Source organism: Microtus oregoni, unplaced genomic scaffold (assembly GCF_018167655.1).
Source record: "Microtus oregoni isolate MIOR12 unplaced genomic scaffold, Mior012 000121F_001, whole genome shotgun sequence".
In the NCBI taxonomy this organism is placed as follows: Eukaryota; Metazoa; Chordata; class Mammalia; order Rodentia; family Cricetidae; genus Microtus; species Microtus oregoni.
This window is the reverse complement of record NW_024544751.1, coordinates 912,399-1,200,756: the sequence shown is the minus strand read 5'-3', so window position 1 is coordinate 1,200,756 and position 288,358 is coordinate 912,399. Positions and strand designations below refer to the sequence as shown.

The 288,358-nt window shown below is 42.2% G+C and overlaps 2 protein-coding genes across 2 annotated transcripts in view; one reads left to right on the top strand and one right to left on the bottom strand.

Moving 5' to 3' along the window:
- LOC121444354 overlaps nucleotides 1-1,751 on the bottom strand; it is a 5,384-nt gene extending 3,633 nt beyond the window's left edge. Inside the window, 1 exon segment of the mRNA XM_041646169.1 lies at nucleotides 1-1,751. This exon segment is cut by the window's left edge and continues 1,988 nt beyond it. Within this exon segment, the coding sequence (XP_041502103.1) occupies nucleotides 1-1,751 (1,751 nt within the window).
- A 108,917-nt stretch (nucleotides 1,752-110,668) lies between these two features.
- Nucleotides 110,669-266,967, top strand: Dgkk (diacylglycerol kinase kappa). Its single transcript, XM_041646161.1, has 28 exons — nucleotides 110,669-111,474; nucleotides 193,717-193,827; nucleotides 195,627-195,707; nucleotides 197,591-197,695; nucleotides 215,314-215,449; nucleotides 215,894-216,000; nucleotides 216,301-216,426; nucleotides 217,950-218,052; nucleotides 223,603-223,786; nucleotides 224,371-224,479; nucleotides 224,846-224,985; nucleotides 225,766-225,847; nucleotides 227,974-228,065; nucleotides 245,599-245,698; nucleotides 247,214-247,442; nucleotides 249,749-249,856; nucleotides 250,304-250,400; nucleotides 251,853-251,960; nucleotides 253,431-253,527; nucleotides 253,796-253,903; nucleotides 254,556-254,669; nucleotides 255,002-255,136; nucleotides 256,224-256,384; nucleotides 257,146-257,287; nucleotides 258,854-258,940; nucleotides 262,617-262,727; nucleotides 265,260-265,383; nucleotides 266,275-266,967. Exons 1-28 carry the CDS (start codon nucleotides 110,809-110,811, stop codon nucleotides 266,352-266,354), a joined length of 3,843 nt encoding a protein of 1,280 aa, XP_041502095.1. The 5' UTR covers nucleotides 110,669-110,808; the 3' UTR covers nucleotides 266,355-266,967.
- Nucleotides 266,968-288,358: the final 21,391 nt, after the last annotated feature.

The window sequence follows — 288,358 nt, the reverse complement described above, 5'->3', positions numbered from 1 at the left end:
ACCGAATGTTGAGCGCCTGTATCGACTAGGAAGGTGACCGGTTGCCCCCCAACTTCTAGGGTTTTCCTGGGCTCAGGGGGGGGCTCCTGACCCCGACCCCCCTAGTCATCAAGAGTTAGGAGGGAGGCACGGCGTGGTCCAGGTCTTTTAAATCCGTCCGGTTTCTTAGGGCAATCTCTTGCCCAGTGTCCCTTCTCTTTGCAATAGGCACATTGATCCTTGTCAAGAGGGGGCCTCCTTCTGTCTCCTCCCTGTCTATCCTGCCTCTGTCCCGACACTACAGTGGCCAAGAGTTTACTCATTTCCCTGTGTCTCTTACGGTCTCTCTCCTTTTCCTTTTCTTCAGACTCCTTCCTAAAACGATCCTCTCGTTCCTCGGCTTCTCTTCGGAGGCGATCTTCCCTCTCTTCCTGAGTCTCCCTCTTATTAAAAATCTTCTCTGCCTCTTTTAACAGATCCCTGAGTGAGCTTTCCCTGAGGTTCTCTAGACGCTCCAATTTGCGTCTGATATCTGGAGCTGACTGCCAAATAAAAGACATGGAGATATTGGTCTCCTGTCCGGGGTCATCAGGGTCATAGGGAGTATATCTGCGGTAAGCCTCTTTGAGCCTCTCAAGGAACGCAGAGGGAGTTTCCTCTGACCCCTGGATAACCTGCTTTACCTGAGCCAAATTCGTTGGGCGTCGAGCCGCCCTGTGGAGACCCGCTATGAGCAACTGGCGATAGAGGGCTAGGTGATTTCTACCTTCCATCGTGGTGAAATCCCAAGAGGGGCATTCAAGTGGAAAGGCAGAATCTATTTCATTAGGCAATTGGGTGGGGCGGCCATCAGGTCCCCGGACTTCCTTCCGGGCCTCCAGGAGGACTCTCTGCCGTTCCTCCGAGGTCAGCAAAGCCTGCAGCAGCTGTTGGCAGTCGTCCCATGTAGGCTGATGGGTAATCAAAATGGATTCAATTAAAGCTGTCAACCTAGAGGGGTCCTCGGAAAAAGAAGGATTGTTATTTTTCCAGTTATACAGATCTGAGGCAGAGAACGGCCAGTATTGGAGTTGGCCGTTCATTCCTGTGCGAAGAGGGAATGCCTGGGAGGAGGTCGTATCCGCCGCAGGAGGAGGTTGATCCCTCCGTCCCCTTAGGCGTGCAGCCATCGGAGAAGGACCGGTAGAGGCAGCAGAGACTGGCGCCGCGTGCTCCTCTCTTCTTTCGGTTGAGTCAGCCTCATCTGGAGGTCGCAGAGCTGGCTCCTGATATGGGGGAGGGCCCTCCGTAAGGAGGTCCATCAGGAGGTCATCATCTGGGGGTAAGACTTTTGGGGGAGGGGGCTTGGGCATCGGGGACTTGGTGAGGGTTGGATACAGGGAGGAGTGGGATGGGGGTCCCGCTGGAGTGGGAAGGAGTGGAGGGGGCAAAGTAGGTGCAGAGGGAGTAAGGGCAGGGGGTTTTGGTGTAATAAAAGGTTTGACCCAGGGTGGCGGGTCATAAGCCATCGCTTCCCAGGTCACGATATATGCAGTCTGATCTGGGTGCCCGTGAGGGCCAGGATCCATCACCTTAGCTTTTACCTGCAGGATGACATTAATGTCAAAAGTACCATCCCTAGGCCAACCCACATTGAACGTTGGCCATTCTGAGGAACAAAAAGTTACCCAGCGTCTCTTCCGGACGTCCACTGACTGGTTGTTTGCAATGTCTTGGACGTCTCGCCAGTGCTGTAAAGTTAGGCTTAAAGGGGTGGTTATAGATTGGCCCATTCTCTCAACCGCGGTGACAGTAACAATCAGACAAACAACCAAAACACAACTTAGACCGACACAAAAGCACGCAGCGCGGCTTCGGCGTAATACCGAAAGCAAAACTTCAGACGGAGACTCTGAGGACCCGGATTCCTCGTCTCCCAGAAGAATCACGTACCCTTCGGACTGTGGGGGTGCCCCGAACAGTCCTACCCGGGAAGGATTCACAGGATTACTGATGGGCCAGGAACCACATCTGGCCCCAGATGCCTCTGAGACGTCTCCCAGGGCTGCGGCCGGGAGTGCGAGCTCGTCAGCTCCTCCGCGGGTCCGCCACAAACAGATCTAGTCAGCTAACTAGTACAGATTCGGTCGCAGGCGCAAACACAGAAACACCGAAGCACAGATATTCAGGGAAAATAATCGCTGGCCAGCTTACCTCCCGGTGGTGGGTCGGTGATCCCTGGACAGGGTTCTCCAGATCTCGGTGGGACCTCCAAATGAAAGACCCCAGTGGTGGGCAGTCTTTCAGGCTGAGGAGACCCTCCCAAGGAACAGCGAGTCACTCTTCGGATGCAAATAGCAAGAGGCTTTATTCAGTACACAGGCACCTGGGGCGACTTAGTCTCTCGGAAGACAAGCGCGCCTGCAGACTGGGGGAAGGTCTTTTTATAGGAAAGAGGGCAGCAGAAGCAGATTACAGAAGCAAATGCATCGTTAGTGGTCAGTTGGAATGGGGCAAGGGGCACAGGTGGTTTTTCCTCTCCCAGCACAGATGTATGGGAACAGATATCCTGTTAATTGATGTCCTGTCCTAATCTATGGATATAAAGATCCTGTTTTGCAGCCAGGGACCCTGACCTTACTCTGCACTTACAGTCGTTCCTCAAAAGCTTTGTGAAATGACGTTACAGCAGATAAGCTGGGATCTTTCATAGGGGGAGTTGTCTCTTCTGTGAATTACTGATATTCTAAGTTGGGCACATGTGCTGACTATAGGCATCCTGTTTCCCTAAGCAAACGGGATGTTCTCATTAGAGCAGGCCAGCTGCGGGTTCCTTATCGCTTGGGGCCAGATGGCTGACCGGCTGACCGCAGATATCTTGCCTGGCTTCTCCGCCCTTATTCTCAAGTCGAACTTCCCTGCTCTAATTACTTGCGTTGCTCCAAAGTTTAAGCCTTGCAAAATGGCGTTACTGCTGCTTAGTGAGTGGGGGTCTTTCATGAGGAAGTTTGAATCTTTATTCATTGGGGGCATTGACCTACAATTTTATTTTATTTTTTTGATTTATCTACTTTTGTCTTATAGTAATTTTGGATTGCAGAGGGAGTTTGTCAGAGACTTGATTTCCTTCACTGCCATTCCCCTGCACCTGCAACAGGACATTACATAGAGTGGGATCTCAATAAATGTTTGGAAGTAAATATTAGTTTTCATTTAAGCCAGAACTTTTTCTTTCAGTTCTCCTGGTGACCTTATAAGTTAGGCCCTTTCTTTCTAGTTTGAGTTGTTGTTTTATCAAATATTGCATGTACAAAGGATCACTTAGAAATAAACTCTTCTCCATACTGAACTCCTGAACTAACTCTTCTTGAGCTGGTCATGTTTTTAAAGTCTTCATTATTGACTTCCAAACACACATTTTCTCTGAAATCACTCATCTCTCAGCTGTCTATCTCCTTACCAGCTTTTCCAGATGTAATTAAAATAATGTTTTATATTTCTATCAGCCTTCACGAGATATTTATTTGTCCAGATAGAAACAATTTATATATGGGTAGAAACACATTCACATTAACTTCGCTTTGGTAATAAAAACTAAAGACTAGTTTCAAACCTCATTTGACTGAATAAAAAGTAGATTTCAGTAGTTTTCAGCTGTTGAGAGTTCATTCAACATGTCAGATAAAATCTTGTTCCTGATATATATCACTTTGTGTGTTTCTCCCACTGTATCTTTTAACAACTAGGGTTTTACAATGTTTGTCCAAAACCACAAACTGAGGGATCAATGGTCTCTCATGCCACTATTTTGTAAGGCTTTGGTCTTACTTTAAATGTTGAACCTGACTTTCTCATTGCCTACTTCTAATTTGGAGGTTAGCAAGAAATCACATTTATATATTGTTAAGAAAAATACTTCTAATCTAAATATTTGTAAAAATTACATTTACATTTTATGTTTATATTACATATATGTACTTTGTGGTCAGCAACATGGTGGCTGACTGAATTTGAACACATCTGTTGACATAAAATCAACAAATTGTCACTTGCTAATTGAATAGGGTAATAGAAAAGGAAATTTTAAAAAATTTATCTGTTGCCAAAGAAAAAGAGAAAATAAACTCTTTTATTTTCTTTTTAAAGCCTAAGTAGCAGTTTGCCCTATTGCTTCTGTAGCAAATGACAGGAAAAGGCATTTTTTGTGTTCAATTTCTCTGCTTCATGGTGTTGCTGTTGTAAACTTTCTGTATGCCAATTATTTTCTAACCAAGAAAATAAGAAGAAACTGTTAATATAATTGGGCAGCCATCATTTTCATTTGTTTATCTGGGAAGCTGAAATGTACCTGCTTTACCCATATACCTTTTAACACTCAAAGAACTTCAGGAAAAGGAAGGTGAAGACTAGGGGGGCCAGAATTCTGTTAGATGGTTCTCTCTGTGCAGAGTTTTTCTTCCAATAGAAAAATTCCAACTGTTTTCCAGCTATTGTTGTCGGACCCTAAACTTTCACTCTGTTAGTTGTTTTCTGTGTTTATTTTATTTTTTTATTTTATTTATTTATTAAAGATTTCTGCCTCCTCCCCTCCACTGCCTCCCATATCCCTCCCCCTCCCCCAATCAAGTCCCCCTCTCTCATCAGCCTGAAGAGCAGTCAGGGTTCCCTGACCTGTGGGAAGTCCAAGGACCACCCACCTCCATCCAGGTCTAGTAAGGTGAGCATCCAAACAGCTTAGGCTCCCACAAAGCAAGTACGTGCAGTAGGATCAAAATCCAGTGTCATTGATCTTGAGTTCTCAGCAGTCCTCATTGTCTGCTATGTTCAGCGAGTCTGGTTTTCTGTATTTAGTGAGGTTTATTTTCCTGCTTCTCTTCATTCTGTTCCAAATAACTATGGGCGCCTTTAAACAAAGCTCCAAGAGTAGTCTCCTCATTTGACTCAGTAAAGTACTCTATCAATATCACATTGGACCAGTCTTCATAGACTCTGCAAAGGATGCTGTGGGCAGGCACTCAGCAGGCTCATCACTCAAACTTCTGTTGACTGCTACATCAAATTGCCCTAGGAATTCTCTCATTTTCAATTCCAGAATTTTAATTCTGCTTCTAACTATAAGAAGATCCTAGTCATATTAGAACAAGAACAGATGAAAATCATAAAATTAAAAAAACAAAAAAGCGATACAGAAGGTAGATCATGTAACTTCAATGTGACACTACCATCCTCCTTTTTTTTTCTGGGTGTAAAGAAATATGTTTCTTTACCATCTACTTTAGAAGATGATAGTCTGCAACAAAAATTATTATTTCTCATGATTCTCTTCATTGATTTGATAACCATTGAGGTGGGATAGCTACAAAGGTTTAAATAATCCCATTTATGTGACTAGTTATTGTTGACTAAAGGCTTGGTTTTCCCATTTATGTGCCTCTTTACATGGTTGCTTGGGTTTTTTTTTTCACAACAGAACAGCTGTTTCAGGAAGATGTGTCTTAAGTAGTGAAAGCTGAAATTTCATATGCTTTGAGACAAAATTTCAGAAGTTAAAAAGCATAATTTCTGTTACTTCTACTGGTAGAAATGAGTTGGGGCAGTTGAAAAGCTGTGTTGACTCAGAGTCTTTTTTAAGAGGGAGCCACAATTGAGGAAATGCCTGTGGGCATTTTCTTAATTGGTGATTGATGGGGGCCCAGCACATTGTGGGTGGTGCCACCCCTGAGATGGGTGGTCCTGGGTGCTATAAGAAAGCAGGCTGAGCAAGCTATGAGGAGCAAAGCCAGTAATCAGCACCCCTTAATGGCCTCTGAATTAGCTCCTGCCTCCAGGTTTTTGCCTGAGTTCCTGCCCTGACATCCCTGGATGATGGACTATAAGTTATAAGGTAAAACAAACCCTTTCCTACTCACATTGCTTCCAGTCATGGATTTTATCATAGCAATAGAAATTCTAGCTAATACAAAAGTCAATGTGTAAAGGACTGTACTAGGATGAATACAATGGAAAGAATGGGTCACTGATCATCATGTTTCAAAAATACCTTATGAAGAGAATTTCCTGCCTCTGATCCCAGCAGTATTTGCTCTTCCACGGTCATAACTGGCAGATTTGTGAAATTAAGATATTGGCTATATATTTATATATGCACATGCTTATACCTGCTGTAGGAACTTTTTCAGCCAGTAACCTTTTAAGATACTAGCCCACTTGGTTGTGGCCTCTTTTTTTTTTTCCATTTTTTTATTGAGAAAAGGAGAAAAAAAACAAGTTTCCACCTCCTCCCAGCCTCCCATTTCCCTCCCCCTCCTCCCACACTTCTCCCCCTCCTCCCACCCTTCTCCCCCTCCCCCGACTCCTCTCCCCCTCCCTCTCCAGTCCAAAGAGCAGTCAGGGTTCCCTGCCCTGTGGTAAGTCCTAGGTCCTCCCCTCTCTGTCCATTTCTAGGAAGGTGAACATCCAAACTGGCTAGGCTCCCACAAAGCCAGCACATTATGTAGGTTCAAAACCCCGTGCCATTGTCCTTGGCTTCTCATCAGCCCTCATTGTTCGCCATGTTCAGAGAGTCCAGTTTTATCCCATGCTTTTTAAGTCATAGTCCAGCTGGCCTTGGTGAGCTCCCAATAGATCAGCTCCACTGTCTCAGTGGGTGGGTGCACCCCTCGTGGTCCCGATTTCTTTGCTCATGTTCTCCCTCCTTCTGCTCCTCATTGGGACCATGGGAACTCAGTCCAGTGCTCCAGTGTGGGTCTCTGTCTCTATCTCCATCCATCACCAGATGAAGGTTCTATGATGATATGCAAGATGTTCGTCAGTATTGCTATAGGATAGGGTCATTTCAGGTTCCCTATCCTCAGCTGCCCAAGGAACTAACTGGGGACCTTGGCTTGGGCATCTGGGAGCCACTCTAGGTTCAAGTCTCTTGCCAACTCTAAGGTGGCTCCCTTAACTAAGAATTGTGCTTCCGTGCTCCCCTATCCAACCTTCCTTTATCCCAATCCTCCTTTTTCCCCAAGTTCCCCCCATTCTCCCCTTCTCCCTTTTCTCTCCCCATCTCCCCTTACCCCCATCCCACCCCACCCCCAAGATCTCAATTTTCTCCCCGGCCATTTTGTCTACTTCCCATAGCCAAGAGGACAACTATAGGTTTTTCCTTTGGTTCGCCTTCTTACTTAGCTTCTTTGGGATCACCAATTGTAGACTCCGTGACCCCTGTTTATAGCTAGAAAACAATTATGAGTGAGTACATCCCATATTCATCTTTTTGGGTCTGGGTTACCTCACTCAGGATAGTGTTTTCTATTTCCATCCATTTGCATGCAAAATTCGAGAAATCATTGTTTTTTACCGCAGCGTAGTACTCTAATGTGTAGATATTCCACACTTTCTTCATCCATTCTTCCATTGAAGGGCATCTAGGTTGTTTCCAGGTTCTGGCTATTACAAATAATACTGCTATGAACATAGTTGAACAAATGCTTTTGTCATATGATAGAGCATCTCTTGGGTATATTCCCAGGAGTGGTATTGCTGGGTCCAGGGGTAGGTTGATCCCGAATTACCTGAGAAACCGAAACACCGATTTCCAAAGTGGTTGCACAAGATTGCATTCCCACCAGCAATGGATGAGGGTACCCGTTCCTCCACAGCCTCTCCAGCAAAGGCTATCATTGGAGTTTTTTATTTTAGCCATTCTGACAGGTGTAAGATGATATCTCAAAGTTGTTTTGATTTGCATTTCCCTGATTGCTAAGGAAGTTGAGCATGACCTTAAGTGTCTTTTGGCCATTTAAACTTCCTCTGCTGAGAATTCTCTGTTCAGTTCAGTGCCCCATTTTTTAATTGGGTTAATTAGCATTTTAAAGTCTAGTTTCCTGAGTTCTCTATATATTTTGGAGACCAGACCTTTGTCTGTTGCGGGGTTGGTGAAGAACTTCTCCCAGTCAGTAGGTTGCCTTTTTGTCTTGGTGACAGTGTCCTTTGCTTTACAGAAGCTTCTCAGTTTTTGTAGGTCCCATTTATTCAATGTTGCCCTTAATGTCTGTGCTGTTGGGGTTACACATAGGAAGCGATCTCCTGTGCCCATCTGCTGTAGGGTACTTCCCACTTTCTCTTCTATCAGGTTCAATGTGTTCTGACTGATAGTAAGGTCTTTAATCCATTTGGACTTGAGTTTTGTGCATAGTGATAGATATGGGTCTATTTTCATTCTTCTACAGGTTGACCTCCAGTTATGCCAGCACCATTTGTTGAAGATGCTCTCTTTCTTCCATTGTATACTTTTGGCTCCTTTATCAAAAATGAGGTGTTCATAGGTTTGTGGGTTAAAATTCGGGTCTTCTATACGATTCCATTGGTCGACTTCTCTGTTTTTATGCCAGTACCACACTGTTTTCATCACTGTAGCTCTGTAATAGAGTTTGAAGTCAGGGATGGTAATGCCTCCAGACAATCCTTTATTGTATAGGATTGTTTTGGCTATCCTGGGTTTTTTGTTTTTCCATATAAAGTTGATTATTGTCCTCTCAAGATCTGTGAAGAATTTTGATGGGACCTTGATGGGGATTGCATTGAATCTATAAATTGCCTTTGGTAGAATTGCCATTTTTACTATGTTGATCCTCCCAATCCAAGAGCAAGGGAGGTCCTTCCATTTTCTGGTATACTCCTCAGTTTCTTTCTTCAATGCCTTAAAGTTCTTATCAAATAGATCTTTCACTTCCTTGGTTAGAGTTACCACAAGATATTTTATGCTGTTTGTGGCTATCGTGAAAGGTGAAGCTTCTCTGATTCCCTCTCTGCTTCCATATCCTTTGTGTATAAGAGGGCGACTGATTTTTTGGAGTTTATCTTGTATCCTGCCACATTACTAAAGGTGTTTATCAGCTGTAAAAGTTCTTTGGTGGAGTTTTTGGGGTCGCTTATGTACACTATCATATCATCTGCAAATAACGAAAGTTTCACTTCTTCCTTTCCAATTCGAATCCCCTTGATCCCCTTATGTTGTCTTATTGCTATTGCTAGAACTTCAAGCACTATATTGAAGAGGTATGGCGAGAGTGGACATCCTTGTCGTGTTCCTGAGTTTAGTGGGATGGCTTTACGTTTCTCTCCATTTAATTTGATGTTAGCTGTCGGCTTGCTGTATATAGCTTTTATTATATTTAGGTATAATATAATCTATATTATATAATCTAATATACTCTAATCTCTCCAATACTTTTATCATAAAGGGATGTTGAATTTTGTCAAATGCTTTTTCAGCATCTAATGAAAGATCATACGGTTTTTTTCTTTCAGTTTATTTGTATGATGGATTACATTGATAGATTTTCGTATGTTGAACCAGCCCTGCATCCCTGGGATGAAGCCTACTTGATCATAATGGATAATTTTTCTAATGTGTTCTTGGATATGGTTTGCCAGTATTTTGTTGAGGATTTTTGCATCGATGTTCATGAGTGAGATTGGCCTGTAATTCTCTTTCTTGGTTGAGTGTTTGTGTGGTTTTGGTATCAGAGTGACTGTAGCTTCATAAAAGGAATTTGGCAATGACTCTTCTGTTTCTATATTGTGAAAAACATTAAGGAGTATAGGTATTAGTTCTTCTTGGAAGTTCTGGTAGAATTCCGCATTGAAACCATCTGGTCCTGGGCTTTTTTTGGTAGGGAGGTTTTTGATAACCTCTTCTAATTCTTAGCAACTAACAGGTCTATTTAGATTGTTCACCTGGTCCTGGTTTAACTTTGGTATATGGTATTTATCTAAAAAAGTGTCCATTTCCTTTACATTTTCCAGTTTTGTGGCATATAGGCTTTTGTAGTAAGATCTAATGATTCTCTGAATTTCCTCTGTGTCTGTGGTTATGTCCCCCTTTTCATTTCTGATCTTATTAATTTGCAAGTTCTCTCTCTGCCGTTTGATTAGTTTGGATAGGGGTTTGTCAATCTTGTTGATTTTCTCCAGGAACCAGCTTTTTGTTTCATTGATTCTTTGGATTGTTTTCTGTGTTTCTATTTTGTTGATTTCAGCCTTCAGTTTGATTATTTCCAGTCATCTACTCCTCCTAGGTGAGTCTGCTTCTTTTTTTTTCTAGAGCTTTCAGGTGGGCTGTTAAGTCTCCAATGTGAGCTTTCTCTGTTTTCTTTAAGTGGGCACTTAGTGCTATGAACTTTCCTCTTAGGACTGCTTTCATAGTGTCCCATAAGTTTAAGTATGTTGTTTCTTTATTTTCATTGAATTCCAGGAAGACTTTAATTTCTTTCTTAATTTCTTCCTTAATCCAGGTATGGTTCAGTAGTTGACTGTTCAGTTTCCATGAGTTTGTAGGCTTTCTGGGGGTAGCATTGTTGTTGAATTCTAACTTTAATCCATGGTGATCTGATAAGACACAGGTGGTTACTAATATTTTTTTGTAACTGTGGATGTTTGCTTTGTTACCGACTATGTGGTCGATTTTTGAGAAGGTTCCATGAGCTGCAGAGAAGAAGGTATATTCTTTCCTATTTGGATGGAAAGTTCTATAGATGTCTGTTAAGTCTATTTGATTCATTACCTCCATTAATTCTCTTATTTCTCTGTTAGGTTTCTGTCTGATTGACCTGTCCATTGGTGAGAGAGGAGTGTTGAAGTCTCCTACTATTAGTGTGTGCGGTTTGATGGCTGCCTTGAGTTTTAGCAATGTTTCTTTTATGTACGTGGGTGCTTTTATATTAGGGGCATAGATGTTCAGGATTGAGACTTCATCCTGATGAACTGTTCCTGTTATGAGTATAAAATGCCCCTCTCCATCTCTTCTGATTGATTTAAGTTTGAAGTCTACTTTGTTAGAGATTAGTATGGCCACACCTGCTTGTTTCTTAGGTCCATTTGCTTGATAAGCCTTTTCCCAGCCCTTTACTCTGAGTAGGTGCCTGTCTTTGTGGTTGAGGTGTGTTTCTTGTAAACAGCAGAATGTTGGATCCTGTTTTTGTATCCAATCTCTTAGCCTGTGCCTTTTAATAGGTGAGTTGCATCCATTGACATTAAGTGATATTAATGACCAGTGGTTGTTAACGCCGGTCATTTTTTTGGTAGTAGAGTTTGTGTGTTTCTCTTCTTTGATTTGTGTTTGTGAAGGGTCTCTAGATGTCTGAGTTATTGTGGTCATTGTTGGATTCCTTGGTTAGTGATTTTGCTTCTCTTACTTTCTGTAAGGCTGGATTTGTGGCTGCGTATTGTTTAAATTTGTTTTTATCCTGGAAAATTTTGTTTTCTCCATTTATAGTGAACTAAAGCTTGGCTGGGTATAGTAATCTGGGCTTGCATCCATGGTCTCTTAGTTTCTGCAGTACATCCATCCAGGACCTTCTGGCTTTCATGGTTTCCATGAAGAAGTCAGGTGTAAGTCTGATAGGTTTACCTTTATAAGTAATTTGGCCTTTTTCCTTTGCAGCTCTTAATATTCTTTCCTTATTCTGTATGCTTTGTGTTTTGATAATTATATGGCGAGGGGATGTTTTTTTTTGATCCAGCCTATTCGGTGTTCTGTATGCTTCTTGAACCTTCATAGGTATATCTTTCTTTAGGTTGGGAAAGTTTTCTTCTATAATTTTATTAAATATATTTTCTGGACCATTGAGCTGCAGTTCTTCTCCTTCTTCTACTCCTATTATTCTTAGGTTTGGTCTTTTTATTGTGTCCCATATTTCCTGAATATTTTGTGATGAGAGTTTGTTGGACTTGCTGTTTTCTTTGATCAGTGTGTTTATTTTCTCTATGGTATCTTCAGAATCTGAGATTCTTTCTTCTATCTCTTGTATTCTGTTGGTTATGCTTGTTTCTGTAGACTCTGTTTGTTTACTTAAATTTTCCATGTCCAGCCGGCCCTCTGTTTGTGTTTTCTTCTTTGCCTCCAGTTCAGTTTTCAAGTCTTGAACTGTTTCCATTATCTGTGTGATTGTTTTTCCTTGGTTTTCTAGGGTATCATTCACTGATTTATTCAATTCTTCAAACTTTCTGTTATATTTCTCATCCATTTCTATAAGGGCGTTTTTTACATGCTGTTTAAGGGCATCAATCACTTTCATGAAGTCAATCTTTTCTCCTTCTTCTTGATTAAGGTGTTCATGTCCTCCCGTTGTGAGGTCGCTGGTTTCTGGTGGCTTCATGTTGCTTTTCAGCTTGTTGGGCGAATTCTTGCCTTGGCGTCTGCCCATCTCTTCTTCCAAATGCTCCCTTATGAATCTTCTTTTACCGGAACAGGTCTCCTTGCCTACCCAACGCTGGCTCTCCCCAACGTTGGTTCTCCTGGCACCAAGAGATCAGGTCTCCGTGCTGGTTGAGCAGCTTGCAAACAAAGTGCCTACCCCCAACGCTGTCTCTCCTGGCGCCGAGAGATCAGGCCTCCGTGCTGGTGGGCAGGTCGCAAACAAAGCGCCTACCCTGCTTGGTGCAGGCAGGCGATAGAAACAAAGGGAGTCCCGCCCGCTTGAGTGCCCCGAGGATTTGGACCCAGTGCCCAGACAGGCTGGGCTGGGTGATGTTATTTGCAGAAAGAGAACAGTGGGGCCGAAGTGGGGAGGGTTCTGGATGGGAGCTGGGTGGCCTAGGAAGAAAGAGGAGGTATGCAGGGAGTGGAGGCCCTGCAGAGAGCCCAAGAAGGATAGGGGGCCAAGGAACCTCTGAGCTCCCCTTCCGAGGCTGGCGCCCTGGGGCCAGAAACTCACCCCAATGCTATCTCTCCTGGCGCCGAGAGATCAGGCCTCCGTGCTGGTGGGCAGGTCGCAAACAAAGCGCCTACCCTGCTTGGTGCAGGCAGGCGATAGAAACAAAGGGAGTCCCGCCCTCTTGGGTGCCCCGAGGATTCGGACCCAGTGCCCAGACAGGCTGGGCTGGGTGATGTTATGTGCAGAAAGAGGGCAGTGGGGCCGAAGTGGGGAGGGTTCTGGATGGGAGCTGGGTGGGCTAGGAAGAAAGAGGAGGTATGCAGGGAGTGGAGGCCCTGCAGAGAGCCCAAGACGGATAGGGGGCCAAGGAACCTCTGAGCTCCCCTTCCGAGGCTGGCGCCCCAGGGCCAGAAACTCACCCCAATGCTGTCTCTCCTGGTGCTGAGAATCAGGCCTCCGTGCTGGTGGGCAGGTCGCAAACAAAGCGCCTGGTTGTGGCCTCTTATAGTATAAATGCTGGCCTCTCTCTCTCCCAGCTGCTGGACTCAGTTCCTGTTTCCTATTCATGCAGAGGACTGTGATCTGTGAGTCCACCCCTAAATAAATAACCCTTTAGTATACTCAATTCTGAGATAGTGTAGTATTATTTTGTAACTTCGATCTTCATCTGGCACTCAATGCGAATCCCAACTTGAGGCCTACTGGGTGGACTGGCCTAAAAGACCCAAAAGATCTGTGGTCTAGAAGGTCTTCTGGTCTTCAACCCCTGCCCACCTGGCTTGATTTCACTTCCTAAGCCGTTTTTGTTTGTTTGTTTTTTGCAGAAACCCTGCCACAGTGGAGCTAAGCATGACTTGGAAATTTCCCAGGCTCGCACATGCTCTCCCCCTCCCCCATGGCTTTCCTTGCCACACAGTGCCTTGTGCAGCACCTGTCCAGCTTCCAGTTTGTGTTCCCTCTTTGAGCTCTGGGCTCCTTGATCCATATAAAACTCTCTCTGTGTACGTAAATGATTTAATTCCTCTTAAGCACAGAGCAAAGCATATTAGTCAGTATTTAACCAGGCACCAATGTGTAGAAACAAAGCAGCGCGGTACTGTTCATGCTGCTACTAATGATGTCTCACTGCCATACCACTGCAACAGAGAGATCTGCTGGACAATAAAGATTATTACACATACAATGAACATTGAGACATTTGACTATAATGCTGAGGCTTGTGTAGGAGAAACAATTTCCAAAGGTATGAAAAGACATTAAAATGCCAAATGTTTTAATTTTGGTAGAATAGGACATCTGAGACAGGATTATAGGCAAAGTGTTCCTAGAAATAATGTCTCCTCTGGGAATGACAAAAATAGAAGGTATAAGCATTCTGGATTATGTAGAAAATGTGGCAAAGGCCGACAATGGACCAATGGATGTAGATCAAGAAGAGACAAACAAGACAACCTGTTACCATCAGGAAACTCATTGGGGGGGCCTCTCACAAACCACCAGGTCAAAGGTGGTTCAGTCATTCCCAGTTACTGTGGATGACATGTCTCCCTAGGGAAATTTAGAAAATCCAGTGGCTGTTGTAAAAAACCATAGTGCACTAGATGACAGAATAAACATGAAGGAGGACTCAAAAATTCAAACAGAAAATAGGAAACGTATATTTTGGCAGACCTCTATAAATGATCAAAGACGAATGCTGAGAGTACAAATAAGTAACATTGTAATTGAAGGATTACTGGACAAGGGTGCAGATGTGACTATCATTCTCTAGAATCTTGGCATCCATATTGGCCTCTTCAAGAAGCAGATGTTCAATTCCTAGGAATTGAAATCCTATCTCAAGTAAAACAAAGCATGAAATGGGTTCAATGCATAGGGCTAGAAGGACAGAGAGGAAGGCTGAGGTCATATGTGGCTAATATAGCAGTAAATTTATGGGGTTGTAATATATGGAAACAATGGAATACCCAGATTAACATTCCTGCAGTCTCAGAAATGAGACATAAACCAACTCATGTTTCTGGGAAGGATATTATAAGGTACTATCACAAAGGTCACCATTCAGGCTGTACAAAAACACAAAGCAGCTAGCAAACTCTTAAAGGCACTAATAGTCCTACCTTTAAAATGGTTAACTGAGAAACTAATATGGGTTAAACAATGGCCTTTAACAGAAGAGAAGCTGCAGGCTTTAGAACAGCTGAGACAGGAGCAACTAGATGCTCAACATATTGAAGAATCAATCAGCCCTTGGAATTCTCCTGTATTTGTTGTTAAATAGAAATCTGGTAAATGGAGAATGGTGATAGATCTAAGAGCTGTCAACAAGGTAATTCAGCCTATGGGCCCTCTACAGTTGGGAATTCCTCTGCCTTCTCTGTTACCAAAAGGTTGTCCTCTTATAGTTATTTATTTAAAAAGATTGTTTCTTCACTATACCTTTACAAGAAAAGGACAGAGGAATAAAATGCCTTCATAGTACCTACTTATATTAATTCCTAGCCTACTAAAAAAACATTGGACCATCCTCCCTCAGGGAATGCTCAATAGTTCTAACATGTGCCAACACGTTGTAAGTCAGCCAGTGGAAATAATTCATAAACAATCTCTTAAATTTATAATTTACAACTACATGGATGAAATTTTGTTATCTGATTCAAATGTAGGAGAAGTAAAGAAAGTATTACCTAAATGCGAATTGCAAATTGCTCTTGAAAAAATACAAAGAGGAGATTCTGTCAATTACCTAAGTAATAAAATAGGTTTATAGAAAATTAAACACAAAAGTCAAAAATTAGGAGAGATTGATTACTGACTCTTACTGACTTTCAAAGAATGTTAGAAATTTCCAGTTTATGACTGGCTATTGTGAATCAGTAACTTCAGGAATTTTAATGCAAAGGGAACATATTATCATAGAGTGGATCTTTTTATCACATAAACCAAGAAAAATTTAAAAATTTATGTGGAAAAGGTGTCTGAATTAATTATAAATGGAAAATTGAGACTTCATCAACTAGCAGGAATAGAACTAGCAGAGATTATAAGTGCCTTTTACTACTCATGAAATTTAAAAAATTATGGGAAGACGATGAACCCTGACAAAACACTTGTGCTAATTTTATAGAATAGATTAATATCAATTATCCCAAAAGTGATAGAATTAACATTATAAAGACAACTACTTGGATCCTTCCCTGCATAATAACTGGAGCCCATACAATCTATACTGATGCAAATAAATCAGGAAAGGCAGGTTACAAATCAGAAGATTAAAGTAAGGTGGAACAAAGCCCTTATAGTTCTGTCCAGAGGGCAGAATTATATGCTATTCTCATGGTACTAAGGAATTTTAAAGAATCTCTCAATATAGTTACTGATTCACAATATGCATAAAGAGTTGTCTTGCGTATTGAAACCACTGAATTTATGCCGGATGATACAGAATTGACTTCATTATTCATTCAGGTTCAAGATATAATCAGAAATAAGCTTTGTCCCATATACATAAAACACATCTGATCACATACAGGTCAGCAATGTCCCCTAGCACAAGGTAATACTAAAATTGATAAATTATTGATTGGAAATGTGCTGAAGGTCTCGGAATTTTATTAAAAATATCACATCAGTAGCAAAGGTTTAAAGAAAGAGTTTTCTTTTACATGGCAACAAGCTAAGGAGATTATAAAGAGATATCCTACTTGCTCTTTCTATAACCAAACACTGCTACCTGTAGGGAATAACTCAAAGGGCACTCAAAAGAATGAAATCTGGAAGATTGATGTGTTCCAGTTTGTAGATTTTGAAAAATTAAAATATGTACACCACACCAGTAACACCTATTCAGGTTTTCAATGAACAACTGCTTTGAACACTGAAAAGGCTGATTCAGTAATCAAGCATTTATTAGAAGTTATGGCCATCATGGGTATACCTGCACAAATATAGATAATGGACCAGCATATATATCTAAGAAAATCAAACAGTTTTTTTGCTTATTATAATATAAAGTATATTATAGGCATACCAAACAATCCTACAGGTCATAGAAAGATCCAATTAAACTATAAAGGATATGTTAAACAAACAGAAAGAGATGGAAAATACCCCACAAAATAGATTGCATAATACTTTATGAACCTTGAATATTCTTAATGCTAATTATAAAGGAACAATGGCAGCAGAGAGACATTGAATAATAGAAAAATTTCCAAATTAAATCAGTTGGAGTATTTCAAGATGTGTTGACCTCAGAATGGAAACCAGGAGATGTACTATGTTGGAGAAGGGGTTTGTCTCCTGTGTCCACATGAGAAGAAAAGCAATGGATACCATCAAAATTAATAAATATTCTGTCTGAAAAAGAGAAACCTCTTGAGAAAGAGAAATGAGAGCTCATCTACAGAGGTGACAACCGTACAGGTGCTAAGGAAACCTCACTAGGGTTGAAGCAGGGTTCTGTTCTTGTCTTTGCAGGAAAATATTCATCTTCAAAAACCCCAAGAGACCCTGGACATCTAGATGCCTAAAGAGGAAAAGATAACTATACAGATAGGATCACCAAGCAAAGAGAATTATATTTATAAGGACAGTAGAATAATAGTGATGACTCACTTAAAAAGGGTGGGAGGAGGGGGAGAAGGGTGGGAGGAGGGGAAGGGAAATGGGAGGCTGGGAGGAGGTGGAAACTTGTTTTTTGTTTATGTTTTTTTTTCTTCTTTTTGCAATAAAAAAAAATCAAAGCTGACTTTGGATTTGGACAATAGCTCTATCCTTCTCTAAATTCAATCATGTTGTTAAAAGAAAAATTCAGAGTTTCGGTCTCATGTCAGGAGCCATCTGGTATGGGACAGAAAGAAGAAAGAATTTAGGAAAACGTTTACTTTTCTCCATACCTATTTTTGTCTCTATCATACCTTTTGTTAAATATATGTCTATATAAAGAAAAATATTTAACTTTTCTACAACGAACAAGAAATTTTTCTACAATTTCCAGGAAGATGGGGCCCCACAACAATGACTCCACCTGGTTAATATGACATCATGATGCTGATAGGCGCTACTATAAGACCAATTTTGGGTACCAGCTGCTCAAGATGGTTACAACTTGGTTAGCTGAAATGGTGTACCTTCTTCCAACGTTGTAGTCAGAAATTTAAATAGGAACCTCAGAAAAACCCTATGGAATACTCAGAGATAATTTGTAATTATACCAGAGAGTAGTCTTGGAATTAAATCATCATTTTACTTTTTTATTACTTTATAAATAATACCAATCAAAATTTCTACTTCCTCCCCTCCTCCTACTTCCTTCCTGTTCCCCCCCCTTCTCCCTTCTCCTTCCAGTCCTAAGAGAGAGCAGGGTACCCTGCCCTGTGGGAAGTCCAAGGCCCTACCCCATCCATCTAGACTTAAGAAGGTATGCATCCAAAAAGAATAGGATCCCCAAAAGCCAGTATACGCAGTAGAAACAAATCCCAGTGCCATTATCATTGGCTTCTCAGTCTGCCCCAGTTGTCAGACACATTCAGAGGGTCCACTTTGATACCATGCTTGTTCATTCCCAGTCCAGCTGGATTTGGTGAGCTCCTATTAGCTCAGATACATGGTCTCAGTGGGTGGACCAAGCCCTCGTGGTTCTCACTTCCTTGCTCATATTCTCCTCCTTTCACTCTTCAACTGGACCTTGGGAGCTCAGTTCAGTGCTCCAGTGTGGGTCTCTGTCTCTATCTCCATCTGTCGCCAGACAAAGGTTCTATGGTGATATTCAAGACAGTCATCAGTTTGAATATGGGACAAGGCCAGTTCAAGCACCCTCTCCTCCACTGTCCAGGGTCCTAGCTGGGGACATCCCCGTGGACACCTGGGAACCCCTCTAGAGCCAAACCTCTTGCCAACCCCAAAATGGCTCCCTTAATTAAGATATCTTCTTCCCTGCTCCCATATCCATCCTTCCTCCATCTCCATATCCATCCTTCCTCCATCTCAACCATCCCACTCCCCCAAGCTCTCCCCAACCCTCCCCTTCTCCCTTCTCTCTTCCCCCTTCCCTTTCCCCCATCCCACCTCTACCCCTATGCACCCAACTTTTGCCTGGTGACCTTGTCTGCTTCCAATTTCCAGGAGGTTCTATATATGGTTGGGGGGGGGGGGGTTCACCTTAGTACCTAGCTTCTCTAGGATTGCGAACTATAAGCTCAATGTCTTTTTGTTTATGGCCAGAATCCACTAATGAGTGAGTACATACCATATTCATATTTTGGCTATCCTAGGATTTTTTTCAAATAAAGTTGATTATTGTTCTCTCAAGGTCTGTGAAGAATTTTTTGGAATTTTGATGGGGATTGTGTTTAATCTATAGATTGCCTTTGGTAGAATTGCCACTTTTACAATGTTGACCCTACTCATCCAAGAGCATGGGAGATCCTTCCATTTTCTGGTGTCCTCTTCAATTTCTTTCTTCAAAAACTTAAAGATCTTGTCAAATAGATCTTTCACTTCCTTGGTTAGAGTTACCCCAAGATACTTTATGCTCTTTGTGGCTACCGTAAAAGGTGAAGTTTCTCTGATTTCGCTCTCCACTTCTCTATCCTTTGTGTATAAAAGGGCTACTGATTTTTTTGAGTTGATCTTGTATCCTGCCATATCACTGAAGGTATTTATCAGCTGTAGGAGTTCTTTGGTAGAATTTTTGAGGTCACTGACGTACACTATCATATTATCTGCAAATAACGAAAGTTTGACTTCTTCCTTTCTGATTCAAATCCCCTTGATCTCCTTATATTGTCTTATTGCTATTGCTAGAACTTCAAGCACTATGTTGAAGAGATAAGGTGAGAGTAGACAGCCTTGTCTTGTTCCTGATTTTAGTGGAATCGCTTTGAGTTTCTCTCCATTTAATTTTATATTAGCTGCTGGCTTGCTGTATATTACTTTTATTATATTTAGATATGGTCCTTGTATCCATAACCTCTCCAAGACCTTTATCATAAAGGGGTGTTGAATTTTGTCAAATGCCTTTTCAGCATCTAATGAAATGATATGTTTTTTTCTTTCAGTTTATTTATATTATGGATTACATTGATAGATTTTTGTATGTTGAACCAGCCCTGCGTCTCTGGGATTGTAATGGATATTTTTTTGATGTGTTCTTGGTGTTTTGATGTGTTTTATTGATAATTTTTGCATCGATGCTCATGAGTGAGATTGGTCTGTAATTCTCTTTCTTGGTTGAGTCTTTGTGTGGTTTTGGTATCATATTTTTGGGTCTGGGTTATCTCACTCAGGATAGTGTTTTCTATTTCCATCCATTTACATGCAAAATTCACGATAGACAGTTTTGAAAAATTTCTGCCTCTAAAATGGTTTGTCAGTTACTCTAGACCTTAACCAAAGTTGGTTACTTCAACGTTGCAAATGAGCCAGTTGTCTCTGTCATTTATTGAACATTTTGGAAGTTGCTTGATTGCAATTCCTGCCTACTCAGTAATATTATCTCCCTTCTTAGGCCTTCAATGGGGTTGAAGCCTAGATAGCCATAGTTACTTTCTTCTCATGACTTTGCCAAGTTATTTCTAACACAAGACTTAGACTCCTTCAAATAGGATAATTATTGAAACATTTAGCATTTGTTTCTTGCTTGATATTGTTTATACTTGATATCTGTTCTTATTGTATATAGTTTTGTATTGGGTTTGGAACTTTCCTATTTAAACAAAAGGGAGAGGTGATGTAGGAACTCCTTTAGCCTTCAAGATACTGACCCACTTGGGCCTGGCCTCTTATACTATAAATGCCAATGTAAAGCACTTGCTTGTGCTCTCTCTCTCCTGGCTGCTGGATTCAGTTTCTGTTTCCTGCTCATGCAGAGGACTGTGATCTGTGAGTCTACCTCTAAATAAATAACCTTTTATTATACTCAATTCTGAGCTAGTGTGGGATTATTTTGTAACTTCCATATTCATATACCTTCTACATACATATCATATATGTAGTCAAATGAGGATAAGCAAGTGATATCTCTATTGTGAAATGAAGTTATGTGTTTCCCTGTTACTAAGTAACTGACTATTGAGAAGGTCTATAAAAATCAAGATCACAACCTAAGGATCACTTTCTCAAGGAATCCTTGAACTCTCTCTCATAGTGTAGTTGTATGGATTGCATGAAATAGCAGTGTTGAAAATGCAAACTGGCATTACTAAAAAGGAGAGGACAGAGAAAGGTAAATGTAAATTTGGCAGAAGAGAGCAAAGGATAGAAAGCATTCCTACTTATTTTCTCTAACATCGTCTGTGAACATCTGATGTTGAAAGTGCAAACCATGGGGACAAACAAGGAGCCGGGGAAAAAAGGACTTAAAAGTTTAGACCTGCCAATGGGAAAGGGAGGTGCTGAGGAGCAGGACGATTACTGAGCAGCATCAAGGGCCTACCTTGACTTGTCTCCTTTACTGTCTTGCCTCCAATCCTTCTTACACAACAATGATACTTTATTAACATTCTCAAAAAACACATTCATCATGCCTTTCCAATACTGATCTGCTGAATAAAGTTCATGCATCATTGTTTGACATTTCAGGCCATTGGTATTTCGAATTCTTCCTACTGTGCTGTGTTTGTGAACCTACCAACCAGCAAGCATATGGGCCATTTTCTAAATAGGCCTTGCCAAATTCTGCAACTTAGTTCATGCTATTCGTCATATCGTCAACTTGAGGTTCATTTCAAAAGTTTCTAATGTGCAAAGTCTAGAGTCCTAAAGAACTTGGTTTCTATTTGGATTCTGTCACTCACCAGCCATAGCAAGGTGCTATTTCTCTGTGTGTCTGTTTCTTTATAAAATATGGTATCTTAACCCATGGCTTCTATAACAAAATACCTAAGATTAGGCAATTTATAATGACTAGAATGAACAGAAATTTATTTTTTCAAAGTTTTAAAGAACAAAAAGGTGAAGAACAAGAAAGGAGCATCTGACCAAGGCCTTCTTACTACATTATCCAATGGCAGAAGAGCTAAAGATAGAGGCAGGGAAGGAAGGGAAGAATGAAAGGAGGAGAGGAGAAAGGAAGGGAAAGGAAGAAAGAGAGATGGCAAGAGGAATGGAAGACAGGTGGAAGGGAAGTAAGAATAATTCCAAATTCATCCTTTTATAAGGAACCTACTCTCAGAACAGCTTTTGATTTACAATAGCTGAACCTTGATATGCCAATTGCTTCATAGAAGCCCCACCTCTTTCATTCATATGTGTGTATATTTAATTATATATTCGTATATAATATTTATTTGTATATATTTAATTATGCCAGTTGGGGTGATAATGCTCCTTGTCAAAAACTATTTGTATATCATTTAACAAGTCCCTAGTGCCAGGCAAAAGATACTTCCTTTCCCGTTGTTAGTAGAGAGTCCAAATTTCCCAAATCAATATAAGTCATTGCCATTACTCTTGGTGCCTTCCACAAAAAGGTAACATGACTGCTGAAGACACCACCACAACCTTCAAGCATAAGATTTAAATAAATCAGTCTGGATTTGACCTGAAATCCTACTTACTAAAGACTAGTTCTCTGTAAACCGCTTTGGGTGGGTTACTTAGTCTAGGGGTTCTAACCCACCCTGCAGTCAGTTATTCCAGGGTCCTGGAGAGGCACTATCTGGAAGATAATGGGCTAAGAGAGAAGAAGGAGGCTAAGCGGGGTTCTTGTCAAAGCCTCCGTTTATTAGAGACAGGTTACAGCTTATATAGGATAAGGAATTGGGGGGTGGGCACAGAGGCCTGGACTCTTGCCGCGTGGTTCACGTTGGTCATGTGGTTCACGTTGGTCACGTAGGCCAGGAGGTTACGTTCGGTCAGGTGTCAGGTCACGTAGGCCAGGAAGTCACAACTAGGAGTTGACACACCTAGTTCTCTAGATAGTTTGGAATGTGGGGTGGGTTCCGCTAACAGATAGCTCTCCATTAACCGCCAATTTGGGTGTGGGGTAGGCTCTATCAATAGAATGATTCTTAACACAATTATGGGTGTGGGGTTCTCTGCAGACTCCCCAGGGTGATGGGTCCTGCAATAATCCTAGGAGGAAACGGCTCCTGACAGTTCTCATAGTTTTGGAAGGAGCCAAGCAAGCTGCCAATGTAGAAAAGCAATCAGTAGCCCTATCTAGCTATGATAGGACTATGAATTACAACAATGACAAGTATGACAAGATATTCTGCAAGGTACAATAGTGGTACTTTTATCCAGAGGGTGACCAACAGTCACCTATTTAGAAGTAGGCTTGCTTGGTAGAATGGAATTCATTCCCAGCACAATTGTAAAGTTCCAACTACCTGTGCCTGGGGAGGCCATCAAGCCTAGAGGAGAACTTATTACTGCCGGTTTCTTAAACCAGTATACTATATAACTACATTCAAAATGTTTGTTCTCAAAGCTCTTACTTATTAAATAAGCTTCTTTTTGTACCAGAAAAAGATCGCTACAGAAATCCACAGCTGTTCCAAATGCAGGGCACAACTGACCTTGAGGTGCTCACACCTGATTTAATTAATACATTGACAACACAACCTCTACACTTAAGAGTCAAGGCACATAGCAGTGGAGGGGCAAAAGATCTTAAGAACCAGAGGACCAAGACCTCTGTTGTGAGATAGTCTCATAAAAGAGGTGGGGAGGCTTGGTGGTGCATGCCTTTAACTCAGCACTTGGGAGGCAGAGGTAGGTGAAACTCTGAGTTCAAGGCTGACCTGGACTACATAGTGAGTTCCAGGACAGCCAGGGCTATGTAGAGAGACAAATATTTTAATGGACAGGAAGTGGCGAGAGGGCTAGATCTGTGAGAAGTTGGAAGGAAGCGTGGATGGGTGTGATATTATCACAATATGTTATATGAAATGCTCTATGAATTAATGAAAATCTTTCTTTATACATTAACATGCCAAATATGTAATACAATCACTCAATTCTGTTTTTTTTACTTTATCACTTATGAATATCACTTTTTACACTTTTGTATCACAATGACCCTATATTTGATCCACATTTAAGACTAAATTGGTTTTATGGACTAGCCTTGGAACCTAACAATCATTCTGCACTTCAGACAGCTGCCATACAGATGAACTTTGTAACTCAGACCATTTGTAAATTGGAAATGACATGTTTGTGACTGAAAAATGTCATATGGTTGCTGCCAATAAATGCTCTTAGAATTCACACAGAATAAGCCCAATGTATTAGAGTTAATAAAAGAATTTTTGTAGAAAGGACTTGAAAGCATCCTAGCCAAATAAAATAGCAAGAGTTAGAGCATTCATGCAGGAATTGCCAAGAGTGTACTTCAGTGCCCTTACTGGGGTGAAGGACTGGGATGGAAAAACTGCTGGATGAAATAATGCTATAGAAACGTGTATGAGGGTCTAGAATTCTGCAGCAAGGAGTAGATAAAGCAAGGCATCTGAAAGCAAGGCTTCTCATTTCAAATTATTATCAATGTTCATATCAAAGAATGACATCACCATCCAGCCATCTGCACCAGGTGAATGTATGCTTAATTTCCCTAGACATGTTTTCCTTTACTCCCCACATACACAATATCAATACAGCCCGTGGGCTTCATGACACAAATATACTCTGAACTTAACTAAGTTATTTTTTATTTCATTTTATGTCTTTGAGTGTTTTGTCTGCATATCTATCTATGTACCATGTGCATATCTGGTGCTCACGGAGGACATCAGATTCCCTGAGACTCGACTTAGATGATTATGAAACACCATGTGGGTGCTAGGAATTGAGAACAAGTCCTGTGGAAGAACAGACAGTCCTTTTAACTGATGAGCAATCTATGTCCAGACTATCATTTCTCTCCAACCAGAGTAGCTCCACCTCTATCTCCATAGTCCAAACCATCAACATCTCTCTACTGAGCTACCTCAATATCCTCCTGCAATTTTACTTGCTACACCACCACATAGAAACTTTACAGAAAGCCAATCTGGTTGTGTTAGGCACATGTTAAACTCCTCACTGTTTTTTGTTTTGTTTTGTTTTGTTTTACCATTTTTAACAACATAAATCAAAATAACAAAAAAGAAAAAGAGCAACAACAACAAAATCTAAAAGCAAACATCTTAACTTAGATTTCATAGTGTTTCATCCACTATATCTCTACTTATTCCTCAGTGCATCCACCTCCCATTCTCTCCTCCCCGCTGCGATGACTTTGCTGTGCATACCTGCTGCCCTGTTTTGCACTTCCACAAGGACTTTGAACACTGAATTGCTTCAGAGTGGAATGTTCTCCTTTTTCTGCAGTCTGCCTAACCTGCTTAACTTCTATTCATTCTCTATATCTCTACTACACTGCAATTTCCCCTGAGGAGACTTCCTTGATCTACTGGTCTAAATTATGTTTTAAATTATGTCACATCCTATGAGAATCTTCTTCCTGGTACTATTCAAAATTGTGCCTTTAGATTTACTTAAGTGAATTTTTTATGTATCCCTCTTTAGACTATAAATCCCAGGAGAATAGAATAAGTAATAGATTTGTTTTGCTTCCTGTCATATACCAAATGCTTAAGGGAGTAAACAACACACTGTAGTTACTCAGTAGAAGTATAAATCCATCTCCTTGTTCCTTTACACTTCCAATCATACTAGTCCGGCACTATTCCTTTACCCTGCTTCTTGGACAATTCTCTATGGAAAACCCTTGCCTCAAGTCACTTCCTCATATCATTCAGGTCTCTGGTCCTTTCTTTTCTTCCAGCGCATTTGTGGCATGCACTCTTGAATAAACTATATGAAACGACAGTGAAGATTATTAACAAAGCTCCAATGGAAGTTAAACTCAATGAACACAGAGGTGTTCATCTGTTTTGTTCTCTGAAATATCCCCGAATGGCTAGAATAGCAGTTAGAATATAGTTGGCACCCAATAAATATTTATTGGAAAAAAACTGAGTAGATCCAAACACCTCACCAAAGCTGTCTGTACCATTAAATAGGACTGTTTGAAAGACCATTGAAGATGAATATTATTCAAGAATTAGTGGGCAGAAACTTGAAGCAATTTGTGTAAGAATTAAATGTTGGAAGATTTACTAGTTCTCAAAGATTCCTTTCTCTCAGTTTTATTGAAATACACATGAAAAAACTGTGTGACCTTCATCTAAACATTACACATATTGAAACATTATATAACCCCAAACTATGTATTACTGTTTCTGTTAATTTGTAAAATAGAAAACTATCTCAAAAGTGATAGACTTCACCTTATAAAGAGAACTTCTTGGATTCTTCTGATGGAGAAAGGTCATTGGTTAAATAAAAAGAAACTGCTTGGCCCTCGTTGGTTAGAAGATAGGTGGGAGGAGTAAACAGAACAGAACGCTGGGAGGAAGGGGAAGTGAGCTCAGACTCGACAGCTCTCCTCTCGGGAGCAGACGCCATGCTCCCAGCTCCCAAGGCAGACGCACGCGATGAAGCTCCGACCCAGGATGGACATAGGATAGAATCTTCCCGGTAAGTGCACCTAGGGGCGCTACACATATGATTAGGAATGGGCTAAATTAATATGTGAGAATTAGCCTAGAAGAGGCTAGATAGAAATGGGCCAAGCAGTGATTAAATGAATACAGTTTGTGTGTAATTATTTCGGGGCATAAGCTAGCCAAGCGACTGGGGTGCTGGGGACGCAGCCCCACTGCTCTTATTACTACATTCTTCGCCAAATTGTAAGTGATGTGCCAATAACTGGAGTCCGTACTTTTTATACTGATGTAAACAAAAAGGAAGACAGGACACAAATCAGAAGAATTAAGTAAGGTGGAACAAAGCCCTTTTAATTGTGCCTTAGGAAGTCTTACAGCCAGTGGTTTCCCGCCCATTGGGGAGTGGTCTCTGGCTGTAAGACTTCCTACAGCAGAAAACATTGTTTTTCTTTCTAAGACATTGTTATAATGTATAGAAGAAGCCCACTTAGTAAAGTGCTTCTGAAGCCTCCTCCATACTCCGAGGCTAAGGCCCTTGCCCTTGTCTCATCTTTAAGAGATATACTGAAAGTAACAAAAGAATGAAGTTGCAACAAGTGTTTCAAAAATAACAGGTGAGTGTTCTCAGATGAATAACAATGTTTTCCCCACAGAAAGCAAACAAGCTATGTAGAGAAATACAGATGTATTTCCTAATATAAAGAGCTGTGGCTTTTGTTTGATGGATCCAAATAATAGACTAAATTATTTTATATGAATAATGTAACCGATTTACAACTTCACTGTAAAGTTCATAAGTCATATCACCAAGGAGCTTGTAGGATTCATACAATCAATATCAGAGGGAGGGCCCAGAATGCAGTTCAAGCACATAGATAAAGAGTTTTCAGCTCTCCTTGGCTTACAAGTTAACAAACCAAAGATTTCGATTGTTTACTCTTTCATGGCTTGTGTTTCATTTCAAGCTTTTTTTTTTAGTTTATAATTTTTTTTATTAAGAAAAGAAGAAAAAAAAACATAAACAAAAAACAAGTTTCCACCTCCTCCCAGCCTCCCATTTCCCTCCCCCTCCTCCCACCCTTCTCCCCCTCCTCCCACCCTTCTCCCCCTCCCCCCACTCCTCTCCCCCTCCCTCTCCAGTCCACAGAGCAGTCCGGGTTCCCTGCCCTGTGGTAAGTCCTAGGTCCTCCCCCCTCCGTCCATATCTAGGAAGGTGAACATCCAAACTGGCTAGGCTTCCACAAAGCCAGCACATTAAGTAGGATCAAAACCCCGTGCCATTGTCCTTGGCGTCTCATCAGCCCTCATTGTTCGCCATGTTCAGAGAGTCCGGTTTTATCCCATGATTTTTCAGTCACAGTCCAGCTGGCCTTGGTGAGCTCCCAGTAGATCAGCTCCACTGTCTCAGTGGGTGGGTGCACGCCTCGTGGTCCCGACTTCTTTGCTCATGTTCTCCCTCCTTCTGCTCCTCATTGGGACCTTGGGAGTTCAGTCCAGTGCTCCTGTGTGGGTCTCTGTCTCTATCTCCATCCATCACCAGATGAAGGTTCTATGATGATATGCAAGATATTCGTCAGTATTGCTCTAGGATAGGGTCATTTCAGGTTCCCAATCCTCAGCTGCCCAAGGAACTAACTGGGAACCTCATGTTGGGCACTTGGGAGCCCCTCTAGGGTCAAATCTCTTGCTCACCCTAAAGTGGTTCCCTTAACTAAGAATTGTGGTTCCGTGCTCCCCTATCCACCTTTCCTTTATCCCAATTCTCCTGATTCCCCAAGTCCCCCCTCCTTCCCTTCTACCTTTTCTCTCCCCATCTCCCCTTACCCCCATCCCACCCCACCCCCAAGATCCTAATTTTCTCCCCGGCAATTTGGTCTACTTCCCTTAGCCAAGAGGATAACTATATGTTTTTCCTTGGGTTCACCTTCTTACTTAGCTTCTTTAGGTTCACCTATTGTAGACTCCGTGGCCCTTATTTATGGCTAGAAACCAATTATGAGCGAGTACATCCCATGTTCATCTTTTTGGGTCTGGGACACCTCACTCAGGATAGTGTTTTCTATTTCCATCCATTTGCATGCAAAATTCGAGAAGTCATTGTTTTTTACCGCAGCGTAGTACTCTAGCGTGTATATATTCCATACTTTCTTCATCCATTCTTCCATTGAAGGGCATCTAGGTTGTTTCCAGGTTCTGGCTATTACAAATAATACTGCTATGAACATAGTTGAACAAATGCTTTTGTCATATGATAGAGCATCTCTTGGGTATATTCCCAGGAGTGGTATTGCTGGGTCCAGGGGTAAGTTGATCCCGAATTTCCTGAGAAACCGAAACACTGACTTCCACAGTGGTTGCACAAGATTGCATTCCCACCAGCAATGGATGAGGGTACCCGTTCCTCCACAGCCTCTCCAGCAAAGGTTATCGTTGGTGTTTTTGACTTTAGCCATTCTGACAGGTGTAAGATGATATCTCAAAGTTGTTTTGATTTGCATTTCCCTGATTGCTAAGGAAGTTGAGCACGACCTTAAGTGTCTTTTGGCCATTTGAACTTCCTCTGCTGAGAATTCTCTGTTCAGTTCAGTGCCCCATTTTTTAATTGGGTTAATTAGCATTTTAAAGCCTAGTTTCTTGAGTTCTTTATATATTTTGGAGATCAGACCTTTGTCTGTTGTGGGGTTGGTGAAGATCTTCTCCCAGTCAGTAGGTTGCCTTTGTGTCTTAGTGACTATGTCCTTTGCTTTACAGAAGCTTCTCAGTTTAAGTAGGTCCCATTTATTCAATGTTGCCCTTAATGTCTGTGTTTCTGGGGTTATACATAGGAAGCGATCTCCTGTGCCCATCTCCTGTAGGGTACTTCCCACTTTCTCTTCTATCAGGTTCAGTGTGTTCGGGCTGATATTGAGGTCTTTAATCCATTTGTACTTGAGTTTTGTGCACGGTGATAGATAAGGGTCTATTTTCATTCTTCTACAGGATGACATCCAGTTGTGCCAGCACCATTTGTTGAAGATGCTTTCTTTCTTCCATTGTATACTTTTAGCTCCTTTATCAAAAATGAGGTGTTCATAGGTTTGTGGGATAAAATCCGGGTCTTCTATACGATTCCATTGGTCGACTTCTCTGTTTTTATGCCAGTACCACACTGTTTTCATTACTGTAGCTCTGTAATAGAGTTTGAAGTCAGGGATGGTAATGCCTCCAGAAGATCCTTTATTGTATAGGATTGTTTTGGCTATCCTGGGTTTTTTGTTTTTCCATATAAAGTTGATTATTGTCCTCTCCAGATCTGTGAAGAATTTTGATGGGATCTTGATGGGGATTGCATTGAATCTATAAATTGCCTTTGGTAGAATTGCCATTTTTACTAAGTTGATCCTCCCACTCCAAGAGCAAGGGAGGTCCATCCATTTTTTGGTATCCTCTTCAATTTCTTTCTTCAATGCCTTAAAGTTATTGTCAAATAGATCTTTCACTTCCTTGGTTAGATGTACCCCAAGATATTTTATACTGTTTTTGGCTATTGTGAATGGTGAAGCTTCTCTGATTTCCCTCTCTGCTTCCATATCCTTTGTGTATAAGAGGGCGACTGATTTTTTGGAATTGATCTTGTATCCTGCCACATTACTAAAGCTGTTTATCTGCTGTAAAAGTTCTTTGGTGGAGTTTTTGGGGTCGCTTATGTACACTATCATATCATCTGCAAATAACGAAAGTTTAACTTCTTCCTTTCCAATTCGAATCCCCTTGATTCCATTATGTTGTCTTATTGCTATTGCTAGAACTTCAAGCACTATATTGAAGAGGTATGGCGAGAGTGGACAGCCTTGTCGTGTTCCTGAGTTAAGTGGGATGGCTTTGAGTTTCTCTCCGTTTAATTTGATGTTAGCTGTCGGCTTGCTGTATATAGCTTTTATTATATTTAGGTATGACCCTTGTATCCCTAATCTCTCCAAGACTTTTAACATAAATGGATGTTGAATTTTGTCAAATGCTTTTTCAGCATCTAATGAAATGATCATATGGTTTTTTTCTTTCAGTTTATTTATATGCTGGATTACATTGATAGATTTTCGTATGTTGAACCAGCCCTGCATCTCAGGAATGAAGCCTACTTGATCATAATGGATAATTTTTCGGATGTGTTCTTGGATTCGATTTGCCAGTATTTTGTTGAGGATTTTTGCGTCGATATTCATGAGTGAGATTGGCCTGTAGTTCTCTTTCCTGGTTGAGTCTTTGAGTGGTTTTGGTATCAGAGTAATTGTGGCTTCATAAAAGGAGTTTGGTAATGACCCTTCTGTTTCTATCTTGTGGAATACATTAAGGAGTATAGGTATTAGATCTTCTTGGAAGATCTGGTAGAATTCCGCATTGAAACCATCTGGTCCTGGGCTTTTTTTGGTGGGGAGGTTTTTGATAACCTCTTCTAATTCTTCGCGACTAACAGGTCTATTTAGATTGTTCACCAGGTCCTGATTTAACTTTGGTATATGATATTTATCTAAAATTATCCATTTCCTTTACATTTTCCAATTTTGTGGCATATAGGCTTTTGTAGTAAGATCTAATGATTCTCTGAATTTCCTCTGTGTCTGTGGTTATGTCCCCCTTTTCATTTCTGATCTTATTAATTTGCAAATTCTCTCTCTGCCGTTTGATTAGCTTGGATAGTGGTTTGTCAATCTTGTTGATTTTCTCCAGGAACCAGCTTTTTGTTTCATTGATTTTTTGTATTGTTTTCTGTGTTTCTATTTTGTTGATTTCAGCCGTCATTTTGATTATTTCCAGTCTTCTACTCCTCCTAGGTGAGTCTGCTTCTTTTTTTTCTAGAGCTTTCAGGTGGGCTGTTAAGTCTCCAATGTGAGCTTTCTCTGTTTTCTTTAAGTGGGCACTTAGTGCTATGAACTTTCCTCTTAGGACTGCTTTCATAGTGTCCCATAAGTTTGAGTATGTTGTTTCTTTATTTTCATTGAATTCCAGGAAGACTTTAATTTCTTTCTTTATTTCTTCCTTAATCCAGGTATGGTTCAATGGTTGACTGTTCAGTTTCCATGACTTTGTATGCTTTCTGGGGGTAGCATTATTGTTGAATTCTAACTTTAATCCATGGTGATCTGATAAGACACAGGTGGTTACTAATATTTTTTTGTAACTGTGGATGTTTGCTTTGTTACCGACTATGTGGTCGATTTTTGAGAAGGTTCCATGAGCTGCAGAGAAGAAGGTATATTCTTTCCTATTTGGATGGAATGTTCTATAGATGTCTGTTAAGTCCATTTGATTCATTACCTCCATTAATTCTCTTATTTCTCTGTTAGGTTTCTGTCTGATTGACCTGTCCATTGGTGAGAGAGGAGTGTTGAAGTCTCCTACTATTAGTGTGTGCGGTTTGATGGCTGCCTTGAATTTTAGCAATGTTTCTTTTATGTACGTGGGTGCTTTTATATTAGGGGCATAGATGTTCAGGATTGAGACTTCATCCTGATGAACTGTTCCTGTTATGAGTATAAAATGCCCCTCTCCATCTCTTCTGATTGATTTAAGTTTGAAGTCTACTTTGTTAGAGATTAGTATGGCCACACCTGCTTGTTTCTTAGGTCCATTTGCTTGATAAGCCTTTTCCCAGCCCTTTACTCTGAGTAGGTGCCTGTCTTTGTGGTTGAGGTGTGTTTCTTGTAAACAGCAGAATGTTGGATCCTGTTTTTGTATCCAATCTCTTAGCCTGTGCCTTTTAATAGGTGAGTTGCGTCCATTGACATTAAGTGATATTAATGACCAGTGGTTGTTAACGCCGGTCATTTTTTTTGGTAGTAGAGTTTGTGTGTTTCCCTTCTTTGATTTGTGTTTGTGAAGGGTCTCTAGATGTCTGAGTTATTGTGGTCATTGTTGGACTCCTTGGTTAGTGATTTTCCTTCAATTACTTTCTGTAAGGCTGGATTTGTGGCTGCGTATTGTTTAAATTTGTTTTTATCCTGGAAAATTTTGTTTTCTCCATTTATAGTGAATGAAAGCTTGGCTGGGTATAGTAATCTGGGCTTGCACCCATGGTCTCTCAGTTTCTGCAGTACATCTATCCAGGACCTTCTGGCTTTCATGGTTTCCATGGAGAAGTCAGGTGTAAGTCTGATAGGTTTACCTTTATAAGTAATTTGGACTTTTTCCTTTGCAGCTCTTAATATTCTTTCCTTATTCTGTATGCTTTGTGTTTTGATAATTATATGGCGAGGGGATGTTTTTTTTTGATCCAGCCTATTCGGTGTTCTGTATGCTTCTTGCACCTTCATAGGAAAATCTTTCTTTAGGTTGGGAAAGTTTTCTTCTATAATTTTATTAAATATATTTTCTGGACCATTGAGCTGCCCTTCTTCTCCTTCTTCTACTCCTATTATTCTTAGGTTTGGTCTTTTTATTGTGTCCCATATTTCCTGAATGTTTTGTGATGAGAGTTTGTTGGACTTGCTGTTTTCTTTGATCAGTGTGTTTATTTTCTCTATGGTATCTTCAGAATCCGAGAGTCTTTCTTGTATCTCTTGTATTCTGCTGGTTATGCTTGTTTCTGTAGTCTCTATTCGTTTACCTAGATTTTCCATGTCCAGCCGGCCCTCTGTTTGTGTTTTCTTCCTTGCCTCCATTTCAATTTTCAAGTCTTGCACCGTTTCCATTATCTGTTTGATTGTTTTTCCTTGGTTTTCTAGGGTATCATTCACTGATTTATTCAATTCTTCAAACTTTCTGTTATATTTCTCATCCATTTCTATAAGGGCGTTTTTTACATGCTGTTTAAGGGCATCAATCACTTTCATGAAGTCAATCTTTTCTCCTTCCTCTTGATTAAGGGGTTCTTGTCCTCCCGTTGTGAGGTTGCTTGTTTCTGGTAGCTTCATGTTGCTTTTCAGCTTGTTGGGCGAATTCTTGCCTTGACGTCGGCCCATCTCTTCTTCCAAATGCTCCCTATGGATCTTCTTTTACCGGATCAGGTCTCCTTGCCTACCAAACGCTGTCTCTCCCCAATGTTGGCTCTCCCAATGCTGGGTCTCCCCAATGCTGGGTCTCCTGGTGCCGAAAGATCAGGCCTCCGTGCTGGTTGGGCAGCTCGCAGACAAAGCGCCTACCCCGCTTGGTGCAGGCAGGCCCCAGAAACAAAGGAACTGCTGCCCGCCCGGGAGCCCCGGGTACTCGGATCCAGCGCCCAGATAGGCTGGGCTGGGCGATGCCACGCGCCAAAAGAGGGCAGTGGGGGCGAAGTGGGGAGTGCTCTGGACGGAAGCTGGGTGGGCCAGGAAGAAAGAGGCAGCACCCGGGGAGTAGAGGCCCTGCAGAGAGCCCAAGCAGGACAGGGGGCCAAGAAACCCCCGAGCTCCCCGTCCCAGGCTGGCGCCGTGGGCCAGAAACTCACCCCAATGCTGGGTCTCCTGGCGCCGAAAGATCAGGCCTCCCTGCTGGTTGGGCAGCTCGCAGACAAAGCACCTACCCCGCTTGGTGCAGGCAGGCCCCAGAAACAAAGGAACTGCTGCCCGCCCGGGAGCCCTGGGTACTCGGATCCAGCGCCCAGATAGGCTGGGCTGAGCGATGCCACGCGCCAAAAGAGGGCAGTGGGGGCGAAGTGGGGAGTGCTCTGGACGGAAGCTGGGTGGGCCAGGAAGAAAGAGGCAGCACCCGGGGAGTAGAGGCCCTGCAGAGAGCCCAAGCAGGACAGGGGGCCAAGAACCCCCCGAGCTCCCCGTCCCAGGCTGGCGCCGTGGGCCAGAAACTCACCCCAATGCTGGGTCTCCTGGCGCCGAAAGATCAGGCCTCCCTGCTGGTTGGGCAGCTCGCAGACAAAGCACCTACCCCGCTTGGTGCAGGCAGGCCCCAGAAACAAAGGAACTGCTGCCCGCCCGGGAGCCCCGGGTACTCGGACCCAGCGCCCAGATAGGCTGGGCTGGGCGATGCCACGCGCCAAAAGAGGGCAGTGGGGGCGAAGTGGGGAGGGCTCTCCATTTCAAGCTTTTTAAACAGAATGCAAATGAAAAAATAATTGTGTAATGCAAATAACAAGGTTTTGAGGTTCTTAATGTTAATTTAAACTATTCCAACTATTGTTGAAAATTATTCCAACATCAAGAGGAATGGGAATGGATGGCTGCTGTAGTGTAATCCCTCTGTACACTGTGAATATATAATACTCTCATTGGTTAATAAAGAAGCTGATTGACCTTTAGCAAGGTAGGATAAAGTTAGGCAAGATAATCAAACAAAGGGTACTGGATGAAGAAGGGCAGAGTCAGGAGAGATGCTAATCAGCCACTGAGGAAGCAGGACGTGTAGAAAATAAGGTAACAAGCCATGAGCCATAGATAAGAAATATGGGTCAATTTAAGTGTAAGAGTTACCAGTAACAAGTCTGAACTGTGGGTCGAGAATCTATAAGTAATATTAAGCCTCTATGTCGGATATTTGAGAGCAGGTAGTTGGGACAGGAACACTCCACCTTTGTCTTCATTCTTGTAAATACAAGACACCAACTGGGGTTGGATAGGCTGCTGTTGCAGAAGTTGCAAGCAGTTATGATAGACATATAACCAAATACCACAATATATAACTTCCAAAGTCCTTCAACGTATCAGCCCCATTTACAATGTCTCCACTGTGTGGTATAAAAGAAATGTCCAGCAAAGATCTCTTTTGACACTATGAATTCATTTTTTTTGTAGCAATCAAATGTGTATAAATGTAACCTATACCCACATGCCAGTCTCCTAAATTCTTGTTGTCCTAATATGTTTTTTATTGTCAACTTAGTACAACCAAGAGTCACCTGGTAAGAAAGTCTCCAGTGAGGGATTGCCTAGATCGTATTGGCCTGCAACCATGTGTGTAAGGAATTGCCTTGATTGTTGATTGATGTGGAAAGCCCCAGCCCACTGCATATGGCATCACTTTAGGCAGGTCATCCTGGGTAATATACAAAAGCTGGCAGAGGATAAACCAAAGAAAGCAAGCATTCCTCCATGATTTCTTCTTCAAATTCCCATCTTGACTTCCCTTAACAATGGACTGTAAGCTGTAAGATGAAATAAACCATTTATTTCCCAAGTTTCTTTTGTTCAGTGTTTTATCACAGCAACAGAAAATCAAGCTAGGATAGCTGTTCTAATATTTGAGGTACTAATTAGAATCATCAAAGATAGATAGACAAGTGTTATATAGCAGTTTCTGCTGAGAATAATACCTTACAGGGAAACTTCATAAGACAGGATGTTTACAGGGAGGTGAAACAACGGGATGTTCTAGGGGAGTGAAATACTTAGCAGAGTTCATTAAAACAGAAACTAAACAACTCAGAATAGCTTCAGGAAGTCCCTGAAACTGACCAGATTAGGATTCTACCTCTCCAAAAGTACATAAAGAACAAAGAGGGCTGAGAGTCACTCTAGACAACCTCAGCCATCTGGACGAAGCAGAGATTACTCTGACTGTCTAGAAGAAACAAAACAGCTAGCTTAGTTTCTTGGAATAAGCCCAGACCAACAAAGCCACTTAGAAAGAGCATTCTTCAACCTGTTGTGCTGGCTGTAGGGTATGGGATTTATTATAGGTTTCCAATTTTTGGGGTTGCCTTTAATAATACAACTGTCTTAGAGTAATTTATGCCCCTGTAAATGTCCCTAATAAAACTCATTGGTTCACCAAGTTGGACCTTGGTGATATGCATACTTTTACTGTTGTTAGTTCCCTGTCTGTGGTGAGCATACATCTGTTCATGTCTACCCAGGAAAAGTCTGCCACATAAGAAGGGTATGTCAAATATGTAATTAGAGAAAAGAAATGGACCATAAAACCAGAAAGTCATATTTAAGAGATAAATTTTGTCATCCTTCAGGCTGGTTTTTGTTTTCCAGAGGTAAGGTATCTCCAAAGCCCAACCCCTCTATGAGCTGCCCCCATCTTATGGACAAATTAGCAGTACCTATTCAGTTCAAATCTCAGTTCTGCCATGTAAGCTTTGGGAAAATTAGTTTTGTTCTCTGTAAAATTGAAAGAATTATAGAACCTACCTCCTGGAGTTTCACTGACAGATAAGTATGCTCATAAAGGACTTATGACAGAGAGGTCATATACCCTACTGCCATTTTTCTAAACCAGTATAATTTCTGTCTTCTCTTATCCCTCTACCCACAGATAAGTACAGTTCTCACTCCTCATTAAAGAAGCTTCTTTTTGAAGTAGATGGAGACTATTACAGAGATCCACAGCTGGTCAAAACGCTAAGAACTACTGATTGTGGGGTGCCCACTTCCAACAGATGTATCTAAAATTCAACCCCTATAGGCAAAGCTCAGGGAACATCACAAAAGAGGCAATGGAAAGACTATAAGAATCATAAGACCAAGACACCTTCTGTGCAATAATGTTGTCTAGACATAACAGGGAAGATGCACCTATAAAATTGTAAGAATATGGTTTCCTAAACAAGGTTCGCACAATGATAAAAGTTGTGAGCATGACAGTGTAGGTAGGGGAAATTTTACAAAACACAGCCTTAGACGAAGAGCCACAAGCAATCAACTGTGACTAAAAAAAGGGAGCGTTTTCGTTAGAGACAAGATTTCTAATTTTTTCCAGTCCACTTGGTCAGAACTAAATATTGTACACATGAACAACACTATGTGTGTATGTTGTTATATAACTAATAAAGAAGAAGTCACTGATCTCAAAGGGAGTGTTTTGAATATGAAAAGAATTGGAGGAGTGGGGAATGGAAATGGGGCAAATACAGTACTAGGTATAAAATTCTCAAAAAGTTAAAATTTAAATAAATGTTTAAAGCAAAAAGACATCAATTATACCTACCAACAAACAGAATAAGCAGAATTACAGGGCAATGAAAGCAAACAAAGAACTTAAAATTTAAAATAGTGTCTAGATCATAGAACTTTGGTGTTTGATACAGGGTAATTATTATTATTCTTTGTTTGTTGAGATAAAAGATAGAATATATAGTTGTATGAGTCAAAATAAACCATGCATAAAGTTAAGAGAAAACTGGCACCATTTTCTAACCTTTCTTTTGGCTTCCAATTCTTTAAAGGGTGCTTCTTGAATTCAATTATGCCTCTACTGCTTACTTTCTGTGTAACATCATTAAGTTACTTTATCTTACAAAGCATAAATTAGCAGTATTTTCATGATGAAGTTATTGTAAAATTAGGTAAGTTGTGCCTATGAACATTTTGAAATATTATGTGGTACCCCATAAATATGTGTATGCAAAGAGATGGGAAGACATACTCTTTCTACTCTGGACTTCAGAGATCCAATTTAAGAAGTAAAAGAATATTCTAGACTAAACTTTATAATAGGGCCTTCTTGAATGACTGAACTTGAATATAGCCTGAATGTGCTTTTTCTACAGGCTTCTATTGTCCAATCTACCCTTGAATGTACTGCCTCCTTCAGAGTGATATATACATCGGACCTTATATAGCTGACACATCTTCCCATATAGCCCTATTAATTTGGGCCCAAATAAAATTCCACATTGTAAACTGGAGCCATGATGCCTTTTTCTCTAGCTTATGTTTGGTTTCTTTGCCTTTCTACTCTGGAATTATCAGTGTCTACACACAATCCAAAAATCACTCTGCCATTCTCCTCTCCACTGATGCAAATCCTTAGATCTCTGTTTACACATTTCTCTCATCTAGCGAGCTTGATTCTAAGCTCATTGAGAGGAAATTTCAATTTTTATTATACTTCCAACATGCCTAGTAGCATAGAGCTTGTCAAAAAAATAAAATATGAATATCTATTTGACAAAAGTCAATTTCCAACTTAATCCACAATTTCTCCTTGAAAATAAAACATAAACAAATTTGAATTATGAAGGTATTGTACATCAAACATTAATTGCATTTTTCATCAGTGACAGGGTGATGTCTACATATTCTAGAACCCAGGATTAGCTTTTTATAGAACTTTCTGTCTTTCCTTCATCACTCATGTTATGTGACAAAACTTTTCTTGGAAAGATGTATAAGTTAGATCTACTGACCCCCAATAAGGAACCCATGACAGACCAAAGAACAGATACTACCAAAGTCCAACTTAGTAAATCAATGAGTTTTATTGGGGTTACTTACAGGAATATGGGTGAGGAGTTACTTACAAGAGCAGAAATGACTCAAAGACATAGCTATAGCCACAAAGCCCAGCCCAGCCTGGGTGATACCTCATAAAACTGTGAACCTGGAGCACACTGAACAGCCTATAGGCAGATCACTAAGTTGGAAGGTGTTCTTTCCAGGTATCTCAATTAGTCTAAACATCTTCCAGGAAGCTTGGTTGGTTTCTGCTTCTTTCAGGCAGCTTGTCTAGTGCTTCTTTGTAGCTTGGCTTGTTTGGGAATCTTCTTTGTAGAGTTGTTTGTCTCAGTCTATTTGGAGACTCTGTTCTCATTGTTTACTCTTGCTGGTGAATCTGGTCAGTTTCAGGGACTTTCTGAAGCTATATTGAGTTGTTTTTCTTCCTGCTTAAGAAGCTTCTTTGAAAAATGGAATGTTTCAATCTCAGAGGAGATTGTTACAAAGCACTCATTTCTTTCAATAAACTCTAGCAGAGGTAAAAGTACCGTAGCATGCTGTGGGAACACAGAGAAAAGGACTGTGGAAAGCACAGAGCAAAGGAAGGGTTCTCAAAGAAAAAATGCATAGCTCCCTTCCACAGCCACTGTGGTAGAATTTCAGAAAGTAGCTTCATACGTGGCAGCAATGATATTATTGCCTAAGTAAGTAATACAAATATAATTGAATTAGAAGATATCACATGAGTATAAAATTCTTAGAGAAATCAAGTCAGAGACAGGATCTTATTGCTTACCTGGGGTTTACCATAGCTTAAAATATATATTCTTTTAAGGATTCAAGCACAGAAGAATAAAACAAAAAATAATAGCAATGTATTGAATATCTACTTAGTAACACGTATCCTAAGTACATTATTTCATTTAGATATCACAGGAATCAATAATATGACATCAATATTTCTTCATCCTCTGTGGGAATAATAGGGAAAACAGGAAGAAGTGATCCACAGATTGCAAAGAACAGTTTGAGTTAAGTCTCAGTGTTCTTTCTATGAATAGTCATAGCAAGCATCCATACAGAGATTATTAGGTAGTAAGCATGTTTCCTATAGTGTTATATTTGTAATGATATTTAATACTCTCAATACCTACAATAATTAGTTAGGTGCTAATAATCGTGATTTATTTTACAGATACAAAGAAATTAATTTGCCCTATATAAGACAGCAAAGAAAATAATGGCAATAGAATTCAAATACAAGTTATTCATCTTTTAAATCATCTCAAATGTGCTGTTTCCACCATCTTAAGCCCAGTTAGCTAGAAGTAGACATTGGCCATTCTACTCCCAGCAACCCATTATCATAAACCCTCCTTAGGAAGATGACTGGATAGCAAAAGAGGAATAAAGAGAAAGAAATGAGATATGGGGTCAGCAGAGAAAATCAATATTTCATACTAGCTGCTTTTCAAAACTCCGTGTTATTCTGAGGTCAGAAGGATGCATCTGTGTCAGACTACAGAACATAGAACTCACAAATTCATGTCCATAAATCTAGCAAGAGCATCATCAATCATTTTGGGAATTAACCCTGAGCCTAACCTTCCAACTCCATTTCAGAGAAACATATATTGGTGTTAGAGCTTTAGATTTGATCTTCAACTGTCCTACTTACTACCCACAATGTGTACATGGCAAAGAGTAATTAGCAGAAAGAGTTAACTAATGCTGAGGCATCCCACTTATGATTTTATTAAATAGTTTCTTGTAACACTATCCTTGTTATCTTCCAGGATATAATTGTGATTTTCAGAAGTCCAGATCCAACTACGGCAACACATAGACATAACTGTAGAAAGATTTTTTTCATCTGTGTGTTAACAAATGACTAGTGATTTTCCCTCTCCTCCTGAATGTCTTGTTCCCTTTGTGTCTGACTGGCAACTTCACCTTTTTTCTTCCTAGAGTCTATCTGTCCAGAAGTCCCACCTATATCTCCTGCCTAGCTATTGGCCATTTAGCTTTTAATTAAACCAATCACAGTGACGCATTTTCACACAGTGTCAAGGAATATTCCACAACAGATAACTGCACAAAAGCAAGCCTCTACTAACTCCACTGTAAGAATGAGAGAAGACTGGCAGATTGATAGCTATTCCCTATCCCTAACTTTGCTGGGATGGTGACGTTTAAGCTTCCTCTCCATGTACTGGGGACAGAAGATGAATAGAAATGGGCAGCTGAATCTTATAGAACAATCTCAAATTGGTAAACCAGAAGCATCACTAGGCTAACCGTAAAGAGTAAAAGACTCCTGGGTTGAGAATTTTGAATCTGTCTAAATCCCAATTTCCTCTTCATTAGGGCAGGGTGGAACATAGAGGGAGGTGAGACACGTTCTGTTTCTGGACTGCAGGGATTCAATTTAAGAAGAAGAAAACATTCTAGACTGAAACAAGTCTATAATAATTCTCAGTCCTTCCAGCAACAGACCTATTGATTTGTCCTAACATAAGTTGTCGAAATCTTTGTCTCCCCTTAAGTTACCCTTTTACTATACAAATTACCTTTCATTTCTCTTGTACTGCTTTAAAAACAAAACAAAACAAAACAGCTGACTTTGTCATTAACACTTTCAATGTTACCTTGGCAAATGTGTTTCAGTAATGTTTATTAGGTGTTTTTAATGGATAGGCCATTAGAGCAAGCAAGAACCTTTATTATGGCTCTCTCATCCAGACCATATCTCCTAAAGGCACTTCTGTCTGTCATAGTAGTACTTTTCTGGCATGACAATAGTAGCTAACACAGGTTCACCTAGATATTGGAGTTGAGCATATTATACCAGAACCCCTACTGACATAGTTGAGACACCCCATATCTACAGAAAAGTATAAAGCAATCGAAGTAGATCGCCCCAATCCTATTAGAAGGAGTAAAACATTATACAATCTTCTAAAGTTTCCAATTTGCAAGGCGGTGCAGAAAGTGGTTTATAACAAGCTAGAGAATTACCATTCAAAGTGTTTCTGCAACTCCATTTATTCCACCTTTAATTAAATCAATGCGTTAGGCACCCACTCCCAGTGGAGGCAGCAAAGGGTGGTTAACTCCGGGAATTTCTGAGAGAATAAAAGGCTTCTCTGTCTGGAGGCAGAAAATAATGTCGGCTCTAAGGAGGACTGCAGTGGCTGTGGTGGGAAATGAGGAGAAGAAAGGGAGGGGCAGAGAAGGGAGATGAGATCTGAATCCGGAAGGGTGGGAGTGGGTGGAATACAGGATAGCTAAGACCAAGGAGAAGGTAGAGGTCAGATGCAGCAACTGTTGATCAAGCCCTGTGGCACAGGCTGACGTATCTGAAAATTTTTTTTTCCTCTGGGAAATAACTAAAACAGTGAGAAAATTAAGAATCTTGTTGAGCAATACAGTGGCTACAGTCGCTTGGAGCTATGAAGTGGGGAGAGCAGAATTCAATCCCTTAGCTATGGAAATGACTCAAGGCAGTCAGGGGTGGAGGAGGATACAGAATAGAAGGGGAAATGCAGCAATCTCTAAGAGAAATTGAAAAAGAAAGACAGTAACACTGGGATTCAGTTGTTGACATCCTTTTTACTGTTCGGTGTCAGAGTTCCACAAGGGAAAAAAGAATTGCACAATTCTCAAGGTGAAAGGAAGACGCAAGCTGAATCACTGAGGGCAAGAGAAAGCGTCAGTAAACCATTCAAACGGTGATTTGTTGTCAGGAGTAGATATCCAGCAATGTAAGTAAATATTCACACAGAGACTGTGTGGTGGGAACATTAATAATTCATATATTGGGAGGTTTCCCAGGGATCTACTTTATATGATTTAAATCTGAGGCCTAACAGAATTGTATGTAAGGCGGGGGTCCATAGGACAGCTGCATACTGTAAGGTTAGAAATAAAGCGTCAAAGAACAGAAGCAGATGAATTTTAGAACTAAATAAACATCTAATTGATTTTTCGCCTTGACAGATAGATACTATGACTCAGAAAGGAAAAGGATTAATTACTATAGGACCCTAACTCATTCCCAAACAATTGCTCTCTGGTGACATCTGTGTGGGTCCAGAGCTGAGAACGGTAGTGAAGAGACACCTGAACCCCATCTTCAGTAATCAGGAGAATTTCTGAAATGGGCAAGAAGCAGAAGGGGCAAATGCCTGAAAGAAAAGTAGGGTCACGGTTACAAGAGGAAATGTGTCTTCTAGCTTCCTGTCTGAAGTTATTAAGCAGATGCACCCCCAAATCATGTGCAGCCAAAATGATTCCCCAGCATTGTTTACTAACATCAGAAAGCATTTCTAAAATGTTGCTACATATTCTGTACTGTATATGAGGCTAGGAAGGATAGAGGTAAGGCATGACAATTGATTTTCTTGAACAAATATCTCTGTGTATGTGAGGGAAACAGTTGAAGCAAATGATTTTGCCCACCAAAGGGACTGCATTTCCGAGGTCAGTCCTTATTTTAAATTTTTCCTCTCTATTATCCCTTTGTAGTGCACAGCTATAAAACAGTACCATGTCCTACTTGGGTTAGGATTTTGTGCCACTACTTGGTGTCTGGATGTACCTGACACTGTACGAATTACTTGAAATACCACTATGACCAGGGTTCAATCTCTGGTTTTGTTGAGTTGAGAGTCTAGTGAGAGACAAACACATAAACACAGAACTACAGTCATATGGAATAAAGAGAACCATGGAATAAAACAGAATAGTCTAGAAACATGAAGAAGAGGATACTAATTCCAGAAGCTGAAAAGGCTTGGTATCTAAGTTAAGGACAGAAGGACAAGTGCAGGACAAGTGCAGAAGAGGAAAACAAAGGAAAGCTTGAAGAGAAAGTGATCTTCTTTTGGGGGGGCAAGGGACATCATCTCAGCATTATTTTGTTTTGTTTTTCTTTATGTTTCTTCTCTTTATATTCAATGAGCTGTCTCCTTGTGTCTTCTTTAAACTCCTTGAATTCTTTGATGAAGTTTAGAATTGTTCTTTTATGTCCTCTGTCCTAGGGTTCATCTAGGTAGTTCTCACTGGAGAACATTTGTATAGGACTAGAGAATCTGAGGTGGGGTTATACTGACTTGATATTACAATTTTTTTGTTGTTTATTCAGTCAGACCTGACATGTTGGTTCCATCCGATGTGGACACAACAGACAAGACAAAGCACAGGATGCAAGGGCCTAGTTGTGATGTGGGATTCCCCTTTGTATGCTATGAATACAATTGGTAAATTAATAAATAAAACTGGCTTGGTCTTATAGGGCAAAAGAATAGAGGTAGGCAAGGAAAACTAAGTGGAATGCCGGGAGAAAGGAGGTGGAGTCAGAGAGAAGCCATGGTGCCCTGCTGGAGCCAGACAGAACATTAGCCAGTAAGCCACAGCCAAATGGCAATACACAAATTAATAGAAATGAGTTAATTTAATATGTAAGGGTTAGCCAGTAGGAAGCTAGAGCTAAGGAGCCAAGCAATGATTTAATTAATACAGTTTCTGTGTGATTATGTTGGGGCTAAGTGGCCAGGAACCAACAAGCAACCCTTCCTCCAACAAATTGGCATGACAACATGGTGGACTAAACCCATATAAAAGCTGAGAGGGCATGAAAAGGAACTCTAGACACTAAAAAACAAAGTTTTGCCCCATTTATTTTCCTTAATGGGCTTTTCTTGCTAGTGGCATGCTGCAGCTTTTTTAAGAGAGGTTTTCCTGATTCAGTAGTAGCAGAAAAAAAAAGCCATGGTTTTGAAATGCTGGCTTTCTGGGCCGTACTGCCAGCATGAACTCTGATTTTTTTCTGGAGGTCCGACTATGAAACACTTGAATGGGGTTTGTAGGCCCAGGTGCTTATATGCCCTCTTGGGAAAGTAGCTGAGAATATGCCTGTCGCTCAGCACCCCCCAACCTGGGCAGGCGGCAGGATCAGGACTGCTAGGAGTGCACAGGCAGGAGAGCATAGCAGATTTCTGCTGCCATACACAGAGATATTTATAGGCTGTGCAATGTTCTGCATGGCAATCTAGTCATTACCCAGATAAAAAGGGTTTATGTGCTGCATATTCATTCTCAGAGTTAAAGTGCTGAGCATGACTCCTACATGGTGGTACCAGAGCTGACAGTAATGGTACCTCCACCATTTTAAAATTGGAGAGAGGTGGAGCCAGTATCCAGAGCTGCTACAACCAAGATGTTTACCATTTTAAAAGCTATTCAAGACAGTAAAGAATTACAGATACACACTAGGACAGATTCAGACATAAAAGACCTTGAAATGGGTCACAGTGTTGATAAATGTATGAAGGCTTGGGAGAAAGAAGAAAAAGAGTATAGGGAGTTAGAAAAGAAGTAAATGGTTTTAAAAAAATAAAACAAAGTCTGTAAGAGACAGAGTACAGACAGTCATATATTAAAGAAATAAATAATACTAAGCCATATAAAGATGGAAAATTCACAAGAGTCTAGATTATATATACTATTGTGATATCTTTGATTTTTTTTGACTGAAGAGAGACATTTGATTCTGGGGGCTGCTAAGCTAAGCCAACATATATATTTCAAAAGGTATCTTGATTTCAAAATATGGGTCTAAGGATATGTTGCTTTGGAAAAGAGGTTCTTTGTTTCCACAAAGGATGAGAACCTGTGGATTGCTTCCAAACTAATATGGTTTCATGGACCAAGACCACCCCCCCCCCCGAAAAGTTGCTGTGCACACCTCTCAAGAGAAAATACTTTGCCCAGTAAACAGCAGGAAGAAGTTTGGAGAAACTACACCCATATTCTCAAATATTGTTTATAAATGTTTCTTTACATTTAAAGGGGGATATGCTATAGAGATTTGCATTAGTATGGTTCTTGGTTTATTGATACAAACTTAAGGTCAATTTTGTTAGATGTAAATTTCTGCTCTTGATTAAGGGATTGTGTTTATGCAGCTCATTTAAAATGTAATATATAATTTAAAAATATAGGTTAATAGATAACCATCTATAATAGTCAAGCTTGTAGTCATATTAGTTAGGTTTTCAAGATATATAGAAATATATTTCAGTTAGATATGTAATTTTCAAAATTTTCAGAGATATCCAGAATATGGCATTTAAAATGTTTTAAGAGCTTAAGACTTTTCATGACAATGAGACACATCTGTTCCTGGCAGCACCAATTACTTCAAGAGGATAATGGGCATCAAAGAGGCTCCTTATAAAGTTTGCTAGCCATTTGGACAAGAAAATGCTCTTGCCTGGACTGCATAATTGGACATGCAGGACCCACAGAGAAATGACTGCTGAATTTGCCTAAAGGTGAGATGATCCTTCAGGGTTCCTGCTTCATGAAAGAGTCTGCTGGACATTCTGCAGGACACAGAAGAAAGTGACTAAAAGCTGCCAATATAGGTGGAAGTGTCTTTAAAATTCCCTGCTTCGTAAAAAATCTGCTGGATACTATGAGCCTGTAGGCTGAAGATGGATGCCCCAACTGTTCAGAAAAACTTTGGGTGACTACCCAGGCAGCAAGATGTCTCTGTCAATTCTAGAGTTTTGGAAGATGCTTACAATGTACTTCCTGTTTACTTAGATTCTTTTAAATTTTTAAAAAATTAGTTAATGTTGCTAAATTTTCTTCCCTGGGAGAAACATAAGCAATATCTACCTATTCTTCTAAGATCCCAATGACAAATAAAGGCACAAGTCTGTCAAAGTTTACTCTGAGGAGCCAATGAGTTTACTGGGCTTCCTAACAGAACATAGGTAAAGGGTTACTTGCAAGAATGTGGGCACTCCTTTCCCAACAGGCTACACCTGAAAAGCTTTGCCTAGCAGGGATGAGGACTTCCCTGTAGCTCTATCGATGAGCTCTACTCCCTTAGTCTTTTCCAGCCTATATTCTCCAACCCCTCCCCAAGGTTACATGCAATTAATGATGAATGACCCAAAATGTTGTTGACTTGGAGGATAGTCACTCACAGCAGTTCATGTACAAATTAATGCACTTCATTATGACCTTTCATTCATGTATATCATTGAACTTTGCTCAGATTCACACTCCATTGCCCTCTCCTGTCCCCTTCCACCTCCTACTGGCTTCTCCTCCACAAAGATAGTTCAGCCTCTGAGAACATATGTATAGTTTTAGAGGTTGCAAGTTCAATAGGAAAACATTGAAGCTTCATGTTCTTTTGAGATATTTCTCTTTGGCTTGCAAATGACTACATTCCTGCTATGGCATCTCTTATGATCTCTCTCCCTTCCGCCCTCCCTCCATATTTTTAAAAATGGTCTAACTATACATCTCAGGCCAGCATTGAACCAGCAATTCTCCTGCCACAGACTTCTGAGAAATGAGATTATAGCCATATACCAATATATCTAGCTATATATATATATATATATATATATATATATATATATATATTTTCAAATCTCCTTATAAGAGTGTTAGCCATATTGGGTTAAGACTCATCCATATAACCTCATTACGTATTAATTACCTTTTAAAATATCAAATCTCCAAATACAGTCATAGTTCAAGGTACTGCATGGTAAGTCTTCAACAAATGAAATTTGGAATAATAAAGTAGTATAAATCTGTCTTATATATAATATTCTTGCTCCTTGTGCCTTCACATCTTTCCTCTTAGTGTTCCAAATTCCTTTTGCTTTAAGCTTACCCGTTAGTTATTCTTTTAAGATAAATTTGTTCAAAGATCACAAATTCTTAATTTCCTCCCCCGACAATATTTGATTTCTCTATCATATCTAAAGGGTATTTTCAGTGGGTAGAAAATTCTTATTTAGCTATTATTTCTTTCTAGCCACTAAAATATCACATACCATTTCCTTCTGGTCACCATGGTTTCTAATGAGGTGATAATTCTATGGTTCCTTTCAAAATAGGATTTTGATTGTCTTTAGTGTTCCAAAATTTGACTCTGATTTAACTTGACATAAATTTTACTATATTTTCAGTTCAGTTAGCATCAATAGGCTTATACCTTCTGCCAAATCTAGCAAAACTTAAACTACTTTTCTCCAAATGCTTCACTCCTACACTTTAGCCCTCTTCTTCTGGAACTCCAGTGGTGTGGACTTTACAGATTTTAATAATCCTACAATCTCCTATTTTATTGTTGGGCCACCAGTTCTCTCCATTTTGCCCATCCTGCTTCCTCCAGATATGGCTGGTAACTCTGCCTTTCTTCTTACCCAGAGCTCTCTCTGTCCAGAAATCCCTGCTATACCTCCTACCTAGGTATTGGCCTTTTAGCTTTTTATTAAACCTGTCACAGTGACATACTTTACACAGTGTGATCAAATGTGGTGATTTCCTTTCGGGCTTTGCAGCAGGCAGGGAAAAAAAATGATCCACAAAGAGTTAAAAATGAAACTCGGCTCATCCCGATTTTATTGCAACTGGGTTGGACCAGGACTTCTAAAGTCTGGCCCAGATCATTTTGCTTTAGTCATATTTAAGCACGGCACAATTTTTGAAAAAAAAAAGTATTCAGATAACAATTAATTCAGCCCCAAGTACATAACAATTTAAGGCATGTTTACATTGAGATTCCTTACAAAGCACCTCTGGCTTCTTTCATAAGAATGGAAACTGTTGACTCAGAGATAGGGCCCAAGATCTAGGGGTAGGGAGCTTGACTGAGGTAAATGCCTGTGGGTGTCGGGATTGGCCTGGCCCTAACATAGCACAGATGTCACTTAGGCTGTTGTGAAGCACAATGACAGCACAAATAAGAGTAGGTTTTATGGTCTCAAAGCAATGCTCAAGATTTAGGAACAAGGGGGTCTTGGATAAGGAAAAACATAAATTCTGAGAGATATGTCAGAGCCTGTCTCATCAGACAGCAACGGATCACCAGGTTGTAAAAACGATATCATTCCTAGTATTTCTGGACGGTAAGCTGTGTGCTTAACTGTCTTGGCTTCTCTAGTGCTTATCTGTGTGCACGAGGCTTTTTGCTCCCTACAATTAAATATCTCCAACACTATTTATTTAATTTATTGTTTACATTAAGCTAGGTCAGGGTGGCTTGGTACAAATTGAATGAGGTGACTGTCCAGGCTCCTCCCCTGACCTCTGCAGACAGTGGTGGGTGGAGCCACCAGGCACTTCTAGTGTTTAGTTAGAGTTTTCTGCCCTTGCTGCTTTCTCCTTTCCTGAATCTTTTTCTGGAGAGAGTAGGTTTTCCTAGGGACTTTATTTTTGTCTGAATCTGTTGGTGTTTTTGTAAATCTCTAGAACTCGTTCTTGAATATTTGAAGCACAAACGAAACTCACAGAATTCACCTTGTTCCTTGAGCTTAGAGATCTCTAGCTCAACTCTCTCCTATTATATACCTCTCATAGTCTTCTTGGTTTCATTTTATATATAACTACCAGGGCTTTAAACTAGATTCAATGAGGAAAAGAACGTTTGCTTTAGCTTCCTGCAACTGGAAGTTCCTATAATCCTAAACTATAAATGTCTGTCTTTGTTAACTCAATTAACTCTTACTTCATTCTTTTTTAAAAAGATTTATTTTATTTTAAAATTATGTATATGGTGTGTGTGTGTGTGTGTGTGTGTGTGTGTGTGTGTGTGTGTGTGTGTGTTGGTTGTCTCCAGCCCTTTTTGTCCCTTGCTTATTGTTCACTCGGAGTCAACATTCTGGGCTCCTTTTCCTATCTGAGAGATTTTGAAGTTTCTTACTTTTTTTCCATCTGATAGAGGCTATCAGACAAAAATTTTCAATTTATAGTGATTATCTTTTAGTTATAAATACCAAATCTGAAGATTTTTGTCAAGCTCCATATCCATATACCTAATAATTACTTACAGGATTTAAATACCTAAGTATCTTGCATGCATTTCATAGTTAACATATTTTCAAAAACTAAGCTCATTATTTTCCACACAAACCTGTTTTTTTTTTGTTTTTTTGTTTTGTATTTTCTTGGCGACGTTGTGGGATGGAAAGATTAAGCATTCACTCTCTATAAGCTCAATTCAAATTAAAGTTCATTCCGTTCTGATGCAGAACTGTGAACAAGCCGTTCTATTTGTACATGTACCACTTATTAAATTAGGTAGCAACAGTAACACCTCACAGGCTGAAAAGTGGATTACTATGCCTAAAAATTCTCCAAATACTGCCTTTTTAAAAAGGTCAAACCCAAACCCTCTGTCATGGCAAATAAGGCTTCGTTCTATGTGTTGATGATGCACTCCCTGTCATTGACTCCATTTTCTTTATCAATACATAATCTACACTAGGACCTACAAACTTTGCAATTTTCAAAATGGATCAGGTGCTATTTGTACTTGGCCCAGCCCTTTTCAAGTAATTCTCATCTTTTAAGGAGCTGCTTGAATACTCAAAATCAAGCCACTGAAGAGCCTCTCTTGGTTCATTTAACTCTTACATAACGTCTTTCCTTCTCTAGATAGGGTCCTAAAAGCTTCACATCCATTATCCATTTTATCTATGCAGTTCCATGGGTCACACTATTATTATCACCATTCTAATGGGAGAGGGTGAAGCACAGAGGGATTATACAGCCAGTAAGAGGCTAAGTGAGTCTATTACTTTAGGTTTTTCTCCTCTAAATGCATGTCTAGATGGAATACTTCTTTTATGTGCTTCTGCTTAACTCTACACACACTCGAAACTTAGTGTTTATCTGCTTTGGCATTGCTTATCTCCACTCCAGTGCATGGCCTTAGGGAGCTGTCTTTGTAATTCAGCATGCAGCACAGGATTTGGCTGTGGTGGGTTGAATGAGAAAGGCCCCCATAGGCCCTTTGGTATATCTGAATGCTTGGTCTTAGATGGAGGAACTGTTTTGGTGATAATTCGGAGATGTGGCTCTTTGGAGGAAAGTTGTAGCCCTTTGGGGAAAGGTATGTCCCTGGGGATGAGCTTTGAGGTTTCAAAAGTCCATGATATGCCCAGTCTCATTGTCTATGTCTCTACCTTGTGCTTATGGATCAAATGTAAGCTCTCAGCTACTGCTCCAGCTTTGTGCCTGCCTGCCTGCCTGCCTGTTGCCATGCTTTCAATGATGGTCATAGACTCACCCACTGAACTATAAGCAAGCCTCCAATCAAACGTTTTGTTTTTCTAAGTTCCCTTGTGGTGCAGGAGAATTATCTGTATTCTGTCAATCATGTTTTAAATAAACGCTGATTGGCCAGGCAGGAAGAATAGGTGGGAAAACCAGACAGGAAGTAGAGGTGATGCAATGAAAACAGGAGAATTCTGGGAAGGAGGAAGTTGATTCCTCCCAGTCCTGTGCAGACCACCAAGGAAGAAGGGTGTGATCTGCCAGCTGAAAAAAGTACTGAACAATATGGATAACATAGATCAGAATAATGGGTTAATATAAGCTAAAAGAGCTAATAAGTAGCATGAGCTAATGGGCCAATCAGCTTTATAACTTATACAGATCTCTGTGTGATTTTCTTTGGGGCTTGCCGGCTGTGGGGTACCGGTTGGGACAGAAACCCCCAATAAGCAGGCCCCTGTTCATTGTTACAAATTACGCCCACCCCAACAAGCCAGCCCCATCATGTTACACTCTTGGTCATACTGTCTCATCATAACAATAGGAAAGTAACTAAGGACCATTAAATATTTGATGAATAAGTGAATTGTACAAAGGTTAAAAGAAAGATGAACTTACCAGGAATAAATGTAATAGACTTCTCATGGGTCTTAAGGACCAGGATAATAAATTGTTTTCACAGTCCATGTGACAACTAAGTAGAGTTATGGTTTGACAGTGACTCCCATTAGAGCCAAAAATGGGATATGGTTGTCAAAGTTCTAACACAATAACTTCTTACCAGCTTTACCTTTCACAGCTGGAGTTCGTAAGAGCTGGTTCCAGACATCAGCATGAGACAATCTTGAGAAGTCATGAACATTTCAAATCTAAAATGGCATTTAATTACAGCCTCCTCAAAACATACCAGAAGGCCCTGGTGTCCTGCTCTTTATTTTCTTTTTTTAAAAAAAAACTTTATTTAACTTTATTTCATGCACATTGGTATAGCGATGTCAGATTCTCTTGAACTGGAGCTACAGACAGCTGTGAGCTGCCATGTGGGTGCTGGGAATTGAACCCGGGTCCACTGGAGGAGCAGTCAGTGCTCTTAACCCCTGAGCCATCTCTCCAGCCCCCCTGCTCTTTATTTTCCATGAAAACTTTTTGGGTAAAGAAGTTATTGTTCAGCTCTGTGGAACATGAAGTGTACAAGCTGAAGCTTTAAATAATAAATTTCAACTTCCTGTTTTTCTGGAGAGTCACTTTGTTTACTCATTCAGCCCTGTTGCCAGCTCCTGTAAGTTGTTTATAAGGTTGATGGAATCACCTTTTGCCAAGGTCAAGTTGCTAATAGGTGCCTACAGAGTGCACCTGCTCTGACCTAAGGATTGAGACCAGGGCCGTCTTTGAAACAGTGTGGAATCCTGGCGCACCTGAAATATACAAATATAGTTTCCCTAGAAAGTTGCAATTTAAGTTGGATTTGTTACCTGGTAAGGACAACAGGGGCTTTATCATACATAATATAGTCTTCATGTAAGTGTTTGTGCCATTTTCAAAAGTTCAATGTTCTGCATAGTTTAATTCCACAATGTGGAACAGTACATATGAGAACTATTTAATTAAAAATTTTCGAACTTGAAAAAAAATAAAATAAGATAAAATGGCATCCAGTTTTAAATTACATAAAACTTTCATAATCATCAAGATGAAAAAGGTGACTGAGGGCCATTGAGAGATGCTATTGATTGAAAAGACCCATTTTGCCTTCAAAGAAAAGTATGTGTGAATTGATGAAAAATTAGTATCTGTATCTTTAGATGAATAAAAATTAATATCTGTATCCCACCATTCAGTGAGATTCAACATAACCTCACTATCAATCTTTTGGCAGGCTAAGGCTAAACACAAAGCTTTTGAATATCTTCTGATTTCTAATATTTCTTTTTGTCTTTCCAGTTTCTGCCAATTACTCCGTTAGCGCAGGCAGTATGACAAAATATCTGTCTATGCATTTGTCTGTCTGCCTTGAGATTTTCCTTAACATCAGTTCCTCTTGGACCAGGACTCTACTATAAATCCTAATCCATATCGATGAGGCTGGACTCACACCTCTGAACCTTTTTATGGTGGTTTGAATGAGAATGGCCACCACAGGCTCCTATGTTAGGATAGTTGGTCCCTAATTGATGGAATTGTTTGTGAAAGATTAGGACGTGTACCCTTATTGGAGGAGATGTGACATTAAAAGGCAGGTTTTGACGTTTTCAAAAACCTATGCCATTCCCAGTTAACTCTTTCTGGCTCATGAATCAAGATGTAAGCTCCAGCACCAGCCTTCCTGCTGCCACGTTCCTCGCCATGATGGTCATAGACTCAAATCCCTTGGAACTGTAAGCCCCCAATTCAATGTTTTCTTTTGTAAGTTGCCTTGGACATGGCATTTTAACACAGGAATATGTACAACACTAAGACACTTCTACTCATCAATTAGAGGTTATACTCAATAAATTAATTACCCAGAGCCTTCTGACATCAAGAAAGCTACTACCCTTGGGCTTCTTAGTCTCAGGGAGCGTTTTTATGATGCCCTGTGCTGGCCCTGTTTTGGGGTTGCTATGACCTCAAAGGTTAGCTTCTGCATCACAGTTAGTACCAATGACACTATACTGCTTTATTATGAGAAGCTATTGCACCTGCAAAAAGAGCTGCTCCAAAAAAAAAAAAAAAGCCCACTTCATGGCTTGAAAGCTACTATAGTATTTAAAGCACACTCCATGCTTGATTACAGCCCATGGATAATTTATTTTGCAAAATGTCTGTGGTCATTTTGAGCTCAAATTTGCCCCTACCACAATTGCAGAGGCTACATCCAAGCTCCTGCACTGTCGATGACCAGGCTCCCTCCTCCTGTTCCCAACACTTAATGTGTACTCAGGAAATGCAAACTCATTCTAATATCAGCCTAAGTAAAACAGAATTAGGAATAAAAGAAGTAATAAAACAAATATATAAACCTTAATGCCTAAAGAAGATAATTGCAAGCTTCTTACTACCACAGATAATCTCATTAGTGTTGTATCAAGTGTGAACTTGATTCTCTGAAAGCATGCTAAAGCACACGTGTGTAGCAAGACAAAATTCAGATAGCAACATACATTTTAGCTATCCAGAGATAGTTTATAATTGATATCTCTGAGACCAGACTAGAAATCAGAAAGTTACTTTAAAATAACACAACTAGAGAAACAGAATTTATTACTTGCTTGCTCATTGCCATTAAAACTCAAAAAATTTATGTAACCTAAAGATGTGGATGGGGAGAGGATAAAGAACTAATAAACTTAGGAGAAAAGGACAATGGAGGGAAGTGAAGGGGCATATAGACCCTTTGGAACATTTGGTAATAATGATGAATATGGTAAAATTAAATAAAACAAAACAAAAATAGCAGTGTTGCCTGCTATAAAACTAGGGCAATGGTCCATGTCAGTGGCTAGGGTGACTTCGGGGATAGACTGTAGATATTTGCACTCCACTGACTTGACTCCTCCAATAAAAGATGAATGGTGACAAAACGGTGGAAATAAGTGATAAGGAAAAAGAAAATTAGAAAATGAAATCCCAAAGAAACTAAGGTGATGGGGGGAACATGTGGTAAAAATAAAGCTAAAAGTGTTTGAGGTTTAGCTATTTTAAGAGGTGCTTGATGTGATGAGCCAACTCCAGTTATAATTGTGCACTCGATGCTTAATTCAGTGCCCATCACATTGAGTGTTCGAGATTTGTATGAGTCAGGATCTGTGCGTATATATGCACGCATAATCCTATAGAAACTTGGGGGAGATATAAATTTTTCCTTCACAGAGAAACAAAAACCTTAGCCAAATGCATTCCTGCCTCTGTTTCACCAAATCCTTGCCCTCTCAATTCTACCAAACTCCAATAATGCCCATCTTCTCAGGACCACGGCTTTCCTATCCATAGCATGCATCTTGATGATGTGGAATGTCCTTCTGTACATGTGTTGCATTTATTGGTTGATGAATAAATATGTTTCAGCCAATGGCATAGCAGAGTAAAGTCAGGCAAGAAATCAGAACAGAGCTGGAGAAAGGGAGTAGGTAGAGTCAGGGAGACATCATGTAGCTGCTGAAGAAGGACACACTAGAACCTTACCAGGTAAGCCACAGCCTCATGCTGATACACAGATTAATAGCAATGGGTTAATTTAAGATGTTAGAGTTAAGGCCAGGCGGTGGTGATGCATACCTTTAATCCCAGCACTCGGGAGGCAGAGGCAGGCAGATCTCTGTGAGTTCGAGGCCAGCCTCGTCTACAGAGCTAGTTCCAGGACAGGAACCAAAAGCTACAAAGCAACCCTGTCTCGAAAATAAAAAAAAAAAGATGTTAGAGTTAGTTAATAAGAAGCCTGAGCTAATATGTTGAATAGTGTTTTAAATAATACAGTTTCTCTGTGATTATTTGAGTCTGAGTGGCCAGGATATGAACAAGGAGTCTACACCTACATCTTGCTCTAAGTCTGCATGTATGATTCACTGTATTTTCTGTTCACTCATTTAGGATAAGGAGCAGTCTTTAGTACAGAGAAGACACACAGTAGGTGCATGAAAATACAGAACTTCTGTATTAATTGAGTGGAAAATCACAGAATTCATTTTTAATTGCGGTCTTTTGCACTTCACTAAATGAGCTATTGACAAGTTTGCTTTAATTTAGATAACAGTGTAGAAGAGGTTCTTCAAAAAACTAAAAATAGATGTACCATATGACCAAATATTTTTTTCTAGAGAAGTAGAAGCTTGATTTTGCTCTCCAAGGAATTATGTTAAGTTAGAAAAGGAGAGTAGACACCTTCTAGCATGATGACTGAAGGTTACCTTTAATTCCTTTGGAGAATATGTACATAGGGCTGTTTATTGACCCTTTTCTCCTCCCAGAGAGCATCCTGATCCCAAAGATCATACCAAGAAATGGAATATCCCATGGCTAGTCAACCTACAATGATCATAAATCCTTTGGGGTACACATAAAGTTTGATCACATAGTTTAGAAAAAAAGCCTATTTTAAGGCATTTTTTCTGTATTTTGTAAGAAAATAATTCTATGTCCTCATAGTCAGTTAAAGGGCTTTAATGCTGTCTGTAGGATGGATATTATCTCACACACTGAAAAGAGTTTCTAGAAGTTCATTAGCAAACAAGGGACTTGAAAATGATAATGACACCTAATGTTTGAATAGCGCAACCTAGTCTAAAAATACCTATTATTCATTGTAGCATGTAATTCTCAGAGCCATCCTGTGAGCTATAATTTAGTCTATCAGCTTGAAGATTAAAAATTGCAGTTCAGAAAACTGAAGTGACCCATTGCTCTTAAAAGATATATAAATCTGTATAGATTTCAAATACCAGCTCTTGTCTATGAACTCCTGTTCCTCAGTCCCACCAGCAAGAACATCTTGCCATAATCCCTTGATGAACATTTTTAAAGCTCTTTCCTTTGGGCCCCTGTCTGTGATAACTTGGAGTCAACCTGGCTTGTTCTTCTTACCCACAGCCTTCATGCCAGATGCCTGGTCAGATGAACATAAGTCATTTACCCACTATAAGCCTCATTTCATCTCCATGAAGCCATTTGAGGAAAACTTTTAATAATATATGTGCATTTATTTGTGCATTTTATTAAACTTTACTTTACAAATCCAGCCAAGTTCAGTCAAATACAATGGGCTTAGTGAATATCTCCTATTTGGAATACTAACTAAAACCTCCATCTCACCCTTTCCTTCATCCCTGCTGTATCAACTTCTGTCTTACCTTGAGATTTAATTCAAGTTTAATGGTCTTTGTTTAAACAACTCATCATTTCTTGGCACATTATAATTTCATGGGTCTAGCTACTAAAAGAATTCAGGTTATTTCTCTGTCTTAAACTAATATAACAGAAGAAATATAGACTTTCATATCTTCATATGACACATACTTATTGAGTCACTTATAAGCCATATACTCAGTAGGTATTCCAGACACAAAGGTGAGTACAATATAAGACATTGCCTCTAGACATTCATAAAGAAGAGCAGATGCATTAAAAATGTATTACTACACTATGGGATAAGTATTCTGATAGTTTACTCCTTTAGTGTTCCCCTTGGCGACAGTACTGCCCCTTAGAAGATGATATATGACAGGTCATAGCACTGTTTGGCACTGTCCTGCATTTCATAAGATAACTCATTCCCTCTATTATAAGCATGGTTACTTTGCCTCCCCTATTCCCAAACCTCCCGAAATCTACTTGTCTGTACTTTTTAATAGCATCATCACTCAACGCATTTCTCTGAATTGATAAGGTTTCCTCCCTAACGCTTTAGTTGTTGTATGCTTTGATTATTTCTCTCCATTAATCTCATTTGGCTTCTCATGATCATATTTAATCTAGAAATCCCAAATTGTCTTTTTGTATTTATGACTTTTCTGGATTCTTTCATCCAATCCCATGTCTTCTGTTATCATGTATTGACTAACAATACTGAAATAAACATTTGGAATAATAGTCCTTACTTGTAGGTGATTTTATTGTGAGAAGTAAAAAGAGATTGTTAAATATCTTATAATATGCAGGTCTATTCTCTATAATGAAGAGTTTTATCTAAATGCCTAGTTTACTACCAACTATATTTATTATTCACCCTAAATGATAATTTTTTTATTTTTTATTTTTTGTTTTTTGTTTGGTTTTGCCTTTCAAGACAGGGTTTCTCTGAATCTTTGGTGCCTGTCCTGGAACTAGTTCTGTAGACCAGGCTGGCCTCGAACTCACAGAGATCCACCTGCCTCTGCCTGCTGAGTGCTGGAATTAAAGGTGTGCACCACCACTGCCCGGCCCCAAATGACAAGTTTACTGAAGCTGAGAAAACATGATTTAAATTTAGCAACTAAAAGTCCTCAACATTCTCAAACAACAATCTTGAGCATATGAAGTAGGATATGGTTGTACATGTCTGTGATCTAGCACTGGCAGACTGCAGCAAGAAGATCATGAATTCGAATCTAGCCTGGGCTACATATTGAGACCAATTTCAAAAAAAAAAAAAAGAAAGAAAAGAGAGATGGGAAAAGATGGAAGGAAAAAAAGGATGGGAAGAAAAAACAACCATTTTAAAAAGGCACAAACATACATACTTATATGTGTGCATACATATATAAATATCCCATACTCATAATCTCAATGACTATTTGAAGAAATCAACAACAGACAAAATACTATTTATTGTATCTATGTGTCTCATCTCTACCATCCATGGCCCCTATTCTGAAAACTAGAAATAATTTTTTACTTCTTTCTCTTAGGCATTCTCCCCAGAGATCAGCTACAAAAATCTCATATTTCTCAATTTTTGGCAAATATCAAAATTGCCCAGTTTTGTTAATTTTTGCTGTCCCAATCCAAGTTCAACTTCCAATATCTTTCCATTTCTATTACTGAAAGAGCCCCAGCAGGTTTCATTATAAATCCTCTAATCCATTCTATGTACTAAGCCCAAAGAAAACCTTCTAAAGTAGAAATCTGATCATATTACTCCATTTCTTATCTTTCAGATTTTTTCAATCTTTTGAAATCAAAATACAATGATGTCATCTCCCCCTTCCTTTTTCTCTCTCCAATTGCTCCTATACCTCCCTTGTCCCTTTGCTTCCTCTCAAATTGATGGCCTCCTTTTCTTTGTTATCATTACACTTACATATGTGCATAAATATAACTTCCTCAGTCCATTTAGTGTTACTTGTATGTAAATAATTTCAAGGTTGATTAATTGATATTGGGTAAACAATTGAGGGACTTTTCCTTAAGAAAGACAATTTCTCCATCTCTGAGCAGTCATTAGTTGCTTTTGTCTATGGGAGAAGCCCATGAGATTTCCACTTCCACGTTAGCATGTATGCTAGCATTGCCATTGTTCAGGTCTTGTTTAGGTAGGTATATTGCTGAAGTTTCATGGGTATAGCTTCCCTGTCATTTCTAATAAATATGATCTCACAGCAGATTTCTTGATCCTCTGACTCTTACTATCTTTCTACCCACTCTTCTGTGATGTTCCCTAACCCTTAGGTATTGGAGTTGTGTTGTAGATGCATCCCTTGAACCTGACACCCCATTATTAATTGGTCTCTGCATTTTGACCAGTTGTGACTTTTTGTAAACATCTCTGTCTATAGAAAAGATAAGTTTTGTTGGTTAGGAGTGAGAGTTACATTTTCCTGTGAGACTAAGAATAAAAATTTAGGACAGAGTTAAGAATTAGTTTGGTTTATTATAGTGATAATAGTAGGTTCCTTAAGATCTGTTACTTCACCAGCCCCAGAAAGTTTTGGACAAGTTTCTAGTATCAGACACGATTTCCATCCTGTTGAGTGGGTCTTATGTCTACATAATACAGCTGTTGGCTACCACCAAGATGTACATTTGGGAGTATCTTGTCATACTGGTCATTGCTATGGATAATAGGCATTATGTAGGACTGTTGAACTATTGAATGTTCTGGCACTATGAAAGATAATCCTCAGGGAAGAGGCCCCCAAGTCTTGTGTGTGAAATGTATGATATCTTCAGCAATAAGGTATAAATGGATATTTCTCTGTTCTGTCCTGCCCCACAACTGCTTCTAAATAATCACTCAGAGGATTAATATTGATTACAAACTGCTGGCCTATAGTTCAAGCTTATTACTAACTAGCTCCTACATTTAAACTAACACATTTCTACTAATCTTTGTATTGCCTTGTTGCCATGGATTTTACTGGTCTGCTGGCATATAGTTTCTTAGGTGACTGGCTTGCATCTCTCTCTCAACTCTGCCCTTTCTCCCTGTATTCAGTTTGACTATCCCACTTAGCTATATTCTGCTTTGTTATAGACCAAAGTACTCTTATCATCAATCAATGAAAGCAACATATATTCACAGCATACAGAAGGGTTATCCCACAGCAATAAGGATATACCTTCAACCTCTGGGAAGCAAGCAATATGCCACTCAATGTTTGAAAGAACAGAAAGCCCTTGACTCCTGATTTACCTTCATAGGTTTCCCATGTACACTTTTAACTTAGATCCCTCAGGTTATTAAGCAAACCTTGACATGATTCTGTGCAGGTTTTCTTTGCAGTGCTGAGAAAGGAACCCAGGGTACTTTGAATTCTAGGCAAGCACTCTTCCAATGAGATATGACTCCAATTTATGTATCTTTTCATGTCTACTCAAAAGTAGTCCTGCTTTATCACAGTATAGATGTGGGCAAACACATGGAATAGGTGTGGCCATTTAAACATACAAGACGATATTTTACCATATCTTATCAAATAAATATTGAAACCATAATAAATTATCATTCCATAGTTTTCAGAATAGCTCTAATTAGAGAGACTGAGAGTACAAAGTGCTGATACATGTGTGGATCAACAGGAATGCTGATACACTTGTGGGAATGTTAATTGGTCCAACCCCTCTAGGAAACTGATGCCATCTACTAAAGTTGAACATCTATTTACCCTACAATTCAGCAATATCACTTTTACATATAAACCTAAAATAAAGGGGTGGTATAGATACTAATTATAAACACTAATTAAATCACGTACATAAAGTTAAGTTTGGGGTTATGAATTGGGTGGCAGAACCATTGTGCAAATTGGTTATGAATAGTTCTTTACCTTTTAAAAACATTTATTTGTGAGTAATTGGTTGTAAAAAACTGATTGTTAAGGAGAAACAAACATCTCTTATTTCAGATTCCAGCTATGATTTCCCTGATAGAGTGCCAGTGGATTACTATGTATCTTCACTCATCCTCTCTGACTCTCCCTGTGAATACCTCCAAACCTTGCTATCTGCTACTTCCTCTTCCTAGATTGACCTTCATTTCTATCCCAAAATTCTTCTCTCTGAGCTGGGCTGGCATTCTTTTCAAGAAATATAACCTATTAATCTGTTCAGAAAAGCTAACACTTTGCTTCATTGATTCTTTGTATTGTTTGTTTGTTTCAATTTAATTAATTTCAGCTCTGATTTTGATTTTCTCTTCCTCTCTATTTTATCTGGGGAGAGTGCTTTGTTTTTCAAATGCTTTAAGCTGCATGATTAAGTTAGTAATTTGTGTCACTCATGTTTCTGTTTTGATGGAGGCACTTAGTGCTATAAACATTTCTCTCAGGATGCCTTCATTGTGTCTTATGGGTTTTGGTATATTGTGTTTACATATTTATTCAATTCTAGGATTTTTTTAAATTTCCTTCTTGATTTTTTTCCTTGATCCAGTTGTCATTCAATAGTTTGCTGTGCATGAAATTTTGTACTTTCTATAGAAAGTTGCTGCTGATATCCAACTTTATTAAGTTACGGTCAGCTAGAATGCAGGGTGTGATTACAATTTTCCTATATTTGCTGAGACTTGCTTTGTTTCCTAATATGAGGTTGATTTGGAAAAAGTTCCACAGGGTTTTGGAAAAAAAATGTCTATTCTTTAGTGTTTAGGTGCAATGCTCTGTAGATATCTGCGTAGCAAGCTTTCTTATATGACCATGTTTGGATCACCAGCCCCCAAATAATGAAATGGAGACTTATTATTAATTATGACAGTTTGGACTCTAGTTTAGACTTGTTTCCAACTACCTCTTTTTAAAAAGATATTTATTTATTTATTTACTTACTTACTTACTGGACATCCTGGCCAAAGTTCCTACTCCCTCCTCTCCTTCCAGGCCTTTCCCTAGCATCCACCCTTTGTTATCACCCCCAAATCCACTTCTCCTCCATTTCTGTTTAGGAAAGGGCAGGTCTCACATGAGTATTAACAAAGCATGGCATATCAACTTGCAGTAAGACTAAGCACCTCACCAAGTATTAAGACTGGGCAAGGCAACCCGGTATGAGGAATAGGATCCCAACCCGGTATGAGGAATAGGCTGGTAAGAGAGTCAGAGATGGCCTCTGTTCCCACTGTTAGGAGTCCCACAAGAGGACCAAACTACACAACTATAACTTACATGCTAAGTTCTTAGGTCAGTCCATGCTCCCTGGTTGTCGGTTCAGTCTCTGTGAGTTCTAGGAGTTTTCTTGCGGTATCACTGACACCTCTGGCTCCTACAATTCTCCCTCCTCCTCATCCACAGGATTCACTGAACTCCACCTAATGTTTGGCTGTGGGTCTGCATCTCCTCCCATCAGTTGCTAGATGAGGCCTAGGCACCAATCTGGTCACAAGAGATGAAAAGATCAGGCTATGTATCTGCTATTGCTAGGAGACTAAGCTGGGGTCTTTCTTGTGAGAAGGAAGATTCCCTTGTGCCAGGTTGTGAAACTGACCTTAAAATGTGCCCCGTTTCCAGTAGTCTCTTTCAATAGTCTTCCCTTCCATCCCCTTAGCCACCCCCTTCAGTCCACTCAAAAATTCTGCTCTTTTTCCCCTTCCAAAGGAGATCTGGGTATTGCCCCCATAAACCTTCTTTGTCATCTAGCCGTTCTGGGGCTGTGGATTATTGTCATGGTTATTGAAGTAATATTTCATTTGTGTTTTAATGAATAAAGCTTGCCTGAAGATCAGAGAGTAAGATAGCCACACTGATCCATCTTACAGACCAGGCGGTGGTAACAACACCTTTAATCCCAGTGGCCACACTAGTTTGCCATAGAAACTGGGCAGTAATTGTGCAAACCTTTATTTCCAGACCTAGAGAGGAATATAAGATGAGAGGACGCAGCTCTCAACCCTGTCTCGCAAAACCAAAACAAACAAACAAACAAAAAAGATGGGAGGAGACAGCTCTCACCATAGACTCATTCTAAGATTCCAGGAAGCAAGATTGCCATTTCAGATTGAGGTAGAGGTTAAGAGCCAGTGGCAGGCTGTTTTGCTTTTCTGACTTTCAGGTTGAATCTCAGTATCTGTCTCTGGGCTTTTATTAATCATGTTACAGGTTATTCTTTATTTTACATCTAATACCCATTTATGAGTGGGTACATACTATGTTTGTCTTTCTTGGTCTGGGTTACCTCACTCAGGATGTTTTATACTTCCATGCACTTGCTTTCAAAATTACTGATGTCCTTGTTTTTAAGAGCTTAGTGATACTCCATTGTGTAAATGTACCACATTTTCTTTATGCATTCCATCATTGAGGGACATCTAGGTTGTTTCCACGTTCTGGATATTGCAAATAATAGTGCTATGAACAAAGTTGAGCAAGTGTCCTTTTGATCTAACTGAGCATACTTTGGTTATATGACCACTATATCTGGGTCTTGTGATAGATTGGTTCCCAGTCTTCTGAGAAATTGCCACACTGACTTCCAAAGTGGCTTTAAAAGTTTGTATTCTCACCAGCAATGGAGGAGAGTTCCTCTTTCTCCACATCCTTGCCAGCACCAGCTGTCACTTGTGTTATTGGTTTTAGTCCTCTGACAGGTGTAAGATGGAATCTCAGAGTTGTTTTGATTTGCATTTCCCTGATGGTTAAAGATGTTGAACATCTCCTAAAGTGTTTCTCAGCCATTTGAGATTATTCTGTTGAGAATTCTGTTTAGATATGTACCCCATTTTTAATTGGATTATTTGGTTTGTTGATATCTAGTTTGTTGAGTTCTTTACATGGGTCAGATGTAGTGTTGGTGAAGATATTTTCCCATTCTGTAGGCTGTCGTTTTTTTCCTATGGATGGTGTCCTTTGCCTTACAGAAGCTTTTCAATTTCATGAGGTCCCATTTGTTAATTGTTGATAGTGTCTGTGTTATTGGTGTCCTGTTCAGGAAATTGTCTCCTGTGCCAATAGGGTCGCAATTATTTCCTGCTTTCTCTTCTATCTGGTTGAACATATCTGGACTTATGTTGAGATTTCTCATCCACCTAGACTTGAGTTTTGTGCAGAGTAATAAATATGAATCTATTTGTATTCTTCCATATGCCAACACCCGGTTATGCCAGCATCATTTGTTGAAGATGCTTTGTTTTTTTCCACTGCATAATTTTGGCTTCTTTGTCAAAAATTAGATGTCTATAGGTGTATGAGTTTATATCTAGGTCTTCGATTTGATTCCATTGATACACCTGTCTGTTTTTATGTCATTATCATGTTGTTTTTAGAACTATAACTCTGTAGTAGAGCTTGAAATCAAGGATGGTGATGCCTCTGGAAGTTCCTTTGTTGTACAGGATTGTTTTAGCTTTTCTGGATTTTTTGCTTTTCCATATGTTGCTGAGTACTTTTCTTTGAAGGTCTGAAAAGAATTGTGCTGGGATTGTGTTGAATCTACAGATTGATTTTTGTAAGATGACCATTTTTCCTAAATTCCAGAAGGGTTTGAATTCATGTCTTGCAAATTCTAACAGACCACAGATGCTGACCCAGACTGCTAAACCCTGCAAAACTGTCAATGATCATAGAGGGAGAACACAAGATATTTTATGGAAAAGTCAAATTTAAACAATATAGAGCCACAAGCCCAGCCCTACAGAAGGTACTAGAAAAAAAATCCAAGGCCAGGAAATTGACTACACTCACAAAAACACAGGCGATAGATGATTTCACACCAGGAAAACCCAAAAAAGGGAAACAGAAACACACAGAGACACATACACACATCCCATACCACCATATACCCACCCACACACTACCACCACCGACAACAAAATTACAGGAATTAACACTCATTGGTGATTAATATCCATTAATAACAATGAACTCAATTCACCAATAAAAAGACACAGAAAAACAAAATGGACTCAAAAACAGGATACATCATTCTGCTGCATACAGAAAACACAACTCAATATCAAAGATAGACATTATCTCAGAATAAAGGATTAGGAACATATTTTCCAATCAAATGGACCTAAGAAGCAAGCTGGTGTAACTATCATACTATCTAACAAAATATGCTTCTAACGAAAATTATTCAAAAGAGATAGAGAAGAGCATTTCATATTCACCAAAGGGAAAATCCACCAAAATAATGTCTCAGTTCTGAATATCTATACTCCAAGTACAAGGGCACCCACATTTATAAAAGAAACATTACTAAAGCTCAAATCACATATCACATACCAAGCCCACACACAAATAGTGGGAGACTTCAATACTTCACTTTTACCATTGAACAAGTCATCCAAGAGAAACTAAACAGAGAAATAACAGAAATAACAGACATTATGACTCAAATGGACCTAACAGATATCTACAGAATATTTCACTCAAACACAAAAGAATATACCTTCTCAGTACCGCATGGAACTGCCTCCAAAATTGACTGTATACTCAGTCACAAAGTAAGTCTCAACAGATACAAAAAAAAAAAAAGAAAAAACCCCCTGTATCTTTTCAGACAACCATGGATTAAACCTGGATTCCAACAACAAAAACAACAGAAAGCCTACAAACTCTCAGAAAAAAACAACAACTCTCTACGGAGTTACCACTGGGTCAAAGAAAAAATAAACAAGTTAAAGACTTCCTAGAATTTCAATGAAAATAAATGCACAACATACTCCAGCATATGGGACACAGTGAAAGAGGTGCTAAGAAGAAAGTTCATAGCACTAAGTGCTTCTATGAAGAATTTGGAGAGATATCATGCTAGCAACTTAAGAGCACACCTGAAAGCTCTAGAACAGAACAAAGCAAATTCACCCAGGAGGAGTAGATGGCAGGAAATAAACTGGGGACTGAAATCAATAAAATAAAAACAAAGAGAACGATACAAAATAAATCAGTGAAACAAAGAGTTGATTCTTTGACAACAGCAACAAAATAGATAAATCCTTATCCAAACAAACTAAAAGGCAGAGAGAGAACATCCAAATCAACAAAATCAGAAACAAAAAGGGTATAACAACAGCCTCTAGAGCATCATTAGGTCATACTTCAAAACTCTGTACTCCACAAAATTGGGAAACCTAAAATAAATGAACAAATTTCTTGGTAGATACCACTTTACAAAGTTAAATAAAGACCAGATAAACAATTAAATAGACTAATAACTCCTAAGGAAATAGAAGCAGTCATTAAAAGTTTCCCAACCAAACAATTCTAGGACCTGACAGTTTTAACAAAGAATTCTACCAGACTTTCAAATAAGAGCTAATACCAACACTCTTCAAATTATTCCACAAAACAGAAACAGAAGGAAGATTGAGAATTTTTTTTATATGAGGCTATAGTCAAATCACTGATACTCAAACCATACAAAGATACAACTAAGAAAGAGAATTATGGAACAAGTTTCCTCATGAACATTAATGCAAAAATACTCAATAAAATATTGCCAAAACAAATTCAAGATCACCTCAAAAAGATTATCCACCATGACCAATTAGGCTTCATCCCAGACTTTCAAGGATGGTTCAATATATGAAAAACTGTCAATGTAATACACCATATAAACAAACTGATTAAAACCCACACGATCATCTCACTGGATGCTGAAAAAGCAATTGACAAAATCCAACACACCTTTATATAAAAGTCTTGGAGAGATCAGGGATACAAAGGACATGCCTAAATATAATAAAAGCAATATACACCAAGCCAATTGCCAACATCATTTTAAATGTAGAGCAACTCAAAGCAATTTCACTAAAATCAGGAACAAGAAAAGGCTGTCCACTCTCTCCATACCTATTCAATATAGTACCTGAAGTTCTAGCTAAAACAAGAAGGCAACTAAAGAAAATCAAGGGGATACCTGTTACAATTTATAATAAAATAATCCCATACTAGCTCAGAATGGAGTATAATAAAGGATTATTTAATAGAGAGTGAACTCACAGAAAGAGTAGCGATCTGCAGTCCTCTGCATATGCTGGGAACTAGAAATTAATTCAGCAGCCATGAGGCCTGCACGTGCTTTACATCTGCATTTATAATACATGAGACCATGCTCAAAGTGTGCTGGTATCTTAAAGTCTATTGGTTGAAAGAGTTTCCACAACACTCCCCGTTTTTGTCTAAATGAGAGAGTTTCAAACCCAATACAAAACTATGTACAATAAGAACAATATCAAGTATAAAAATTAGAATTACAACAGCATAAAAAATATCAAGCAAGAAACATGCTAAATGTTTCAATAGTTATCCTAACCTGTTAGGAATATTTCTAATACAAGCTCTCTGATGACGCAAAAATCCCAGTAAAGCCAAACTAAAACAATCCAAATTAAAAGATATCCAGGTTTAATTGGAATCCTGTGCTATCAGGTAGCCCCCCCCCCCCAGGGAGGGACCCGGAAGCCACCAATGCAACCACGGGGGTGGGGGGGGTAACTGGGAAAACCACATGTTTATTTTTGGGGGAGAAGTTTAAATAGACTGGGGGAGTGGTCTTGACCTTTTCTGGGGAGGGTTCAATGTTTGGCAGGCTACCTTGACCCTCCTCAGTGAGGAGTCAAGGGGCACAGGGGCGGGGCCTCCAAAGATGAAGGCCAGAGGTTGGGATTTACATTCCAGACTGTTTGTATAAGGGGTGATAGGAAGCTGAGGTCATATTTATGACCAACATTTAGGCTCTCTTTGGAAAAAGGGGTGTTGACTCAAGTCTGGCTACTTCCTTGGACATGAGGCAACATGGGGGAAGGGAGAGTTGGGTGTTAGTACCCCACACTCAGCGAGAGGTGTGGCTGGAAGGGCATCCTATGTACTGTCATCCCAGAGACACCAGGCATCTGTTCCTTGGGGGAGGTAAGAAAGCAGGTGTCTAGGAAAAAAATATTGTTATTACCCATCTTGTTTGTATCACCAAAGATTAGTGTGCCAGGATGAGGAGCAGGTAGGCCCTTCATTGTGGCATCTTGGAAAACCAGAGGGTGGAAGGTCCTGACTATTGGACAGACCAAGTGTCCTGAGTAGGTGCCCTCTTGAGCCTGGAGAGATGGTATCAACATGGGTGTCCCAGGAGCTTGGCAGCCAAGGGGGTAGTGAGGATTTCCATGTGAGGTCCTGTCCATCGAAGTTCAAGAGACCTAGGAGTTAGCTGTTTGAGGAGTACTCTGTCTCCTGGGGATAGCAGGGCAGGCTTAGGGGCATTAGAGTCTACTGGTGTGGTGGCAAAAAGACAACTGTCAGCGTGTGAACAGAGAAGGGACCTCATGAGGGAGAGGTAGGGTAGGTACCCCACGAGTGGAGGAGTTTGGACTTGGAGGTGATGGTTAAGGAGAAAGGGCCTGCCATAAAGCAACTCAAAAGGTCTCAGGCCCTTAGTACTATGAGAATATCATATAATTCTGATTTGGATGGAATTATAAGGGCTTTGCTCCACCTTATCTAGAGCTTCTGATTTGTAACCGTGTTGGGGTGAGCTGCTTGTTCAAACCAGCTGCCCAGAACCGAAATAATCACACAGAAATTGTATTAATTAAAACACTGCTTGGCCCATTAGCTCCAGCTTCTTATTGGCTAACTCTTATATTAATTTAACCCATTTCTAGTCATCTGTATATCACCAAGTGGCAGCGACTTTCTGGCAAAGATTCGGCATGTCTGACTCTGGCAGCTCCATGGCTGCTCTCTGACTCTGCCTTCTTCCTCCCAGCATTCAGTCCAGTTTTCCCCACCTAAGTTCTGCCCTATCAACAGGCCAAGGCAGTTTCTTGATTCATTAATGGTAATCACAGCACACAAAGGGGACTGCCACATCAACACCTGCCTTTCCTGATTTATTTGCATCAGTATAGAATGTATGGGCTCCAATTATTGGTATGCCATGTACAATGTGAGGATGGATCCAATTATCTCTCTTTATAAAGTTAATTTTAACACTTTTAGGATAGTGGTATTAATCTCTCCTTAAAAAATATCACAAGCTCTTTGCCAGGGTTCATTGCCTTTCCATATTTTTTAATTTCATCAGTAGCAAAATGTACTATAATCTCAGCTTGGTCTATACCTGCTAGTTGACGAAGTCTCAATTTTCCTTTTATAATTAATTCAGAAATTTTTTCCACATTAATTTTTAATTTTTTACCCTTTTTATGTGGCGAAAAGATCTTTTTTGAGATAATATCTTCCTTCTGCATTAAAATTCCTGTAGGAGAAATTCTGGGGGACAATATTACTAGAATGCAGTTAAGACTCAGATCCACCCAGTCCACACGTGCTTCCTGTAATTACTCTTCAATCAAAGTCAATTCTTTCTTAGCCTCGGTTGTTAATTCCCTGAGACTATTTAAGTCTTTGTCACCATCTAAGGTTTTATTTAATGAATTATTAGATCAGGTGTTATCCCAACAGAAGGTTATGGATTGGAAATGTCTCCTAGCAATCTTTGAAAGTCACAAAGAGTCCCAGTTGATCTCTCCTAATTTGAACTTTATTTGTTCTAATTTTCAGTAAACCTATTTTATACCCTAGGTAATTGATAGAATCTCTTCTTTGTATCTTTTCAGGAGTGATATGTAATCCCTATTTAGGCTAAATTTTTTTACCTCTTCAAACATTCTTTCCAAAGTATCTACATTTGAATCAGATAGCAAAATGTCAACCTTGTAATGGCAAATTATAGATTAAGGAAATTGTTTACATGTTATTTCCAATGGCTGACTTACAAAATATTGACACAGGGTGGTCTATTGAGCATTCCTTGTGGGAATTGATATCTCCTAATAGACTGAGAATTATTGTAAGTAGGTACTATGAAGGCAATTTTTCTCTGTCCTTTTCTTGTAAAGGTATAGTGAAGAAACAACCTTTTAAATCAATAACTATAAGAGGCCATACTTTAGGTAATAGGGAAGGCAAAGGAATTCCAGATTGTAGAGGGTCCATTGGTTGAACTACCTTATTAACAGCTCTTAGATCTGTCACCATCCTCCATTTTCCAGATTTCTTTTCAACAACAAATACAGGAGAATTCCAATGACTGGTTGATTCTTCAATACAGTGAGCATCTATTTGCTCCTGTAACAGTTGTTCTAAAGCCTGCAGTTTCTCTTCTGTTAAAGGCCATTGTTTAATCCATATTGGTTCCTCAGTTAACCACTCTAAAGGTAGGGCCATTGGTACCTCTTAAGATTTGCTAGTTATTTTATGTTTTTGTACAGCTTGAATGGCTTGTGAGTGGTTTTTTTTTTTTTTATAATACCTTATACTACCCTTCCTAGAAACATGAGTTGGTTTATGTCTCACTTCTGGGACTGCAAGAATGTTAATCATAGTATTCCTTTGCTTCAGTAGATTGCAAGCCCATAAATTTACAGCTATATTAGCCACATATGGCCTCAGCCTTCCTCTCTGTCCTTCTAGCCCTATGCATTCAACCCACCTCGTGCTTTGTTTTACTTGAGATAAACAATTCCTAGGAATTGAACATCTGCTTCTTGAAGAGGCCAATTTGGATGCCAAGACTCTGGAGAATGATAGTCACATCTGCACCCTTGTCCAGTAATCCTTCAATTACAATGTTACTTATTTGTACTCTCAGCATTCGTCTTTGATCATTTATAGAGGTCTGCCAAAATAAATGTTTCCTATTTTCTATTTGAATTTTTGAGTCCTCCTCCATGTTTCCTTGCAATCTTGGGACATTTTAGAGCATACTACATCTATACATCTATTTTGAGGTTGGTTTTTTTTTTTTCGGTCTGGAACTGACTTTTTGAGTTTCTCCATCATTTTTCTGAACACATGAGCCAATCAGCACCTTGCTATACTCTTCCCCATGTGGTTAACTTAGCACATGACCTGGTGATTGGATAAGTTCCCCACCCTGGGGTTGGTGAGAGCAGAGCCTCATGCCTGCCACCTGACCTAGAGCTGGTCTCTCTTCCACAACTTCAGGAAGTTTCTGGGTCCATGCTGTAGTAGCCATTTCTATTTGGTTTCCTGACACTGAGTAGCTTGCTGCCTGTTGCTCATGAACCCTATTCAAGTGCTTAGTAGCAGGGCCTCTTAAAAGAGCCACGCCTCTGTATGCTCAAAGCATCAAACCTACACAAGAGATGATGGTTGCCAGAAAGCCTCAAGGTTTTTTTTTCTGCTTTTTCAGGCTCTATGGGGATTTACATGCTGGACTTTGGGTGCCAAATATAGCAAGTTTTGTTGTCAGACTTTCTTTGGATTACTAGCCCCCAAATAATAACATGGAGACTTATTTCAATTATAAAAGCCAGCCTTTAGTTTAGACTTGTTTCCTACTAGCACTTATAACTTAATTAACCCATATTTTTTTATTATTGATTTTTTTATTGAACTCTACATTTTTCTATGCTCCCTTCCCTGCCTCCCCTTCAACCCTCCCCCAAGGTCCTCATGCTCCCAATTTACTCAGGAGATCTTGTCTTTTTCTACTTCCCAGGTAGATTAGATCTATGTAAGTCTCTCTTAGTGTTCTCATTGTTGTCTAAGTTCTCTGGGATTATGATTTGTAGGCTGGTTTTCTTTGCTTTATGTTTAAAAACCACCTATGAGTGAGTACATGTGATAATTGTCTTTGTGAGTCTGTGTTACCTCACTCAAAATAATGTTTTCTATTTCCATCTATTTTCGTGCAAAATTCAAGCTGCCGTTATTTTTTTTCTGCTGGTGCTATATTTAGGAAGTGGTTCCCTGTGCCAATGCGCTCAAGTGTACTTTTCAATTTCTCTTCTGTAAGGTTCAGTGTGGCTGGCTTTATGTTAAGATCTTCGATCCATTTGGACTTGAGTTTTGTGCATGGTGATAGATATGGGTCTATTTTCATTCTTCTACATGTTGATATCCAGTTATTCCGGCATGATTTGTTAAATATGCTTTCTTTTTTCCATTTGATATTTTTTGCTTCTTTGTCAAAAATCAGATGTTTGAAAATCTGTTAACCCATATTTTTAAATCTATTTTCTATCACATGGCTTGGTTACCTTTCCTTAGTATGGCACACTGACGTGTTCTGAGTCTCTGGTAAAAACTGCATACCTAGATTCCTCTTACTCTTCTTCTCTCTTCCTGGAAATCCTGCCTATCCTCTCCTGCCTAGCTATTGGCCATCCAGCTCTTTATTAAACCATTCACTCAGAAGACGCCTTTGGCAGAGACACATCTTTATAGTTTATACAAGTATTCCACAACACATCTGTTAGGTCTATTTGATTTATGATGTCATTTTCAAAATAGCCTATAGTGTCATTTCATTTGTATTTTAATAAATAAATCTTGCCTTAGGATCAGAAAAATCAAACAGCCACACTGGCCAGCCTTACAGACTAGGCAGCAATGACACACACCTTTAATCCCAGTAGCCACAATGATACACACCTTTAATCCCAGTAACCACACTAGCTTGCCATGGAAAGCAGGTGGTAATGGTGCACGTCTTCAATCCCAGAAACAGAGAGGATTATAATACAGGAGCAGACAGCTCTCACTCTCAGTCTTATTCTGAGGTTTCCTGAAGGCAGCATCATTATTTTCGGACTGAGTTTGAGGTAAGAGCCAGAGGTTGTATCTGCTTTGCTTTTCTGGTCTTCAGGTTGAACCCCAATATCTGTCTCTGACTTTTTATTAATTGTATTTCAATAGTTATATGGAAACCTACTGTAGGAGAATAGATAGAAAGATAGATAGATAGATAGATAGATAGATAGATAGATAGATAGATAGATATTATAATACATATATGTATATTCTGTATATAAATATATACTAAATATATACACATGTATGTGTGTATGTATATATATGAGCAGGTGGTGAGAGAGGGAAAGAGAGGTAAGATAGTTAATTATAATGTAGTAGCCCTACAATAGGATAACAATGTCCCTATTGGAGTCTATAACATAACAAATAAAAAGTATCCCAGTGACAGTAAAGGTAAAGGACTTTCCCTTTTTGGAGTTGTTGGCTAGTGAAATCCCAGCTATTTCCCACCATTTCAGGCTAATGCCAGCCTCCAGAACTTAATGGCAAAACTCTGTTCCTGAAAACACCACATGCTTGAAGCACTGATCATGGAGATATTAAGCTGGTACTGACCTAGAAACTGCATTTCTACTGACTAGCTTCCATGGTGTTAGAAGGTGCTATCAAAGGAGAAAAGTAGGTTGCTGAGGAATCCCATCTGGACGGGTGAGTGTGTGCTATCCAGGGGCAGATTGACCCGGAAGAGAGCACAAAACCCCCTCCCCCAGCTCCTTCTGCAGGGCTGTCTTTCTTTCGCACGACCCAGCCCCCCAGCACCCCTCCCCAACCCTGCCCTGCTGTATGCTAGGACCAGTGCTCAAGAACAGTTTTAAGCTCCTACACTAAGGCTACCCACCCAGAGGCGGTAAGTGCCTGCCTACCGGGCAGGCCTCAGGGTCCCCTGTAAGGGAGCCCGGGCACCTTCAGCTCATGCGCCAGGCTCTCCTGTGCTCTTCTGGATACCGTCCCTCCCTGCTCCGTTCATCCTTTTGTCCCCGGATCATTGGGCTACCTGGCGGCCCTGTTTAGTTGCTGAGGAATCCCATCTGGACGGGTGAGTGTGTGCTATCCAGGGGCGGATTGTCCCGGAAGAGAGCACAAACCCCCCTCCCCCAGCTCCTTCTGCAGGGCTGTCTTTCTTACACACGACCCCCCCCCCCCCCCAAGTCTTCGTTTTCTGCAAGGTCCTTTGCTCAGGAACAGTTTTCTGCTCCTACACTAAGGCTACCCACCCAGAGCGGTGAGAGCCTACCTATGTGGCAGGCCTCAAGGACCCCCGGTAAGGGAGCACATGCACCTTCAGCCTGTGAGGCAGGGTGTCCTGTGTTCTACTCGTCCCCACCCTGCCCCACAAGTTCCCCCTTTTGTCCTCGGGTCATTGGACTACCAGGCGTCCATGTTTTGGTGCTGAGGAGTTCATCTGGACGGGAACGGTTCCTGCTTCTACACTGAAGAGATACCGCCAGAAAGTCAATCACAGCAAAGACTGGACCAAGACACCAGGCCTCTCCTGGCTCCATATGAAGGAAGAGATGGGAAGGCGCCAATGCAAGAATTCCTCCAACAATCTGAAAGGCAACATGACATCACCAGAATCCAGGGATCCCGAAATAAAAAGAATTGTACACCCTACTCCAGAAGAATTAGAAGAAATCGACTCAAAAGTGAACTATATGAAAATAATAGAAGACCTTAAACAGGAGGTGAAAAATTGCCATAAACAATTAGAGATCACAAACAAAAAGGTAGAGGAAATGAATAAATAGCTCAAAGACACGCAAGAAAACCAAGAGAAACAAGAAAAAGCAATCAAACAGGTTAGGGAAGCGGTTCAAGACTTGAAGAATGAAGTGGAAGCAATGAAGAAAACACAAACTGAGGGAAGGATGGAAATGGAAAATCTGGGTAAACGAACTAGAACTACAGAGACAAGTACTACCAACAGATTACAAGAGATAGAAGAAAGAATTTCAGGCACTGACGTTACCATAGAGAAAATAAACACACTGATCAAAGAAAACAGCAAAACCAACAAAGTCTCATCACAAAACATTCAGGAAATCTGGGACACAATAAAAAGACCAAACCTAAGAATAATTGGGATAGAAGAAGGAGAAGAAGTACAGCTCAACGGTCCAGAAAATATATTTAATAAAATTATAGAAGAAAACTTTCCCAACCAAAAGAAAGATATTCCTTTGAAGGTTCAAGAAGCATACAGAACACCGAATAGACTGGACAAAAAAAAACAAAAACAAAAACAAAAAACATCTCCTCGCCATATAATAATCAAAACACAAAACATACAGAATAAAGAAAGAATATTAAGAGCTGCAAAGGAAAAGGGTCAAGTTACTTATAAGGGTAAACCTATCAGACTTACACCTGACTTCTCTATGGAAACAATGAAAGCCAGAAGGTCCTGGATAGATGTACTTCAGAAACTAAGAAACCATGGATGCAAGCCCAGACTACTATACCCAGCCAAGCTTTCGTTCACTATAAATGGAGAAAACAAACTTTTCCAGGATAAAAACAAATTTAAACAATACGTAGCCTCAAATCCAGCCTTACAGAAAGTAATAGAAGCAAAATCACAAACCAAGGAGTCCAACAATGACCACAATAACTCAAACATCTAGAGACCCTTCACCAACACAACTCAAAGAAGGGAAATACACAAACCCTACTACTAAAAAAGTGACCGGAGTTAACAACCACTGGTCATTAATATCACTTAATGTCAATGGACTCAACTCACCTATAAAAAGGCACAGACAAAAAGATTGGATACGAAAACAGGATCCAACATTCTGCTGTTTACAAGAAACACACCTCAATCACAAAGACAGGCACCTACTCAGAGTAAAGGGCTGGGGAAAGGCTTATCAAGCAAATGGACCTAAGAAACAAGCAGGTGTGGCCATACTAATTTCTAACAAACTGGACTTCAAACTTAAATCAATCAGAAAAGATAGAGAGGGGCATTTTATACTCATAACAGGAACAATTCATGAGGATGAAGTCTCAATCCTGAATATCTATGCCCCTAATATAAAAGCACCCACGTACATAAAAGAAACATTGCTAAAACTCAAGGCAGCCATCAAACCGCACACACTAATAGTAGGAGACTTCAACACTCCTCTCTCACCAATGGACAGGTCAATCAGACAGAAACCTAACAGAGAAATAAGAGAATTAATGGAGGTAATGAATCAAATGGACTTAACAGACATCTATAGAACATTCCACCCAAACAGGAAAGAATTTACCTTCTTCTCTGCAGCTCATGAAACCTTCTCAAAAATTGACCACATAGTCGGTAACAAAGCAAACATCCACAGTTACAAAAAAATATTCGTAACCTCCTGCATCTTATCAGACCACCATGGATTAAAGTTAGAATTCAACAACAATGCTACCCCCAGAAAGCCTACAAACTCATGGAAACTACACAGTCAACTTCTGAACCACACCTGGATCAAGGAAGAAATAAAGAAAGAAATCAAAGTCTTCCTTGAATTCAATGAAAATAAAGAAACAACCTACTCAAACTTATGGGACACTATGAAAGCAGTCCTGAGAGGAAAGTTCATAGCACTAAGTGCCCACTTAAACAAAAGAGAGAAAGCTCACATTGGAGACTTAACAGCCCACCTGAAAGCTCTAGAAAAAAGAGAAGCAGACTCACCTAGGAGGAGTAGAAGACTGGAAATAATCAAACTGAGGGCAGAAATCAACAAAATAGAAACACAGAAAACAATCCAAAGAATCAATGAAACAAAAAGCTGGTTCCTGGAGAAAATCAACAAGATTGACAAACCCCTATCCAAACTAATCAAACGGCAGAGAGAGAATATGCAAATTAATAAGATCAGAAATGAAAAGGGGGACATAACCACAGACACAGAGGAAATTCAAAGAATCATTAGATCTTACTACAAAAGCCTGTATGCCACAAAACTGGAAAATGTAAAAGAAATGGTCACATTTTTAGATAAATACCATATACCAAAGTTAAACCAGGACCAGGTGAACAATCTAAATAGACCTGTTAGTCGTGAAGAATTAGAAGCTGTCATCAAAAAACCCCTACTAAAAAAAAGCCCAGGACAAGATGGTTTCAATGCGGAATTCTACCAGAACTTCCAAGAAGAGCTTATACCTATACTCCTTAATGTATTTCACAATATAGAAACAGAAGAGTCATTGCCAAATTCCTTTTATGAAGCTACAGTCACTCTGATACCAAAACCACACAAACACTCAACCAAGAAAGAGAATTACAGGCCAATCTCACTCATGAACATCGACGCAAAAATCCTCAACAAAATACTGGCAAACTGTATCCAAGAACACATCCGAAAAATTATCCATTATGATCAAGTAGGCTTCATCCCAGAGATGCAGGGCTGGTTCAACATACGAAAATCTATCAATGTAATCCATCATATAAATAAACTGAAAGAAAAAAAACCATATGATCATTTCATTAGATGATGAAAAAGCTTTTGACAAAATTCAACATCCCTTTATGATAAAAGTATTGGAGAGATTAGGGATACAAGGGTCATACCTAAATATAATAAAAGCTATATACAGCAAGCCGACAGCTAACATCAAACTAAATGGAGAGAAACTCAAAGCCATCCCACTAAAATCAGGAACATGGCAAGGCTGTCTACTCTCTCCATACCTCTTCAATATAGTGCTTGAAGTTTTAGCAATAGCAATAAGACAACATAAGGGGATCAAAGGGATTAGAATTGGGAAGGAAGAGGTTAAACTTTCATTATTTGCAGATGATATGATAGTGTACATAAGCGACCCCAAAAACTCCACCAAAGAACTCCTAAAGCTGATAAACACCTTTAGTATCGTGGCAGGATACAAGATCAACTCAAAAAAATCAGTCGCCCTCCTATACACAAAGGATATGGAAGCAGAGAGGGAAATCAGAGAAGCATCACCTTTCACGATAGCCACAAATAGCATAAAATATCTTGGGGTAAATCTAACCAAGGAAGTGAAAGATCTATTTGACAAGAACTTTAAGGAATTGAAGAAAGAAATTGAAGAAGATACCAGAAAGTGGAAGGATCCCCCTTGCTCTTGGATTGGGAGGATCAACATAGTAAAAATGGCAATTCTACAAAGGCAATTTATAGATTCAATACAATCCCCATCAAGGTCCCATCAAAATTCTTCACAGATCTTGAGAAGACAATAATCAACTTTATATGGAAAAACAAAAAACCCAGGATAGCCAAAACAGTCTTATATAATAAAGAAACTTCTGGAGGCATTACCATCCCTGACTTCAAACTCTACTACAGAGCTACAGTAGTGAAAACAGCTTGGTATTGGTATAAAAAGAGAGAAGTCGACCAATGGAATCATATAGAAGACTCAGACTTAACCCACAAACCTATGAACACCTCATTTTCGATAAAGGAGCTAAAAGTATACAATGGAAGAAAGAAAGCATCTTCAACAAATGGTGCTGGCACAACTGGATGTCAACCTGTAGAAGAATGAAAATTGACCCATATCTATCACCATGCACAAAACTCAAGTCCAAATGGATCAAAGACCTCAATATCAGTCCGAACACACTGAACCTGATAGAAGAGAAATTGGGAGGTACCCTACAACAAATGGGCACAGGCGATCGATTCCTAGGTATAACCCCAGCAGCACAGACATTAAGGGCAACATTGAATAAATGGGACCTACTGAAACTGAGAAGCTTCTGTAAAGCAAAGGACACTGTCACTAAGACAAAAAGGCAACCCACTGACTGGGAGAAGATCATCACCAACCCCGCAACAGACAAAGGTCTGATCTCCAAAATATATAAAGTACTCAAGAAACTAGGCTTTAAAATGCTAATTAACCCAATTAAAAAATGGGGCACTGATCTGAACAGAGAATTCTCAACAGATGAAGTTCAAATGGCCAAAAGACAATTAAGGTCATGCTCAACCTCCTTAGCAATCAGGGAAATGCAAATCAAAACAACTTTGAGATATCATCTTACACCTGTCAGATTGGCTAAAATCAAAAACACCAATGATATCCTCTGCTGGAGAGGTTGTGGAGGAAGGGGTACCCTCATCCATTGCTGGTGGGAATGCAAACTTGTGCAACCACTTTGGAAATTAGTGTTTCAGTTTCTCAGGAAATTCGGGATCAACCTACCCCTGGACCCAGCAATACCACTCTTGAGAATATAGCCAAGAGATACCCTATCATATGACAAAAGCATTTGTTCAACTATGTTCATAGCAGCATTATTTGTAATAGTCAGAACCTGGAAACAACCTAGATGTCCTTCAATGGAAGAATGGATGAAGAAAGTGTGGAATATATACACATTAGAGTACTACTCAGCGGTAAAAAACAATGACTTCTCAAATTTTGCATGCAAATGGATGGAAATAGAAAATAGTATACTGAGTGAGGTAACCCAGATCCAAAAAGATGAACAAGGAATATACTCACTCATAATTGGGTTCTGGCGATGGATGGAGATAGAGACGGAGACCCACACTGGAGCACTGGACTGAGCTCCCAAAGTCCCAATGAGGAACAGAAGGAGGGAGAACATGAGCAAAGAAGTCAGGACCACAAGGGGTGCACCCACCCACGGAGACAGTGGGGCTGATCTATTGGAGCTCACCAAGGCCAGCTGGACTATGACCGAAAAAGCATGGGATAAAACCGGACTCTCTGAATATGGCAGACAATGAGGGCTGCTGAGAAGCCAAGGACAATGGCACTGGGTTTTGATCCTACTTCATGTTCTGGCTTTGTGGGAGCCTACCCAGTGTGGATGTTCTCCTTCCTAGACCAGGATGGAGGGGGGAGGACTTTGGACTTTCCACAGGGTAGGGAACCCTGACTGCTCTTCAGACTGGAGAGGGAGGGGGAGAGGATTGGGGGGAGGGGAAGAGGAGTGGAGGGAGGCGGAGAGGAGTGGGCGGAGGGGGGGAGGAGTGGGAGGCTGGGAGGAGGCGGAAATTTCTTTTTCTCAATAAAAAAAAAAGGGAGACAAGTAATCATCCATTTTATCCTGTTGTGAACCCTGTGGCCTAAAATAAAAAGTGGCCTGGCAAGATATCCTCACTGGTACAATTAGTGGCTTGAACATCATGAGAGCAACCAACCACTTTCTGATTGGCTTTAAGTACCTCTCAAAAAAAAAAAAAATGGAACCCTTGGGTGGATCATTATAAAGCCAAGAACCTGTGGGTAAGACAGGTCATGGGCCCCAGGAGAGAACCTACTATTATTCTTTCTAAATGGACATAATATTAAACTGACTCCTAATGACTTATTATTGTTGTACCTATAGATCAATGAATCCCTCAACCCTCATCAGAGAAGCTTCTATTTGCAGTAAGTGATAATTAGCAGTAAGACCCATAGTTAGTCAAGGTACAAAGAACAAGAGACTAAAGAGTGTTCAACCCTAAATAGAACATCTATATTGTACCACCTCCTTCCAAAGCTCAGAAATCAATATGAAAAAGGGAAAAGAAAGACTATAAAAGTCAGAAATAATGAATGCATACAAGGAAATACTGTCATCTGCACATAATAGGACAGTTGCACGTACAAACGCACAGTGTTTATGACAGCATGCACAAGCCCTGTGCAACTGCAAGCCAGACCAAATCCTAGTATGGAGAGAAGAGGTAAACATGAAGTCCTAACTTTAGCCCCTAGCTGAGGAGTTATTGGCAGATGATGGCTGAAGGGAGAGAAAGGGTCAATTTACTTGAAGAGTGTTGCTACTGGCTGGGTGAACACAATCTAGTGAAAGACCACACATGCAGCAAAGACTATATTAGAGAGAGAGAGAGAGAACACATGGATAGTAAAGAGAAAGAGAACTGGGAGGAGTGGGGGAACGGGCAGGGAAAATATGATCAAAATTCATTGTACGAATTTCTCAACAATCTAATTTTTTAAATAGAAACCTATTCACAGCTGATACTTAACATCATTCATTTCTACCACCAACATCCTGTACTATTCACCCTCACATAATCCCAGCACATTGGATAATAATTGCTTGTATAGGGTCTTATTTACCATGGAAGTCCTAGCATCTGTCACATGTTCTGGCATGTAATAGGTACTCAATGAAAGCTCCTGAATGCATAAATCAAAGAAACTTCATCTCTGTGAAGCCATTTCAACCTTTCCCAGTAGAACATATTGCTCTTTCCACATTCATAGCTCCTTTTCAGAGTGCTCTAATCTAGCTGCCTGATGTGATAACTGGCCATATACCAGCTGCTTCCCTCCTAAGGTTCCATGCTTTGGGGGCCAGGGGTGATGGAGGCAAGGAATTAACCTAATTTATCTTTGTATTTTCTCTGCAACTTACCTTCTTCCTTATTTGGCTAAAGCAGACTAACAAATGTTTGCTTGGTTGAATTGAATTTCTCTGTTCTCTAGACCTATTGGCACAGAGTTTAAAGATTAGTAAAGATTGGTTCATGATCTGGAAACAAAAAACCAACTGCACTAGAAAAAAAATAATATTATAAAAACATGTTAGTGACTGGGAAAAGCAGATAAAAATGAACATATAATATGAGTAAATTATCTTCTAATCTTCTAGTTTAAGATTTCATAGATAGTATCAAAGAAGGTTATTCTGTAGATCTAACCATACTTCTGTGTTTATTTTAGGCTATGTGATTCTTCTGCTTTTTCCCTTTTAGGTGTGTATTAATTAGGTGAAACTAGAGCTAATTTTAGAGAACTAAATGAGAAAACAGTGAGATTCCCCCCCACACACATTCCTACACATAGAAAAAAGGTCATAAATTAGATGTTTTTGGTCTCATCTATAATCTGAAAGGTCCCAGTTCACCAAGATGAGCAGCAATATAACGAATACAGCCCAACACTTTTGCAAGCCACGAATTTAAACTCAAGGCATGCATAGTCAGTCTTTGTAATTTGTGGCTTACATTGCACTCTTGTCTCATCACAACTTTTAAATTAAACAGTGCTGCAAGCCACTCCACTGCCCTCCCAGATTCTACTCTTTTCTTTGCACAGTACATCTACACTGCTTCCAAATGTGTTCTTATAAAATATAAAGCACAGAGTGCCTGATCACTGCTTAGAATTCTCCAATGGCTTTGCATCAGAGGAGAACCAAATTTCAGCTTTGTACTGTGGCTCGGCAGGAGCAGGGTGACTCAACTCCTACCTACTCCTTTGACTATTCAACTTTCTCAGGTCTTCTTTCCATCCTGTAAATAATTCACACCCCTGACATCTGTTGACTTTCTCAGTCTTAAGTGAGTCATTTCCTTGACTTCATTGAGTCATTTTGGATGTGGCTAGGCACACCTATAACCCTAGCACGGGGGAGGCAGGTACAGGAGGATCACAAGTTTGAGACTAGATTTGGCTACATAGAAAAGCTGTGATTCAAAATAAACAAAAATAAAAGTAGTTTTGTATCCCAACATTGATTACTTTCTAAATCATTACCTTCATAGCCCTTATCATTATATAATACAATTATATACTTGATTATTATGTTTTATTCTTTAAGAAAGCAACTTCTATGCAAGAAAAGGCCTTATATAATACTATCTCTTCAGTAGCCTGAATAGTGTGCTTTGTTTATTGAAGATGTTTCATAAATGTTAGTAAAATAAGTTATCATGAAAAGCAGTTAAGATCCTTTGCAGTATTGCTAGTTCAATAACTTGCCCAGTTCTGATTAATTCAACCTGGTTTAAATTAATTGACTATGCATTTATTGCTTTTATTTACCACCAATGATTGTCTAGAACCTAAGCCTGTGTGGCACATAGTAGATGCTGAACTACAAAGGTTAAATGGCTGAATCCAGTTCATGCCTTCTTTGTGCAGCACTGAGATAGAAATAGGTGCTGGAAAAGGGGGTCATAGTAACAAGGAAAGCAGCCCAGGAACCATTTGTTGGCTGCCAACAGGCTAAGGCAAAGGCCAGGGCTAGTCTCCATGGCAACCATTCAATAGAAAGCCTAGGAAGGAATCTATATTAACCTCCTCCTTGGGCCAATTAGAAGCTACAAAGATGATGAGAAAAGAGAGAGGCATGGTTTCTGAGGCTCTCACGTCACCTCTCCCTTTCACTGACAGGGTGTAGATCTCCACACTGCTCTCATAGTAGGTTTGGAGAAGGAGGCCTCTCTATCCATCCTGTTCCTACTAGAGAATTTGATGGAGGAGTGAGCAAAACACCAGTTACCATGTAAGGTGATCCCCTGGGGCCCGCCTGAATCACTGCGGGGGAGGAGTTTCCATGGAGAGGGCTGCTTCCTTTAACTCTGTTAGGCCTGGATAAAAGGTAGGCATGAGGAGGAGGAAGGGGCTGAGGCTGGATTAAAGCTGAGGCTTGTAAAGCCAGAGACAGGCTGTGCAGCACCAGCTGTTCTTTATCTAGGTAAGCATCTCCTGCTACCCTAGTCTGACATCCACTGACATCTTTATGAGAAATCCTACAGTCTGTAGAATAGACTTCTGTTCCAAAAGCACCAACTCTAGATTGCTGTATTAGTATTCTTCTCGCTGTCGAAAACACCTGACGAAAGCAAATTAAGAAATGAGAGTTGATTTTAACTCAAATTTTAAGAAAATATACTACATGGCCCATCGTGGTAGTGAAGACAAAAGAGCAGAAGCAAGGGGCAACCAGGCATATTGTATGTGCAGTCAGGAAGCAGAAAACAAACAGGAAATAGGGCCATGCTATAAAATGTCAATGCCCACCGGCAGTGACCCACTTCCTAAAGCAAAGCTGTACCTCCCAAACATCCCATAAACCCTCCAAATCAGCACCACTAGTGGGGACCAAGAGTTTGAACATAAGCCTCTGAAGGATGCTTCACTTTCAAACAACAACCATCCACAGTCCACGCTTAGGAATTCTGAACCATGGAACATTCTTATTGACCTCATTATCTTTAGACTAACTTCCACTAGGTGCTACTAATGCAACATGGAAGGTTAACACTTAATGAAATGGCGCCATACAACTTCAAGGTATGGTTGAGAAGGTTTTTATTGTAGATATGAGAGTGAGTATAGCTAGAGGTATCTGGAAGAGTTCAGAACACTGCCAGAAAGTGGTGGACTTACCAGCAAAACTGAACCCAACCATGGGAGGGCAGGGGGCAAGAGAGGAAGTTGTGGGGGATGGGCAAGCAGATCAAGAGAGCCAAGAGAGCAAAGAGAAGAGCACATGATTACGGAAATGGCAGGTTTACACAAGAATCAGAAGCTGGAGGAAGGGAAGCCCAGCCCAGGGAGGAAGAAGTTTATGGTAGGGGGTGGGGTGAAAACAGCAGAAAGGAGCCACAGGTACTGAGTTAGCTGGGAGGCCATCAAGTGCTTTGGTATGCTAATAGACATTACAGTTAGCCATTTGTCCCAGTTTCCTTGGGGCCTGACAAACACAAAACAAGCCCACTAACACTTCCTTAAAGCTCAACCCAGGGCCCCACTTCCACTGCAGAGTCTTCATTATCTAATCCCGCCTGTATGTAGTCATGGGCTTAGCAATATTTCAATTTCCTGGTAATCAAGCTTTCCACAAACTTCTCCCATGAGTGATGGTTAAAATGCAGCCCTTTGTCATAGGTACCTCAAAATGCAATTATCTCTGCTAGGATAGACAAAGTAGGTCCTAATTCCAAAACTGCCAGTGTTTCAAGGAGTATCTGCAAAGGATCAGACAGCTGAGAAAAATAGTGTACAAAAATCCAAACTTCTTGAGGGCTGGGGCCATGGCTGATACATTCACTTCTATAAGAAGACCCTGCTTTTACTGTGCCCACATTCATGGTGCTTTATTTACTCAGAATGCCCATTTGTATTGCACACTAACTCTTCCAGATACATACATGCATTACCAGTGTGGAAATTGTACATTTCTGCCTCAAATCAATTGCGAAAGTCTCTTTCAAAAGGTAGGGAAGTGTGTGCTTTCTCTCCTCTCTCTTTGCCTCTCCTTTTGACCACCGTCTTAAAGCAAAGGAGAAAAGAAAGCAGAGTGGAATTCCAACTGCTCAAGATCTGAGATGGGAATAAGAAACCAGCAATGCCTGAAATTTCCCGAGCTCACTACTGGACAGAGTCTGTACAGAAATGATTTGAGAGTCATGCTGCAATCCTACTGGGAATTTTTATGATCCTCCATCTCAGTGGCTGTCATTGCTGAGCTGCTATTAATCAGCAAGTCTCCATTCTTCATTCCTTCTTATAATGGCTTCAATTTTCCCTGTCCTCAGGAAGAGCCTTATGACAGTGTCCTGCTCACTGTACGTCACCCAATAATCTGTCTCTTTCTATGTCAGACAGGCTTACAGCCGCCCATTTTGTATTAAAGCCACTTAAGGAGAGGCAGAGACAATGATCCTGTGAACTTCTTTCTTTCTACAAGGTACTTTTCTCTTATGATTTCTTGAGGGGAGGATGCAGCTGGAAGCTTCCCACGCCTTTTTTGATAACTCATCAATGACATCCTTACCTAGAGAAGGGACTGTGGGTTGTCACAATTGTCTGTTTAAAATAAATCCCTGCAAGAAATCATGCTATTGGAAATTCAGGATCAGAGAAAAATATTTTGAGGTTGGTAGCTCCAATTTATCCACTATCTTACACTTTTGCCAATGGCACAAGCGACCCTTGTCTTCTACATTACTGATTTCTGTCCTTTGGAGCCTCAGTAAAAGAGATCATGAAGTGATCTTATTTTAAGCATATTTATTTTGGTGTCCCCCATCACATTCCCTACAGCATATTGTATATCTTCTCTTCTGATTTAATGCTGCTCTACCTAATCATGCCTCCACCTTATTGATTACAATAAGTAATTAAGGAGTGAGTTCTATTATACATACCTCTACTTTATACTTTACCATGATACGTCCTTCTTCCTATCTCTATTTTTTTCTGCAACTATTCTTTGTATTAACCTATCCACACTTCCTTAGTCTCTAGCACTCTGTTGTCTATTCACACTTCCTTAGTCTCTAGCACTCTGTTGTCTATCCACACTTTCCTTAGTCTCTAGCACTCTGTTGTCTATTCACACTTCCTTAGTCTCTAGCACTCTGTTGTCTATCCACACTTTCCTTAGTCTCTAGCACTCTGTTGTCTATTCACACTTCCTTAGTCTCTAGCACTCTGTTGTCTATCCACACTTTCCTTAGTCTCTAGCACTCTGTTGTCTATTCACACTTCCTTAGTCTCTAGCACTCTGTTGTCTATTCACACTTCCTTAGTCTCTAGCACTCTGTTGTCTATCCACACTTTCCTTAGTCTCTAGCACTCTGTTGTCTATCCACACTTCCTTAGTCTCTAGCACTCTGTTGTCTATCCACACTTCCTTAGTCTCTAGCACTCTGTTGTCTATTCACACTTTCCTTAGTCTCTAGTACTCTGTTGTCTATTCACACTTCCTTAGTCTCTAGCACTCTGTTGTCTATCCACACTTTCCTTAGTCTCTAGCACTCTGTTGTCTATCCACACTTTCTTAGTCTCTAGCACTCTGTTGTCTATTCACACTTTCCTTAGTTTCTAGCACTCTGTTTCTATCCACACTTCCTTAGTCTCTAGCACCCTGTTGTCTATTCCTCAACACTCTGTTGTTGCTGTTTTTTGTTTCTTGAGACAAGGTTTCTCTGTTTATCCATGGCTGTCCTGGAACTAGCTCTTGTAGACCAGGCTGACCTCTAACTCACAGAGATCTATGTCCCTCTGCCTCCTGGTGGTGGGATTAAAGGTGTATGCCACCACCACCAGAAAAAAAAATGCTGTTTGATTTGTTTTTGTTTTTCAAGACAGGATTTCAATGTGTTGTGTGGATCTCAGTCTGTGGATCAGGCTGGCCTCAAACTCACAGAGCTTTGCTCCCTGCCTCTGCTAAGATTAAAGATCTGTGCCACCACCACCCTCTTCACCACTCTTATCCTCTTTTATTTAATCAACAAGCCCATGGAATGAGGTAATGATTGTAGAGTACATGGTACATTTCTAACACAGAATGGTTGTTCAATAATGTCATATGTCTTCCCAAATATTCAAGCTAGTGTTTACAGAATACTCACATGTGTGCAGCCACACACACACACACACACACACACACACACACACAGAGGTGGGGGAGAGACAGACAGACAGACAGACACAGACATAGAAAGAAACAGAGACAGGGACACAGAGAATGAGAACTCCATTGGCTTTCTCTCAGAATTCTCAGCATTTACTTCTTCATGACAATTAACAGCCCTGCTCACGTTCCTTGCATTCCTGGAAGTTTCTGTTACCTGTCTTTAGATACTATACATTAGTGCAGGATCTTATTTCTTTCTGTTTTTATGACTACCCTACTCTCCCCCACAACTGTGGTCCTATTCCAGGGTCCACAACTGAAATCTCTTTTCTCCCTGTCTGCATCCTTTCACAGATCACTGATACTCAAACAATAGTTCATGTATCAGTGCCCATCAGTAAACTGTCAGTTATAATGGACCACAGAGTGATAAGCAGCATGTCTAGAATATAAATCACTCACATCACTAAGCATGTAAGTTACTTCTTCTGGCATTTTGATATGGATTTCTAATAGAAGAAGATATGTGTTTAGTTGAAGCATTGTCTTCTTCCATTATATGGTAATGCCATTTAAATTTCCTTTATATATTTCAGGAAGCTTCTGTGGAAGAAAATTTCCATATGGATTTTCAAAAATCCTTTAGTATTAGTCTTCTCTCTCACATTCCCACCTTTACCCAGCCCTCCCATCTCCTCCTCATTCAATCCTTGTATTCTTGGGTCCCTTTTATTCCTTCCTGTCACTGGTCCCTTATGAGCTACCTAACCTCTGAGGGTATTCTAAATGAAACATACATGTATAAATCTTACAAGCTAATATTTAGATATAAGAGAAAACATTCCATGTTTGCTTTTCTGGGTCTTGGTTACCTCAATCAAGATGATTTTATTAAATAGTTCTATTCATTTTCCTGCAAATTTCATTTTTCTGAACAGCTGGATAAATATTTCATTGTGTAAAAAATGGGCTACATTTTCATTATTCATTCATTGGATGGACATCTAGGCTGTTTACAATTTCTAGCATATATATATATATATATGCAATGAATATGAATGAACAAATATCCCTTTAGTAAGATACAGAGTGCTTTGGATACACATACAAGAGTAGTATAGCTGGATCTTTTTTAGGTTGATTTTCATCTTTTTGAGAAACTGCCACACAGATTTGCATAGTGACTGTACAATTTTGCACTCCCAATTGCAATAAATAAGCGTCCCCTTTTCATGCATCTTCACAAGCATGCGCTGTCATTTGTTTTATTGATCTTGGGCATTCTGACTGGGGTAAGATGGCCTCTCAAGTAGTTTTCATTTCCATTTCCCTGATGACTAAGGATGTTGACCATGGCTTTCTTTCATTGCCATTGTGTTTCATCTTTTGACAACTCTCTATTTGGTTCTGCACACTGTTTTCAGTTGGGTTATTTGTATTTTGATGTCCATTAAAAATTCTTTATATATTTTAAATATTAACCCTTTATTGGATATTTAATTGGTAAAGATATTTTCCCATTCTGTAGCCTGATGCCTTGGCCTAATTACAGTGTCCAACTACCTAAGTTCTGCCCTATCAGGGACCTAAAGCAGTTTCCTTATTACCAATGAAAGCAACACAAAGACAGAAGGACCTCCTATACCATTAATTTATCTTTTAAATTTTTTACTGTAGTTTTAGATTGTATGTTGTGTGTATCATTATATCTAATGTATCATCCTAAAATTGTTTCTATCCAATGATTAAAATACTCTGTAGACATTTCTGTGCCAATCCCATAGAGAATTTTTAACCTTTTAAAAAACACTGAAAGTTTTAAATATTCATGGGAAAGACACATATCTTATTGATATAATTTTTTTTGCTGATAGATAATGGTAGAATTACATTGATATCTATTCCACAAACTGCTGTATTGTCTTTTTCGATCTATAAGAAGTCACAGGTGGATGAATGTAGAAGATGATGATAAGACAAAATAAGAGAAACTGGATGTCTGAATAATTACAAGAATCAGAGGAGATTTCTCCTCTCTGACCACTTTGACTGTCAGGTGAGCAGACAACATATCTTCATTCTGTCAAATCACAGAGATGCTAGACTTGTTAATTATAGAAGCTCTGATTGTGTCTCTTAACTTGTATGGAGAAAATAGGTTGTATAGAAATTAAGATCCAAGTGTTTGATGGTTCAAAAATTACTACTACTACAAATGTCTAATCGTCTTAGCATTTTCTTCCTTACTCTGTTCAGAGTGGTGCTCATATAACTGAATGAAATAATAAAGAACTGTGTGGTTTAGAATAAATCTAATCATGATAATGAACCTGTACATCAATCTCTAAAGTCCTTGGAAGTGCCAAAAGCTCTATTCAGAATCTCCACAAAATATTCATCTATTTTAATCACACTCTTATTTAAGCCAGCTTATCTTGAAGTATCAGCATTTAAAACCCATGACTTATGCATATAACCTGATAGTTCATTTAGCTTAATTATTAATATTACAACAGACTTATGCTTATTTTGTGGCAAATATATAGCATTTCAATTATATAATGGATAAAGTTGGGTTTTTGAACCTAGCTATAAGGTTACATATTTTTAACAAGCTTCTTATATTAAATAAACTTCAGGTTCCAAATCTTAGAACCCAGGCATTTATTAATGCATTAAAACAGCATTCATTCTTTGCTTTTCCACATGTCTAGATCAATATTCCATAAGCACATAAAAATTAGGAACATGTCATTTTTATGCTATCCTGATGGCCCCAACTCATGGCCAGAAAACAGCCTTTAGATAAACACTCAACTAAAGGAAAAGCTAAGAGCTGTGTGCCTGTTGCTTTTACTTTCTCTTTTATTTTACCACTGCAATTCTTGAAAGAGTAGAACATCAAAGCAAGTGACTAAATGTGTTAGTCATCTTTCTGTCTCTGTAACAAATACCTGAGATAATCATCTTTTCAAAAGAGGATGTGAATTTGGAAAGAAGATGTGTTGCAGGGATCCAGGGATGCTGAAGAGAGGGAGTTGAGGTGGATTAAACTGAGACTGTACACATGTATGAAGTTTTCAAAGAATGAAACAGAAGATTAATAAAATAGAAAAGGATTATTTTGACTCACAATTTGGAAGAATCAGTCTGTGTTTGGTTGGCCATATTGCCTTGGTACTATACTGCAAGTTACAAACATATACATACCAAGGAAGAGGAAATCTCAACTTAGGAATTGCCTTGATCAAATCAACCTGGAGATAAGTCTGTGGGGGCGATTTCTGAATTGTGGATTGATATTGGAAGTTCCAGCCCACTGTAGACAGTGCCATCGTTAGTCAGGTAGGTGATGGAGGCAAGCAAGCACTCTCATCTAATAGAGGCTTCCTGACTCAGCTTCAGCTGCAAAACCCTGCAGCTCTTAAGAGGTCCTGCCACGAAACACTTAAATGGTGTTGATGAAAAGCTGAATGCATGCTTTTTGGTTTTCAGCCGTAGCAGGAAAAAAGCTGTGTCGTTTAAAAATGCCGGCTTTCTGGGCTGTCCTGCCAGGGCAAACTCTGAGTCTTTTATGTAGGCGGTTTGTGAGGTTTGCAAGCACAGGCTGCTGAAGCTCGCTTGCTGGCAGGAACCTTGAAATGCCATAGAGTTGTGGCAGTAAACATGGCTACAGCCAGTACCTCAGCCATGAGGCTGGAAAGCTAAGGAATGGGCTACATCTAGCCGGCAAAGCCACGCCTTTAATCCTACTGATATTGCTTGGTAAATTAAAGACTCATGTGGTCAGAAAAAGAGAGATATACAGTAAAGAGAGATTCAAAGACAAAGAAAATTTTAAATGGTTTACAGTGTGTTAAAAATATATGCAGACTAAAAGGTGAAGTTCTTAAAGTAAAAAACAAAAAAAAAGGAAGAGAGTTGTTGTGTGTGGTAGTACACACCTTTAATCCCAACACTTGGAAGGCAGAGGGAGATTGACCTCTGTGACTTCAAGGTGTGGTAGCACACGCCTTTAATCCCAGTGCCTAGAAGGCAGAGACAAACAGATCTCTGTGAGTTCAAGGTGTAGTAGTGTACACCTTTAATCCCGAATGCCTTAGGAGGCAGAGACAGGCGGATCTCTGAGAGTTCAAAGACAGCCTGGTCTACAGAGTTACTTCAGGTCAAAGATACAGAGAACCTGTCTCAAAAAGCAAAGAGTTAAAAGTAAAAATAAACAAAATAGAGGTTAAAACAAAGCTGCACAAAGATGGAAAATACACAGAGAATTTTGATACTGTATGCTATTATGCTCTCTTTAAATTATTTAAATGCTGAGGAAGGAGCAACAGATGCTAAAAGATATTTATTTATAAATGCTGCTGAACTAATCCAACATAGATATTTTGATGCCTTGACTTTGAAATTTGGATCTAAGGACATGATGCTTTGGAAAGGAGTTTCTTATTTTGTTTTCACAGAGGATGAGACCCTGTTCATTTCTTCTATTCCGATTTGGTATGATGGACCACGCCCTCCTGAAGGGTTGCTGTGAACATCTTCAGAAAATTGCTTCGCTCAACTGCCAACTGAGCACACAGGTTATACCATGAAAGACCTAATTAATGACGCCCCCATTCAGCAGGAAGCAGTTTGGAGAGAAAAAACTGCGCCCATGTTCCCAAATATGGTTTATAAACGTTCTTTTACATTTAAAGGGGGATATGATATAGGTATGAATAATTTGCATTAGTACAATCTGCTTTATTGATAGAGATTTACGGTCAATTTTGTTATATTTATATGTATTTCTGATATTGATTAAGGTATTGTGATTGTGTAGTTCATTATTAAAATGTAATGTATAATTAGGAAATATAGGTTGTTGATGGATAATCATAAGTAATAATCAAGTTTGTAGTCATGTTAGTTAATATTTTCTAGATGTGCGTAGATATATTTTAGATAGGCATTCTTCATATTTTTCAAAGATTATAGAATATGGCATTTTAAATGTTTTAATAACTTAGGACTTTTCATGACAATGAGACACTCTGCTCCTGGCAGCACCAATCTACTTCAAGAGGAAGATGGGTATCGAAGAGGCTTGTTATGGAGTTTGATAGCCATTTGGGCAAGAAACTGCTCTTGCCTGGACTATTGCATAAACTGGACACAGAGAACCCACAGAGAGATGACTACTGAACTTGCCTAAGGTGAGATGATCTTTCGGGGTTCCTGATTCATGAAAGAGTCTGCGAGACATTCTGCAGGACACAACAGATAGTGACTGAACTGACTTTGAATTTTCCTGCTTTATGGAAATGTCTGCTGGATACCATGGGCCTGAAGGCTGAAGATGGATGCCCCAACGGTACAGAGGAACTTTGGGTGACTGTCCAGGCAGCGAGATGTCTCTGTCATTTCTAGAGTTTTAAAAGTTGCTTTTTTCTTGTTTGCTTAGGTAGTATTGTATCTTTCTGGAGTCTTTGATGAAGTTAAGAATAGTTAGTTATAGTTATAGTTTTCCTTAGTTATGATAAAGATTATTGTAACTTTTACTTGATAACTGTTTCGTTATATGTAATTTTGCTATGTAAAGTTAAAGCCTTTTTTTTTGTTGTTGTTGTTTAAACCAAAAAAGGGGAAATGATGGAGGAAGGTCATTGGTTAAATAAAGAGAAACTGTTTGGCCCTCAGTGGTTAGAAGATAGGTGGGAGGAGTAAACAGAACAGAACGCTGGGAGGAAGAGGAAGTGAGCTCAGACTCGACAGCTCTCCTCTCGGGAGCAGACGCCTGAGAGAGATGCCATGCTCCCGGCTCCTGGGCAGACACACGCAAAAAAGCTCTGACCCAGGATGGACGTGGGCTAGAATCTTCCCGGTAAGACCGGTGCTCACAGATTATTAGAGATTTGTTGATCGGGATATCAGAATTAGCCAGTAAGGGCAAGAGCTAAAGGGCCAAGCAGTGTCTAAAAGAATACAGTTTGTGTGTTGTTATTTCGGGTAAAGCTAGCCGTGCGGGCGGCTGAGGTACTGGGGACGAAGCCCCACTGCCCGCATTGCTACAGGTAGGCCTGGTTTGTATATGAAATGTAGCTGAGGAAACCACAGAGAACAAGCCAGTAAGCAGTGTTCCTACATGGTCTCTGCTTCAGTTCCTACCCTTAGCTACTACTCTACACGATGAACTATAAAGTATAACTCAAACTCTTGCCACTCCAAGTTCTTTTGACCAATGCTTTATCACAGAAATAGAAGACACGCTAAGATAGGCAGCATATTGTTGAAGGGGAGTGTGATAAAGCAAAACTAAACCCCTCATGGCCAAGTAACAAAAGAGAAAAAGGAATGGGCAGGACTCTATTCCCCTTCAAAGGCATGCCTCCAACTATCAAACAAACTCTCCTATGCCCTACCTCTGTAAGGATATGCCACCTTCCAACAACAGCACTAAACTGGGAACCAGCTGTGAATAACACAGGCCTTTGGGGGGACATTTGAAATCTGAAGCATTCGTCTATTCCCCTGACTCACTTTCTACACCGGAATCCTGGACATAGAGTGATTAAGAAGTTGGTATAAAATTGTGAAGACAGAATCTGGGTATTTAATGAAACTAGTCATCATTATGGTCTCCTGAGTTAACTGCAATAAACTGGCTACTGACTGGATATGTCCTGTTTTCACAGTTAGGTCAAACTGGAAAAATGTTGTGGACCACCACCTGTGTAGTCTTTGGTTTTAGTTTTCTTACTTCCTTGAGGAATGAACATGGGTTCCTCATCTTTGACTTATAATCTCCTCCCCCAATGGAAGTCCATGGGGAAAGTAATGTAGTGGTGAGAAATGTAGATGCTTCTATGAGGAACAAATGCCCTAAGTAGTAACGTTCTCGCCAAACTGGGGACGGGGCTACTTTGAGTCACGTATTATCTTCCAGAACCAAAGATCTCAGTATGTGTGCAAAACATACTGTTCAGAAGGGATCTTCAAGACTGTGATCAACCATCACCCTCTCAAAAGTACATTTTCATATCGGTATGTTTACTCATATATGCTATATAAACCATACAGTAATAAACAGATTTGATGTACATTAGGTACAAATAAAAACCAACACCAGAGTACAAGAGATACTAAGAGCAAAGTTCATTATTATTGGATTGTTTATTAATCCATACTTGAAAGAAAAAATAGGAGTAGTCTGAATTCACTGTTCCTACTTTCTTCCAATTTGTTTCTCATCCCATTTGGAGTAGGAGCATCCTGCCACCATTCTAGTAAACATTCTCTTCAGCATAGCTAAACCCCAGCATGCAGACTCTAGTAGACTCTGCTCATGTCATGTTTTGACAACGTGGTTCATACCTTCCATCTCACTGAGGTTTCCTCCTGTCTCTCTTGATAGCAATTCTATTTTATCGATTTCTGTTACTATGCCTATCCCTTCAATGATCCTGTTTCCAGAGGACAAATAGAAGACTCTTTTCATGTCATTCTGCAAAATCTTAGGAAAGTCTTCTCTACTCCCATGGTTCCACATACATATTGATGAAGCAAAGGTCTTATCTCTAACCTACACATCACACTTCTACTTTGAACCCATATATTCAACTGCCTACTGGATTGTTTCAACTGATTTTTATTAATGACATTATCACTTTCCAAGTTACCTAAAGCAGAAAACTTAGAGTCACATAGAACCTTTTCTTATTCACAGTGAGTGTATTCAACTGGTCACAATAGCCTATTGAAGTTTCTTTAGAATTGCCATTTAATCACATCTCCTTCTCATTGTCTCCTCTGCCGTTGCCTTTGTTTGAAACGCTATCACTTTTTACACGGAGTTTTAGAACTACTCTCAGCAGTCCTCATTGTCCGCTATGTTCAGCGAGTCCAGTTTTATCCCATGCTTTTTCAGACCCAGTCCAGCTGGCCTTGGTGAGTTCCCGATAGAACAACCCCATTGTCTCAGTGTGTGGGTGCACCCCTTGCAGTCCTGAGTTCCTTGCTCGTGCTCTCTCTCCTTCTGCTCCTGATTTGGACCTTGAGATTTCTGTCCGGTGCTCCAATGTGGGTCTCTGTCTCTGTCTCCTTTCATCGCCTGGTGAAGGTTAAAATTCAGGAGGATGCCAATGGGTTTTTGATCCCACTGCACGTACTGGCTTTGTGGGAGCCTAGGCAGTTTGGATGCTCACCTTACTAGACCTGCATGGAGGTGGGTGGTTCTTGGACTTCCCACAGGTCAGGGAACCCTGATTGCTCTTCAGGCTGATGAGAGAGGGGGACTTGATCGGGGGAGGGGGAGGGAAATGGGAGGCTGGGAGGAGGCAGAAATCTTTAATAAATAAATAAATTAAAAAAGAAAGAACTACTCTCAGTATCTTTGAATCCATTTTTCCTCCTGTCAAATTGTCCTCCCTATAGTTTCCTGAGTGAACTTTAGAAATTGCCAATAATGCTATGTCATACAAGAGTTTTCAATGCTGAGTCCAAGTACTTTAGCATAATATAAAAAAGCCCTTCAGTTGGGTGGTGTTGGCACATGCCTTTAAAATCCCTGTACTCTGGAGGCAGAGGCAGGTGGATCTCTGTGAGTTTGAGGTCAGTCTGGTCTACAAGAGCTAGTTCCAGGACAGTTTCCAAAGCTACAGAGAAACCCTGTCTCAACAAGGGGGAAAAAAAGATATCCCTTCATAATAACTCTATGCTCTCATTCTAGAAAAAAAAATCATCGAACATTGATTCAATCAAACTGAATTTCTTGTAGATTCTGAACATGGCTATGCTTTTTTATGTAGCTGTATCTTTACACATACAATTTACACAGTTATTTAGGCTAGGATGACTTTTCTCTTCTTTTCCATTATGCTTTTTGAGACAAGGTCTTGAAATATATAGCCCTGGAACTTGCTATGTAAACCAAGCTGGTTTCAGACTCATAGAGAGCTACTTGCCTCTGCCTCCTGAGTTCTGGGAATGAAGACATGTGCCATGATGCCTGGATTCTTCACCATCTATAAAATATGTCTTAACTATTACCTCCATTCTAAACATATCTCCAGTTTCCCAGGAGCAAAGAAATACCATTTTTCTGCCGCCAGAGTAGCACTGTTTCCAGACATCCAATCATCACACCTGTCCTACTATTCCTACTCAATTTGCATGTAGCTGGGACGTAAGAGAGGTGTTTGTATGACACTATAAGTGAGTTAAAGGAAGGAAACACATTTTCGGGATTTTGCACCTCAGATACACAGTGCGTGCTTAATAAAATTTGGTGAAAGGCTAGATATACTTGACTCCCTAGAAAACCACTCTCTGCCTCATGCTCAAACAAAGAGACACAGTTGCTTGTGTACAGACGTGGGAATCTGGAGCACAGACATCTTGGCTCATGGCGAGTGATTACATGAATTGTATTCTGAAGATGCCTAGAGAAATAATAGAAGGTTCTATAGCTATAACCAGAAACAAAGCTGCTTAGTCACTTAATATTCTCTTTTGTTCTTTATTATGCTCATTCTTGGCACTGATAAGGAAAATAGTAGCCTTTAAGATAACCGAAGACATAGAAGTAGAGGAGGGAAGTAAGGATAAGTTGAGTTCTTCAGTTTCATTTCCACGACTTTGTTTCCATGGATGAGAGAGAGCACACATTCGATGCTGTCAGGACTGTAAAAGCTACACTCGTCATTCTTGTCTCTAGAGAAGGTGAGTCACTTTTACTAATTCTGTTCTCTGATGTGCCCTCACCCCCTTCACTAGTCAAACAAAGAAAGAATCTCTCAGGGGAGGAAAGTCAATGATGTTTTAGTATATAGTCAGTCAATCTTTTTTAATCATTGTATCAGAAGCATATCTTAATGAAACTTAATATAATACAAAGGAGATTTAGAGAAGAGTGGAAATCTATTCAGGACTCAGCAGAACAAAAGAGTTAGAAACAAAGACTATCAGCTCTACAGGTGCTCTCATGGCTAAAGGCACAAAGGAGACAAAACAGCCTATGGAAATCTCACCTAGGTTTGCTGACTGATTTGGTTGTCAAGGACTTCCTGTGTTCTCAACTGAATTATGATAAAGCGAATACTCAGAGCACAATGTCAAGGTCTTCCTATGTTATCAACTGAAGTATACTAAAGCGGATACTCAGAGCTTAACATCAAGGTCCTCCTATGTTCTCAACTGAAGTATGATAAAGCGAATACTCAGAGCTTAATGTCAAGGTCTTCCTATGTTCTCTACTGAAGTATACTAAAGCGGATACTCAGAGCTTAATTCCCTCTCTTAGGTACTGAATCGAATTTCACAATTCATGTGCTGAAACTCAATTCCCAAGCCCCTAACTAACATGATGGGACTTAAAGATTGGCACCTCTGAGGTTATCATGAAGGTGAAACTTTCACAATAAAATCAATGACCTTATAAAAAATATACAAGAGAGCTGGCTAATGCCACCCCCACAGTACAGGAAAAGGGAGCCATTTCTAGAACCTGACCAACCTTACATCCTTATCTCAAACTTCTATCCTTCATGACTATGAGGAATAAGTGCCTACTGTTTCAGCAACATGGTCTGTGTTGTTTTGTTAGGATGGCCTGAGCTGACAGACATATCCTTCTACACTTTCTCCTACATAATTTGTAACAAGGGAAGACAGGTATATCCTATAATATCTACTCTCATTTCACTTACACTTCTGCTCCTCAAGGAAACGTCTCAAACTGAATTGAGGTCTTTGTTTTTCTTGTTTTTATTTTCTAGGCTGTATTCAAGTGAACAATGAAGACACCCTCAGTCTCATGTCCTCTCTTTTTGAAATTCTCTAGAGAGATTGCAGATAGCATCAAATGTTCCTGATTTCTACCTGGACCTTCCATTCCTCCCATAAGCAAGTTTTAAGGTTGCAGTCGGAAGAAAGATGAACATTCTGGGAAATCATAAAACACAGGAGAGGGATTTCGTGATCTGGAGGCAGAAATAAGAAAAGATTCCTAAAGGATTGAGAGGGAGTGTGACAAAAAAGATGATAAATTTTTCTGAAAGTGTGGAGATAGCAACAAAGAAGTAGGGATAGCAGCAGCTGATGTACACCTCTGGCTTTTCTAGAGCCCCATTTTGTAGTGATACAATCTTCCTCCACAAGTGGATTGAGTTGGAAAGGACCTACTTGAAGGATTCTGTAGTAATGAATGAATCTGCTTCACAGGACAGTTAAAGAAATTAAATGAAAGAACATGTAGACATTCCTCAATGTGGAACCAGTCTTGCAGTAATCATTCCATAAAGAAGACCTATTGTAGCTGCTATTGTTGGGAGTGGCTATTGCTTAAGTTAGGGTATCTCTATGATAATAATGTGATCTTAGAAGTATTATATTTGCTCGCTTGGTGACATCAATTGTAGTACAGAGTGTGTGCAAGTGTGCTGAAAACGTGATTTACTACAGATCCCTTTGAATGTGAGATTTAGTCTCTAGAGCAGTGGTTTTCAACCTGGAGGACAAATGACCCTTTTACAGTGGCCATCTAAGGTCATCGGAAAACACAGATCCATAACAGTAGCAAAATTACGTTAGAAAGTAGCAACAAAAATAATTTGGCTGGGGTCACCACAACATGATGGAGTGCATCTGAAGAGTTGCAGCATTAGGAATGTTAAGAACCACTGGTCTAGAGTGGGTAAAGCAAAAGGTCTGTGGACTGGGGTAAAACTGAACACAGTAAAGTTCATTATCTCTATCTCTTCAATCTCTATCATCCCTTTCTCTATCATCCCTATCTCTATCATCCCTATCTCTATCGTCTCTATCTCTATCATCCATATCTCTGTCATCTCTATCTCTAACATCTCTATCTCTATCATCTCTATCTCTATCTCTATCACTTCTATCTCTATCATCCCTAGCTCTATCATCCCTAGCTCTATCATCCCTAGCTCTATCATCCCTAGCTCTATCATCTCCAGCTCTACCCTCCCTGGCTCCATCATCTCTAGTGGTATTGTCCTTAGCTCTATCATCCTTGGCTCTATCATCCTTGGCTCTATCATCCCTAGCTCTATCATCTCTAGCCCTATTATCCCTGTCTCTATCTTCTCTAGCTCTATCTTCCATAGCTCTATTATCCCTATCTCCATCTTCTCTGTCTCTATCATCCCTATCTCTATCATTTCTGTCTCTATTGTCTCTATCATCCCTATCTCTATCGTCCCTATCTCTATCATCCCTACCTCTATCATCTCTATCTCTATCATCTGTCTCTGTCATCTCTATCTCCATCATCTCCATCTCTATCATCCCTACCTCTATATTCTCTATCTCTATCATCTCTGTCTCTGTCATCTCTATTATCTCTATCATTCCTATCTCTAGCACTTCTATCTCTGTCATCTCTATCTCTATCATTTCTCTCTATTATCTCTATCTCTTATGTCTATAACAGGAAATTTAAGTTTTCGTATTTATTAGTGAGGCTTCTAGTCCTGTACTCCATTTAGTTCTTCAAGAGTTGCAAACACTAAGCAGAACATTGGAGGACTCTTCTTTGGAAATGTGATAAACTCTAGAAAAAACAAAGGATGTTGATTTCAGCAGGATGTGGTGAGACACCTCTGTAATCCCAGCACTTTGGAAGCTGAGATACAGAGGGCTATGAGTGCAAAGCCAGCCTGGGGTATATAACACAATTCTGTGGTAGAACCAAAAAAATCAACTAAGTCTCTTTAATGCCTTGGGATTATGTGCCTTGTTTCTAAGATAGCAGAAAAGACAAAGTTGCTAACTTAACATTATATAAGGATCTGCCTTAGCAGAATAAAGCCAAGATCTTAGTTAATGGATTTGGTGAAATTAGAGGTAATGATGGAGAAGCCAACATGACAAAGAACTGCCAAAAAAGCCTTACGGAGCATTGACTGGCCCAGTCAACAGGCAAGAAAATGTCAAGACTTCAGTCATATAGTTATAAGAAAATGAATTCTGGATCCAGCCTGAATGATCTTGGAAGCAAATTCCTCATTTTAAATTCCAAATGTGATCGCATCTTATCACATGTACTGAATTTGATGGAGAATCTGAGCAGATTCAGCTACATACATGTAAATTCCTGACAGCAGTTATGAGCCTGTCAATATATATTGTTTAAGTAACTAAGTTTGTGGTAACTTACTATACTGCAATACAAAAGGAACACACTTCCAAACTCAAGTGCTAAGTAATTTGTCTATCTAATTAGGTTTTAAGGAACCTATTCATAAGCATAAAATGACTGTAATTAATATGAAAGTAGTCCCTAAACTAACAAACAAACCAAACACTCAAAATGAAAAACATGGGAGAAAAGAATCAGAGCGACATTAATGACATCATTATCCTCAAAGGGATGAGTGAACATATTGCATCTCTCAAACAAGAACAACATGTTATACAAAAAAAAAAAATCTCAGAAAACAAAATTGTTCTTAAAATTCCTTTTTCTGAAATCTCTATTATAATTACAGTTTTGTCTCAGGTTCGTGGAACAATTTCTAAACCTTTGACATTTCTTCAATGGTAGACAACTCTGTTCTTCACGTTAAGCCTCTAGAATGACGTTTAAACTTCGGTCAAAGAGGTGACTCATAGGTGAGCACCTAGATGATTATTTCAGGATGAAACCTGGCCTCAACATACCAAATAGCATGATTAAAGAGTTAAGGCTCTGAATTAGATGATATCAGCTCAAAATAGCCTCTCTCAAGGTAAAAAGGGATTGGAATTAGAGACTGAGTTCAATCAGATGTTTCAACCAACCAGGCCTAGGTAAACAACCCCCATTAAAAACTCTAGTTTGGGCAAGCCTCCTAGTTGATGAACATTATTGTTCCAAAAGGATGATCCATTCGATCCATTCAGATTTCATAGAAAAAGATACAAAAACTCCACAATAGAGACTATTCTAGACCTCATCCTATATAGGACTTTTCATTTTGTTAGTTGTGATTTAATTGATTTTATGGGACTCTAATAATAAAATTGTTCCCATACACACAATCCTCACATGGGTTATATGAGTTATTCTAGAGAATTTTCAAGCCTGAGGGGAATGTTGAAATTCTGAAATGTGTAGTCAGTTGATCTGAAGGTTCAATATCCTACGGATGCTTGGTACCTGGCATCTAAAGTGAAGAAAACCTTGTTGGGTACCATGCCCTTAACCAATGGAACCTGCACTTTGGAGAGTGTCATAATTATACATCAGCATTGCAGAAGTGTTGGAAGATAAAGCTGAGAAAAAATTTCCAGAAGTAGAACAATCAGGAAGACTAGTAAATGGGAAAAAAGACAAAAGTAGGCATGACATGGTGGCACACACTAGTTATCCTAGCACTTGGAAGACTTAAAGCAGAAGGATTGCAATTTTGAGATCAGTCTGGACTACAGAATAAACCCTACTTCAAAAAAATATAGCCATCAAGTTACAGTATCAGTGAGAGAAGTTCGACGTAAGAATTACACAAAGTCTAGAAAACAATAGAAAAACCAGAGAAAAACTTCAGTAATGCAATAAAATATTTCCAGAATTGATAGCGAGTTTTAAAACAAAAAGTATCCACAAAGTGTTCAACATAATAGGAGGCACTAAGTATGCTCAAAGAGATATTAATGGGATGTTGTATGCACTAATAGCAAACAAAGAAAGTAATAGGTTCTAGAGAAAAACATTATAAGAGACCAGCATGTATCATCATTTCAGACATCTCAAAACTTTTCTAACTTTTCTCACAATATCTAGAAGATGACTGTGAAATACCTTTATAATTACTAGGTACATCAGAGAAGAAAGAGTTTTATAGATTTAGAGGATAATTGGAATAGATTTAAACAGTCTCAAAGGATGTCTCCAAAAGATAAAAGATTCTATGCATCTGCACGTGTTTGGTAAATGTTTAGTCAATTGAGGAACAGGCTGGAGATGAGCTATTACTATGTGTATAAAAGTAAACAAATAAAAAGACTGTTATCAGCTCCATTAAATGCAAGCATATATACAAGAAAGCAAAAGTAATCATAGTATGCTATATAATTCAGTTATAGAACATGCATACTTACAATAATATATACTCTGAATAGTGATCTAATAAATTTTGAGATAATTGTGCTTGGACAGTGGTACAGTGGGAGATTTCTTCCCATGTCTGGGAGGCTTAAGGTAATATTGAACTAATCTCTTTTCATAAAGAAGCAATAATCTGAAAAGCTATGAATGAGCTTTATAAGTGTATTATTTAGCTTGCAAATCTGTTCTACATAGTTCCTTCTGGAGAATAGATAATGAGGAGGAGGGTTCTTACAGCTGTGACAAATAATTTTCTTCTATCACAAACAATTAAAAGTTTTATTAAAATCAAAAAAATGTTTTGGAAAAGTAAAAACTAATTTTAAGTGAAAATTCCTATCATAACATCAAAGTGCTCAAATTCTTCAGCGACTCAACAATGCACCTTCTAAATTTCTATGGTTCGTTACCATCTGAGCCCTGTGGAACGGTCTTACTTCTCAGACTACTCTGCCCTTGATCACCAGCCTTGAGCCACGCTCGCCTGCTTTTTTTCCCCCACAAACAAGTTTGTTCCCATTTGAGGACCTTTATTACTTGCTGTTCCCTCTGCCTGGAATAATTTTCTCTAGATCATTTTATTGCAGACTCCTTTATTCAGGACTCATCAGAAAGTAGCTTCTTTAGAAAAACACTCCATAAACATATAATTGCAAACAACCTCAATCAAATGCCAATTGAAGTCCAATCTCTAAGTCAATTGGTCTGTGCTTTTCTAACAATACCAGTGCAATGAAGATAAGAGTTAGGATCTATTATAGATTTAAAAAGACAAAATCTAAGTGCAATCTATAATTTCATCCCATATTTTATAAAGAACTTGTATAGAGATCATTGCTTTGACAAATGGAGAAAACAGAGTGTATTGTATATTAAACATTATGAACTTACTGTTGCTAATTTTCATGAATTTGATTATTGCATACATTATGAAAGATGATTCTATTTTCCTTAGGAGATACATACTGAAATGTTTGTAGAAGCAAAATCAAGATGACTGCAACTAACTTTGAAACAAGGGGGTTGGGAGAAGGATGGAGGGAGGAGGATAGAGAGGAGAGAGAGGGGGGAGAGAGTGACAAAGAGAGAACGGGAATACATACTAAACAAATATGACAAGATGCTAATGTCTGGTGAATAATGGTAAAAAGGTTGAAAGCTTATCAAGTGAGTAGCAAACAAAAATTCTGAACTTTATCTAGCAGCTTTGTGGTTGACATTAGTATTAGTAAAGTTACTTTCCAACTGTTTTAATGTGCTGGAAGAGTAAGTAAATGAATAGCTAGCTTGGCCAAAGACGCTTCCTTGTGAACTTCCTAGCTTATTATCTTGTTTGCGTTTCTTTTGCTATTGTTGTTTGCATCACATTTATCACTTTTCTGAAACAATTTCTGTGCATGTATTTCCTTGACTTTATAATGTGTGTATCACCCCAGTCCTATACTGAGATGTTATTTGAGCGAGGATGTTTTAGTGCCTTGTTCATTGGTGAATCACAGGCATTCAAACAAGTAATCTGCCGTGTCGGTGATATTTGGTATTAACTGTGAAATGGATGAATGAGGCAATCCCAAGGAACTCTAGAGTCAGATGGTATTGTCTTTGTCCCAAAGCTAAGTTAATGTCATGAGACCCATTTGCCGTTGTAGAGTTCTGTGAAGCTGAAAGGGCCACTTGGTCTGGTTGTCGCATATGGGATGTGGTTGATGGGAACAGGCACTACCAAAATTTGCTGTAATCCTAGGGGTTACAACCACAGGAAGTAGACTTAAAACCAGAAGGTGACTGGTGACACAGTCCTGAAACTGTCTCTGTCTCCCCGTGGGGGAAGTGTGTGTGTGTGTGCGTGTGTTTGCACCTGATATATATATATATATATATATATATATATATATATATATATATATATATATATATATATATATACATGTATGCCCTGGCACATACTTGGAAGACGGAGAACAGCTTTCAAGTGGCAGTTTTCTTCCTCGACCTAGTTAAGGTAGAGTCCCTCTCGTCTCTACCTTGTTTCTTACTCAAGCTGGGTGCTCCACAAGTTTCTCAGCAATCTCCTGTTCCTGTCACCCATCGTATTTTAGGAGTTCTGTAATTACAGATGTATACCACCACATCTGGCTTCTTCAAGTGGCTTCTGGGGATTAACTTCAGGTTACCAGGCTTGAGTGACAAACGTCTTTAGACAGAGTCATGGAACTGGCTGTTTTAATGTGCTAATTTAATCTAAAAAGTGTTAATTTAATCTGAAACAGTTGGATTGGTGGCATTTTGTACTTGTAAATTGCTTCAATTGTGTAAATATTTTCACCATGATTCCTTTTAACACAGAGCACTTGGAGAAAAGGTGCACTTTAAGTTGTCTCAATGAAGAAGGAAAACTACAGGGATAAGGAAGCAGCTCCGAACAGAGTGGGTTACTCACAGAAGAAGAAAACCTTATTCCTCACAATTTAGCCTATAAGCAACTCTTTGTTTGTCTTAAATTTCTTTTCCTACCTGTTTCCTGTCCTTTATAACTTTCTCTCCTTGGTTTAATGTCTCGGGCCACTGTCCACTCTCACCCCTGGGGAGTATATTCTCCCCTACTCTGGAATAAAGTGTCTTCTACATCATGCTCTGAAGGGTTCATCTAAATTCTCTGAGCAGAGATCATGAGGACTAGGTGCCATAGAAATCCTAATGATAACTTTTGGTACTTCCACCAAGTTATAAGCATATTTTCTTCATCGTCACTGTGCCTTCAAAGTTCCAGGAATTGACAGCTGAATTCATCACTTCTGATTTTAAACTTGTAAAGGAGGATCTCCCGAGGAACGATTTCCTTTAAGTATTTGGGGAAGTCATTCAGAGGTATTTGTATTAAAATCCTTGTTCAATTGAACAGTGATTAAAAGCTTTCCTGTTTATTCCTTCCTGGTTAAAAAGCTAATTCTTTTTGAAATGTAAATGTATTTATTAATGATACACTTATAACATATTATGCATTCCCCTTTACTTCATCTCTTCATAAAACTTTCACAGTTTACATTGCTATAACAGAAATGATTTGAATTCTTAGAATTACTTATATAATAAACATCCATGTTTTTATAGGAGTAAATCAAGATGTATAAGTTTTACCTGGTCTGTGATTGAGAAGCATGACAAAACAACTTAAATTTTTTCTCTTAGCATTAGTATCCAAAATTTATAATGGCTTTGGATGGTTAATTTATAGTTATCAGTATAAAGAAGGATTAAAAGTGCTACTTTAATCAACATTTAGTTTTATTGAAAAATGGAATTTTCTATCTTATTAAAACACTGTGCAATAATTTACACAACATTTGTTGGCCAGTAACTTTACAGAAATAGTTCACATTTGTCCTTGAACAATTTAAAAAATACAAAGTATATATAGTTAGTTTTTATATGCACATGGATATAATAATTCCTGGATCAAAAATATTTTGAAGGAAATTGCATTTTTACTGAAACTTTTTAGTGATATTTTATTTGTGTTTTAATAAATAAAGCTTGCCTGAATATCAGAGTGCAGAGCTAAGCCACTAGAGGCCAGGTAGTGGTGACACATACATTTAATCCCAGGACTCAGGGTCACCCTGGTCTACACGATTGACTCTGTCTAAAAAGAGAAACAGAGCTCACACAGAGGTGCTCCCTACACTCGGAATCACATGCCTTTATTCCCAGCACTAGGGAGGTGGAGACAGGAGTGACATGGCTGGGTGGAGGAATATAAGGCAGGAGGAGACAAGAGCTCATTGCAGTCTGAGCTTTGGTGGAGAGCATTGCAGTCTGCAGTCAGGCTGAGAATAGGATCATCACTTTGTCTGAGCCTTGGTAGAGGTAAGAACTAGCTAGTGGCTTGGCTGCTTTGCTTTTCTGATCTTCAGCTGAACTCCAATATCTGTCTCTGGGTTTTTATTAATTGTGCTACAGAACTTAAGACTTTTTTCTTGACAAAATCCCCTAAACAATACTGTATAACTGCAATGATCATTCATGCAAGATTTCTCAAAAGGCACTTACATCTGGGGCAGGGGGTGACCAATGGCTGTCAAGTTTGACTTAAGGCTCTCTCAAAAGGAGAGAATTCATGCCTGGTCCTGTAAACCTAGCCCACTACCTATGGCTGGTGAGACATGGAAACCAGATTACAACCTTCTACTGACAATTTCCTAAACCAATGTAATTTCTAACTGCGAGACAGCATCTGGGGGTGGGGTGGGATATGATAACAGGATTAAAGATGATTAAAATATATTATATACGTGTATGAAATGTCACAATGAAACCCATTAGTTTGTACAAGTAATATATGCTAATAAAATTTTAAATCTATATAAATTATAATGCCAAGCACATTCTAAATGTTAAGTAAACTTATGCTTTTTTAACAGGCATCTTTGATTGTGGCCAGCATTTTTTTCTGTTCTCCTGTATTCAAAATGAAAATTCATTCCTTATATGGGTCCAAGACTATGCCAAAGATACCAATTATGACAGCTTTTGGGTCTTTGGGCTCTCACCCACTTCAAGTACTTTTGAATTTCCAGTCATCTCCTCTTTAAGAGAATGATTGTAATAATTTGCAACAGTACATTATACATATCAGAGCTAGTTCTTTTATTTTAAAAAAAAATGATTATCAGGATATTTTGCGATGGCCTTTTAATTCAACTCAAAGTATATATTCTTTAAAGTGTTACTAATGTCTCATCTGCCTTATATGAAGTACAAAATCATATTTAAACCATTTAAAGCATCGTTCCATTGGGAAAAACACTTTGGAACTAAATCGCTGGATTTCCATGGCACAACGGGTTATGTCTGTTATAATCTTAGTAACAATATTATTAGTCTTTGTGTGCTTAACCACTGTTTTTTTTTCATCTCCTATCCTTTACAGTTGATCACCATCAGATGGCCCAGCAACAAGTTAACTCCAACTATCTAAGTGTCTTGGCCATAGTTTGAGACCCGAAGAACTCTCTACATAGCCCAGAAAAGCTGTGAACTCAGAAACTTCTGGCTTTAACCTCTGGGATGCTATAATTATAGTCATGGTTCTCTCTCTCTCTCTCTCTCTCTCTCTCTCTCTCTCTCTCTCTCTCTCTCTTTCTCTCCTTCTCCCTCCTTCCATCCTTTCCTCTTATCTCCTCCTTATCTTCTTGTCTTAAGCTTGTTAGACTAGTTACCTTTAGTTACAACCCCAAACTTAGTCCTTGAGAGGCAGAGGCAACCAGATCTCTGTGAGTTCAAGGTCACCCTGGTCTACAGAGCTAGTTCCAGAACAGCTTGAGCTGTTACACAGCAAAGAAACCCTGTATAAAAACAAACAACAGCAACAAAAAAAATCCCAAAAACAAAAACAAAAAGCCCCAAAAAAGCCTTTTCTAAGCCATAGTATGTCAAAGACATTACAAAGACTTCCTTCAAACTGTCCTCAGATCCACAACAACCATCTCACTACTGCCTGCCTACAATGACCTGTTCTCTTATCCTCTGATCATTTAGCATTAGTTAGAATTCATATTAGAAATTCCATTAGCATATTTTGTTCATGGATAACCTATTCCAGAGTGAATCCAAATGTATATGGAGGTGGTTAAGTTGTTTATCTGGAGCTAGAGCACTAGCCTTGGCAATGCAGACCCAAAACTATAGGTTGCAGCAAAAATAAAGAGTTGTGATTTTACAGATGACTCCAAGTGAACTGGATATGACTTCAAGGAACAAAAGTAGGCTAGTAGATTCTTCCAGAATAAAATATACCGTCAAGAAAAGTTTCTCTCGCCAGGCATGGTGGTACAGGTCTTTAATTCCAGCACTCAGTGAGTTCGAGGTCAGCCTAGTTTACAAAGAGAGCTCCAGGACAGTAAGTGCTGTTACACAAGGAAACTCTGTCTTAAAAAAAGCAAACAAACAAGCAAAGAATAATTTTTCTAACTGAGTGGTTTTACCTTATCACCCCTATACTAAAACAACTTCTGTTGGATCTCAATTAGCTTTGAAAGAAGAAAGTATGTCTTTCAAAGACTTTTAACACTTTCTACTTCGATTACTTACTTTGCTTTAACCTCTCCACTCAATCCTTGGTATTGTCCCCTGTTCTCAGTCACCCTGGCTCATTCGCACCATGATTTTCCATTGCTTTCTTTCTCTTTGCCTGACAATATATATTATGCTTCCTCCATGCTGATCTTTGTTAACTACCCATCAAGACCTACTTCAAGATATTTTCAAGAAGTCATCCCCACTTCACTCACAGCACCACTTGGTATTTGGTGACGGAATACACAGAGGTACAGAAAAATTTACACAGCCATTGTTTTACAGTCCCCAAATCAGCACTGTGCTCTGGTTTTTCTCAAGTGGGAGTTGAGAGACACACGTTGTAGATAGCTGTTCAACCACCAATTATCTCTGTGACCTAAGACATGGTGTTTAATCTCATTCTTGTCTATAAAAGTCCAGGGGTAGGAATGTACAGTGGCAGTCCAGACTTTCTTTCTTACACATTTGTTATGAGACTCAAGAGAGATAACGTATTTAGATGTAGTTTAGAAGTCAAAACACATTGTATGAACGCAACTTTCTAAATCTACAACTCCATATCTCTTAAACCCTAAGAAACCAAACTGAGTAAAGGATAACAGGTTTGCATTCTGATCCCGTCTAAATTATCAGACTCAGCTATGTGTTGTTCATCACCCAATCTCTTTACTTTACTTAGAAGATTATTATAAAAGATTCTATTTTGGCTTTGAATATTGCCAAGGTGGCAATGTGGGAAAGGTAGGCAGCTGCTAAGACTCATTGAAAGGTAATGAATTCCCTTTAAAATTTCTGTAAAACAGGGGACTTAAGAAATGTAAAACTATTGGTCCAGGGTCAAGGGGCCCCTCTAGCAGTGCATTATAGCTCACATTCAATAATGAAAACGAAATGAGAAAAAGATGAGTTTCAATGTTGTGATGGATCTCTGGCCTCTTCTTAAATGATCCTTGGCTATCTGAAATACTAAATTCTGCTGAAAATCACTGCAGAAAAAAAAATTACCCTGCCCAGTAACTTGTAATGCATGAGCTGATTAACAAACATGTCTTAAATCTTACTCTGGTCTCATCGCTGGAGTAGAGCCTGAAGAAGACACACTAGCATTCTGGCATCTATTCTATGCAAACTTGTACTGGTTTTGCTTTTACTAAAAACAGGTTATGGGGGGAGAGGAAGTATACTAGTTGCAGACAAAACACAGTCAGCCCTTGCTCTCCAACTGGAACAGACATCTTTGGAAGCACTGAGAAATAATTTTAGAAGACTCAAAGCTAACCATAATACATAATAATCATAATAACCAGAATACAATCCTGGCAGTGTATAGGCCCAGCAACCTACCCTAGTGGAGCAAACACTGTACACAACACCCAAATGAACTTGGAGCAAGAGATCACACCATAAATTTTAGGCACATCGGGACTGAGCATAGAGAGAACTACAAACAAGAGTTCTTTGAATATACATACAGTGATAACTCCAAGTTGTCTCCTCCTGCTTGTCATGTTTGATGACCAAATCATCTGTGTCAAAACCTGAGAGGCCATCTTCTTCTGTGACTGCCTACCCATCAGCCTTTCTGACTCCATGTTGAAGCTTTGTAAAAGAAACATTTAAATGTGGGACACACGTTCCTTTGAAGGGTGTTTTGGGGTTTGTTTCATTTACACCGGGGTGTAAAACACTGAAAAGTGACCCCAAGCCTGGGTTAGAACTGGTTCGATATGACACACGTGGCTTTCAGTTATGAACACACAAGGTTAACACAGCTTGTTGTTTTGTTTGTTAGTTTGTTTTGTTCTGTTTGTTTTTGAGTATGGGATCAGAGAGGGAAGAAAAACCCCAAAGAACGGGAAGCAGGTAGGCACATAAGGTAGAAAGAAAGAGGCCTGTTAAGTGAGAAAGGTGAAGGGCTCAGCACCTCTGGGTTTCTCCCATCCTAGAGGTTAGAGTTGGTCCCTGTGCTGGACTTTGTCATTGTCAAGCAGTGTGACATGTATTCCGAATCATAGATTTAAGTAAAGATGCTGCAGCAAGTGTCAGAGAGATGCTGACTGCATCATAGATTCTGGTCTTTGGAGGGGGGTATACCAGATTGTCTTCAGTGGTATTCATTGCTAAGACATGGTGTCGAGAACAGAAAACTACTGCAGATTCTAGAAAATTATTGGTGAATATCAGCTAACAAAGAAATAGGTACCAGCCAATGTTGTACTCTGAAAAAAGATGGCTGGAAGAGGGGCTGCAGATGGAGCACTGCCGTCCAAACTGCAGCATTCTCTGTGTGCGAGATAAATTCACTTGTCATATTTCAAATTAGCTTTATAGGTATTCCTCCCCCACCCGGTTGTGGCTGATGGGAAGACTTCTCAAATTTTCATTTTATATGGCAGCATATTGGCGTCTAAAGTCGAGGTCTAAGATGATGGTTTGTAGGTCCATGCACATAACTAACCAGGACAGCGCTTCTCAAGTCTCCTAATGTCGCTGGAGGGACGAGAGCTGCAGCAGCAACCTGTCCTTTTCGCAACACATTTTTCCTAATGTCAGAGTGCTTCCGGAGGTTTTTTTTTTTTTTAAAAAAAAAAAGAGGTATGGGTGTGAAATATTTTTCTCAGTCTAGGACATGCTCATTTACACAGACACACACACACACACACACACACACACACACACACACACAAGTTAGATTAGAAGTCCCGCAGATGCTTATAAAGTCCTGGTAAAAGCAGAAGACAGTCTCTCCTATAGCGAAGCCTAGCCAGACAGATGCCAGATAGCTGCGGAGAGCAGCATAACCTCTGCTGCTGAGCTCGCAGCCTAGCCACCAACCACTGCCAGGGCACTCTCTCGCCTTGATGTCTGGCACGCTGGGCTGCATCTGCAGGCTGCAGAAAGCCAGGGCTCCAGTTCTCCCTCATAACGCTGCTTTCCCAACGAGCCGCAAACCCGGTACGGAACAGCAACCTCCTCAACTATTCTGATTTAGATAAAATAAAATAAAATAAAATAAAATAAAATAAAATAAACCCAAGACTCCGGAGACACTTGGAGGAGGGTCTCCCCATCCTCAACCCCCGCGCCCCCATCTCCTCTTTTTCCAATCTTTGCATCTTAATTTCTTTTCCTGGGTTAAATTAAATAAAATGGATTATTTGTCCATCCTGACTTGGAGATTGGGAGAAGTGGATAGGGAGGGCAAGAGGTTGGTCCCAGGCTAGATCCACCTGCTGCTGAAGTGAGAGGGCAAACCTTATGGAAGCTGTTAAGACCAGCAGCGGCTCCGTAGAGTGTAGAAGAATTGCAAAGACCCTCAACTTCTCTGTCTCTCTCCCTCTCTGTGTCTCTCTGTCTGTGTCTGTCTCTGTCTCTCTGTCTCTCTCTGTCTGTCTGTCTGTCTCTCTCTCTCTCTCGGTCATGTCACTAAAGAGTTAACCCCGGCCGGGCTCCAAATCCTCCCCACCAGGCACTCCACTCCCCCTCCTCTTTTTTTGCCCCCTCCCTTCCCGCGCACGTCGCTAAGAGGTCATCAAGCGCTCTGCCCAGTCGCATTCTCAAGCCTTACTCTTTCCCGCCCATCAAACCCGTGGCTGCTTACGAAGAGGTCTGCGCTCACCAAGGGGCGTGTTCCAGCTCCGGGAGACGCTGCGCGCCCCTGGGTTAGATCAGAGCTGCGCTAGCCATGGAGCGAAGCGGGTGCAAAGTTTGGCACCCCGCAAAGGGATGTCAGATAAGAGTGGGCGGACCGCCCGAGGGCTCTTCAGCCTTCCAATCTTAGGGTCGCTGGCTGCCTGGACCCCAGACGGTGTGCTACAATGGACGGGGTAGATTCAGCGGCCCAGGGCACTGCCCAAGCTCAGGATGGAGAGGAGCCGGCCGAGTCCCCAGAGCCGCCACCGCCGCCTCCCGCTCCGCCGCCGGCTCCTCCGCCGCCGGCTCCTCCGCCGCCGGCTCCTCCGCCGCCGGCTCCTCCGCCACCGGCTCCTCCACCAGAACCAGAACCAGAACCTGCTCTGGGACCCTGTCCAGAGCCAACTCCAGAACCAGACACAGAAACAGATGCAAAGTCAACCCCAGAGCCGGCCCCAAAGCCGGACCCAGGACCAGACTCAGAGCCGGAATCAAAGCCGGATCCAGAACTTGTCCCAGAGCCGGCCCAGGAGCCGGCCCCAGAATTTGTTCCAGAGCCGGCCTCAGAGCCGGTCCCAGAACCTGACCCGGGTCCAACATCAGCGTTGGCCCCCAAAACGACTAGAGAGCCTACCACAGATCTTGACATAGGGCTGGTCCTAGAGTCAGCCCCAAAACCTGCCAGGAAGAGGGCCCCAAAGTCGCGCCCTGAGCCAACTTCAGAGAGTCCAAGGATGAGTTTAGCACTACAACTGTTGCAATGTCAGATAGACCCTGGAGAGAGTGGTCAAAAGTCATCTCCATCTCCATTGCCATCGCCCAGAACGCCAGTAACTTGGTCCAAAGTAAAGGTAAGAAAAAGACCCCTTGGGGGAGGGGGTGCCAAGGTGAGGTCGGATGGCTATGGAGTTTGCGGGACTCCAGGCATCCCTTGGATCCTTTTGGCTGCCACTCACTGGCCAGAAAGATGGGAGAGCCTGGGGAAGGGAGAAGTGTCAAGGAAGCGGGAAGTGGTTGGGAGGCGGGAAGCAACATGTGGGAAAAAAGAGTAGGTTGCTTGGGGTTAGGAAAAGAGGAGAAAGCCAAAGTGGGAGTCAAAGCAGTTTTCCCCATGGGAGGAAGTGACAGTGCAGTGGGCTTCTATATCTTTAAAAAGCCCTGAGAGGCGCCCTCAGGGAACGCAAGATACCTGAAGTATTTGGGGCTGGCTCAAGGTACTTAAGTGGATGAGCCTGAGGGGGGGGAGGGTGATGGGACACACCTCTGCCACACTCACTGCCGCAGAGGCCCAAGCTGCAGAGCCTCTGCCCGCTAGCCCCCCTCCCTGCCACTGAGGAAGAGGGGGTATATCAACTAAGATGCTGCTGAAGACACTCTAGGGAGGTCCCTGGTGCCTCTGTCCACTGCTGGGCACTGGTACTCCAGGCAGAGGCAAGGGGAAGGGCGGCGCCCACGCGCACTGCAGGGGAAGGGCAAGGTTCGCTGGGGGGTGGGGGAGGCTGCGTGTGTTGAAGCCACCGTTCTGTCTGTCTGCAGGATTTCCCAGCAGGTAGGTGCAAACACAGTGATACAGTGACGCGAGGCGTCACAAGCGGGCCACTGTCTCCCGAACCAGGACCAGTTGGAATAGTACTGCAGTCCTTGTTTAGAGACGTGAAAACATGAGTTGGGGTTTGTGAGCAGAGTGTGTGAACCGCAACTTTCATCTCTGCGCTCTACAGCAATTCCTTATGAAACACCGCACTTAACTAAGGGGCGCGGGGCGGGGGCGGGGAGATGAATGAAGGGTCCTCTGGCACTAATCCAAGTCAGAAGAGGGAGGGAGGTTTTCAATATCTATCTCCCGTCTACCTGATTTTCTCTCTGCTCTGGTTCCCACCACGGAAAACCGTGAAAATCACAATAATGCGCGTGCTTCACCTTAGCACAAGCAAATAACACAACATGCCAACAACGGCAGCCTCTCCTACCCCTTGGCAGGGCTAGGGACATGTCTTGGAAATCCTGCTGCTGTGGACTGCACACTTGTAGAATGCAGAATGCAGGGGTTTGGGGGTAGAACTGGCATCATGAAATAGCTTGCCAAATATCTGCAGTGATAAAGTCCTGCAGTGAAAGTTTCAAAGAAGACAAAGGGGTGGCCGTTTATTTCAATAAATAAAATGAAATGATAGTGACTTGAACAATTCAAAATCAGGGATGGAGATTTCCCCTTCCTGCAGATACCCACCTTGGGGAGATCTCAAGAAAGGGAGGGTGGTTAGCTAAACCCCTTGATTATCATACGCCTGAGGCTAGCCGTTGTCTCTTTTGGAAGGGTTTCATTAAGCTGTTGAGTGGGAGATGAGCAAAAATCATCTGACCTGTGCCCATCTTAAGTGAAATTTGAGGAACCAGGCTGAAGACCTATTGGCCTAGCCCCTTAATTACCTGGGTGGTCCGCAAAGGCATCAGGAAGACAGATGGGGGAGGGGGCAGGACCCCTTTTCCAATCCCCAGTGAAAATCATTCTCTGAAAGCATATTCTACCAACTTGACTGGAAAATGCCTGCTGCCAGATATGGAGGATCAAGGCAAGGGGGCTCAGGGCAGTCTCCTTTATATTGTAACAGTTCACATATACTGCCTGGGTGGCTCACTGGCCTGTAACCGCGTTCATAGGAGACAAAGACCCCAGGGGGCTGCCTTTGCCCTGGAAAGAGTCAAGCATTTGTTAACATTCATATTTGTACAACCGATCAGGAACCCTGACTGTCCATCAAGAAGAACCTGTAGATAAACTACTAAAGGCTCCTGGAGATCCCAAGGATGCAAAAGATCTAGGTAAATGCTCACATCATAAAGGAGTTCAGTTCTCCAATATCTTCCAAGTAGAACAGCAATTGCCCTCTGGTGCAGTTGGCAGCACCAGATATTCAGTCACAGGGTCATTTTCTTCTGCATTATTTCAAGCAAGTAGCAGCTACAAACAGCTGCCTTGTATCTTAACATTCTGTACAAATAGATTGCCTTATTACCTGGGGTAAGTATTCTCAAATACTGCCTCCTTGAGGAAAGCTTGGGAAAATACACACATACACCCCCCACCCCCACCCCGGCCACAATAGCACACATCCACCCCCCACACCCAACCTGCGCCACACAACACACACACATCCACCCACCCACCCATTCACCCCCCCCCACACAATGCCCCACAACACACACACACCCATCCACACACACCGACACACCCAACCTCCTCCCACCCCCCACCCCTAACCCCCTCCCATTCTACACACACACTCATCCACCTCCCCACACCCAACGCCCCAACAACACACAGACACCCATCCACCCACTCCCCCCACACCCAACACACACATATACAACACACACAAACACTTCCAAGCCCCCACAAAACACACACACCCATCCACCCCCCACACCCCCCACACCCAACCCCCCACGACACACACATCCACTCACACCCAACCCCCCCACCCATCCACCTACCCACCTACCCAAACCCCTCCCACACAACACACACACAACAGTGCACCCACTCCCACCCTCACACCTAACCCCCCACAACACACACATCCACACACACACCCACACTGAACCCCTCCTAAACACACACACCCATCCACCCACGCACACACAGCCACCCCCCCACACAACACACACTCATCCCACATACACCCATCCTCCCACCCACCTCCACACACCCGTGCAACAACCCCCCCCCACACACCCAACACACACATACCCACATAACCAACCCCCAACACACACACACCCATCCACCCACCCACAAACACCCAACCCCTCACGACACACACACTCACCCCCCCACACCCAACCTATCCACAACACACACACACCCATCTACCCCCCCACAACCAATCCCCCAACAATACACACACCTATCCACCTACCCCCACCCAACCAACTCCCTCCACACAACACACACACATCCACCCAACACACACCTAACCCCAACACACCCACACACCCCCAACACACAACACATACCCACTTACCCCACACACACCCAACACACCCACAACACACAACCCATCCACCCCCCACACATAACTCTCCACATAACACACACACCCATCCACCCACCTACACACACACCCAACACCCCCTACAATCACATACAAACACACATACCATCCACCCCCCACACTCAACCCACACACACAACACACACCCACTTACCCACCCACACCCAACCGACCCACAACACACACACCCATCCACTCCCCATCCAACCCCCCACATAACACACACAGCCATCCATCAACCCACCGCACAACCCAAACTCCCAATAACACACACTATCCACCCACCCCCCACACCCAAACTCCTCCCATACTACACAGAAACCAAACCCACCCCCACAACACACACACCCATCCCCACACACAACCCCCCCAACACCCCGCCACACCCAAAACCCCCACAACACAAACTACCCAGTCAAACCCAACCCACACACAGAGAACACACAACCACTTACCCCACACATAACCCCCCAACACCCCACACACCCAAAACCCCCACAACACACACCCAACCCACTGCCACACTACACACAAACGTCCACCCAACTACACACACACACCAAACTCACCCCCACCACACACACACCCATCAACGCACCCACACAACCCAACCCCTACACACACAACACACACCCACTTACCCCACAAAAACCCAACCCACCCACAACACACACACACCCATCCACCGACCCACCCCTCGACACCCAACCTCCTCCGACAACAAACACACCCATCTGCCCCCCACACCAACCCCCATACTACACACACACACCCCTCACAAACATACCCAACCCCCCAGAACACACAAACCTACCACCTACCCACCCCCCACACACCCAATACCCGCCCAACACCCTCCCACACAACACACACACCCAGCCCCTCACAACACACACACTCAACTCCCCACACAGCACGAACAACCATCTACCCCCCAAACGAACCTCCCCACAACACACACAGATCCACCCACCTCCACAACCCGACCTCCCCACAACACACACACCCATCAAACCTCCCCACACACACACACAATCCTCTCCCACAACACACACACACACCCATCCACCCACCCACACCCAACACCCAGACACAACACACACCTACATACACACAACACTCTCAAAACACACAAGCACACACAACTCACCCACACCACACACACCCATGCACCAACGACCACACACCCAACCCTCCCACACAACACACACACCCATCGACACACCCACACACCCAACCCCTACATAAAACGCACACCCACTCACCACACATAACCCAACATACCCACAACACACACACATGCACCCACCCACCACCCGACAGACAAGCCCCTCCTACAACACAATACCCAACCACATCCACAAACACCCAACCCCCACATACAACACACACACTCATCCGCTCACCCACACCCACACACCAACACCCACACACTACACACAAACCCCTCATACACAGACCCAACACCCCACAACACACACACCTATCTACCCACCCACTCACACACACAACCTCCACCAAGACAACACACACACCCATCCAACCACCCACACACACACCCAATCCCCCAAAACACACACATACACTCAACTCCCCCCAGAACACAAACACCCACCTACACCCATATACAAAACATACACACAACACAAACACAATCATCCACCCACACACACCCAACCCTACAACAACATGCACACACTCAAATCCCCCCACAGCACACACCCATCTACCACCCCCACACTCAACACCCCCACAACACACACCAATCCACCCACCCATCCAGCCACATACATACAACACACACACCCAACCTACCCACAACAGACACACCCCCCCACACACACCCAACCCGACCACAACACACACACACACTCTCAACTCCCCCCACAGCACACACACCCATCTGCACCCCACACACAATACCCCCACAAAACACACACACATCCACACACCCATCTACCCCCATCCACACAATACACACATCTAACCCACCCACAACACACACACCCATCCACCCCCACACCCAACCCTCCCACAACACACAATTCATTCCCCACCAGCATACACACCCATCTACCCCTTCCACAGTCAACTCCCCACAACACACCCATCCATCCACCTACATCCCCACACCCATACCTCCATAACAGACACATGCATCTACCCACCACTCTACCCATACAAACAACACACACACACAACCCACTTACAACACACGCGCTCATCTACCGACCCACCCACACCCATCCACCCACCGATCCACAGACACCGAACCCCCTCGACAGACCATACACCCATCTACCCACCCACCCCCACATACCCTACCTCCTCCCACAACACACACAAACGCATCCATTCACCCACACACACCCAACCCCCCACCAGATACATCCATCTGCCCACCCACCCACACCAACCACCCAAATCAAACCCCCACACTGCACAATACACATACACTCTTCACACACACCCAACCCCTCACAACACCACACACTTATCGACCCACCCAAGCCCCACACACAACCAACCCTCAGACAACACACACACTTAACTCCCCCCACAGACACTTACCCATCTACCCCACACACCCAACCCCCTACAATACATACACCCATCCACCTACCTACCTCCCCACACCCAACCCCCACAACACACACTCAACTCCTCCCCCAGCACACACACCCATCGACGCCCCTGTACTCAACCCCCCACAACATACACACCCATCCACCCACATATCTGCACACATCCAACCTTCCCCACAACATACACAACCATCCACCCACCCACACCGACAAAACACACAAACACAACACACACTCATCCCACATACACTCATCCTCCCACCCACCTCCACACACCCATGCAACAACCCACCTCCACACACCCAACCCAACACACACATACCCACATAACCAACCCCCAACACACACACACAAACACCCAAGCCCCAACGACACACAAACTCACCCCCCACACCCAACCTACGCACAACACACACACACACACATCTACCCCCCACACCCAATCCCCCAGGAATACACACACCTATCCACCCACCCCCACCCAACCAACCCCCTCCCACACAACACACATACCCATCCACGCACCTACACACACACCCAACCACAACACATCCACACACCCCCAACACACAACACACACCCACTTATCCCACACACACCCAACACACCCACAACACACAACCCATCCTCCCACCCCTCATACACACCCAACCCTCTCACAACAAACACACTTAACTCCCCACCAGCATACACACCCATCTACCCCTTCCAAACTCAACACCCCACAACACACATGCATCCATCCACCTACCTCCCCACACCCAACCCCCATAACAGACACATGCATCCACCCACCCATCTACCCAAACAAACAACCCACTTACAACACACTCATCTACCCACCCACCCACACACACCCATCCATCCACTGATCCACAGACACCCAACCCCCCGATAGCACATACACACATCTGCCCACCTACCCACACACACCCAACATCTTCCCACAACACACACAAACCCATCCATTCACCCACACACACCCTACCCCCGCACTAGACACATCTATCTGCCCACCCACACCAAACCGACACACTGCACATGCACACACACACTCTTCACACACACCCAACCCCCACAACACACACATTTATCGACCCACCCCCCCACACCAAACCCTCATACAACACACACACTTAACTCCCCCCACAGCACACATACCCATCTACCCCACACACCCAACCTGCTACAGTACACACACCCAAACACCCCCCACACCCAACCCTCTCCCACAACACATACACCTATCCAACCCTCCACAACACACACACCCATCTACCCACCTACCCACGCAAACCCAATCGCCCCACAATACACACACCCATCCACCCACCCAATTACCCCCATACACACAACAGACAAGACACCCACAACACACACATCCACTCACACACCCACACATACTGAACCCTACCGCAACACATACACACTCAACTCCCACAGCACACAAACACACACATCTACCACAACACCCACCCAACCCACCCACAACACACACACACCCATGTACACACCCACCTCCACACACCCGGACCCCGACAACACACACACCCATCCACCCACCCATCTACCCCATACACACAACAAACACACACACCCAAACCACCCCACAACACACACCCAACCAAACACTCACGCCCACAACCCAACCACCTCTCACAACACACACTTATCCATCCACCTACCCCCACAAACCCAAACCCCTCAACACACCACACACAAACATGCATCCACCCACACACATACACCCAAAGCACATACACAACACATACAACCATCATCCACCTACCCACACAACCCAAACCCCCCACAATACACACCCACACACCCCACACACACCCAGACCACTCACAACACATACACGCATCCAACCACCCACCTCCACACACCCAAATTCCTGCCACAATACACACACACCCATCTACCCACCCTCACATATCCAACCCCCCACAACACACACACATCTGCCCCCCACACACATACCTACTTCCCCATGGCACACACACACACCTCACACACACCCTAACCCTCTACAACACACCCATTCACCCTAACAACCCAACTCTACCACAACACACACACTCAACTCCCATTGCAGCACACACACCCATCTACTCCACATACACCCAACACCCCCGCAACACACACACCCATCCACCCACCCATCTACCCCCATACACACAACACACAGACACCCACAACCCACCCACAACACACACCCATCCACCTGCCCACCCACCCACATCCAACCCTCCCACAACACACACAGTCTCAACTCCCCCCCACAGCACACACAACCATCTACACCCCACACACAATACCCCCACAACACACACATCCACCCACACATCTACCCCCATCCACACAATACACACACCTAACCCACCCACAACACTCACACCCATCCACCCGCCCCCCCCACCCAAACCTCCCACAACACACACGTAACTCCCCACCAGCATACACACCCATCTACCCCTTCCACACTCAACTCCCCACAACACACCCATCCATCCACCTACATCCCCACACCCAACCCCACATAACAGACACATGCATCTACCCACCCATCTACACACACAAACAACACACACACCCATCCACCCACCAACCCCCACACACCCAACCTCCTCCCATAACACACACAAACCCATCCATCAACCCCCATACCCAACCCCCACACACAAGACACAATCCATCTGCCCATGCACCCACACCAAACCCCCACACCAAACCCCCCACACTGCACGCACACACACACACTCTTCACACACACCCAAAACCCACCACACACACCTATCAACCCACCCACACCCCACACACAACCAACCCTCAGACAACACACACACACTTAACTCCCCTCACAGCACATATACCCATCTACCCCACACACCCAACCCCCTACAGTACACACACCCATCCACCGACCTACCTCCCCACACCCAACCCTACCACAACACACACACACATCAACAACCCCCACAGCACACACACCCATTGACCCCCCGTACTCAACCTCCCAACAAAACACACACCCATCCACCCACCCATCTATCCCAACACACACAACACACACATAACATACACACAACCCACATACAACACACTCACCCATCCACCCCCACACACACACCCAACTCTCTCCCACAACACACACCCCCATCCAACCCTCCACAACACACACCCATCTGCCCTCCTACCCACACACACACAACCGCCCCACAACACATACACCCATCAACCCACGCATCTATCCCCATACACACAACACACCCACAAGACACATCCACACACACACACACACACACACTGAACCCTATCACAACACATACACACTCAACACCCCCCACAGCATACAAACCCATCTATCACAACACCCACCCAACCCACCCACAACACATACCCATGCACACACCCACCTCCAAACACCCGGCCCCCCACAACACACACACCCATTCACCAACCCATCTACTCCCATAACACAACACACACACACCCAACCAACCCACAACACACACACATCCACCCACTCACCACCACACACCCAACCACCTCTCACAGCACATACTCTTATCCACCTACCTACCACAACAAACCCAACCCCCTCATCACACCACACACAAACATGCATCCACCGCACACCTACACCCAAACCACATACACAACACACACAACCACCCACCCACACAACCCAATCCCCCATACAACACACACCCCACACACACCCAGCCCACTTACAACACATACACACATCCACCCACCCACCCCCACACACCCAAAGTCCTGCCACAATACACACACACCCATCAACCCACCCTCACATACCCACCCCCCCACAACACACACACACCCATCTGCCCCCCCCCACACACCCATCTGCCCACACACACACACAGCAACTTCCCCACGGCACACACAAACACACCTCACACACACTTATAACCCCCCACAACACACACATCCACCCATCCATACAAACCTAACCCCTTCCAACACAACACACACACATCCATACACCCACACACCCAACCCCATCAAAACATAAACTCAACTCCCCCCACAGCACAGACACCCATCTATCCCCATACACACAAGAAACACACAACACACACACAACCCACCTACAACACACACCCATTCACCCACACACCCACACACACCCAACTCTACCACAACACACACACTCAACTCCCCCCACAGCACACAAACCCATCTACCCACCCACACTCAACACTCCCAACAACACACACACACACATAAACCCACCCACCTCCACATACCCATCCCTCCCACAACACACACACCCATCCACCCACCCACCTCCACACACCCATCCCTCCCACAAGACACACACCCATCCACCCACCCATCTACACCCTTACACACAACACACAAACAACCAACCCACCCACAACACACAAACACACTTAACTCCCCACCAGCATCCACACCCATTTATTCCTTCTACACTCAACTCCCCACAATACACACCCATCCATCCACCTACCTCCCCACATCCAACCCCCACAACACACACCCATCCACCCACTCACCAACCCCCCTACAACCTCCACACATCCAACCCCCACAACACACACCCATCCACCCACTCACCAACCCCCCTACAACCAACCCACCCACAACACAAACACACCCACCAACCCACCTACACACTCCCAGCCCCCCCATAGCACACACCCATCCAACCACATATCTACCAACATACACAACACACACAATCTACTTGCAACACACACATCCACTTATCCACACACACCCATCCACTCACCCACCCACAAAACTCAACGCCCCCACAGCACACACACACATCTGCCCATCTACCAACACACATCCAACCCCACACACACAACACACACGCACTCACCCCCCCACATGCATCCACCCACCCACCCACACACACCCAATCTTCTCTCACAACACACACAAACCCATACATCCACCCACACAACCCAACCCCCCATACACAACACACACCCATCTGCCCACACACACACACCAACCCCCCCACAAAACCCCCACACCACACACACTCCTCACACACCCAAACCCGCATAACACACACACTTATCGACCCACCCACGCCCCACACAACCCAACCCTCCTAAAACACACACACACTTAACTCCCCCCACAGCACACATACCCATCTACCCCCCCACAAACACACAACCATCTACAATACACAAACCCATCCACCTACCTACCTCCCCACACCCAACCCTACCACAATACACACACACACACTCAACTCCCCCACAGCACACACACCCATCTACCCCCCATAATCAACCCCCCAACAACATACACACCCATCCACCCACCCATCTACCCCAACACACAAAACACATACATACACCCACACAAACCACCTACAACACAAACACCCATCCACCCCCCACACCCAACCCTCTCCTACAACACACACACTCATCTGCCCACCTACCCATACATACCCAACTCCCCACAACACACACAACCATCCATCCACCCATCTACCCCTATACACACAACACACACAACACACACAACACACCCACATTCACCCACACACCCCCACACACCAAACCCTACGACAAAACATACACACTCAACTCCCCCACAGCACACACACCCATCAACCACAACACCCAACCAACTCACCCACAACACCCCCCATGTTCCCACCCACCTCCACACACCCAGCCACCCCACAACACACACACCCATCCACCCACTCACCCATACACACCCAACCACCTCCCACAACACACACATACACCCATCTACCCACTCACCTACACATACCCCCCCCCCACAACACACACACTTATCCACGAACTGACCCCCACAAACCCAACCCCCTCAATACAACACACACACACCCATCCACCCATACACATAACCCAACCCCCCCAATACAACACACACACACACATCCACCCATACACATAACCCAACCCACACACTCAACACACACAACCATACACACACACACCAAACCCAACCCCCACACACAACACACACCCACACATCCCCCAAACACCCAGCCAACTCAGAACAAACACGCATCCACCCACCCACCCTACACACCCATCTTCCACCCACAATACATACATACCCATCTACCCACCTCCACACACACACCAGCCCTCCACTGCACAATACACACCTCACACCCACCCAACCCCCCACAACACACACTCATCTACCCACCCCCACACAGCCAACCACCTCCCACAACACACACACTTATCCACCCACTCAACTCCACAAACCCAACCCCCTCAACACAACACACACATCCATCCACCTGCACACATACACACCACACACACACGCGACACACACAACCATCTACCCACTCACACAAACCAACCACCCCACAAGACACACACGCATCCACCCACCCACTCCCACACACCCAACCTCTTTCCACAATACACACACACCCATCTACCCAACCCCACACACCCAACCTACACACACAACACACACACACATCTATCCACCTGCCCACACACACCAACCCCCAAACTGCAAACACACAGACCCCTCACACACGCAACCTTCCACAACACATACACATCTACCCACCACCACACACCCAATCCCCTCCAATGCAACACACACAAAAATATCTACGCACCCACACACCCAACCCCACCAAAACACACACACTCAACACCCCTGACTGCACAGACACCCATCTACCCCCATACATACAACATACACACACAACCAACACACAACACAAACACACCCATACACAAATGCACACACCCAACCCTACCACAACACAAACACACACTCAACTCCTCCCACAGCACACACACCCAACACCCCCACAACAAACACACCCATCCACCCATGCATCTACCCCCATACTCATACACCCAACCTACCCACAACACACACACACCCATCCACCCACCCACGAGCCCACAACCAACACTCCCAGAACAAACACACACTCTCAACTCCCCCCACAGCAGACACACCCATCTACCCCGTCACACACAACACTCCCTCAATACACACACACATCAACCCACACATTCATCCCCCCACAACACACACACACATCCACCCACCCATCTACCCCTATACACACAACACACACATGCAACCCACCCACAACACACACATACTTAACTCCCCCCACAGCACACATACCCATCTACCCCTACACACACCAAACCCCCTACAACACACACACCCATCCACCTACCTACCTCCCCACACCCAATCCTACCACAACACTCACACTCAACTCCCCCCACAGCACACACACGCATCTACCCCCCCATAGTCAACCACCCCACAACACACATAACCATCCACCCATAAACCTCCACACATCCAACCCTCCTCACAACACACACACCCATTCTCCCACCCATCTATCCCAACACACACAACACACAGATAACACACACACAACTGACCCACATCACATATCCATCTACCCACTCACCCCCACACCCAACCCTCTCTCACAACACACACCCATCTACCCACCTACCCACACACAACCAACCCCCCACAAGAGACACACCCATCCACCCACCCATCTACCCCCATATACACAACACCCACAACACATACATCAACCTACACACCCACACACCGAACCCTATCACAACACATACACACTCAAGTCCCCCCACAGCACATACACCCATCTACCGCAACACCCATCCAACCCACCTACAACACACACACCCATCCACCCACACACCCACACACATCCAACCCTACCACAACACACATACACATAACTCTCCCCACAGCACACACACCAACTACCCCCCACACCCAACACCCCACAAGAACACACCTATACACCCACCCACCTCCACACAAACAGCCCCCCCACAACACACCCATCCATCCATCTACCCCCATACACACAACACACACACAACCAACCCACCCAAAACAGACACACACTTAACTCCCCCCAAGCACACACCCATATACCCCTTCCACACTCAACTCCCCACAACACACACCCATCCACCCACCCACCTACCCAAACACAACCAACCCCCCCACAACACAAACACATCCACGAACCCACCTCCACACACCCAGCCCCCCCCACAACACACACCCATCCAACCACACATCTACCCGTACATACACAACACACATTCACACACCCAATCTACTTACAACACACACACATATCCACTCATACACACACATACCCATCCACCCACCCACCCCCTCACACCCAACCTTCTACCACAACACACACAAACCCATCCATCCACCCACACACACCCAACCGCCAACACACAACACACACCCATCTGCCCACCCACCCACTCACACCAAACCTCTGACCACCCCCCCACTGCACACACACACTCCTCACACACACCCAACCCCCCACAAAACACACACTTATCAACCCACCACGCCCCATACACACCCTACCATCCGACACACACACATATAACTCCCCCCAGAGCACACATACCCATCTACCCCCATACACACCCAACCCCCTACAACACACACACCCATCCACTCACACACCCACACACACCCAACTTGACCACAACACATACATACTCAACTTCCCCCAAAGCACACACACCCATCTACCCCCTCATCCAACCCCCCACAACACACACACTCATCCACCCACACACCTCCACACATCCAACCTTCCCCACAACACACACAACCATCCACCCATCCATCTACCCAAACATACACAACACACACATAACATACACACAACCCACCTACTACACAAACACCCATCCACCCTCCCACACCCAACCATCTCCCACAACACACAAACCCATCCACCCCTCCACAACACACACACCCATCTTCCCAACTACACACACAACCCAACCGCCCCACAACAGACACACCCATCCACCACCCATCTACCCCCATACACACAACACACACAACACACAACACACCCACAACAAACACATCCACCCACACATCCACACACCGAACCCTACCACAACACATACACTCATCTCCCCCCACAGCACACACACCCATCTACCACAACACCCACCCAACCCACCCACAACACACACACCCATTCACCCACCCACTTCCACACACCCAGCCACCCCTCTACACACAACGATCCACCCACTCATCTACCCCCATACACACAACACACACAGACACCCAACCCACCCACAACATACACACCCATTCACCCACTCACCCACACACACCCAACCACATCCTACAACACACACATACACCCAATCACCCACACACCCACACATACTCACCCCCACAAAACACACACACTTACACACCCACCCACCCCTACAAACCCAACCCCCTCAACACAACACTCACACACACATCCATCCACCTGCACACATATACTTAAGGCACACATGCAACACACACAGCCATTCACCCACCCACACAACCCAACCCCACACACAACACACACCCACACACCCCACACACACCCAGACCACTCACAACACATACACGCATCCAACCACCCACCCCCACAGACCCAACCTCCTGCCAAAATACACACACACCCATCTACCTACCCACACACACCCAACCCCCCCACAACACACACACCAATCTGCCCACACACACACACATACACACCAACCTCCCCACTGCACACACACCCCTCACACACACTCTGAAGCCCCCCACAATACAGACACATCCACCCACCAGCACACAACCCGCTCCAACAAAACACACACACACATGCACACACCCACACACCCAACCCCACCAAAACACACACACACACTCAACTCCCCCTACAGCACAAGACCCATTTACCCCCATACACACAACAAACACACACAATACACACCCATACACCCACACTTATCCAACCCTACCACAACACACACACACTTTCAACTCCCCCCACAGCACACAAACCCATCTACACCCCAACAACATACACACTCATCCACCCACACACCTCCACACATCCAACCCTCCCCACAACACACACAACCATCCACCCACCCATCTACCCAAACACAGACAACACACATAACATACACACAACCCACCTACAACACAAACACCCATCCACCCTCCCACACCCAACCCTCTCCCACAACACACCCATCAACCCCAGACCCATCTACCCCCATACACACAACAAACACACAACACACCTACAACACACACCTATCCACCCACACTTATCCAACCCTACCACAACACACACACTCTCAAATCCCCCCACAGCACACACCTATCTACACCCCCACAGAATACCACAACAACACACACACATCCACCCACCCATCTACCCCCATACACACAATACATACACCTAACCCACCCACAACACACACACACACCCACATCCAACCCTCCCACAACACACACACCTGCATACACACCCATCTACCCCTTCCACAGTCAATTTCCCACACCACACACCCATCCATCCACCTACCTCCCCACACCCATACCCCCATAACAGACAAACCCACCCAACCACCCATCTACATACACACACACAACATACACACACCCAACATACTTACAACACACACACTCATCTACCAATCCACCCACCCACACCCATCCACCCACCGATCCACAACCACCCCCTGACAGCACATACACACATCTGCCCACTAATCCACACGACCCAACCCCACCCTCAACAAACACCCACTCACCACACACACACACAGCACACTGACAACACCCACCCATCCACCCACCCACCCCCACACACCCAACCTCCTCCCACAACACACACAAACCCATCCACCCACACAACCCAACCCCCCACAACACACATCCATATGCCCACCCACCCACACCAACCCACACACCAAACCCCAACACTGCACACACACATATACACTCTTCACACACACCCAAATCCTCAAAACACCACACACTTACCGACCCACCCATGCCCCACACACAACCAACCATCTGACAATACACACACACTTAACTCCCCCCACAGCACACATACCCATCTACCCCACACACCCAACCCCCTACAGTATACACACACATCCACCTAGCTACCTCCCCACACCCAACCCTACCACAACACACACACACTCAACTCCCCCCACAGCACACACACCCATCAATCCCCCGTACTCAACCCCCCACAACATAGACACCCATCCACCCACACATCTCCACAATCCAACCCTCCCCACAACACACACACCCATCCACCCACCCACACACACCCAACTCACACACACACAACACACACTCATCCCACAAACACCCATCCTCCCACCCACCTCCACACACCCATGCAACAAACCACCCACACACAACCAACCCAACACACACATACCCACATAACCAACTCCCCCAACACACACGCACCCATCCACCCACATACCCATAAACACCCATCCCCCCACAACAAACAAACTCACCCCCACACACCCAACCTACCCACAACACACACACCCCAATCTACCCCCCAATCCCCCAACAATACACACATCTATACACCCACCCCCACCCACCCAACCCCTTCCCACACAACACACATACCCATTCATCCACCTACACACACACCCAATCCCCCTACAACACACACAACTATTCACCCACACCCACACACCCAAACCAAACACACCCACACACCCCCAACACATAACACACACCCACTTACCCCCCCCACCTAACCTAACCACAACACACAACCCATCCACCCCCCACACCCAACCCCCCACATAACACACACACCCATCCACCCACCTACACACACACCCAAACCCCCCTACAACACACAAAGCAACACAAACCCATCCACCGCCCCCCCCACACACACACAACACACACCCACTTATACCCCTCACACCCAACCAACCCACAACACACACCCATCTACCCCCCGTAACACACACAGTCATCCATCAACCCACCCACACAACCCACAACACACATACTATCCACCCACCCCCACACACCCAAACCCCTCCCACTCCACACAGACAACAAACCCACCCCCACAACACACACACCCATCCACACATCCAACCCACACACAGACAACACACACCCACTTACCCCACACACAACCCCTCCACAACACCCCGCCACACCCAAAACCCCCACAACACAAACCTATCTACCCACCCACCCACACCCAACCCACACAAGACAACACACACCTACTTACCACACACATAACCCCCACAACACCCCCTACACCCAAAACCCCCACAGCACACACCCAAACCTCTCCCACACTACACACATATCCACCCACCTAAACACACACACAAAACTCACCCTCACCACACACACCCATCCACACATCCACACAACCCAACCCCTACACACACAACACACACTCACTTACCCTACACAAAACCAACCCACCCACAAAACACACCCACCCATCCACCCACCCACCCCTCGACACCCAACCTCCTCTGACAACAAACACACCCATCTGCCCCTCCCCACACCAACCCCCACACTACACACACACCTCACAAACACACCCAAACCCCCAGAACACACAAACCTACCACCTACCCACCCCCCCACACCCAACACCCTTCCACACAACACACACACCCATCTCCCCACACGCACCCAACTCCTCACAACACAAACACTCAACTCCCCCCACAGCACAAACAACCATCTACCCCCGAAACGAAACTCCCCACAATACAGACACACACCCATCCACCCACCCACCATCACAAACCGACCCCCCCACAAAAAACACACCCATCAAACTACCCACCCACCGCCACACAGCCAACCCCCTCCCACAACACACACACACCCATTCACCCACCCACACCCAACCCCCACTTACAACACACACACCCATACAAACACAAACAACCTTTTAAAAATGCACACACCCATCCACCCACACCCACACCCAACTCCCACATACAACACACACACCCATCAACACACCCACACACCTAACCCACACAAAACACAAACCCACTCACCAAACACAAACCAACACACCCACAACACACACACACATGCACCCACCCACCACCTGACAGCCAACCCTCTCCTACAACACAATACCCATCCACATCCACACACACCCAACCCCCACACACAATACACACACTCATCGGCTCACCACTCCCACACACCAACCCCCACACACTACACACAAACCCCTGACACACAGACCCAAAACCCACAACACCTATCCACCAACCCACCCCCACACACTCAACCCCCAACAACACAACACACATACCCATCCAACCACCCACCCACATACCCAACCCCCCAACACACACACATACTCAACTCCCCCAGTGCACACACACCCATCTATACCCATATACACAACATACACACAACAGATGTAGAACAGACACACAACAAAAACACCATCCACCCACACACCCACACATACCCAAACCTACCACAACACGCACACTCAACTCCCCCCACAGCACACACACCCATCTACCCCACACACATCCAACGCCCCCACAACACACACATATCCACCCACCCATCTACCCCCATATATACAACACACACACACACCCAACCCACCTACAACACAATCCATCCCTCCACCCACCTCCACACACCCAAACCTCCCACAACACACCCACACACTCTCAACTCCTCCCACAGCACACACACCCATCTACACCCCACACACAATACCCCCACAACACACACATCCACCCATCTACCCCCATACAAACAATACACACACCTAACCCATTCACAACACACACACACTTAACTTCCCACCAGCATACACACTCATCTATACCTTCTACACTCAACTTCCCACAACAAACACCCATCCATCCACCAACCTCCCCACACCCATCCCCACATAACAGACACATGCATCTACCCACCTATCTACCCACACACACAACGCACACACCCAACCCACTTATAACACACACCCATCCATCCACCTACTTCCCCAAAGTTATCCCGCAATAACAGACACACCCATCCACACACCCATCTACCCACACACACAACACACACACACCCAACCCACTTACAACACACACTCATCTACCCACCCACCCATACACACCCATCCACTTACCGATCTACAGACACCACCCCCCCGACAGGACATACGAACATCTGCCCACCTACCCACACACACCCAACCCCACCCACAAAACACACACACACTCAAATTACACACACAGCACACTGACAACATACACCCCCATCCACCCACCCACCCCCACACACCCTACCTCCTCCCACAACACACACAAATCTCCTCCCACAACACACACAAACCCATCCATCCACCCCCACACACCCAATCCCCCCACAACACACATCCATCTGCCCACCCACCCACACCAAAACCCCCACACTGCACACACACACATACACTCTTCACACACACCCAACCCCTCACAACACCACACACTTATCGACCCACCCATGCCCTACACACAACCAACCCTCCGATAACACACACTTAACTCCCCTCACAGCACATATACCCAACTACCCCACACACCCAACCCCCTACAGTACACACACCCATCCACCTACCTACCTCCCCACATCCAACCCTACCACAACACACACACACACTCAGCTCCCCCCACAGCACACACACCCATCGACCCCCCTGTACTCAACCCTCCCCACACCATACACACCCATTCACCCACACATCTCCACAATCCAACCCTCCCCACAACACACACACCCATCCACCCACCCACACACACCCAACTGACACACACAACACACACTCATCCCACATACACCCCTCCTCCCACCTACCTACACCCACCCCCACACACCCAACCAAACACACACACACACATAAACAACACCCCAAACACACACACCCATCCACCCCCCACCCAAACAACCTCCTCCTGCACAACACACACATCCAACCCTCCCACAAAAAACACACTTAACTCCCCACCAGCCTATACACCCATCTACCCCTTCCACACTCAACTCCCCACGACACACAAACTCACCCCCACACACCCAACCTACCTGCAACACACACACACCCATCTACCCCCACACAAACCCAATACCCCAGCAATATACACACCTATCCACCCACCCCCACCCAAACAACCTCCTCCCACACAACACACACATCTAACCCTCCCACAACAAACACACTTAACTCCCCACCAGCATACACACCCATCTACCCCTTCCACACTCAACTCCCCACAACACAACCCATCCATCCACCTACCTCCCCACATCCAACCCCCATAACAGACACACACATCCACCCACCCATCTACCCAAACAAACAACACACACACCCAACCCACTTACAACACACACACTCATCTACCCACCCACCTACACAACCCATCCACCCACCAATCCACAGACACCAAACCCCCAGACAGCACATCCACCCATCCACCCACTTACCCCTACACACCCTACCTCCACCCACAACACACAAAAAACCATCCATTCACCAACACACACCAAACCCCCCCCCACAGGACACATCCATCTGCCCACCCACCCACACCAAACCCCCCACACTGCATGCGTGCACACACACTTTTCACACACACCCAATCCCTCACAACACACACACTTATAGACCCACCCACGCCCCCCCACACCCAACCCTCATACAACACACATACTTAACTCCCCTCACAGCACATATACCCATCTACCCCACACACCCAACTCGCTACAGTACACACACCCATCCACCCACCTACCTCTCCACACCTAACCCTACCACAGCACACACACATTCAACTCCTCCCAAGGCACAGGCACCCATCGACCCCCCTGTACTCAACCCCCCACAGCATACACACCCATCCACCACACATCTCCACACATCCAACCCTCCCCACAAAACACACACCCATCCACCCACCCATCTACACAAACACACACAACATACATAACATACACACAACCCATCTACAACACACACACCCATCCACTCCCCACACCCAACCATTTCCCACAACACGCACACACACACCTATCCAACCCTCCACAATACACAAACCCATCTTCCCACCTACCCACGCAAACCCAATCGCCCCACAACACACACACTTATCCACCTACCCATCTACTCCCATACACACAACACACACAACACACATTACACCCACACACACTGAACCCTACCACAACACATACACACTCAACTCCCCCCACAGCACATACACCCATCTACCACAACACCCACCCAACCCAACCACAACACACACATGCATCCATCCACCCAATTACCCCCATACACACAACAAACACACACACCCAACCCACCCACAACACACCCAACCACCCACTCACCCACACACACTCAACCACCTCTCACAACACTTATCCACCCATCTACCCGCACAAACCCAACCCCCTCAACACACCACACACAAACATGCATCCACCTGCACACATATACCCAAACAACACATAAACACACACAACCATCCACCCACCCATCTATCCCAACACACACAACACACAGATAACACACACACAACTGACCCACATCACACAACCCATTCACCTACTCACCCCCCTACATCCAACCCTCTCCCACAACACACACACCCATCCACCCCTCCACAACACATACCCATCTGCCCACCTACCCACACACACCCAACCCCCCACCCATCTACTCCCATACACACAAAACCCACAACACATACATCAACCCACACACCCCACACCGAGCCCTACCACAACACCATCAACCCACACACCCCACACCGAGCCCTACCACAACACATACACACTCAAGTCCCCCCACAGCACATACACCCATCTACCGCAATACCCATCCAACCCACCGACAACACACACACCCATCCACCCACTCATCTACCCCCATACACACAACACACATACCCAACCCACCGACAACACACACACCCATCCACCCACTCATCTACTCCCATACACACAACACACATACTCAACCCACCACCAACACACACACCCATCCACCCACTCATCTACTCCCATACACACAACACACATACCCAACCCACCAACAACACACACACCCATCCACCCACTCACCCACACAAACCCACCCCCTACAACACACACACTTATCCACTTACTTACCCCTACAAACCCAACCCAATCAACACAACACACACACATCCATCCACCTGCACACATACACCCAATCCACACATGCAACATAAACATTCATCCACCCACCCACACAAAACCACCCCCCACAACACACCTCACACACACCCAGCCCACTCACAAAACACATACGCATCCACCCCCACACCCAACCTCCTGCCACAATACACACATACCCATCTACCCACCCTCACACATCCAACACCCCCACAACACACACACCCTTCTGCCCACACACACCCAAACCAACCTCCCCACTGCACACACACATCCCTCACACACACACCCCGAACCCCCCCAACACACATATACACCCACCCCCACAACAAACCCCCTCCAACAAAATACACACACACACACACATCCACCCACCCACAAACCCAATCCCACCAAAACACACACACATTCAATTCCCTCCACAGCACAATACTCATCTACCCCCATATACACAACAAACACACAACACACACACAACCCACCTACAACACACACACCTATCCACCCACACACCCACACACATCCAACCCTACCACAACATACACACTCAACTATCCCCACAGCACACACACCAACTAGCCTCCACACCCAATACCCCACAACAACACACCCATACACACACTCCCCTCCACACACACAGCCCCCCCACAATACACACACCCAACCTATCTACCCATATACACACAACACGCACACAACCAACCCACCCAAAACACACACTTAACTCCCCACCAGCACATACACCCACCCATATACCCCTTCCACACTCAACTCCCCACAACACACACCCATCCATCCACCCACCTACCCCACACACAGCCACCGCCCCACAACACACACCCATCCAACCACACATCTACCCATACATACACAACACACATTCATATACCCAATCCACTTACAACACACACACATCCACCCATCCACACACACACACCCATCTACCCACCCCCCACACCCAGCCTTCTACCACAACACACACAAACCCATCCATCACCCATACACACCCAACCCCCCACACAAAACACATCCATCTGTCCACCTACCCACACCAAACCTCAAACCACCCCGCCACACTGCACACACATACTCCTCACACACAACCAACCCCCCACAAGACACACACTTATTGACCCACCCATGCCCCACACACACCTACCCCTCCAACACACACACATTTAACTCCCCCCACAGCACACATACCCATCTACCCCACACACCCAACACCCTACAACACACACATCCACCCACCTACCTCCCCACAGCCAACCCTACCACAACACACACACTCAACTCCCCCCACAGTACACACACGCATCTACCCCCCATACTCAACTACCCCACAACACACACACCCATCCATCCACACACCTCCACACATCCAACCCTCCCAACAACACACACCCATCCACCTACCCATCTACCCAAACATAAACAACACACACATAACAAACACTCAACCCACCTACTACACAAATACCCATCCACCCTCCCACACCCAACCCTCTCCTACAACACACAAACCCATCCATCCCTCTGCAACACACACACCCATCTTTCCACCTACCCACAAAACCCAACCGCCCCACAACAGACACACCCATCCACCCACCCATCTACCGCCATACACACAACACACACAACACACCCACAACACACACATCCACCCACACACCCCCCCACACCGAACCCTACCACAACATATACACACTGAAATCCCCCCACAGCACACACACCCATCAACCACAACACCCACCCAACACACCCACAACACCCCTCATGTTCCCACCCACCTCCACACACCCAGCCACCCCACACCACACACACCCATCCACCCACTGATCTACCACCATACACACAACACACACACACCCAACCCACCCACAACATACACACCCATCCACCCACTCACCCTCACACACCCAACAACCTCCCACAGCACACACATACACCCAATCACCCACTCACCCACACATACTCATCCCCTTAAAACACACACCCACCCACAAACACAACCCCCTCAACACAACACGCACACACACATACACATCCATCCACCTGCACACATATACCCAAGGCACACATGCAACACACACAACCATCCACCCACCCACACAACCCAACCCCACACACAACACACATACACACACACCACACACACAGCCTACTCACAACATATACACGTTTCCACCCCCACAACACACACACATCTGCCCACACACACATACACACTGCCTCCCCACTGCACACACACCCCTCACACACACCCCGAACTCCCCCACAGTACACACACATCCACCCACCCCCACACACTCAACCCCTCCAACAAAACACACACACATCCACACACCCACACACCCAACCCCACCAACACACACACACACACACACTCAACTCCCCCTACAGCAACATACCCATCTACCCCCATACACACAACAAACATACAACACACACACAACCCACCTACAACACACACACCCATCCACCCACATACCCACACTTACCCAATCCTACCACAGCACACACACACTCAACTCCCCGCACAACACACCCATCTACCCTCCCACATACCCAACCCCCTCCAACAAAATGCACACACATCCACCCACACACCCATACCCAACCCCCAATACAACATACACACCCATCTGTCCACCCACTTACAAAACCCAACCCTCTCCCCACTACACACACCCCTCAAACACACCCAATTCCCCACAATACACACCCATCCACCCATCCCCCACACCCAACTCCCCCCAACACACACACGCTTATCCACCCACACAGACACACCAAATCCCCCCACACAACACATACTCACTCATCCCATACACACTCAACCTACCCGCTACACACATACCCATCCGCACCCCACAGCCCAACCCCCTCCTACAATACACACACACCCCTCACACACATCCAACACCCTACAAAACACAGACCTATTCACCCACCAACTCCCACACATCCAAACCCCTCCTACACAACAAACACCTATCTACCCACACAGACACACTCAACCTCTACACAAAACACACACCCACTCACCCCACACACACCCAACCCACCCACAACACACACACCTATCCGCCAACCCATACCCACACACCAACCCCCACACTACAACACACCCCTCATACACATTCAACACCCCACAACACACACCTATCCACCCATTAACTCCCACACACCCAACCCCCTCCGTACACAACACACACACCCAACCCTACCACAACACACACCCTCAACTCTTCCCACAGCACATACCCAACCCCCCCACAACACACACACCCATCCACCCACCTCCACACATCCAACCCTCTGCACAACACACACACCCATCCACCCACCCATCTACCCCCCCACAGCACACACAACACACACACAACCCATCCACAACACACACACCTACTCCCACACACCCATCCACCCACCCATACACACACCCAACTACCCACAACACACACACCTATCCACCCACCTACCCCCACACCCAACCCACTCCCACACAACACACACACCCATTCATTCACCAACACAACCCAATCCCTCACACAACACACACCCACTCACCTCACACACACCCACTCACCCCACACACACCCAGTCTACTCACAACACCCACCCATCCACCAACACATTCCCAACCTCCTCTCACAACACACACACCCATCCACCCACCTGCCCCCAACACTCAACCCCCACATACAACATACACACCTATCTGCCCACCCCCCACATCTAACCCCCCCACACCTAACCCCCCCAAACTGCACACACACACCCAATGCCCACATCACACACACTTATTCACCCACCCACCCCCATACACCCAAATCCCTCTCACACAGTATATACATACCCATCCACCACCCCCACACACCCAACCCCCCCAACACACACACCCATCCACCCACCTAACTCCACAATCCAGTACTCTCCAACACACACACCTATCAACCCACCTAACTCCACATACGCAACACCCCCAAACACACACACACCCATCCACCCACCCACAACACACACCAATCCACCACCCACTACCACACACCTAATCCCCTCCCACAACACACACACCCATCCACCTACACCCCCACACACCCAACCCCCCACAACAAATACCCATCAGCCCATTCATCCACACCCCCAACCCATTCACAACACACCCCAACCCACCTAACCCACCCACAACACAACCTATCCACCCACCCAACCCCCACACCAACCCCCCCCACACAACACACACACATACATTCAACCCTGCCCCATAACACACACACCCATCCACCCACACACCAACCCCCCCACAACACACACACACCCATCCACCCACCCCCACACACCGAACCCCCAACACACCCATTAGCCCACCCCCACATGCACACCCAATCCCCCACTTACACATACACACCCCTTACACACACCCAATCCCCACAACACACACATCTACCCACACATCCTCACACACACCCAACTGCCCACAACACACACAAATACACACAAGTCCCCCCACAATACACACACCGATCGACCCCCCACAAAACCCCCTCCCACAACACACACACACACACAACCCCCACATACAACATACACACCCATCTGCCCACCCACTAGCATACCCAACCCCCTCCCCACTACACACACACACTCCTCACACACATACCCAATCCCCCACAACACACACATCCACCCACCCACCCCCACATACCCAAACCCTCAGCAACACACACACCCATCCACCCACCCACAACACATACACACCCATCCACCCACCCACCTCACAAACCCAAAGCTTCCAAAACACATACACACACTCAACTCCCCCCACAGCACACACCCATCTATGCCCCACACCCAACCACACCCACAACACACACACTCATCCACCCACCCACCTCCACACACCCAACCCTCCATAACACACATAGTCATACACCCACCCTCCTACCCCCCCACACACACAACATGCACATACACACAACCCACCTACAGCACACAACCCATCCACCCACTCACCCTCACACATCCAACCCCCTCCCACAACACACACATTCATCCACCAACCCCCATGCATACACCTAACCCCACACACAACACACACACACATCTGCCAACCCCCCACCCCTTCACACGCCCCCACAACACAGCTACACACATACACACAACCCCCCAACACACACATTTATCCACCCACCCACGCACACACACCCAACCCCCTCCGACACAACACACACACACATCTACCTATCTATCCCACACACCCAACTGCCCCACACAACAATCACCTATCTACCTAAACACCCCCACACACCCAACCCCCTCCACAACACACACACCCATCCACCCAGACAGACACGCCCAACCTCCACATACAACACACACACACTCACCCCAAGGACACACAACCCACCCATAATACACACACCTACCCACCCACCCACCCCCACAACCCAACCTACTCCCACAACACACACACACTCGTCTACCCCCCAAACCCAACCCCACTACAACACACACCCATCTGCCCATCCCCCCACACACTTAATCCCCCACTACACACACACCCTCCCCCTCAAACACACACCCAATCCCCCACAACACACACACCCGTCCACCCACCCACATCTACACACAACCCCCCCACAACACACACTTACAAACTTAACTCCCCCACAACACATACACCCATCTACCCCCCACCCAACCCCCTCCCACAACACACACACACATCCACCCCCCCACACCCAACTCCCCACACAACACACACACTCATCCACCAACTCACTGACACCCAACCCCCCCACACCCACACCCACACACCCAACTCCCCCACAACACATACACCTATTCACCCCCACCCCCTACACCCAATGACCTCCCATACAACACACACACCCATTCTCTCACCTACCCACACAAACCCAACCCCCCCACAACACACACACAAATCCACCAACCCACACTCAACCCCCCATAACATACACCCACTCACCCCACACACACCCAACCCACCCAAAACAACATACCCATCCACCCACCCACACACACCCAAATTCCTCCCACAACACACACCTTCACCTACCCACACACATCCAACTCCCTCCACAACACACCCATCCACTCACTCCTACACACACACCCAATCCTCCCACAACACACACACTTAACTCCTCCCACAACACACACACCCATCTACCCCCCCCCACCCAATCCCCCCACAACATACACACCCATCCGGCCACCCACCTCCACACACCCATCCCCCCACAATATACACACCCATCCACCCACCTCCACACTCCCAACCCCCCCACAACCCTCACACACATCTACCCACCTCCACACACCCAACACCCCCACAACACACACACCCATCTACCCAGCCAACTACCCCCCCAACTTCAACACACAAAACACACACACCCAACATACACACAAGACACACACCCATCCACCCACCCATCCCAGCCAGACACACCCAACCACCCACAACACATACACAGACTCTCATCCCCCATAACTCCCACTACCACCCACCCACCCACACCACTTCATCCTCCACACATCCATCCACCCATACACACCCACGCCCCACAAAACACACCCATCTTCCTACCTACCCACCTACACCAAACCTCAAATCAACCCCCACACACTGCACACACAGTCCTCACACACAACCAACCCCCCACAACACACACATTTATTGACACACCCACGCCCCACACACACCTACCCCTCCAACACACACATTTATCTCCCCCCACAGCACACATACCCATCTACCCCACACCCAACACCCTACAACACACACATCCACCCACCTACCTCCCCACAGCCAACCCTACCACAACACACACACTCAACTCCCCCCACAGTATACACACGCATCTACCCCCCATACTCAACTACCCCACAACACACACACCCATCCATCCATACACCTCCACACATCCAACCCTCCCAACAACACACACCCATCCACCCACCCATCTACCCAAACATAAACAACACACACATAACAAACACTCAACCCACCTACTACACAAACACCCATCCACCCTCCCACACCCAACCCTCTCCTACAACACACAAACCCATCCACCCCTCCACAACACATACACCCATCTTCCCACCTACACACAAAGTCAAACTGCCACACAACAGACACACCCATCCACCCACATATCTACCCCCACACACAACACACACACAACCAACCCACCCAAAACAGACCCACAACTAACTCCCCACAAGCACACACACCCATATACCCCTTCCACACTCAACTCCCCACAACACACACCCATCCACCCACCCACCTACCCCTACACAACCAACCCGCCCATAACACAAACACATCCACGAACCCACCTCCACACACCCAACTCCCCAACAACACACACCCATCCAACCACACATCTACCCGTACATATACAACACACATTCACACACCCAATCTACTTACAACACACACACACACACATCCACTCATACACACACACATACCCATCCACCCATCCACCCCCTCACACCCAACCTTCTACCACAACACACACAACAAATCCATCCATCCACCCACACACACCCAACCGCCAACACACAACACACACAACCATCCACCCATCCACACAACCAATCCCCCCACAACACACACCCCACACTCCACACACACCCAGCCCACTCACAACACATAAATGCATCCATCCACCCCCCCACACCCATCCCCCCCAACACACACACCCATCTGCGCCCCCCACACACAGCAACTTCCCCACGGCACACACAAACACACCTCACACACACTTATTACCCCCCACAACACACACATCTACCCACCCATACAAACCCAACCCCTTCAAACACAACACACACACATCCGTACACCCACACACCCAACCCCATCAAAACATAAACTCAACTCCCCCACAGCACAGACACCCATCTACCCCCATACAAGAAACACACAACACACAACACACACAACTCACTTACAACACATACCCATTCACCCACACACCCACACACACCTAACCCTACCACAACACACACACTCAACTCCCCCCACAGCACACACACCCATCTACCCGCCCACACCCAACACCCCTACAACACACACACCCATCCACCCACCCACCTCTACACACCCATCCCTCCCATAACACAAACACCCATCCACCCACCCACCTCCACACACCCATCCCTCCCACAACACACACACCCATCCACCCACCCACCTCCACACACCCATCCCTCCCACAACACACACACCCATCCACCCACCCACCTCCACACACCCATCCCTCCCACAACACACACACCCATCCACCCACCCATCTACACCCTTACAACACACAAACAAACAACCCACCCACAACACACAAACACACTTACCTCCCCACCAGCATACACACCCATCTACTCCTTCTACACTCAACTCCCCACAATACACACCCATCCATCCACCTACCTCCCCACACCCAAACCCCCACAACACACACCCATCCACCCACCCACCAACCCCCATACAACCAACCCACCCACAACACAAACACATCCACCAACCCACCTACACACAGCCAGCCCCCCCCCATAGCACAAACCCATCCAACCACATATCTACCCACACACACAACACACACACAACCAACCCACCCAAAACCGACACACAATTAACTCCCCACAAGCACACACACCTATATACCCCTTCCACACTCAACTCCCCACAACACACACCCATCCACCCACCCACCTACCCCCACACAACCAACCCCCCATCACACAATCACATCCACGAACCCACCTCCACACACCCAGCTCCCCCACAACACACACCCATCCAACCACACATCTACCCGTACATACACAACACACATTCACACACCCAATCTACTTACAACACACACACATATCCACTCATACACACACACATACCCATCCACCCACCCACCCCCTCACACCCAACCTTCTACCACAACACACACAACCCATCCATCCACCCACACACACCCAACCGCCAACACACAACACACACCCATCTGCCCACCCACCCACACCAAACCTCCAACCACCCCGACACACTGCACACACACACTCCTCACACACACCCCACCCCCCACAAAACACTTACTTATCGACCCACCCACGCCCCATACACACTCTCCCATCCGACATACACACACATGTAACTGCCCCCAGAGCACACATACCCATCTACCCCCACACACACCCAACCCCCTACAACACACACACCCATCCACTCACACACCCACACACACCCAACTGGAGCACAACACATACATACTCAACTTCCCCCAAAGCACACACACTCATCTACCTCCCCACCCGACCTCCCACAACACACACACTCATCCACCCACCCACCTCCACACATCCAACCCTCCCCACAACACACACAACCATCCACCCACACACCTCCACACATCCAACCCTCCCCACAACACACACAACCATCCACCCACCCATCTACCCAAACACAGACAACACACACATAACATACGCACAACCTACCTACAACACAAACACCCATCCACTGTCCCACACCCAACCTTCTCCCACAACACACCCATCCACCCCAGACCCATCTACCCCCATACACACAACAAACACACAACACACACAACACACCTATAACACACACCTATCCACCCACACTTATCCAACCCTACCACAACACACACACACTCTCAAATCCCCCCACAGCACACACCCATCTACACCCCCAAACGATACCACAACAACACACACACATCAACCCACCCATCTACCCCCATACACACAATACATACACCTAACCCACCCACAACACACACCCACATCCAACCCTCCCACAACACACCAGCATACACACCCATCTACAGCTTCCACAGTCAATTTCCCACACCACACACCCATCCATCCACCTACCTCCCCACACCCATACCCCCATAACAGACAAACCCATCCAACCACCCATCTACACATAAACACAACATACACACACCCAACCCACTTACAACACATATACTCATCTATCCACCCACACACCCACACCCATCCACCCACCGATCCACAGACAACAACCCCCCCCCGACAGCACATACACACATCTGCCCACTAACCCACACAACCCAACCCCACCCACAACAAACACCCACTCAAACCACACACACAGCACACTGACAACACACACACCCATCGACCCACCCACCCCCACACACCCTACCTCCTCCCACAACGAACACAAACCCATCCATCCACCCACACACACCCAATCCCCCCCACAACACACATCCATATGCCCACTCACCCACACCAACCCACACACCAAACCCCCACACTGCGCACACACACACACTCTTCACACACACCCAACCCCCCACAACACACACACTTATTAACCCACCCATGCCCCCCACACCCAACCCTCTGACAATAGACACACACGTAACTCCTCCTACAGCACACATAACCATCTACCTCCCTACACCCAACCCCCTACAATACACACACACATCCACCCAGCTACCTCCCCACACCCAACCCTACCACAACACACACTCAACTCCTCCCACAGCACACACACCCATTGATCCCCCGTACTCAACCCCCCACAACATAGACACCCATCCACCCACACATCTCCACAATCCAGCCCTCCCCACAACACACACACCCATCCACCCCCACACACACACCCAACTCACACACATACAACACACACTCATCCCACATAAACCCATCCTCCCACTCACCTCCACACACCCATGCAACAATCCACTCCAAAACACCCAACCCAACACACACACACACCCACATAACCAACTCCCCCAACACACACACACCCATCCACCCACACACCCATAAACACCCAACCCGCTCACAACACACACACTCACCCCACACACACCCATCTACCCCCCTACCCAATCCCCCAACAATACACACACCTATCCACCCACTCCCACAAAACCAACCCCCTCCCACACAACACACATACCCATCCACCCACCTACACACACCCAAACCCCCTACAACACATACAACCATTCACCCACCTAAACACACCCAACCCCAACACACCCACATACCCCAACATACAACACACACCCACTTACCCCCCCACCCAACCCCCCACATAACACACACACCCATTCACCCACCTACACACACACCCAAACACCCCTACATCACACACGCATACACCTCCCCCATACACACCCACACAACACATACCAACTTACCCGTCACACCCAACCAACCCACAACACACACCCATCTACCGCCCACATAACACACACACCCATCCACACACCCAACCCACACACAGACAACACACACCCACTTACCCCACACACAACCCCTCCACAACACCCCACCACACCCAAAACCCCCACAACACAACCCACACCCAACCCACACAAGACAACACACACCTACTTACCACACACATAACCCCCCACAACACCCCCTACACCCAAAACCCCCACAACACACACCCAAACCTCTCCCACACTGCACACACATCCACCCACCTACACACACACACCAAACTCACCCTCAGACACACACACCCATCCACACACCCACACAACCCAACCCCTACACACACAACACACACCCACTTACCCCACACAAACCCAATCTACCCACAACACACACACACCCATCCACCCACCCACCCCTCGACACCCAACCTTTTCCGACAACAAACACACCCATCTGCCCCCCACACCAACCCCCATACTACACACACACCCCTCACAAACACACCCAAACCCCCAGAACACACAAACCTACCACCTACCCACCCCCCCACACACCCAACACCCTTCCACACAACACACACACCCATCCCCCCCCACACCCAACTCCTCACAACACAAACACTCAACTTTCCCCACAGCACGAACAACCATCTACCCCCGAAACGAAACTCCCCACAATACAGACACACACCCATCCACCCACCCACCTCCACAACCTGACCCCCCCACAAAAAACACACCCATCAAACTACCCACCCACCGCCACACAACCAACACCCAACCCCACATACAACACACACACCCATCCACACACACACCCACACACAACCTTCTCAAAACACACACACCCATCCACCCACCCACACACACCCAACTCCCACATACAACACACACACCCATCGACACACCCACATACCCAACCCACACAGAAAACACAAACCCACTCACCAAACACAACCCAACACACCCACAACACACATACATGTACCCACCCACCACCCGACAGCCAATTCTCTCCCACAACACAATACCCATCCAAATCCACACACACCCAACCCCAACACACAATACACACACTCATCGGCTCACCCACTCCCACACACCAACCCCCACACCCTACACACAAACCCCTGACACAGACCCAAAACCCACAACACACACACCCATCCACCCACCCACACTCACACCCAACCCCCAAAACACACACATATACTCAACTCCCCCCAGTGCACACACACCCATCTATACCCATATACACAACATACAAACAACAGACGTACAACAGACACACAATAAAAACACACCCATCCACAAACACACACCCACAATACCCAAACCTACTACAACACACACACTCAACTCCCCCCACAGCACACACACCCATCTACCCCCCACACACCCAAAGCCCCCACAACACACACACATATCCACCCATCCATCTACCCCCATACATACAACACACACACACCCAACCCACCTACAACACAATCCATCCCTCCACCCACCTCCACACACCCAGACCTCCCACAACACACCCACACACTCTCAACTCCTCCCACAGCACACACACCCATCTACACCCCACACACAATACCCCCACAACACACACATCCACCCACTTATCTACCCCCATACAAACAATACACACACCTAACCCATCCACAACACACACGCCCATCCACCCACCCCTCCACACACCCACCCCTCCCACAACACACACACTTAACTTCCCACCAGCATACACACCCATCTACCCCTTCCACACTCAGCTCCCCACAACACAACCCATCCATCCACCAACCTCCCCACACCCAACCCCACATAACAGACACATGCATCTACCCACCTATCTACCCACACACACAACACACACACCCAAACCACTTATAACACACACCCATCCATCTACCTACTTCCCCAAACTTATCCCAATAAGCAATAACAGACACACCCATCCACACACCCGTCTACCCACACACACAACACACACCCAACCCACTTACAACACACACACTCATCTACCCACCCTCCCATACACACCCATCCACTTACCGATCTACAGACACCACCCCTCCGACAGGACATACGAACATCTGCCCACCTACCCACACATACCCAACCCTACCCACAACACACACACACACTCAAACTACACACACAGCACACTGACAACACACACCCCCATCCACCCACCCACCCCCACACACCCTACCTCCTCCCACAACACACACAAACCCATCCATCAACCCACACACACCCAATCCCCCCACAACACACATCCATCTGCCCACCTACCTACACCAAAACCCCACACCAAGCCCCCACACTGCACACACACACATACACTCTTCACACACACCCAACCCCTCACAACACCACACACTTATCGACCCACCCATGCCCTACACACAACCAACCCTCCGACAACACACATACTTAACTCCCCTCACAGCACATATACCTATCTACTCCACACACCAAACCCATACAGTACACACACCCATCCACCTACCTACCTCCCCACATCCAACCCCCACAACACATACACACTCAACTCCTCCCACAGCACACACACCCATTGACCCCCCTGTACTCAACCCTCCCCACACCATACACACCCATCCACCCACACATCTCCACACATCCAACCCTCCCCACAAAACACACACCCATCCACCCACCTATCTACCCCAACACACACAACACACATAACATACACACAACCCACCTACAACACACACACCCATCTACCCACCTACCCACGCAAACCCAATCACCCCACAACACACACACTCATCCACCCACACATCTACCCCCATACACACAACACACCCACAACACACACATCCACCCACACACCCACACACACTGAACCCTACCACAACACATACACACTCAACTCCTCCCACAGCACACACACACATCTACCACAACACCCACCCAACCCACCCACAACACACACAACACATGTACCCACCCACCTCCAAACACCCAGTCCCCGACAACAGACACACCCATCCACCCACCCATCTACCCCATACACACAACAAACACACACACCCAACCCACCCAAAGCACACACCCAACCACCCACTCACCCCCACAACACAACCACCTCTCACAACACACACTTATCCAACCACCTACCCGCACAAACCCAACCCCCTCAACACACCACACACAAACATGCATCCACCCACACACATACACCCAAAGCACATACACAACACATACAACCATCATCCACCTACCCACACAACCCAAACCCCCCACAATACACACCCACACACCCCACACACAGCCAGACCACTCACAACACATACACGCATCCACCCACCCACCTCCACACACCCAAATTCCTGCCACAATACACACACACCCATCTACCCACCCTCACACATCCAACCCCCCACAAAACACACATCTGCCCCCCCCCACACATACCAACTTCCCCACGGCACACACACATACCTCACACACACCCTAACCCTCTACAACACACCCATTCACCCTAACAACCCAGCTCTACCACAACACACACACTCAACTCCCATTGCAGCACACACACATCTACCCCACATACACCCAACACCCCCGCAACACACACAACCATCCACCCACCCATCTACCCACATACATACAACACACAGACACCCACAACCCACCCACAACACACACCCATCCACCCGCCCACCCCCACAACACAACCACCTCTCACAACACACACTTATCCAACCACCTACCCGCACAAACCCAACCCCCTCAACACACCACACACAAATATGCATCCACCTGCACACATACACCCAAACCACAACACAACACACACAACCATCCACCCACCCACACAACCCAACCCCCCACAATACACACCTACACCCCCCCACACACCCAGACCACTCACAACACATACACGCTCCACCCACCCCCACACACCCAAATTCCTGCCACAATACACAAACACCCACCTTCAACACCCAACTCCCCCAAAACACACACACCCATATGCCCCCCCACACCAACTTTCCCACTCACACACACATACCTCACACACACTTCTAACCCCCTACAACACACCCATTCACCCACATACACCCAGCCCTACCACAACACACACTCAACTCCTTCCACAGCACACACACATCTACCCCACATACACCCAACACCCCCACAATGCACACACCCATCCAACCACCCATCTACCCCCATACATACAACACACACACCCAACCCACCCACAACACACACACCCATCCAACCACCCACGCACCCACCCACACCCAACACTCCCACAACACACACACCCATCTACACCCCACACACAATACCCCCACAACACAGACACATCCACCCACACATCTACCCCATACAAACAATACACACACCTAACCCACCCACAATACATACACCCATCCACCCAGCCCCGCACATACACAACCCTCCCACAACACACACACTTAACTCCCCACCAGCATACACACCCATCTACCCCTTCCACACTCAACTCCCCACAACACACATCCATCCACCTACATCCCCACACCCATACCTCCATAACAGACACAAGCATCCACCCACCCATTTACCCACACACACCCACTCAAGCCACACACCCAACCCACTTACAACACACACACATCCACCCACCCACAACCATCCACTCACCGACCCACAGACACCCAAACCCCCAACAGTACATACACATATCTGCCCACTAACCCACACATACCCAACCCCAGACACAACACACACCCACTCAAAACACACACAGCACAGTCACAACACACACACCCATCCACCTACCCACCCCCACACACTCAACCTCCTCCCACAACACACATAACAGATACATCCACCCTCACACACGCAACACCCCCATACAATACACACTCATCTTCCCCCCACCCACCCACCTACCCACACCAAACCTCCACACCAAACCACCCACCCTGCACACACACACACACTCCTCACACACACCGAAGCCCCCACAATTCACACAATTATCGTACCACCCACGCCCTACACACACCCAACCTTCCGACAACACACACATGCTTAACTCCGCCCACAGCACACATACCCATCTACCCCCACACATACCCAACCCCCTACAACACACACACCCATCCATCTACCTACCTCCCCACACCCAATCCTACTACAACACTCACACTCAACTCCCCTCACAGCACACACACGCATCTACTTCCCCATAGTCAACCACCCCACAACACACATAACCATCCACCCATAAACCTCCACACATCCAACTCTCCTCACAACACACACACCCATTCTCCCACCCATCTATCCCAACACACACAACACACAGATAACACACACACAACTGACCCACATCACACAACCCATTCACCTACTCACCCTCCTACAACCAACCATCTCCCACAACACACACACCCATCCACCCCTCCACAACACATACCCATCTGCCCACCTACCCACACACACCCAACCCCCCACAACAAACACACCCATCCACCCACCCATCTACCCCCATACACACAACACCCACAACAAATACATCAACCCACACACCTCACACCGAACCCTACCACAACACATACACACTCAAGTCCCCACACAGCACATACACCCATTTACCGCAACACCCATCCAACCCACCGACAACACACACACCCATCCACCCACTCATCTACCCCCATATACACAACACACACACCCAACCCACCCACAACACACACACCCATCCACCCACACAAACCCACCCCCTACAACACACACACTTATCCACTTACTTACCCCTAAAAACCCAACCCCCTCAACCCAACACACACACATCCATCCACCCGCACACATACACCCAATCCACACATGCAACATAAACATTCATCCACCCACCCACACAGCACAACCCCCCACAACACACACAACACACACACCCAGGCCACTCACAAAACACACACATCCACTCCCCCACCCCACCACCCAACCTCCTGCCACAATACACACACACCCATCTACCCACCCTCACACATCCAACCCCCCCACAACACCCTTCTTCCCACCCACACACAAACCAACCTCCCCACTGCACACATACACCCCTCACACACACCTCGAATCCCCCCACAGCACACACACATCCACCCACCCCCACAACCCAACCCCCTCCAACAAAATACACACACACCCATCCACCCACTCACAAACCCAATCCCACCAAAACACACACGCGTTCAATTCCCTCCACAGCACACATACCCATCTACCCCCATACACACAGCAAAAACACAACACAACACAACACAACACACACATAACACACCTACAACACACACACCCATCCAACCACACACCCACACAATCCAACCCTACCACAACACACACACACTCAACTCTCCCCACAGCATACACACCCATCTCCCAACCACACCCAATACCCCACAACACACCCATACACCCACCCCCCTCCACACACACAGCCCCCCAACAATACACACACACATCCATCCACCTATTTACCCCCATACACACAACACACACACAACCAACCCACCCAAAACACACACTGACACTTAATTCCCCACCAGCAATACACCCTAATACTGCTTCCACACTCAACTCCCCACAACACACACCCATCCATCCACCCACCTACCCCCACACACAGCCCCCAAACAACACACACCCATCCAACCACACATCTACCCATACATACACAACACACATTCACACACCCAATCCACTTACAACACACACACATTCACCCATCCACACACACACACCCATCCAACCACCCACCCCCACACACCCAGCCTTCTACCACAAAACACACAAACCCATCCATCCACCCATACACACCCAACCCCCCCCAAAACACACCCATCTTCCTACCTACCCACCCACACCAAACCTCAAACCACCCCGCCACACTGCACACACATACTCCTCACACACAACCAACCCCCCACAAGACACACACTTATTGACCCACCCATGCCCCACACACACCTACCCCTCCAACACACACACATTTAACTCCCCCCACAGCACACATACCCATCTACCCCACACACCCAACACCCTACAACACACACATCCACCCACCTACCTCCCCACAGCCAACCCTACCACAACACACACACTCAACTCCCCCCACAGCACACACACGCATCTACCCCCCATACTCAACTACCCCACAACACACATACCCATCCATCCAACACCTCCACACATCCAACCCTCCCAACAACACACACCCATCCACCTACCCATCTACCCAAACATAAACAACACACACATAACAAACACACAACCCACCTACTACACAAATACCCATCCACCCTCCCACACCCAACCCTCTCCTACAACACACAAACCCATCCACCCCTCCACAACACATACACCCATCTTCCCACCTACACAAAAAGTCAAACTGCCACACAACAGACACACCCATCCACCCACCCATCTACACCCATACACACAACACACACAACACACACATCCACCCACACACACCGAACCCTACCACAACACATACACACTCAAGTCCCCCCACAGCACACACACCCATCTACCGCAACACCTACCCAACCCACCCACAACACACACACCCATGCACCCACCCACCTCCACACACCCAGCCACCCCACAACACACACACCGATCCACCCACTCATCTACCCCCATACACACAACACACACAGACACCCAACCCACCCACAACATACACACCCATTCACCCACTCACCCACACACACCCAACCACATCCTACAACACACACACACCCAATCACCCACTCACCCACAAATACTCACCCCCTCAAAACACACAAACCCCCACAAACCCAACCCCCCAACACAACACGCACACACACACATCCATCTACCTGCACACATATACCCAAGGCACACATGCAACACACACATCCATCCACCCACCCACACAATCCAACCCCACACACGTACACACACACACCACACACACACACAGCCTACTTACAACATATACACGCTTCCACTCCCCAACACCCACACTCCAACCTCCTGCCACAATACACACACACCCATCTACCCACCCACACACACCCAATCTTCCCACAACACACACATCCATCTGCCCACACACACATACACACCAACCTCCCCACTGCACACACACATCCCTCACACACACCCCGAACTCCCCCACAGTACACACACATCCACCCACCCCCACACACTCAACCCCCTCCATCAAAACACACACACACATCCACACACCCACACACCCAACCCCACCAACACACACACACACACTCAACTCCCCCTACAGCAACATACCCATCTACCCCCATACACACAACAAACATACAACACACACAACCCACCTACAACACACACACCCATCCAAACACACACCCACACTTACCCAATCCTACCACAACACACACACACTCAACTCCCCCCACAACACACCCATCTACCCTCCCACACACCCAACCCCCTCCAACAAAATGCACACACATCCACCCACACACCCATACCCAACCCCCAATACAACATACACACCCATCTGTCCACCCACTTACAAAACCCAACCCTCTCCCCACTACACACACCCCTCAAACACACCCAATTCCCTACAATACACACCCATCCACCCATCCCCCATACCCAACTCCCCCCAACACACACACGCTTATCCACCCACACAGACACACCAAATCCCCACACACAACACATACTCACTCATCCCATACACACTCAACCTACCCGCTACACACATACCCATCCGCACCCCACAGCCCAACCCCCTCCTACAATACACACACACCCCTCACACACATCCAACACCCTACAACACACAGACCTATTCACCCACCAACTCCCATACATCCAAACCCCTCCTACACAACAAACACCTATCTACCCACACAGACACACTCAACCTCTACACAAAACACACACCCACTCACCCCACATACACCCAACCCACCCACAACACACACACCTATCCACCAACCCATACCCACACACCAAACCCCCACACTACAATACACCCCTCATACACATTCAACACCCCACAACACACATCTATCCACCCATTAACTCCCACACACCCAACCCCCTCCGTACACAACACACACACCCAACCCTACCACAACACACACCCTCAACTCTTCCCACAGCACATACCCAACCCCCCCACAACACACACACCCATCCACCCACCCATCTACCTCCCCACAGCACACACAACACACACACAACCCATCCACAACACACACACCTACTCCCACACACCCATCCACCCACCCAAACACACACCCAACTACCCACAACACACACACCTATCCACCCACCTACCCCCACACCCAACCCACTCCCACACAACACACACACCCATTCATTCACCGACACAACCCAATCCCCCACACAACACACACCCACTCACCCCACACACACCCAGTCTACTCACAACACCCACCCACCCGCACACACACACCCAACCCCCACATACAACATACACACCCATCTGCCCACCCCCCACACCCATTCCCCCCACACTGCACACACACATCCAATGCCCACATCACACACACTTATTCACCCACCCACCCCCATACACCCAAACCCCTTCCACACAATATGTACATACCCATCCACCACCACCCCACACACCCAACCCCACACAACACACACACACACCCATCCACCCACCTAACTCCACAATCCAGTACTCTCCAACACACACACCTATCAACCCACCTAACTCCACATACGCAACACCCCCAAACACACACACCCATCCACCCACCCACAACACACACCAATCCACCACCCACTACCACACACCTAATTCCCTCCCACAACACACACACCCATCCACCCACACCCCCACACACCCAACCCCCCACAACAAATACCCATCAGCCCATTCATCCATACCCCCAACCCATTCACAACACACCCCCACCCACCTAACCCACCCACAACACAACCTATCCACCCACGCAACCCCCACACCAACCCCCCACACACAACACACACACACACATACATCCAACCCTGCCCCACAACACACACACCCATCCACCCCCACACCAACCCCCCCACAACACACACACCCATCCACCCACCCCCAACACACCCATTAGCCCACCCCCACATGCACACCCAATCCCCCACTTACACACACACACCCCTTACACACACCCAATCCCCACAACACACACATCTACCCACACATCCTCACACACACCCAACTGCCCACAACACACACAAATACACTCAATTCCCCCCACAACACACACACCCATCCACCCACCCACCGACCCACACCCAACCCCCACATACAACATACACACCCATCTGCCCACCCACTTACACACACCCAACCCCCTCCCCACTACACACACACCCCTCACACATACCCAATCCCCCACAACACACACATATCCACCCACCCACCCCCCCACACCCAAACCCCCAGTAACACACACACCCATTCACCCACCCACAACACATACACACCCATCCACCCACCCACCTCTACACACCTAAAGCTTCAAAAACACACACACACACTCAACTCCCCCCACAGCACACACCCATCTATGCCCCACACCCAACCCACACCCACAACACACACACTCATCCACCCACCCACCTCCACCCACCCAACCCTCCATAACACACAGTCATACACCCACCCTCCTACCCCCCCCCACACAACATGCACATACACACAACCCACCCACAGCACACAACCCATCCACCCACTCACCCTCACACATCCAACCCCCTCCCACAACACACACATTCATCCACCCACCCCCATGCATACACCTAACCCCACACACAACACACACACATCCGCCCACCCCACCCCTTCACACGCCCCCACAACACAGCTACACACATACACACAAACCCCCAACACACACATTTATCCACCCACCCACGCACACACACCCAACCCCCTCTGACACAATACACACACACATCTACCTATCTATCCCACACACACAACTGCCCCACACAACAATCACCTATCTACCTAAACACCCCCACACACCCAACCCCCTCCACAACACACACACCCATCCACCCAGACAGACACGCCCAACCCCCACATACAACACACACTCACCCCACAGACACACAACCCACCCATAATACACACACCTATCCACCCACCCACCCCCACAGCCCAACCCCCTCCCACAACACACACACACACACTCATCTACCCCCCAAACCCAACCCCACTACACACACACCCATCTGCCCATCCCCACACACACTTAATCCCCCACAACACACACACCCGTCCACCCACCCACATCTACACACAACCCCCCCACAACACACACTCACAAACTTAACTCCCCCACAACACATACACCCATCTACCCCCCACTCAACCCCCTCCCACAACACACACACACATCCATCCCCCCACACCCAACTCCCCACACAACACACACACTCATCCACCAACTCACTGACACCCAACCCCCCCACACCCACACACCCAACTCCCCCACAACACATACACCTATTCACCCCCACCCCCTACACCCAATGACCTCCCATACAACACACACACCCATTCTCTCACCTACCCACACAAACCCAACCCCCCCACAACACACCCATCCACGCACCCACACTCAACCCCCCACAACACACACCCACTCACCCCCCACACCCAACCCACTCAAAACATACATACCCATCCACCCACCCACACACACCCAAGTTCCTCCCACAACACACACCCCCACCTACCCACACACATCCAACTCCCTCCACAACACACACACCCATCCACTCACTCCTACACACACACCCAATCCTCCCAAAACACACGCTTAACTCCTCCCACAACACACACACCCATCTACCCCCCCACACCCAACACCCCCACAACACACACACCCATCCACCCAGCCACCTACCCAACTTCCACACGCAAAACACATATACACACACACACAACCTACACACAAGACACACATTCATCCACCCACTCATCCCACCCACCCACACCCAACCACCCATAACACATACACAGACTCTCATTCCCCCATACCCCCACATCCACCCACCCACCCACACCACTTCATCCTCCACACACCCATCCACCCACCCCCACCCCACCCCACGCACCGTTTCAAACAATACAAGTCTCAGTATCCACAGAAATCCTTTATAGCAAGCGTGGAACTAGCTTAAAAATTTAACAGAAGAGGAGAAAGCAAGAGGCTGAGAATATGACTGCAAGTTTTCTCAGGTAATATTGCTAGCTGATATTTCAATAATCAAACCAACAAATCAATAAATGATAAGAATCTTCCTGCCTGTACTTTGTTCTGTTTGGAGCATTCAGTAAGGTTTCCGGACCTACTAGCTGCAGTTCTATGCAGACACTAGAGACTGCTAAAAGGAGCCTCCTGTTTTCTTTCCCAATAGCTCCCAGGGTTACCGTGTGTGAACCAAACCTATCTGCTCCTTCCCTTCTAAACTGTTCTGATTCCCAGGAAGTGAGCTTTGCTCTCCCACCTGGTGGCAGCAAATGTAAATGAAGGGTGTGTGAATTGGCTCTTTCATTCACTATGACTCTCTTGGGGGGCATGGGACTTCTGTGAAGTTGATCATATTTGTTTCTCTCTCATCAGTTGGGCCTGAAGAAAGTCAGTTTGTATTTTTTTTATTTGATGGATTTTGAGCAGTTTTAAAATTATGATCACACTGTATGAGTGAGTGATGAAAATGTGGGGCGAAGCACACATTTGTGGCCGTGATTTGTGGATCCCTGGTAATGTCTGTAGTAATTACCATCACGACAAAGCTATAAAGTACAGTCTTTGCCCACAGAGCTGATGTTTTGAGCACATATTTTCTTATAAAACACAGAATTTTTCCAAATTTTATCATCGTGTGTTTATTTGTTATGAAAATAATTTTTTATATTTCCTGAAAATAAAATAAAAATAAACTAAGATTTGGAACCACCAAAACAGCAAATATTTATCATATATGATACTGGGTAAGTCTTACTTGATTTTTATTAGCTTACCTGTTTCTGAGTTTTTCAAAAGTAGGGACTACCTTTTTCAGTAGCTGGTGCAATGCAGTACTCCTTGGCTTTGTTCAATAAGCACTTGCTGCTAAAATAAATGAAAATACATTTTCATCAGTGAGAATTAAATGCTTATTTAAATAGCCTGATATATATGTGTGTATATGTATATTCCTTAAAGAAATTAAGTCAATTTAATAATATATTAAATACCTAATATATGGAATATTATGTACACATGAATATGAATACACACACAAACATATATATCCCTTAACTAAATGAAGTCAACTTACTATTATTCAGAATTGACATCGAAAATATAATTAAGAGAAATATTACTAACAATTTTTAAATACCTAAACAGTGTCCTTATCCCAGCAGCAGCAGACTAATGGGTGATGTCACTGGTTTCAGGGGTAATACTTCTTTTCTTAAGTGCCCAGAATATCTTCAGTAGCCATAAACAACTTTAGAATTACAGATTCAGATATTTAACCTGTTGAAGGTCAGAGCGAAATTATTTTCTTTCCTCTTAGATTCTGTTACCATTTATTTGCTATATTCTGAGAGCTCTTGAGTATTCGCTGCAGGATGTCCTCAGAAAATTAATGAGGTATTTAGTCAGCGCATCTTTTCTTTCTGAATGTAGAATTTATATGTATTTGTAAAGATCTCCAGCTGGGGCTTCTGCAGGTCTGTCAAAACGAAGGGCAGAACTTTTACCCACAATACCTCCCAAGAAAAGAGAAAAAAAACCTACAGAGGCCAAAGAGCATTATAGGAAGGCTTGCAATTTTTTCTGCTCATATGTTTCTTTACAATTTATAGAATGATTTCCTCTGTGTTAGTAACTTCTTTACTAGTTAAAAAATAGAGATACAAGTACCTTAGTTATTCAAATTGATCCCCTAATCTAAAATTCATCAAAAGGATGTCTAAAAAGAATTGAAAGAATTGTTTTTTAGTCATCGTCCAGACCCATGAAGCTACTGTGGAATTGAAAAAAAGGAGACACCATCTTAACCAGTATTTGGACTCTAAAAGATCATGGAATTTATAAATCTTACACGCACCCTATAGCCCATGCCTGTTCTCTGATGCAAATTATGGAGGCAAAAACCAGTTCTCCAACTGAAATCTCTAGCCGCCTCTAGGTTGCTCTGCGTTGTTTCTTCCAGTTCCAGGACAAAGCAAGTCCCTCAAGACAGAAAGGAGGTGAGTGGCTGTCAGGAGGAAGGATGGAGAGGAGATTAAGGTGTATGGGACTTCATTTAGGAGGGACAAACATTTGAGATTTAGTTAATGCTGCTTTTCGAAAACACTCTAACCCACAAGATTATACACCTTAAAATGATTAATCCCATGATAAATGAATTACATGTGTTTTTTTAATTGGTCCTTTTGGGAGGTTTGGGTTTTGTTTTTGTTTTTTTCAAGATAGGGTTTCTCTGTGTAACAAACAGTCCTGGCTGTCCTGGAACTCACTCTGTAGACCAGGCTGGCCTTGAACTCACAGAGATCTGCCTGCCTCTGCCTCCCAAGTGCTGGAATTAAAGGTGTGCACCACCACTGCCCAGCAAGACAGAGTATCTTTGTATAACAGCCCTGGCTGTCCTGGAACTCACTCTGTAGACCGGACTGACCTTGAACCCACAGAGATCTGCCTGCCTCTGCCTCCCAAAAGCTGGGATTAAAGGCGTACGCCACCACTGCTGAGCACATATGTAAATTTTTTTAAATTTATTTATTATGTATACAGCCTGCATGTATGTCTGCACACCAGAAGAGGGCACCAGATTTTATCATAGATGGTTGTGAGCCACCATGTGGTTGCTGGGAATTGAACTCAGGACCTCTGGAAGAGCACTCAGTGCTCTTAACCTCTGAGCCATCTCTCCAGCCCCCACATCTGTAATTTTTAAAGACAAAGAAAGGTAGACTATCATCCTCCAACCTTAAGGTAATGAATTGCTATTCCCTACTAATGCAAAAAGAAGGAAATTGCAAAATTAAAGAAGGAATTTTTTCAATCAGAGATTCTCTTAACTTCACCAAAAAAGGAAAACAAAAACCGCCTTATTCACTCTCATCCCCAGTGTTTAACTTTTATTTTAAAGGGTTAGTACTCTCAAAATCCCCTATCAGTGGGATGTATTGTCTTTTTATGTATGAATTTGCTTCTCTTATTCCAGAGTTTCATTATGTACACCTATGTGACCTTATTATGTATATAATGCTAGCCTCAAATTCGTGCCAATCTCCTTGCCTTTGCCTCTATCATGTTGGACATCCAACATGTTAACCCTATGCATTTTCACTTAAATAAATATTAAGAGAAAGATTCCTTGATCATACAAATGTTTAATTTCCAGGGAAAGGAAAAGAAAAATAAAAGAAATAACAACTGTTTCCAGCTGACCAAAGCACAGGTGCCTAGTCTTTAAAATAATTAAAAAAATATTTCATTATTTATTTATTTATTTATTAAAGATTTCTATCTTAGGCTCCCACAAAGCCAGTACGTGCAGTAGGATCAAAACCCAGTGCCATTGTTCTTGATTTCTCAGCAGTCCTCATTGTCCGCTATGTTCAGTGAGTCCGGTTTTATCCCATATATGGTTTCTAGTCATAAATAAAGGACATTGAGCCTATAATTTGTGATCCTAGAGAAGCTAAATAAGAAGGTGAACCCAAAGAAAAACATATAGTCATCCTCCTGGATATTAACCTTCATCAGGCGATTAAAGGAGACAGAGACAGAGACCCACATTGGAGCACCGGACTACAACCCCAAGGTCCAAATCAGGAGCAGAAGGAGAGAGAGCACGAGCAAGGAACTCAGGACCACGAGGGATGCACCCACACACTGAGACAATGGGGATGTTCTATCTGGAATTCACCAAGGCCAGCTGGCCTGGGTCTGAAAAAGCCTGGGATAAAACCAGACTCGCTGAACATAGCGGGCAATGAGGACTACTGAGAACTCAAGAACAATGGGAATGGGTTTTTGATCCTACTGCACGTACTGGTTTTGTGGGAGCCTAGGCTGTTTGGATGCTCACCTTACTAGACCTGGATGGAGGTGGGTGGTCCTTGGACTTCCCACAGGTCAGGGAACCCTGATTGCTCTTTGGGCTGATGAGGAAGGGGGACTTGATTTGGGGAGGGGGAGGGAAATGGGAGGCGGTGGCGGGGAGGAGGCAGAAATCTTTAATAAATAAATAAATTTAAAAAAAAATAAAAAAGGAAATGTTCAACATCCTTAGCCATCAGGGAACTGCAAATAAAGAGGTATTTTCCAAACAAAGAAAAAAGTAAAAATTCTTTTTTTCAGGTTGACATCTGAAAATAAAAAGTAACCTTTCCACCCAGTTCCCTCCACAGACCCAGAAATATAAAAGAAAAGATAATAAATATCCTTTTGGAACCATGCCAGTGAACCTCAGATATAACATAAAAGGCTAAAAGGCTGTACAAATTTAATCCCAACCTGGCATTCCTTTCCCCAAAAGAATTTTGGCAACATACCCCATCATCCAGGAAAACTGAATGTTCAGGAAGGCAGATCCTATCTAAACAAACAAACAAACAAACAAACAAAAAACTATTAGTAAGGTAAACCTATTAAAAAAATAGACTTCCTTCCCAAATCAAACCAACGTGACTTGGCTAATGACTGCATTGTTATTTCATGTAATACCACAGAGAATCTAGAGTTCAAAATAGAATGTAAGACAGTAATATTCTTCCTAGCAATTTCCAGTAAGACAGATACCTAGCAGGCAGTAACCCTTCCCCAGTCTCATCATGGGGCCTTTCAGACCACCATTGAGTTGTCCTCGTACCATGTTCTGCTTTCAGTGTCTTTTCTTGTAGAGTTTGCTTTTCATGGATTCATAAAATACTATTTATAAAATGAAAGAAGTTTGAATTCACTTTTTCTTAGAAAATAATTGAGTGTTTGCTTTGTGTGTTTTATGTGCTGAGAATTGTGCTAAAAATCGAAGATTCCTTCCCTGTTCAAAAGATCACATGGATGAGACTTACATTTAGCAAAAGTGATAAATGATTGATCTGGCTGCCACATGCTTTGACAAGGTATTCACTGTGAATATCCAATTGTCTCAGCACACCTCATTTCAAATAAGCAAGCAAACAAAAATCAGCATCATAAAGGTGTGCTAATTTCTGAGAAAGTGCGAAAATAAGAAAGCTTCTAAAATTAAATGAAATTCTTCTAACACTCCACTGAGAAATAATCGTTGTTAATACCTTGCTACATTTTTCTATTTATTTCACTGAACATATTCATGCATTCTACATAGTAAGACTTCAATGAATGTGCAACTATGTCTTCCCTTCCCCTTCTCAATCATCCCTCGGCACACACAGTTATTACATTGTGTTAATTGTTTTTAGGAAACACATAATAATTTTAACTTAAATTTTGTCTAGTTGAGCTTCTCTATGTTATGATTGACATGCATGCATTTGAAATGCAACTGAGATAATATTTGCTCCATCCTGTAAAGAACAATTGTTATGATTGCTTCTGTATCAAATGGCAGTTTCCATCTCAGATTTACTTTTAACACTCTGGTAGATATTCAAATTTATTTGTTCAGCTAGCTTTTGCATTTTTTTTTCTTGAAGAAAATGAGAGGAAAAAAAACTCCACTCTGTTCCTCATGTAAGTTCGCAAAAGAAAAATCTAAAATTTTGCAACTTTATTGGACCACTTTTCACCATATGCAAACTAAAAATGAGACTTACTTTGAGTAAGCTGGCAAATGAGATACCTAGATGCCCAGACAAAACTGTGGGTGGCGATTATCTGTTTACCACATGCTTTGTTAAAGTAGTCATCGTGTTAATAGCTAATTCTCTCGGCATCCTTTATCGCAAACAAAAAGTAAACCAATGTAATGCAGGAAGGTATACTAATTTCAGAAAATACAACTGATGCCTTTGTCTGCAATATACAGTTATGTTTCATATTCAATTAGATACCACTGACTGGTAAAGAAAATGTATCTTACATGTGATGATATGATGATATTATCAACAATTGTGAAGAAATAGCAGATCCAATCCATCCAGGTTTCATTAACCAAATGTGGTAGACAATTCAGAATTAATAAACTATATGCAATTGAAACAAGTTTGAATTGGAAATTTAAAAGGCAACTGTAATGCATTATTAAGATGAGAATAATCTTCAGTCTTGTCTGTAGCACTTCATAATTTTCATCTTCCAAAGCATTATAACATTTACTATTTAAGCCTTTTGCCTTAATGATCCTATAAAAGGGATTATTGGTTCCCAGGGACAAGGATTCCTACCTCATTTTCCTCAGCACAGGACCAGGGACAGAGACTCCTAATCAATACCTAAAGCTTTGCAGAATCCCTCTGAAATGAGATGTAGAGGGCTGGGAGAATGATACGCACTAACATTCATAGAGCACTGTTTATCAGAATCAACTGACTACGTTTGTAACCTTGAGCTTGGCATGTTGATGTACATTTGTTTTTGTTTGGTTTGGTTTGGTTTTTTGAGACAGGGTTTCTCTATAGCTTTGGTGCTTTGGATCCTGCTCTGGAACTCATTCTGTAGACCAGGCTGGCCTTGAACTCACAGAGACCCACCTGCCTCTGCCTCCTGAGTGCTGGGATTAAATGTGTGCACCACCACCGCCCAACTGGTGATGTACATTTGTAATCCCAGCTCTTGCGAGGCAAAGGCAACAGGATTGCTGCACGTTTGAGGCCAGTCTGGGGTGCATAGGAAGTTTCAAGCCAGCCAGGACTGCACAGCGCGATCCTGATAATAACAACAATAACAAATTCGAAGCTTCAGTATTTATTCGTTTTCTCCTGCAGATAGTGTCTCTACCTGTTCTCTTCTGCAATTTTGAAGCTTGAGGCGGGAAATAAAAAAAGAACCTGGTGAACAAAACTTGAGTAGAAAGGCCCGAAAGTCAGGGAATGTTTCCTTTAACCCTGTGCTCTGTCAAACTCCTGGAGCTGGAGAAGTCTCCACTCCTAAACCCTGACTCTATCAGTAGTCTTTGAGTGCTATTTTATAAGGAACTTTAGAGTTAATTCCCCTTGATAAGCATCATCTGCAGTTACTATCTACGTTTAGTATATAGTCCCATCATTTATTTACCTTGCTATACATATTCCTTGCAATATGAAAAATAATGTGGTATAATTTTATTAATACATTTGAACATAAGCAGTAAAGAGATTGCTTTTTGTTGTCTTGGGTTTTTGATACAGAATCTCACTCTGTGCTTTGGATAATTTTGAATGTAGGGTGATGGTGATCTTCCTGCTTCTGCCTCCCAAGTTCTGGAATTACAGGTATGAACCACGATGCCTAGCCAGAACAACAGAATTCTTTCTTTTAAAATCTTATCAAATTGGTACCCTTCTCACAAACATACAAATACTTTCTTTGACTGAAAATTTCCCTCCTATCAGATTTGAGGCAAATAGAAGTACATTTTTGGTTTCTGTGGTTCCTTTGAATCTTTTTTGGAGAACTTCCAAAGGAGCTTTACTTTCCCTTCCCAACAGAACCTGACTTTTCAAAAATTTCTTGAATATTCTTCTAACAGTAGAAAATAAAGCTAAGTACATTGACGAGGTGTCTTAGACCTAATAGTGCCACTCCCTTTGAACCTGTGGGGGCCATTTTCTTTCAAACCACCACATTCTGCTCCCAAAACACAGCTGGGCAGACTCCAAACTCAGCATCTCCATATCAGATGTCAAAATGCTCTTCAGATCTCTAACTCCTTTCAGCTTTGTTGTGTTGTTTCTATACAGTTAGCAGCTTTCCTCAGCAGGTATCCCATGGCTCTGGCATTTTGAGTATCCTGGGGTTTCTCAGGCAATGCAGGCTTTACCTTCACAGCTTCACACAATGGCTTCTCTAGGCCTCCATGTCTGGCCTCAGCGACTTTTCTTAGTGATGAAGGGAGATTTCATAAACCCTTTCTTCTATCCTTGACTCCAAAGGCAGAACCATGTGGCTGAAGCTACCAAATTCTGCTGCTAGCTGGGGCTGGAATATAACCCCCTTGTTCAAATACATTCATCTTCACCAGCTTTCTGTCTTTGATGGCTTCCTTTACTGCCTAAATTTTACTGTCCTGGAACTCAATCTATAGACCAGACTGGCCTCAAACTCAGAGATCTGCTTGCCTCTGTCTCCTGAATGCTGGGGTTAAAGACATTTACCATCACACTTGACCCTAAACATTTTTTAAAAAATTCCTTTCACAAGTTGGAAGCTTAGCTGGGTGAGGTCTTTCTCTGAGGTCACCATACCTTTATTCCATTTAGAATCAGGTTTTTCTTTAAACTTTTTTATCTCCTTGAGCACTGGACTTGACTCTATTATACTTCCTGGGGCTTCTTTTCTCCTCAAACTGTACATTTTCTATTTTTCTTTCATTAGCTTTTCAGCATTCTCCTTTTCTTTGTAGATCTGCATATGTTTGGCCATCAATAACCATGTGAAACAGTCAATACTAGGCTGTCTGGAAATCTCCTCTGTCAAAGCTGTTCATCCAAAACTGTTCAATGTAGTCTCAGGCAGATCTTTTTTGGACAAGGGCAGAAAGCAGCCACATTCTTTGTCAAAATATCACAAGAATAGTCTCTAGGCCACATACAAATATTCTTCTTTCTTGGAACTTCTTGGGACAGGTTTCCACAGTTCAAATCACCCTCAACACCACTGGCTTCCATGCTCCTATTAGTATGGCCCACTAATCCAAAATCCCAAAGTCTACATCCTGCCAAGAAACAAGGTTAGGTCTATCACAACAATACTCCAGTCCTTCGTACCAAGTTCTGTCTTCGTCAATGTTACTGTAAAAAGTAACCATGTCCATGGAAACTCTTACAAAGTTAAATATTTAATTGGGGCTGACTTAAAGTTCAGAGGTTTAGTCCATTATTGTACAGGAGGACATGGTGGCATGCCATCAGACATGATGCTGGAGAAGGAACTGAGAGATCAACATCCCAATAAGAAGGCAGTAGGAAGATAGAGAGACTGGGTATGGCTTGCACTTCTGAAACCTCAAAGTCCACTCCCAGTGATATCCTCCCTCCAACAAAGTCACACCTATTTCAACAAGGCCATACCTCCTAGTAGTGCCATTCCCCTTGAGACTGTGGGGGCCATTTCAATTCAGACTGCTACAGCAGTGTCTTTTATCCAATGTAGTACAACATCATTAACTGATTATGTATGACAATTAAGCCACTTTAAGTACTGGATGGTATTATATGGAGGTATTGCATGGCTGTTTAAGAACACTTAATAATACCTGAAAAAATTGACTGTGGATTTTTTTAGATATACAATACAAGTACACTATTACTCTTTCAATATAAATAAAAGAACAAAGACTTCTAGTTTCCAAAATTCATTACCTGCCTGGTTTTGAGGAGTGAACTGCATTCAGTCATGAAGGATTTCCTGATAACAGATTCACATTGATATAAAAGGTTTAGGAGGATAACATGATGGATTTGTTTGAGTTAAGTGAAGACACTACAGCAATCCCTCCCCAATTAGATGGTGACAATCAAAAGTATCTGCAGAAGTGACATTAAACTTGATTTCTAGCAGGGTCATGGAGACAGAAGAGTGAGACCCTGTGCTATTAAAAGGGCCATTTTGGTAGACTTTTAGGACATACACTGAAATATTGTAGAAAATAAAGTTGATGAGGCATGGATTACTGAAATTAGAAAGGCAACTAACAAACATACATCATATTGATATGTGGCCATCACAGGGCTACTGATTAATGGTCCCTGGTTGAAATGTAAAGTGAGTCCATGGAACCACTACCAATGTCTTTGCATGCCATTGAACCTATTAAAGCTAAAACTGACAAGTTTTGCTTGTTTGTGTTTGTATGTTTACTGTTTCAGGCCGTCTTTAATCCGCATTCCAACTTTCATAAGTCTGGACTACTTTCTCTATTAAATCTCCCACATTAAATTTTTAATACTATTTTACTTTTATTTATCTCTCTGTGTGTATGTATGTGTGTGAATGTACACATGACTGCAGGTGTCTATGGAGACCAGAAGGGGGTGTCAGATCCATTGGAGCTGGAGTTACAGGTGGTAGTGAGTGCCTCCTGACATGGGTGCTGGGAACAGAACTCTTGTCCTCTGGACGAGCATGGAGTGATCTTAACCTTTGTGCCATCTCTCCAATCCCCACATCATATTGTTTTATATAGTGAGAATAAGAAATCATGTTTAGAATCCAGCAAAGCCTCCTACCATCTGCAGTATTACAGACTCATAGAATATGTTAGAGAGTGACTTTGGCAATCACTTAAGTCAGTGTTTGAAAAAAACATTTTAGTAATAGAATCTTGTAGTTTTATTAATGAAATCATAAAGGAAAATCTGATATTAAGATAAAATAAATAATGATTCTTTACTTCTCTTGTATACTAAAAATGAATTTGTAACCAAATGGCCTTCTAAGTTATTTATATTAGGCTGATATGACCATGAATTTCCAGACCTAATTTATTATTGGATCTTTAATAAAGAAGTTGGCAATACAACACATTAAATAGAAAAAAAGAAGCAAGTTAGATTTTAACATTTAGCTTACTATATTCTGAGATAGATAATACTTTCATGGCAATATGGTCATCTCCCACTCCAGAATATGTTACAAGTATTTTATAAAATAGATTTTCATAGCACTACTTTTAGTTATAGGAACGCAATTGCTCAGAGTTGTGTTCCTGAGCAAAGACATCACACCAGGTAAACCGTAGAAGTGACTACAAATACATGAAAAAGCCAACATAAAGTTGTAAGCCTCTGTAAATATTTAAGGCAGAAAAGTTGTTTTAAGTCCTATAAAAATGGGCCTAAGTGTAGAATACACATTGATTTTTATAAGCGGCCCCAGTGTGCTATAAATTGTATACGAAGCATATAAAAGAGCCAATTGTACATAAATTGGATGTGCTATTTACTATTGATCTAGAATTTACACTCTGTCTGCATTCAAAAATAATATGAAATAGCTTACAAAACCAAGTACAATAAAAGAGGGCTATTCTGCACAAATAAACACATGGCAAAACTAATTCAAAGCAGTTGAATATGAGATTTAATGCATGCATGCTAGGTATAACATGAATTACAAATTCAATTAGGAGGACTTTTGTTCTGCTGCGTTTGCTGGTGAGGGGACTTTCAGGAATGATCTGGAAGATTGAGTCCCCTTTGAGGGAATTTGAGCTGACTCCTCATTTTATGCAGTACATCTTCCTATAGCAAGTTGTAGCACCCACACCACGAGGGCACACAGGCTGCTGCCAAGAATGTGGCATGGGTGTTAATTAGTTGTCCTAGATGGCTGTGGGCTTGGCTTACTTTAGTATGCCTGCGGTTTTCTAATATTTTAGTTTGTCCTACTGTGAAGCACATTAGTGCTCCATGGTACCATGTAGCCTGAGGTTCAAGAGTTTGAAGTCTGCAAGGATAAGGGCTTTGGAGCTCAGCTACTGCTTGCCATTCCACAAATGGCAAGCATGGATGCCAAGATTGGCGGGTGTGTGTGTGTGTGTGTGTGTGTGTGTGTGTGCTGGGATTGACACACGGAGGCTTCTTTTCAGGTGGAAGAACAGCAACCCTTATTTTGCCCAGCAATCTTTTATACCTGTACTGCTTCTGTGGAGACCTACTGGTCAGAAAGAACACAAACATCCTTGTCAATTACAGACCACAAGGAAGTTCTGCTGTCAGTCAGGGGGAGTGAGGGCAGCTGTATCACAACAGCAGCAGAACTCTCTTAGAAGAACACAATAACAGCTTGATCAAAAAGTAGATTTCAATCTTCTATCTCTAATTGACATATGTTGAATATATATATATATATATATATATATATATATATATATATGGGATAGTTGGATTTCCAGTAGCTAGATAGAGCATATAACGATCAGATCAGAGGAATTGGCCTATCTGTCACCTCAGGAATTTTACTAGAGAATTAGACACACATAAAAATAGAAACGTGCAAGTGATGATTTATTGCACTATCATTCATATGTGTGGCATGATATTTACTTATGACCAGTTTTGATGCTTAGGTATGCAGGTAAATTTTAATATATCTGACTCTGCACAATGGACTTTGTAGTTTCACATGCCTTACTAGTAGGTGATGGGGTGGTGCCTTTGTACGCCTGTCTTTTTTAAAAAAAAAAATTTGAATTGCTTTTATTGAGCAATATATTTTTGTCCTCTCCCCCCTGCTCTCTCCCCTCTTTTTCTACCCTCTCCCATAATCCCCATGCTCCCAATGTACTCAGGAGATCTTGTCTTTTTCTACTTCTCACTTAGATTAGATCCACATATGTCTCTTTTAGGGTCTTCTTTGTTGTCTATGTTGTCTGGGATTGGGACCGTTTTTTCTTTGTTTTATGTCTAAAAGCCACTTATGAGTGAGTAATATGATATTTGTCTTTCTGGGTCTGGGTTACCTCACTCAATATGATGTTTTCTAGTTCCATCCATTTTCAAGATGTCATTTTTTTCTGCTGTGTAGTACTCCATTGTGTAAATGTACCACATTTTTCTTATCCAATCTTCAATCGAGGGGCATTTAGGTTGTTTCCAGGTTCTGGCTATGACAAACAATGCTGCTATAAACATAGTTGAGCACATATTCTTGTGACATGATTGAGCATCCTTTGGATATATACCCAAAAGTGGTTTTATTGGGTCTCGAGGAAGGTTTTTTCCTAATTTTCTGAGAAATCACCACATTGACTTCCAAAGGGGCTATACCAGCTTGCACTCCCAGCAGCAATGGAGGAGTGTTCCCTTTACTCCACAACCTCTCCAGCATAAGTTGTCATCAGTGTTTTTCTAACTTAGTATACAAAATAAGGAATTTCACTACTATATTTCATGGACTATATCACTGTATCTTGCTCTTATTTATCCCCTCTCCTCACCCTTCTTTTTTCTCACTAGTCCTGTTCTTCCATAGACTCGTCCTTCTGCTTTCATATCATATGAATTCATATGTACATAGGCTTTTTACTGACTAAGTCTCGCAACTTAGCCCATTTCAGTTAATCCATGTGCTGCATTGATGTTTGTGACTTTTACCTCTATCCCATTTTGTGTGTTCAACTCGTTCTTTACCTGGATGGTGACCCAAATTCTGCCCTTTTTTCCTCCCAGTATTCTCCTAGTCTGCCTCTCCTGCCTAACTTTATCCTGTTCAGCTATTGGCGACTCTGCTTATTTATTAAGACAATCACAATGACAAAACTTCACAGTGTACAAGGGGATTATTCCACAGCACCAAAGTTCAAGTTCAAGATGCTCAACTTCAGCTGGGCGGTGGTGGCGCACGCCTTTAATCCCAGCACTCAGGAGGCAGAGGCAGGCGGATCTCTGTGAGTTCGAGGCCAGCCTGGTCTACAAGAGCTAGTTCCAGGACAGGAACCAAAAGCTACGGAGAAACCCTGTCTCGAAAAATCAAAAAAAAAAAAAAAAAGATGCTCAACTTCAGAATAAATCTTCAGTCCACTTACTTAGCCCAGGATAGTTCCCTTTATCACAGAAAATTATCCAAACTAAGGTAATGGAGTTGATACAATGTCGAAGTAACTGCTGAGCTAGTCGGTATGTAAAATGAATGAAAAATATTAATTAAATAAAGTAAATAAAAAGATAATAGAAGATACCTGCCTTCATTTTAGGACAGTCTTTAAAGCTAACCAAACCCAGAGGCTTAAGGTGATATGTAGTTTTAAGGTAGTTGTAATGACTTATTAAAGCTAACTCTAAATTCTTGCAAATGATTCATCATTTAAATTTTTTGGTAATGCCTGAGATAAAAATTCTCAAAAAGGTCTTCAGTTTTTGAGATTAAAATCATACTATTCTTTGGAACTGGAAAGGTGGCTCATCAATTAAGAATGGAGCCCCGCTTGGTTCCTAGCACCTACACAGTGCCTAACAACCATCTGTGACTATACTTCCAAAGGATCTAATGCCCTCTTCTGACCATTTCAGGAATTGCACACAGGTAGCAGACAGACATACATGTAGGCAAAATAACTGTACACAGAGAATAAAAATAAATATATCTTATTTACGAACATACTAGTCTAGTGATATTGTCCCAGAGTTGAGATATAAGAGATTGATTCTATTATGCTATGCCTTTGTGATTTGAGGCAAACCTTTTAAACTTTTACTTCATATTTGTAAATAAACATATTTTTAATCAAGATATTCAGAAAGCATTTTAAATTCTATGCTCGAAGTTTCCAGAATGACAGTGCACAAATGAATAAATAAACAAGTATATTAAGACATGGTTAGAACAAAGACTATTACTCTTTAATCAGCTCAGGACTATGTTTTGCTTCCATCTCTGCCCTATGTGAGATTTTCACCACAGTCTGGATCATCTCACAGGATATTGATTTGAGTGGTATATCACTAAGATGGCTATTATCAATAAGAGGAAATTTTCTACGGTAATGAAGAAGGTTTTCTTTATTGCATTTCTTGCTTAACAAGTTATCTGTGATCCTGAAACTCCTTTCATTAGATGCTACTTGCAGAATGAATTCTTCATTGGTAAGGGAAATAAACAAAGGGTAGGTATTTAGCCCGTGGCATATTTGAGATGTCATAGAGGAAGCTCACGACAGAGCATGTCGCTGGTCTTCTGGAAATTCTTAGACTTGGTAGCTTAACATTGGCATTGCGTGGCTGAGGATGTAGACCAGTTGATAGAGTGCTTTACCAGCATGTGTGAAATTCACAGTCTTAGCCATACTACCACGTATAACTAGGTGTGGTGCTGCACATCTGTAATTCTAGCGTACCGGAAGCAGAGTCTGGAAGATCAGGAAGTTTAAAGCCAGTTTTGACTACATAACATGTTCAAGGATAGCCTGGGCTACATGAGACTTGGTCTTAAAAAAAAATAAGGTAGCATTTAAATTCAAGGAACTTTAAAGTTAATTTTTTTAATTTGCATATATTCATATTGTATTTACATAACTTTCAGCACCCTCTTCTCTCTTCAACCCCTCCATGCCTCAAATTCATGACTTCTTTTTCTTTATTATTAATACACATGCACGCATTTAGAAACAAATGAAGAAATATGTAAATACAGCCTTCTGATTCCATTTGGTGTTGCAAACATACACAGGCACACGTGTGTGTGTGCATTGTGCATGTGTATGTATGTGCATGTGTGTTTAAGGCTGAATACTTGGTATTGAATTAACTAATAAAGGAATTCATTCCTGTAGAAGACTAATTCTCCCTGTCTCAGAAGTCTTTAATTACCTATAGCTCCTATCTAGGGGTTGAGGCTCCATGACATCTCCTTCATCCACAGTAGCATGTCAATTGATGTCATCGTTCAGGTCTTGTTTAAGCAACCATATTGTTGAGAGCACATGGGTATAGCTTCCCTATCATATAGAGAAGACACAGTCTTACAGTACATGTCCTGGTTCTCTGGTTCTTAAAAATATTTTCCACTGCCTTCTGTGAGGTTTCCTGAGCCTTGGAGCACCTGTAGTTTGTGCCATAGCTGTGTGAGCTGCAGTGGGCTCCCCACAGTCAGTTGTCCTCATATTTTGACTAGTTGTGGATTTCTGTGATGGTCTCCATCTGGTGCGAAAGAAGCTTCTTGGATAAGAAGTGAGAGCTACACTTGTCTGTGGGTATAAGGATGAGTATTTAGAACGCAGCCGGAATTATTCTGGTTTAGGAAAGTGGCAGGTATACTTTTTCCTCAAGGTTCCATGACCTCACCAGCCATGGAGAGCAGGCTAGATTTACAATGCAGGCATGAATTCTCTCCTATTGATCAGGCTTTAAGTCCAAGCAAACAGTCATTGGTTATTGTCAAGATATAAGTGCCACTATTGCATCTTTAGAGATATCATTCTAGCTGTATTGGTCATTTTTTGGTGGTTAATAGATGTCATAGCAGGGTAGGACTAACTATTGATTTGTTTTCTCCCTTGGGAACTTTTATGTCCCTTTTGTTCTGTTGAAAGCTAGTCCTCAGGGAGAAAGCTTCCTGTCTGATTCTTCTTAGTAATGTGTCTGAAGTGTATGATGTCTTTAGCAATAGACTTACCTTCTGATTTGACCAATAACAAAGGCAATAGCCTATATTGTTTGGAGGGATTATTTGGACTCCCCCAACCAGCAACTCAAAAGGGGGTTTCTAATGCCTGGCACTGACCTTTCTTTTATGTTTTCTATAGCTCTTTGGGTGAGAGGAATTCTCTCCCCAAATGCCCAGCTTCACTATATATATATATATATATATATATATATATATATATATATATATATATACATATTTATATAATATATAATAATATTTCAGGCAAATATAAAATAATCTAATTCTTTATGGCTTTTCAAACATCATTAGTGTTATTAATCCTTCGTTCCTCTTTTTCTTTCTCTTTGTGTTTTCATCCCCAACTCAGTAAAAGCATCTGTCCTATTTTCCCTATTTCCCCCTTCATATCACCCAGACTTATTATGGTAGACAATGCTGCTTTTCAATGGTCATATTTTCTAAACACAGCTCAGTGTTGAGGCAAATGGTTATAAATAGTTGTATAGAGGCAGCACAGTACTTGTGGAAAGTGTGAAGTAGAGCCAGCGTCTGTGTGGCCCTACAGCAGGATCAGGTTCTCTCCCCAGATGTCACCCAGTGAAAAGCTGCTTCTTCGAGCCCACCAGTGGAGCAAGGTCAGATGAATGGGCAACAGCATCCAAGTTCTCACTGGCACTCCCCCCACCTGAGTTGGTGTCATATAGACAAAAGCAATGAGTACAAAGGGAACAGCTGCTGTGTGAGGAGACGAGAGCGCGGGAAGCTTAGGAGATGAAGAACCACCTCTGGAACCCAGCACGGCCTTGTAACGTAGCAGCAGTAAATGTGCGGGGATTCATGCCATGTGCATTCAGAAACAAGTGGCTATTTTACACAGCTAGCCAAATCCAAATCTTTGTTGAAAGAAAACAGGTGTTGTGAATAATGGGCTAGAGGGGCTTCAAGGCTAAGATTTGTGTGTAGCATTGGCACTTATCTGTCTGTAGCACAGAAGATACATTTTCCATGATCTTAGGGGAAAAAAACCTGTAAAGCTCAACTCTAGGTCAAAGTCAAGTCTACAAAAGGAACCTTGATTTTTCAGGCAGATTTGTGGAGGAAAGTTACAGGAATGTAGTCTCAGAAGTCAGCCCTGAGGACGTCAGTTCGGTCGTAGGGGATGTTGGATGCCCCTTTGGATGTATGGCTGAGCAATAGTAGGCAGCAGACCAGTTTTGTCAACTGCAACATAGGAATAGTAGTCAATCAGTTTTAACTCATAATATCAGAGTAGTCTCCTACTGGCTTTTCTTTCTGAGGAGCCTGGACATTCAGGTCTGGGCATGACCCAACACATTCTTTCTCTTAAGTATCATAGAGTATCTGCTCTCCGGTATGTGGCTTTTTTATCTCTGGGCATAGAGAAGAAAAACAAACAAATGGTCTAAGCATCTAGCCTTCTCTCTCATCAGTATCTTCTAGTCCCACAACGGAGCTCTTCCTTAGCAGTTTTGGTGGTTTCTCCCACAGCAGGCATCCCATTTACTATTTGGTTATTGATGGGGCATCTGAGTATTTCAGAGTTTGTGAGAACCCTTTCCAGTCTTCATTTGTGGAGGGGAAGAATGCAAGGTGTGGCGAAAACCAGTAGCTTTCACGTCACTGATCTCCTCTCTAGGCTACCACCATAAGAGGCATGTGTTTCTTGTTTTTGACGAAACCATGTTGTAATTCTCACATTGAAACTTGGACTTCCTGCCAAGCACCTTCACTGTACTGGTGACCTCTCTAGTAGAGGGCACCTGATACTTGACACGTTGAATTGATGGGATTAGTACTGACAACAGAGATCTCTCCTTTACTCTCCTCTGTTATAAAATAAAAGGGTCAAACACTCATTATATGTATAGATGGCACTAGTTCATACTCATAATCTAACAATTATTTTGGCAAAGCAAATACATAGCCCACGTCCCAGCCTTCCCTTCATGGGTCTCTGCAGTTGGTCTAGGGCAGCTAAAACTCTTATTCCTAGAAAATCCTGCAGGGGGAGTTCCAGGTCAGGGAGTAGAGCTTTAGCTTTTGTGGAGTCCGCCTTCACCACCTTTGGTATTCCTTGGACTGTGACTTACCTATTGCACCTGATCTTTGTTACCACTAGAAAGGGAGTGGTGTCATCTGGTGCTCATTGTGGGCGCTTTACAGTTAAGATTTTTACAGACCTTCGAAAGAGCAAAGTGAATCTATTTGGAAGCAGACTTTATGTATTCTAATGCACATTCAGCTAGATTTACCCCTGATAGTGCTCTTCCTTCCACTATGAATTTGTTGTTTCTATGTAGGAGTTTAGCATTGTATTTTTTTTTTTAGTCAAATCCTGTGAGGAACATTCTCAGGAGAATTAGGACAGCAATATGTTTAGAAAGTGCTTCCCACCTCCAGATGTCCCTAAGCATGCTGTGCTGATTACCCAAAAAAGGGGGCCAATTCAAATCAAAAACACTTTAGGGAGCTCCCAGAAGATTAACTAGCCTGATTTAAGATCATCCATTTAGACTCTAGGAAAATGTATTAGGGCCACAGATGGAGATCCTGGGGATGAGGTGGAAAGAGACAAAGGAAATTTAGTAAAACCTTCCAAAGATCCTCTTTCTTAAAAAGGATACCATAATCCCTGCTCCATGCCTAATTTGTCTCTCAATGTTGAAAATACACAAATAATTCTTGGATTTATTTGAGCAATCCAGAGGCTAGAAACATTACTCATTTTGCATTTAATGAAGGGTCAAAGTTCTATCTTGATCGCAGTAATAAACTTCTTACAATATTCACCTGGAAATGGACTTGGTACACATAGTATGTTCAGTACTTTTACGTCACCATGATGCCACGTCTATCATGTAAGCCCAGAAGCTTTTCAAAACTGGATACAGAAAAACTGGACCTCTGTACAATAATTCTTGAGAGAAATTCCCACTGTAAATCCAAGCAAGTCATTTGGACTCTTTGTCCTGAATACAAATGATTATTGTGAAAGTAACAGGAATTAGCAGTTAAGTATTAGCACAGACCAAGATATGGCATCAGAAAACCTGTTATGCTATAGCCTAAGTTGAGCCTCAAAAGTTGGCATATATGATAATTAGTCACTGCTTGGTGATATAAACTGAATCTGAATCTGATTTTCCTTGTAAAACCATGTAATCAGTCTTCCCCTGTGAGTTTCACGTGGTTTTGACTCATGTTGGTGTCTTACCAAAGTAGGTGGTGTTAGGCATTTGTTAGGCCTGGATGCTCAACTGCTGTCAGTGTAAATACTGTTTCTTCTAGAAGAAAAGGAATTTTATATTTTAGAAGATTTGCTGTTATGAAACCACATCCATTTCAAGGTGGACATTCCACAGATTTATATAACCTTGTACATACAGTAGTCATGCTTCCTTCTTTAATCTACATAGAGGGCAGTATAATATGAAGAGGATTCATAGCTTTCTGAGTTATTTTTCTTCTGCTCACAGCAAGTGTGATAAACTAGCTGGATTACGTATTTCCATTAATTGCACTATAGTATATTAATAATTAATATGAATTAAAAGTTATGCACAAGTTTAATCAGAGCAGTAAGCTCTAATTCTTCTAATTAGACCAGGCAGTGTGTGTACACACATGTGTAAGCATGTATGTGCATGCACACACACAGAGCTACATACATGTATGCATCTGCATAAACACTTCAAAAGATGTGAACAACAGAAAGAACTCCATGGGGAATATTTCTCCAAAAGTATCATATAAATACTACATAACATTATGATATTAAAAATCATAATCCATAAAAATAAAAATTGAGGGTTGGAGAGATGGTTCAGCGGTTAAGATCACTAGCGGCTCTCCAGAAGGCCCAAATTCAATTGCCAGCAACCACATGGTGGCTCACAACCATCTATAATGCTATCTGATGCCCTCTTCTGGCCTGCAGGCAGACATTCAGACAGAGCATTCATACCTAAGAAAATACATAAAAAAATTTAAGACAAAAATTGGTAAAATAATCCTCATAAAAATATAAAGCATTTCTACTTCCTGTGAATGGCTGTTAAAAGAATGAACATATGAATTGCAGATTAGGAGAAAATATCTTCAAATTACTTATCCAACAGAGGACTTGTTTCTAAAGTCTATAAAGAACTCTAAAGGGGCTGGAGAGATGGCTCAGAGGTTAAGAGCATTGCCTGCTCTTCCTAAGGTCCTGAATTCAATTCCCAGCAACCACATGGTGGCTCACAACCATCTGTAATGAGGTCTGGTGCCCTCTTCTGGCCTTCAGGCATACACACAGACAGCATATTGTATACATAATAAATAAATATTTTTTTTAAAAAAAAGAACTCTAAAATTTCAGCAATGAAAAAGGAAATTTTCCAATGAGAAAGTAGAAAAAAGACAGACACCTCTGTACAGACTTCATCTAAGAGGATATATAGATAACAAATAAAACAAAAGAATTGTGGGCCATCATTAACAATTAGTATAATGCAAACTAAGACTATAGTAAAATACCACTACATACTTAGTAGAATATCAAAAAATAAAACATAGTGGCATTATTGCTCGCTGAGAAGTATATATAGAAGCTACATTTCACACATATGGCTGGAGAAAGTTTAGGCTAATACAGCTACTCTGAAAAATAATTTGATAAATTATTTTTAAAATTTCAAACTGTGTGACCCAGAAGCTACACCATTGGACACATCCTCCGAAAAGTTAAGAATTTATTTTCATGCATAAATGTGTGTTCAAATGTCCATAGGGACTTTATTTATAATAACCAAATACTAGAAACTGACCAAATGTCATTCAGTGAGTGAACAGTTACACAAATTGTGATGAATCTGTGCAATAGAATACTCTGAACAACATAATGACTTTAATGAGCCCAAGTGTAAAAGCCAGTTTCCAGAGGATGTATACTGATTGATTCAATTCCTATAAGAATAGGGAACCAAGTTGTAGAGATGTTGGTAGTCACTGCATAGGGACTAGATGGGGGAGAAAGAATGAGAATGGCTATAAGCACACAGTTTAAGGGAGTCTTGTAGTGATGTGATTCAGTATCTTGATGTGGTAACAGTTAGCCACTACATACATGGTTATTTTTTTTTTCAAGACAAGGTTTCTCTGTCTAACAGTCCTAACTGTCCTGGAACTAGTTCTGTTGACTAGGCTGGTGTTGTAAGAAGGCCGCTACTTAGTTCCCAGCTGTTTAGCCCTGAAATAATCACACAGAAACTATATTATATAAAACACTGCTTGGCCCATTAGCTCTAGCTTCTTATTTGCTAACTCTTATAACTTGATTTAATCCATTTCTAGTAATCTGTGTATCACCATGTGGCTGTGGCTTACTGGCTAAAGTTCTGTCCCGCTCCAGTGGGGCTTCTCTTTAATTCCTCCTCCTTTCTCCCAGCATTCCATTTAGTTTTTCCCACCTAGCTCTGTTTCCCTATAGCTCTGCTATAGGCCCAAAGCAGTTCCTTTATTCATTAATGTTAATCACAGCATATAGAGGGAAAACCCACATCGGGCTGGTCTCAAACTCACAGAGATCTGCTTGTCTCCACCTCCCAGTGCTGGGATTAAAGGAAAGCGCCACCACTGCCCAGCTCACATGGTTAAATTTTATAGAACCACACACACACAAACACATGCACTATTCATGTAACTGGTAAAATCTGAATAAGTTGGTGGACTGTATGTATTAATGCCAATATTCTGCTTTTGTTATTGTATTGTAATTATACAAGATATCTGGGGGAACTGGGTGAAGGACACCTGGGATTTCCCTGCATACTTATTATTTGTGAGTCCATAAACATTTCATTTCAAACTCAACAGTAACTTTTCTGAATGATGTGTGTTTTGCTTTGTATATAAAAATGAATTCCTAGCCAGGTGGTGGTGGCGCACGCCTTTAATTCCAGCACTTGGGAGGCAGAGGCAGGCAGATCTCGGTGTGTTCGAGACCAGCCTGGTCTACAAGAGCTAGTTCCAGGACAGGCTCCGAAACCACAGAGAAACCCTGTCTCGAAAAACCAAAAAAAAAAAGAATTCCTATTTAGTCATATCAGGCAGTTTTGTCCTTAAAACTGTAAGTATATAGTAGTATATGAATAAAAATTAGTAGAGCCCATGACATAAAGATTTTTAATTCTCACATGCAGAGGTATCAAAGAGAGAATATATGTGCTCCTGGATTGGATTTGGAGTTTCTTGTGGGTAGAATCATTGATATGTTGTGGGAAATAGACGCTAAAAAGTGGCCTCCAGTGATTTTTTTTTATCTCGTAGTATTTTCTCCTTTGTATAATCCCTTCAACTTCAGGGTAATCTGAGTCAGTGAGTCTATTTTCTATTCAACACAACATGGAATATCACTTCAATGATAATGTTGCTAGCAAGTAAGCTAGGCAGACTCTTTCCACTTAATTAGCTTTATAGATAAACAACCAATGAGATAAGTCATGTTGGGGAAGCTGTATAGCAAGAAACTGTGGCTAACTTATAGACTGTGAGCAGGACTTCTAGCATGTAACTGAAGTCTTGTGCTGAAAACTACAAGAAACTGAATTCTCCCAACAACTTGAGAGAGCTTGGAAGTAGGCAGTCCGGCAGCCCCATCACTGATGAGACAGACCTCCGTCTTGTCAGGCATTTAGTCCACAGAATGATGAGCACCTGAAGTAGATGATTCACACAAGCTGGACTTCTAACCTACAGAAACTGGGGGTAACAAGGTAACAAATTGAAGTTATGGCTACATTGGCAGTAACATGTTACTCAGCGATGGAAACCTGTACATCAGTCCTCCGTAGAGCCCTACCTAGATCAGAGGCCATAATCCACACAGACCTGCTAGAACCCATCTCATCAGTTTGAGAAAGAAGAAAAGTCAAAAGGAATAACTCAACACTTTTTTGGTGATCATATATCCTGACATAATGCCTTTTCTTTTTCCATAGACATGACTGAGACCAGAGTTAAACTGTAATGGAGCAATAGGACTGTTTGTTCAAGATTTTGTGGTAATTGGTTCACAATTGTGCCATGACTAGTGATAATACATTTATACTTAACCTGTAAAATGTCTTGCACATTCATTGAAATATAGTTATGTAAGATCAAGTGACTTCATATTCAATTAAGAAAATTGTCTTTCTGGGTCTGGGTTACCTCACTTAATATGATGTTTTCTAGATTCATCCATTTGCCTGCAAATTTCAGGATGTCATTATTTTTTCTGCTGTGTAGTACTCCATTGTGTAAATGTACCACATTTTCCTTATCCATTCTTTGGTCGAGGGACATTTAGGTTGTTTCCCAGTTTTGCCTATGACAAACAATGCTGCTATAAACATAGTTGAGCACATGTCCTTGTGGCATAATTGAACACCCTTTGGGTATATACACAAAAGTGGTATTACTGGGTCTTGAGATAGGTTGTTTCCTAATTTTCTGAGAAATAACCATACTGATATCCAAAGAGGCTGTATCAGCTTACACGCCCACCAGCAATGCAGAAGTGTTCCCTTTACACTACAAACTCTCCAGCATAAGTTGTCTTCAGTGTTTTTGATCTTGGGCATTCTCTCAGGTGTAAGATGGAATCTCAGAGTTATTTTGATTTACATTTCTCTGATGCCTAAGGATGTTGAGCATTTCCTTGTGTCTTTCGGCCATTTTAGATTCTTCTGTTGAGAGTTCTATGTTTAAGTCTACACCCCATATTTTTTTTATTGGATTAATTGGGTTATTTTTTTGATGACCAATTTCTTGAGTTCTTTGTATATTTTGGAGATCAGCCCTCTGTTTGGTGTGGGTTGGTGAAGATCTTTTCCCATTCTGTATGCTGCTGTTTTGTCTTGACTGTGTCCTTTGCTTTACAGAAATTTCTCAGTTTCAGGAGGTCCAATTTATTAATTGTTTCTTTCAGTATCTGTGTTGCTGGGGTTATAATTAGGAAGTGCTCTCCTGTGCCAGTGCATTCAATTTTATGTTCCACTTTCTCCTCTATGAGGTTCAGTCATACTATTCTCTTGTAGCTTCCCAAACTATCTACCCTCTCACCTGCAAATTGATCATCAGTTTTCAGAAGAGAGGCATTGGCTGCAGCATGGAATGTCAAGAAATTCATGTAGGCTTTAGACTCAGGCAGGCTTGAGTTCAAACTCTTCACTCTTTGGAACAGTGTATGATCTTGCCGAAGTGAGTCCACTGTGCTATGAGTCCCATGCCCTGCCTGTAATAGAAGAGGGATAACATTGCCTTTCTGTGTTCTGTTAGCACTAATGAATACAGAGTACCTAGCAAGATATTTCAGAAAATATGCAGATGTCAGACGCAGTTAGAATAGTACTTTTATTGACATGAATAAAGAGATAAAAGTGACAGTAAGGGCACAGCTGAGTATCTGTGTTTCTCCATACATTAGGGTTTTTTTTTTCTGTGCACATTGTCATTAGTGAGTTTGTTTTAAACTGGACCCTCCCTTGCCCCCTCCATTTCTTAAACCCTGTTCCCAATTAAAGTCCCCCCCTCTCTACCAGATCAAAATTGCCAACTGTTTATTTTGTGTGTGCACAAGATTCAATTCTTCAGATTGCAGCTGATAACAGCCCTCTTCCCATTTTCAGTGGCTGCTGCTTTGTCCCAGAGAGCTGCACACATTGATCAGGGTATAATGCAAGCACCAACCAAACGATGGTGTAGAGATTGTTACAGGACAGTGGGAACCCTATGCATCACTGGGAAGGGAATGAACATCTCTTGTCATCTACAAGTCTGTGCGTGTTTGCTGACATCCCCAGCTAAGCCTCCCATGGAATAGAAATTTCCTATTATTGTTTCTTTGCTTTGCTTCTTCCCCTCTTTCCAGCTCTCTTAGTGATCTAGTTCTACTGGTTCTCGCTCCCCTGTCCTCTTTCCTTCCTTAGTAGTTTATTTGTACCTTTTTGGTCACCATTTTTTTTGGATAAGCTCTCATGAGTTAAATAGCACAAAATTCAGACGGCAGTCAGCCTTGCTTTAAGGCCTTAGCAGTGTGGATCTGATCACTGTAGCCAGTGACTATTTAGGAACAGCCTTAGTCTCTTAAATACAGCCTGACTAGAGAGCAGTGGGGATGATTTCACAAGGTGTTTGCCCACAGGGAGACATTTTGAGTAAGTTGCAGATCTAGACAGGGTTTCAGAAGCTGTGAAAGGGGGAGCAGCGAGCCTTAGGGTCAAGCCTCAGAAGCCGCTGTGAGAAGTGGCTCCTGGGAGGGGGATTCAGCAGGAAGACAAGCACGCCAATATGTTTCAGTAAGAGCCTTCTGGGATGGTTTTGTGCATCAGTTGCATGACCAAGTTATTTTGAAAATGTTATGAGAAGTCATTCAAATCACACAAATATTTCCCTTCGGGTCCAGCATGGCATTATGTTTATTAACCAGAGGATGTCTGCCGGTGGCCCATTGGATTGCCCCCTACTTCTGACCAGCAGTGAAGTCATAGGATCCTATTACAGAGTGGCAAGAAAGTAGAAATCAGCTTCTGATTCCTTTCTGATTGCTTGTTAAAATAGGTAAAAAGAAAGCGCACAAAAATCTGGAGATGAAGTAAAAATGAGACTTGTACCATTTTATCGAATGACCCTATGTACATCACTTCTATGAGTCATGTTTATCCAAAAACAAAAGTCAATAGTATTTCTTGCCTTGCTTATCCCCTAAAGTTGACTTCAGAATCAAATAAGGGTCCTCAAGATCAGCCTACAAAATGTTATGAAAGTTAAATAATGATTACTTAATTACTTTAGCTTTTAATATTAAAATCAAAGGCAACACAAAGCCAACAAGTTTTGATTTATACCAACAATCCTTCTATCAATTGACTTCAAGTATGGTATTGAGATATTTTTGTTGTCGTTGTTCCCTTGAGGAAGTAACTAGTCATTCACAAGGAGTTTTAGCTTTCCCACTTATTAATCCTGTAGAAAAAGTACTTAATCTTTCCAAGACTCAGTGTTTCCATCTATAAAGTAGGATTACCATAACATCTACCTTTTAGAATTGTTTTCGGAGTTAAAAGATAACTCATACAATATTATTAGCAAAAGCTTTCTCCATAGTGAGGGCTCAGCAAAAATTAGCAGTTCTTATTATTGCTCTGTTGTTGTTACTCCAAGAGGCTTGAGAGAGACAGCTTCTTTTTCTAGAGATTTTTGCTTTTGTTACCTAGTCAGTAATCTATCTGGAACCAAGGCCCATAACACGTCAACAACCATTGCCCTTCCCCCTTTCCTCCCCAGGTTTAGTGGTCTGTAGAACTGCTAAACTGTCTGTAAGGCAAATTTGTAAAGATAACAAGACTATCCACAGCTTCAGGGATTGAGCAGAGGATACTTTCATGTATGTATTTCCATGCACCACACCCCAACGCAGTCCTACCCATGAATTGCCCTTAAATTTTACTCTATTCTCTCCCAAACTGATGAGGTGGAGCAAAGTATCTCCCTCATGACTCAGTCTCTCTTGCACCCTCTCTCCTTCCCTCCCTTTTCCTCCTCCACCTCCTCCCATTTTAAGCAGTCACACACAAACACTAGTGAGTTTACCAATTTCACCTTTCCTAGACTACCAGTGCCACAAGAAGCAAGTAGACTCAAAGTGGTTTAGCACCCAATTCTGTCCACCCCATTCATAATTATTTTCTGCGCCATTCATTAAGGCTAAGAATATCCTGAAATCCAAATGTCCCCTCTTTATTATCTAATCACTGTATCAAGGACAGCTTGTCAGTTGAGTAGCTGATGGCCAGTTTAGTAATAAGGCAATCTTCCCAAATCAGAAGTTAACATGTACTTCCCAAGAACCTGTGGTTAGGTGATATGACTTACCACCTCCACATTCTGAGAGACATTTAAAGCCATGGTTGTACAAATTGGAGCCCAGCCAGAAAAGAAGTCGAATCGTCAGTGTTCTTCTGTTTGAATGAGTTGTAACTAGATGAAGCACATATTTGCAAAGGTTCTCTTTGGTCTTGGGTTGAGAGCACATCAAAATATCTTTTAAATATTTACTATATCTATTAGAAGCATGAGTCTGTAGATTTAGGAATTCCCAGTTGGTCTAGCATGTTGTTACAAGGTGAAACGTGAAAACAGACGAAGAATTGAGGACTATGGCATTTTAGTTACCTGACCAAAGGACTGTTTCCTTTTTCTTCCTGTTTGTGAAATCATTTGTAGAACCTGATCTTTTTCAAGAAATTTAACTACACTCTTTGCAAGAATTGCTGTTTCATTCTTTTCCCTTCAGTAGAAAAAGAAGTGGGCCGAGGTGATCTTGAAGTTGGGCCTGATACCCATCGTGATTGCTATACTAGACATCTTAGACGGGGGACATGCAAGTAGAGTCAGGCGGATCATGGTTCACACCCAAGCTCTGATACCCTCTCTGACTTAGAACTGCTTGTTGACGTCTTTGAGTCTCCGCTACCCTTCCCCTTCATCAGACGCTTCCTACTTTCACCTTCAATGAAATAATGCCAGCAAAGCCAGGGGAAAAGAGGTGCTTGGTGGCGAGAATCAACTCTTTCTGTGGATGAGAATGGTCAAACTGAAACTTGGGGGAGAAATTCTCTTTTCTTTCCTGCTTCTAATGAGACCATCACACAAGTCTCAGTAGGACCCAGGGGTCTTAGACGACATGGTTGAGATAAAGAGGCCATATGGCTTGCTACTGGCAGCTTACAATTTGAAAAGATTTGGCAGAGTCCTGAGAGGAGAAAAATGATAGAAATTTCATCTTTGAAAGCTGATAATCAGGTGGAAGGGTGAAGGAGAAAGCAGTTAGAAGCAGATATTGCTTTGTCGTCCTGCATTCTGGCCTCTCTGATCTTGGACAAATTGAAGCCAAGGTCCAAAATATTCTGGTATTTTCCTTAGAGACTTTCTCTGACCCTAGAACTCCCTTCTTTTCAGCAAGGAAGCACTATTAGCGCATCAGGGGCTCCTATTAAACTTTCACTTACATTATTACTTTCCCATCTTTCCAGAACAATTATAAACTTTGAGTCTCCTCTCACAGCTTAAAAATGATCTTCCTGTGACTGAAAAAGCATGGGTTAAAACTGGACTCTCTGAACATGGCGAACAATGAGGGCTGATGAGAAGCCAAGGACAATGGCACGGGGTTTTGATCCTACGCAATGTGCTGGCTTTGTGGGAGCCTAGCCAGTTTGGATGTTCACCTTCCTAGATATGGACAGAGGGGGGAGGACCTAGGACTTACCACAGGGCAGGGAACCCTGACTGCTCTTTGGACTGGAGAGGGAGAGGGAGAGGAGTGGGAGGAGGGGGAGAAGGATGGGAGGAGGGGGAGAAGGGTGGGAGGAGGGGGAGGGAAATGGGAGGCTGGGAGGAGGTGGAAACTTGTTTTTTTTTTCTTCCTTTTCTCAATAATAAAAAAAAATGAAAAAAAATGATCTTCCTTCTCCCGCGGGTAGTCTTCACTTCTGTGTATTTCCAGACAAAGCCAATCTTCTCCACAAACGTCCAGGTCTCTAACCCAGTTCTCCCTCTGAGGAACATTCTTAAAGTCAAGCCATTTTTCTGCTGGTCTTCTCTCCTTTGTTCCCATGATTCTCAATGAGTCCCGGAACTCTGCACAGGTTTCAGGAGATTCTGTTAACGGGGAGCAAATGCAATAGCTGTGGTTACATGAAACCCTCATTCACCTTAGAGAAGTTGTTAAAGAGCCCCAACACCTGAAAGAAGATGCCTTAAAGCCCAATCCAGGTTCTCCCATTCAGTTACCATTTGATTTGGATTCATGCAGCCCCTCTTGGGTCCTGATTTTCATCACCTCCAACAGGGTAGGCTTAGCCCGGAAAGTTAAAAGGTAGCTTTGTGGTGAGAGTAGACTTTGAGCTCTGTAGTTCAGTATTCACATCCCTATCCCTCTCAACAAACCCATAGTATTGAGATGGCTTAGCCAAGGGCCCAAGCCACTCTGCAACAAAACAATCATTAACACAACAAGGGCGTGCAGGTCTGGGGGGTTCTGCTGAGCTCTTCATTCTTCCCAGTTGTTGTTAGACCCAAGCCAATTATCAAAAGCCAAGGTACCACTTTCTGGACTTTGTCAACCAGGGCCCGAATTGTTTACCTCTTCCCCACCCCTTAAGTAATTAGTAGTGCTTGCCCTTCTTAGAAAACTCCAGTAATTAAACAAAAAGAAAAGAGGGATGAGCCAGAGATCTGAGGAGACTTACAAGCCACGCTCTCCCTTCACACGGTTCCTGTCACTGGATTCCCTGCTCACGATTTCATTTCTAAGTGTTTCAGCTTTAATATCCCAGTGGACTCATTTTTGTCACCAATCCTTGATATTCGTCTTACTGATGCTCTCATGTCAGGGAATGACACTTCTATGCAGAGAATTGTTTAAGGGTTGTTTAATGGAATAAGATCTGAAACCACTATTCATCAATAGTAAACCATATAAATGACATTCTATTGATACAATGAAATGTTATGCAATTGTAAAAAGAAATGAGGATGCAATGCATATACTGAGCTTGTAAGCCCCCCCCCCCCCAATACATTAAATTTAAAAATCCAAGAAGCATTGTACTCAGAACACTATGAATTACACCAGGAATAAGACTAGATGTGTATCATACATTTGCACATGTTTATAAACTATCTTTTGAGTGATGTGCAAAGGACTAGTTAAAGTTTTTACCTGCTTAGGAAAAGTAAATAAATATAACATCATCCTAGTCTTTTCTATATTTTACTGGCAAAGAATAGAAATCTGGATGATTCTCAACATTTCCTCCTTAGCATCAAATGCAGCAGAAGTAGATTCACTGTAGTCTCCACAGTCCTGGGTAGCAGAAGTAGATTCTCTATAGTCTGTACAGTCCCAGGCAGCAGGAAGGGAAGCCTTGTCAGTACTAGGATGATCAACATGTTTCTGGCTATCCTGAATTTAGGGCTGCAACTCCTAGAAAAACAAAGGCAGTACGTCTCCCTGTTTCTCATCCCTCTGCTATAGCACTGAGCCAGCCATGAACTAAAGATCTCAAAGGTGGTGTGAATAGAGTCTCAGCCTCACAGTTCTCGCAGGGCACAAGTAACGCTGAGTGGCAGCTATATGCTCTGCAGGGTATCCTCATCTAACTGACAAGGAAAATGAGGCTCAGAGAGGTTAAGTGATTTGCCCAAGGTCACACAGCTAGTAAGTGCTGGAGCCAGTCTGTCTGACTCCTGCCCCGTCAACAAGACCCTGGGGAATGTAAAGCTTTCAGAGAAACACTGGATCTGGCCTTTCTTAAAGCCCTAAAGCACCCAGAGTTGCATTTTAACTAAATCAAACACTGTGGCTCTGAATCAACTTTGGCAGGGCCATGTTGAGAAACGGATTCCTTCCCATTACCCCCACCCCCAAAACAAAGAGAATAGACGTTAGACCGAAGGAGACAAAAAGATAGCCTCTGAAGCGGACTCCTAGTGAGAGTCCGGCTCTATCAACTCCAGCCAGCCTGCTTCCCAAGAGCAAGGCGAGCAAACAGAAGAGTAGCTAGCTACCAACAGGTACTGCTGCGTGGCGTGATGGATGTTTGGCTACTGTTTGATTGGGCGGGTGGGCAATTCAATTTGGCTATGCAATAGGGGCTCATTTTATGAGGAAAGGGTAAATAGTTCCCCCAGAGCCTTACAAGCCAGAGCTGAAGAGACTGAGCAGCTAGCAGAAGCTTTGGGGACTTGGGAGGAAGATAAGAAAAGGTCATGGCCACAGCTGTGCTTGCCCTTTCTCAATTAAACATCAGGCAGCAGCTAATTGCCTGTCGGTAATCAGGAGCCCATTGAGGGATTTTAGATGTTTTCTAACTATGGTATTGACAATTCATTTATATGCGCCGAGCCTTTGAGAGTGTGAGGAAGAAAATCTCCCTGGGCCTGGGTGTGGGAGTTTCTAGAAGTAATGGATTTAGGGGTTGGCTTACTAGACAGGAATCCAAAATGAAGTGAAGCTAAGTTTCCCAATACAGGTCCTGCTTACCTAGGCTTCTGAATCCTGCACTCCTGGGATTTGAGTGAAACTTAGTGCATTTGTGGTGACTGAACTGTGGGGCTAGAGATGCATCAGCAACCTAAATAGTCCCCTACCGTGCAGTTCCCTTGAGTTCTCTGGGTTTTCATATTACAGCTGGCCAGAAAGACTAGGAGGCCTGGCTGCTGTGCGCTCAGGTCAAGAAACGTCACGTGGTGGGTGGTGGGCCTTGTCAGTACGTACGAGGACCTCTTTAACCCTAACGTCTGCCTACTGGGTACAACACAGATATTCACAACAGGAATATGACAGATTAGACAAGGAGGATTGTGACTAGGCTCCATTTTATGAAATCAGTGATGTTCCTGTAAATCTGGTCATCGAGAAGATTTTGTTATTTACTGTCCCATCCCTTTGTTCCTTTTGTAAGTACCTTACAGATGTGTTTTTCTGACAACAATTTCAGTCCCAGGATGCTACAATCTCAAAAGGTTTACAAAGCAGAATATTATTTAACGGGAAAACTGCCAACTTATTTGATGATGTTTTAAGAAGAAAAATACCTTGATAAATCATTTAACGTGTGGAAAAAATATTTTCAATAAAAAGTAAAAGTAACAAAGAAACTAAGTTCAAAGATTTTCTTTTCCCATATGACAGAATTAAGCTAGACAGTGTTACATAAATATGAATTCTAATTACTCTTCCAGTCACCCTTGGATTGTTATTTTTTTTTAAAAAAAAAAAGGAAGCAGAACTTTCTTCATGCTCACCATGGAACACTGTGTCTCTAGAATGATAAGGATGGCTAGTTGCCCCTTGCGGGGAAGCTCATTAGCGCAGATCTGCTAATGACTCTTCAGAGCTGTTCACAGAACACAATCTAATTCTCAGCTATCTGTGGTCATGTCTTTTAGGGCAAAGTTTAGTGGGGGTTGGGTGGGGTTCGTGCTCACTCTGTCGTATACGTACTAATTAACCAGGCCTTCCCACTTTTCTTGTCAGAGGGAGACAAAGCAGAGTCCAGCAACCATTTATAATTGCAGGTTGAGAAAAGTAGTGGAGAATGTCGCAGCCTTCAAGTTTGCTGTCTGGCAGTTAACAGACAGCACAGTGCATGGCTGCCTGGAGAGGGCTGTGAGGTTTGTGGTCCGCAAACGGGGAACGGCCGAGAAGCACTGGGGAGTTCTCCTGGGGCCTAGGTAGAGCTCACCCCTGACCACATCTCTCTGAAGGCTAGCTTTGCCTCTCCTCATTTCCTCACGGGCCTTTGGTTCAGTTTAGTAACCCCAAACAGGTAAAGCCATTTTCAATGCATCTATCTCATTGGCTTGTAGAAATCCAATGAAATTTGCTTCTACCTCTTCTATCATCTCGAGGCTGCCTTAAAAATATGCATCAGTTTATTTTAAAGCAATGATTGGGTTACTATGGTAAGCTTCTCTGAAGGGAACAGAGTTTGTGAAGAAAAGGACCGTGGCCACTTTTAGTTCTTAGACATCCGGGTTTGGGTATTCATATATGTTCAACAGCTGACGAGCTAGAGCCTGTATTTAGACAGTCAGTAAGAAATCCTTACTGAGACATTATCTCTACTGTACATAAATTATGTTGACATTATCTGCCTCCAACTTGGTAGCGTGTGTCTTACATGAATGGACTCCTTATCCATGTGCTCTAAACTTACTGTAACTCCTCTGAGTGTTAGCAGCGGCAATTCAGATACTGTGAACTCTTTGCCTGGCAGCTAGCCATAGCTTGCAAACTGTTTTCTTTGCCTTAAAAAGTTTTTTCCATTATCTGCTTACATTGAAAAATTACAAAACTTCATATAATAAACCAGGGCTTGAAATTATAAATAAAGCTTCTATAAAAATTGTGTGCAGATTTGCAATGTTTTAGGTTTTCAGCGAACTAGGTACATTTCAAGGATTGCAGTTGTTGGATCATACTTTGATTTACAAGAAACTGACAATCTGCCTTACGGAGTGCCTGTAGCATTTTACATTCCTAACAAAAAATGAAAGAGTTCTTATTACTGCACATCCTTAGTACTAGTTGATGTTATTGGTCTTTTGAATTTTAGCCATTCTAGTCCATATGTAGTATATGTATAGATAAAATTTAAAGTTATTTTCTTCATGCTTGCTGAATAAGATTACAATATACATCCTAACTTACCAGAATCCATTTCTGATTTCTGATTTATAGTGATATATACTCTATATGACATGGAGAAACTTTACTCCTACATAGACTTTGTAACTCTAATGTCTCCTTAATAGTGGCGTTTGATAGTCTCTCAAGTTGGGGTTGCATGTTGGGTTATTAAGGTGGAGAGATGGCTCACAATTAAGAGTACTTTATCCAGAGGAGCCAAATCCAGTTCCCAGCACTAACATAGGCTCCGGAGTAACCACTGTATTCATGATCATGTGCAAAAGGAAAGGATGTGGTATAAAGATAGATAAAATAGGAATTTGAAAAGGATAATTAAATTTTCTTCTTGCTTATAGTTATATCATAAAATAGCTGGTAAATGCCTGAACTAAATATGAATTCTCTTGAGATATATGGTCAAGTTACAAAGCAAAAAATTCTAGGTTTAATAGCTCATTTTTAAAGAGAAGGTGTCTTTCAGAAGAGAAAGTAGGTGTTTAGATACCTGGTCATCTCAGTTACAGGTCTTTAAAAATAGGGGAAGGGAAAATAGTCAATAGATTTACAGTACCGCGTGTAAATTCCCTCCTGTGGAACAGGCCTCAAGTCGAATCAGAAAGTGGATGGGTTAGCTGTGTAACCTTAATGCCACTACTGCACTAGCAGACACATTCTGCCATGCAGGTCAGTATTCTAGTATGCAGAGTCCTAGTGCTGGATTAGACTGTTGGTGTCTTTTTCTCCCCAGCAGCTTTCATAGCTCCTTGTAACAACATGTAAGCTCAACAGCAGTGAGAAGAAATGTGTATTTCCTGGCCACTTGAGGTTGATTTCTCTATGTCTTGTTTCCAAAGTGAATGATGTCGTTAGCAATAGGGTCTTACCATCCATTTAGGGTGCCTCTGGAGCCTCTTTGGCCGTTAACTTGCAGGACAGTATCCAGTGCCTAGCACCGAGGCTTTCATTTAATAACTTGGGCCTTCTGGGAATAATCATCGTCCACCCATGCAGGTTCCTTCTGCTTAGTCTCCTTCTGTATGGTATATTTGCGATTAACTTGTAAACTAGTGAATTTCTATAAAGTTTCTTCAGATATCCTTAGTTTGGATAGCCCACCGACGGTTGTCTTCTATCACCAATTCCTCTATCCACATTCAAACTTTTTTAAAATAAATATTTATTTATTTATTATGTATACAATATTCTGTCTGTGTATGCCTGCAGGCCAGAAGAGGGCACCAGACCTCATTACAGATGGTTGTGAGCCACCATGTGGTTGCTGGGAATTGAACTCAGGACCTCTGAGCCATCTCTCCAGGCCCCCACATTCAAACTTTTAACCTCAAGAAATCTCCCCTCTCCTTGCTCTCTCTGGCAAGCTCTCTGCACTGAGAAATATACCCTCCCAAGCCCTGTTTACATCAGAATCTCAAATTCAAATGTTTGATGAAGTCACATGCTCTCATCTGAGGACGGCAGTGGCTACATGGTTCCAGCTAAGTGTTGCCATGCAAGAACGTAGGCCTGCTTTTCCAGATGTTCTGCTTAAAAATAAATAAAAAGAAGTAAGTACCTGCATTTCTGGACATTTGTCTTTTAAACATTATCAATTAATTAAAAATGTTTAGGATATACTAGTTAGGCTAAATAAAACAGTTTGGCCACTTAATAGTAAATCCTCATTTTGATGAAGGTGATTGCACAGGAAAAAAAAAAGAAAAGAAAGAAAGAGCCTTGATTTGGTGAATTTAATTGTCTGGCTCTTTGTCCCATAATTTATAGGTTTGGTTCTCTATTAGTGTGAGTACTTCTGCAGTCTTTATGTCGGTTTGTTCTCTATAACATAACCAAGAGTGTCTTCAGTGGTGAAAATGATAAGTAGTCTCTGTATCCGGTAGGATCAGTCTGTTGTGCAATAAGTGGAAAATCATCGGCCAGAGCATGTGCTAAATAAAGAAAGTAATCAGAAGAAGGTCATTGTCTTTTGGAGTCCTTTTCATGCTTGCTCCGTCACCAGTTCATGAATCCCTTGAAGGCCTTGATAAGGAATTTATATTTGCTTCTAAAAATATTAGTAAGCTATTGGAGGCTTGTGATCAGTGAAGAGACACAATCTAACTTAATATGCTAAGAAGAATCCTCAGGAAGAGCTGATTTGAAGGTTCTCTCTAGGGCTACAACCTTGACAGTTAAGGAAAATCTACCTTTCCTGAACTTAGCCGTTTCCACCGCTACTTGTACTTTCTCAGGATTGTCATTTTTGTATTTATACAGGCATGCCTTCTTCTCTCTCCCCTCACCACAAATGGAGATGTTCTTCACTGCTTTTGAGTAATATATCCTAAGAAACTTGAAGGCTATGCCACTGTGAGCGTTTTAGAGAAAAGAAACCAATGCCTTTTCTGGTGGAACTAATTTCCTTGTGTTCTTGCCTGGCCTACAGGCTATTATTCATCAGCTAGGTAGCAGAGATAGAATTTTCCAGATAAGTAATTTTCCCATCTGAGAGAACAAATAAACAATCTCGCAAGTTCATCTAACTTTTCTACTGCTATGTTTGTGTCTTTCAGAAGATCGTGAAGGAAGGACAGCTGCTTAAGAACTGTAACTCCTTCAAGAGATGGAAGCTAAGATATTGTATGATTCAAGGACAGAAGCTCCTCTTTGCACATCACCCTTCGGTAATTTTTGAATCCTTTCATCTGCATTAGTGGCTGGGTGCCAAGGAATGTGTGAGTGCGGAGAAGGTCATCAATAAAGGAGAAGTTGAAAGCATCTATTCTTCCTGTAACTAATCCCTTTGGACCAAATGAGTGGTGTATTTTTATCTTTCCCCGTTCCTATGTCTCTTCATTTTCGTGGATTCCCCAGTTATTTTCTGTTTTGCTTTGTTTTTGTTTTTGTTTTTTCGAGGCAGGGTTTCTCTGTGGTTTTGGAGTCTATCCTGGAACTCACTCTGTAGACCAGGCTGGCCTCGAACTCACAGAGATCTGCCTGCCTCTGCCTCCCCAGTGCTGGGATTAAAGGCATGTGCCACCACCGCCCGGCCCTGGTTAGTTTCTGTATGCAGAGTGGCCTACAAAATTTGTGGGGCCCAGTGCAAAATGAAAATGCAGAACCCTTTACTCAAAAACCAGGAAAAATATCATTAATGGTACGAACACAAAATGTTTCATATTTATACTAAAATATAAAGCATTGGCTTATGGTGTTTTATTTTGGGATTTAATGTTATTCTAGAAGATAATTTGTATAAATCTTGCCATTTAATTTTCTTTTGCACCATTCCAGTTTTTAAATGTAAACATAAGAGCATTTAACTTATAAAAAGAACCACCATCGTTATATAATTTGTGTTAGTAGCTCTTACATGCATGTATATTTTGTTTCCAGCAGTATACAAAACTAGCTCTTTCTTTTTTATTTTTTTATATGTTCACATTCTGCCAACATTTTCTGAGTAAATGGAAAAGGCACAGTGGTTTGCCCCAGCTTTCCTAGTCCTTCAGTGCCATCCTTTTCAGCATTAATGGTTGCATAATACAAGGACAGGCAAGGAATAAGAATGAATAGAATAGGGCTCCCCAGTTGTTTGTTTCTTAAAAAAAAAAAAAAAAACTGCGTTTGATTCATGTTTGTAGCAAGTCGTGGCTCCAATAGAACGTGTAGACTGGCAATACCCACAGCTGCTCAGTCATAGACACAGCATACTTTGTACTTGCCTTACCACCATGATGGGATTCACTGGAATTCTAAGTGCAGACATATGATAATACAATTAGAATGACAAAACGGGAGTGAACGTGCAGGTGACATAGGCTTCCCGTATTCATGTCACCGCCCATGGTCTTATTGGGCTTTATTTACAAAACACAAACCCCAAACTCAAACGATCAGGTATTTAAAGGTGGCGATAGCAAAGCTTTAGACCAAATCCTAGGCTGTTCTGAGCATGGAGTCTTAAATGCCATCACAGGTTACATAGTGATCAACTACCCTTGTCTGTATTGACGGTACTGATGCTCTGCTGCTAGCTGAGCAGTCTCTACCGCATCCGATCTACCAGGAGACACAGGCTCCAGACTGGCTATGACAAGGACATAGTCAAAGGCTGCCACCCAATAAATTAGGGCTTGATAATATTTATACTGCAAATTGCCCAGGCAGGGTCTATTTTGTTATCTTATCCAGCACTAAGTTTATATTTGGGCAAGTCTGCTGAGCAGCCCAAGCCTTGCTCCAAGTCTACCGAGAAGTTTTTGGGAAGTTGTGTTTCTATTTCATTTGTTTTATACTTGCCACCTGCCCTGTCTACAGAAACCATGTGCCTATATAAATCTTAGCCCTCTAGACAAACAAATGGTTCGATCGTAACTGCCAAGAATGTTTGTCAGTGTATGTGTGTGTGTGTGTACCTTTTAATGTCTGTTTGCCTAATTAGTCAGACGGCTTCTTACCGTTCTCCTTCTCTATCTTCCAGTTTGCGCACTTTGAAACAATTGATCTGTCACAAGTTGTCTTGGCAGAAAGCAGCTGGAGAAATCTTTACCACAGTTTCTGTGTAAGTAAGATGGAGAATGGCTGGATGTGTACGGGCGGGGCTAGCTAACAAATAGGGTTGTTCTATCTGTTTGTTCCATTTTGGGGAACATTAGGGTTAACAAGTCTTCTTTGATTGCAAAATGTTATTATTTATACAAATTTCCACTAGCCTAATGATGGCGAGGACAGTGAGTACTAACCATGCTCTCCATTAAAGGCTGCTATAAAGCCAAGCTGACTTCAGGGGACAAGGGGCCTTTGACTACTGTGGCATTCAATCAGTCTTCTTGGTAAAGGTGGTTTAGAAGTATCATTGGGGAGAGTTTCGAGAGACTGATAAGCCATAGGAAAAAATAGAATAACCAAGGTGCATGACATAATTTCCCCTGGCATGGTAGGTCATCCGCAGTAAAATCTAGTCCATGGTGAGGTTACAGATGAGAGTACTTCGAAGAAAGCAGAAGTTTTCAGGGCTTAGTGTCCCTGGGCCGTTGTACCGCTTTGGTCATTCACGTATATCTAAACCAGAATAATCACTTCAAAGCATCAAGTCCACTAGCCCTGAATGCTCCTTCCCACCGTCTCCAAAATTGTTTTTGCCAGCCCCATCAGTTGGTTCCATTAGGGTTCAGCTTGAGGCTAGGCTACCCTTTATCTTAGTGAAAGTACAGGGCTGCTGCCCAGCAGATCAACTAAGAATTGGATTGAAAACAAAGGAGTGACTGAGGTTATTCATTGTCCTAACCAGCTCCTATGGCTATCTGCCGCAAAATCAAGCACTACCTGCAAAAGGAGACCAAAATTGCATGTTAGTATGGTTATCACTAGCATCAGTTTGAGGCATTCATCATAAAATAACAAGCAGAGCCCCTGAAGCAATGATTGACATGATAGCCAATTGTATTCTCTCTTACTATCTGCAAAAAATACAAGTTCTGCTTCTGGTTGCATCATTAAGACCTTCAGAACTGAAGCAGTGAGGTGGCTCACCAGGCAAAAGAGTTTGCCATGCAAGCTCAATGATCTGAACTCAATCCCTGGATCCCGTCGAGGAAGGAGAGAACCAACTCCTAAAAATTGGCCTTCACACATGGTCTTTGCCACATATACACCTATACTCACATACATACATGTGCGCATCATTCACACACACAATGATAGATAGATAGATAGATAGATAGATAGATAGATAGATAGATAGATACATACATACATACATACATACATACATACGTAGGTAAATAGATAAAATATGACCTTCAGTGTGGCTTTGATACTATTCCTGGCAAGGTTCTTCCACTTATTTCTCCCTGCCAATGATAAAGAAAGAAGCTGGATTTTTTTTTTTGACATCTGGTATGGCGCACAAACAGAAAGAGAGGAACTCTATTGAAGTAAATACACTTTCCCTACTTTCCATAGAACAGCAGTGAGCAAGTAAACACTTTAGGCAAGCTCCTTTGAGAAATGGATGACCTGTAGTTTATTGTTTAAGAGCATGGACTCAAGAGTCAAAGAATCTGCTTTCATTTTTTAACTTCTGGATGACTTTAGTTATCTAACTGCCCTTATTTTCGTTTTCCTAGCCACGAAAGGGGAAGAAATGCAATGTCCATTTCATGGGACTATAATAAAGACTGAAAGAATATTCCTAAAAATGCATCAGAATAGTGTTTGGCACACATGAGGTGGCATTAAAGTATTGATTATTACTATTTTAATCATTACTGTCTTGAATAGTTCTGAGAGCAGCTGAGTGTGGCTCTGGAAACTTAGGTCTTATATTCAAGCAGTGGCTGGGAATATACTTGGTACCTATGTCTAATTTTGTGGAGAATTGGCAGACTCAGGGCAGGGAGCTTTGTTGGTGAAAAGCAACTAATAATATGATGTTTTGTTTAGATTATCACACCAAATCGAAAAATCTCCCTGATTGCACCTAGTCGGAAAGACATGGAAGACTGGATTAACGTCATAAAAACTGTCCAGCAGGGAGAAATCCATAAGGTAAGGCAACTGGTGGCAAATACACACAGCTCTGGGCAGAGTGTGTAGTCTCAAGGGACTACATTAGGGAAGTCGGTTCTCAAGCACAGACCTGCTCAACTGGGAGCAGAGACTGGCCAGCCCGGAAGTAGATAGACATCATTTGGAAACCTGTTGAGAACTCCTCACACAAATAGGAAAAATTCAGTTGGGCTGAGACTCTGGTAAGCATGTAGCTTAGACTCCTCTGTATTGGTAGATATGTCATGTTACATCCAGTAAATGAAATCCATGACATGTATTTATGCAGTTAACTTAAACGTCCCATAATTGTTAAGAAAGTTGCAATTAGCAGTTTTAATTCCTGTCTTCAGAAGAATAATAATAACACTTCAGGAAAGTGAAGCTGAGAAAGAGGAAGGAATCAGATCAAGGAGAAATAAGCACTCTATTTAAAAAGAACTCCAGGCTATGTAATCAGCCCACCTCTGTTTTCTATCTATCACAAAAGAAATGTAGAAGTCAGGAGAAGAAGCTTATCCCCCACAGCTCATCAGGGGCCTTTTTCTTCTTCACTGTCTCTAAAATAATCAGGGCTACTATTCAGACTGTGAGATATGGCCTTGGGTAGCCCTTCTGTAAATCTACCATAATTATAATCTATGGAAGTTGCATGATGGAAAGGATCGTGGCATTTATTTACTTAGAAAAATGTCTATATTATAGAGATGCCAAGTAAAATTTTTGAATAAATATTACTGTAAATCAAAGGGAAATTTTGAAGTCAGTTTTGAGTGCGATTGATACAAAGTCCATCCATCCTAAAGCAAGATTCTTCCCTGAAAGTCATAGCAATAGAGGAGCAAAATGAATATAGTCTTTAAAAAATCTTCAGTATAATTAAAAAAATTAATTCAGAAGAAAATATAACCCCAAAAGATGCTTAATGTCTTAAATAACTAACAAAGATAGAGGATGGTTTTGGGTATTATGGCTGGAGCAGTGTGCTCAGTAATAATGAGGTTTAGAAATGAAAAATAATGCCTTTAAGAAGAATCATCTTTGCACATACTTTTAAGATATTTGGGGATTTTTGACCACTTGATGCTGTCACTATACGTCCAGCTGCTCATGACTATGATGGGGGTAACATGGCAACATGACTAAGCTGGAGCCTTCAACATACCATGAAGCCTTCTGAAAGGCCTACAATGTGTAGTGCTTAATTGAGAGTCATCCGCATAGCATCTGCTAATAGGCGTTTGTGTGACTTGGCATTTAGTATTTAACTACTTTGCTCTTCTCCCTTTCCCGATGGAGTAATACATCTCTTCTGTGACACTGAGGGCAGCAGAAAAGAGTTATTCATTCCTTACTGCTCACTCTTTCTCATTCTTGGGGAACAATGCCTTTCTTTCGGCTTACTTCTGGTCAAACTGGAATGTTTCTGACATATCACGTCGTATTTTCAGTTTCAAAAAAGGTCATGTAGATTATTTTGAATTTTAATTATTAGTTTAGGAATGCAAAAATCCTGGAGAAAAACCATCAGAAAATAGATGTGTCATTATTGACGCCATTGAATTCAACACCTGGCTATTAACAACCCAGCCCACACTAGAAAAGAAAAGAATAATTGGCCTGCTCACTCTCTTAGAAGAACTGTATAAGGACCTAATTCAAATCTGTGGAGTTGCCTCAGGGACCTAAATATATTAAGGAACACTTTCAGCTGCTAGAGCACTCTGACTACTTTAGTATTTCATCTTGTTTGAAGCTTAAATAGAGAATGCTTTTCTTTTGTATGCACCTTATCTCTGACAGTCTTTTCTGTCTTCTGTTGCCAACAGTGCCTGACATTTGTGGTGATGGTGACAAAAGGTTAACCATGGGTTTAGTGAGCTATTAAAGTAGTGGCAAAGTGGTTGGCTAAGCATTGGAAACTATTCCATATATATATATGGAATATATATATATTTCAGTTCTGGTGTCAAATGTGTTGGAAAAAAGATAGAATTCTGCTTCCTGAGCCCAGTGAGTGTTTAGGTAGTTAGGGAGACAAGATATACACAAACATGCTAGTACTGAAGTTAGTTCTCAGCTAAACAGATATTAAAGCAGTATAGGGATGCAGAAGAGGAATGGATGTGCATGTCTTCTGGGAAGAATTAGTAGAGAAAAAACTTGAGTCTGACCCTGAAAGATAAGAGGGACTTAATTAGTGGCAAGGGTTTGGGTCACCAGGGAGTCCTGAACATGGAAACTGCTATAAGAAAAAAACTAATTACCAAGAAAAGAGAATCTTCTTAAAATACAATGAAACATGGCTGGGAAATGTTTAGGAATATGGCCACGACAAGCAGGGTCAAAGAGGTGAACTGGTGCTAATGGCAGATGTTCTTCCATGCCAGGCAAAGGATGGAAGACTTACAATAGGATAACATTTCAATTGAAAGATTGAAGAGAGAGAGTTGTTCACTTTAGAAATACAGACTGGAGCCACTGGGGAGATTGCTCAGTGGCTAAAGCTTGCTAATGAATGTGAGAACCTGAATTTGGATACCAGGACCCACATAAAATGTCTGAAATTGCAGTATATTCTGTCAACTTAGAGGTGCAGAGGCAACTGAATTTCAGGAGTTAATTCACCAACCAGTGTAGCTAAGACAGCAATGCTTAGGTTGAGTGAGAAACCCTGTCTCACAAAATAAGTTAGGGAGCACTATACATGTAGATACATGATGGCCTCCTCCACATTTGCACACAGGTACACCTGCATGTATGTGTGCCACATATGTACAAACGTGTACACCACACACACATACACAAAACACAGAAGGGATTAGACAAGGGGAAAACTAGAGGCTAGAACTTCAGGGAGGAAGCTATATATCACCTCAAGCAAGACAAGGTTAAGTCCCAGAAGGATGCTAGAAAATATAGTGGAGTAAGAAGAGAAGCTAAATACAAGAAAAAGCCAAAGTGGGCTAGGGATGGAAGTCAGTGGTAGAACACACCATGTGAGAGGCCTTTGGTTTCATCTCCAGCATTGAAGGCATATGGTAGGAAAAGCGTTTTGGACAGGGAAGGAAGATTCCAACGATGTTCTAAAGCCCCCCCCCCCCCCAAAAAAAAACATAACACCTAAGTTGGACAAAACAAACAGCAGAAGAAAAGAGCCCAAGAGAAGGCATAAGAATTAGAGACCTACTTTTTCACATACTCAACAGTCCCGTAAAAACACTAAACCAAAAACCATAAAATATACACAGAGGAACTGATGCAGTCCAATGCTTGCTGCTTTGGGCTCTGTGAGCGCGTATGAGCTTTGCTCAGTTGATTTAGAGGGCCATGTTCTCCTGGTGCCCTCCATCCCCTCTGGCTCTCACACTCTTTTCACCTCCTCTTCTGTGGGGTTGCCTGAGCTTTGCAGAGAGAGATGTGATGGCGATATCTCATCTAGAGCTGAGTCATCCAAGGTCTCTCCTTGCACAATATTGAACATTGAAGTGATTCTCAGCCATTTGAGTTTCCTCCATTAACAATTCTGTTTAGATTTGTACCCCATTTTTATTGGATTAATTGTTTTTTGATATCTAGTTTCTTGAGGATAGATAGATAGATAGATAGGAAATTAGTCTTCTATTGAATGATAAATTTCTTTGCCATTCTGTAGGCTGCCACTTTGTCCATATAGCATTGACCTTTGCCATGTAGAATCTTTTAGTTTCAAGAAGTCCCATTTATTAATTGTTCATCTTAGTGCCTGCACTAATGTTGTTCTATTCAGAAAAATCTTTTTCTGTTCCAGTGCATTCAAAGCTATCCCCCACTTTATCTTCTATCAGGTTCCATGTATCTGGTTTTATGTTGAGGTCTTTGATACACTTAAACTTGAGTTTTGTGCAGGGTGGTAAGTATGGATCTGTTTGACTTCTTGTTCATGTGGCCATCTGGTTTGACCAGCCCCATTTGTTGAAGACACTGTCTTTTCTCCAATGTGACTTTCTGGCTTCTTCATCAAAACTCAGTTGTCAATGGTTGTTTGACTAGATGTCTGGGTCTTCAGTTCCATTCCATGGATCAACATGCCTGTTTTTGAATCAATACCATGTTGGTTTTGTTACTATAGCTCTATAATGAATTTTGAAATCGGAAATAATGATACCTTTAGAAGTTCTTTTATTGTTCAGGATTGTTTTAGCTATCCAGGGTATTTTGTGTTTCCATATGGAGTTGAGAATTAGCTTATCAAGATCTATGAGGAATTGTATAGGAATTTTGATGGAGACTGCATTGAATCTGTAGATTGCTTTTGGTAGAATGGCCATTTTTACTATGTTAATCTATGAGCATGGGAGACCTTTCCATCTTACATTTTCTTCAAAGACTGTATCGGCGTGAATAAATGCAATGCAGATATTAAACAATATTCACACTTTAATGATAAACTTACAGAACCTGTTCCCGCGTGGCACAGGAGGTAGGAAGGAAAAAGGGCCTAGCTGCCTCTCCGCATGCCCATTTATTGGCAGGCATTCGCCCGAGGCAAACCCCGCCCCCTAAAGGGGCTGTCTTAACCCTACAAAAGACTTGAAGTTTTTATCATGCAAGTCTTTAACTTTCTTGGTCAGAGTTATCCCAATCTATTTTTATATTATTATAATATAAAAATATATTATTTACAGGTATATTATATATTATTTACAGGCATATATATATACATTTTATATTATTATATTGTATATTACTTACAGGTGTTACTTCCCTTATTTCTTTCTCAGTCCATTTGTCATTTGTATATAGGAGGGCTACTGATTTTTTGTGAGTTAATTTTGAATTGAGCTACTTTGCTGGAAGTTATCAACTGTGGACATTTTCTGGTGGAATTTTTTGGATCACTTGTGTATACTATCATATTATCTACAAATAAAGATATTTGACCTTTCCCTTTTGAATTTGTGTCCCCATTACCTCCTTCAACTTTCTTATTGCTTTAGCTAAGACTTCAAGTACTATATTGGCTAGGTATGAAGAAAATGGACAACTTTGTCTTGTTTCTGACTTAAGTGGAATTGCTTTGAGTTTCTTTCCACTTAATTTGTTGTTGGCTATGGGCTTACTGTGAACTACCTTTATTATGTTGATGACTATCCCTTGTATCCCTGATCACTCCTGGGACTTATATCATGATGGTGTGTTAGATTTTGTCAAGGACCATTTCTGCATCTGATGAGATTATCATATGTTTTTTGTCTTTCAGAATTTTATATGGTGGATAACATTTATATGTTGGATTATGTTATATGGTAGATTACAGGAAGCATCCCTGCATCTCTGGGATAAAGCTTGATCATGGTTGATGATCTTTTTGATGTGTTTTTAGATGTGGCTTACTAGTATTTTATTGAGTATTTTTGTATATATGCTCTTTCTTTCTTGTGTTTTTATATGGTTTGGGTATCAGAGTAACTGTGGTCTCATAAAACGAATTGTCAATGTTCTTTATGTTTCTATTTTATTCAATAATTTGAGGAGTATTGGTGTTAACTCTTTTTTGAAAGCCTGGTAGAATTCTATGTTAAAACAATTAGGCTCTGAGCTTTTTATGACTGAAAAAAATTAATGACTTTCTATTTCACTGAGAATAATATGTCTGTTTAAATTGTCTATCTGATCCTGATTTAAGTTTGGTAAGTGGTATCTATCAGGAAAATTATCCATTTCTTTTAGATTTTCCAATTCGGTGGAATATAGGTTTTTAAAATATATCCTTAAAAAAACAAAAAAATATGCCTTATGATTCTCTGGATTTCCTCGGTGTCTGTTGTTATGTCTCTCCTTTAATTTCTGATTTTGTTAGATTTTCTCACTGTCTTTTAGTTAGTTCGGATAAAGGTTTGTCTATCTTGTTGAATTTTCTCAAAGAATCAATTGTTTGTATCATTGAGTCTTTGTATTGTTCTATTTGTTTCTATTTTATCGATTTCAGCCCTCGGTTTTATTACTTTTAGCCATCCATTCCTTTTGAGACTGATTTCTTCTTTTGTTCTAGAGTCTCCAGGCAGGCCGCTAAGTTACTAGCGTGAGAGCTCTCCATTGGTTTTTCTTTTTTATGTAGGCACTTAGTGCTATGAACTTGTCTCTTGCAATGGCTTTCATGTGTCCCATAAATTTGGATATATTTTATGTTCATTTTCATCCAATTCTAGAAAATCTTTAATTTCTTTCTCTATTTTTGTATTGAACCAATTTTCACTCAGTAGTGAGTTGTTCAGTTTCCATGAGATTGTAAGCTTTCTGTCGTTTCTGTTGTTGTTGATGTCCAACTTTAGTCTGTAGTAGTATGATAGGAAACAGGCTGTTATTTCAGTTTTCTTGTATCTGATGTGACTGGCTTGGTATTTGAGTATTTGGTCTATTTTGGAGAAAGTTTCATGAGGCACAGAGAAAGAAGGCATATTCTTTTGTGTTTGAGTGAAATGCTTTGTAAATATCTGTTAGGTCCATTTGGTTTATAACATTAGTTAGCTTAAGCATTTCTGTTTAGTTTTTGGTTAGATGATCTGTCTGTTCAGCATAGGGTATTGAAGTCTCCCACTATCAGTGTGTGAGGGTCAATGTGTGAATTGAGCTGTAGTAGTGTTTCATTTACAAACTTGGGTGCCCTTGCGTTTTGGGCATAGATGTTTAGAATTGCAGTGTCCTCTTGGGGGATTTTTCCTTTGATGACTATGTAGTGTCCTTCTCTATCTCTTCTCACTAGTTTTGATTGGGTCTATCTTGTCGTATTAAAATAGCTACATCAGCTTTTTCCTTAGGTTCATTTGCCTGGAACCCGCAGTAGCCACACCTGTCAGGTTCAGAGAAAACTTCCTAAGAGGAAACATAGAGCCACCATACTCTCCTAAAAATCAGAGAAGAAACAGAAACCAAAGAACAAAACACCCACCCAACAGAAACAAAACTGATATCTGTATCAGTATCTAGAACTGGAATCATCTCAATCTCAGATGCCTAGTCACCAGCAAAAACACAATCAGCAGAAACCCTAATACAGCAGGACCTGAGTATTCCAGTATAACTGTAGAATAAGAAAAAGATCTTAAAACAGTCCTTATGAGGATGATAGAAGACCTTAAAGAGAAAATTGAATAAATACCTTAAAGAAATCCAGAAACACACACACACAGAAAGAGAGAGAGAGAGAGAGAGAGAGAGAGAGAGAGAGAGAGAGAGAGAGAGAGAGAGAGAGAGATACATAGAAATGAATAACACCATTCAAGACCTAAAAAATGGAAATAGAATCAACATAGAAAACCCAAACAGATGGAATTCTGGCAATGAAAGAATTTCTGAATTCAAGCAGGAACTATAGAGACAAAGTTCACCAACAGAACACAATAAATGGGAGAGGGAATCTCTAAGTGTTGCGGGTGTGAGAGAAGAAAGGTACATTGGCCAAAGAAAATATTAAATCTAAAAATCTCCTGACACAAAATATCCAGGAAATCTGGGACACAGTGAAAAGACAAAAATCTAAGAATAATGGGAATAGAGAAAGAAGAAACGCAGCTCAGGTTCCAGGAAATATTTTTAAGAAAATTATACTAACCTAAAGAAGGAGATGCCTATAAAGGTACAAGAAGGATACAGGTTACCAAATAGTTTTCACCAGAAAAGGAAGTGCCTTCAGCACATAATAATCAAAACTTACATAACAAAGGAATAATATTAAAAGCTGCAACCAAAAAAAGACTTAACCACATAAAAATGAAGACCTTTTAGAGTTACACCTGATATCTCATTGGAGACTCTAAAAGCCAGAAAGACCAGGACAGATATGTTGCAGACTCTAAAAGACCACAACAGCCAGCTGAGACTACTATACCCAGTAAAACTTTGAATCACTATAGATGGAGAAAATAAGATATTCCATGATAAAACCAAATTTAAGCAGTGCCTACAAATCCAGTCTTACAACAGTTGCTATGAGATAAACTCCAACCTATAGACATTACTGCTTCCAAGGAAACACGGGGAATAAATAATCTCAGACCAGACCAGTATATTAAAAAGAGGAGAAACACACACACACACATACTAACCACACCACTACCACCACAATTGCCGCCACCACCTACAGCAACAACAAAACAACAGGAATCAACAATCATTGGTCATTGATACCTCTCAATATCAATGGTCTTAATTCCTCAATAAAAAGACACAGACTAACAGAATGAATACAAAACAGAATCCATCCTCCTGCTGCAGGCAAGAAACACACTTCAACATCAATACTAGACATTACTGCAGGGCACAGGGTTGGAAAAATATTTTCCATGCATATGGACCTAAAAAGACTATCCCCCCCCCCCCAGCATTCTGTGGTTGTCTATAGTTCTTTATATAGGATTGAGGCCTCTTGGGCTTTCCTACCTTGTCCACATTACCTTGTCGGCAATTCAGCTAAGATTTGACAGTCCTGGTGAGACTTTATGGGTGTAGCTTCTTCCATTCCTAGGAAACATAATCCCACAGCAAACTCCCTGTCCTTTGGCTCTTAAAAACTTTTCCCCACCTCTTGCACAATTAAGATATGTGTATGTGCATGTAACGACATTATTTCATGAAAAGAGAAGCTATGTATTTGAAAACGATCAAGGAGGGGCTTGGAAGGAGGACAGAGAAAGGGATATTGATGTAATTATAATATGATCTCAAGAAATAAAAGAAATAATAATTATTATTATTTTAAATTTTTGATCAGGAGCTTACCAAGCTGCCCAGGCTAGCCTTGAATTCATTTGGTAGCCTAGACAGACCTTAGACTTGTGATATTCCAGTCTCCATAGAAACTGATACTAAAGCCCTATACTCCCAGTCTCAATAACTCTATAACACTATATGGTAGTTCTGCTTTTAATTCTTTGAGAAATCTCTATGCTGTTTTTCAAACTGGTTATCTTAATTTGCATTTTAATAAATGACTTTTCAAAACTCCCTTTGTTCAATATCTTTCCAATACTTTGTATCTCTCATTTCTTTTGATCAGGGCATTCTAACAAGAATAGGATGCTATCTTACCAGGGTTTGATTTGCATTTAGTGATTAGTGATACGGAGCATTTTCAATTGACCTTCACAAAAAGGTCTGTTCAGGTCTGTTGACCTTTTAAACGACTGTGTTTTATTTTTTATTTTATTTTTTATTAGTTTCTTTTAGGGAACTAAAATATAATTACATTGTTTTCCCCTTTTATTTCCTCCCAGAAACCCTCTTTTGTACCCCACCTTGCTTCTTCTATAAATATATATATATATATGAAAAAGGCTATTATATATGTGTGTGTGTTTGTGTATGTATATATACACACATATAGGATTATTTTCTTAATATTTTTCTTAATATTTTTGATATATCATTATTAGCATATAGAAACACAAATGATTCTTGTATTCTAACTTTATATCCCACAACTTTACATAACTCACCATTTTTAATGTTTTTTTTCTAGTCTAAGGGCAATGGATATAGTAGGAGTAGATCATCTAGTCATCTATCTAACTACATATATCAGAAAATTTAGAGTTGCTAATTTGTATATGATTTCAGAGCTGGATAGTTATTAGTATTAGATAACTAATTAGGGTTTAATCCTTGGCTAAGATTATTTCTCCTGTTCTCAGCAGTTCTTAGTTGCCTGTGGGTCTTTATTTATGGGTGGGGCCTTACAAGATTTCCCGTTTCTATTGGTGCTGTTATTGTTCAGGTTTTGTTTAGGCAGCCATATTATTGAGGCATCAGGGGTGAGCTTCCCTGTCTTTTCTGGGAAATGCAATCTCACAGTAGATTTTCTGATCCTTTAGCTCTTAAAAAATTTTCCTCATCTTTCCACCTCCTCTTCCTGAATGTATCCTGAGCCTTGGATGTAGAAGTTGTGTTGTTAGTCTATAGCTCTTGCAGGGAATATTGTCTGCTTGAGTAAAATAACATCATTTGAATTATGTATATACATAGACTTACTTGTATTGTGTGTGATTTAAGTAAATTAATAGTAATACGATTCCGTATGGCTTTTTAGACCTCCTTGATGTTATTTATCCTCCTCCCTCCCTCTCCTTTTGCATTGATCTCCTTCCCTCATTACAATTAACAGACCCTCATTTGATCTACCTTCCCCTTCCATGTCACTTGTATCATTTTATATTCCTCTCTAGTGGTACACTTGTTTTCTTTGCTTTTAATTGAACTTCTTAAATATTTTGGGTATTATCTCCTCCTCAGATTTACAAATATTTTCTCCCATTTTGTCTACTTTCACTCACTTGGTTTATTCTGCTATGTTGAAGCTTTAGTTTCATATCATCCCATTAGTCTATTTTTCTTTGTTTACCTGTGCTTTCAAGGTCATGTAAAGAAAGATGATGTCCAAAATCATGCTGTGTCTTCTAGGGTTTTAGTAATTTTATAGTTTTGGGTCTTTTATTTGCTTCTTTTACTTATTTAGACTTGACTTAATTTTTGCATATGATAGAAATGTCTAATTTTATTCCTCTGCATATTGATTGATATATAGTTAAGATGCCCTTTCTCCATATTGTGTTCTAAAAAAACTTTGCCGAAACTTGATCATAAATGCATGGGGTCTATTTTTGGGTTTCCTGTTTTATTGGTTTATATTTTTAATGCCAGTGCCATGCTGTTTTGATTATAATCACTTTATGTTTTCAAATCAAGGAGTATGATGCCGCTAGCTTTGTTCTTTGTTTCAAAATTATTTTTGGGCTCCATACAAGTTTAAAGTAGTTTATTCCAGCTCTGTGGATGTAATGTTTAAATTTCCATAGAGATTGTGTTGAATCTATAGACTGTGTATTATTGACATTTTCATAGTATTAATTCTCTAACCTAAAAACATGTATCTTTTAATTTAATTCTGTTTCTTTGATTTATTTCATTACTGTGTAATATTTTTCACTATATAGATCACTTACATCCTTGGTTATATTTATATGTAAGAACTAAACTTTAAACTTGCTTTTATAAGTATGATTATTTTCTTAATATTTTTGATAGATAGTTATTAGCATACAGAAACACAAATGATTTTGGATTCTGATTTTGTATCCCACAACTTTACATAACTCAACATTTTTAATGTTTTTTCTAGTCTAAGGACAATGGATATAATAGAATCATCAGCAAATAGAGACAATTTTACATTTTCCTTTTCTATTAGAATGGTTCTTAGTTCTCTCTCTTCCCCAATTGCTCTGCTAGGACTTCCAGTACTGTGCTGAAAAGGAGTGACATTTGGCAATCTATTTTGTCCTTGATCATAGAGAGAAAGCTTTCCGCTCTTCACTGTTGAGAGCTGTGTTATCTATGGATTCGTCATCAATGGCCTTTGTTATGTTTGGGTACACTCCTCTTGCCTATAACCTATTGAGATCTAGCTAGCAGGGATGCTGCATTTTGTCGAATGCTTTTTTTTTTGCATCTGTTGAGATGGTCCTACTAATTTTTACTTGAATTTGTTAAAATAATATATAGCACATTTGTTGATATGAATATGCTAAACTACTTTGAATCCCAGTGAAAAAAAATTCCACTTGATTGTGGTTATCAAACTCAGTTTTTTGCATTTTGTTGAGGATTTTTGCATCTATCATCATCAGAGATATTGGCCTGTAAGTTAATTTATTTTTTATAATAGTCTTTCTATTATTTTAGCGTCAAGGAAATGCAAGCCTTGTAGCACGAGTTTCTGAGTATCATTCATTCTTTTATTCTATAGATGATTTTAAGAAACTTGTTTAGTATTTCTTGTGGTTCTGAAGCACAAACTCATGCTTCATGCAATCAAAGCAATAAATTTACCACTGAATTACAGCTACATCCCTTCTTTCTATTTTAAATATTTGATAGAATTAGGCAGTGACGTTTTCTGGGCCTGGGATGCTCTTTGGTGAATGACTTTTTATTATCTATTCATTTCATTACTTGTCATTGTTCCTCTCTGATTTTCTCTTATTCATGATTCAGTCTTACTAGGGTGTACATATCTTGGAATTGATTCATCTGCTTCTTATTGGAGGCGATGTTACTGATAAACTCTGTTTGACAAAGGCCTACTTTCCATTGCACAGGTTTTGTGCTATCTCTTCACATGACAATGGAAAAGGGAGACAATTCTGAAGGTTCTTATATAGGAACTAATATTATTCATTATGGCTCCACCCTGAGAACATAGTCATTTCTCAAAGGCTCTCTGGTAATACAGCCACATTGAGAGTTGGGCTTTCAGTAGAGTGTGTGCGTGCGTGTGTGTGTGTGTGTGTGTGTGTGTGTGTGTGTGTGTGTGTGTGTGGTGGGGAGTTACACAGCTATTCAATCCATTGAGAGTAAGAGTCTGATCGGAGCAGTGGAGCGTGTATTTTAGAGATGATAAAAGTCAAACACAAATATCCAACAATTAGGCCCTGAGAAGTTTAGGCCAACTAACCTTTCTTAGCAATTTGTATGTCTGCTACAGTTTTGAATCTGTCTTCAAATTTGATTTATTTATGTATTTGTTTAAAAAAAAGCAGTCTTTTTATTTTACATATCAACCTCAGTCCACTCTCCCTCCTGCTTCCCCCTCCTTCTCCCCACCCCACCCCCATCCACTTCTCAGAGATGGTGAGGCCTCCCATGGGGAGTCAACAAAGTCTGTCACATCATTCGAGACAGGACCAAGCCCCCTGCTCCCCGCATGCCCCCACGCACCTCCCTGCCCCCCCCACCCCGTATCTAGACTGAACAAGGTATCCCTTCAAAGGGAATGGGCTCCAAAGAGCCATTTCATGCCATAGAGATAAATATTGGTTCCACTGCCAGTGGTCCCACAAATTGCCCAAGCCACACAACTGCCACCCACATTCAGAGGGCCTAGTTCAGTCTCCTATACAGGATCCCCAGCTGTCAGTCCAGACTCAGTGAGCTCCCACTAGCTCAGGTCAGCTGTTGCTGTGGGTTTCTCCATCATGGTCTTGATCCCTTTGCTCATATTATCTCTCCTCCCTTTCTTCTACTGGACTCCAGGAGCTCAGTCCAGGGCTTAGTTGTGGATCTTTGTATCTGCTTCCATCAGTTACTGTCAAATTTGATTTTTAAAAATCCATATCAGCAAATAGAAATACCTGTAGTGACATCCTATGCCAATCCATGGCTGCTATAACAAATTACCAAAAAATTTTGGGACTTAAAGGACACAAATTTACAAATTGGGTGTAATTTATAAATCCCTATATTCTTATAACTTAAGAAAAGGTCAAGGTCATCCTCGGCTAACTAGCAAATTTGAGGACAGTCTGGGTTACATGAAACCCTGCTTTAAATCTAAACAAAAAACAGAAATGTATTCTCTTACATTGGAGAAATGTAAAACACAAAAACAAAAATGTCTTCTCTTATCTTGGAGGCTCGAAACCCAAAATCAGAGTGTGAGTATAGTCATGTCTCTCTGACGGCCTTCAGGAGGAATCCTTTGCCCCTTCCGAGGTTTTGGTGGTTACTGGAAATCCTTGGTGTTCTTGGACTCGCCATGTACTATTCCAGTCTCTGCCTGGGCCATCACATTGTGCTTTCCTGTGCATTTATTTATTTATTTATTTATTTATTTATTTATTTATTGTAGCTTCCCAGGTTGTTCTCTCTTTGTCTGTACTCAAATTTCTCTTTTTCTAAGAATACCAGTGAGGTACCAGAAAGACTTTTTGCATGTTCCTTTCTAGACTCTGTGTATGTTCCTTTCGGGGGCAATATTTCTCCTCTACCTGTGGGCATGTGACACCTCCAAAACAATGTATCTGCTTTTAAATTTCTGCATTGGAAGTAGTGGAGGACAGATATTCCCATTCTGAAATGGAGAAAATAGAAGGACTAAAAGGGCTGCTTATCTAAAGACAGCTGGCGATCCAGAAAGGCAGTTTCATTAGGCTTATAGGCCTACAGCTAATTTTCTGTGGCTCAGTGTTGTCACCTGACTTCAGTCTTTCCGCCCACCCGAGTGGTGTCTTCTCTCTGTAACAAAAATAAGCAACCCCACCTTCTGGAATCTAGGAGGCAACCCCACCCTCTGGAACGAAAGAGGCAATGACTTCCTCCAATAGGCCCATACTCCCATGTTGGCCAAAATAACTAACTGGAGTCTCTCACCAGCATTGCTGGCCTCCAAGTCATCACTGGAACCCATTATTCTGTTTTCTTGAAGGAACAATGCAAACCCACAGCAGGATAGCTTTCTTCATCACTTGGCTGCTGTAGAGTCTCACTAGTCTTATAACCTCCTTTCATCGAGTCTTGTGTCTTGAGCTTTTCAGTCTACGGCAACCGTATTCTGCTGAGATCACTGATTTAAACCTAGTGTCCCATACTGAATCTTCCCAGAAAAGCTTTGTCTACCCATACCCTGGATGTTGACACCAGAGTGACTATTTTGTGCTTAAAATACAAATAGATTGAGAAGTTGCCAAATCTTCAAGGTCTGCCCACTTTTTACTTAGTAATTCTTTTATGAGTTGAACTGTAACCCTACCCCAAATTCATATGTTGAAGCTTAAGCTCCAATGTGACTGTGCTTAGAAATAAGACTTGAAGGATGTGATTAGTGTCAAGTGTAGCCATTAACATGGGGACTAAATCCAGTAGGGCTGATGGCCTCATGAGAAAAAAAACAACCAAGGATCACTTTCTTTCTTCATATTCCTGTATTAAGTAAAAACCGTGCAAGCAGATAGAGAAAGTGGCCATATCTATGCCATGAAGGAGGCCTTGGAAAGTACATTGGTTGATTGTTTGCTTTTGAGCTTCCCCATCTCCAAGCAGTGAGAAGATAGCTTTCCATTGTTTAAGCCACCCACTCTGTATATGGAAAGCCAAGTAGACTAAGAACGGTTTCCACAGCAACATATCTCTTTCCTCTTTTATTTTCTATAAGCAGCAGAAAGAAAACAGACTGTACCTTCATACTTTGCTTGAAAGTTTTGACAGCCAAAAGTTCAAGTTCACCATTTGAACACACAGCTTTCATCCAACAGGACAATGAAATGGTTCTCTTCCACTCTAAAAAGTCTCCTTTCTGCCACCCTCTTATAATGCCTCTTGTTTGCATTGGAGACTGTTCCAGAAGCAGTTTGTATTCCTACTAGCACTCTACTCAAGGCAGTGTAGTCTTCTCAAGATCATCTGTCTCAAAACTCATAGTATTGATATACTAGACAACTGTCACAGCACTCTCCTCTTGTTAGTGCCGGATACAGAAACATCTGCATCTCAATTTGAAAATCTTTCTTCCTTTTCCAGGCTTGCTGGAACAACCAGAAACTGGGTGGACTGAACAGCAGTTATGTTCTCATGTTTCTAGCAGGTAGAGATCTGGATTTGAGTTCATGAAAGGGTCCGAGTCTCTTTGAAGGCTCTAGAAAGAGGATCTTTCTTTGCCTCTTCCTACAGTCTGGTGATTACAGACAAACCTTAATATTTCTTGGCTTGCAGGTGGATTATTGACTCTCTGCACCCACTGTCACGTGATGTTCTCTCTTGTGTGTCTGTATACCGTATATTACCACAAGGTGTTCTCCTCTTTGACTGCATCTCTTTCCATACTTTCTTATTCTTAGAAAGACACAAGTCCTTGAATTAAGTCCCACTTGGTTACATCTGTTAGGATAGTGGTTCCCAATAAAGTCATATTCTCAGGTACCAAAGGTTAGGACTTGAATGGATTTTGGAGGACATACAATTCAAACTACCACACATACTCATCCAGGACTGGTTGCATCAAACTTTTCTCACAGAATAAGATGAATATGAGAGATCTAAATCCCACTCTCTTAACAACTGAACCCAAGCAATGTCCATTAAATATGAATTCCATTATAGTTAATACATAATCAAGAGTTTTTCATTTCTCCTGCTTGCTCCTGTAGAGCCTTGTACAGTCTTTAAAAATGTATTGTCACCATGTTGTGACTATCTGTTTGAGAGTTAGTTTCCTTCAGTAGAGTGAGTTCCTTTATCTATGTGACTTACTGATCTCTGTAGCTCCAGTGCTTATTATGTTACACAACATACGGTCATAGGTTCCTGGTAATTTGGATGGAAGAGAAGGAAAATGGGAGGAGGAAAGGGGCTTGTTTAGTTATAGACAGCAGCCTTGGGAATAGAAAGGAACTGTGAGCTCAGAGTGCCAGTGTCAATCCTCTGTGCCTTCCAGTCTTGTGTTTCTAGACCTAGAGCTTTTCAGGTGTCACTGTATGATAAACTTCCCATCGCAAAGCAATTCCAAATTATGAGATCATGAGAGTAGCTTTTTTTACCAAATAAACTTCCGCTTTAGTTCAACAGTAGTTTCCCACATTGCCAGCATACCCGTGGGGAATAGCAATCAGAAAGCATTATCTGCAGTCTATGTCTTGGTTGGTTAATTCCAATAAATGGACTAAGTGCAAACTTAAGTCTGAGCCCTCAACAGCAACCCTTTTAAGGGACTATTGTCACCTTACATCTGAGAGAATGTATTGTTCTTTCAAAATCTTACCATGCCTTTATACGCACAACCCATTATAATAATGACAAAAATAAAAAAAAAAACCTTTGTGAGTCTATGCCTAAACTTTTTTTTTTTTTTTTAAAAAAAAAGGCAGTAGAAACTGAGACATTCATAGGAACTAGAGAAAAGACAGTGGAAGTCCTGTGAAAAGAAACACAGAACAAAGTCAGGGGGATCCAGTGTCTATACATCCATGCAACTCAAACCATTGCTGATACACGGCTAGGCTATGCCTTTCCTGTAGTGGTGAATGTCAGGCTGCGATATGCAGATTCTGTGTTCACAGGCATGATAACAAAAAGGTTAAAGTGATTAGTATGAAAGAAGACAGTAAGCAAAATGTCACCATAAGGACAAGGACTGTGTCTTGTTAATGATTATATCTCAAATGCTTTGAAAAGTTGCAAGCATGTAATAGTGATTCAGGAAGTATTTATTTAATAACTCATTGGATGAATTAAAATGATTAACCAAGAAACTGCTGTAGGCAGTCAAAGCATGGATTTCAAAAAAGGAAAAAGCTCATGCAAAGAGGATTTAAAGGTCTTTCAAGTGTTGTCCAAGTAGAGTAATGTTCTGCTCACTTGGCAGCTGTATTAAGAAGAAAGCGAAAGCCTTGCAGGTATTGCCGAGTTCTGTGTGTGAGGCTTACACCTGCCTTGCTTTGTCTGAGAATTTGGATAGCCCTCAATTTCCAGCTCACCTCTTTATTCTGCTTTCTATTTAAAGAGAGCCAAGACCAATCAACAAGTTTTGCTTGGACTAAACTAATATAGTGGTTGAGCAAGGTAAAGAAAGACCCTTGCTTCTGTGTTAAGTCCCTATTTGAAATAATTCCCATCTAATTTTTTCCCTTCTGAAGCCAGTAATCAAAAGAAATTAAAACAAAAAGTGGGAGCTGTACCTACCGGCCCTCTCTTTCACATGCTTTGTCACCTACATTAGGGCTATATTAGCCCTAGCAGCAGAATTTGTGGTCTTCCCGAGTCCACCTCTGTGGTTAACCTCCATTTTTTTTCTTCTCTTTGATTTGCTTTAGATACCCGCAGCCGAAAACAATCCTTACCTTATCGGAATGCACTACTGGTATTCCAGCCATAGTCCTCGGACACAGTTCTGCAATGTTTGTCGCCGGAACATTCCTGCCTTATCTCGAGATACCATCATCTGTGAAGGTACCTTTCTGTTCCATTAGAAAGCAGAGCTCACTGGAGAGAGCTAGGCACGAAGGGTCTCCTATTGCCTAGCATTGCAGACCCAATCTAAGTCTTTGTGTGAAGTTAATCCTGTGGGAGGGAAAAAGAAACTTGCTTGAAGGGGTGTTCTCATGAATAAAAACGGAGGGTTGGATATATGAAGATGGGACTATATGGTCAGAAGGATTGAAAAGCCAGAAATCAGTTCTTTCCTACTATTTATTTTAATGTAAAATGAGTAACAGGAAGCCTAGCTAGCCAAGAATCTAAAGGAACTGGTTTACATAGAAGTAGACCTTTGGAAGTAGGTCAAAACTATATGGAAAGTGCTTGGATTCTAACCTTTAGAGAAGCTTAAGGAAGGGAATTAGAGTTCTCATTGTTACTAGACTCTCACTTATTTTCTCCTTCCTCCTTTCACAGTCTGCAAGGTGAAATCACACAAATTTTGTGCATTGAGAGCGAGCAAAGACTGCAAGTGGAATACTTTGTCCGTAACCGATGACCTCTTTCTACCTGCTGATGAAATAGTAAGTACCAGCCATATCCTCCCACGGACACCTTCTCCGACTCATTTAAAGTCATGACACACAGGGAACGGAAGAATTCTTCCTGTCACTAGACCAGCACAGCAGTCTCTTCCTCTTCCATAGGATCCAATGACCCAATGAATATCATTGAGTTAAGCCCCAACTGCCACCTTTCATTGGTCAATAGCATTGAGGGCAGGTCCAAGAGACTCTTAGCTCATGTTCTCTGTGTGGAGTATAATTAGCCCAGTCTTACTTCTTTGATCACTAATTTCTGTCTTTTGCCTTTTTCCACTTTAGCAAACAATGCCCCATCAGTTGGTAGAAGGAAACATACCTGCCGACTCTCGTTGTGCAGTATGTCATGAGAGCTTCGGTAGTCATCAAAGGCTTCTGGATTTTCGCTGCCTCTGGTGCGCGTCTACGGTGAGTCTCTTTTCATAGCTTTGATACTTGAAGCTTATTCCTAGAGAAGAGGTAGATTGGGGACTGTCTATAGCTATACAGGGATAAATAAGTAAATAGATATTTATCTCAGAGACCCTTACAACAAAATGCATTATATAGATTCCATAGTACAGAGCTCAGTAACTTCCCTTTTGTATACGACGAGGGAGTCTTTGAGAGAAAGATTTAAAGTGTTCATAATCTGATGCTTATTATTAATGAAGCCATTCTGTCAATGAGAAAAGTTGAATTCTCAAATGACTATATGAACAACTAGAAATAAATTCTGGAGTCTATCCTTAAGAAAAGATTCCTCCCTCATTCATTATTTCCTAGAAACTTATAATCTTTATTAATGGTTAATAACAATGATCTAAAAATTATCATTGCCACTGTGTAATAAATATTTTCTATTCATGATCTCAATCATTAGAACAACATTGAACTAAGCCTCATTGTCCCCATTTTACATATGAGTAATGTGGAGCTCAAAAAGATAGACCCAAGGTCATATGGCCAGCAAAAATAAAGTCTTGATTAATAAATAATTCTAATAAGAACATAATTCTAACTATAATAATACCACGTCTTGGAAACATTAGACCTCAACTGAGGATAATTTTTGCTCCAGTAGACATTTTCCAATATCCAGAGACATTTTTGATGGCCAAACCTGGACTGAACGGGAAGGATGCAACTTGTATCTCGTAGACTCTTCAAAACTTATAATGCACAGGATAGTATTTTATAACAAGGAACAATCAATATTACAGAGCCAAAAACAATCAATATTACAGAGATCGAGAGACTCTGATCTTGACTTTCTAAGGTTAGATGTTTCTCTCAAACTGAGTTTTCTAAGATAAGAAGAAACTGAAGTGAGCTTCTTCCCTGAGTATTATGTCCACTGGCCTCTTTTTAATTCCCTTTGAATAGCCATGCCAGGCTCATGTCCCTAGAAAGTGAAATTGTTTAGAATGTGGAGCTTAAAGAGGTTTGACATCCAGGAAAAGTGGCAGCTTGCCCGGAAGTCTGCTTTGACACTTCCCAGCTATTTGACCTTGACTAAGACCCTTGACCTCTGTGGGCTTTCGCATGTGCTCCTGTCTAAAATGAGCTCAGTGATGCTTTCCCCACCACATACAGTTGTTCTAAAGATTGAAGTATAAACATCCTATCAGGATTAGGACTTTTGAAATACAATGAAATTTCCCATTCTGCAGGCTACTAAGGCTGGTGACAGTGCAGTAGCTGTAGTTGGGAATCTTCGGAAAGACACCTTTGAAAGGACCATAGTTCTACACCCTAAGTGATATTGCAGTTTCACAGTAGAATGGGGTCGGGTGGTGTCAGGTGAGTTAAGGTTTATGTAGATAGTACCAGTGTCAGAAAAGGAGACTTGAAATAGAAAAGGCCCAATTCTTGGGATGGAACCGAAGACTAATCAATCTTTTCTTCTTCTCTCTCCCCCTCCTTTTTCTCTTGTGCTCTTATCGTTTCAGGTGCACGGCGCCTGCCAGAGGTGGTTTTCCAAGGAATGTTCCTGTGGAAGTCGTCGCGCATCGATCGTACCACCTACGGCGCTGTGCGACCCTCGGGGCGATGGTGAGTAGGTTAACCTTTACTTCAGAAATACACTGGGGAGGGAGGGAAGGTATAAAGGCTGGGAAGGATGACATGAATTATTCTCCACAACTAGCAAATTATCTGGGGTAAATGTGAATTTGTATGTGTGCATCAAAAAGCTAACTGTTAAACCTTCAAACATTTTAGTGACGAGTATAGTGCTCTGGTGTATGTGTATTGTGTATGGGCATGTTCTCTGTAGACTGTCAAAATTCTTTCTGACTTTTCAAAATTAATTTCAATTTTATTAACGTTTTGAAAAGATTTTCAAATACTACCTATTCTAGGAAATAAATCTCATAGACTTTTGATACAATGGTTCAAAACCTATGGAAAACCTAGGTTATATTATGTTTAAAATGGAAACTAACATCAGAATTTTTACCAAATATGAGACTAGCATGGTTTTTGCCCCAGTACTCTTCACTGATAATTTGTCACTTTCTGGTCAATAGGAATTTATTAAAAGTTATTTTCACATGGTTCTTGAGTTCTAAATTAGACATTATACAGTAAGTAATCATGATGAATTCAGGGTCTTGGTATAACATCACTACCAACAATTGAATAGTGCATATTTTAAGTATCAAAGCAATAATAGAGACACTTGGATATCAGGTAAGTGTCAAAAATATTGACAAAAAATATGGGTGCAGACAAGCATCAGGCTATTGAGTGAGCCATTTCCAGAGGTGTCTGAAGCAAGTGTAAGCATGTGCCTCATAGTACCATATAAAGAAACAAAAACTAATTCATTCAGAGATGCATAAATATATTATTCTCAGATCTATTCAAATATTTATCTTCATAACATCATCTACTAGACAATCGACTAAAGAGGAGAAGAAATTGATAACTTTATTAATGAGAGATGATTGACTAGAAAAAAAGAATGAAGAGATTTAGGGAAAATGGAATTGATAAATGGAGAAAAGTAACAAGCTAATCACCTGAAAAAATTCAGGCTGCTCACCAAGTCAACCTACTTTTTTCTTGCATTATTACCATTCATTCATTTCTCCCCTTTTATTGAAAATAGATTGTTTTTTCATACAATATGTCCTGATTACAGTTTCCCCTCCCTCCACTCCTCCCGGTTCCTTGTCACTTCCCCTGCTATCTAGATTCACTCCTTTTCTGTCTCTAAGAGATAACAATAAAACATAACAAAATAAAACAGTATAAGATGAAACAAAAACATTACACTGAGTTTGAACAAGACAAACCAACAGAAGTAAAGGAGTCCCAAAAGAAGGCAGAAGGCAGGGACCCACTCGTGCAGACACTCAAGACTTCCATAAAAATACTAAACTGAAAGCTATAATACATACATGAAGGACCTATACATGTGCCGGCCCTGTGCTTGTTGCTTCAGCCTCTGTGAGTTCATTTGAGCTTTGCTCATGTTTATTTAGAGGACCATGTTCTCCTGTTGTCCTCCATCTCTTCTGGCTCTTACACTCTTTTTGCCTCCCTTCTATGGGGTCCCTGAGTCCTGATGGGAGGGATTTGATGGAGAAATCTCATTTGGAACTGTGTGTTCAAGATCTCTCTGTCTCTCTGTCTCTGTCTCTGTCTCTCTCTCTCTCTCTCTCTGTCTCTCTCTCTCTGTCTCTGTCTCTCTCTCTCTCCCTCCCTCCCTCCCTCCCTCCCCCCCCTCTCATATCTGGCTGAGGGTCCCTGTACTTATTTCCATCTGCTGCAAGAGTGCAAGAGAAAGTTTCTCTGATGATGGAATTCAGGCTAAAACCTTAGGTTTTGTGTGTGTTCAAGATCTCTTTCTTTCTCTCTCTCCCCCTCCCTCTCTTCCCCCCCCCCCTCTCTCTCTCCCTCCCTCCCTCTCTCCCTCCCTCCCTCCCTCCCTCCCTCCCTCCCCCCCCCTCTCTCTCTCCATAATATCTGGCTGAGGGTCCCTGTACTTGTTTTCATCTACTGCAAGAGGAAGTTCTCTGATGATGGAATTCAGACTAAAATCTTAGGTTTTGTGCTCCTGTTTCCTTCACTATTACCTAGAGATAGCATCCCACAAGATCATCCCAACTGTATATTAATGGGGATGGTAACTATTTGTGCCCAAGTCAAGCATGTTCTGAGCTTTCTGTCCTTGTAGAAGTTTATTGTTTATATCAACTGTGAGGTTATTTTTGTCCAACAGCACGTCTGATTCTTGTTATGGATCATCAGCTAATGGCATTGCTTTCCCTTACATAGAAGTGCCTGGACTAGGCTGTTATTTTGTGTCATCTAGTGTGCAATGAAGCATCTTTTAATTTTGGCTTTCATGTAGCAGCAATCTTGGTCCACTTGGATATCACACTGACAACCCTTTTTTTCTACCGTGCATTACATAACCTGGACTTCCTCAAAAAGGGCTTTAAAAAACTCCCTTTCTTCTCAACTCTTCCTGGGCTTCTTAGCCTCAACAAATAAGCCCTCAAAGGAGTAGGATTCCCTATGTGATGTTCCATTCGAGGGGAATCTTCTTCTGTGTTTCTCGGTCACAGAATCTTAGTGGTGGTATTGTGGTTAATCCACTCCAGCCTCCCAGTCAAGCTAGAAAGCTTTTCTCCAGCAAGCAGATGGTGACCTTCTGCGGTGGCCTTTGACAGTGCTGCTGCGCATTCATTCCTGCATTCATTGATTCCATCAAGGGGCTCCGAATAATTTTCAAGACCTCCTATTACCCACTTTTCTCTACTTAGTCTTTAATAAGTTCCTTTAGGGTATAGCTCAAATCAAGTAACCTTCTATTACTTCTCAAATGGTCTCTTCCCACTTCCCCAAGTTAATTACTTCCTGGACAGTAAAGTAGGAACTCACACAGTAGTTATTAAACATAAGCATGCATCAGATGCATCAGGAATAATTTATTAAAACACAGCGTTTTGGGCCCCATCCTCAGAGGTTTTGACTCAGCACACCTGGGTGAGAAGCATTTCTGAGAAGTTCCCTAATGCTTTCTATACTGTTAGTCCTCTGAACATGCCCTATCATTTACTGCGCGATCTTAGACAAGTTATTTAATGTGTTTCTATTCCTCAGTTTCCCACTGTTACTAAAGTTTCTTTAACAAAACATGTAATACAGAAATGTGCATGACTCAGTTTTGATGACCTAGGAAAGCAGGCCCTAACGAAGCTTCTGCCATGACACTATTTTATTGTATGACCACCATTCTGCTATTATTCTGCTGTCTACCAGCTGCCATGTCCACAAACTCGGTGATCATATCAGAGCGTTCATAAAGACAGCAAATCCTCACAGTATCTCCTAGACATGTTTTTTTTTTTTTTTAGTGTAGAGCTTAAAGGAATTAGATAAGCCGTCATTTATTTGCTGACCACAAGAGTTATATATAATTCTTTTAGGTACAGTAAAAGAACAAATATGTGGGTATCTTCTTAAAGTTCGGTTCTTTCCGCACTTTTACATCAACAACTGTATCTTTAAGTGCTAAATTAGAGTTGGTGTTCACTGAACAAATACTTGGCACTCAGCCGTTTGTGTCCCCTGGAATGTTCCCTGTATAGGTGGGGAATACGACAGCTCTGTCTTGACAGAAAGAAGAAACTCCTTAATCTCTGTTATACGTTCAGCTAAGAGCTACGTCCACTGTTTGATGAGTATTCAGTCAACACTTGTTGGGTGAATAGATAATTAACTATCAGAAATTGTTTAATTTTTGTTAATATTGTAGCAAAAGTCATAATTATTGTGTTATTATTACAGAACATGTTTGCTACCACATAGTGTTGAGAACTCATTCTCCATAACCTTCTTCAAGCTGGAAGGGTGGGCCTAGGTCATGGTGTCATTTGTCACTTCTTTCTACAGATGTAGAAATGCTCAGGTCCATTACAAAGGTTAAATTTATTTAAACATCATTAAAGATGACTTTTAATAGTATAGGAAGGGCAACAGGAAGCAGGACTTACGCCAATTTAGCATCCTTCTGTGGCGCGAAGACAGTGAACGGCAGTGAGACTAGTGGTCCCCTGGCTTAGGCGACTGGATTAGTGCAGCCGAACAAAAGCATGAGCTCTTCTTAAGAGGCTCTTCAGGGTGTTGACTCATATCCTAAAGCCCCTGTGCTCTTTCCCACTTGAATCTGCCAAGCCAAGTCTCTATTGTTCTGTCCCAGAGTAATTTATGTCCTTGAGCCTGAACATGAAGACAAAGGTGCACACTTACCCACCTGTTTACTCTGACTCATATGGCGGTTGAGGCCATTTTCTGCTCTTGATTTTCATCATCCAGTAGCTCTTTCTCAACTCTGGGGTACTTCATACTTTACAGGCCAGCTTTCTGTGCTCTCATCTGAACTACAGAATAAACTTGTGAAATGGTACAGGACATCGGCCACTTCAGAGCAACCTTATGAGTCAGCCTGGATACCTAAGTATGAATCTATCATTTCTGCAGCCCAGATCACGATGCATTCATCTTTGCAACATGCTGCTATTATTCATACGAGAAGATGCACCCTTAGAGAACTTAAGATGTTCCTGTAGTTTAATGAATTAACTGGGGAGGGGGCAACCAACTGTAGCATACAGCTACCTGTCTCTCACATAGAAATATACTACAAGGTATAGTATAGTATACTGTGCCCAAAGTTGCAAGACGATTCTAGAACAATCATTTCCATTCTGCTCTCATGGTTATTTAACTTGTAAGTAATATTAACATAATTTTCATCTTCCTATTTCTTAATTTTCTACTGGAAAACATATTTACATAGGCCAATAGTTTTCTTTAAAAATAATGCAAATTCTTTGTAGGAAAATCTTGCATCTATTGTCTCTCTGACTTCAGTTTCCTATATCCCTCTCCTCAGTGATTTAGTTACTTTTCTCATTACTCTGAACATATGCTTCACAAGAGGCAACTTAAAGTAAGAAGGATGTATTTCACAGTTTGAAAAAATACAGTCTAGTTCATCATGGTGGGATAAGTGTGGCAGCAAGTGACTCCATAGTGGCAGCAACATATGAGCTTGCGCACATCAGTGCAGACCAAGAATCAGAGAGTTGGGGGCTTGAACTTTACCTTTATTAAAATAAGAATCATATTTTGTCCACCAATATAAATAAGAACTGGCACAGAGAACATCCTCAATACATATTTGTTGAATGAATGAATGCATGCATGAATGAATGCATGTGTGAATGAATGAATTAATGTGAAAACTGCTATTATGATACCATTTTACCTTTCATTAAAAATTGTTGATAATGGTATTTCATTTGTTTATGGGAGATAATTACATCCAAGTTATACTGCTAAGGAAAGATAGTCGATTTCCCTTGTAGTTGCCAGTTGAAAATGTGCAGAACTGCTTAGAATGCCTTCGGAACCACCAGTCAGTTAGTGGGAGCTGCCTTTGATTTTGCCAGGCACAACACTGTTTTTAAAAGTTCAGCATCCCTACCCATCTTACATAAGAGTGAGTCTCTGTAAAATGTGATGTAGGTCATATCTTATCTCGTCTCAATTGCGCTTTTTCTTTTTCTTTTGTGTGTCTATCAGGCCAATTAGTGGTATCGCCTGACTTCTGGAGCCTCGATTGGCCATTGACTTGTTCCTGTCCCTTGCTCGTCTTCGTCAACTCCAAAAGTGGAGATCATCAAGGAATCGTCTTCCTCCGAAAATTCAAGCAATATCTTAATCCGTCTCAAGTATTTGACCTGGCGAAGGGTGGACCTGAAGCAGGGTAAGTATGGGCTAAAGAGGTATGGTTGGGTTTACACAACAGTCTACTACCAATTCACATTCTAGGCTAGAATGATTAGTCCTTGTACCCAGGCAGATACACAAATATATGACTCTTCCCCAGAAATCACTTCAGTCTCTTTTCCTGCTCCCACACTTGCTTCACGTTTTCTGACTGGCAAGACAGAAAACTATGCCCTCTGACATCAGAGGACGAAGAAAAGGGATTTCACTACAGACTTATTTTACTATGGGATCTTCTACCAATTCAGTGCTGGTTTTGGGGAGCCACTAACAGCCATGCAAAGTATTCTTCTTGAGACTCAGCATATGACTAGATTATTAGTGGCTTCCAGAGCAAAGCTAAGCATAAAATAAGATGGTCGAGGCAAGATCTGATTTCTGAGATTGCCTTGTGAAGCTGTGGTCCCAAATCAACAGAGAGTACGAGGCTAATGGAAAGAGAAGGCAAAGTGGCCCGTTAGCAGGGTGCCAAAGCAGGAGTTCTTAGGTCCTGATAGACTGGGAGAAACAGAAATTCCAATTCATCATGAAATGATTTCCCTTTCCCCTTCTTCCTTGCAGGATCTGTATGTTCAAGAACTTTAGTCGTTTTCGCGTGCTGGTTTGTGGTGGAGATGGCAGCGTGAGCTGGGTCTTATCCACGATTGACGCCTTTGACGTGCATGATAGGGTGAGTGTCTGGCTGAGTCTGTTTAACCGTTGCTAGAAAGAATGGGGATGTGGAGCTGTCTAGTCCAAGAAGTCCCAAGTCTGCACTCATCCTATCTATAAATGTGTCTTTTACAAGCTTAATGGTTAACTTGACCAATCTAAACATGTTCTTCCCGTTATTAGAATGGGGTCCAATTCCTTTGAAAAAATATCATTCAACTCCAAATACCCTCTTGTTTCTCTTGCTATAAAGCAGTTCTTTAAAAACCCCTGGCTGTAAGGCCAATTCCTGCCCATTACTTCCCAAAGAGCACCCTCAAAGTCCTTCAGCGAGTGGAACATGGTGGAAGGACCATCTGAAAGAGCATCTCTATTTTTCTTGCAGTGTCAGCTGGCAGTCATCCCGCTTGGAACTGGTAACGATCTCGCTCGGGTCCTTGGCTGGGGATCGTTCTGGAATAAAAACAAGAACGTACTGGATATTCTCAGCAGAATAGAGCAGGCTAACGTGAGAATTCTAGACAGGTGAGTGACTAAAAGGCCATGTCCTTGTGCCTCTTCTATTTATATCATCTTAGTCCAGAACCCAGCTCCCTTGTGATGGAAGGGTGGGCTCACTTGGAAGGTCTTGTCCATTGAGAAACCAGAGAGCCATGTAGCCCTGCAATATTGTAGAAGCCCCACCTCCCCCCAGAAAGACCATAGAGCAGGGGCTTTGTGGACAGGTTTCAAGGGTTTGCTGAGTGTCCTTCAAAGTGCATAGTCAGTTGTCCAGTGGAAGCATACTGACTCTTGAGAAATAATCTATAGTATTAGCAGGCCCTCAGAGAAACTTTAAAAGGGGAGCAGGGGAGGAGATTCAGTGCCAGCTGGCTTATATTTTCTCTGCTCCAGAGAATAAAGAATATCATCATCCTATAATCTGAGAAATAGGACTATAAGTCAGGTGTGGGTTTTCAAAATACAAATCTGGGGCCATTACAAGGATTCTTATTCCTTAGTTCTTGGGCAAGGATCTAGCATAAATACTCCATAAAAATATTTCTTGAGCTCATGATGCTACCTCTGGTTGACAAACACTGATTTCTGAGATTTCTGAGAAAAATTCCTTCCATCATACTCACCTAGGGATGTCGTGAAGCAGAACCCCCTCTTATGTATGCTTTGAGGTTATGTATACTGCTTGAGTTCACCCTGCAGGCCACTTCCCCAAGCACATGAATGCTTTGACTTCTTTCTTGAACTCTGATTTCACTTGTAATTAGCAGAGACCTAAATAACATTTGTGTTTAAATTTCATTTTAGATGGAGCGTGATGATCCGTGAGAACCCCAAACAATTCCCACTGCTAAAAGGACAGGTGAAAATGGATATACCAAGATTTGAGGTGATTATTGTTCAGCTATAATTTAGAGCAATCACTTTAGTACAAGTGAAATATGAAGAAAAGCCTAGAAAGAATATGAAGTACGTCTATGGACTCCATGAGGCTGAGCTCTCTGAGGACAAGAGATATCAGTCAGCAGCTATTCACTGCAAATACATTTGGCATTAGGGAAATGAGTCACTTTAGTTATTCATTCATTCATTCAAAATTGTTTGTGGAATAACTACTGTATATGAAGTACTGTATTAGGAAATGTTCTTACACATTAGTAGCTAGAGAAAAATTATATAGCCCCTGTTGCGCAGAGCCCAGAGGCTATTTAAAGGTAGACAAGGTAACATTTTAATAAAGTGTTACACGTATGTCTGTATGTCCCTCTGTGAGGTGTCATGGAAAACATACAGAATGAGTCTCATTTCAACTTAGACCTGAGAAATAACGATAACCAGGAGAAAAATGACAAAGGAGGCCTGTTTTAGTCTTTGCTCTATTGCTAAAGAGATGCCGTGACCACAGCACCTCTTAGAAAATTTGGGACTGACTTACAGTTTCAGAAGTTTAGCCAATTATTGTCATGGTGGCGCACAGGCAGACATGGAGCTGGAGAAGGAGCTGAGAGTTCTACATGTTGATGCTCAGGCAGCAGGAAGAGACAGTGGGCATGGCTTGGGCCTCTGAAACCTTATAGCCCACGCCCAGTGACATACTTCCCCCAACAAGGCCACACCTCCTAATTCTTTCAAACAGTGCTATTCCTTAATTATTTAAATATATGAACCCATGGTGGCCATTCTTCCTCAAACCATCACAAGACCTGTTTTTATGCTGTCCCAAAGACAATAAAGGCTGTATAATATTAACAAAACTGAAACATGTTCATAATGTCCAGGGCATGTTGATCAAGGATGGAACATACAAAATGAGAGACTAGAGAAATAATCAACCCAAGAAAGGCTAATTAATAAAGCACAGTAGGAAATTTGGATTTAAATCCTGAGAGTAATGAGAATTCTAGAAGAGTTTGGGGGAATGTGTTTGTGTGTGTAGGGGGTAGATGTCCATGTGCACAGCATACAATTGTGGTCAGAGGTCAGAGGATGAATTCTGGTTTGTGGTCCTTGGCACCTTCCATCTTTCTGTTAGACAGTCTTTCATTGGCCTGGAACATCACAGCCTAGGAAGGCCAGATAGCTGACAAGATTCTGGGGCTCTGCCTGTCTCTGCCTCCTATCTCATGTACATCACTGGGATTACTATGCTAGGCTTTTTTTATGTGGGTTCTGGGGATTCAAACTCAAGTGTTCATTCTTTTGGTGCAAGTGCTCTATCAACTGAGCCATCTCCCAGCCATCTTTCCCCCTTACTTAATACAGAAATTTCCAAGCACATTAGGAAGCTGAAATGGGAGTGTCCACCACTAACATCTCATTAAGTTTGTTTAGCCATCATTGAGCTGTACCCCGGGGTGTGTGAGGAGGCAACACAATGATTAAAGATCAGAGGCAAGGAGAAAAACTGGGAGGTGCTGACATTATTCAGACTAGAGATGATCCTGATTTAGGTTTGTGACTCAGTAAACCTTGAAAGATACTAAAAACATATAAGTATATGCACTTGGTAGATGCTTGAACTTGGCAGTGATAGGAAGGTCTAAAACTTATAATTAGGAATACAGACTCAAGAGTCAGGCTACCTGAAATCAAATCTAAGTAGTGCTACTGATTAATTCCTTTCCCGTGCCTCAGTTTTCTCTTCTGTGAAATGGGCATAAAATCAATCTTTTCCTCTCAGGGTAGATATTGAGAGTACATAAAAATGATAAGTACATATAACTTAGAACACAATCAGTCACATATTCAGTACTTCATGAGTGGATACTGTATTCTTAGTAACCTTCTTGAAAAGGTAAACTTCTGGTATTGGAAAGTTATGAATTAGAATTATAGATTTATTATTTACTATCTGTAGAATATGACATTTTACAGAGAGCGCCTCTCATTTTTAGAATGATTTGAGACTCAAAATAATTTCTTTCCAGAAAGGCAGTTGAGTTTCTGGTAAAGATGTTGGGGGCGGGCTTGTGAAGAGATGGGGCTTCAGAATCTGACCCCTCCGTCTACCCCTAGGCTGCTGCCATCCGCCATTTAGAGGATGCAAACAATGAGTTGAACAGAATCCTGAAGTCCAGCTACGAGACTGAGGTTGTCATCTCCTGTAGGTAAGTCTTCCTTTGCTTCTCGTCCTCTGGGGTATCCTAGGCTGTTCTAAGGTGATGCGATATGAGGCTCACTTTGAAAGTCTGGGGTTTCAAGGCCAAGGAAAGTATGTATTCGTCTTTTCTAATCATTTTCACTCAACTCCGATTTCCTGAGTCGAACGTTAAAGGTAAAAAAATATGAGGCTGGAGGGAGGAGTCATGCTGCTCAAAAAATCAGGCAAAATTGCGAGCAGCTATTTGGAAAGAAGGCAACTGAAGGCACACAAAACATTCTAGATAACAACAGCACAGACACCTGAGTTGGCTCTGGAAAAGGTCTCTTCAGTGCTTGTGGGTACCTGCTTGCTTGTTTGCTTTTTATTTTCAAATTTGTATTATTTGCCAATTTAAGCTCTATTCATTTTTATAGGTTACATATCTACCCAGTACAAAATCAAAAGCACAAGTGTCTCCCATGCATGCCTTTGGGAATGTCAAAACTCTTTGTGGCTGGGTATCCCTGTAGTTTAATTCTTCCCAAACTTTAGCAACCATTTTAAATGTACAATAGCATATAATGCCTGTCACCTTATAAAAATGTTTGATTCATTGAACACCATATCTTAAAAATCATTCCTTGTCCACACATCAGGATTTTTCTTATTAAAATATTAGTTTTGAAAATTTCATGTGTATTTATACAATGAAACGTAACTATATCTACCCTCCTTTCACTCAGTCATAGACTTTCACATAGTCCCCATACTACCCCAAATATATATCTTTCTTTTTTGATAACCCACTATTTCAGTTAATGCTACCCACATATGCATGGGTGTGTGACCAACCTCTAGAGTGTGGGACACCTATCAGTGGCCATGTCCTCAAAAGCAGTGATTGTCCCTACTTCAGCAACTGCTTACTACCAATAGCATCTCAGTAGGGGGTGGGCCGTGGCCATCATCTACCCCGTCTAGGCTGGGATTTTGGCCGGCTTGAGCTTCTAAAGGTAACCACAGCCACTGTGAGCGCCTAAGTACAGAGGCCATGTCCTGCCCAAAAGACAGCACTTGACAGCACACATCCTGTCTTTTCCTATCTTTCCATTCTTCTGCCATATCCCTGAGCTTTAGTGGTAGTAGGATTAATGTAAGTGTCTTCTTTCGCGCAGTGCGATTAATCAATCTTTTATTATCCTCACTGAATGTTGTGAGAAGACTGTGCATTAGCTTCCACTTGCTGTGAAAAGAAGCTTCTCTGACCAAGGTGGAGAGCAGCCCAGGTCTACGAGGCTTAAGCAAATATTTAGAAGGCAATTTGGCAAGATGACCACTTAGCAAACCAATAGCAGCAGGTTATACCCTAGGGCCTATGACCTTCTAACCTATGGGCTTTTGAGAAGGCCACAGTAACAGGTGTGAAATAACTTTCTGTGGAAAATGAAAAAAAGAAAGGAATGAAATGTCTGCCCTGGCAATGCTGAAGCATGCGTGGGCAGCCAGTATATGGTGGTTCTGTTGAACTTGCCCATGTTGGGTTTCACGGTCTAAGTTGATGAGGACGACTGATCAGGTCTCTTCCTCAAGAGGGCACCAGATCTCATTACAGATGGCTGTGAGCCACCATGTGGTTGCTGGGAATTGAACTCAGGACCTTTGGAAGAGCAAGCAGTGCTCTTAACCGCTGAGCCATCTCTCTAGCCCCACTTCCTCTGGAGAGGGCCTCAAATTCAACCATAAATCATAGTTACCGCCATAACAGCCATACCATTTCTGCACCTGTGGGCACATTTTGCCTCACAGAATGAGACTGTAGCCTGCAGGACCCAACAGTGGATGAGATCATTGATGCCTTACCTTCCCCAGCAGCCTGCCTCTTACGACACTCTGAAAGGTACCCAGAAAGGTACCCAGCGGGAGAAAGCTTCCCAGGTGGTCTGAAATTGATTCCTCTGTGTCATGAAGCCAAAGTCTATGGTGTTCTCCCTAATAGAGTCTTACTATGTAGTTATGGTGGGTAACCAAGGGCAGTGCGACAGCTTGTGTTATTTTAGATACCTCTGGTGCTCCCTGACCAGTAAGTAACTCATAGGGAGGTAGCTCATGCCTTGCAATAAAATTTTAAATAATGAACCTTGTCTCCTGGGAAAAACATTGTTTATCCATAAAAGAGAATTCCATTGTTTCTTTTTAAAATTGTGTTAATTTTCAACAAGTGGGTTTCCATATTTTTCAAACACCCTTAGGTTTGTTTAACCTACTCACTACCACATTTCTCTGTCCCATCTTTTACCCTCGTTCCCTTTTAATCTTTTAGCCCCTCTACTTCCCATATTTTACCATTTTTATATTTATTTTTGTCTTTTTTAATTTTCATTTAATTATAAGATTTAAGTTTTTTCTTGATTTCATTCTTATTTTTAATATTTATTTGTTTATTGATTGATTGATTGATTGATTGATTTTACATCCTGACCAAAGTTTCCCCTCCTTCCTCTCCTCCCTGTTCCTCCTATCACCTCCCCTCTGCCCTCTCCATCCACTCCTCCTCCATTTCTGTTTGGTAAAGGACAGGCCTCCCATGGATATAAAACAAACATGGCATATCAAGTTGTGGCAGGACTAAACACTTCTCCTGTATTAAAGTTGGACAAAGCAACTCAGTATGAGGAATAGGTTCCCAAAAAGCCATCAAAAGAGTCAGAGACAGCCCCTGTTCCTGCTGTTAGGACATCCATAAGGAGGCCAAACTATACAACTGTCACATGTATGCAGAATGCCTATGTCAGGCCAATGTAGGATCCCTGGTTGTTGATTTAGTCTGTGTGAGCCCCTATGAGCCCAGGTTAGTTGACTCTGTAGGTTTGTTTTTTTTTTTGTTTTGTTTTGTTTTGTTTTTTTTTTTTGTGGTTTCCTTGCCTCTCTGGCTCCTACAATCCTTCCTCCCTCTCTTCAGCAGCAGAATTCCCTGAGCTCCACCTAAAGTTTGGTTGTGGGTTTGCATCTGCTTCCATCAGCTGGATGAAGCCTCTCTGATGGCAGTTAAGCTAGGCCTCGACCTACGAGTATAGCAGAATATCATTGCTTTGACATTTTATCTTCAGTTGTGTTTGGTTCTATCCTAGGTCTCTGGGCCACCCAGCCTCTAGGTCCTGGTGCCCCAGGCAGTGTCAGAGGTGGGCTCACTCTTGTGTCATGAGACTCAGGCTGGACCAGTCATTGGTTGGCCACTCCAATCTCTTATCCCAGCCTATATGGCCATAGGCAGGACAGACTATAGGTTGAAGGCTGTGTGTCTGAGTTGGTTCCCAATTCCTGGTAGTGTTGCCAGAGCAAAGGAGATGGCCAGTTCCAGTTAAGTATTCCCTATTGCTGGGGGGCCTTAGCTGGGGTGATTCCTGGGAATTTCCCCTGCACCAAGCTTCCACCTGACCCTGAAATGATCCCCTTACTAGTCCTCTCTTTGAGTACTCTCTCCCCCAACTCATCCCAACTTGATCCCTCATGTTCTCATCCCCACCAGTCCCTAGTCCATCCACGAGATCTCTTCTATTTCCGCTTACCAGGGAGGTCCAAGTGTCCGCACTTGGGTCCTCCTTGTTACCTAACCTCTCTGGGTGTGTGGATTTTGGCAGCTAGTATCCTCTTATGAGTGAGTACATGCCATGTTTGTCTTTCTGGGTGTCACTCAGGATGATTTTTTTTGAGTTCCCTTCATTGATTTTAGCAGCTGAGTAGTACTCCATTTTGTAAATGTACCACATTTTCTTTATCCATTCTTTGGTTGAGGGACATCTAGGTTGTTTCCAGGTTCTGGCTATAATGCTACTATGAACATAGCTGAGCAAGTGTCCTTGTGGTATGATTGAGCATCCTTTGAGTATATACCCAAGAGTGGTATAGCTGGGTCCTGAGGTAACTCAATTTCCAGTTTTCTGAGAAACTGCCACACTGATTTCCAAAGTGGCTGGACAAGTTTGCACTCCCACAACATCCTCTCCACCATGAGCTGTCACTTGTGTTTTTAGTATTAGCCATTCTGACAGGTCTAAGATAGAATCTGAGTTTTTTGATTTGCATTTATTTCACTGATGGCTAAGAATGTTGAACATCTTCTTACATGTTTCTTTGTCATTTGGGATTCTACTGCTGAGAATTCTGTTTAGATCTGTACTCTATTATTAATTGGATTATTTGGTTTGTTGTCTAGTTTCTTGAATTCTTTATATATTTTGAAAATCGGCCCTCTGTTAGATGTAGAGATGCCGAAGATCTTTTCCCCTTTTGGAACCTGCTATTTTGTCCTAGACCGTGTCCTTTGCCTTACCGAAGCTTTTCAATTTCTTTAGGTCCCATTTATTAATCGTCTATCTTCCTGTCTGTGCTGTTGATGTTCAGGAAGTTGTCTCCTATGCTAGTGCACTTAAAGCTATTTCTTACTTTCTTTTCTATCAGTTTCAGTGTATCTGGATTTATATTGAGATCTTGATCCACTTGGACTTGAGTTTTGTGCATGGGGATAGATATGGGTCTATTTGTATTCTTCTACATGCCGACATCCAGTTAGACCAGCACCATTTGTTAAAAATGTTTTCTTTTTTCCATTGTATAATTTTGGCTTCTTTGTTGAAAATCAGGTGTCCATAGATGTATGGATTTATGTCTGGGCTTTGGTTTCAACTTCATTGATCGACTTGCCTTTTTTAATGCCAATACCATGTTGTTTTTATTGCTCTAAACTCTGTAGTAGAGCTTGAAAACAGGGATGGTGGTACCTCTGGAAGCTCTTTTACTATACAAGTTTTAGCTATCTTGGTGTTTTTTCCTTTTCCATATGAAGTTGAGAATTGTCCTTTCAAGTTCTGTGAAGAATTGTGTTGGAATTTTGATGGAAATTGCATTGAATCTGCATATTCCTTTTGGTAGGATAGCTATTTTTACTATGTTAATCTCAGTGATCCATGAACTTGGGAGGTCTTTCCATCTTCTTATATCTTCTCTTGAAGTTCTTGTCATACAGGTATTTCACTTGCTTGGTTAGAGTTACACCAAGATATTTTATATTATTTGTGCCTATTATGAAGGATGTTGTTTGCCAAGGGCTACTGATTTTTGTGACTTAATTTTATATCCAGCTACTTTACTGAAAGTGTTTATCAGCTTTAGGAGTTACCCAGTGGTATTTTTAGGGTTACTTATATATACTATCATATCATCTGCAAGAAAAGATACTTTTACTTTTTCGTTTCCAATTTTACCACCTTGATCTCATTTTGCTGTCTTATTGCTCTAGCTAAAACTTTGAGTACTATGTTGAATAGATACTAAGAGAGTAGACAACCTTGTCTTGTTCCTGATTTTAGTGAAATTGCTTTGTTGGCTGTTGGATTGCTATATATTGCTTTTATTATGTTTATGTATGTCCCTTGTATCCCTGATCTCTCCATGACCTTTATCATGAAGGGGTTTTAAATTTTGTCAAAGGCTTTTTCAGCATTTAATGTGATGATCATGTGGGGTTTTTCTTTCAGTTTGTTTATATGATGGATTATATTGACAGATTTTCCTATGTTGAACCACCCCTAAATCTATGAAGTCTATGATGCCTACTTGTCATGGTGGATGATCTTTTTGAAGTGTACTTGGATTCAGTTTGGCCCTGGGCTATTTTAGTTGGGAGACTTTTAATGAATACTTCTATTTTATTAGGAAATATAGTTCAAATTGTTCACCTAATTTTGATTTAATTTTGGCAAGTCATGTGTAATTCTAATAGGTCTACCTTTATATGTTATTTGGCCTTTTTCTCTCTGGTGCTTTTAATATTCTTTCTTTGTTCCATGTGTTTGGTGTTTTGATTATTATGTACCAAGGAGTCTTTCTCTTCTGGTCCAATCTATTGGTGTTCTGTAAGTTTCTTGTATCTTTATAGGCATGTTTCCTTCTTTAGATTAGAAAAATTTTCCTCTATGATTGTGTTAAATATATATTTTCTAGGCCTTTGAGCTGGGTTTCATCTCATTCCTCTATTCCTTTTATTCTTGTGTTTGATCTTTTCATAGTATTCCAGATTTCTTGGATGTTTAGTGTCAGGAAATTTCTAGATTTAACATTTTCTTTGACCTATGTATCTATTTCTTCTATTGTCTTCAATGTCTGAGATTCTCTTTTCCATTCTCTTGTATTCTGTTGGTGATGCTTGCATCTGTAGTTCCTGTTCACTTACCCAGATTTTACATCTCCAGAATTCCAGTTTGTGTTTTCTTTATTGCTTCTATTTCCACTTTTGGTTCTTGAACAGTATTATTCATTTCTGCCAACTATATGTTTTTTCTTTGTTTTCTTGATATTATTTAAGAGCTTTATTGATTTCTTCCCACTTTTGATTCTCTTTTCTTCTATTTATTTGTTATTTTCATCTCTTCTTTAAGGACTGCTATCATCATCATATGGTTTTAAGATAGTTTTCTTGTGTTTTGGCAGTGTTGGAATATTCAGGGTTTGCTGTAGTGGGATGGCTGGACTTCGGTGGTGACATGTGGCCCTGGCTGTTGTTTGTGATCTTTTTTTTTTTTTTATTGAAAGAAAAAAAAGAAATTCCCGCCTCCTCCAAGCCTCCCATTTTCCTCCCCCTCCTCCCACTCTTCTCCTCCTCCCCCCACTCCTCTCCCCCTCCCTCTCCAGTCTGAAGAGCAGTCAGGGTTCCCTGCCCTGTGGAAAGTCCAAGGTCCTCCCCCCTCCATCCAGGTCTAGGAAGGTGAACATCCATACTGGCTAGGCTCCCACAAAGCCAGAACATGAAGTAGGACCAAAACCCAGTGCCATTGTCTTTGGCTTCTCATCAGCCCTCATTGTCCGCCATGTTCAGAGAGTCCGTTTTTATCCCATGCTTCTTCAGTCACAGTCCAGCTGGCCTTGGTGAGCTCCCAATAGATCAGCCCCACTGTCTCAGTGGGTGGGTGCACCTCTCGTGGTCCTGACTTCCTTGCTCATGTTCTCCCTCCTTCTGCTCTTCATTGGGACCTTGGGAGCTCAGTCCGATGCTCCAGTGTGGGTCTCTGTCTCTATCTCCATCCATCGCCAGATGAAGGTTCTATGGTGATATGCAAGATATTCATCAGTATGGCTATAGGATAGGGTCATTTCAGGTTCCCTATCATCAGCTGCCCAAGGAGCTAACTGGGGACATCGCCCTGGGCACCTGGGAGCCCAGGTTCAAGTCTCTTGCCAACCCTAAGATGGCTCCCTTAATTAAGTTATGTGATTCCCTGCTCCTCTATCCAACCTTCCTTTCTCTCAATCATCCCGTTTCCCCAAGTTCCCCCCATTCTCCCCTTCTTAATTTTCTCTCCCCATCTCCCCTTACCCCCATCACACCCCACCCCCAAGTTCCCAATTTTTTGCCCGGCAATCTTGTCTACTTCCCATATCCAGGATAACAACTATATGTTTTTCTTTGGGTTCACCTTCTTATTTAGCTTCCTTAGGATCACAGATTATAGACTCAATGACCATTATTTGTGGCTAGAAACCAATTATGAGTGAGTACATCCCATGTTCCTCTTTTTGGGTCTGGGATACCTCACTCAGGATAGTGTTTTCTATTTCCGTCCATTTGCATGCAAAATTCGAGAAGTCATTGTTTTTTTACCGCAGCGTAGTACTCTAATGTGTATATATTCCACACTTTCTCCATCCATTCTTCCATTGAAGGGCATCTAGGTTGTTTCCAGGTTCTGGCTATTACAAATAATACTGCTATGAACATAGTTGAACAAATGCTTTTGTCATATGATAGGGCATCTCTTGGCTATATTCCCAAGAGTGGTATTGCTGGGTCCAGGGGTAGGTTGATCCCGAATTTCCTGAGAAACCGAAACACTGATTTCCAAAGTGGTTGCACAAGTTTGCATTCCCACCAGCAATGGATGAGGGTACCCCTTCCTTCACAACCTCTCCAGCACAGGCTATCATTGTTGTTTTTGATTTTAGCCATTCTGACAGGTGTAAGATGATATCTCAAAGTTGTTTTGATTTGCATTTCCTTGATTGCTAAGGAGGCAGAGCATGATCTTAAGTGTCTTTTGGCCATTTGAACTTCTTCTGTTGAGAATTCTCTGTTCAGTTCAGTACCTCATTTTTTAATTTGGTTAATTAGCATTTTAAAGTCTAGTTTCTTGAGTTCTCTATATATTTTGGAGATCAGACCTTTGTCTGTTGCAGGGTTGGTGACGATCTTCTCCCAGTCAGTAGGTTGCCTTTTTGTCTTAGTAACAGTGTCCTTTGCTTTACAGAAGCTTCTCAGTTTTAGTAGGTCCCATTTATTCAATGTTTCCCTTAATGTCTGTGCTGCTGGGGTTATACATAGGAAGCGATCTCCTGTGCCCATCTGTTGTAGTGTACTTCCCACTTTCTCTTCTATCAGGTTCAGTGTGTTCAGATTGATATTGAGGTCTTTGATCCATTTGGACTTGAGTTTTGTGCATGGTGATAGATATGGGTCTATTTTCATTCTTCTACAGGTTGACATCCAGTTGTGCCAGCACCATTTGTTGAAGATGCTTTCTTTCTTCCATTGTATGCTTTTAGCTCCTTTATCAAAAATGAGGTGTTCATAGGTTTGTGGGTTAAATTCCGGGTCTTCTATATGATTCCATTGGTAGACTTCTCTGTTTTTATGCCAATACCACACTGTTTTCATTACTGTAGCTCTGTAATAGAGTTTAAAGTCAGGGATGGTAATGCCTCCAGAAGTTCCTTTATTGTATAAGATTGTTTTGGCTATCCTGGGTTTTTTGTTTTTCCATATAAAGTTGATTATTGTCCTCTCAAGATCTGTGAAGAATTTTGATGGGACTTTGATGGGGATTGCATTGAATCTATAAATTGCCTTTGGTAGAATTGCCATTTTTACTATGCTGATCCTCCTAATCCAAGAGCAAGGGAGATCCTTCCATTTTCTGGTATCCTCTTCAGTTTCTTTCTTCAATGCCTTAAAGTTCTTGTCAAATAGATCTTTCACTTCCTTGGTCAGAGTTACCCCAAGATATTTTATGCTGTTTGTGGCTATCGTGAAAGTTGATGCTTCTCTGATTTCCCTCTCTGCTTCCATATCCTTTGTGTATAAGAGGGCGACTGATTTTTTTGGAGTTGATCTTGTATCCTGCCACGATACTAAAGGTGTTTATCAGCTTTAGGAGTTCTTTGGTGGAGTTTTTGGGGTCGCTTATGTACACTATCATATCATCTGCAAATAACGAAAGTTTAACTTCTTCCTTTCCAATTAGAATCCCCTTGATCCCCTTATGTTGTCTTATTGCTATTGCTAAAACTTCAAGCACTATATTGAAGAGGTATGGAGAGAGTGGACAGCCCTGTCGTGTTCCTGATTTTAGTGGGATGGCTTTGAGTTTCTCTCCGTTTAATTTGATGTTAGCTGTCGGCTTGCTGTAAATAGCTTTTATTATATTTAAGTATGACCCTGTATCCCTAATCTCTCCAAGACTTTTATCATAAAGGGATGTTGAATTTTGTCGAATGCTTTTTCAGCATCTAATGAAATGATCATATGTTTTTTTTTCAGTTTATTTATATGATGGATTACATTGATTTTCGTATGTTGAACCAGCCCTGCATCTGTGGGATGAAGCCTACTTGATCATAATGGATAATTTTTCTAATGTGTTCTTGGATTCAGTTTGCCAGTATTTTGGTTTTTCGAGACAGGGTTTCTCTGTGGTTTTTTTGGAGCCTGTCCTGGAACTAGTTCTTGTAGACCAGGCTGGTCTCGAACTCACAGAGGTCCGCCTTCCTCTGCCTCCCGAGTGCTGGGTTTAAAGGCGTGCGCCACCACCGCCTGGCCTTTTGCCAGTATTTTGTTGAGGATTTTTGCGTTGATGTTCATGAGCGAGATTGGCCTGTAATTCTCTTTCTTGGTTGAGTGTTTGTTTGGTTTTGGTATCAGAGTGACTGTAGCTTCATAAAAGGAATTTGGCAATGACTCTTCTGTTTCTATATTGTGAAATACATTAAGGAGTATAGGTATTAAGTCTTCTTGGAAGTTCTGGTAGAATTCTGCATTGAAACCATCTGGGTTCAGGAAGCTGGCCTGGTCTCTGGTGGAAGAGGAGGCTTCTGCCAGAGATGTGGGACAGAACGTGTTGACAAGAATGGTAGAGACATTTGGGGTTATGTTAAGCAGGCACTGGTGGGGTGGGAGTGGGGTAATCTTACCTGTGGTTCAGGATGCTGGCCTGGCCTTTGGGGAGTGGCCTTAACTTCATTTTGACTCCATTATCATTCAGTGTTCTGTTATTCAGTCTCCATTACTTTGAGTTCTTCCTATAGTTTTTGTTATTGTTTATTCCCTGTGACCTCCTGGGTATGTTCATTCTTTTCTTTAGACTAAATTGTTCCTCCTAATATCCTTTGTCAAGCAGGCTTAGTTACTGAAAATTTGTTTAGTTTGCTTTTATCATGGAAGATTTTCGTTTCTCCTCAATTTTGATAGATAGTTTTGTTGGTATAGTAGTCAGGGTTGACAGTTTTGATCTTTCAGAACTTGGAATACATTTTTTCCAGTCCATTCTGAATTTAAATGTCAAATAATCAGGTGCTATTCTGATGTTCCTGCTTCTGTAAGTGACTTGACCTTTCTCACTTACAGGTGCCCCTTCCATATCCTTTATTCTCTTCTTAATGTTTTAACTATAATATGTCCTAGGGAGTTTCTTTTCTGTCATGTCTATTTGGAGTGCTGTAGGCCTCTTGGACCTGCATGGGCCTCTTTTCAACTCTGGAGATTTTTCTTCTATGATTTTACTAAAATCTATTTTATGTGGTAGTATGATATTCTTCTCATTCTTTAATTAATATCATGTGAAGTTTAGGTGTTTTCATGGTGTATCTAATCTCTCCAATATTTCATTCATATATATATAATTTCTCCTTATTCCTTACTGAATGATCCAATTCATCTACCTTATGTTCTGTTTTCCACATTCCATCCTATTGGTAAGTTTTCTATTTAGTTTTTATTTGGCTTATTAATTTTATAAACATAATTATTTGAAATTTTCATAAAATGTATTTGATCATATTTATCTCCCCCCAACTCTTTGTTTTAACTTCCTCCAGATCCATCCCCTCTGTTTTTAAATGTCGTGACCTCTAGTTTCTTTCTTTTCTTTAATAACCCACTGAGTCCAATTTGTTTTTATTTATTTATTTTATTTATTATGTATACAATATTCTGTCTGTGTGTGTGTGTGCACGCCAGAAGCGGGCACCAGACCTCATTACAGATGGTTTGTGAGCCACCATGTGGTTGCCGGGAATCGAACTCAGGACCTTTGGAAGAGCAGGCAATGCTCTTAACCAAGGAGCCATCTCTCCAGCCCCCCCACTGAGTCCAATTTGTACTGCTGAGTATTTATAATGAATATAGGGTCTACTGGAACATGGTCACCTACGAGGGGCCACCGTATTAAAGAAACCTGAATCTTACTCCTGTAAAAGCTATCAACTGTCATTAGCAATACCCTGTACTTTTTTGGAGGTGGGGGGTTCTCTGGGACAACCATGACCAACAACTAGAGAGGAATTATCTCATACACCTTTTTTAGTTTGGAAGCCTATGGCTTCTGGGAGAAGCCTTCTCCCCTATGTAGGGTAACTCTAATTAAATTTATATAGACTCTCCCCACCTAAGTCTTCTTCTCTATTATTCTCTCTGTCCCTTTCATATCACTTTCCTAACACTTAAACTTCAGATAATATTAACTAAAGAATGAGAAGAATATCATACTACCACATAAAATAGATTTTAGTAAAATCATAGAAGAAGAATCTCCAGAGTTGAAAAGAGGCCCATGCAGGTCCAAGAGGCCTACAGCACTCCAAATAGACATGACAGAAAAGAAACTCCCTAGGACATATTATAGTTAAAACATTAAGAAGAGAATAAAGGATATGGAAAGGGACTTTTAAGAGAGAAAGGTCAAGTCACTTACAGAAGCAGGAACATCAGAATAGCACCTGATTATTTGACATTTAAATTCAGAATGGACTGGAAAAAAAGGTATTTCAAGTTCTGAAAAACCAAAACTGTCAACCCTGACTACTATACCAACAAAACTTATCTATTAAAATTGAAGGAGAAATGAAAATCTTCTGTGATGAATACAAATTAAAGAAATTTCCTCCCTGAAACCCATTTTTCCCCTTCCCCACCAATGTTTCCTTTTCTGCTTTTCTGGATTCCATGGGTATTCCATGTCAAACACACAAATCTAAAGATTTTATGTTAATATTCACACATTAAATGTTTGATTCTCTGGGTCTTTGTTAACTCATGCAGCGTGGGTTTTTTTTTTCTTGCTAAATAAAATTCCATTGTGCCTAGGGGCCAGATTTCCACTATCCACTTATCAATTGATGGACACCTAGATTAATTCCATTTCTTAGCTGTTGTGATTTGAATGAGAAACATTTCCCCATAGACTCATACCCTTAAACCCTTGGTCCCATTTGGTGTTTCTGAGGATGCTAAGGAACATTTAGAAGCAAGAGCCTGGCTAGATGAAGTACATCTCTGTGGACAGGCTTTGGGGGTTTTATAGCATTGCTTTAGTTCCTGCTGCCCTTCTCTGCTTCCTGTGCATGCCTGAAGTGTGTGCTTTCAACTGCCTGCTCCTGCTACCCTGAGTTCTCTACCATTATGGACATCTAACTTTCTCAAACCATCACCCGAGATAAACCCTTTATTAAGCTGCTTTGGGTCATGATATGTTATCACAATAACAGAAAAGGAAGCAGCTGTTGTGTTGCGCACACTATGAATGTGGATGTGCACTTGTCCCTGGAGTGGAGGACAGGGTCCCTAGGGTATGTACTCAGAAGTTGTCTAGCTAGGTCAAATTGTCACCTAGTTGTAGTTTTTTGAAGAACTGCCACACTGATTTCCACGGTGGCTCGAACAAATGGCACTCGCATTAACAGTGCATTGGGGTTTCCGGTTCCCTACATTTCGAGAGCATTTGTTGTCTTTTGTTTTAATATGACTTGGGTAAAATGAAATACCAATATAGTTGTGATTTGCCTTCTCCTGATGCTAATGGTGGCAAACACTTTGAATTTTGTCTCAGCCATTTGCATTTCCCTTCATGAGAAAACTTTCTTCATGTCCATAGCCCACTGTTTAATTGTGTTGCTTTTGGTATTTAGGATTTATTGTATATTCGAAACACTTGTAGTAATAAGGGCGGCGGGGCTGCGTCCCCAGCACCCCAGCCGCCCGCACTGCTAGCTTGTGCCCCGAAATAATTACACGGACATTGTATCCTTTTAATCACTGCTTGGCCCATTTCTATCTAGCCTCTTCTAGGCTAGCTCTCGCACCTGGACTAGCCCATTTCTAATAATCTGCTGTAGCCCACGAGCTGGCTTACCAGGAATGATCTTAACCTGTGTCTGCCTGGAGTGGAAGAGTCATGGCGACTCCCTGACTCAGCTTCTTTCTCCCAGCATTCTGTTCTGTTTACTCCACCCACCTAAGGGTGGGCCTATCAAATGGGCCTAGCAGTTTCTTTATTGCTTAACCAATGAAATCAACAGATTGATATATGACACTCCCCCATCAAACACTCATAGCTTTGTCAGATGTATATATAGCTGGCAAAGATCTCTTTTCCATTCTATAGGAATCAATCTTCAATTGATTAACAGTCTCCTTTGCAGTTCGGAAACTTTCTAGATTCATGAAGTCACACTTCTTGATTGTTACTCCTGTGTCCTGATTTACTGGAAATTCTATTCAGAAAGTCCTTACCTGAGCCTATATCCTCAAGTGTATCCCCTACTCTTTCTTTTAGAAGTTTTGGAGTTTTGGGTCCAATATCTGTATTCTAATCCATTTACGAATGATTTTTGTGCAGAAGGACCAAGTTTCATTCTTCTATATGTATATATCCCAGTTTCCCAACATATTTCATTAAAGATGTTATCTTTTTCCATGTGTATTTTTGACATCCTTATATCAAAATTCAAGTGACTGAGCCAGACGTGGTGGCACGCACCTTTAATTCTAGCACACAGGAGGCAGAGGTAGGTGGATCTTTGTGAGTTTGAGGCCAGCCTGATCTACAAATTGAGTTGCAGGACAGCCAGGGCTGTTACACAGAGAAACCCTCTCTCGTTAAACAAACCAACAAACAAAAAAGTCCTGGAGAAAATAAGGACACGGGGAACATGGTAAAAGCAGTACAAAGGAATCCCACAACCAGCATCATCCTAGCTGGAGAAAAACCTCAAAGCAGTTCTACTAAAATCAGGAAAGAGACAAAATTGTCCACTCCCCCCTCTCTATTAACATGTACTGAAGTCTTAGCTAGAGCAAAAAGACAAGTAAAAGGCAGCAAGGGGATGCAAATGAGAGGAAGAATCAGAGTCTCCCTACTTGCAGATGATATGACTCTCTTTACAGTTTAGCTGAGAAGTCAGGGGTTATTATTCTGACAGGTCTGCCTTTGTGACTTGGCGTTTCTCATTTGCAGCTTTCAGTAAACCTCCTTTGTTCTGTACACTTAGTGTCTCAACTGTAGAAATGTTTCTTTTCTAGTCCTGTTTGGTACTTTGTAGATGTCTTATACCTGAATGAGTGTCTATCCCTCTCAATTTGAGATTGAGTGCTCTATTCTGTCTTCATACGCCTATAGTCTATCTTCTACATGATCATCCTATTGGTGAAAGATTTGCTGACGATTTTATTTGATCTAGTGCGTTTTTCATTTCCATCACTATTTTGGCTTGAGTTTTCTTAGGTATTAAATTCTATTTTCATATCATGTATTGATTGCCTCATTTCGTTCAGCTATCCATGTTCAATTGGAAAGTATTTGAGTCCTATTTGAGATATTTTTACATATGTATAATTACTGTTTTGAATTCTGCACCTGGAGTTTTGTCCAACTCATTTTGACCAGGGGTCATTTGTATGGGGTTGGTTATTTTTTGAGCGCGATAAGCTGTTTTGGGTTTTCATGTTACTTGGATTTTTGCACTGGGATCAGCCTTTTGGGGGTTACATTGTTGGTTACGATTTACTGTTTTTTTATTTGGTTGCCTCTTGTCTTCCAGTGAGTTCATTTGCAATACTCAGGAGAAACTAGGTTGTTGCTGTTGTGGGATGTTTTCATCGGTTAGAGTAGTGTTCCAGGCGTCATACTCTATCTCCAGTCTGAGGGTTGACTACTATCTGATGCACCAATCACCACCCAGTAGTTAAAGCAGTCTGATAATGGAGTAGAACGTGACTACAAAGAAGACACTTATTAAGTACTGATTACTTTAGGGAATAAAGGAACCTCACAGTATACTGTGTATACTGATATGTTAGTATGAGCAGAATGGAAAAGAAAAGGAGGAGAGGTGAATAATCCCATTGGGTCTAGTGATGAGTATTCTCTTGTTACACTGGAAGTAGAGGAAGGGGCATCCATCGGAGTTGAAATATTTGGAACAAAGAAAAAATGAGGTTAATATTTGGGAGTTCTGATTAATGGCAGCCTAAAAAGAGGCAGTAAGGATGTGTATCCCAATGCCATAAACAGGGTCAGCCTCTGGGCTTTAGGAGATGTAATCCTAAGGAATGGATATGGGGGAAAAGGAAAAAAGAAAAAGAGCGTGTAAAACAGCGAAAGGTGTGAACAGTAGGGGACAGTGTTGGCCTGCTAGAATGCCTACTGCGACAGATAAAAACTAGCCGGAGAAGAGGGAGGAGAGTTGGATGGAGGTCCTGAATGTTTTCACAGCCACTGCTTTTTCTCCCTGGTTCTGGCCCTGGTCATGTTCTGGGTTGATTTTTTTTTACCAGTTCAGTTCTTCCCTGGTGGGCTCCCAGATCGTCTTGTATGTAGACTTTCCTTGCCTCTGTTCTGTGGACTGTGAGTAGCTAAGGCAAACTCCGTCTAGCCACACTCGCTGCCTTCACACAAAGTCAGAAGCAGCTGCTGGCTGAGTGATGCCTACAGCACCAGTTAGAGCTTCACTTAGCTCCCATGGCTTCACCTTTTCCTATTGGGGCACTGATGGTGGCCCTGGCAGCTGTCACTGAGAAGCCCTTCTGTGAAATGCCTACCAACACCACTTTTGTGGATATCCTGGTAGGGTTTGTTTAGCCTGTTTTACATGGAGTAAAATGTCCACACGGTGGTGGCAGCTGCACTGGTTGTAATCGCAGCAAGTCCAAGTCACTAGTGGAGATATTCTGTCGGTCCCGTGGTTATTTGAGTTTTGTTGGGGTTCCGATCAAGTAGACACTAGGACTGGAGGAGAAGCTGACTGATGAAATGATAACATATTTCGATGCTTTTAATTCCCAATTGTGATAAGCTGCACACGATTCTCATCCACCATCTTACCCGGAAGTCCTGCTTTCTGATTGCTTTCATTTCCAGCATGATTTCAGTGTGGCTTTTCTTCACTAATTTTATGTCTTTTTTAAATTCTATTTTTATGTCTTGTACTGACTTTTTATTTTATGCATCACTCTTGTGACGCATATCCTTGTCTTCTTTGAGATGTGTAGACTCACTTATAGTCAGTCATTCTTTCCAGTTGTTTCTCTGGAAATTCTTCTCAGTTCCACTGGGGTCCAGTAGTATGGGATGAGTTATTTTTGTGGAGATATGTTTTCTTGGATTGTCACATTATTTTTATATTTCTGCACTGAGACTTGAGCACCTGAAGTTAGTCCATTGAATTAGAAGTATGGGCTGGGAGGCTGATACTCCAGAGATTGCCTACATTTTAAGCCTAAGAGTTAAGGGATCCACAGAAGTGTGGCTGGGGCTCTCTGGGGACTCCTTACCTGTGGGCTTCAGAAACTAGTGGATGACAGAAGTTTCTTCTGGGGGCTTGGGGTCCTAGGTCCTGTCAACACAGAGCTCAGGGAATAGCCAAATTCTCAGGACCCAGGGACTGATGCCTTACCTGTCAGTGCCTGGAAAGGCAGAAGTTTGGACCTGGTATCTACTGTCTTATAAGCCAAGCAACACACCTCCTCCAAAATATTTGGGTAATTTGTTCTTCCTAGTACTCTTAGGAGCAAAGATTCTTGGCCCATCCACCACACTCTCATCTGAGAAGGACTAATCCCAAAAAGACATTTTCTTGTATCGTTGTATTTATATTGTATTAGGTAACCCCTGAACTAGAGCTGATTGACCCAATGTGAAAACATTAACCAAGTAAATTCTCTTTTATACCTATCACTAAGAATTGTTAGTAAACCTGTTTCAAGTCCATCACTTGGGAAGTGGGGTGAAATGGGGCTCAAGTGGGAACTGGATCTATTTCATCATATGTACAGGGAAAATGAATGAAAGAAAGAAAGAAAGAAAGATGGATGTGTAGTTGGAGAGAGGACAGGGAAGGCAGGATATGTTTCAAAAGTGAGACAGAAGGAGGGGGAAGATGAATGTTGATGCTATTGTAAAAGATAAGGGCTCTAGGTCTCATGGTTTCTATCACATATGCTGTCTACCTCGCTTTTCCAGGTTCCTGTGCCAAACAGTGGAAGACTTTGTGATTGATATTGTAAAGGCCTGGGACCAAATCAAACAGAACAACACAGCAGTGGAGTCTGTGATTTTGAAAGTAAGTTTCCTTTCCTAGTGTCTCACCTCTGTGGGAGCCAGGACTCACTTTTTCAAGTAAAACAATGGGAAATCATCAAGTATTGGCAAAGGCGAGTAGCTGGTACATCTGCGTGATGAGGAAAGCCCAATCTCCTTCCTTCATCTTTGCCAAATGAAGACTGATACTTTGCATGCATACACACACGCCATCTACCTAGGTATAGCCAAGAATCTGACCATAAATAGACACAAGTGTACATTAAGCATCAGTGAATGGAGTTAATATACCAAAGCATGCACAAAAATCTGTGCATTTAAACCCCCAAAGGGTGGCAATGAAACTCAGTTAGTAGATGCTAGTTATCACATATGTATAAGGCCACAGGTTCGAGCCCCAGCATATATGCATACGCTAGAAATACGCCAGGCTTGGGATATGGCTCAACAGCTAAAGTACTTCCTGTGGAAACGTGAAAGCTGGGGTTTGGATCCCCAGTAAGGGTGAACATAATAATTACAGCACTAGAAAGTAGAGACAGGGACCCCAAGAACAATCTGGCTGGAGACAATGAATATCAGGGAGTTGGGAGTTGGATACAGAGATCTTGCTCAATGAATCTGGTAGAAGAATGATTTGAGGATAATCCTGACAGCGACCTCAGGGCTCCACTCTCCCCCCACACACGAACACTCACTCACTCACATACATGAACATGCACACCACGCACACATTTAAAAATGGAAAACACACACCTCCTGTAATAGTACCTAACACGTGGCACACACTTTGTGTCAGAGCTTGCTCTGAGTGCCCTAATGTACCATGTTATTTAATTATCACAGCTGACCTAAGGCATGGAGGGACAAGGAGGTCAAGGAACTTGTCTCACACCACAAACTACTAAAGCAGCTACTCTCAACCTGTGGGTCACGACCCCTTTGGGGAGTTCAGCAACCCTTTCACAGGGGCCACATATCAGCCGTCCTGCATATCAGATCTTTACATTGTGATTCATAACAGTAGGAAAACTATAGTTATGAAGTAACAGCGAGATAACTTTATGGTTGGGGGGGGGGGGCCGGCAGGAGGAACTGTATTAAAGAGTCGCAGCTAAGTTAAGCTTAAATCACGTCCCAAATGCACGTCCTTGAAATATGTACGTGTGAGGATAGACACAGACGCTATGCAGAGGTACACCAGCATCCATAGGAGCATGCCTATGAATATACCTACATGAAGATGTGTCTATTTCGTCATTTTATCCATGTTCCACATAAATTAAAGGGCCAGCCCGACATGAGAAAGGCTGTGTGAAACATGCATAGGTACCCAAAGCTGCTCAGAAACAAAGACTTGATGCTTACTCCCCTAATCCTCTTTGGGTGTTGGTACAGCGTGGACTTCATCACCTCACATATGGATTTCTAGGTTGAGTGTTTCTGGCCTAGTACTCCTGGCCAGCCTTCCCCTTACCATCACTGTTCCTCATTCTGGCCTTCGTAACAATATCCCATTTTTTTCTCCGCTCCGTAGAGTGACTTGATGTATGATAAACTCAGCACCATTATTGATATCCTGACTGAGGATGAGGAATTTGCCTCTGTGGAGCGACTAGCCTCAACATACAGAACCCGTGAGAAAACAGATCCAGAGCCCTTCGTCCCTCAACTAGACCACGTCACGAGGTCCAAGCTGGAGATGGTTGTAAAGGCTCACGACCTCCAGAAATCCTTGAAGCTCATCATATTCCAGGTGGAACAAGGTAAGATTCTTAGCGCTATTGGGACCAGGAAAGATGGGGAAAGTGCAGGTTTCGCCTATGAATGGTTTAATGATCTTCTTTAGTCTGGGTTTGCCAACTGGTCTCACTGACAGCACTTAGCCGGATTCGATGTTCAGGTTGCCTTCCAAACCAGTCCTCTGGCTGCTGATTTGAAAAGCCTCCGTATAGATAATACTGTCTCTTTGACTTCTCCTTCTCTAGCCTTAGGTTCCCATACTTACCTATTTTGGGAGCTGACACTCATCCTTAACAGCTACACATGATGTAAGGAACACCGCTGAAAGCTCTGTCAGCCTCACTTCTGGCCATGGAAGCTTTTCTATCTTTTCCTGCCATTTCAGCCGCCAAGGCTAATCAGCAGCCTGTGGCTGTTTGAAAAGCAAATAGTGTGCATGTTTACATGTCCTGCACCATGTAATCAGACCATGAGATTGGTCCCACTGGCTTGCCAGTAATTGCCATTGCCCAGAATTCTTGACACTCTCCAAACTTGCAGCTTAGGATGAAGTTCTAAACTCGCCCAACGTCCTCATCTAGCATTTTTGATGGACACTTTATCTCCATAATGCTCCTTTGGAAAATAAATAAAGAAGATGCTGTGAGATAAATTATGTTCTAACTGAGCTGTTAGAATTAAGCGGAAGTCCCCCCAGAACACGGAATTCTTTCCTGCTAGCCTTTGGTGTTTATCTGTGGCACTCTCCCCTGCCTTGGTACCTTTAGAAGAAACCTTAGCTATGTTTCTAAGAATAGACAGCTCCCCTTTGTACTGTTAAATGATGTGGGATTCCCTTCTGTATGCTGCGAATACCATTGTTAATAAAGAAGCTGCTTTGGGCTTATTGCAGCACAGAATAGGGTAAGGAAAAATTTCAAGCAGATAGAAGAGGAGAGAGTAGGCCGAGTCAGGGAGACACCATGTAGCCACCAGAGGAGGCAGACGCTGGATGGAAGGCCACAACTACGTGGCAATACACAGATTAATAGAAATGGGTTAAAAGAGTTAGCCCATATAGTTTAGCATATTTCTATATGCTTAAACTATTGGCCAAGCGGTGTTGTAGTTAATACAGTTTCTGTGTAATTATTTCGGGTCTGGGCGGCCGGAATGAACAAACAGCCTCTGCCAACAGTGGAATAATTAAATAATCTTTTTCTGTTTCTATAGTTAGTCTTGAGGGATTAAACAATCATTTGGTCTCTCTTTCTGTAGTAATGAAGATCAAATTAATTTGACTTGCCCATGACTCTGTCATAACCCATCTCTACATGTTCCCTCAATACATGTTACATAAAGACTTGGCAGTAAGGTAGTGAATGAACATGTGAGCTTTGGCACGAGCTGAACACATGAGCTGTACCAGATAGGGGATCAACACATGCTGAACCCATGTGTTGTGCCACACATGAGCTGATGAAAAAGATAGTAACCTCTCAAATGTCCTGGGTAGTGGGGTGAGACATTTGAACCAAGAGCACTGAGCCAGGAAGATGGTTCAGCGCAGAGTATACTTACTGTGCACAGCTAACAACCTGAGCTTGAATCCCCAGAACCCATGTAAAAGCAGGATGTGGTAACAGACACATCTGTAAACTCAGTGTGCCTCTATGGGAGAAATGGGAAGAAGAGACAGGAGAATCACTGGAAGCTCGCGGGCTAGCTGGGTGTATGCAGCAATAATAACAGGAGCTATCTTATCTCAAGAAAGGTGGAAAATGAGAACGGAGTCTGATGTTGTCTCTGACTTCCACGTGTATGTTGTGGAATGCAAGTGCCTGCACACACACACACACACACACACACACACACACACACACACACACATCATACACATACACCATGCATACACACATTTCACATACACATGCGCACAAGTGCATAGCATAGTCCTAGAGGTTCGAGTCTGAACAGATGTCATGTGAGTATATATGCTAACAAAATGAAGGTAGCCAGGGATAGTGACTTCCATCCAGGTGTGGAAAACATAGCACCCCTCCCAAGCATCTACTCACAACTATGTGTGCTGTGGGGATGTCAGAAAAAGAGTAACAGAGAAAACAGAATGTTCTAGCATGGATCTTAAGAGACTTGGAAATGACGCCATAAAGAGTGTGTGAGCAGAACAGGCAGCATGATGGAAAACGGGAGAGGAGTCTAAGGAGTCTACCTACATAGCAAATGTCCAGAAATTGTTCGATAAATGTGACCAGTCTCCCATCTTTTCATCTCCACTTCCCTCCCTCCCTCTTTCCCTCCATTTCTTCCTTCTGCTTTTCCTCGATAGTTCTGGATGAAGAAAGCAGACAGTCCTTATCAGTGAAGAACTTCACATCGAGTTTCTACCTGGGAGAAGATGACTCAGAGGAGTTCAGTCAGATGAGCCCACGACACCGTAAGGATCTTGGTTCTCCCATTCTAGCCTTTGCTGCTGCCTGCTTTCCAGGGAAGAAATCTGTTTGCATGCATCTGACTTTATACATGAGCCCACTCTGTACTGGGGAGTCCTCACTCTTGTCTACAAACTCCACACTGGGTCACACCAGCGTCCACAGCAACGATCGTGTTAGACACTTGGAAACTAGCGCTCTGAGGAGAGCTGTGATGCGAATTAGGTTTTACTGCCAGGCAGCAAGTGCCTCAGCTTTACCCTCTCCTCAGTGAAGTCCCTCTCCTTCTAAAAGGATCTAAGGGGCCTCTGTGGCGTGAGAACCCTGACATTTATTTAGATAAAAACCATGATGCTTGACTCGAACCCACCTGGGGAAGCATAACTAATTACAAGTGGGGAGAAAGGCTTTTTGTTTGCATCTGTCTCCAAGGTGATGTTTCTCCTGTTTAGGTTCTTATTGTAGCATCTTATCGTCTATGCTGTCTCTCCAAAGCGAAGACCTCAAAAAACTTGACTTAGAACACTTACATTTTACACCCGAAACGATGTAAGTATGCAAGTGAATGACCTTTTAATGGCTTTTCTGTCTCTCTGGCTGGTAACACAGTCTCACCATATCCAGAGTCAAATTCTGATTCTACTTGGCTAATTGTGTGACCTCCCCAATTCAAATGGAATGAAAATAATTACTGGACTCTCCACATAAGCTTGTTCCATTTGTTGCCACTAAACGTGAAAAGTACTTGCACTGTGCTATGTAGTTGATACTCATACTTAAGTGCTGTATGCATTAGCAGTTACTATCATTATAAACACATAACATGTTAGTTATTATTCAGAGGACTTATTTTCTCAGTGTTACTTTTTACATAACCAAAAACTGGTCATGTAGGGGACTGGATCGAAAATCCAAGGACACTTATTCCCCCAGTCCTACCTCTCCAACAGAGCCCAGCAGCCAAATTCTACCACACTTAGATCACTGGGGTGGGATATTAGGGAAAACCTAATTTCTCACTGTGGTCAAGCGAGGTGAAACTGATGTACGTTTCGTGATTCCTTTAAATCCCCCTATGCTTGAACAGCCAAACTGTACCCTTTTCAGTTTCTCAAAAGAAGGACACACACAGCAAACGTTCCTTAAATAGTTTATTTACGAAAACAATTCTATCCCGGTGTCTGACAGTCCCCTCCCCAAATCCTTCATCTCATCACTCATGTTTAAGGGCTCATGGGTCTGCCTTGTGGGTTGGGATAAGCAGTGCACTGGCCAATGTGTAACACCGGCTGTGCAAAAGGACTGACTGATTTATTCCTGGTGTAAGCCCTCCCACCATGGCCTTGTCCAAGCAACAGAGATGTCTTTGAGTGCAAAATTGGGAATAAGTATGCACAGTTTTCATGGGATGATGCCAACTTGTTCTAGAATATTCTAGTGCTGCTATTGACACCCTAGATGAATACAAGAGACTGGAAACTGCCTGTTTCACTGTTGCTGTCCCTCCTTTACCAGACTTTTCTCTCGAATGTGAGACATTTTCTGCTGGGAAAGTGCCACAGCGGAGTCAGGCATCCCTGAGAATAGTCACGTAGACTAATGTATACTCATCAAAATACATTCGCAACTAAGACACACAAAAAATAGTTATGGGAATGTGGAAAAACAGGACTCATATCTGAGGGCTACAAATGTAAATAAGATTGCAAATTTTGCTTCCTTAATGTGAGCCATATCCCTCTAAAGCTTCCAGACTAAGAGACATTCTCCAGTTCTGGGACATGTCCCAGTTCTAAGGGGTGTTCTCCCTTAGAACTAACAAGTTACTCTTGAACACAGAAAGACTCCCTATATACTTTTCATGAACTGTATGGCTTGTACCCAGTGGAGGAGGCCTTCCCTTGGTGGTGATTTTTTTGTCATGCAGATGAAGTCTGATGTCTGTAGCCGTAGTATTTCTTTCCTGTTTTAGTATCTGCCTTCTTCCCTGTCCAATTTCAGACGCTTCAAAGAAAAGTGTGTCATGAACAACTACTTCGGAATTGGACTAGACGCAAAAATTTCTCTGGAGTTCAATACCAAAAGAGATGAACACCCAGGAGAATACAAGTAAGGGGAAGAGACTCAGCTCTCTGTATAAATACATACAATCATGATACAATATGTATTCCTACATCAAACAAGCAATGAAAAGCCTGAGGTCCTTGGGAAATAAATGTGTTGGTCTCAAGACTACCCTAGTGCAGACAGTGTATCCTGAAGGCTGGGTTGCTCTGTGATAATCACCCTGCCATCATACATCTGTACTTCCATTCAATAGTTCACCCATGTAGATTTCTCTGTAAATATAGCTACCTCTATTACTGTTGTTGAGAATAGATTGCATTGAACTTTATGGTGTTTCTAAAAGATTAACTGAGTCCTTGTAGGGGGCTCCAGATCTATTTTTACTTGACAGGGCTTCAAAGTATCTAAGATACTTCTATTGCTTCTTGGTATTCCAGATTGGGTCCTGTGGACTCACTGATTAGTATTGCCCTACCTGGCACCTTCTGGTAGTTTTATCCTACAGATATCCCTTAAAGCAGCTTCACAGTTCTTATAAATGTGTAAGTTAAAAGGACTACCCCAAGCTTGCATGGGACTGGCCTAGCCCCTCTGCATAGATATCTGAATAGAAACAGAGAAGTGAATGAGGGGTAGAGGGGAGGCGGGAGTGGGAAGAGAGGAGAGAGGGAAAACTGGTTGGGATATAAAAACAAACAAACAAGTAAATATTTTTAAAAAGGACCATCCCACCCCTGCCACTGCCGCTGCCACTAGAATCTCTTTCTCAGAAAAAGCCTGGGATGTGAACAAAGTATGTTACCAGATATGTGATTTACCAAGGTGGCTCTTACAAAAGAAAGCATTTAATTGGGGCCTTGCTTACAGTTTCAGAATTTTAGTTCATTATCATCCTGGCAGGGAGCATGGTGCTGAAGAAGTAGCTGAGAGTTCCGTATCCTGATCCACAGGCCAAACGAAAGAGAGAAACACTGGGCTGGGTGTGGGTTTTTGAAAACATCAAAGCCTACCTACCCCCCCCCCCACCGTGATACACTTCTTCCAACAAGGCCACATCTCCTCCAACAAGGCCACACCTGCTAATCTTTCTAAACCTATCAAAGTGTTCCACCCCCATCCCTAAGCATTCAAATATATGAGCCTATGGGTGGCATTCCTAGTCAAACCACTGTAGACACCTCATTTATGAAAGTATCATAATTTTTCAAAAAGTTACCATTTTCCCAATCAATTGTGTTACCTATACATACATTAGAACATGGGCAACCTACCAGAGAGGATGAAAAAAGTGAAGTGTATCCCAGAAGAATTGGTTGGAGAGGAGAATAAAGGGTGACTATAATAGAAATACATTGGTGCATGCATGAATTTCTCAAAGAATACATTTAAAGTATAATTTAAAAAACAAAAGGCACTTAAAAAATATGATGTTTTCCCTTCCTGTCTTTCCCTACCCACTAACCTATCTATCATCCACCTTCTGACTGTCTTTTTCTACTCCTCTCTCTGTAGTAGCCGCATTAAGAACAAATTATGGTATGGTATTCTGGGAAGCAAGGAACTGCTGCAGCGCTCTTACAGGAAGCTGGAAGAACGAATACAGCTGGAGGTTAGTAGAAAAGGGCCTGTTTCCTGGGCACGGAGAAAGAAAATCATGTGACCTCAGAAATCACCTTTCCACTATATCTTTAGTTCTTCTCAAATTAAACTCTGGGAGCCTCACAGACAGCCATGGCAACAAGGCATGAGGTTTTATTTCTGTCGTAGATAAGAAAATGATAGTATGGAGAGAAGCCCAAGCTCCTCGTCATCTCTGTAAAGGATCATTGTGCTGGTATCTGAAAAGTCAGACAGTAAGAGCAACTCTTCTCTTTCAGTGTGACGGAGAACCCATCTCCTTGCCAAACCTTCAAGGCATTGTAGTGCTCAATATTACCAGCTACGCTGGAGGTGTCAACTTCTGGGGAAGCACCACAGCAACCGCGGTGAGTGTGCGATGAGGAACGGGTGGGAAGGAGACATGACTCTCCTAAGTTGTCTCAGAAAGGATTACTGGACTGTCTAGAATGCACTTAGACAGTGGGGGAAGATGAGATAGGCTTTGAGTCCGTATTAGCAGTGTCTGTAGGTTCAGCTTTTTAAAACAGTTGCCATTCCAGAGCACGAGAATCAACCAGGAACCTCAGAATTATGTCACATGATTCCTGGGTTTTGACTTTCCCTTTACTAAGGCCCAAAAGACACTCAGAAGATTACCCTCAGAGGCCATGTTCTTCATCCCTTAATGTCAGTAAAAACATCTCCTGGGAAGCGAGCCATGAGCTCTTTGCTCTGAGTTCATCTTAGAAGTTCAGGAAACTGACAGGAGTGGCCTTGGGGATTCATGATGCTGGACTGGACAGGGAAGGAATTGGCTAATTTGTGATCTCCACAGGAGCTCACATGTATTGCAAGCACAATTCCTGTTTCCAACCTTGCCTTCCTCACGTTATTTTTCCCCTTTAATATAGTTTTCTCACTTCTTCTTGTACTAGATATACTAGACAAAGTTTTACCAGTAGTCCTCAAAGCACATTTATTTATTATAGACAAAGTATGGATTCTTGGGAGAATTGTGACAGGATTCTTCCTCCCTAGGAATACGAGGCCCCTGCGATGGACGACGGGAAGCTAGAGGTGGTGGCAATCTATGGTTCTATGCAGATGGCCATGTCTCGTCTCGTCAACATGAATCATCATCGAATCACTCAGGTAAGTGAGGGTTGGGCGGATGAAAAGGGGAGGAAATGTCTCTCTTCAGCCCAAGGATGTGCGGCGAGCCTAGCAATCACCTGGTTGTAGGAGTTCCTGGGGAGTGGAAGTAGGCAATCTGTTAGACAGTTAGGTGGTGAAGATAGAGGTGGCAGGGACCAAAAGCACAAAAGGCTCATAGGTAGTACATGATCCACCTCCCTGGAATGATCTGATTCATATATTCTGCCAGTGTCTCTTCAAATACACACTCACACTGTGACCAATACCAGATTAGCCCACAGTACTTTCCTCATTTTTTCCTTTTTGTCCTCTCTCTCCTTTTCTGGTAGTGCCATGAGGTGATGATAACTATTTTTGGTGAAGAAGGTATCCCTGTGCAGGTGGATGGGGAAGCCTGGATTCAGAAGCCAGGCATTATCAAGATTAAATACAAGAATTCTGCCCAGATGTTGATGAGAGATCGGGTAAGCGAAAAGTTCTACTTGAGCACCTACGTTGCCTCCTCCACAGCTACCACATTTCTAGTCAAGAATTTCCCAAAGGGAGCTCTGTGTGCCTTCCTTATCAGGCACCTTGAGTGACAGAAGTGCATACTCCTAGGTCCCACACCAAACTCTCTGAACTGAATGGAAAGAGGTGACTCCTAAGAGCTAGCATTTATAAACAAGCTCCCTGAGACATTTTTACTAATGTAAAAAGTTGCAAGACACTGTCTGTCTCTCAACAAGGTTGTCCTTGTTGTCCTGCACTGCGCAGAAAACTAAAGACCCATGGTGGTGGAGAACGCTACTCTCTCAATAACAGTTCCTTCATTGAATATGTTCTCTTTGGGCTTCATAAGATTCCTTAATATTGCATTTACAGATGTCACCCATTTCTTCTAAATAAAAAACTACAGTGATAGCAAATATATCATTATTGGTCACTTGTTCAAACTTTGGGGTTATCTTTTGAATTGTGAACATAAATATATCAGTAGGAGGGAGGGAATACCTACCTAATAAAATGCCAATATGGTGCTGGGCACATTGCATCTATTGTCTGACATAGTTCTTCCCAAAACCCCTATAAGGAAGATAAAATTCCTTCCATGTTGAGAGCTTAAATACCTTAAGCATAGTCACATATCTAGTAAATAAAAACAATAGGATTGAAAAATAAATTTTGTATTTCTGAATCTAAATCCCATCACAACATAATATATACCTTTGGAAAAGAATGAAACCGAAAAGGTGTTCTTCTGTCTTATCCATCACTATGTTCTCATAACTTCTAGAAGGCAAATATTTTGCTTCATTCAGGACTGGTGTCCCATGAGCCAGTGTACTAACAATAAAAACTAAACTGCCTTACAAAGAAGATACACTGACTAAAAAGACAAGAAGATGTATAAATAGGTGTGGAAGGTGAATGGATAGGGATGTCTTCACTTCTCTTTCCCACCTATGTATACCCCATGATACCTACAGAATGTCATACTCATTGACAAATCTGCCACATGTCCTCAAAGCTACAACAATCATTACGATTTGCCTTTACATTCGTCTCTAGGACTTTGAGAACTCAATGAAAACGTGGGAATGTAAGCATTCTGAAATCCGAGCTATCCCACCACCCCACCTGGACTTCCAGGAATCTCAAGATAGCCTCTCTGATAGCGAGTATGCTCAGATGCAGCACTTGGCTCGGCATGCAGAAAACCTCATTAGCAGGTAAGAGAACTAAGCTTAAAACAGGGTTGGGAAACCTAAACATGGATAGGGAGACACAGTCAGTTGGTGTCTATTGACTACTTGGGCGCTTAGCCTCAGAAAGAAATCTAAGTGTTTACAATTAGGGCCCTGACAGGCTGTGCAAGAAGTATTCTTTGTGATTAACAATAAGGCAGTGTTCACACTCCACATTCAAGCCAGAGGTGAATTTTTATTTCCTTCTGCTTTCCAAGACCCAGCAGGAATAAGGATGTTTCTTCTGGGCCAGTAAAATGGTTCAGGAAGTGAGGTGCTTCTCATCAAGCCTGGCCATCTATATTTGATCCTTAGGGTCCCACATGATAGAAACAGAGATAGAGCCAACTCCTGCAACTTACACACACAGAGACACACACAGACACACACTGGCATGTATGTGCAAATATACACAAACAAACAAAAGTTTGCTCTTGCCCTTAACTATCAGAAAGACCTTGAAGTTTCAGCAAGAGTCAGGCACGCTCCTCTATTTTAATTTCTCACTCTAATCAATCTAGCACTCTCTAAATCCAAGTTAAACAAACAGGAACAAAGGTAACTTCTTAGAGAAGATTAGCAACATTTCCTTCAGCGGATACCTAATGAAGAACAGAAATAGCAAGAGGGAAGAAAGAGTTCAAATCCAGTACCCAGGGTTTTTGTTTCAATTCTTATCCCAATCTGCCAGCTCCTCACACCATAAATCCATAGCGACAAGCTCATCTGTTTTTGCTCTCTTACAGACTTACTGACCTGAGCAAGGTCCACCAGCATGTGTCTGTCCTCATGGATTCTGTGAATGCCAGTGCTAACATCCTGAACGATGTCTTCTATAGCCATGACAGTGCCAATGAGGCGGGTGCAGCTTCCTGTATTCCCATTGAGGTAAGGAGGGAAAAGAAGCGAATGAATTAAAGAAGCCAAACTTTAAAGGAAAAGGGGTTAAAAGGAAAGTGAAACAAAATTAAATGATATTAAATGAGGAACATATGCAAGTGATAGGGTAGAAAACTGATGGGTAAAGTAGATAGGGATTGGGACTGTGGATTCCTAGATGAAGTGCTTGCCATGCAAGGATGAAGAGCTGAATTATACCACCAAGCGCCCACATTAACAGTCAGGCATGGGAGCGTGCATCTTAATCCCTCTACCTGAAGCAGAGACGGAAGGGTCTTGGAGGCTCCCTAGCCAGTCAGTCTAGTCATATCAGTGAGTTCCAGCCCCAGGAGCAGACCCTGTCTCAAAAATGTAAGGTGGACGGTAATTGAGAAACACATCTCACACCCATCTCTGGCTTTTACCGGAACACACACAGACACACACACACACACATGCACATACACATGTAACCACACAGAAATTGAAAATAAAGTGATATGCTGGATAAGAATGCGGGCAGTCCTTGGATTGTTCCAAGGCCAAGGTGGCTGCTGGGGAAATGCCATGACAAATTTTATCATTTTGAGAAACAGTATTGTTCCTGGTAGCTAGCCCCAACATCAGACTCAAAGTGGTATAGTTAATAAATGGAAAGAAGCGTAGTCTTGGACCTTCCTAATGCCAGTTGACTCCCTGTATAATCATCTAAGGTTATACCTATCATCGGAACCCGAGATCCAAGATGCTTTTAATTCCCTTTTCACAGGTCCAGATTAGACATTTACTATTAAATGTGCCATCCCATGCCAATACTCACTGCCATAAGATTTGGGTGCTTCTTTTAAAATGTAACTTTAGGTTTGGAGATGTACCTTAGTGACAGAGAATAATAGCCTTGAATATGGTCCTTGGTATATGTAAATATATACATGCACACAGAGACACACAGGCACACACACACACACACACATACACACAGGAGGGGCAGGGAAGGAAGGGGGGGGAAAGGATGGAGAGAGACGTAGGGAGATGGAGGGAGAGAAGGGAGATGAAGAAGATGAGTGGAACTTCATTAATAAGTAAAAATACAATAGGATCAGGATGTGTTCAAATATGAGTTAACTTTATTTTAGGCCAGGTCCTAGTCAAAGGAGGTCCAAAGGCCGTGAGTTTCAAGAAGAAATGTGTATGGTTAGATTTATTTCTGTGTGCCATGGGAAAGGCACTTTTAACCTAGGGACAAGTCTCCTGATTTGCAAATTTCCCTCTGGTTTGCAAATTCCCTATTTTCCTGTTGCCCACTGCACACAATCAGTGATGCCCACTTTGCAGGGCACAGCAATAGAGCTACATTGTTGACAGTTGACCATTGACAGCTGGGGTCAGTTCGGATTGGTTGGTGCTCATGCTGGGCCAGCCGTGCTGAATTTTTAATATGATGTTTCCACCTCCAGGCGTGTCCTGCTGGTCTGCTCCTACCTTCCCGTGGAGAAGCCAGCTGCATGCTCACTAACCGGCTCCTTTCTATCTTGTCCTTTCCCTTCCACTCCTTTTCCTCTCTTCTCCTCTCAGACTCTAAGCAGAAATGATGCAGTGGATGTTGTATTTGGTCTTAAAGGGCTCTACGATGACACCAAAGCTTTCCTGGATGAAAACTTGGTGAGTGCAGGGGGCTGGAGCATGGGAGGGAAAACATCTCTTTTGAATATGGCCACATTCTATATTGGTTTCCATGATGCTAGAGGCTTATGATCATTGTAAGTAGGTGCTTGCCTGGTGATTCCAGTCATCCTGGTTGTGATTGCTGTCATCCAGTATTTGTTACCTGAATGTGCTACTGTTTGTGTTATGTCAACCCATGGGGACTACCATATTTTAGATGAAATCGGTCAGTGTCTCCTGGGGAAAGACTAGGCCCACCAGATTCAGGGTGCTCTCATTCTACCTGATAAAGCTTCAAGTGAGAAGAGTGAGCTCAGAGATGCTCTTCTCTCAGGTCTGTAAGTGTCACCTTCTCCATGGAGACAGTAGCAGGAAGTAGGGAAAGTTCTGAGGGCTCTGAGCTCAAATACAAATTAGCTACCTACCGTATTATCTCCCTAAGGCTGCTATGGGTAAGTACCAAGTACTATATGACTTTAAATAACAGAATCTTACTATCTCATCATTCTGAAAACTCCAACATTCAAACCCAAATTGTAAGCAGGCTCATGATCCCTCTAAAAGCCCTAGAGGAAAAACTTTCTTTGCTTTTTCTTAGCTCTGGCCATTTGTTTCTGGCAATCATTGTTGATCCTTACCTTATAAATACTCCACTCTTGTCTTGTTTTCCATCTGCAATGTCTCTGTCTTCACATGGCCATATTCTGCCAGGGTCACTGATAGTGATGGACTAAGGCCTGCCCTGTCTAGTATGACCTCAAATTAATAGTGAGTTATAAATTCAATGACTATCATTTCATATTAAGTGTGCATTCTGAAGTAGTAGAGAATAGGATTTTAATGTATCTCTTGAGAAGAACACAACACAACCCACAACATTAGCAGTGTAGCTATACCTCTTTGCATTCGTTTCCCCTATCTCCAAGATAGGAATTAGAACCCCTACCTTTACAGTTTGTTTAGAGGATTTATATAAACAACAAAGTATTGTAACTTAAGTGCCTACCAGTACTCGGTACATGACTGTGGCTCAAAAGATGGACTGGGGGTATGAACTGACTCTGAGGATGGCATTAGCTGCATGTTTCTCATAATGTTATGTTCATGCCCGGGCACAATGGGATGGTACTCTGATAAAATCCACTGCTCATAACTGTCTCACTTTGATGTTGTCCCTGAGGCAGGTGTTGTACTTGCTTTTGATCTAATTAAAGTTTAATTTGAAGAAGAGCTTCTGGGTTGAAATTGCAAGAAGACCCACTGCCTCTCTCCCTTACATATCTAATTGTCACACTGCCTCAGAAGCAGAATGGCTAAAACACTCAGACCACATCGTTCCATCATCTGGGCCCCAAGCCTAGGGGCTTTTAGCTTTGGACAATTTCAATTGGAATTCTGAACTCAATGTCATTCTCAATTTTATCATCAGTAAACATGGGAAGTTGGCCTCTTGTGGCTATTTAGGCTTTCTTGAAGCTCATAGATTGAAAATTGGGCCATGTTAGGCAACAGTCCAACTTGAACATACTCTACCATGAAGTGAGGCTCTCAGAAGGCTTCCTTTCTATGGGACCTGTGAGGCTTCACATCTGTGTGCACATCAAAATGAGGGTAGCAGGGACAATGCACAGTATGACCGTGCATCTCTAGGAAGGCTGTCATAGACATGGGATGGGTACAAATCATGTTTCATTTGGAGATTATTCCTCCTATTAAGAAGGTATGACAGTAAAAAAGAGTAGTTTCGGCAGAGGAGCTGTCTCTGTCGAATGTCTCCCATTGCTGTAATGAACACCCACGATAATCAACATCCAAAGAGAAAGCTTTGTTTTGGCTCAACCACGATGGTTTGCTCCTTTGCTTTCAGCCTATGTGGTGAAAACCATGTGGTCGATTAAAGCTGCTCAGCTCATGGCTAGGAATGAAAAGGGGTGACTAAGGCCCCACTGTTTCTCTCAAAAGCATGGTCACAATGACCAGAATACTTCCGACTGGGATACACTTCTTAAATGCTCCACCACCTCCCAATAGCAGCAGTCTGAGACTTAAGCCTATAACACCTGGGCCTTTAGAGAACATTCTAGGTAAACTGTAATAGGGATATTGCTTAAAAAAGATGATGTGAATCCCAGTCAGTAATTCCCACTTCCCTTATTTGGCATGTGTTTGGCACATCCATCTGAGTCATGTTGTATTGTCTTAAGTTGTAAGGATGGACAAATTATTTGTTAGTGTTGATTTGTTTCTGTCTTACGTCATGTTCTGCCTCGCCGTAACCTCCCATTCCACTCTCTGCCCATCCAGTTGCCATACGTTTCTGGCACTAGCTATTGCTACAGCAGTAAGCATTCCATAAATAGAAAGGGACCACAATAGACATGTCAAACTGGAAGTAGAGTGCATGGTAGAGAGGAGTGGTGAGTCCTGGTTGGATTGCTGTGTGCTTTCAAGGCTATGCACACCAGACTATTCCCAGACTATTCCCTGGTGAAATAGGAATGGTCTCTCTGTACTGCTGATTTCGAACGTGGAGGGGCTCGCCAAAGAATCTTATGTCTCCCATGCACCACACAGAGTTTATCTTGTGTATGCTGGGAGGTTATTATCAGTAACCATTTAGGTTTTGATTTTTAAACATATGGGGCAAGCTGTCTGCAAACATGTTTCTTTTTTTATGTTTTTTGGAAACATGTTTCTTTTTTTATTTTTTTTTTGCAAACATGTTTCTTAATCATGGAAATAACTAGAAGCTCCAGAACAACCTATAGAGGCAGACCCTGTACCTGGAAGGGAGAAGTTGAGGCAGTCTTTCCCTAACCTTCTCACCTTGATTTACAAACTTTTAAATTATAGTGTATAATAACTATTCCCTCTTGCATCCGGATACTCTACATACCCTGCAGGACAGTATTGTATAAAAGGGAGGCTACTAAGTTAGGCAGATTCTGTCTAGCCCTGGAATCCTTTTTTTTAAACTAATTTAGCCTCTCAAATATTACATCCCAACCATGGTTTCCCCTTCCTCCTCTCCTCCTTGTCGCTCTCCGCTCCCCTTCCTCTCCTCCTCCATTTCCCTTGAGAAAAGGGCAGGCCTCCCAGGGCTATCCACCAAACATTTGTCATGTAATCTTGAACGCTAAACTTCTTTGATTATGCTTTCTTACCTATGAAATAAAAAAAAAAACGCATCCCTTGTAAGGTATTGCGAGACTATTGGGGAGAGTAAGAGGAATGATGTATTCACAGTACCTGATATACACAGTTGCTCAGAACTTAGTGGTAGCTCTTACTTAGGAGGATGCTGGTATGGCTTCAGAGACTGGAAGTCAAGAGTGGGACCCTTGTTGTAGACATTAAGCTCAAGCAGAAATCACGGTGCTAATTCATGCTGAACAAAAGACCTTCACTTGTGAAACCGAGCATGCCTAGCTCCAAAGAGACCTCTACCATCTGACTATTTCCTGGATCTTCTTGTTGAAAAGAGAGCTGTCGAAAGCTAGTATTATTTTTGATCAGTAAACAATCTGATTGTAGGCCAAATGAGCTATAATTTGTCAGCATTCTAAGTGTGATGTTACCTGCATGATCTCTTGGTCACTAGCATGGACTCAGAGTGGAGTCTAACGCAAAGTTCTAAGAAATGTGCACTTACTGTTCTCCCTGTCTATGCCAGCTGAGAGATGCTATGGATGAGGCCACCCTAAAAACTGTCCTGGATGCCATGAATACGGAGCTGCAAAGGATATTAGCAATTGACTGGTTGGGTCAAATCCTTCTTTCAGAGGTACGTATCCTAGGGAATGGGACTTTCTGGTGTAAAGTCATAGGATGGGGTCAGTATATGGGACGGATGTCGCAGAGGCCCATCTTGATGCACCGACCTTTAGCTTCTGCATTAATGAACCATCCTCCTCTCCATACCCTCACCATTAATGGACAGAACAAGGGAGCAAAAATGAACAAGGAGGTGACCATGGAAAAATAACCAGGAAGAAAACCATTCTAAAGCAAGAAAAAAAATAGAGAAAGCTCATGTTGCTGTCTAGGCTACACGCTCTCCTTTCTCAGTGTCTGCTGCCAGAACTAAACCGTATCTGGTACATACTAGCATAGATACACCAGGTGTTTGCGGATAGCTGTTGTAAATGGTTGATATCGAGGCCGTACTGATAGTTGAGTCTTCCAAACACCTCATCTTCCTGTTGCTACCTGACCCCCATTGCATCTCTCATTTAATATGTGGCATAAAAGGAAAATCAAACATTGCAGCCGATATAAAATAGTTTCAGAGATGCTGTCAGTTTTGGACTACTTTGAGTACTCTTTTAAGATCGGAAACTTTCATATTCACTCATAAACCAAATATCCCAAAGGTGGCCACCTATAACAAAGTAAAGTATTCCCTTCATGATCTGACAGAGATTGTCTCAAAATTTTTTCACTGTAAAAATATTCATCCCAAATTTTAGGATCCCTGCCTGCCTTCTCACATCTGTTTTTTGAATCCAAATGCCAGGCATGTTTGGGATGGTGCGGATGCAAGGCCACTATTTTCAGAAGTAAATTCATATGCAAATTCAAGTCTTAAAAACAATGGTTCTCAACCTGTGGGTCGAGGCCACAGAACCCATTAGAAAACACAGGTGTTCACATTATGATTCATCGCAGTAGCAAAATTACAGTTCATGAAGTAGCAAAGAAATATTTTTATAGTTGGGGGTCACCATAAACTGAGAAAACTACTTTTAAGGGTCACAGTATTAGGAAGGCTGAGAACCACTCATTATCTTAAAAGGTTTACCAATCTTTGGTGATTACAAGGCCTGGTGTAATTCAAGTTTTTATCAGTAACTTTCTGGGGAAGGAAGACAGTCTGTTAGGCAGTAAGAAAAGCAAATTCTCACGCTTCTTTCCATTACTACCTGCCTCTGCTAATTCCCATTAAGCTCCCGAGCTAAGCAAACTCACTGGATAGTGAAAGAAATGAGACAAATTCAGCCTATACCCTGGGGTCCCGATTTCCATGTGACTCTTCCTCACCCGGGACAGAAAGCTCCTTTCTGAGCTCCAGTATTTCCAGAGAAGCAAAGCCCTGGAGAAAGGAAGCAGACTGAACAGAAGCCAAGGAGATGTTGCTCACACTAAATACCCTTACCTTGAGATTATAGAAGGTTCAGACCCACTTTTCTGGGGGAGATCAGGACAAGAGTCAACTATTGGTCTTTTCAAAACTCTAACTGAGGGTAAGGGCCTGTGCTCATTCTTGAAGCTGTTTGTACAGGGCAGTTCTGGATGTCAGGGTACACAGCTGGGAGCAGCATTAGAGAAGCAAGGGAATCAGTGCAGGAAGAGGAGGAAGATAAATTTGGACTCTTCCCCTGATGGAAGGTACTGGAGGCATAACTAATCCTCAAAGGAAGATGACTCCAAAACCTCTTTCTTGTAATGTGTTTGGCTAGATTTTCTGGCAATAAATCAACTTCAGGATCGTTTTGCTAGCAGCAGAAGTAAAATAAGAATGCTTTTACATAAACAAGATAGAAGTTGGAGAATGAACTGGAATTACAGAGCCTGTGTTGTCTACACAAATGAACTCACATTCAAAATTAGTAAGTTTGTTTAGAGAATCCTCTGCATTCCAGCCAAAAAAAACAGGTCGCCTGTGAGGCAGTGTCTTCCCTATATGAGGAGGCTGGGCTGAGGGACAAATAGGGGCTCTCAACTAGAGGTGGAAAAAATGGAAGACATTTCCTAATTTGTAAAGAACTGTCATACAAGCAACAGTGACCTCACATACAAAGGTCAAGCTCTGAACCTATGCTTTTTTGGTTCTTCCTTTCTTTTTTTTCTCAACAAACTTGGAAGAGTGTACATCTTTGTTTGCTTCCTCCTCCTCCTCCTCCTCCTCCTCCTCCTCCTCCTCCTCCTCCTCCTCCTCCTCCTCCTCCTCCTCCTCCACCGCCTTCTCCTCCCCTATCCCTGTTTGCACAGCCATGCCTTAACTCTGAGTACTTGCTGCTTGCTGCTTTTCTAATCCAGAAATGATAGTATTCATTTTCCAGGTTGTTTTGAGTTTGTGTAAGGAGCATTTATTGATATATCCAGAAAGGCAGAAGGCCCAGAATGGGCGCTTGCAGAAGTTCAATCTCTTTATTAGGACGTATGAATAGTGAGGAGGGACAGCTCTCCTACCTGAGCTGAGAGGAGCTCTGCCTGCTTTCCAAACTCATCCTTCTCCATCACATTAGAGAGCCCATTGAAATGCTTTCAGAAGGTCACCTAACATTCTGACCTGACTCTTGCTATGCTTTCCCAGGCTCACTCTTCTGACCGCAGAAGTCTATATCGCAGGTTGAAAGACAGATTCCCTAGGTTGGGGAAGAAGAAACGAGAAGGGGGAGAAAAGTCGAAATCAAAGCCAAGACTCCCTGGTTTTCTCAGTAAGTCAATCACACACATGTAGAGGGCATGAACGACAGCTTGGATACCTCCAAGAGACCTGAAAGTACCCTCAGAAGTGTTCATGGGTGTGTCAGAGAGGGAGGCTCTGGGAAGAAGCCAGTATTAGATAATGCCAAGTAAGTTAGAGAATGAGATGGATACTGGCTAGTCAGGGGTGAACCTGAGAAGAAATGGTGCTGTGTGGGCTGGAAAGGGAAAACCGCATTCAGACTGCTTGACCCATTCATCTCTAACATCCCTAAGATGTTAGGGAAAGGTTTTTTGCCCTGTCAAAAATCCCTTCTCCCTGTTAGAGTCCCTGGATATGCAAATCTACTATATAAATTTTGTTTTTATGCCATTCTATTTATTACTGGCCTGAAGTACTGTGAATGGGAAAGTACCATGAAAAGAAATGTGAATGGGACTCAAAAGAAGACTCTATGAGAATTGTCGGTTGTTCCAATTCTGATGTGCTTAGGCAACATGGAAGCTTCAAAAATATAGCATTAGCAGACATGTGAAAACAGTTTTAGTTTTAATGAATAGGATTATTTTTTCTGATGTCAAGAGAAAATCTTTTGGACCTAACTATATCTTTTCTTGGGTATGGTCCAACTGGTTTGATTCCTTAAGAATCTGACAATTGGAAATCTCTGGTATGAGTGCACAGTAGTGCCATAGATAATCGGTTCTAAGAATTAATCCTATTTGCATTTAGTTTGTATGGTCTCCAGTGGCTTCCTCTTTGATTCAGAGATGGTAACTACAGTAGGAACAAACTAGTATGTCTCCTACTATTCTGCCCCCTCTCGGGCGTGAACATTTATGCATTTGGCAAAGTACTAACTTCATTATTTCTCTTACCCCCTCCCCCTTTGGCTCTGAAGGCAGGTTCTGGCGTCGCAGAAATCGTGGCAATGAAGCAGAAAATGATGACTCTTCAACACCTTCAAGTTCTCGGCTATAGTCCTTGAAAGCTGGAAGAACTCTCAACAGAGAATTTTACTAAAAACTCTCAAAACCTCAAAAAGACTGAACTATATTATATCAGAACAAAAATGAGCACCACCAAGAAAGACCCTCCAAATCCTTATACTAATATATTTTCCCTGGACTTAATCAGATCTCCTTAGAGGGTTATATTTTTCTTGTTGGCCAAAGATTCTTGTTCCGAGTTGTTTTGCTCAGTTCTCCTTCTCTTTGTGTACCTTGAGTAACTACACTGTTTATTAGGAATAGATTCTTTGTGAACAGCCTGGGACCAATAAGTATTGTGGTAGTACACCTCTTTAGGAAGTGTTGGAATGGGTTTCTTTCACTAGCAGAGAAACTCCTGACACCAAGGAATGAAATGAGTAACCAACTCTCAGAAAGATGAAGGGGCAGGGCATTCAGGCTTGGTTGTGTTTCTCCTCCAATCCCTGCCAAATGCAAATGGAAATTTCAAAAGATGGCTCCTAGTTGGCTCAAGAAGATGAGAACACGGTCCTGGAGGCTTATCCATTTGTATGTTAAAATGATCATGTGAACATTTTCTTGTAGATATGAGCCTCTCCTTTCTCCTCTCCTCTCCTCTCCTCTCCTCTCCTCTCCTCTCCTCTCCTCTCCTCTCCTCTCCTCTCCTCTCCTCTCCTCTCCTCTCCTCTCCTCTCCTCTCCTCTCCTCTCCTCTCCTCTCCTCTCCTCTCCTTTTCACCACTCCTCTTTCCTTTTATTTTCTCTCCTTTCTTCTCTTCCTCACTAACCTTCCATCCCATCTTGTTTCCCCTCTCTCCCCTTCTTCTCCTCTACTTCTGCTTCCTCCCCTTTCCCCATAGACTCTTCATGTTTTCCCATGTGTACATATATGTCTTCGCACATGTCGAGGTGGTGCTCTCGTGGCTGGGTGGGCCCACTGGTTGGAACTCACCCCTCATGGCAACCATACAGGCTCTTGTCCTTTTACCTTGATCCTAGCCTGCATGCCTCCATGGAGTGCTTGCCTGCATTCTCGCTGGATTTTTAAACTAAATGTTTTGCCGTTGTGCCGCAGTATAGATTATATACAGAGACATAAAGATGTACATATATATATTTTTAGGAACTGAAAATACAACTCGACCTAAGTGACCCTCTAATTTATTGTGATAGCCCAGTAATCCCTCCCCTTCCCTATTATCCTACACAAATACACAGCTCTACCAACTGCCCTAGTTCTCGGTGGAGCGTCTAAACTTTTGGTGCATTTGTAGTGTCTTAGAAGTAGCTGGAGTCTACAGATAGCCCAGCTAATTCTGACATCCACTTAAAATACTGAGCCAGGTCACAGAAAGGGAACAAAAACACCAACGCCCTGAAGAGGGGCCAAGCTGGCATGCTGCCATTTTCTCTGTTTCTCCTGGCTCTGTATCAGCAACTGCTCAAGTTTTAATGCCCTCTTCCCCAGCAAAAATAATTTCAAAGAGCCCCACCCTTTAGATAACTAAGTTAGGGCCTACTAACCTACCACTGCCTGTGCCCTTCCCCATAAGCTTAATTTGGGCTGCAGCTATTGGGTAGGCTGTTGGGTCACTCTTTAAATTACTTTCAAATCTCATGTCTTGCCCCCTTTCCCCCCGAATAGAAAAAGGGCAGTCAGGGTGACTGGAAGGAAGATGGATCTGGGGAATCAAAGGCTAAAAGCCTCAGCTTCCCTACTGTTCTGCTTCCAAATCTTTCATGAAAACATAGTAGGCCTAAATGGCTCCAAATCTTAATTTGAATCTTTTTAAGTGTACAATCTCGGTTAGGCAAATCTAATGAAAGTCCAGTGCTCAGAGAGAATGTCTCAGGCCTGCTGCTCATCCCTACCCTCAAGTCACACCTTTTGGAAAGTGTCCCTTCCCACTTCTCAAGAAAAAATCCAGACAACTGCCCTCTTCTCACTGCTCAGTCAAACTTAGTGTGCTCAATTATCTGACTCAGTCCAATGGCTGGTTCACTGAGGTGCACAATCCAGAGGCCGATCACTGGTTCTCAACTTTGTAGAATTCCACCAGCCGAACCCTCTTAAACCAGCTGCCTGTGTTCCACCTTTTCAAGGGTGAGAAAAAGAGTCTAACAACGGGGTATTCCCCCCAATGTCTGATAGCTTTGCCAAACAAAACTGTCCTAGCTATACAGCTAGAGAAGAAACTCAATGGGAAAAGATGACAGCAAACATTTCAAACTTAAATATCAGAATGTGTAATATGATGACAGTGTATATATTTAAGTGGAGTGTGCAGTTGCAACATCTTTGGTTTTCTCTTATCACTCTTTCTTCGAAGGAGGAGTTATCAGATCAAACCACCAAGGTCATTGTTCCTCCTTCCAGCAGGAACTAATGCCTGTGCCAGAGTACACTCACACAGTTGGGAACAGTGTTGAATTTTCTCAGAAAAGTCTTTACCAAAATGGATCATTTGTAAATAAGCAAATTTAAAGAAACAGAAGGAAATCTTGGGAAACAGTAGCCTTAACCTTGGTAATGACTAAGCAGGGCTACGTCTTGTAATTATTTTGATCACAAGTGATATTCAAACATAATAGGAATCCATCTGTGCTTATTTTGCTGAAGTGCTGTAGGTATTTGCGTACTGTGATGCTGCTGTTTCTCTGTTGTACCATCTGAAGTCCCGCTCATTTCCCACCCTGTCCTCTCATTTGAGTCAGAATAACGTTGAAGGACACCTATAGGATGGGGACTAGAAGCAAATGTGGAGCAAAACTGATAAGCTAACGAGGAGTGTGGCTTCTTAAAATGCTCCAGATACCATCAAAATTGTTTATTACTAATTTTTTCCTGAAAAGGAAGCTGGCATACTAAGAACTTGTTCACGCATCTACTTGGAAACAAAAGAAGAGAGCTCTCTCTCTGTCTCCCTCTCCCATTCTCTCTCTCTCTCTCTCTCTCTCTCTCTCTCTCTCTCTCTCTCTCTCATTTCCTTAGCCCTTGAGAACATGGGCTCCTTTCAGGATTTCATTGTTAACTATTTGAAGTAATACAGTTGCTCAGGTGGTGGGACCCGACACCAAGTATCCACCACAGTTATGTACAGAAATCATTAAGAATCAAAGCTCTGGGGTTTGATTGTATCTTTGGTATCACTGTCTGTAGAATTGATTGAGTGTCTAATTCTTGGCCAGAAGGACAGCAGGAAAGGAAAAATCTGAATAGAGTTCAGTTGTCACCAACTTCTGGCATCGATACTGTAAGAGGACTAAAGCTATCCATCAAGGTCCTCTACTACACCCAAAAGGGCAAGGGATGAATAAAGAGGATATTTTCAGCATACTAAACGTTGACCAGAAGAAACAACTGGGGATCAACATCATCTACCCTTTGGACACAGTAGAATTTTAGTTGTATAACAGAAAGAAAGTAATACCAAAAACATCAGACCCCATTCACATCTTTCCACTGAATAAGGGACTTGATTGGCTATCTGGTTTGTGGAGTTGCATTTGTTTGCTAATCTGTAACACATTGTTGTTTACTATTATGTGTTCTGTGTTTCCTCAGAGGCCCTGCAAATAGTAGCAGGGCGAGGGCCTGGTCAAAGGAGGAAGCTGGAATAGTCATGGAATAACAGAAAAGAAAACACAAAAGGAAAAGATCCACAAAGCGTGCCTATTCCTCTTAGCCCTCCTCATCAAATGGAACACCAGTCCTCAAAGTCAATTCAGTGATTGCTTCTTAAAGTGTTTTAATAAATAGATAAATATCACCAATACTTACATCTCATCATTTCTTTCGACAGGGTAGGGGAACGGTTGGATGGGACTTGATGTGAGTTAGTGGACTGGGGTGGTCCTTCAAGCTCTCCATAGGTCACCTACAGGTACCAGCGGAAGGAAAGACCAGGCAGCAAAACACAAAGCAAGACTGGCCCTAAAGGTGCTGCTGAAACTGGTTATAAAACCTAGCTGCAAAGTAGCTTATTTCTGTGGGAAAATACGGGTCGCCATTATTGCTCTAGACGCCACTTCTCTGTGATACACAGACAGATCTCAGGAAAGTCAGGTAGTGGAGGGGCAGAGTAAGATGAAGGAGTATACCCTAGACTGCTATAAAGAAGTCAAAGACAGCTTGAAAGCACTTTAAAATGCAGTGTGCTCTCCTAACACAAACAATAAATGCTTCTCTCCCCTCCAAAGGTGTTTAAAGTTGCAAGGATTCTCTTCAGAACCACAACTGAAAACAGTGTAGGGTCACTGAGATGGAAGAGCAGGTAAAGGGGCTTGCTGCCAAGTCTGATGATCTGAGTTCAGTCTCTAGAACACACATGACTCCCATATGTTATCCTCTGATCAGACACATATGCTGCACCGTGTACACACACACACACACACACACACACTGTAATAAAAATGCTTTAATTCCTGGCACATAGTTGCAGTCATCTTGTGAATTCAGATGTTAATTACATTTACTGCACAGGCAACTAGGGATATAGCAGACCAGGATTTTACATAAAGTAAGGGTAAGAATTAAAGTCATAAATCCTTAACTGGCCAAATGCTAAAAATGATTTTTCATTTGGAGACAATACATTTTTAACAGGACCACATTTCAGGCTATCCTTATAAAAAAATCTAAACTCCTGCGCTTTGCGGGTGGGTGGTAAACTGTTCTGCTGTGGAGGATATAGCAGGCTGGACCCTGTGATCCATATTAAGACTTTTGTTTTGCATATAGCAGACTATTGAAACACTGTTATAATTGAACATCTCATCTCAGTCAGAATAGCCAAGATCAACAAAACAACTGAAAAAAATGTTGGCAAGGATGGGAGCCAGGAACCCTCATTCACCTTTGCTGGGATAGAAAACTAGTCAAGGTAGTCTGAAGTCACTGTGGAGAGTTCTCAGAAAGGTAAATATAAATATACCATTACTCAACTATTCCACTCCTTGGCATATGCCCAAAGGACTCGACATCATACTCCACAGATACTTGTTCATAGCTGTCCTGTTCACAATAGCTAGAAACTGGAACCAGTCTAAATGTCCTTCAAGTGATAAATAGATACTGAATGTGTGGTACATACACACAATGGAATACCGGTAATTCAGCTGTACATAAAAATGAAATCATGAGCTTCCTGGATAAACAGGTGAAACTAGAATAAATTATACTGAGGGAGACAATCAAGCCCCAGAAAGACATATACTGCATTTCCCTCTCCACTGTGATCATATCTCCCAATCTTTGGCAACTAGATATAAACTAGAATAACCACATAAACCATGGAAGTAAAAAGAGATTATGGGTGGGGAAAGAGCTCAAGAGAGTAAGATGAAGCTTACAGGTGATATACAGAGGAAAACAGACAAAATGAGAGTGGGGTTTAATTTGGGACGAGGGAGGGAGATAATACAAAGGAAAGGGAGGAAAGGATAGATGCCACTATGGGTGTCTAAAATAGTCAGAGATAGTCATATTCGTTTTAGCTAAAATTACATATAACATATAAATATGTGGATATAAATACATAGTTTAAATGAAGTTATGCTACTTGGGATGATAATGCTGTCCCCAAGAGCCATAAACTATGTGACAAAGAGAGCACCAGGCACAAGAAGCTTCCTTTCAAGTTTTTGGCCAGGGATGTTCAAGAGAAAACAAGTTAGGCTATTGTTGTAGCCTTTGCTTACCTCCCAGTGGTTGAATTTAAGTCCTTATAACTGAAAATACCATGCCCTTCGGACACAGGACTCAGGATGCAAGTTGTATTTGGCCTGAAACCCCCTTCCTTGAGGACTAGCTTTTATAGTACTGGAAGGTGATATGCACACTGCAGTTAATACTCCTGCACAGTGTAATGCCTATGAACCACAACAATAACCAGCTCAGCAAGTTACCCCAAAAGGTGAATCTTATATTGCTGTGAAGAAACACCATGACTAAGGCAACTCATAAAAGAAAGAATTTAATTGGGAGCTTGCTTACACTTCAGAGGGTTAGTCCAGGATCATCATAGTGGGAAATAGACAGACATGGCACTGGAGAAATAGCTGAGACCTTTCTTTCCTGATCAGCAGGTAAAGATAGACCCTGCCTGGTGTGGGTTCTTGAAACCTCAAAGCCAACTCCCAGTGACACACCTCTTCCAACAAAGCCACACCTCCTAAGCTTTTCCAACAGTCCACCAACTGGGAACCAAACTTCCAATTATATGAGCCTATGGGAGCCATACTTATTCAAACCACCACAAGGTACAATAAAGGCTAGTTGGACTTAATGACTATTCAACAGAAGGGAATTCATGCCTAGTACTATCAACTTTGGCCACTACTCATGGCTGCTGAGGTCATGGACCTTAGAAGACAACCTAATATTGCTATTTTACTAAAGCAGTATAATTCATAACTACATTCTAAATGTACACTCTTATACTGACAGAAAAGCACAGCTCTCAACCCTCATCAAAGAAGCTTCTCTTTGAAGCAGACAGAGACCATTACAGAAAGCCACAGCAGGTCAAAATTCAGAGAACTGACTGTGGTGTGCTCCAGTTGATGCATTTCCAACACAACCTCTGTAGCTAAGGCTCAGGAAACAATGTAAAAATGGGGAATGGAAGACTGTAAGGGATATATGGCCAAGAAGTCTGCTGCAGGATTTTATCTTTTAGATATGACATAACATTCGTAAAATCTCAACAATAGGACCGCCTAAACAAGACCTGAACAATATTTTTTGTTGTTGTTGTTTTTGAGACAGGGTTTCTCTATGGTTTTGGAGCCTGTCCTGGAACTAGCTCTTGTAGACCAGGCTGGTCTCGAACTCACAAAGATCTGCCTGCCTCTGCCTCCCGAGTGCTGGGATTAAAGGCGTGCGCCACCACCGCCTGGCTGTCTGAACAATAATAACACCAATGCACATGCCAACATGGATAGGGGAAATTTCATGGGACCCCACCCCTGGATGACTTCTTTTTTTTTTTTTTTTTTTTTTTTTTGGTTTTTCAAGACAGGATTTCTCAGTGTAACAGCCCTAACTGTCCTGGAACTAGCTCTTGTAGATCAGGTTGGCCTTGAACTCACAGAGATCCACCTGCCTCTGACTCCCAAGTGCTGAGATTAAAGGTGTGCGTCAACACTGCCCGGATAGATGACTTCTGAGAAAGAAAAAGAACCAGTCTTCCCCAGGGATGAGACCCCCTAGTTGGTTATTCAATACAAGCATATACATACAAGATTTATATTTAAAAAACATATACACACAAGCAACACTAAACAGACTCAGCATTTTCCATTTATGTATACACACATATACACAGTATTTATATATCTAATAATTAAAGAAAAATATGTCATGGATCATATTTTAATTAAATAAAAATTGCTCTAATCTCATTTATTTTATATTTTTATTTTTTAAAACATTTTTTAAATTTAAATATATTTTGATTACATTCTTCCCCTCCTCCAAGTTTATCCAGATCTTCTCTCTCCTCCCTACCCATCCAACTTTAAGTTCTTTCTCAAAAAACAAACCAAGAACAAAATAAAATGCCCAAATCCTAGAAAATAAAATACCGCATCGCCCAAAAAGGGTGAGAGACTAAACTGTAAGCAAATAATTAAGCATACCAAAGTAATTGTGTGGAGTTCATTATTTATTGGTCAATTACTCCTAAAGTATGAGATCTGCCCTGGAGTGGTTGATACACCCAGGATATCTGTAAGCCAAGACTGCTCGTTCATTTTTGGCTGCCCAGACCCAAATAATTACACAGAAACTATATTAATTACAACATTATTTGGTCAATGGCTTAGGCGTGATTCTAGCTAGCTCTTACATCTTAAATTAACCCATCTTTATTAACCTGTATATTGCCACAAGGGTGTGGCTCACCTGTAAAGGTTCTGGACGTATTTCTCCTTTGACAGCTACATGGCCTCTCTCTGACTCTGCCTACTCTCTAACTATATTTCTGTTCAGATTTTCTGTCTGGCTTTATCCTGCCCTGCCATAGGTCAAAGCAGCTTCTTTATTAACCAATAAAAGCAGCATATATACAAAAGGACATCCCACATCATATATCATTGGAGAAACTGATTTTCCCTCTCACAGCAGGTATAAGTGATAGTTCAGTTGTTAACCTTTACCCTAGTAGCTAGGTTTACATTCATTCATTCATTCATTCATTCATCCTTTCATTCTTTAAAAATAATAACAAAATAAAATATAATAAAACAAAAACTATCACATCAAAGTTGGACAAGGTAAACAGAAGGAAAAGAGCCAAGATAAAACACAAGAAACAGAGACCCACTCATTCACACACTCAAGAACCTCAGAAGACCAGGAAGTGCTGGCATATGCCTTTAATCCCAGAACTCGGGAGGCAGAGGCAGGCGGATTTCTGTCATTTCGAGGCCAGCCTGGTTTATAAGAGCTAGTTCCAGGACAGGCTCCAAAGCAACAGAGAAACCCTGTCTCAAAAAACCAACCAACCAAACAACCAACCAAACAACCAACCAAACAAACAAGAACCCCAGAACAGCACTAAATTGGAAGCTATAATATAAGCTGATGTGGATGTCCTTGTGTATATGTGTTGCTTTTATTGGTTGATAAATAAATCTTTTGGGCCAATAGCTTAGCAGAGTAAAGCCAGATAGAAAATCAGAACAGAGATAGAGAGAGTGGGCAGAGTCAGGGAGACACCATGTAACTGCCAAAGGAGTAACATGCTGGCACTTGTAAGCCACAGCCTTGTGGCAATACACAGATTAATAGAAATGGGTTAATTTAAGATTTAAGTGTTAGCCAGGAATATGCCTAAACTATTGGCCAAGCAGTGCTGTAACTAATATAGTTTCTGTGTGATTATTCAGATCTAGGCAGCTGGGAAACAAATGAGCAATCTCCAGTCTCCATTTACATAAAGCAGAGGATTATAATTTTAAACAAAAGAAAAAATTAAATTGCCCTTTAATAAAATTCTGTCCCTTTTGGTGCATGGTGTATTATATATTCTTTACCAGGACTGTTCATATATAATAGACAGACAGACAGACAGATAGAGATATATAGACTCTTCCCCAACATTATTGGGATATAGAATGGTTTCTACTTTTTCATGCATGTTTTTCATATTATTCATTTGTAATCACACCTCAACCCTGCCCCTAACCACTGGCTAATTTTTCATGGTTTTTGACATTTGAAACTGTCAACTAATTTGTAACATTTGAGACAGGATTAATTAACTTAGCATAAACTCAGCATAATGCTCTTCAGGTTTTTCCAAGTTGTAATGAATTATTTGTTCCTTAGGAAATTATTTGCCAGCTGCAAGCTCCAGATATTGAAAACAACAAAGAAAAATAGAAATGTGCTATTTTCCAAGTGTTTCAAGGTTTTATCATTATTTTTGCCATATTGGTTTCTAGTTTGATTTCATTGTGATTATAAAGCATAGTGTGCATTAATTTCAGTCATTTTTAATGGGTTAAAAATTGACATTTATGAGGTTGTTTTCTGATGTTCTTTCCTCTCCACACTCCTTCCAGTTCCTGGTGCTTTGTCTTCACTGTCTAATTGGAAACCGTTTCCTTCTACAGTTTTTCAACTCTTAAGATGAGTGAGTGGTGGGAGAGCAGAGAGATTTAAAAGCAATGTTGTGTGACTCTCCTCTGTTGTGGTTAATCACATAGAAATTAAGGATCCTGTCCCTGAGAGTACTGATTCTGAAAGGCTGAAAGGCTTCTACGGCTATCAGTGCTGTTGCCACTGAATGATTAGATAAAGGGTGGGATAAAGAAGAGAATAAGTTGGATCCCCCCTCTTCTAATCTTGAGGAAATACCTCTATCCTTTCCCAAGCCATAACTAGATTTCTACTGGAAGTATTTGTTTGTGCCATAGTGCTCACTTTCAGTTTCCAAACTGTATTAATTTCAGATCAGAGAAATCCAAGAATCAAAAAGAATAGGAATGTCATTACTAGTATGTTGCTTGTTCAAATTCTGACTCTTCTTTAATAGGCTGGATAATGTTAACTTTGAGATCCTCAGATAGATAGCTATACCATGTGTTCTTTCCAGGTCTTACTTAATTCAGCAGGAGACAAAATATAGGAGATGCTTAGTAATCCCACACAGAATTATAAGTTCAAAATTAAATTTATGATTGCCTAAAAGTGCAAACAATCCAGTGTCCAACAATCAATGACAAATAAACAAAATGTTATATATTCATACCATGAAATACTTGGCAATAAGAGGAAATGTAGTAGTAATAAATGTTACAACACAGATGAACCTTGACAACATCATGCTCAGTGAAAAAAATTAGATGTGAAAGGCCACATATTGTATGATTCAATTTATATGAAATTTCCAGACAGAAAAATTTTCCAATAGAGACAGAAAGTAAATTGACTGCCCAAAGCTCAGTGAAAGTGGGAGTGGGAGATAAAGACTGACTGTTAATCAATTCTGAGTTTCTTTGGAGACTGATAAAAATGTTTCAGAATTACATAGTGATAAAGGGTGTACAACTATGTGACTACCCCCCCCAAAAAAATCACATATGCACACTTTATCTAGATACATTACAGGATATGTAAAATATCTTAGTGTAACTGTTCCATGGGCTTACACAGAAAATTATTGACTACAGTCATCAAAATATGAAAGCTAGTCCTTGATAAAGAAATGACTGTGTTTCTTCAATAAGGGTCAAAAAACAAGATCCAGTTACAAAAGCTATGCTAATTTTGAAGTAATAATTAATCTTTAAATTAATTATAAAGCATTTGCAACAGCAAAAGCTAACTGATGGTTTCATTAGCACCTCTAAAGGATGAAGTTGGAAAATGGAGGAAATAATTCAATTAGTTAATTTTTTTCCTTATGTGAAGCTTGGGATTTTAAAAAGCAGTAGATAATAGATTGGGAGAGTGTGTGAGAGAGAAAGAAGGCAAGTCAGTAAAGCTCCATTACAAATATTTTCTTTCCATTCAGTTATTTGCAATAAGACACAAGTGGTTGATTATTGAAAGCAATCATTGCAAAGAAAGTTTTTTTAAAATAAAGGAATAATAAAAAGTTACGTTAAAACCCGTTTTGTGAGTTTATCTCTTTTAGCATGAAGTCTGCAGGCAAGGTAAACTATGTATGCCTTTCTCAGCTGGAGACCTAGTAGCTTTAAAGTGAGGCTTGATTTTTACATATGAAATGAATTAACCAAGCAGCTATAGCCTTGGGGTTAGGAGTTAGGTGCCTGCTGCAGTCAAACTGGCAAAACTACAGTTAGTCATTGTTGACTGAGGATTTTGTACCCTCTGGTCCCACAACCATTCAGTCCCAAAGAAACAAACAGAGGTCTACATTAATCATAAACTGGTTGGCATATTAGCTCAGGATTCTTATTAACTCTTTCTTACATCTTATATTAGCCCATTTTCTTGTCTATGGTAGCCATGTGGCTTGGTACCTTTATCAGTGAGGCAGTCTCAACTTGTGTCCTCTGTATATGGGTGATGACTGCAAACTGACTTTCCTCTTCCCACAATTCTCCTTGTACTGGTTGCCTTGCCTCTACTTCCTGCCTGGCTACTGGTCAATCAGCATTTTATTAAAAAAAATAAGTGACAGGATTAAAGACCATTGTTCCATAGCAAGTCATCAATGCCTTTAGAGATCTGAGGATGAATTATAGCAGAGAGTAGAACCCCAATAGCCTATGCATCAATTAAAATGATAGAGACTTACTGATACCTGAATGGTTACCCTAGCTTCTCATGGTCTCACTGGCTTCATGGAGGGCATGGCAGGCAGAAGTCATAGGTCTTTGGCTGTCCCACAGTCACACGAGACAGCATTATATCTTCACCTGCTGCAGTACAACATTGGCTTTTGGCTACCAGACAAGGTTTGAGAGATTTTCCTGTGGTGGGGGAACTTGGGGAAACTGATATATCTTTATGAGACAGGGTAGAGCAGTCAAGTCAATGGTGTCCATAGTTTGTCCAGGGTTCAGGCAGCAGGTGAGCCATGGCGCAGTTCTTTGGCCAGAAGGTAGCATCACCAAATCTAGGTAGAGTGGATTGTGTCCCATCATCTTCATTGGAGACCCTAGGGTCACTGATAGGAGCTGGCATTTCTGTCTATTACAGGACTTTTTTTCATTAAACACTTTAAAAGCCATAATTGGCAGATCTCTGAATAGTTTGAGAACCATTATCTATTAAATAGATCTGAGCTAAAAATAATCTTATTTGCTTTTAGTTTCTTGCTTTAGTCTTAACCTTGAAGACATATATAGGAGGCTAAATGTGGTGGTTTAAAAGAAAATGGCCCCCATAGGCTTATATGGAGTGGCACTATTAGGAGGTATGGCCTTGTTGTAGTAGGTGTGGTCTTGTTGGAAGAAGTATGTCACTGTGAAGACAGGCTTTGCGGTCTTATATATGCTCAAGCCATGTCCAGTGAGACAGACCACTTCCTGTTGCCTGCCAATCAAGATGTAGAACTCTCAGTTCCAGCACCATGTCTGCCTGCATTCCACCATGCCCCACCATGATGATACTGGACTAAACCTCTGAACTGTAAGTCAACACCAATTAAATGCTTTCCTTCATAAGAGTTGTGTTTCTTCACAGCAATAGAAACCTTACTGAAGACACTAAATAGAGCTTATCTCTGTAAATTAATTACATTTTGATTTCTGAGCACTTGAAAATTTGATCATTTATATGTGACTGACCAATTACTTTCATGTTTTAATTATCTTTAACAGTTTACAAGTCAGTAGCTTTTAGGTTATGAATTTATAATTTTATCCCTGTTAACTTTGAACCTTAAATTTTTGATTTGAAGGTTTAATCAAAGATCCTTTAGCATCAAAATAAAACTTCAAACCATAAGTAAAGTCTACAAAGAAACTGGGAAATTTATAAAATCATAAATACTGTCTGCAGAGAGACTAGGAACTTTATTTCCTGATCCTTTTATAGTGTACCATTACAGAATATCGGTTTCTTATAAGACTCAGCATCTTAGTTTCTATTGCTGAGGAAAGATACCACAACCACAGCAACTCTTATAAAGGAAAATGTTGAATTGAAGTGGCTCACTTACAGTTTCAGAGGTTCAGTCCCTTGTCATCATGACAGAAGGTATGGTGGCATGCAGGCAGATGTGATGCTGGAGTGGTATCTGAGAATCCTACATCTTGAAGGTGACAAGAAGTTAACTGAGACACGGGGCAGTATCCTGGACATAGGAAACCTCAAAGCCCACCCCACAATGACACATGTCCTCCAACAAAGCCATGCCTGCAATAGTGCTCCTCTATGAGATTGTGGGGGTCATTTTCATTCAAGCTACCACGTTCAGCTTATCCAAATAGCTAAACCTTTAATAAAGTTAGCAAAGACAAAAGAGGCTGGACATACATCTTCAAGTCAGTGTGGTGATATTTTCTTCGTGATCTAACAAATAAAGCATGCCTGAAGAACAGAGTACATAGCTAAGTCACTAGTTAGCCACAGAGGCCAGGCAACGGTGGCATACACCTTTTAATCCCAGCAGTACAGAGACAGAGGCAGATAGATCTCTGAGTTCAATGCCACCTTGGGCTACATGAGATTGAATCAGTCTAAAAGAGAAACAGAGCCAAGCTGTGGTGGCTCACATCTTTAATTCCATCACTAGTAGGGTGGAGACAGTAAGTGGTATGGCTGGATGGAGAGAGGAATATAAGGCAAGGGGAGACAGGAGATGAGGATTGAGTCTGAGGTTTCATAGAGATGACATTCAGTCTGAGAACCTGTAGAGGCAGGATACCCCATTTACTCTGAAGATTTCATAAAGGAGCCGGGCGGTGGTGGCGCACGCCTTTAATCCCAGCACTCGGGAGGCAGAGGCAGGCGGATCTCTGTGAGTTCGAGACCAGCCTGGTCTACAAGAGCTAGTTCCAGGACAGGCTCCAAAACCACAGAGAAACCCTGTCTCGAAAAACCACAAAAAAAAAAAAAAAAAAAAGATTTCATAAAGGAAAGAACTAGTGGCTGGCACTCGGCTTCTCTGTTCTTTCAGCTTTCACCCCCTAGCATCTGATTCCAGATTTTTATTAATAAGACCAATTAGAATTCATGCTACACCTGGCATTCCAAGACGGGGCTGAAATTTCCACATAAAGCTGTTAAAAAGCTTTTTAAAGGATTCTAAACAGACAAAAATGGAGTCAAACACGGCTTCTTGGTAACTGCTTTTTCTTGGGAACTGCTTTTTCTTGGGTTCTGTTTGCTAGTGGCAAGCAGAGGCAGTGCACGTTTAAGAGATGATGTCCTGACTTAGCATTAGTGACAAAAGCAGGCAGCTCTTTTAAGAGGCCCTGCTACCAAACACTTAAATGAGGTTTATGAGCAGTGGATGACAAGCTACTTGGTGGAGGCATGAACCTAGAAGCTTCTCAGAGTTGGGGCAGTAATCATGGCTCCCGGAACTGGAGGTAAACATATTTACACCATGAGATTAACCTCCCAGAGAACCAAGGAGTGGGGTGGAATCAGTCCCCGAAGCCACTGCCTTAGTTCTAGTCAGACCACTTAGCAGTTTAAAGACACATGTGGCCAGAAAAACATAGAAATATGCAGTAAAGATATATTCAGACAAAAAATACAAACCTCTAAACGGTTTGTTTAAAAATATACATAGGATTGCAAGAGTAAAGAGAAGGTATAGACAGTCATAAAACAAGAAATATACAGTTTTAAAATAATAAAGTCCTTAACAGGGAGTAAAGCTATAATAAAAATAAAGCCATGTAAAGATAGAAAATACACCGAGAGTCTGTATACTGTTTGTTCTTATGTTGTCTTTGAATTGTTTGGCTGTGGATGAAGGAGCAACAGCTGCTAAGAGACATTTGATCATAGATGTTGTTGGATTAATCCAACATATATATTTTGGAAATGCCTTGATTTCAAACTTTAAGTCAAAAGTTATGTTACTTTGGAAAAAAGGTTGTATTTTTGTTTCCACAGGAAATGAGAGGCTGTAGATTCATTCCAAGAAGAATAAGGTTTGACTGAGAAAGACTCCCTGAAAAATCTCCAAGGGGAACAGATGGCCCAGATGATCCAATGTTGCAGTTTTCCTCTGAGTTCAACGTCTAGAATGGCTTCAAGGCTGCTGACTGAGATGATTCGGCCTCATAGAATTCTCCAGTCAGGATTTTACAATAATCCTGAATTTCCTCAGGGTCCCCCAAAGATTACCAGAATCCCAACCAGTAGGAAGTTGATGTAGGTGGGTCTTCTATCTATCTGTTGCTTTCATTGGTTAATTAATAAAGAAAACTGCTTGGCCTGATAGGGCAGAATATAGGTAGGCAAAGTAGACAGAACAGAATGCTGGGAGGAAGAAGGCAGTGAGGCAGACGATATAGCTCTCCTCTCCAAGATGAACACATGTTGTAATAAGGGAGGCGGGCTACGTTCCTGCACCTGAGCTCCCAGCTGCCCACACAGCTAGCTTTATACCCGGAATAATTACACAAAAACTGTATTCTTTTAAACGCTGCCTCGCCCATTAGTTCCAGCCTCTTATTGGATAGCTCTTACATATTGATCTAACCCATTTCTAATAATCTGTGTAGCCCACAAGGTGGCTTACCAGGGAAGATCTTAACCTGCATCTGTCTGGAGTAGGAGAATCATGGCGACTCCTTGATTCAGCTTCTTTCTCCCAGCATTCTGTTCTGCCTACTCCGCCTACCTAATTTTCTGTCCTATCAGAGACCAAGTAGTTTCTTTATTACTTAACCAATGAAATAACAGATAAAAAGATGACCCTCCTCCATCAGACGCAGGTTAAGATCCTTCCTGGTAAGCCACTCCCTCGTGGTGCTACACAGATTATTAGAGATGAGTTAATCACAATGTGAGAATTAGCCAGTAAGAGGCTAGAGCTAATGGGCCAAGCAGTATTTAAAAGAACACAGTTTCCATGTAATTATTTTGGGTAAAGCTAGCCGGTGGCTGGTAGCTGGCAGGTGGAACGCAGCCCGCCGCTCCATACTATAAGAAGTAATCTAGAGAACTACATCCACATTCCCAAAAGATGGGTCATGGATATTTATTATCATTTAAGGGGGTTGGGTAAAAGTTGTTATTGGTAATGGTCAAGAATAATGCTGAAGAAAGGAGATTAGATTCAGTGATCTCATTGTAAAAAGAAAATGGGAAATAGAGAAATGTGGTAATGCAAGTTAGAATAGGAAATGAATTAAATATAACCTTTCGGAATCAACAAAACAGGATAGATAATAGAGTATTTTCTCTGAATTTGACAAATGCTAATGGATTAGACATTGTTAATATAATTATTGTCTCTATATATTATGTATAGTTATTGTACTTATTGCATATGGTTTTTCTTATATTAGTTATAACCTTCTTTTTTATTTTAGACAAAAAAGGGGAAATGTGGTGTTAACCTGAGTAGGCCTTAGGAATTTGTAAACCTTATTTATTGAATATATCTTATGTTGTTTCTTATTTAAATTTTTTCTAGAAGCCTGGTTTTCCGCAGTTACTAGAAACATAAGAAGCTAGACATACCCCTCTAAGTCACTTTCTGTCAACCTTAGTATATTTTTATAACATTAAGAATTTATCATCACAGGGTTGGAGAGATAGCTCAGTGGTTAAGAGCACTGGCTGCTCTTCCAGAGGACCCAGGTTCAATTCACAGCAGCAACAAGGCAGTTTCAACTGTCTTTAATTTCAGTTCCAGGGGACCTAACACCCATGGCAAAATGCCAATGCACACAAAATAAAAATAAAAAATTAGAAAACGAATTTATCATCACACAAAAATCCATCCTAACCAAAATATTTGAGACCTCCAGTTGTCTCCTTAGTCTAAAAAGGATATACGATGATAAAGACATTTTATGATTGTTGCCGATAACACGCCTTTAATCCCAGCACTCGGGAGGCAGAGGCAGGTGGATCTCTGTGAGTTAGAGACCAGCCTGTTCTACAAGAGCTAGTTTCAGGATTGGTTCCAAAAGCAACAGAGAAACCCTGTCTTGAAAAACAAAGACGTTTTTTGATTGTTGCCTTAATTGTTTTATGCATTGTGGTCACTTTACTAAGAATGGTAGTAAAGTTATATTGCATGTACTCTTTTTTAACTTTATTAAATATAACTTCCAGCCACATGGTTGCTTCCATCCTGATGAGATCATCAGCCAAGATGCAGGCAAGTCACATAGTTGTTATTTAAAAACATCTATTTTCCTAGAGTTGAGTTCACGTTATATATACAAGTAAATAGATCAACTTTTCTAAATAAGAGTTGAATAACATGCAGCAATTAAAGATTCAACATTTTGTTACAAATTTTAAGCTAATTTTTGGTTACAGATTTTACAGATTCTTTAACCACACTCATTGTATTTACAAATTCTGAGGTAAAGACTGTTTACAAAATAGTCTTCAAAGATTTCTTGAGAGTAGAGCACAGAGAAATTGTAGAGATAAAAGATTTGAAAGAATGAAAATTTGAAAAATCTTAGCAATAAGAGACTTTGGGATCATTTGCTTTGTGTGGAGCAAGAAGTTATTACAATATTCAAGAACTTGGAAATCAAGTGTGTCATCTTTGTCCATTGAGCTGTGCTGAGGCCAAGTCATTTACAGCAACAGAGTGAAACTTCAATGAACTCTTTGAGTTTGAAGATAAAAGCAGAAAGGGTCTCAAAAATAAAACTCCCCTGGAGAGAAAGTTCAATAAGCTCCAAGCAGGAGCTGAGAGACAGAGAAGAGTCTCACCCTGAGGGCTAAGGATAAGGATAAATAGCTCTACCTGAGGAAGAATTTGAATATCATAGAGACCATGAGGGGAGTAGAGAAGTTGTGGGCATGAAGTTCCTAGCTGGAAGCAAGAAAGCTCCAGGAAGGAGCTGAGAACAAATGAAGCCAAGCCTCTTAGTGGGTAGTTGCCATGTGGTGGCGCTCTGGAGGGTGTAGGATACTCCAGGAGCCAGAGAGTGGACACTTACCCAGTAGGTGACTAGAGATGGAGCAGGCGAGAGGAGGAGGTGGCTGAAGAGGTGGACTATAGAATTTGCAGTTAAATAAGGTAGATGGCAGTGATCAATGCCATATAGACGTTAGAAAAGTCAAATCAGTTTTGGTTCAGGGAGGCTGAGCCCCTTGAAAAGGAGTCCTTATATGCCACTCCTGGGTTTCAGCACCAGATACATGAAAATGAAGATATAACCACTCCTAGGTATGGCTGAGGAGAAAAGTTTTATTTTAGAAGGAGGGAGAAAACAGTCAGAGGCATCTGGACGAGTTCACACTGAACATGGTCAGGTATAGACTGGGGCCATGAAAGGAGGGAGAGAGAGGGAGAGACAGAGAGGTTGAGAAGAGAGAGGGAGGAGGAGGCCAAGAACATCAAAAGAACACATGTGAAGCCAGAGAGCACACAGCAGAAATTGCTGAATTATACAGGGATGAGAAGCTGGGGAAGGGAAACAAAGCCCAGACTCCAGAATGGAGAGGTTCAGGGTAGGGGTTGGGTGAGAGTTGTTGGGAGGAACAGCAGATACAGAGTGAGATTTGTCAGGTTTCTTTGGGACCTGACAGAGTCATTTTATCGTTATAGTTTTGGTTTTTGTTTTGTTTTGTTTTTGTCGTTGTTGTTGTTTGATTGATTTTAGGCCAGTAGTATTTGTTTTTACCTTAGGTTCCGGGGTTTTCTAGTATCTGGTTCTTGGTCACACAAGCAATGTCAGGTATGGGTTCCATTTCATGGAATGGGCCTTAAATCAAATCCAGAGTTGGTTGGTTACTCCCACAAGCTTGGTGTCACCATTACCCTTGTACTTTAGACTTCAAAACAGTGTTGAGCCTATGAAAGAGTATCAGGACTCTGAAGGTAGACTAAATGTAATTTGCATCATGGTGTGATCGTGAGCCTATGGGGGGTCGGTGAGTAGAATATGATGGTTTGAATGAGAATGTCTCTCTTAGGCTCAATTATTTGAACACTTGGTCCCCAAATAGTAGCATTGCTTGGGGGCATGGTATAGCCTTGGTGGAGGAGTATATCCCTGGAAACAAGTTTTAAGAATTCATAGCCTCACCCTAATGTGAGTTTTCTCTCTCTGCTTTCTTGATATAGATGAAGATGTGATCACTCTGCTTCCTGCTCCTGCCACCATGCCTATAATTTGCTACTATGCCTCCATCCCTATTTTTCTTCTATAAGTTGCTTTTGGTCATGGATTAACAAAGCAACAGAAAATTAACTAATGCATAATCCTTATACCTAATCACACTATTTATGTTCTAATGTTATTAACTAAAATATGGTGAGTTTGCTACATACTGTAGTTCATTATTTATACTCCAACTTTTATTGAATTCAAAGGGGCCACTGTATTATTTGGCTAGTACAATATCTATACAGGGTAATATGAAGCAGTTTTGGTTTCTCAAACACACAACGTCCTAAACAGGGAATAATATTTAGTTTATATCAAATATCCTGAGTTCTAGTTCTAAGGAACCATATTCCAAACTTCACACTACACATTCAACTCTACCATACCCAAGTGTTGCAGGATATTTGATCACACTGTGAACCCTGAGAATGTGTTATTTACTAGAAAAACCTGCTTCTTGTTATTTAGTAAGAAAAAAAATCTGCTTCTAGCTGTGGTGTGGCTCAGTGTTAGCACACACCTATAATCCAAGAGCTTTTTGCTTGAATATTTTAAACATGATTAAATAAAATCAACCTCAGGACTAGAGGCAGAGCAAGCAACCAGTTGTCAGTAAAAAGCTATAGAGAACAGAAGGAAGTCAGGAGGACAGGTAAGAGAGGGGCACAGAAAGTAGAAGGGAAGGACATTTAGTTTGAGTTTTGTTTGGGAAGGCTAGAAGAAAGATCTCTTTCTGGAATGACAGCAGAAGAGAAAACAGCTGGGTGCTTTCTCTGCCTCTCTGGGCTAGCAGGTTTTTACCTCAGCATCTGCCCTCCAGGTCTTTATTGATAAAATAGAACAGCAGAGACTTAGATAAAAACAACATCCAAGTTCCACTTGAACATGGCAAATTCCTCAGGTGAAACACACACACACACACACATCTGATTTAAAAAAATAACAATCAAACAAATAACACCAGAAGCATAAATCCCAATGCATTAATATAACAAAAATGTAAAACCAAGGCAACATAACTCCTCTGAAACTTACTAATTCTACAGTAATGATATATGGTGATTGATGGTCAGACGAAATCCTAGACAAAGAATTCAAAGAATGTGTTAATCCCACCAGGTGAAAATAAGAGCACTACCACAATTTTTGAGACAAATTTGAAGCAAGTTTTTTAAAATATTGACCAGGACGATGGACATTGGTCAGGCCCATGCCAAGAATTCCCAGAGAATAGCTGAGAATTATGTTAGTCCGGTGCTTTCAAAGGCAAAACCCATAAGGCTGTGTACTTCACACCTTCTTACCTCCCTCCTATGTGTGATCAAGCATATCCTGTGCAGTTAGGACAACTAACCTTGCTTACAAAAGTGAGAACACGGGGCTTCTTATCGTACCTGAACAACAGCCCCCAGTATTCCAGGAAGTTATCTGTCCTAGGGCAAGTGGGGCTTACAGGTAAGAGACATTTTCGTTTCATAGATCTCCTAAGCACAGAAATTTAAATGTAAAACAAAACTTTAGCCCTCACAAATGATTATAAGTTTGTTCAAAGAAATAAAAGAAAATCAGCTCTTGGTAAAGAACACAAGCAAACAGCTGAATGAAATAAGAAAGGTGGTAAGATATGAAGAGAGGAATTCAACAAAGGAGAACACTAACGAGAACCCAAATTGAAATGCTATAAATGAAAAAACCTAGTGACAGAGTGCTCAGTTGTAAAACAGGATTCACAAGATCCCTTCAACGTTCCAGAAGCTTGGTCAGCCCAGAAAGAAATATTTGAAGAGACAACCTATCTCCCAAGATGACCTGTCTTGAGGGAAGCAGACAATTCCAGGAAAGCCTGCAGAACTGCAAGTAGACCACTGGCTGCAACAACTTCCCCATCCTCAAGCCCCTCATGCTGACCCTATAAAGGGTTGCAGGCAACCTTCTCCCCTTACAGGCACTCCTTTTCCCACAGAAAAGTGTCTGTCCTTCTTTCTTTCAAACAATCCTGTCTGTTGAAGTCAGGAATCTGACTCTTTTTCTGCCTTCTGTCTCTTTAATTGTCCCAAAAAGCTTACGTTTGGTGCTGAAACCAGAGAGCATGTGGGGTTCCTGCCGCACAGATGGGGGTGCTCTCTCTCTCTCTCTCTCTCTCTCTCTCTCTCTCTCTCTCTCTCTCTCTCTCTCTCTCTCTCTCTCTCTCTCTCTCTCTCTCTCTCTCTCTCTGGGACCTGTTTGCTTTCTTCTTATCCTTGTCTACTCTTGGGACCTGTTTTTTCAGGAGTTCACTATACAGGCTAAACAGCCATCACTCTACTGGAAATGCCTGGTCTTTAGGGCCTTTGCCTCTGTGACTGTTGCTGGTCCTATGGATGAGACTTTTGGGTCTTGGGGCTTTATTGGAGTTCTTTTTCCCCCTTTTATTGAAAATAGATTTTTTTTCTCATACAGCATATCCTGATCACAGTTTTCCTTTCCCCTACTCCTTTCAATTCCTCCCCACCTCTCCTCCCATCTGGACACAACCCCTTTCTGTCTCTTTAGAAAAAAAAACAGGCTTCTAAGAGTTAACAAAATACAACAAAATAAAATATAAAAATGAAACCATCACATCAAGGCTGGACAAGGCAATCCAACAGAAGGAAAAGGGCCCCCAAGGTAAAGCACAAGAATCAGGGACCCATTCATTCACGCACTGAGGAGTTCAGTAAAATACAGCTGATAGCTATAGTATATATGCAAAGGACCTGGTGCAGATCAGTGTAGGCCCTGTGCA

What these genes read in the sequence shown, in the direction of transcription:
- Dgkk (XM_041646161.1), top strand. Translation starts at nt 110,809, where the DNA reads ATGGACGGGGTAGATTCAGCGGCCCAGGGCACTGCCCAAGCTCAGGAT. An exon ending in AACGTGAGAATTCTAGACAG is followed by an intron (nt 224,986 to 225,765) that starts GTGAGTGACTAA and finishes ATTTCATTTTAG; the next exon opens with ATGGAGCGTGATGATCCGTG. An exon ending in AAGAACGAATACAGCTGGAG is followed by an intron (nt 253,528 to 253,795) that starts GTTAGTAGAAAA and finishes CTTCTCTTTCAG; the next exon opens with TGTGACGGAGAACCCATCTC.